The sequence below is a fragment of the Alligator mississippiensis genome, chromosome 4 (assembly GCF_030867095.1).
Source record: "Alligator mississippiensis isolate rAllMis1 chromosome 4, rAllMis1, whole genome shotgun sequence".
Lineage (NCBI taxonomy): Eukaryota > Metazoa > Chordata > Crocodylia > Alligatoridae > Alligator > Alligator mississippiensis.
In genome coordinates this window covers 174,115,311-174,319,157 of record NC_081827.1, presented here as the reverse complement: position 1 = coordinate 174,319,157, position 203,847 = coordinate 174,115,311, and the positions used below count along the sequence as shown (strand labels likewise).

Genomic DNA, 203,847 nt, shown 5'->3' with positions numbered 1-203,847 from the left:
AATTAGTAACCAAAACTGTATACTCAGTTTTAAAATAAATGATCTATGGTGAATCAATCTGATTATTACATTTGTTGTAAAATGCCTACTAAGGTCAATCAGTACTGAGCTAATAAGAACAAAATATTGACTTAAAAAACAAGCAATAAAAATGTAATAGCATTAAAAGCAAATGGACAGGATATAAGCAATGACTTGCATAGAAATCTACCAAGTTTAAAATACTAGCAGTAACTATGGAGTACAAGTTTACATCCAACAACAAACAAACAGCTGCATAATTACATAGTGACCTCTAAGATGGGGCCAAATCTAACTCCTAACTCCAAAGACATCCCCCTTCCTGCTGACCATGGGGAAAATTTAATCTGAAATATGTACTGGGGCCTTATTTCTATTTGGAATTGGATGAGCAGTGGAGATAAAATACATGACAGGGTTTAAGTGAAGGAAAGATGAAGGGGGATCTTGTTCAAGATGGAGACTATAAAAAAATTAAAACATGCTAAGTTTAACACATACTGGGTATGTCTACATGTGTATTAATGCACCGTAATTGTGGCACATTAAGTTTAGTACCTGTAGTAATGTAGTTATTACAGGTGCTAAACTTAATGTGCCACAATCGGCACTACTGCGCACCGGTGTATATCTTTTAGGTGACACTTTTGCTGTGATGCACTAATGCACAGTAGAATTAGTCTACTGCACTTCTAGTGTCTTTTGTAGACATGCCCACTGAAGAGTTTCAAGAGACTGTCCTTTTCTAATCTCCACAATATAAGTGCTGTATTTTCTACCACAACTTCTGTAAGTAATGCATATTGAAGTGTAATATGAAAGGGTGATAAACGGGAAATACTGACATATTTTTATAATAATTCTACATATATATTTTATAATACAGGTACTCCTCACTTAACGACCTACCTGTTTAACGACCACGCGGACTTACGACTGCGCGGTCGTGGAAACGGAAGTACTGTACAAGATGTCGGCGAAAAGGAAGAGCATGACTTCACCTGGAGGAAGCGCCAAGAAACAAAGGAAGGCTATCAATCTTGAGATGAAAATGAAGATCATAAACGACTATGAAGCTGGTAAGAAAGTTAAAGTGATAGCACGTGACTTGGAGCTGGCGCATTCGACCATTTCAACGATCTTGAAGGATAGAGTGAAAGAGGCAGTGCAAGCATTGACAGGATTTAAAGCCATAATAACTAGGCAGCAGAAAGGCCTCATTCATGAAATGGAGAAATTACTGGCAATCTGGTTTGACGACCAGATACAAAAAAGAATGCCGATGAGCCTTTTAATAATTCAAGCCAAGGCACGCAGTATCTTTGAGACTTTGAAGGCGCGCGAAGGTGAAGAATCGACGGAAACATTTACGGCAAGCCGTGGATGGTTTCAACGGTTTCGTCGGAGATTCAACGTGCATAATCAGAGTATCAGCGGTGAGGCGGCAAGCGCGGATGTAGAAGCAGCGGAAAAACTTGTTGACCAATTTGATGAAATCATTGAGAAAGGCAGCTACTGTCTGGAATAGATCTTCAATGTGGATGAAACCGGACTTTTTTGGAAGAAAATGCCCGAAAGGTCCTACATACACAAAGAAGCTAAAGCAATGCCCGGTTTCAAGGCTTTTAAGGACAGGGTCACGTTGTTGTTGGGAGGAAATGTCGCTGGGTTCAAGTTAAAGCCTTTCCTCATCCATCGCTCCGAGAACCCATGTGCATTGAAGCAGGTTAGTAAGCACACGCTGCCCGTTTACTATCGTGCAAATAGCAAGGCATGGATGACGCAAGCTTTATTTGAGGATTGGTTCATCAACTGCTTCATACCCTCGGTCAAGCATTATTGTCTGGAAAAGGGGGTTCCCTTTAAAATTACCCTCCTGCTTGATAATGCCCCAGGCCACCCCCAGCATCTTGATGATCTACACCCGGATGTAAAGGTAGTGTATCTGCCTAAAAACACGACTGCTATCCTACAGCCAATGGACCAGGGGGCTATAGCTACGTTCAAACCGTACTATTTGTGCTCAACTTTTTCCAAAGCTGTAGCAGCAACAGAAAGTGATGAAGTAACCCTTCGTGATTTTTGGAAATCATACAACATTTTACACTGCATAAAGAACATTGAATCAGCTTGGGAGAGAGTGACAGAAAAGTGTATGCAAGGCATATGGAAAAAATGCCTAAAAGTTTTCGTAAATAATTTCGAAGGGTTTGACAAAGACGACCATGTCGATGTCATAAATAAAAAAATTGTGGAACTTGCTAATGTGTTTAATTTAGATGTTGAACTGAAAGATATTGAAGAATTAGTGGAATATGTCGACGGAGAGCTAACTAACGAAGATTTAATAGAGTTGGAAGTGCAGCAGCACTTGGAAGAGGAAGAAGAAGAAGAGGAAAGAATGGAAGAAGTACAAAAGAAGTTCACTGTAAATGGGTTAGCTGGTGTGTTCTCGAAAGTGAATGCGGCTATATTAGAACTAGAGGGTATGGACCCGAATGTTGAACGGTTCACGAAAGTGGAACGGCAAATGAATGAACTTTTATGATGCTATCGTGAAATTTATGAAGAAAGAAAATTACAAAAATTACAAAGCAGACCACACTAACGGGATTCTTCTCAAAAGCTACACCCAGGACCCCTGCTGATAACTCCGATGATAACTTCGATGACTAAAATGTTAATCTTTTTATAATGACTGTATTTTTATGTTCTGTAATATGTAAGAGTTATGCAAATTAAAACAAAGTTATCAAGTTGGAGTTTCCTTTAGACCTTTTCTTTATTAAGAATAAATAAAAACGATTACCTGTATTTACAGTACAGTATGCAAACCTAAGTAATGTATATTAGAGCTGATTTCCTCTATTCTGGGGCGGCTCCTCGCTTATCGACCAATTCGCTTAACGACCTAGTCGTGGGAATGGAATGGAACGGAACTCGGGCGTTAAGTGAGGAGTACCTGTATTGAAATAACTTTCTATAATAACATAGTTCTTTAGATCCAAAAAGTGCTGTATAACATTAACTAATTGTGGTAGGTATTGCTGCAATATGCTGACTTTGGCTGCAACGTTATCCTGACCTCAGATTCCATAAAACAAAGGTACAGTACGTTGGCAAAAACTCAAAAATGTCAATTTTCTAGAACACGAAAATGCCAGTATTCAAGCATATTTGCAAATCTAAAAGCAAGGAGCATCCATTATGGAAAACTTGGTAAGATTTTACCTAACTTGTCTTAGAGCCTAAGACACTGGAGTTTAAGCATTTAAAAAAAAAAGAAAAAACAAAAGAAATTTAGTCATTATTCATCAGGACAAAATTGTTAACTGCGGTGCTTTCAATATTCAGAGAAATCCATTGGTGGCTGTGGGGGCCAAGGGGGAATCGGGGATCAGGAGTCCTCGGGAATGCTAGCTGGGGTTGCGGCTGCGATCCCGTGACGGGCAGATGGGTACTCTCTATCACCGGAGCGGAATTAGGCACAGACGGGACATGTATCAGTTGGAAAAACAGAGATGGCTTTACTTACACTGTAGAGTCGTATACAGCGCAGGCAATCGTAGTTGCAACAATTCTAATCTCTAGTTGCTAATCGAGGAGCTCTTATAGACCGGGTAGCTCGGGTCTAACTCGGGCATGCAACACAGAGGATACGTCTCAAGGCTTCACCGACGGGGAGTCGTTGGCAGGTGATCAAGCTGCCAGAGTTCCACTCCAGGGGGAATCGCGGAGTTCTCCAACTAGGGCGGAAACGCCCCTAACCTTTTATATGGCTAGCAAGCCAATTGCCAGCCGCCACGTGGGAATAATTTAACATCAGCCAATCATATTATGCAAATCTGCATTTCCTCGGCAGGAACTCTATCCACGCCGGAACTCTTCACCATGCCGAGACTTCCCCTGCCTTACCGTGCCTTGTGCTAGAAAGTTCCACTGTGTCGAGGTACTAATTCAAATCAGCTCTGACATGCCCCCTTGCCGAAGACACAGTTGGGACTTGAAGCACGTGCACACCATCCAAGTTATCGCTCCTTTTTAAAGATAACTGACTATGTACAAAAGTATATAACGACAATAGTTCGTCCTCTACGGATCGAACCAAATAGTAACCAACACACACACACACACACACACACACACACACACACACACACACACACACATCAATATATTGGTCACAAAAAGTTCAATCATGAGGAGTTCAATAGGTGTCATGGCGGAGTCACACGTCAGACGACCTCTGCGTCTCTCTCTCTCTCTCTCTCTCTGGATCCGCTTCTGACACGTATTTCGAACCTCGGATAAACCTGTAGAAAAAAGAATTCTTAGACACTATTAATCAACTTATATAACACTATCCATTTGGAGAGGTAATCAGATCTCTTTTCTTGGTTCTCCACTCTCCTTCAAGCACGTGACACAGGTGCTTGAACTTGACTCGGCTCCAGATGGCTCTTGCACGCCCCCAAATGCACTGTCATGAATGACGCCTAACACGCTGAGGACGCTCCGGAGTCGCCATCTAGATCCTTCGGATACTGGAAACCCAGCTCATGGGCCAACTGCCATTGACCCTCGTCTCCCAGGATCCGCAGCTGTCACTTCGTGAGTCTGGAGTGGTGCAACAGGAAACCAAACATAATCCTCTCCTCTTTCGTCCTCTGCGGCAGTTGCCACACTCACTCTGGGTCATTCAAAGTCCCTGTGTCTGACTTCATGAGCGCTTGGACTCGCGGAAGCTGTCGCAAAAGGCTGCAGGTCGGTTGGCCGGCTAACGGGTTGAGGAGGGCTCAAAGGACGGTGGACCAACACACATCGTTCCTCCCTCCATACACCTCAACACAAGCCTCTATGCTGTCAAAAGTTACTGGAACAGTTCCAGGGTTTCATAGGTAGCGATGTGGCCATGGTCTCCGCTGCTGGGTCGGTGTCAATCCCAGCGCATGCTCCCTGGGGTTCCAGGAACCGTACGAACTTCCTATCACCGCCAGTAGGATCTGCTCTGCACTGATCCTCGCCGGACGACCCTCATGCCAGACATGGGGCTTGTGATCCACTTGACCCGTGATGAGTGCTGGGAGCGGAACAGGCCAGTGAGTGTTATACATTAGCCGCTCTATATCGGTGGCGTGTCCTCCACTCCACGAGGCTTGTCGAGTGAAGAAACTAGCCTCTTCTAGATCAAGCAGGTCAGATCCAAACTCCACAACCAGACGTCCTAACCACACAGCCAAGGTCTCATCAGGCTTAATCTTTGACTCTCTACACAGTTCCTGTAGCTCAGTCCAGGTCCTGGTGTGCTGGGTAGTGTGGACTGTCTCCCACACTTGGCTGCTTGCTGCTGCAGAACACATAGCCGCTGTCGAGGCTGCCACTGTATCCGTGGAGAGGCAGATGTCCTCCGCTCACTGCCCCCTCCCCGTGGAAAGGAGGCAGGGCTGCCGGAAGCAACGTCACATCGGTGGGCGGGGTCGCCGGACGGGTTCCCGCCGATTCTCCCGAAGCTCCTCCCTTCTCTTCCAGTTCCAGGCAGCTCGCTCCTTCCTCGGCGCCATCTTGGAGTGGCGTCGACTCGGGGCTTCTCTCCTCTGCCGCTTCTCGTGCCGCCAGAACGGCCGCGAGCAGTCGGGCTTCTAGGTCTGCATTCTTCCGCAGCAAAGTTGTCACAGCGCGGAGCAAGACATCCAATACTCTCTCTCTCTTATCCCTCGGGGCTACACTCGTATGTCCTCTCAACCCGAGCGCCGTCGGGGGGCTAAACCGATCAGCCGTCATCGGCTCTTCACCCTCCCATGCGAGCTGCACGCAGCGAGCGAACTCCTGGCTGAGAGCCGGGTTCATGTCGCCCGATTCCCATCTGGCGAGGGGTGTGGTGTTCCCCCTCTCCCGGGGCCTGAACTGGACTCTCACTGCCCATCACACACCCGAACACCTCGGGGTGCAGATGTGCCTCCCATACTTCCGATATCCCTTTTCCTTTTTCCTTCAGTGAAAGGTAGCCATCGATAAACCTTTCACCCACTCCGCCCGCCTGGTGATACGCGATGTGGGCGCCTAGTTCCTCGGAGCTGGCCACGTGGCATCTCCCGCTATGCCAGGGGCAACTTCTCACTAGCTCCTGCTCCATTAGATCTTCCCCAAATCCTGACTCCAATCCTGTCGATCCTAATCTCGATCCCGCTGATCCTGTTCGTGACGCCAGTCCGGACCAGGATCCTGTTCGTGACGCCATGTGGGGGCCGAGGGGGAATTGGGGATCAGGAGTCCTTGGGAATGCTAGCTGGGGTTGCAGCTGCGATCCCATGACGGGCAGATGGGTACTCTCTATCACCGGAGCGGAATTAGGCACAGACGGGACACGTATCAGTTGGAAAAACAGAGATGGCTTTACTTACACTGTAGAGTCGTATACAGCGCAGGCAATCGTAGTTGCAACAATTCTAATCTCTAGTTGCTAATCGAGGAGCTCTTGTAGACCGGGTAGCTCCGGTCTAACTCGGGCATGCAACACGGAGGATATGTCGCAAGGCTTCGCTGACGGGGAGTCGTTGGCAGGTGATCAAGCTGCCAGAATTCCACTCCAGGGGGAATTGCGGAGTTCTCCAACTAGGGCGGAAACGCCCCTAACCTTTTATATGGCTAGCAAGCCAATTGCCAGCCGCCACGTGGGAATAATTTAACATCAGCCAATCATATGATGCAAATCTGCATTTCCTCGGCGGGAACTCTATCCATGCCGAAACTCTTCACCACGCCGAGACTTCCCCTGCCTTACCGTGTCTTGTGCTAGAAAGTTCCACTGTGTCGAGGCACTAATTCAAATCAACTCTGACAGTGGCAACACACTGCATTACTTTTATCTTTACTATTCACTTAGGCAGGGATAACAGCTCCATAGGATAGTTAGTTTTCTCTCTATATCACTTCAGTATGCTAAGCCATGGGTCATACCTGTGTTATAGCAAAAGGGATCTACTTTGTGTTGAAGAAGAATTCTGACCCTCACAATTTATTAACCTGTGTGGCAGGATCCTTATTCTAGGGAGCAGAAGCATCTCTCCTACTCCTAGTGAGCTGCCCAGGGTTTGATTAGGTCCTTCAATGTATTTGTAGTGCATTAATGTTTCATAGATTGTTAGGGGCTGGGAGGGACCTTGCAGATCATCAGGTCCAGCCCCCCAAATGGACTTACACTGTAATTATGCCCCCAATACTGCCTTGATATTGGCTTTAAATAGGTTAAAACCAATACCCTAAATTGCCCCTCCCTCCCTGTACTGATTTTTAAGGTAAAATGAAGTTGTAACTTATGAAAAATGAAACAACTGTAATACACTGTACTAACAGTTGCCTCTTAATTTGGGAGTGAAAAGGGACATTTTTCTTTTTAATACAAACCTGCTAGAAACAAAAATGACTCACAGTCACTTCACTTCTAGCTATAGTCTGTATGAACGCTAATGACCTTGTAATTAGGGGTGCATGGATGAAGATTGTTTTTTGGCCAATAACAATGGCCGATTATTAACAAGCCATATCGACTGATATGGATCCGATTGCTAACATGCAGGCCTGGCAGCCTGGAGTACAGTGTTTAGCTGGTAAGTCTGGGGGGGCGCGGGAAGGGGCATGGGGGAGGCAAATCAAGGCCCCTGCAGTGAGGGAAGGAGTGGGACAGGGGCTGGGGTGCTGCCCAGTCAGGGCAGGGTGTGGGATGAAGCCCTGAGCAGCTTGTCCAGGGGACCGGGGAGGGGGGAGAGGGGGGCGCCTCCCACCATTGCACACACGCCTAGGAGAGGCACAGGGAGCACATGCCCCTGGGATCCATGTGCAGGATGAGGGTGGGCTGCTGCTGTGGGCTGGGGACTGCACTCGGCTCTTCCCGTGGTAGGGTGATGGGCTGTGGATGTGCTTAGGATGGAAAGCAGCAGCACTGGGAGGGGGGCTACAGGGTGAGCTACAACCACCCCAAAATTCACTGTAGCCCCCCTGGCCCTCCCTTCAAGCGCCACCGCCACCCACCCAGAGTGCAGCCCTAACCCATCACCCCTGCCAGGAAGAGCCCAGCACCGCCTCCAGCCCCAGTCCGCAGTGGCAGCCTGCCTTCAGCCCGCACACAGATCTGGGGGACATGTGCCCCCCCATGCCGCCCCTGGGGGTAAGCTCAGCAGTGGGAGCCGCCCCTTCCTCCCCACACCCCCAGATGAGCTGCTTGGGGCTCCATCCCACTCCCTGCTGGGCAGCACCTGCCCCTGCCCCAGTCCTTCTCTCAAAGCATGGGCCTCAATATGCCCCCCCAGGTCCCATCCCCCCCACCAACAGGCTTACCAACTGGATGCTGTTCTCCAAGCTGCCAGGCTGGCTGCATGCATGCTGCTGAACCCATGCATACGGCGTTTAATTGGTGACATTATGAGCCACATCAGACAAAAAAAGGCAATTGCTGATAATATTAATTTTCCTTTTATCAGAGCCAATACAATATGGACCAATGTGTCGGTTCACCTCTACTTGTAATTGTATATTTTTTTTAACCAGCCAGGCACCTCAGCCCTTTCCTTATTACATACTCATTTGATATCTAGGGGCAAGAGAAAACTGCTGTGCAGTGGCCTCAAGAATTTCTACGTAGGACAACTAGAGGAGTTCTACTGTACCCATCTGAAACTTCAGGGAGATTTTTATTAATTGCATTATCATCAGGGATCCAGGTTTTCTTTGATTAAAAAAAAAAAAAAATCACAAATTCTTTGACAAAAATCACAAATTCTCTGATAACCCCCCCAAATCCATTATTTAAAATAAAAGCTCCTTGCAGCCCCCTCCTGCCCTGCTGGGGCCCCACAATAGCCCCCCCGTCCTACTCATGCCTCTTGCTCCCCACCCATAGCCCCCACCCCCCGAGCCCTGCTGGAGGGGGCCCCCAGCTGCCAGGGTTATGGGGCTAGGGACCCAGGTCTGCAGCTTCCTGCCCCCAACAGCAGGCAGTTGCAGCAGAGCTGGCTCCTGACTCCCCCACAGCCCTGCCAGTGCCCCCAGCTATGACCTGCAACCCCCTCTTACTCCACAGGCTCCAGGAGTGAAGAGTAAGGCTGAGCTGAGCCCAGCGGTGGCTGACAGAGTCCCAGGCCCTGCCCTTCCCCCTCCCCCTCCAGGCAGGGCTGGGGGTTTCCTGCCCTGTTTGCAAACAGCTCTTGCAGGCTGGAGCTCAACCAGTCTGCAGAGCTCTTTGCAAAAGCAGGGAATCTGCGGGTTTCTCTGCTAAAAAGAGAAATCCGTGTTTTCTCTGATAAAAAGTGGAAATTTGTGGTTTTCCCCATTTTTCTGTGGGAAAGGGAGAGCACGGATCCCTGATTATTGTAGCACTTAGGCCCTAACTCAGATTTAGACCCATTATGCTATATGCTGTGCCACAGGCGGAGAAAGACGGGGGAGACTCCCGAGCCCATGGAGGGAGCCCCAGAGGCAGGGGGCAGAACGGAAAAAAATAAAAATAAAAAAAGTAACTTACTCACCGCAGGACGCGAGGAAGAGCAGGGACGGCCGGAGAAGCTCGCGCGTGGCCTGGACGACACCTTAAGTTACCTGCGGTTGGCGGGTGATATCACTGCTAATCGCTGGCCGGCGGTGATAAAAGGGCCAGCAGTGGAGAGGAGCGAGGCGCGCACGTGGCTGCCGGGAGGGAGCCTGGCCGGTGGAGTCAGTTGCAGACGCAGAACGCCGGAGCTGACTGCTGGTGCTCCCCACAGAGAATTAAAGAAGCCCAGGGACGAGCCAACGCCCGAGGACAGCGCGACAGCGGCGGGTGAGCCGGGAGAGAGAGCAGTAAGAGCCTCGGCGGCGCGGAGGAGTCAGCGGACCGAGGAAGACCCGGAGAGAGGGCTGCGGTCCGGAGAAGACCCAGAGAGAGGGCTACGGGCCAGGGAAGACCCGGAGAGAGGGTCGCCCTGGGAGATACCGGGCAAGGAGTGGCGGGAATCAGACTTAGAGAGGGCTACTGAACCGAGCCACGAGCGTGTGACCTGGTTGTTAAGCAGAGGAGCAGAGAGGCTACTGGCTCCACTAGGAAGCCTAATAGGGGCAGGGTTACGCCTCTCATTAGGCCCATAAAGTTTTAGTTGAGTTTTGAAAGGTTCCTTTTTGTGTTTCCCCGGGTTAGAAGGGGCTAAGTGCGCGACAGCAGGGAGTGGGAGCGAGGGGTGAGCTTGTTATTTGTGTATCTGGGGAATTATTCGAGCACCCACAGAAACAGCCAAGATCCGCCGGGCTGGGTAAGGACAAAGTGCAGGGGAGGAGGAGCCTCGCAGAAGACATCTACGACGTAGGTACCTGACGAGGGTAACCGCGCTACACGCAGCCCCATCCACTGAAAGATCCAAGTCGTGGCAGGCGAGAAAGGGCAGACTGCAGCGCGTGGAAAGACCTCCCAGGAGGGCACCTGCGATGGCAAGCCGAGTACCGGTGAGCACTGTGAGCAAGGAAGCCCAAGGCAAGATGTATGAGGCCTGACAGCTACAAAGCGGTGCATTGGCCGGGAACCTGCAGGAGGGACCGGGTCCAGAAGAACAATTGATGATGCAGCCACCTATTACTAACACTCCCGGTGCCTTAAACCAGAATTTACAGTTGCTGACACAGATTGTAGACACGCAACAGCAGTTGTTACAACGACAACAAGAAGGGATGAGACCGGGCATCTCAGCCTTTAAGATGCCGCGAATGACTAGTGAAGATGACCCCGAGGCCTATATTGAGGCCTTTGAACGCCACGCCATCCTCACGGGCTTGGATAAAAGTTTTTGGGCAGGCCAGTTAGGGGCTCTCGTAGTCGGAAAGGCCCAAGCGGCATATCGAGCTATGCTGAGAGATGAGGCTCGGGATTACGATGCAGTTAAGACGGTCATGCTATACCGGCTTGAAATTAATCCTGAGCATTACCGGCACAAGTTTCGGGCCAAGAAGGGGGCAGAAGAAAGACGCCCACGTCTCTTGTTACAATTGTTGCGTGACCTATTTGGAAAATGGATTAATCTGGCCATGTGCAACAGAGAGGACATGGTGGACCAGATAATCCTGGAACAATTTCTCGATGATCTAGAGGGGCGTACACAGCAGTGGGTACGACAGCACTCATCTTCATCTTGAGAGGAAGCTCTAAAATTAGTGGAGGCCTTCGTGGCCTCAGAGGAATTCTTCCCAAAAGAAAGGCGCACTCCAAACCCCTCAGCAGGGGTGGTAAAAGAGGTGGAGAGGAAGAAGGGACCCATCCGAGGCCCGGTACGAGATATCGTCTGCTTCCATTGCGGGAAGATGGGTCATTTCGCCAGGGAGTGCCCAAACCGTACCCAAGAGAGGTGGCAACCGGAGCAGTGGAACCGCAGAGGAAATGAGAGCTGCAGGGATGCCCAGGCTGGGGAACCAATGGATTGCAGCTTTGGGTACAGTAGGGAAGATGCCGTATGGGAGTGACCTACGGTGCGGGCACAAGTTAGCGGCCGCAAGGTGTGGGCGGTGGTAGACTCGGGGTGTGCGCAGTCTTTAGTGAGGGCTGAGTTGGTTACGCCTTGCCCTGGGCATTGGGCTACCCCGGTGAGGATCTCATGCTTTCATGGAGAAACACAACAATTCCCACGTCAGTGGGTTTCCTTACAAGTAATGGAGCATCAAGGGGAATTGTTGGTTGGATTGGCGCCCCGACTGGCCTGTGAAATGTTGTTGGGGCGTGATTGGCCCCCGCTGTACGACACCTTAGAAAGAATTAGAGATAGAGAGGCAGCTAAGAGAAGGCTAAACAATAAGGATGGCTGGGTAGGGGAGTCAGAGGAAAGGGCGGAAAGTGATGATGAGCCCGGGATGGTAGATCTTCAGGCAATGGCCAGTAACTGGTGGTTTAAGGAAGCCCAAGTGGAAGATGAGGAACTACAAGAGTTATGGTCTGCCCCCCTGGATGACGCCTTGACATCAGACGCCTGAATGACACTGATGACCACGGTTTGAGGTGAGAAACAACCTCCTTTATCGTATACAACCGGGTCGGGAGGGAGAGACGGAGCAGACCCAACTAGTAGTCCCAACATGTTTCCGGGGTGTCATTTGGCAACTGACGTGTGCCACCCTGGCTGGGGGGCACAAGGGAAGGGATAAAACAAGGGCCAGGATCTCCCGGTGGTTTTTCTGGCCTGGTTTGGGAGAGGATGTAGCAAAATGGTGCGCTGCGTGTCCCAAGTGCCAAAAAACCAGGGAGGATCAGCCACCACAAGCTCCGCTACAACCCTTGCCAGTAATAGGATCCCCGTTTGCGCGAATAGCCATGGACGTGGTAGGTCCTTTGCCGCATAGTAGCACTGGTAACCAGTATTTGCTGGTAATAATCGATTACGCCACGCGTTACCCCAAGGCAATACCTCTACAGACGGTGACAGTGCCAAAGATAGCGGAGAAATTAATAAAATGGATTGCCCGAATGGGCATTCCAGAAGAGATTCTGACAGATCAAGGGCGCAACTTTATGTCTGGTGTATTAAAGACAGTATGTCAGATGTTGAAAAATCTCACAATTGCGCACCTCCATTTATCATCCTCAAACAAATGGGCTAGTGGAGAGATTAAATGGGACCCTAAAGAGAGTATTGCACCGGTGTCTCCAAGGGGATCCCCGAAAATGGGATTTACTAGTCCCACTGATATTATTTGTGCTACGAGATACCCCTTCTGATTCCCTGAAGTACTCGCCGTTTGAATTGGTGTTGGGGCACCGCCCTAGAAGTCTGTTGCAAGTGTTAAGAGAAGGGTAGGAGTTACCGGTCACTCAGGAACAGAATGTATCAGAATATCAACAGGCGTTCCAGAATCAACTTCGGATAGTGCGGGAAGTGGCCAATGAAAATCTGCAGCAGGCCCAACAGCAACAGAAGGAGAGGTACGATAGGCAAGCCCGGTCACGAGAGTTCCAACCTGGACAGAAAGTACTCGTGTTGCTGCCCACCTCTGCCAGTAAGGTGTTGACCCAATGGCAAGGCCCATTTGAAATTGTAAGGAGGGTAGGGCCCGTTGACTATGAGGTGTTTAGGCCGGGACATCTTAAGCCTAAACAAATTTATCACATTAACCTGTTACGGGAATGGAAACAACCCGAAGGTTGGGAGACTTTTATGGAGGAGGAAGATTTCGGGCCACAAGGGAGGGAAGTTAAACCAGAATCACGGGGCCCGCCGATAAGGGTAGGAGAATCCTTGACCCCCAAACAGAAGGAAGAGGTCCAGCAAATCTTAAAGGAATTCAAAGGGATATTTCGGGAAGAGCCAGGGTGGGTGCAGGGCACTTACCACTATATACAAATGCCTCCTGGGGCTATAGTAAGAGATCAATGGAGGCCCATACCCCACCATCTGACAAGTGTCATAAAAAAGGAAATAGACAAGATGCTAGAATTAGGGGTCATAAGGCCCTCACGAAGTCCTTGGCGAAGTGCCATCATGCCAGTACCCAAGCCTGACGGCACTTTAAGGCTATGCGTAGATTACCAGCGGCTGAATGAAATTGCTATATTCGATGCCTTCCCAATGCCGCACGTTACGGAATTGGTGGAGAGAATTGGGTCCGTTGTTTATATCCACCCTAGACTTAGCGAAAGGCTATTGGCAAATACTCGTGGCCCCGCGGGATAGGCCCAAGGCAGCCTTTGGCATGCCTTGGGGCTTATACGAATTTATAAAGATGCCATTTGGATTACATGGGGCGGCGGCCACGTTCCAACGATTAATAGAAAAAGTTCTAGCTCCACATACAGATTATGCGGCTGCTTATATTGATGATATTGTGATTTTTACCCAGACATGGGCACAGCATGTCAGAGCACTAAGTGCGGTGTTAAGGGAGCTGAAGACAACAGGATTAACAGCCAACCCCAAAAAGTGCGCTGTAGCCCAGCAACAAACCAAATATTTAGGTTTCCTGGTGGGACAAGGGACCATACGACCATTAGCGGATAAAGTGGAAGCTATCAAGAAATTTCAACCACCACAAACACCGAAACAACTTCGCTCCTTTTTAGGATTGGTAAATTATTATCAACGGTTCATTCCTCAATTTTCGGACCTAGCGGCACCCATCAGATGCTTTGAGGGGGCCCCAAAGCAAAAAAATAACTTGGACTCAAGACATGGCAAGAAGCTTCACGAGACTGAAAGACGCCTTATGTAAGGATGTAGTGATACACGCTCCTAATTTTGAGAAACCGTTTATTTTGCAGATGGATGCATCAGACACGGCCGTAGAAGCGGTTCTCACACAGGACGACGGTGGGGTTCGACGACCTGTGGCATATGTCAGTCAGAAGTTGCTACCAGCTGAGATGAGGTACGCCACAATCGAACGCGAGTGTCTAGCCATAAAATGGGCTGTGGAACATTTCAAATATTACTTGCTGGGGCGGGAATTTATCTTGGTCACGGATCATGCCCCGCTAAAATGGCTTAACACAACAAGGATGGACAATGCCCGAATTACGCGCTGGACTTTGGCGCCACAACCATACAAGTTCCGCATAATGCACCAGGCCGGAGTAAACAACATAATGACGGACTTTCTTTCTAGATACTCCGTGGCCTCTTGTGAAACCATAGCAGACCCAGAGCATAAGACTGGTCCAGCGGGTACAGGTAGGGTCGCGACACCCTCGAACGGACCGCCCCGAGGCAGCTTAAGCGGGGGGTTATGTCACAGGCGGAGAAAGGCCGGGAGACTCCTGAGCCCATGGAGGGAGCCCCAGAGCCAGAGGCAGGGGGCGGAACGGAAAAAATAAAAAAAATAACTTACCGCAGGACACGAGGAAGAGCAGGGACGGCCAGAGAAGCTTGCGCGTGGCCTGGACAACGCCTTAAGTCACCTGTGGTTGGCAGGTGACGTCACTCCTAATCGCCGGCGGCGATAGAAGGGCTGGTGGCGGAGAGGAGCGAGGCACACACGTGGCTGCCAGGAGGGAGCCTGCCCGGTGGAGTCAGTTGCAGGCGCGGAACGCCGGATCTGACTGCTGGCACTCCCCACAGAGAATTAAAGAAGCCCGGGGACGAGCCAACGCCCGAGCACAGCACGACAATGGCGGGTGAGCCGGGAGAGAGAGCAGTAAGAGCCTCGGCGGCGCGGAGGGGTCAGAGGACCGAGGAAGACCTGGAGAGAGGGCTGCAGTCCCAGGAGGACCCGGAGAGAAGGGTGCGGTCCGGGGAAGACCCGGAGAGAAGGGTGCGGTCCGGGGAAGACCCGGAGAGAGGGCTGCGGTCTGGGGAAGACCTGGAGAGAGGGTCGCCCTGGGAGATGCCGGGCAAGGAGTGGCGGGAATCAGACATAGAAAGAGAGGGCTGCTGAACTGAGCCACGAGCGTGTGACCTGGTTGTGAAGCAGAGGAGCAGAGAGGCTACTGGCTCCACTAGGAAGCCTAATGGGGCAGGGTTACGCCTCTCATTAGGCCCATAGAGTTTTAGTTGAGTTTTGAAAGGTTCCTTTTTGTGTTTCCCCGGGTTAGAAGGGGTTAAGTGCGCGACAGCAGGGAGTGGGAGCAAGGGGTGAGCTTGTTATTTGTGTATCTGGGGAATTATTCGAGCACCCACAGAAACAGCCAAGATCCGCCGGGCTGGGTAAGGGCGAGGTGCATGGGAGGAGGAGCCTCGCAGAAGACATCTACGACGTAGGTACCTGACGAGGGTAACCACGCTACACAAAGCCCCACCCACTGAAAGATCCAAGTCGTGGCAGGCAAGAAAGGGCAGACTGCAGCGCATGGAAAGACCTCCCAGAAGGCCACCTGCGACGGCAAGCCGAGTACCGGTGAGCACTTGGAGCAAGGAAGCTGGAGGCAAGATGTATGAGGCCCAGTGGCTACATGCTGCATAGGCATATAGTACGAGACAGTCAGCACTTTTAACAGCTTTGTCTTTAGACATACATAAAGACTGCATAAACATCCCTACCTTTTAAAAGGGCATTTGGACATTTAACATCTTGAATGCTTTACAGGTAAGAGATCCAGCTAGAGGTCATTCAATTTTACAGTGGCTTGGATGCAGCAAGAATAAGGAGATTTAATCAGTTCAGAGATAAGAGATACTGCTATTTACTAGAAAATAGAGGTGATTAGAGGGTGGATGATCTGTTTGCATTAGAATGTCTCCTCAATCAGACAGGATTCAATCTTAAACAATGAATATAGTAATGATAATGAATTAGCTCACGGCTGCAGAGCTGGATTGTTCTCTGGTGCTGATACTCCTGATTTTCTGATGCTAAGATGTAATTAGAGAACACAAATTACTTCAAATACTTTACTTTTAGAATCTTTACCAAAAGGTGTCTTTCAGTGTAAGCTGCAGTTGCCATAGGGTACAAGGCAAAATCCTGCTTCCATCTGGGCCAATGAGAATACTCTCATGAACTTCAATGGAGCTAGGATTTCACCTATTGTGACTGTGAATGTCCACACCAATTATGAATGGGACAGGAAGGCTGTTTGAGACAAGCTGCCTTCTATGTAATCTATTCTGTGAAAAGCATAAATGCTGAGCTCTTCAGAATAAATGGTCCCAGCTGATGATGCATTAAATCACATTTCAGGAATACAGGAACTACCAAAATGCAAAATTCAGTCTTTTATTAAAACAAGATCCGTGATTTTTTGTTTTTTGTGACTGGAGGAATGAATTAATTCACACTTGTAATATTTTACAAACAAGAAGCAAAACCTTTGCTTCTGAGCATGTTCAGACCTATGCCATTAGAATATTCCTAGAAAAAGATGTTATAAATTACAGAATTTTAGATCAAATCAACCCTTAATGCAAAATACTTTTCACTTGCAATACAAAATTAGGTACTCTACATTCCCAATTTATTCCAACATTATCTAGAATCATTCAACTTACAACTTCCTTCTACTTCAGGACTAATTCTTATTGTAGATGGTCCCATGCTGAGGAGTCATGTGATTTGTTTTCAAACAAAAGATTATCACATCCTGTAATTCAGTTTATCATGGCAGAAGATGCAAAAAGGAGTTACCGCAATTATGCCTCAACAAAAAATGGGGCAAACATGAATCCGAAAAATAAGAGTTTTAAGAACAGTGTTAACTGAATGAAAAACTTATCTACCTGTAGCACTGCACAAAGCCAACAATCAACATGGAAAACAAAGTGGATATTTAATAATACAATGCTAAGTAATGAAAGAGCCAGGGTAGAATTACAACCCATCAAATGGGAAAATTTAAAAATAATATAAAAACATGAAACAGGAGCAATACCAAACAGGACACCAATTTAGCAAGGTACTTAAATATATAAATTTGAGTACTGCCATCAACTATTATAAATATGAGTATATGCTCTGTTGAATAGAAGCCTTGAAAAGGAATGTGCTGATGTGATTATGAGAAAAAAATCATATACAAATTGGTCAAAAAGAACTAGAGAAGAAAAGAAGAAAAAGAAAATGGAGGGTGAAATAGCTAAGTTTAAATTAACTTGTTAGGAATTTTGGACAGGAACCATTTATTTTTATCTTGTGTTTTAATACCTATCCCAATAATAATGAGACCCATGACCTTACTAGAAGGTCTTAGGTGCTACAGTAATATAAATAGTAAATACTTTGCCCCCCTTGTATGTAATGCTGTCATCCTTACTCATGGTTTTTTTCAGTGAGATTACTCACGAGGCAAGATCTGAATAATATAAAAGATGGTAGTAGAATATGACCTCTTCATTTAATGTGAGATGCGTCTAATTCTCCTAAATCACCTGGAAAATCTCAACCCCACCCCCTCCCTTTGGAAACAAATTATTCTCCATACCATATACATAGACAATTGGTTCCCTGTATGCATCTTCCTTTGACATTAGCCAAACCATTAAATCTCTTGTCACTCTTCCATTTTTCATATCAACTGAACATGCACAGAAAGGTCATTAACAGTCTGGAGTGTGGCATATAATGGAGTTTTAACATACAGTAAATGCTGTTTTGACACTGTCAACAGCAAAAGTTTTCTACAATTCATACTCCAAGTTCTCTTTAAAAATAGTGTTAAATCTATACTGATTTTAAAACAAAATATATAATTATTTAAACTCTTAAGTATACTCAACATTTTATTCTTTTCCATCTCCCTGACAGAAGGCCCTATTTACATACATGAGTTTCCATGCAAAAAAAAATGCAAAACAGTTTTGACATTATAAAGTCTTTATCATATGTATATTACTCAAGATTCCAAGAAAAAGGTGCATACGTGGGAGAAGCACAAGGTTACAACAGATGAGACTAGAGAGCAGTATTTACCGACTATAAAAAACATGTGTAAATGTTCCCAAATAGAACATGCATCAAGGTTTATTCCACACAGAACTGTACGTGCCCTTCATTTGCCCAACTGTGGAAACTGAGTCAGAACAGGTTAGGTAAGAAAGACCTTTTTACACCATAAAAATATGTTAGCTTGAGATTTATTTGTAGTGCTAACTTAAGTTAACTTTGCTTTAAAACATAATTTTAACTTTTAAAAAAACCCTTTCTTTAAAACTTTTAACATTAGTCTTGCTATAAAAACTTTTTCCTTTAAAACTTCACTTGAAAAAATCATTACTAGGCAAAATATAAAATTAGAGAGGCACAAGAAGTTAATGGGGTTAGAGGAGTTCATATTTATAAAACCCCTTGTTTTCCAGTGATTTATAATGTTGTTATAAGTTACCCTTCATAGCTGTTTTCCTAGAAAACAACTTGCATTTCTTTTTTTTCTGAAGTTTAAAAAGAAAAGTGTTGTACCATGAGGTATAAAGGAGCTGAATCCCTGGTTGGTTTAAGTACATGCATTCCTCTTTAGCATGGGAATTAATGCCCAGGCAATAAAAAGGAAGATCTCAACAATACCATTTTTAAAAAAAAAAATCTCTGGTATAGGGTGTTGCCTTTAACAGTTAATAAAAAACTCAGAATGGCATTTTTAAAACTACATTTGGAAGTTCTTTAAGTACTTATTTAGGCTAACAATCTGGGCACTTTGGAAAAAATGTATATAAACCAGTTAAACTTTTTTCTTTTTGAGGACAGAGTTATATTCTGCACTGGCAGGGGAATGACTAGTGAAACCAGATTGGTCTTTTCTTTTCATAGTTGCTATGATTCCTTTGCTTGATTTTCATATGGATTTTAAAATGTATCTATCACATGTGTAATATTAAAACACATCTTTAAATATTAGTTCTGTACAATCAAAGTTGCAGATCTTCAAAATTAAGGCCCTCATCTTGGGGATACTTAAGTATATGCTTAAATTGGCATAGCAGTTTAATAGGCAAGCAGTGTGAATTCGAAGTGTAAAGGTGTTTGCAGGATTGAGGCTTGTCATCAAAACAAGCCTTGTTGAAACAGGTTGTTATAATTTTTGTTCTAATAGGAAATTTATGGTTCTTTATGAGCTATAGCTATCCAGAGGTGTTAGACTCTGTCAATGACCTACCGTGAATGTGTAAGGAAAATGATTTTTAAAAACTTAGTTAACTATTTACAGGACAGACCTTAGCTGCCTAAACTCCCATAGTCTTAAATAGAGTTGTTGTTTTTGTTTTTTAAATATTTGATTGAGTTCTACAAAAGAAGAAAAAGCTCAATTATAAATATATTTAAATTTAAATAACAGCAGGTCAGATTTAAAGCCATGAAAAATAAAGGAACTCACAATTAAGGCTAAAATGTCTAAAATAACCCCCAGCTTATTCATTCACATTCATATGATTTTTTTAACTTATTCAAAGGTGAGTTATGAAATTAATCATCAGGGTAAACTTTTCAGATTTAATACCATATATAATCTTTTGGCTTTTGAACTGTTTCACCCATCAACATTCCTTGAGCTGGACAATGGAAAGACTTATTTCCTTACCAGCAGTGTCCATTATTGCTAAAGTAGAAGCCAACATTGCTTCTGTATTGTCCCAAAAAAGCCAGGTTGTACATGGTTTTTGGGGAACACCCCCCCAGTCATTTAAATTCATACAATAACTATACGTGTGTTGAAGACACTATTGTACTGATCTGTATTGTATCATACCGTATTAATTTACACCAACTATGAATCAGAGTTGAAAATATATCGTTTTAACCAGGTGCACATATACACATATAAACAAAATGCATGCATCGCTTCAGATTAATTAGTATGATTCCATTTAATTTCTAACATAATTGTTGATTATTGTTTTTTGCACTTTACAATTATGTAGAAAGATGAGTAGGCACAATAAATTGTATTGATTCTATACATACTCTTTACTGTATTCTAGCACACCATAATGCACTAATATTAGTATGATAGAATACAATATGATACAATTCAAGGTCAGTTTCTATGCTGTATAAGTTGGTAAAAGATACACTGAAGTCTTGTAAATAGGGCCCTAAGTGCTTAAATCAAACAAACATACAATTTCTGTAGTTTTACAGAGTAGAACAGTGCAATATGTGATGTGCCATTATTCCAACAAAACAGTCTGCAGTTGCAGTAGCTTATTATTTAACCTTGGAATAATTCTGTCTGCTGCTCTAGCATGTCTACTGGATATAGCTGACTTCTGTGCACTCAGTTTTTTCCTCAGTCAGGTCTCCTGTGTTGTTTACATAAGGGATGTTTTGCTGGTTAACTCTTTCCTGGTAAAACAAGACAGCTTCCCAATAAAGGTAAACTAGCAGTTCTTCTGGAGGGTCGGTTCACAGTGCTTGGTCGACCTTTATCTCCATTTATTTCCCACCTTTTTATTCTGGAAGAACCTATGTCTGGCTTCTTTGGGAAAGACCCTGCTGTGACTTTTTGCCTTTTTTCAGGAATCCCTGAAATTACTGTAGAGTTCAGAAATGTCCTCTTCGGTTTTCTTGTCACCTGCAGCTTTTTAGCATCAGAATTTTCCTTTTTGAGGTGCTTTCTGACTGCTGTTTTCCTCAACTGGTGCTGATGGATGGAAAAGACAGAAGATCTTTGGGCACAAGATAAGAGCTTTCTTATCCCCTCTTTTTGTTGTTTTTTAGTTCTGGTGGTTTGTTTGGCTAGGGTTACTCTACCTCCTTTCCTCCCAAGTACATGCCTGACAGGCATGGGTCCGGCAGGCTTCTTGGAAAAACCGGGTTCTTTACGAGAGCCTTCTTTTCTCTTCCACATAGGCTTTGGATTCTCCTTCTCCAACTGCTTGCTCCTGACTGCCATCACAGGTGTTTTGGCAACCCTGCTACTAAATGGAGTTAATCTAATATCTCCTTCCATCTGAGACTGGCAGGAGCTCAAAGGAGAAATGATAGTGTGTTTATAGGACTTCTCAGAGTGACCAGACACTACATAATCAGATCTTTCAGTGGAAACAGAAGACCCATCTGTCCTCTGATTTGAGTTCATATCACCCCCTTTTACTGGATCAGGCAAGAAAGATACTGAAGATGAAGTACAAAATTCTGGAAAGTTGAAGGAGTTAGATGGTGTACATTCTTTCTGTGCATCAGCTAGCTTCTTCAGGTTTGCATCAAGGCTGAGACTTCTGAATAGCTGTCTAACATGGGGTGGCTTTTTAGCCCCTTCTCTAGCTGTGCTCTTAGGTGGCATTTTTAAAATTCGGTTGGTCAATGGATCATAATATTTAAGAGAACACTGTTTGTATTTGTACCTGACAGAGTCCTTACCATCTGTGGAGTTATGTTTTCTCATTTTAGGGATATGTATAGGTTTGCCTTTAAACTGTTTAATTTCTGGACAAGAAAGTACATAAACCACTGTCTTAGGCTGCAGAGGGCTCATGATTTTGCTATAGGATTCAGGAAGTTTGAGAGCACATAGTCTGGTTTTCATGTTTGGAGTTCTTTCATTCTCTGGCCAAACAACATTTGTTTTCCGACTTGGTGGATCATATTTCTTTCTAACAAATTTTCTTTTTACTACTGGATAGTTCACTAAACTGGTTTGAGTCGCATGGCTGACTTTGACCACTTGGCACCTTGAAGCAAGGCGCCAGGTTCTTCTCCGAGGCATTTTAGGTATTTGTGTGTTGCATAGCATTCCCAATGCTAAGGAAGGATTATCAGGAGTCGAGCCAGTGCTCAAAGCATCATTAAATTCTGGCAGTGCTTTAACAGACTCTGCTTCTGTTTTGTTACCTACAACGTCACTCTTCCTTTCATCTTTCTGCTTTTTCTTCTTCATCCTCTTCCCTGGACAGTTGGTTGAGGACTCACTGTCAAAGTAACAGCGGAAGCGACCTTCTTTGAAATCACGCACAAGTGCTTCAATTTTTCTATCATCCTCATACATTATCTGGGACCATGTCTTTCCAACAAAAGAAGGAGGCACATAAGGCAGATCAGGAAGAACTGTTTCCTCATTACAAGTTATTATATCGTGTTTTGCTGCTTCTACTTGCTCCACGGAATCATCTTTTAAAACACAGCTAAGCTGGGTTCCATAGTTCTTATCTTCCAGATTTATTTGGACCTCTTTTAGAAATTCAATGTCTTTTATAGATGCTTTGGGAAGTTTTGTTCCTGACTGAACAGGTGCATCACAGTCAAAACTCATTTCAGAGCCCTCTGGCTGACTGTGGCTTAGAAGTGATGAAATATTTAAAAAGGAATTGCTCTCTTCACCTTTGCAAGGCAACTCTCTCGGAAGAGACCCATGGCAGTACTTCAGAATAACTTCTTCAATTATTTCATCTACTGATGTTTCATACCCTCTGCTAAACTGGATGTCTTTGCATTTTTCTAATTGCAATGATATTCCAGAATTTAGCGACCTGCTGGTCTCCACCATATCCCTGAGATGGAAGTCAGACAAAGTTTCATCCTGAGATTGTAAACCATCTTGTTTAAAAAAAGTTTGACCTGAGGTAATACATAAAGAGTTGCCTTGGCTATAGGTAGGACTTTGATGCGAAACTGAAGGCGTTTTTGAGTGGACTGATGCCAGAACAGGTCTAGGATGTCTATTCAATAATCCATCCTTACTGCATACATCCTTCTTTGTTTGATCACATATGCTACTTGGAATCAAATTTAATGTTGCTGAATACCTAATATTTTTTGCAAATGTAGGTGTAACAGGAGGACTGTGAGATAAAGAGCTAACAGGCAAATGGTGAGGTAGTGGGCTCACAGTTGTACACTGGCCTTCATGGCTACTGTTTGTAATCTGAGCCCCATTTGTCAGGTTATGTCTTTTCTCACTGGTACAAACGTCTACAGGTTGCTGGGATATTCCTAACATACAGTTCTTCCCCCCCTCTGGTTTTTGGGTGAATGCCAGTAGCACAGGAATCTCCTTCACCCCCTCAAGTATTTGACAATGAGTAGGGGAACATTTCTCAGCAATGGATTCACCACCTTTGCTAGACATCTCCTCTCTGTTTCTAACCATCTTTTCCTCCACCCCTTCTGGAAGCAGGCAAACATCTCTGGGTGCCAATGGAGTGACAGGAGGTGGCATGTCATCATATGTTGGTCTGGAAAAAAACAACAACTGTATAAATACTGTAAAATATACTTAAGGTTTTTCCCGACGAAGGTATTAAGAATCCCATAAACAAAATTAACTTTGGCACATTATGGCTAAGAATTAACCCAAACCGCTAGCTATATACTGTACAAAACCAGGCATAAAAAGAAAAAGAAAAGTAATGTTCCATAAAGAACCCAAAGAAAGAAAATAATTTGGGCTACTCAACATGGAGTAAGACAGCTACAGGAACTGGTATTACTGATCAGCTAAGAAAAGCACAAGCTATAATTTGGGTATATATTTATATTTTTAACAAGGTCTAGTATTATTGGAGGAACAATCTTATTTACTCAAAATAGTGGCCTATAAAGGAAATAACAGATTTTGAAATGTTGGCCGCCCCCTTTTTTTTTTTTATTAAAAAATATTATAATTACAAAACCTCTATGAAATTCATACACAACAATTACAATAATGTTAATATATATATGGAGTGAATTAGGGCACAGTGGTTAAGGTATGGTGTCTGAGATGCGAGCTGGAACTCACTCTGGATTTGTGACAAAGGACTACTCAACCCAGCTGTAAAAAGGTAATGGTCATCCAGATTGGGAACCCAGAAGGACCTTTGACCTTGCTATGGCAATGAACAGAGAGTAAATGAATGGACCATTTGTATCGAGGGGGGGCATGGTAATTACCTCACTCCAGCAGATTCCAGCATTACGTGCATCAGCATCCCTGTGCTGAAAAACAAACTTTAGTTAAAGTGCCCCTGCCACCATTTTTCAACACGGGGATGCTGGAACACACGATGCTCCAGAAGTGTTAATTACAATGGTTCTTGGAGCCACTCTAATTAAAGTGCCCCTCCCCCACACTCCTGGAGCAAATGTATAAACACCCGAGGTTATGACCAAAACTAACAGAAGTTAGATTGGAAATACAGCCTCACATTCCATTCTTAACTCCTACAGTTTTCCTTACAGGCTATCACAAATTAAAGGTTTATAATTCTGATAAGAAACCTTAACATTCTTCAAGTATTAGTTTGTCATCTGTGAATGCAAGTACAGTGTCCCTTTCCCTCTCTCAGCTACGTCAGCATTACAAGACAAATAGAGCAAAAACTTAGATTTGGGACTAGATCAGAACAAGGGAGAGAAACTTGGAGATTCTGCTGCATACAAGAGACTGCAGCACTATTCCCAGAACACGTCTGGTGCCAAAAATCTCTATCACAGTGAAAAACAGTATCTGAGCTACCAGAACAGTAGGGGATAGACCTTTACAGAATTTTATTGTAGGAACAGCAAAAATGGAAAGTAGCATACACCCTTCTTCCCCGAATTACCTCTACTGGATTCAATTTCCAGGACCTTCGTGCAGAAAAGCATGATGTACCATTGCAGCTTTGCAGCTAGAGTAATCTGTAGTCATTGTAACAGCATTTGTGCAAAGGAAGCTTTTGACTGTATATAACAAATAGACACCACAGCAATATAGGCTTATATGTGCAAGCATACAAAATATGAATATTAGGGGTGCACCGATTGAGATTTTGGGGCCCAATACTGATAGTGGACTTTCAAGGAGGCATATCAGCCAATACCGATCCGAATTCTGATATAGTTGCATCCAGCTGGTAAGTCCATTGCGGTGGAAGGGGAGGGGGGGATGGAAGTGGTGTAGGGGGGCAGTTCAACACTCCCCCCAGTGAGGGAGGGGGCAGGGGCAGCTGCTGGCCAGCTGGAGTGGGGCAGGGCATGGGACAGAGCCGCGGCTTGTGTCACTGCTTGCACCCTGGAGGGCACATGGGGCGGCACAGATCTGTGCAGGGCAGGATGCAGCTGTGGGCTGGAGCCGGGTCTGCACTAGGCTCTTCTCAGTAGGGGCTGGGCTCAAGGCGGGGGCTATGGAGGGGGTTACAGTCACCCCAAATTTCGCTGTAGCCCCGCTCCCAGTGCTGATGCTATTGCCTGCCCAACACAGCCCTGGCACCACCCACGCACTGAGAAGAGCCAGGGCTGCACTGGGTGGACAGCAGCATTGGTGCTGGGGGCGGGGCTACAGAAAAATATGGGGTGTCTGCAGCCCCCTCTGTAGCCCCTGCCCTAAGCCCAGCCCCGGCTCCAGCCTACAGCTTCAGCCTGCCCAGTCCAGGAGGGGTACACACACCCCCACCACGCCTTCCCGGGGTGCATGGTGGCAGGAGACCACCACCCCTGCACAACAAGCTGTGGCTCCATCCCACACCCTGGCCCAGCTGGGCAGAGCCTGTCCCTGCTCCCTCCCTCACCAAGGGGCGTTGATCGCCCTCCCCACCACGCCCCTTCCCTCCCTGCTCCCCTTCCACCACAATGGACTTACCGGCTGCACGCAGCTCTCCACGCTGCCGGACTCTGCTCCTCACTGCCTGAGTACTGTGCTGAGGCTGCATGCACGCACAAGCATTTATCGGCCAAATTGTCAGCCGCATTGGGCCGATATCCGATACAGGCAATTTTCTTTATATCGGTACTGATCTGATATTAGACTGATGTATCAGCGCACCTCTAATGAATATATGATCCATGCGGCTGTCCTGTATTTGTATAAGCACTTGGAGAGATTGCATAAGCAATAAATAAATGTACCATATTTACTCAAATATAAGATGATCCCAAAAATAAGATGACCCCCCCAATATTAGATTCTATATATGAAAAATGTATACATTTGTTGTAATTTTCCAGGTACAAAACCTAAATATTGGAGGGCTGTCTTGAATGCCACCCCCCACCCCCACATTACTACAGTGGAGAAAGTAGTGGCTGGGGGTGGGGAGGGTCAGGTGGCCCCTTGCTTTCTGCCCCACCCACTTCTTCCCCCTGCAGCCCTCCCGAACATTTACACCCCTCCACTCCCAGCTCTCCACCAGTCCTGCCCCTTCTCCCACTCCACCAGTCTCTGCCTCTTCTCCCCTGTTCCCCGCTTTCCCTGCCTCTTCACACTCCTGCATCTTACTGTCATATGCTGCTCTGGCTACTCAGTTCCAGAGAACAACACGTGGAAGTTCAGCCCTTGCCTGGCCATGCAGCAGTGTTGGAGATGGTGATGGCCAGGCAAGGGAAAGAGTTTCCATATGCTCCCTGCCAGGGAGAGACCCCAGCCTGGGCTGGAGCTGAGTTGTGCCTGACACTGAAGGGGAGGGAAGAGGAGGATGGAGGGGCAGAAGATGCAGAGCGGAAGTAGAGGGAAGTGCAGGAAGCAGGACCGGACACAGGCATGGGCGAACCAGGTGGCCGCCGGGGGCCCAGACAGAAAGGGGGCCTGCAAATGGTATTTTTTTCCCCGTTGTCCAATTATCATCATCATCATCATCTCTGGCGAAGGGGGGGCAATACTAAAATTTTGCCAGGGGCTGCCAGGAGTCTAGGTACATCACTTGCAGGAAGCTGCTGTGGGTCTAATTCTGGCCTCAACACAGGCTCAGGGCCAAAGTCAGAACTGCAGCAGCTGCTTGCTCCCCCATCTGCTTATACGCAAATATAAGACTAGAGACTTTTTTTCTTCATGATGACTGGGGGGGAGGTACTTCATCTTATATTTGAGTAAATACAATAATTTTTCAGATAGAGAGATAAGAAAATATCCAAATGGTATACAAAGTGTTTTCTGCAGAGATGTGGGTTTTCCATAAAATTTTGAATGGGAAAATTTTCCAATGCCCTAAATAGAGCGTGACCTGATTTAGCATGTTTATTTGAATTATACTTAGTAAACAAAACTAAAAAAGTATGCCCATGTTCATTTTATGTCCCAATAGCCACAAGTATTTGAACTGAAATATTTAATTAGGAAAAAAAATTAAATGCAGCACGCTTAATGTGGAAAATATTATATTCACACAAATTCAAAGCTTTATGTGGAAATTTTTTTTATTGGAATACTTGTAAAAATGTAAAGACAATACACAACAGCATGTACTTCTCTTACATTGTTTGCTTAAATTTAAGGAAAAAAACCAAAACACACGAAGGCACTGAAAACTGTTTACACACTAATTTTAGCACACCCAAAGAACTGTGCATGATATGCTGTGGTTGTCTACTCATCTACTTCAACAGAGTTTAACTCTTTTCCATTGAGGTCATCGCAGCACCTCCAGTTTCACTGTCACTAACTGTAGAATCACTTGCACTACTTCTTAGTTCCATTTCAAAATCAGATTGAGGCAAATCTGATTCAGAACTACTTAAACCACATTCTCTTTTGCTGAAGGATGGTTTTACCAATGAGTCTATGGGCAAGGGCAACTTATCATCATACTGCATCTTCTTCTCTATTTGTGCTTCTGATTCTCCAGAAGCAAGAGATTTTGAGAAATAGAAACAAGCTTAGTGGTGCATTCATTTGTTAGTCTATTCTTCTTTTTTGTCTTGATTGACCTGAAAGCCCTCCAGTTCCGTTCACAAGAAGCTGCTGTTGGTGGAATGCTTAGGATCCTTAGAGCAATCCTGGACAACAATATCCCTTCCACCATGTGAGAGGAGACAGTTTCTGCTGCCCACCAAATTATGTTTTTGCTCCAAAGTTTTTCTTTTAAACAGTACTTGGCAATGTCTGTCATCACGGCTATTTCACTGATGTTGGGGACATTCTGAACTACTTCCATAATTGTACTGAAAGCAGTAGATAATTCATCTTCTGATAAGTGTTGTCCTCTGTGTTGAGGATCCAAAAGGTTTGCTGCCAGATGAACTGGATGAAAGCAAAACTCAGATCTCTTAGTAAACATTTGTTTTACTACTACTTCTTTTTTGGATAGAGGTGAAGAAGGCAAAAGTTCAATTAGATTTTCATTCAGTTGACTGACTCTCTCTGGAATATTTGAAAGGCTTGGCGTATCTCCGTCAAGTTTCTTGATAGCCACTGAAATTGATAGTGGCAAATTGGATACTCCTTGAACTCGAACCCAGAACAAACACATCGTTGTCGAAAATCTGCTCCCAAATGTTCACGGGAATAATCTGGGATACTGCGTCATCTATTGAAGCACACTGCAAACAGTTCTTTGTGTGCAGCAAACTATGTAAACACTTTGCAGCCGAGCCCCATCTAGTTTCTCCACACAATAAAAGTGCACTTTCCTTCCCCTGCTTCTTTCTGTAATTTCTTCAAAGTCTGATTAGCAACATGATGATTGTTGAATACCTTCACAATTGCTTTGCAGTTTGCCAATATTGTCTTCATTGTATTCACACTCGCTATGTCCTTTGCCAGAAGATTCAACCCATGAGCAAGACAGCCAAATAGTATTAAATGCAGATAGTTTGCCTTTAGTATCAGCCATGCAGCGTTCGTGTTACTTGCATTATCAGTTACAAGGGCTTGTACCCTGGAAGAGACCTGCACTTTCAATTTCTTCACAGAGTCATTTGGCTATGTATTCACCTGTATAATGAGAAGATTTGTTAGCAATTGCTTTCAGGAATATTGGTTCAGGTGTTGCTAACATAATGTTCAATAAATGATTTCCTTGTATATCAGTCCATCCATCTGACATCAGTCAGTGATTCTGCTTGACCAATTCTTTGAATAACCACTGTTTGAACCCTATCATACTCTCTATCTAAGAGAGAATGTGATAAGCGATAACGTGACGGTAACTTATATGATTGATGAATGAGTTTGTAATGTTCACTCCAGTACTGATTTTCAGTTATGGAAAAAGGTGTGCCACTTGCAAATACAGCTCGAGCTAATATCTCATCTGCTTTTTCTTGATCTTCTTTCAACATTTTGTCCACAAAGCTTGATTAAAAGCTCGACTGTCTTGAACAGCTAGTCATGGTGGATCTCATATCTGGTGACAGTGATCTTGAAAGCGAGGATCCTGCTGTTTCTTCCCCCAAACCTGGTAGCTCAATATTTTCCATTTTTTTTGCAAATCTGCTATTTCACTTGAACTACCAAGTTCCTGCAACAAAAGGGGGAAAAGATTTTTATTTTAGCCTATTCTAGTCTGGCCTCGTCCATCAGAAGAAGCATCAGGGAGCTTGCTTCCCCCCTCTCTGCCAGAAAGAATGCTTTGCTGCTCAACTTGCTGCTCAGTTGCCCTGGGACTGCAGAGCCAAAGGGAAATATAGTCTAGCCTCTGCCATTGGCCAGAGTACTAAGCTTGCTCTGCTTGGTTGAAATTGTTAACTATTTATCTATTATGTAATTTTAAAATATATATATTGTTAAGCCTAAGCCACTCCGGGTGCTTACTGGAAGCAGAAAAGCAGGATACAAATATTTTAAATAAATAATAGCCCAGGGTTTCATTAACAACTTTTAAAATTATAATGTTTTAAAATAATATAGGCGCTAGTCTATGCTGTGCATTGTTTAACATTTTTTTTTTTTTTACTTACATAGGATTCCTGAAGTAGACTTTTCTCAGATGATGTTGTTCCACCACTTTGTTGTATTAGCTTTCTATATATGGCTTGTCCTCTTTCAGGACAGTTTCTACATGTTATTAAATGTTTCTTCATTCTTCTTGTGTTGTTAGCATACTGCCCGCAATATTTACATCTACCAACTTTCTTCCTTCCTTCAGTGGCTTGAACTTCACTATAATGATGCTACAGACTTTTTTTTCTGATTGGGCATTATGATGACTACTTCAAAGCAAAAGCACTAAAAAACTAACAGATCTTATGGAAACACTTCCAACTTCCCCAGCTCAAGAAAAGAAATGAGACACTGCTCTGTGTGTTTGCTGAACTGAAAGGGGAAAAAAATTAATCACAGTTTTAGTTTTGTTTTCACTTCCAGTCTGAGATGAAATAAGAATTTTAGCTTTGGTTTTGATTTGGCCTGCACAGCCAATTAGGTGAATTCATAACTTGATTTTTGGTTTGTATTATTATGTGAGTATATTTACCCTCCTGTTTACAAATCAATAAAACATATATGGTACTCTCTCATACACTTCGTAGGGATAATCACCTGAAAAACATTAATTACAACTTTGAAACTGCCAAGCTGACCTAATATTGTATTGGCATCCATTCTTTATTACTAATGAATTTTACGAAAATGAATTTTTCAATATGGGAAATTTTCCATGGAAAAATAAAGCACTGGAAAATTTTCTGCCCCATGTCTCCGGTTTTCTGTATTCTACTAACATCATTTCTTATGAGTTGTCTGCACAGGAACATTCAGGAAATTGAATCCTAATTGACTACAGATGCTTATTTAAAGCAAATTAGTTAACTGCATTAAAACCTGGTGCAGACACTATTATTTAAAATTAAAGTGGAAATTAAAGTGGTCAGATCGGGGGGGAGGGACAACCCTGATGAGAGGTCACATCCCTGCTTTGGCTGTGCTGTGCATGCTTAGGTCAGCATGGGCTCCTGCTGATCAATGCAAGCTTTCACCAGTGTCAATACTTTTGTGCAGCTCTAAAGCCCAGGGGTGAGCACCACTGCTGTTTGCCCACTGCCCTGTCCCACCACCGAATTCAGCATCAGGGAAAAAGAGGGTACAAGCAGCAGCAGTGTTCACACCCTGGGTCTGGAGCTACAAAAAACAATGGCTCACAGAGTTCACCGAACATGGGCTAACCAGGCTGCAAGTTCAGAGTTCACTGCACATGTGCACCACCACCAGCTCAAAGGGGTGTGGCTGCACCCCTGTAACAGGACCATGCCCCCAGGGGTGGTTGTGTCAACCCCTGGTGGCCACATGGCTCCTGACCTATTTGGGGTCTGTGGATATTCTTCCTTTGCTCTTGCCTGCCACGGCCTGATGTCATCAACTAACGTATGAAAAGGAGGCTGTCCCTGAGTCTCAGGTTATCGAAAAAGAGGGAGGGAGGGCCCCTAATAGCCCACCCAGGGGATATCTATCAGGGAACCCTGTAGCAACCCTGCCCTGAAAAAATCCACCTCCCCCCACTAGCCAAATGGTGGAAGGATTTTCCTGCAGAGGGAACCTGCCAGGAACATTTCCACCAGTGGGAGGATGCCCCCCCCCCCCCCCCCCCCCCCCAATTCTGCCACCAATCAAATTGGCAGTGGAGGTTGTTCTCCTGCAGCAGGAATGTTCCTGGAAGTGGTTCCCACCATGGCAGAATGCCCCTACCTCCCCACTGTCCCAGCTCACCCCAGAACAGTGCAGGGCAAGGTAGTAAGCAAGACTCATGGAGCCTTGCTACAAGGGTAGAATGCCCTCCTCCCCTCTGCACTCCTCCAGGTCAGCTTGGGGGAATTCAGGGAGCAGGTGCTAATACCCTGTGAAGGGGTAGGAACAAGGAGCACTCCCTCCACAGGTGATTGGCCTCCCTCCCCCCTGCCAATTAACTGATTAACAAGATCCAGGGGTGGTGAGGTAGGAGGGACATTTTCTTGGGCCTGCCAACTGCCCCCAGCTGTCTGCCCTGGCAGGGGAGAAAATAGGGTGTCAATTAATGGGTTCCCCTAAGGGCTAGGGTGGCAGAGGCAACAGCCCTCTAGTGGAGAGCTTGCCTGTGAAGCTGTCCAGCCATGGGGCTGGAATGTATGTATGCTCCAGCTCCCAGGCTATTTTTCTACTGGCGAGAATTTTATACAAATTCATACCAATAAAAACATTTTTTGTATGTGATTTTTGTCCTAGCAAGGTTCAATGGGTGGTCCTAACAAAGTACACTGGTCAAAAACTGGGTCCTCAAGTCTGCATTTACCTTGCCAGTGTTTTGCACCTAGTTCTATAGACCCTGAATCCACACAAGATCAAGCCCTTAATACAGTATATAGCCTATTTTGCCATATTCATAAGACTTCAGAAGTTAGATGTTCTTCATCCAATTATTTCTTTGTTTAGAAAAAAGATTCAGTTCACACAAATATAAGTAACTGAAAACAGGGTGGATTGATTTAAATCATGATTTAATCACCAAGCGAAACCTCTTATTTTAAATCACTGATTTAAATCAAGATTCCCACTGATACTTCTTCATATATTTCTTAAACAATGGTGCAAATCTGATCACTAAAACATGTTAATTTACAACTTAATACAGCATTTTACATCTGTCCTTAAACTTTTTAAATTTTCAAATTTTATTAACTCTAACAGACAAGTCATCACAACACATCTATGAATCTATGAAACACTAAACGTATGCTCTCCTTAAAGCTTTTACAACTAGATCTCATCTTTCCTGTTCCCACTGTCATTTTTATTCATAGACTGAAACAAAAATACAAGTTTTCCTGCTTTTTCAACTCCCAGTCGATTTCTTAGCTTTGAGTGAATAATACCAAACGATGAAAATATTTCTCTCTGTGCCTGCAGAGGAAGCGAGGAAGCTACTGCTGTGAAAAGTTGGCTTAGCGACTAAAGGAACATTGTTTCAAGGTGCCTGGCTAACGATTTTCACCAATTCAGGAGAGTGACTTTGTTCAAAACATCATCAGTAAACATGTACCGTTTAAATCAGGGGTGTCCAACCTTTTTGAATGTGGGGCCAGATCATGAACTTTATCACCCAGTGGGCCAGCAAGCCATATTCAAAGACCTCACAGGAAGCGGTATTACATCACCCCCCCCCCCGGCAAAACGAAAGTACAGTGTTTACTTTCATTTCCTGTCGCAGCACCTCGGGCCTCAGAAAATGGCTTGGAGGGCCACATGGCAGCCCACGGGCCATATGTTGGACAAGCCTGGTTTAAATGGTTCCCCTCCAGCCCTAAAATTTATTATGACTGAGGCGTGATTTTGAGATGCCCATGCCATGGCAGCATCTTCTTCAGAAGTTGGACATCTACCTTTATATATGAGGTTGAGAATGTTTGCAAGAAAATAAGGTGGAGTTAGTGCTTGATCTATTCGCTTCTTTATTGCCTGCAGTTTAACTTTCTGGTTAGGTATTTATTTGTTAATGTCTCTTGAAGTGCCTTCCAAATTTTGACAGCATCAACAATGCAGCAACAATCTCTTCTGCAGTTTATTTAAGGCTATGGATATAGGCTTCAATATACTGAGCATATCTTCTACATTCCTCTTTAATCCAATGTTAGATACTTTGGATGAGATACTTCCATCTGTTTTATCACAGTTTTCTTCACAATTTTTTACGAGAATAGGCCAGTTCTTAACAGATTGCTCAAAACAATCAACCACAGAATTCCATCAAATGTCTTGAGGGAGAATTAGTTTGGATCCTCCTGCTCGCTTCAGTGAAGCTGAAGCAAAATGGTTGTTATGGAAGTATTTTGTAATTACAACATTTTCTTTTATTCCTGGAGAAGTATTTAAGTCTTTGGCTAAAAGATGCATTAAATGGGCACTGCAGCCATATGTTATTAAGGTCCTTCCATTTCTTCTTCTAAGTATCTTCTCATCTTTGTCATATTCACAGCATTGTCTGTGACAAAACTGCACACGTGACAGTTAAATTGTGAAGAAAAATTCATGACAGCTTTTACTGTCACTTCTTTTAAATATTTTGCTGTGTGGGCATTTCCCCATGTATCTATCGTTTCTGAAAGATATGCAACCCCATCTTCTGTTGTTACACAGGCACATATTACTGGATCACTGTGTACATTGCTCCACCCATCAAGGCTTAAACTGGCCAATTTCCCCTCAGTATTTCTTGCACACTGTTCTAGTTCCTTTTCATACACTGTATCTAGCAGCCTTCCACCAATGTCTGCTCTACCAGGTGGAGTGTAGCCTGGTCATAAGGACTCAACCATGTCAATGAAGCGTTTATTGTCAACAATGCGAAAAGGAGAATTTGTGGCATAAATGAACCAAGCAATCTTTTCATCTATGGTATCTTGTTGGTATTTGCTGGTAACTAAATGTGTGTGTGTGTGTGTGTGTGTGTGTGTGTGTGTGTGTGTGTGTGTGTGTGTGTGTGAGAGACAAAGCCATTAATTCATTTTTATGAGACTGTAAGTGTAGGTTTAGCATGTCTGTGATGTGATTAAATTGTAATGGTTATTTTTTAAACAAGAAAAATTTAGTATTAAAAAAAAAAAATCAAATAAATCTGATTTAAATTTTTTAAAAATCTGATTTTTATCCACCCTGACTGAAAATATCTGACAGGGGCTTATGGATTCAGGATACTGATTTTTCACTTTAATGTTTTAGGAAATTATAAGAAACTTAGGTTTTAACAGATTTTGTATTGAAATTCAGATTTCAACAAAAACAGGTTTATTTTTAAAAGGAATGCTTATAATTTAAAGAAAAAGTAGAAAAAAATATTTTAACCAATCTTGAAGGATACCTAGACTAAAAGGACATTGGGTCTTACCTAATATAGTTATTTGTAGGCTCCTTAATCACTTAGGAATCAACATCCCTTTTTCAAGTGTTAAGTACTTTTGACCCAACATCTCATTGAAAAACAAAAATTGCCCTAAACCATATAAGCACTTTTGAAAACAATGTTACATAAATTTTCCCCCTAAAAATAGAGTTTAACTTTGTGAAGTAGACACCAGGACTCTATGCTGTCTTTCCTTCTTTTTTTCCCTTTTGCATAGATTTCCCCAGCAAATACGCAGAGGTTTCAAATAAAAATATCTTTTTAAAAAATTGCCATCCCTCCAAACTCTGCCTAGGATCTGAAAGTCAGATTGAAATCTTTCCTTCACTAATGGTCAGTTATATAAATTCTACAAGGCAAATCAGACATATATGCCTAACCCTACTGTTTTCTACTTCTACTTTTTACTACCACTTGTACAAATTCAGTGTCTTCATGGGTGGGTTGATTCAGCTGTACTTGACTAGAATCACACAAATGCTTTTGTTAATATACAAAGAAGAAACACAATTCAGCTCAATCCCTCACCTGTTAGTTAAGAATTCACCAATTTTACATGATGATTTTGCAGAAAAGAATTGTACTTTGAGCAATTTATTCAATTTTTCTACTCTGAACTCTGCCCCCACACCGTCTGGATTTGGGGCTGTTTTCTCCCACACCCATTCAATTAGTTTGTGCATTATTTCTCCATCCTACTCTTTGTTTTTGTAAGTTAATGGAACCTACTTTTTTCTTGTTCCCCAAATGAAATACTCTTGTATTTACATAACCTCAAAACACATGTCCCTTATCAATTTGGGTGCTGCCCTAAAGCGCTTCTGATATTTTCTTCACAAAAAAATGGTAAAAAAAAATTGAGATAAAACATCCTTTTTATTCATGCTGATGTGTGCGTGTCCCAATTAATTTGTCGAGGATATACCTGAAGGCCATATCCTCTGTTAGTATCAAACTGAGTGACCAGGTGTCCCTCCACCAGCTCTATTCTAGCGCTTTGCTTAAATAAAGCAGAACATATTACTTGAGGACATAAAATTGTGTCTACAAAAGAAAGAGGTAGGCATTGACATGCTGCCTTCTGGGAACAGTAGAAAGATGTGTCTTAAGGGACAGTACAGTTTATGTTCTTATTCAATTTCCATAAATATTTTCTTTGATTATCTATGCAACACTGATAAGAAGGGTGAAGCCTGCTTGTTTTCTTTCAGTTAGTCGAACAGCCTCACATTAAAGGACAAAAACAAGACCAAATGATAAAAAAATTAAAGTTCTACTACATATCACAAGAAATACATAAAACCACTAGTTTTTAAAAAACAATAGCATTAAAAACAGTGGTGACGCGTAGGGGGTGCATGTGCACCCCCTGACCAGCTGCACTCCCCATTTAGGCGATGGGCAGGGGGGGCAGGCAGGAACACCAGCTGCAGAGTGGGAGCGCCAGATGTAGTGCCACGTCCACTTCCAGGAGCACCACGGCCACTTCTAGGAGTGCTGCAGCTCTGGGAGTCAGTGAATTTTGCTGTGGGGGGATCTTGCCCCGATCAGTGAGATTGGCCATGGGGGAAATCCCCTCCGCCCCTGACTGGTCGCTGGCACATGCCCCCACCCCGACTAAGGTGGCACCAGCTGCCCATGATTAAAAATGTAAAAATATATATACATTTTTCAGTACTACAGAAATAGTACAAGAAAAAGGAGCAATGGTCTCAAGTTGCAGCAAGGGAAGTTTAGGTTAAATATTAGGAAGAACTTTCTCACAAGGACAGTAGTAAAACACTGGAACAGGTTACCCAGAGAGGTTGTGGAATCTCCACCCCTGAAGGTTTTTAAGACCTGGCTAGACAAAAAGCCTTGGCTGGGATTATCTTCCTGGGGACAGTCCTGCTTTGAGCATGGGGTTGGACTAGATGACCTTCTGAGGTCCCTTCCCTAATTGTCTATGATTCTACAATATAGGAAATAAAGGTTGTTTACATAAATAGTCCATTACCCTTATAGTTTGTATGTTCAGCTAATGGATATATTAACAATTTATCTGACAGTCTATCTGAAAGAGCCAGTCTTATTTAATCTGGAGAAGAGAAGACCAAGGGGGAATTTGACAAGTCTATAAATACCAGAAGGGGAGGTATAGAGAGGATGGAGATAGGCTTCTCGCTGTAGCCAAAGAGGATAGGGCTAGGAGCAACGGGCTCAAACTGAAGCAGAGGAAATTTAGGTTGCAGATCAGGAGGAATTTTCTCACTATGAGGGTGGCCAAGCATTTGAACAGTCTACCTAAAGAAGTTGTGGAATTTCCATCCCTGGAAATTTTCAAAGCAGGTTGGGCAGTCACATGGCTGATATGGGTTAGTCAGGGATGATCCTGCTCAACCCTGAGCAAAGATCGAATTGGATGATCTTGTGAGGTCCCTTCCAGCCCTACTTTTCCAAGAATCTAAATACTCAGCATATATATTTCACAAATACTTTGAGTCATAATGAACATAGCATGCTAGTGATCTCTTTCACCACAAACATCAAAAATATTCTTTGTGCTTAATATGGATGCAATTAACATGGCACACGGTATAATTATAAAGTAGGCAGCTGAACTACTGTGGCTTATTTAGTTTAATGTTGCTTGTTTTCTGATTATGCCATATGGCTAGATGCTACCATGGAAGTTGTATTATTCATTCTAATATTATAAAAGTCTTTGTCTGTCTGAAATGCTTTATTTGCACTCTGGTTGTCTGAAGCAGACCTCTGTCCCCACTGGCCCCCCCTCTGCCTGTCATTCTTGATGGGCAAGTTGCTAATAGTTTCATAGATGGTAGTGGCTGGAAGGGACCTTACAGATCATTGGGTCTAGCCCCCCTGCACTTGGGCAGGAAAGACTGCTGGGATCAGATGACCCCAGCAAGATGGGTGTCAAGACGTAATGCACTAATTAGTAAAATCTACGGCTCTAAAGTAGAAAAGGAATATATAAAATACCAGCCAAGTTCTGTATATTCTTTTTATGTAAAAGTCCTTGTTTTTTGGTAAATTGCCCTCAATCTGGAGTTCTTAAAATGGGAAGAACGTATGAGAAACGTATTTTTAATGCAAGGTTGTACAACATTACATTACATCAACTAAAAGTTTAAATTAAACTGTTATACCTGTTGTCATGGTATCTGTGGGGATGATGGTGCAAAACATCTTGGAGGAAACGTTCCATCAAGCTGGTAGTACCCATACGATTCCTGCAGTAAGTGGTGAAATGTCTGTGCTGGGAACTAATAACATGCTGAAAAGAGACAAGATGAGTTGCTAGTCTGGTATCATCACTAACTCAAGGATCTCCCCATATGGAGGGTTTGTTTGTTTTTTATTTCCTAAGTTAAAAACCCTATTACAATGAAAAATACTTAAAACAGAAATCCTCCTCCAGTCTTTAAAATACTGGTTCAGCAGGGTGTTTGAGCCTGTGGCTAACTCTAAACACAAGCATGATCCTACTGAAGTCACTGGGCAAGTCTACACAAGACACTAACTATGCAAGCAGTTTAATAACACCATGCAGTAGCATGCCAGGCAAAAACTGTGCTAATATGCTATAGCCATGTGCCAGCGCTACTGCGCAGTAGTGCAAGTTACTACACACTGATTTAGTATTTGGTTAACCAAGTACTAAACTTAATGCACCGTAACTACGGCACATTAATAAACGTGTAGATGTGCCCGCTGAGTAATAGTTAAGGTTAGATATGGTTCTAGGACCATGGACTTCGTTTTCAGAAGAAACACTGTTTTCAGTGGGTTTTCCACATGTGTACAAATTTTTAAAAACCCACAGAATAACCAACCTATTTCTCCTATAGCAGTGAAAGAAACTGCTGTTTTGATTTTTAAAAGCTAGGAGATGCTGAGATCCAGATTTGACAGACATGTATGATGAATCCATTACAGACAGGAAAAAGCTATCAAAATGGTCATTTTCCATTTGTTATTGGAAAAATATGAAAAGAAATGCTCATTATTTGTGATTAAAATAACACAAGCTTATCAGTCTAGATGCTAGTCAACCCTCTCCTAACATATGGCAATATGATGTGATAACTGTGGTACAGGAAAAACATGGGTGAAATCAATTGTTCGTTTTTTTTAATTCCCAACCATATGCTGTTACATGACGACCCAACTTTCTTACCTGTTCAAGATTTCTGTAGTGTACACGGCAGCAGTTGCAATACCCTTGTCTATTCTGCCCACTGGCTAACCCAGGTCCAGTCTGTTCTGACCCTCTTATGCTTACACTGAAAGAAGAAAAAATATACTGATGAAATCAGTATTTAACATTAGTATATTAAATGAGATAAGAGTTATTAAGTTTTAGTTCAGGTGTTTAGTAAAATATTGGAAACCATTAATATAAAATGTAGCCTTTTCTTCCACATTTAAGTATAATTATTTACATGAACTTATGGTATAGTTTAAATTCCATACTTGTGCTTGTAAAATCACAATGTTATGGAACAATATATGCAAACAAGACTAAAAGCCCTACTCAGGTGTAACAACAATTCCCCATGTTCTGTCAGAAAGTTGCTATATTACGCATAGAAGTTTTGCAGAGATTTCTATAAAACCTGCTGATGTTGCAAAACTTTCTGAAACAACCTATGCAATCCTGAAGAGAGAAAGTGTCCAAGAGAAAGTCAGCAACTAGGGAACCCCATAGGCAGCACTCTTTTGCTTCCTTGCAGGAGGGACAGAAACTGGTATTATTGGATTTCCTTATTTATAATGTGCACCCAAATTCCAGCTGCTGAATTTTGGAAAAAGGTGCATTGTGTTCAAAACAAACAAACAAACCCCAAAAACAAAACAAAAACAAACACGGTACTTTGCTTGAAAAGTAGGAAGGCTACTGGGAAAACAACTGGGAAAGCCACATGAGTGCACAAGATGTAGCCATATGGGAAAATAAAGTGAAAACTCTGTTAGCTTAAATTCAATGTTGTGTTAAATGCTTCCTCTTGCAATTCATTTTATTTGCATAACTGTCATCTAGTACCTTCAAAAGATTTGAAAAGGAAATGGGGCAGGAGGAGATAAAAAGAAAACCTGTAGAGAAGGGGAGAATGAAAAGATACAGTGAAGAAGAGAAAGGCAAGGACCCTTTGTTTGTGTATGATCCATATTATCAAAAGAGTAGAGAAACCTTGTTTTAGGACAGGGATGGCCAACCTGCAGCATGCATGTCATAAGTTGCATAGGCAGCCTCCAAGTGTGGCATGCTGTAGATCAGGGAGGAGACAGGCAGGACAGCTGCAAATAGGGCAGGGAGCAGAAAGAAGAGCAGCAGATTGGGTGAGGGAAGGGGATCAGAGTGGCACTCAGGGTGAGTGTGGAACTAATTTGTGTACCCCACTGTTTTAAGGGGTTGAGTAACAGCAGAAAGATAAATCAACAGGTACTGAAGGGGACAAGAAGATACTTTTTTCAGAGATTGGCATGAGATAGGGTAGGGATGAAGAGAAGTGATATCAGTGGCAAGAATGTGGCAAGGCATAGATGCAACCAGTACTGCAGAAACTAGCGAGATTGATCCATGAGTTAGGCTCCACTGAACCTAGAAGGACTTCAAATTAAAAAGCAGTACTTTTGAACAGATCCATAAAATGAAAGGGAAGGCAATGGAATTAAGGAAAGGACAGGCTTTTTTTTTTTAATTGCATATGCTAAAGAAAAGGTGCTAGGATTTCACAAGATCATAGGGAAGGGAACAGCAATAATCAGAGAGAGACAAAATCCTAGCTAAGAATGTTTAAAATGCTAAACCTGATGTTTTTGTCTGTTCAGGCAATGCTGCAAAGGAGGTGGCAGGCAGACCTACAGACACATGAGATATGGGAACAAGGAGTTCAGAGTCAAGAAGGACACCACATCTATGAAGAAATGAAGCAAGCGGAAAATCTGAGCTAAGAACAGACAGGAGAGATGCAGATGCATTTAAGAATTAAACTGAAAAAATAGAGAAAAGAGAAAATAAGGTTGAGGGGGGAATTAGACAATAGAGGCCAAGTGAAAAATCAAAAACTAGATTCATCCTAGTTAATTTAATGAAATAAGAAAGCCTGATGATGTTTGAACTACACCATCAATCTCACCTGCTACTACTTTCCTGTCGTAGGGAGTCTTCAAAGCCTCGTTTTTCTATACCTATAAAAAAGAAAAAAAAGTAAAAACTAAAAAAAAAAAAAAAATCAGACAGAAGAAATCAAAACTAATCACTGTTGGCTTTGCAGATTACTGTTTCTACTAAATTGTGTGTCAAAACAATATACAAAACAATATATAAAACTAAAATGTATTACATTTAGGAAAACTTAATTTTATGGCTATGAAGTACCTCATATGCAATATTAATCCAATCCTTTCTTAGTTAAAGTCTGTAGGAGTTTTCCAACTGACTTGATTTGGACCCCAGTTAAGTCAAAGTCACTTCACCTACAATCATTATGGAGCTACCTCTGTTGGTACTGGATGACCCAGATACCTTGTGTGGACCCAGATACCTTGGATGGACCCCAACCCTCAGACCGACCATGACCTCTCCATTCGATAATAGGTAAATGTTATTGATACACAGTGATAGCAAAAAAGAATAATGCAAACAGTTCTGTATCTACCAGTCCTACAGCTGTCATCAGAGGGAAGGTACATCTGGCCAGTATGCGAGCTTCACCCTGAGGCTCTCTCTTGAATGTGTCTTGAATGTCAACAGCCTGGAGGTCAGAGGCCAAGGTCCACCCCTCCCCACCATTGGGTGGGTGAGACAGGCTAGTGGTGTGCCCTCTGTCCATGGTGGCCTTGGATTCCCCTCTTGGGAACTCTGCTGCTCTGAAATCCCTCCTTTTGTATCTTTTTCCCTCCGTGATGACTCTTCATCTTTTGGCATCGCTGACTGGTCTTTTTGTTGTGGTCATACTGTCCATGTTCTGTCCTGTCAGCATATTCCTTTGTTTTACAAAGGCATCACATGCACACATTCTGATTTGGACTTTACCTGTGTCCTAATTTGGTCTGTTCCCAAAAACCCGAAATCCCAAGGGCTCTGCAGCTGGGCACTATGATCTAGTGCCATCTTATCTCATGTTATGGATAAGTGTGATACATGTCTTTAACTTCCCAGCCTGTGCCTCTGCTTGCTGCTTGCCTATCAGACATAGTCAGGCTTGAGGAAACTTTCAGAAACAGACTTTTAAAAATCACGTAACGCTTGCCATTGCCCTGGGCCATTATTCTAATACATATCTACTTTACATACAAGCCAATTCCCAAAACACCCCAAATCTCTACCATTTTCTAGCCATCAACCTCTGGTGTATATGTAACTGTTTACAGCTCACAACGTAACTTATTTGTATCTACGGGGAGTTGGGTGCATGATTAGAAATCTCACCTCCATCCCTATTATGGAATCATAGATTTGGGGATGACAAGAAATGACAATTTACTTAAACTAAAAGTGAAAGGCAAACTCAGGGAGATACATTTACAGTTAAGATAGATGCCATTATTTGCTTCAGGAAAGGAAAGTTATGTATGTTTTTTCCCCTGTTATTAAGCTGCTTACCTTGTGCCGAAGAAGCAGAGGCTTCCTCGGTTGGCTTGCTTCTGTCAAACATCTGTAAACCAAAAATAAACTGCTGAAAACAAAAATGAAGAGAATATATATCCTCTATCCTGTCCTCAATGTCAGCATGTTAGATAGAGCCCTCAGAAAATGTTACCTTAAAAACAATCTTGTTTCAGATAAGGTCACAACTTGACCTCAAAATTGACCTTAATAAGGAAAACAATTCCTATTTAATTATCTTCCTCTCATTCATTAACGAACCCAATATCAAGGCTGATTTATTTCAAGATAATTTCTATCCCACCCACGATGCGTTAAGCTACAGGGGCTAACTTTTGCAAGCCACTTCATTCAGAGGAAAACTGATCTGCCAAGGGAGCAAAGCAAACAAATTAATTTTAATACACCTCCTCCGTGTGAATTGAAGGGTTAATATGTTACCCCGTCTAACAGATAGGAACCTGTGGCACAGAAAGATTCATGTCAAAAGTATCTATTAGTTATTAAGTGACTAACCCGAGATTGCTAGGAACTCAATTTTCTGAGAGTTTAGGACTGGCAAGTCCAGGTTGTTTCCCAATTCCTTAACTCTAAGTTGTGCTTCTATGCATAAATTTACATGATTTATGTTAGGATTCTTTTCCCTTTACATTGCTTTTGGACAATACAGCACGTCCTACCTTAAAGTTTTTTAATACCAGCTGTGTGTTTTTGGGTTGTGAATAAGGCTTGGGTGTCAGCATAGGCATAGCCTGGAAACAACAGTTTTGCCGGGAGACACGTGGCCTGTTGAAATGCTGGCTTCGAATTCACCAATGGGAACAATACTTGCTTCGATGGTGGCAGTGTATTTTGGAGCAGGCAGTGATTGTTGTCGTAAGTATCTCAGAGGATTTGGGTCTTTAGGTGGGGATGATGAATTTGGCTCCGCTGAATGGCTTCTTTCCAGAATTTTTGGTATCTGCAGATGCTGAAGGACAGCTTCACTAATGGTGAATCTCTCAATGTACTGCTTAATGTAGGTTTTGGGCACAAATGAAACATTGCAAAGGCCCTCACAGCTCACCAAAAGCATCCAGGAATGTCTTCAAATAAAAAAGGAGGCGTACACCCGTTGGAAGGGAGGGGCCATCACAAGAAAGGGCTATACCTCGGTAGCTCGGGAATGTAGGGGGCGGTCAGGAAGGCCAAGGCGGAAATGGAGCTGGGACTAGTGACCCAGATAAAGGACAACAAGAAATCCTTTTTCAAATACATAGGGGGGCAAAAGAAGGTGCCAAGCAACGTGGGGCCTCTGCAGGACACGCTAGGAAATCTGGTCATCTCACCTGACAGTAAAGCTGACATATTCAACAATTTCTTTGCCTCCGTATTTCTGAGGAGGGATCCGGATATCTCCCCTGCTGGGCCCCCCCCGAGGGCCCTGTGGGTGGCACACCCCGGCCTAGGGTTAATGAGGACCTTGTCAGGGAACTTCTGGAGGGACTAGATGTATTTAAATCTGCAGGTCCTGATGATCTCCACCCCAGAGTGCTGAAGGTACTAGCAGGGGTCATTGCAGGACCTCTGGCACAGCTCTACGAGCACTCACGGAGCTCGGGCGATGTGCCGGAGGACTGGAAAAGGGCCAATGTGGTCCCCATCTTCAAAAAAGGGAGGAAGGAGGACCCAGGAAACTATAGGCCCGTGAGTCTTACCTCGGTCCTGGGGAAGCTTTTCGAAAGAATTACCCTGGCACATGTCCAAGAAGGGCCAGCACGGGAGGTTATGGTCAGGGGCAACCAGCATGGGTTCATTAGGGGCAGGTCTTGTGAAACCAACCTGGGGGCCTTCTATGACCAGGTCACCAAGTCCCTGGATGCAGGTGTCGCAGTGGATATAGTCTTTCTGGACTTCAGGAAGGCCTTCGACACAGTCTCTCACCCTATTGTCAGTAAGAAACTAGGAGACAGGGGTGTTGATGCCCACACGGTAAGATGGGTCACTAACTGGCTGGAGGGCTGCACCAAGAGGGTGGTGGTGGACGGGTCTTATGTGACCTGGAGGGATGTGGGCAGTGGGGTTCCCCAAGGCTCGTTCCTCAGGCCCGCACTATCCAACATCTTCATCAGTGACTTGGGCAAGGGGGTAGAAAGCACCCTGTTCAAGTTCGCAGATGACACTAAGATGCGGGGTGAAGTGGGTATGCTAGTAGGAAGGAACAGGCTGCAAGTGGATCTAGACAGGTTACAAGGGTGGGCCGAAGAGAACAGGATGGGGTTCAACACTGACAAGTGCAGGGTAATGCACCTAGGGAGGAAGAACCAGCGGCACACCTACAGGCTGGGAAACTCCCTTCTCGTCAGTGTTGAGACAGAAAAGGATCTTGGAGTCATCATTGATGCCACAATGAACATGGGCCAACAGTGTAGGGACACGGTCAGGAAGGCCAACCATACCTTGTCGTGCATCCACAGATGCATCTCAAGCAGATCCAAGGAGGTGACCCTCCCCCTCTATGCGACACTGGTCAGGCCGCAGCTGGAGTACTACATCCAGTTCTGGGTGCTGCACTTCAGGAGGAATGTGGCCAATATGGAGAGGGTCCAGAGGAGGGCCACCTGCATGATCAGGGGTCAGCAGGGCAGGCCCTATGAGGAGAGGCTGAGGGACCTGAACCTGTTCAGCCTCCAAAAGAGAAGGCTGAGAGGGGATCTAGTGGCAGTCTACAAACTAGTTAAGGGGGACCAGCAGGCATTGGGAGAGTCCCTGTTCCCCTGAGCAATCCTGGGAGTTACAAGAAACAAAGGACACAAACTAATGGAGGGCAATTTCAGGCTAGACATTAGCAAGCGCTATTTCACTGTCAGGGCGGCTAGGACTTCCAAAAGAAGTGGTGCTGGCTCCTACCTGTGGGTCTTTAAAAGGAGGCTGGACGAACATCTGGCCGAGGTCATTTGACCCCAGTACTCTTTCCTGCCATGGAAGGGGGTCGGACTAGATGATCTCCTCAGGTCCCTTCCGACCCTACCAACTATGAAACTATCTGCCCTTTGGTACTGTATCAGGTCAGAAACAATGTCATTCTTCCCAATAGATAAGCAATGTTCTTATGAAGCAAGGTCTTAAAACTTTAGAAGGAAATCTAAGGACTGGCCCTGACGCATACATTTCACAGTTTAACTTTTTCAGCTGCATTTAAAAACACAGACCGAACACCTGTATGAATAGAAGTCATGCCTGAAATGGAAAAAATGGGATATGTAGCTAGGCTGAGGAAATTTGTCATTGTTGCTCAGCATCATCTCCTAATGCTAAAATCCACAAACCAGTATTGGCAGTCATATTAATATTAAGCAGAAAAACAACAGTGCAGTAATATCCTACTCCATGTTTTCAGGGTAAATATAAAAAGGAAACAGATTTTCACATTTAGTTCTGCAATACTGAAATATAAACTTTCAGTTACTAACCTTGGTGTCATCAGCCTTTGCTCCTCACCAAAAGTTAGCTTGGCGGCTATCAATCACTAGATCTCAGCCAGGAGGCCATTTTCAGCACATACCACTCAGCCACTTTCATAATCCCTGGTGACCTGGGAATAGTGAAATTAAAGGCAGTTTTAGGCTAGTTACAAGGGTTTCTTCCATGTTATCAATGAGAAAAAGTTGTATTTTGTATTGTACTGTTTTGCAAACAAGTCAGTCCATAATAGGGATAAATCAACAGTAATAATATGGTGATTTCATAAGCCAAAATTTCTCATATACCATACTTTTTTCCAACAGCCAGCTTCTGGAAATTGGCATATGCATTATAAGGAAGGAAATACGGTAACAGCAGCTTCTGCCACTTAAGCTTCTACCAGATAAAAGCAAACGATCCACAGGGAGCAGAACAATGAGCAGACTTAGCTTCCTTGCTGCTACTGCAGCTGCTACTAGGGGTGCACTGATAAAGATTTTTTTGGCCGATATTGATGGCCGATTATTAACCAGCCATATCGTCTAATACCAATCCAATTGCCAATATGCGTCCTGGCAGCTTGGAGAGCAGCATTCAGCCAGTAAGTCTGTTGGGCAGATGGGGCGTGGGGGTAGAAGGGGAAGATCGAGGACCCCACAGTGAGGGAGGGAGTGGGCTGGGACAGTCATGGAGGGCGGGGCATGAGATGGAGCCGCAGACAGCTCATCCTGGGGCAGCTGGCTCATGCTGCTGTGCGCACTCTGGGGGAAGCAGGCATATGCCCCCAGGATCCGTGTGGGGCGAGGGCGGGCTGCCCGCTGCGTGCTCAGGGCCAGGGGCTGTGCAAGCCTCTTTCAGGTGGGAGAGCTGGGCCAGGGCTGCACTCAGGGCAGGTGGCAATGGTGCTGGGATGAGGTTCTATGGAGCGGGCTACAGTCACCCCAAAATTCATCATAGCCACCCTGCAGCCCCCACCACCTCCCAGCACCGCCACCACCCACCCTGCCCCTGCCTGCCTTGAGCACAGCCCCAGCTCAGCTCCCCCACCAGGAAAAGGCTGCGCAGTGCCCCCGGCCCTGAGCCTGCAGCAGGAGCCCGCCCTTGCCCTGCACACAAATCTGGGGGGCACAAGCCCCCCATGCCTCCCCTGGGGGTGCACGCAGCAGCAGAAGCCACCAGGCCTCTGCACCCTCTAGAGAAGCCACCCATGGCTCAATCCTTTGCTCTGCCCTGTCCCAGCTGGGCAGCACCTGCCCCAGCTCCAGCCTCACTCTCTCCCTCACTGTGGGGGCCTTGATCTGTTCCTCCACACCCCTTCCCCACTATGCGCACCGGGTCTAACCCCGGGTCGCTTTCGTCGCTCTGCACGCGGGCTGTGGCCAGCAGCCCGGGCAGGCCGGATCGGAGAGGATGAGCGCCGAGCTAGAATTAGGCACAGACACGTAACAGTTGATTTTAAGATTATTTTACTTACACCGAGATGGTCGTGGTGTAGGCTGAGAACTTCCTTGAGTTGCGGTTACAACAAAAAACACGAACACACATGGAGGTTGCAAGGCTCCATGCACACAGAACAAGAACAATCACGTGGAGGTTGCTAGGCTCCACGCAGACAAACTCCGGATGTCCAGGACAAGCGTGCATTAAACTCGTCGTTACGTCTTATAGTAGGCTCCGTTCGAAGACGGGAAGAGGTGGGCGGTGGATCAGGCCGCCAAACTCCTCTGAGCGACACACAGGGTTTCTATTACTCTGCCGCGCACACCCAGAGTCCCACGAGATGGATGCGGAGTCCTCTTCGGCTTGGGCGGAAACTGCTCAAGCCTCTTATACGGCTAGCAGGCCAATCGCTAGCCGCCACGTGTGAATAATTTAGAACTAGCCAATTGCAGGGCACGAATTTGCACACGACGAGCGGGAAACCTTTGCACCGTGCATTTCTGTGCTGAAAAGGAAATGCACCCTGCAAAGATCGCTGCAAAGTGGCGGGAACACTTCCCTGCACGCGGGTTCTCTGCGCAGCAGAACTCCTCCGTGCAACGAAGCTGTATACCCACGGGGATAATTCTTAGTGCCGAAGCACACACAAAAAAAAATTAGACCTTTGGGTCATGACACCCACCAAAGACTTGCTGGCTGGACGCTGCTCTCCAAGCTCCCAGGCTGCATTCTGGCCATGTGTGCTAAGGCTGTGCACGTGACATTATCGGCAGCATTGACCAAAAAAAAGCCTATTGACAATAATATCAATTTTCCTTTCACTGGTGTCAGTACAATATGGACCAATATCTCGGTGCACCTCTTGGTGCTACTCAGTTACTTACTACAAAGAAAGATCTTTTTCTTTTAATCTGTTTTGTCTTTCAAGAACACGGTGTGTATCTAATCCCAGGGTGATTACGTGAGAAAATATTGCATTTCTGACAGGGAGTACTTCCTTCCTGGTACAAGTCCTTCTATATATCTCTTGGAATATCCAGCATCTTGCCTTCTCTTGACAGTCCTTATTTAACATATATTATAGGGATCTGACCACCAATATTCATGCATTTAGAAATGTTTAACAGTAGAGAAAAACAAAAACCAATTTATACAAGAAATTTCATGTTAAGAATGCTTAATGGATATGAGACATCAACATGCTCTGAGCATTTTTTTCTGTTGCTCATGTCATATAAACTCAATAGATTTAATAACAAGCTATTAACTAGCTTTCTTATGGCATCTTAGACATTCAAAACACCTTTATAAATATTAGTTGAATAATCACTGTAACCCCCTAGCAAGGTGTAATCTAGAGCCACAGAGAAAGCATCAAGGCCAAGCTAAACCCCAGAACTTCCCGATTCCCAGGCCCATCCAGCCTACCAGACCACAAAAATATTTTTGGCTACTGTAAAACAAACTCTGTTTCAAGTTACAGTTTTCACTTGACAAGAACTGTCCCTGTAAGTACTAAGAATACCAGCATAATGTTATTGCAAGTCTTCCGGTCTCAGTTCTCACGTTATTTACTCAGTCTGGCCACGGGTTTCTCTGGCTACAAAGCTGCAATGATACATTACGCTAAGCAGCATTTTGTACCCGGAGTTTGCTCACCCCTGGGTTCAATTACGTACAAGATGCAGGCAGGCCCCAACCTTGCAGCAAAAGATCTTTGTTTTCGTTTTTTGCCATTTCGTAGTTGGTCTAATAAAAGGCCAGAGAAGTATTCGTTTCAACACACCTTTCTTCTTCCCTTCCCACACAGCAAGGGCAGGTCACGGCCAGGTGCTCTGGCTCACAAGCGGTGCGGTAAAGTTGATAAAACCGCACGTGCAGCCGAAGAGCTGACCCCGGACCCGCCTGGCGTCAAAGCTCGCCAAGACCTCGCCGTACAGGCCGGGGCAGGGGACAACTCGCTCCGGCAGCAGGGCGTGTAGACAGGGCGGGTGGGCAGGGGCAAGGGCAGCGCGCACGGAGACAGGCAGGCCGGGGACAGGAGACCAGACTGCATCGGGGGAAACACGGGACCGGCCACCGGGGCTTGTTGTGACAGCGCCACGAGCCGCGGTACCCGGAGCCCCCTCGGGCTCTCCCGCCCTGCTGCAGCCGCCGCCGCCGCCGGGCCCAAGCGCCGCGCCGCGCCGCGGGGGGGCGACCGCCCCCGGCCGCTTGGTCCGTGCCACCGCCCGTGGGCGGAACCATTCCAGGGGAGGGGTCTGGCCCCACCCCCAAAACAACTGCCACCTCCCCCCCGCCGCCGCGGCCGCCTCACCTCTGTCGCGACCCCATGTTCCCTTCCGTGCCGCGGCGGGGTCAGAAGTCGCGACCCCGCTCCCCGCGCTTCCTGTTCTGGGTGACGGGGCGCGGCTGCGAGGCGCTGAGGGGGCGGGAGGCTGGGCTGGCCCCACCCCGCGGCCGGCGCTGACACGCGCGGCAAGAGGAGCCCCGGGCAGGCGCCTCCCACGGTGCTGGGGCAGTCGGGGCGCGGGAGGCGGTGTCTGGCCGCGGCGTTGGGATAAGGCCGGGCGAGCTGTCAGATGCGGCCCTTCGCCCTGGGGCTCTGAATCGGGACGGCTTCCGACGGGCTGGCCGCGGAAGACACGACATGAGCAAGAGGCCGTCTGGGAAGCTGGAAGGCCTGTCCCCCGTGATCCCAGCTCTGGAGCAGGGGCGCAGACAGGCCTGCCCCGCTGGGACGCACCAGTAGTGACTGCTTTGTGAGGGGAAACTTTACCCCGGGACAGAGCGGCTTACACCGGGGTAAGCCCGTGCACTGTGTGTTTGCTTCACTTGACTGTGGAAGTCAAGTCAGTCTGCTCCATATGAAAGGCTTTCCATGTCCGCACTTGAAGCATTTGAGTGTTGAGACCAAGGTGTAGGCAGCTGTTACTCGGGACAGCTCACGTCCCTACCCGAGGTTTGTTTTAGCAAAGGGAAAATTGCCCTGCTGCTTAAAACGGCCACGTGCCTGGCTCAGCACTGTTGGCAAGGTGAAAAACATGGCTGCCTCATTATGGCCCTACTAGGATATTATTCAAACAGGGCAGAATGAAGTTTCTACATATTTCCTGGTTTTGAGTGGGTTCAGTGTGCTTTGCTTTTTTTCAAGGTCAACTCCAATTGCAGCTCACATTGGGGGAGGAGGCAATAGAGGTGTGGATCCCTCCCCTACAAGATAGCACCTTTCCCCCTGTCCTGGGGGAGTGGAAGTAAGTGGGGCTCAGAGCTCCTCAGACATGCATAAGTGCTGGAGGGCAGGCTGCCTCAGCCACCAACCCGTCATGACAGCTGTCCCAGAGCCCTGACCACTATTCCCTGCCCATCAGTGCTCCCTCCATCTCCATGTACATACTAAGGTCAAAACACCCTTGGGAGGAAGATACTAACATTTCTACGGCTGATTCTTAAATTATGTCATGGGTAAGGCTCAAATTTATCATTCCTGGGTGTAGCACAGGCATAGTGGGCAAAACATGTCACCTTGAGTCATGAAGGTTATTGACTGGCGGGAAGCACTTTTACTTTATCTTTTTGCAGATGCACCTTACCATGTCTGAGACCAGTATTAGCAGATATATACACAAAGCCTAATTATTTTAATACTGATTTCAGTGTCACTTCTTTAAAGTATGTATGGAGTCTCTGTATTAAGGTAAAGATGGCCCATTTACAGGCTATTGAGGCCCATTGGGGCAGTGGTGGCAGGTCTCTTTGATCTCAGCACAGGTAGGAGGTGATGTGGTCAGAGCCACTCTCCAGCCACTGTTACCCACAGGTAGCTCCTTACACCGGTTTGATAGGAGGCTTGATGAGCCTTGAGGCCACACCAGAAATGTAGATGAGTGGGAACACACCACCCTCACCTGGATCAAACTAGGTCTTTCCTGCCTGTAGGCAGTTGCCATACTGACCAGGCTTTTCTGTTACTTGAGCTAAATGTTTAGCAACTGAGAGCAGTTGAGGGCTGGTAAGAAGCATGGCTAGAGCCACTCAGAACCTCCTACTCAAATGGCCCCATATGTGGATCAGTCATCCTACCCTAGCACCTTCTTGAAGTACAGGAAATTTCAAAATTCCAAATGAGCATACAGGTTTTACAGCACTTACACAGAGGGGTAGATACAGAGGTGCAGTGGGGTGGCTGCACCCACCTTTTGGACTGGACCATGCTTTTAAAAAGTCCCCAAATCGGCAGAGAATCCCCTCTTTCCCTCTGTGCTCAGAGGTATGTCCCCTCCCTTCCCCTTCCTCCATCCCCCACCTGCTGCAGCAGCTCTTTCCACAGTCTACAGGAATGTGGGGAATCTTCAGAGCTGCTCCTGCCCACTCCAGGTGGGCTGTACAGGGGCTGGGCTCATCTAGGGCAGCCCCAGTGGAGTGGCTTCCCGTGCCTGCTCCTGAGAAGACTGGGCAGTGTGGGGGAATCCACACCCTCCATTGCTGCTCCTGTTCGTAGCTAAGCCCAGCCCCCCATGTAGCTTGGCTCCGGTGGGCAGGAGAAGCGTCCCCCTTTCCCAGAAAGCAGAAAGTTGCAGCAGCAGCAACTAGAGGAGGAAAGGCTGGAAGAGACAGAGAGGGAAGAGGACATGACTCTAAGCACAGAGGGGAAAAGGGGGATGCTTACCTGCTTTGGGAACTTTATAAAGGCCCCAGAAGTTCCTGCAGCACAGTTTCCCACGGGTGGATTAGAGGGAAGAAGCTGGAGAGGGAGGAGGCCTCTAACCTAAACATTCCTTGCTGTAACTTGAGACCATTGCTCTTTATTCTGTCATCTGCCATTACTGAGAACAGTCTAGTTCAGGGGCAGGCAGTTATTTTGGGTGGAGGGCCACTTAACTGAGTTTTGGCAAGCCATGGAGGGCCGCATGGTAGGCAGCCAGGGGTAGATAAATATTAATTTTCTAAATTTTTAGGAGCCCCGCGGGCCGGATAGAATGGCCTGGAGGGCCACATCCAGTCCCCAGGCTGCATTTTGCCCACCCCTGGTCTAGCTCCATTCTCTTTGGAACCTTCCTCAGGTAGTTGAAGACTGGTGTTAAGTCCCAACTCAGTCATCTCTTCTCCAGACTAAGCCCAGTTCTTTCAGCCTCTCCTTATCAGTCATGATTCCCAGCCCTCTGAACCATTTTTGTTGTCCTCCACTGGACTCTCCAATTTGTCTACACGCTTTCTGTATTGGGGAGCCCAAAACTGAACACAGTACTCCAGATGTGACCTCACCAGTGCCACATAGGAGGGAATAATCACTTCCCTCAATCTGCTGGCAATGCTTCTACTAATGCAGCACAATATGCTGTTACCCATATGGCAACAAGGGCACGCTGCTGGCTCATATCAAGCTTATTGTCCTTTTCTGCAGAGCCACCGCTTAGCCAGTCAGCCCCAAGCCTGTACTGGTACATGGAATTGTTCCGTCCTAAGTACAGGACTTTGGAGTTGTCCTCATGAGATTTCTTTTGGCCCAATCCTTCAGTTTGTCAAGGTCTCTGAATCCTAGCCCTACCCTCCACCTTATCTGCTACTCCCCCCAGCTTCATGTTATCTGCAGACTTGCTGAGGATGCACTTCATCCCATCTTCCAGGTCGTTGATGAAGTTATTGAATGACCCCTGGGGCACTCCACTTGATACCAGCTGCCAACTAGACATTGAATTATTGATGACTACCCTCTGAGCCTGACAATCCAACCAGTTTTCTCTCCACCTTGTAGTCCATTCATCCAACCCATACTTCCTTAGTTTGCTTGCTAAAATGTTGTTGGAGACTGTATCAAAAGCTTTATTAAGTCAAGGTCTATTACATCCACTGCTCTCCCCACATCCACTGCTTTCCCCACGTCCACAGAACCACTTATCTTATCATAGAAGGCAGTCGGGTTGGTCAGACATGACTTGCCCTTGGTGAATCCATGCTGACTGTTCCTAATCACCTTCTCTTCCAAGTGCTTAGTTCCTTGAGTACCATAATTTTTTCTAGGGCAGTGGTTCCCACCCCCGGGTCGCGACCCAGATGAGGGTCACAGGGGCAATGCCAGCAGCTCCACATACCAAAGACAAGCTGCGCCGTGTAGTGGGAGCTCCTCTCCCCCCAACCCTGGGCCAACGCTGCTGCTGCATCTGCACTCCACTTGCAGCAGTGGGTTGTGGAAAAAAAGGTTGGAAACCACTGTTCTAGGGACTGAGGTGAAGCTGACTGGTCTATAGTTCCCCAGATCCTCCTTTCCTTTCTTAAAGATGAGCAATATATTTCCTCTTTTCCAATTGTCCAGAAACTCTCCCAATCACCACAAGCGTTCAAAGATGATGGCCAGTGTCACAACCCAAGTTGTGAGTTTTTGTTTTGTGTGCTTCGGCACAGCTAAATTGCTCCCCGCTAAACTGTTCCCCCCAAATTGCAGCTTCTTTGCACGGTGGAGTTTTCTGCTGCAACAGAGAACCCCGGGTGCAAAAGAAGTTCCCGCCAATTCGTAGCTTTCCTTGCAGTGTGCATTTCTAAGTTGCAGAACGGTGATGCACGTTGCAAAGAGTTCCCACCATTTGTATTCTAATTCAAGCCCCATTATTGGTTTACGTTAAATTATTCACATGTGGCAGCTAGCGATTGGCCTGCTAGCCGTATAAAAGGCTTGTGTGGTTTCCGCCCTAGTTGGAGGACTCCACGAACACCAGGAGAAGGAGACTTCGCGCTGTGTGAAGATCTCTAAGCGCTGCGGATCCTCACGGACCCAACGCATTCTAAGCAGGCAACAGAGGTCTGATCAGCCTCTAGCCTCTCCCCGTCGCCGAACGATCCTAGACGTATCCTTCCCTGCGCGCCAAAGAGACGGATCCACCGAGCCTAGCAAACTTCGTGTGAGTGAGTGTATTCAGAGCTCTTTACCGGACGGACTTTCTCCGGTTGGTCCGACAGGCTCGCGGTTTAGAGCCTCCAACCGGATGGGCTAGAAGAGTGTTCCCGGAGGAACTCTAGTCCGCCTCTCTTCTTTTCTATCCGCAACTGTAACTCAATCAAGTTTTTCAGCCTGCACCGTGACCATCTTGGTGTAAGTAAACAATCTTAAAATCAACCATTACGCATCTGTGCCTAATTCTAGCTCGGCGACCTCCCTCTCTGACCCGGCCTGCCCGGGCTGCCGGCCACAGCCCGCATGCAGAGCGACGAAAAGGGCCCGGGGCTTGACCCGGCCCGCACAGCCAGCAGCTCTGCAGTCACACCTGTCAACTCTCTCAGCATCCTTGGGTGTATTGTGTCTGGTTCCATGGACTTGTACATGTCCATCTTTTCTAAATAGCCCCTAACCTGTTCTTTCACCACTGCTGGCTTCTTACCTCCTCCCCAAACTGTGCTTCTAGGTGGAGTAGTCTGGAAGCTGATCTTGCCTGTGAAGACTAAGGTAAAAAAGGCACTGAGTACTTCAGCCTTTTCTGCATCAGTGTTCCCACTGTGAGCACCATGTTTGATCCTTGTCATGAAAAAAGTATTTACCAGAAGTAGAGGGATTCAGAGAAGGGTGATAAAAAGTATTAGAAGTAGGAAAAAAATCCACCCAGGAAATTAAAATGATGGGAACTGCTTGGTTCAAAGACGGGACATGATAGTGAAATTCTAAATAATGAATGGTAGATAGAAAACAAGTCAGGCAGTCTCTTCCCTTACTCAAGATGCCAGAACAGAGAGATGTTCAATAAATAAAAGTGAAAAGCAATAGAAGCAAAGTTATTAAGAGGAATAGTTTTAAACACAACACTGGTCAGGCCGCAGCTGTAATACTGTGTCCAGTTCTGGGCACCCCACTTCAAGAGGGATGTGGACAACATTGAGAGGGTCCAGAGGAGGGCCACCCGCATGATCCGGGGACAGCAGGGCAGACACTACAATGAGAGGCTACAGGACCTGAACCTGTTCAGCCTTCACGAGAGAAAGCTGAGGGGGGACCTTGTGACCATCTATAAACTCACTAGGGGGGACCAGAAGGGTTTGGGGGAGACCTTGTTTCCCCTAGCGCCCCCCCAGGATAACAAGGAATAATGGCCACAAGTTGTTGGAGAGTAGGTTGAGATTAGACATCCGTAGGAACTACTTCACAGTTAAGGCGGCTAGGATCTGGAACCAACTTCCAAGGGAAGTGGTGCTGGCTCCTACCCTGGGGGTCTTTAAGAAGCGGCTCGATGCCTACCTGGCTGGGGTCACTTGAGCCCAGTTTCCCTCCTGCCCAGGCAGGGGGTCGAACTTAAAGATCTACAAGGTCCCTTCCGACCCTACTTCTGTGATTCTATGATTCTATGAATTCATATTTAAAACAAACGATGTAAACATTCAGTCTTCAAGGCACAAGTTAATTATAAAGAGGGTGGAGGAAGAAACCAATTAAATGGCATGTCATTCCATAATTCTTGCAAAAAGAAATTCTCATACATTCTCTAAGGTGTCTGATGCTGGCTGCAGATACAACATAATTGAGTAAGTGGATTCTCATGTGCCATAGTAATTTCTGTTCCTTTACATTAACTCAGTTGCACTTTAATAAGTTTTGCTTACGCTCTTCTATTTTAGAGACAGATGCAGTGTGTGCAGGATAAGGTTTGTTTAATCCTGTGTGCCTTGCTCCTACTTGTTCATTTCTCACTGGTAGTCTGCCTAGCAGGTTGCACTGGCCATTTGTTTGCTTTCTCTGTCTTTCTTAATCCTGTTTGACAAAACAAACCCTTTTTATAATATTTCTGTAATGTACACAAACATTCTATTCACACTTCCCTCTTTTGGATCTTAGAGTGATGTGCTAGGCAGAAAAAAGAAGTAGCAGTTCAGAAAAGAGAACACCACACCCATTTGTTCCAGGGCAGGGTTATACTGGAGTGGGACATTCTGTTTAAACAATGCTTTTTACAGCTGTGCGCTCTAAAACCTTAAGAAAAAATGCTTGAGCTGTCTGCCTGTTACTGGCAGTGGACACACTCCTACTCCATGGACTTCAGGCTCAAAACATCTTAGCAGAAAGGTTGCTGTCCCTGTTCTTAAACTGGTTCACCTAGTTGGAAATTAAATTATCATTTAAAAAGTGTTTAATCATTTAAACTCTGGAATCATTTATTAAGAACATGGGCACCTGCACATGAGTAGCAAGGCTGTTCTGACGCACTGTAATTACAATGTGTCAGAGCAAGCTCGATTAATCGAGTCTGCTAGGGCATGGTAATTACCATGGTCTAGCAGATGCCAGCATCTGGTAGTGGGGACACGTTTCATAGTTTCATAGCTGGTAGGGTCGGAATGGACCTGAGCAGATCATCAAGTCCAATTCCCTGCCAAGGCAGGAAAGAGTACTGGGGTCAAATGACCCCGGCCAGGTGTTCATCCAGCCTCCTTTTAAAGACCCCCAGGGTAGGAGCCAGCACCACTTCTCTTGGAAGTTGACTCCAGATCCTAGTCGCCCTGACAGTGAAGTAGCGCCTCCTGATGTCTAGCCTGAATCTACCCTCTGCCAGCTTGTGACCATTATTTCTAGTCATTCCTGGTGGCGCTCAGGGGGAACAGGGACTCTCCCAATGCCTGCTGGTCCCCCCTGACCAGTTTGTAAACAGCCACTATATCCCTTCTCTTGTGGAGGCTGAACAGGTTCAGGTCCCTTAGCCTCTCCTCGTAAGATCTGCCGTGCTGACCCCTGATCATGCGGGTGGCCCTCCTCTGGACGCTCTCCATGCTGTCTACATCCCTCCTGAAGTGCGGCGCCCAGAACTGGATGCAGTACTCCAGCTGCGGCCTGACCAGTGCCACATAGAGGGGGAGGATCACCTCCTTGGACCTGCTTGAGATGCATCAGTGGATGCATGACAAGGTATGGTTGGCCTTCCTGACCGCCTCCCCACACTGTCAGCTCATGTTCATTTTGGCATCAATAATGACTCCAAGATCCTTTTCTGCCTCTGCACTGACTCGAAGGGAGTTCCCCAGCCTGTAGGTCTGCTGCTGGTTCTTCCCCCCCAGGTTCAGTACCCAGTACTTGTCAGTGTTGAAACCCATCCTGTTCTCATCCACCCAACCCTGTAACCTGTATAGGTCTGATTGCCGCCTATTCCTCCCTTCTAGCATGCCTACTTCTCCCCACATCTTAGTGTTGTCTGCGAATTTGAACAGGGTGCTTTTTACCCCCTTGTTCAAGTCACTGATGAAGATGTTGAACAGTGTGGGCCCGAGGACTGAGCCCTGTGGAACCCCACTGCCCACATCCTTCCAGGCTGAATAAGACCCATCCACTACCACCCTCTGGGTGCGACCCTCCAGCCAGTTAGTGACCCGTTTGACTGTGTAGGCATCAACCCCACAGTCTCCTAGTTTTTTTAATGAGAATGGGGTGAAAGACAGTGTTGAAGGCCTTCCTAAAGTCCAGAAAGACTATGTCCACCGCGACACCTGCGTCTAAAGATTTTGTGACCTGGTCATAGAAGGCCACCAGGTTGGTCTGACGGGACCTGCCTCTAATGAACCCATTAACTAAAGGTTGTCAAACAAGCTCTAGTTAAAGTGACCCTGCCACCATTTTTAAGTGCAAGGATGTTGATATACCAGACACCTAGGGGTACCATATTTCCAGTTGCCAAAAAGGACAACTGTTGTGGGGCAGGGGAGGGGAGAGGGGCAGGGGAGGAGGAGAGGGAGGGGATATGTGATTGTGAGGGGTAGTGATATGCCAGTGCCCCGCCCCTGCCCATTCCATTGCCCCTCACTTTCAAGACACAGCCCTCCCCTCCCCCCAGCCCTGCTGCTGTCCCTCACTCCAGACCCACAGTTCCCCATCCCTCCTAGTGCCCCTCACTCCCAAGCCACAGCCTCCCCGGCCGTGCTGGTGAACCTCATTCCTGACCCGCAACCCCCTACTCCCTCCAGCCCTGCAGCGTCTCCTGGCTGCTCCACCCACGCGAGCACAGGCACCAGCCCTGGTGCTGCCAGCAGGGTCATGCAGCTCTCTGCTGCCCCTGAAGGCCCACCCTGCACCCTTCGTCTGCTGGAGGGGCAGGCATGTCCCCCCACCTCCCCTGCCCTGCTGCAGCCCCAGAACCCAGACAGCTTCTACCAGGGCCGGCAGGTACCTGTCCCCCATGCCCCACACTCATCCTCTCCACAGCCTCCTCCCCTCCCCCACACACACACCCCAGACAGTCCCCAACCTCTGGCCCTCCAGCCCTCACCCCCCATAGAGTTACCTGTATCCAACTGTCAAGGCTGTTCCCACTGCCCTGCCTGGCTGCATGCCAGCCACGTGTGTGCACATCCAAAATCCCACACATTTAATCATATTTTTTAAAAATACCCGGATGCAGATTGAAGGATCCAAAAAGGGGACATGTCTGGGAAAACCTGGATGTATGGTAACCCTACCCTGGGCACTTGAATTAGAGTACTCTAATTAAAGCCTCTCCTTCCTCCCCTTCCAGAGCATGTGTATAAAAACCTTATATGATATGTGTGATTTTGAAATTGGCCATGGAGAAAATTCAAAACACCTTTAAAATAAAGTACAACAGTTCTAAAAACATTTTAAAAATGTATAATTCAAAATTTTCTCCAGGGATTTTTTTATTCCTTCATGTAATAAGGTCTTTTTATTTTAAAAGCTTCCTTTGAAATTCTTTAGTAAGTACCTTGAGTTTTACTGCATATCTTATGAGACACAAAGTAGGGTCCTTTCCTATTCTCAAAGAGTTAATTGGGATTGGGAGCAAACCCAAATGGTTTACATGATTGTATTTTTTATTAAATATGCCCTGAATTAAATCCATATTAGCAGTTATTTCAGGGGTGGGCAAAATGCAGCCCGGCGGCCAGATGCGGCCCACCAGGCCGTTCTATTCGGCCTATGGGGCCCCTAAAAATTTTAGAAAATTAATATTAATCTGCCCTGGGCTGCCTGTCATGCAGCCCTCGATGGCTTGCCAAAACTCAGTAAGCGGCCCTCTGCCCAAAATAATTGCCCATTCCTGAGTTATTTTAAAGCATATGGCTCTATTTATATGGCTTCTTATAAACCCCAGACAGAGACATCTTCAAATTTAATAATTTGCAAAATTCTACTGATTGTGCAGAATCAAAACTACCATTGACTTTAAAGCATTTTGACTTTAATACTGCTGTTGCTGTTTGGCAAGCCACACAGAAGCAGCAGCCAAGTGAGACAACTGCAGAGTGTTCACCCTGTCATGCTTTAGCTAAAGTTATTGCTTCAGTCATTTTAAAATTATATCTGTAAAAAAACACTACTAATTGAGTGTTTTTAGATGTTTTTTTCAGAAATATTATAATATATCCGGTGAAGCAAGAAATTTTAAGTTGACTTGAAATCTCAGAAAAGACCTGTCACCAGTGGTTCTGCTGTAAGAAAACAAATGGATCACACTGGCTAAAACACTTGGCACAATGCTAAGAAATGTATATTAGAGATGGTTGCGACCAGATGCAAGAATTGCAGAGTAGAACTGATAGTAGTATAACTGATCATGATAGAGCAGTTCATATAGGACTTGGACCCTGGTATCAGGGGGTGGATGGGACACCAAATTACTTGAGATTTTTCTGAAAATCCCAACATCCATTGACTTCAATGGAATGACTTTAGTTTTAAAACGTATAAAAGAACAGAATTTGGCTCTAAATATAAGACATGTTCCCCAGCTTCCTTATGTGCCATGCAAATGTTAACTGTCAGAGACATATTTAAATGTATAATTATATTTGATTATATACAGTTGATATAAAATGGGATCAGGACTGGGCTGCAAGATAGCTAAGCAATTCTCCCCTCTTTTGAATCTATATTGATTGTTTTAAATCATATTTTTTAGCATTCTCACAATAAATATCATGAAATATCTATTCACATATAAAGCTAACTAAACTTTTTTGCTCTTTGTTACCTTGTAAAGAAAGTTTTTGTTTTGTTTTTCTATTTATGAACAAGTGGGAAGTTAATGTAGAACTGAGAAGTTGTTATACTCTAAGGACAAAACTTAATTTTGGCTAAAAGTGCTGATAAGATCACCAGCCTGTGTTAGAAGTTAACAGTAACAAGTGGTGTATGGAAGTATGTGGTACTCATCCAGTAAAATCTGAGTGTGTGTTTTACCAGGCCACAGTTTCTCATGGCAATTCGGTTTTGCAAAGATTTTAAAACCTCCAAATCCTTTCCTGTAATCCATCTGAAAGTCTACTATTTTTACAGTTCTTAAACCATGAATAGGGGAACCTGTCTTCTGAGAGGAAACTACAGCTAGGGACAGACATTCAAAAAGCCTGAGCCTGAATTGATTCAATCTTTCCAGGTTAATCTAACCTGGCTAGGCTAAATCACTTTGTAACTGTACAGACATCCCCTCTGGACTGAAAAAATGCCGGCACAGGCCTGCAGTGGCTTAGGCTAGAAGCTGGGGGTGCAGCCTAGAGTAGCCCCTCTTCCCTTCCCCAGGGCTGAGCTGAGAGGGGCATGGCAGACACTGTGATTAGAGAGGGGTCCTCCCCCCTCTTTGATAACAGAGCATTTATCAGCTCTGTTATCAACATTTAGCACTATCGCAGAGCACCGAGGTGCCCTGCTCCTAGAGGGTGGAAACTGCTAGAGAAAGAGCCCTAGCAGGGAATAAGGAGCACGGCTGTGGGTTGCCAGGGCACCGGGAGTCAGCAAACGACCCACACCTGCCAGCGGTCAGCTGGCTGTAAGGGGCAAGGCCTGGCTCTTATAAAGCCCAGGAGCTGAGGCCAGGGCAGTTCCCTGCCAGCAGCCAGAGAGGCAGGAGCTCTGGGAGCAATGATGCGAGGAGAAGCCTGACTGGAGGTACCGCTAGCAGAAAAGGGGAGCAGCTCTAAGATGTCCGAGCAATGTTGTTATAGCCAGGTGGCTTATGTTTCATTTGTAGCCAAGAGGCTTGAGTTTGTGTTGATGTTACACCGGTGGTTTGGGTGAGGCTATTAGGGGTTGGAGGAGGCCTCATAGGGACCCACAGTAGCGTGGGGATCCCAGCGCCAGCGGGCGCAACATACGGGGTGCATAGACCCCAGCCCCAGAGCAGGGGTGTGATTGAGAAGCCCAGTGCGGGTGCGGCGAGCCCCAGAAAGGGGGCGTTATTGAGAAGCCCTAGTGTGGGTGTGGCAAGCCCCAGAGAAAGGGGGTAGCACTTACGAAGGCCCGAGGAGAGGGCAACCGTACAGAGAAGGCCCAGAGAGAGGGCCACTGTACAGAGAAGGCCCCGAGTGGGCACGGAGAGTCCCAGGAGGGGGTGGCATACCCGAGAAGGACTGAGAGACGGACAGTGTGTGTAGAGAGAGAGACCGAATAACGTCTATCCCAACTGCGAGGCTTGGGGCGTGGTATAAGGGGTGGTTGGAGCCACGCATAGCCCATAAGGCAAGGGTGCCCCAAAGCACCCGTTTGCAGGACAAAACCCACGAGGGGTCCGGGAGTCTACAGGACCAGAGGTTACAACGGACCGTGTCCAAGAAGACGTGAGGCAGCCTCCCTAATATATATTAGAACATCAAAGACGTGGCAGGCGAGAATCAGAGGGTGCCCTTGGGCTGACTTGGCATGGAGGAAGGGGCCTTAAGGAGATCACGGCCCTCCTGTAGGACCCCTCCGTGACAAGCACCCTATCAGAAAACAAAGCCTCGCTCCTTAGCTCAAGCTCTTCTTAAATAGCTTTTTCCAAAGGAAGGAATGCAGGGACATTATCAGCTGAGCTGTTGATTAGCTCTAAACAGCCCTAAATGGACACTGTCCTATTTGCTTTACACAGCATTAGCTAGCATACCACATGTTTACTAGATCCATGCTGTGGGAGACATGAGGAAGGAATCTCTGCTTAAGGGGAAGGGACCTCTGTGCCTGTAAGTCTCTGTAGGAGCTCTAGCCAGGGAGCAGAGAGGGGGGGCCAGCTCTGCTGTGGAGCAGTGAGCCCTGCCCAGCCCAGAGAGCATGCCAGGATGCTGGGGGAATCTAATTTAACTTAAATCAGCAAGAGTTCTGGGACAGACTTTGGATAAACTGGTTTGACCCAAATCTAATTAAACCAAGTTTTTCTCAAACTGGTTTCAACCATTTTCAAACTGGTTTATGTGCATTGAATGTCTGTTCTGTTACAGGTTTAAACGAGTTTCTGATCACTTAAACCAGTTTATGTGTAATGTCTGTCTCTAGCCTAGAAGTTTGGCTTGTTTACCTGAGCAAAACAAAGTTGAGAGAGGATATGATTATTTTTTATAAATATATTGGGGGATGAATATCAAGAAAGAAGAAGAGCTCTTTAAGTTGAAGGATAATATTACTTTGAAATCAAATGGATACACAAGCATCATGAATAAATTTAGACTGGAAATTAGAAAGAGGTTTCTCATCATTAAAGAAGTAAAATTCTGGAAATGACTTTAAAACAAAGAGGAACAAAGAACCTGCATTACTTCATCACCAATCATGATGTTTCTGGGACTGTGAGTATTTGAAATCCCCATGAATTAATTGAATGGAAACTTTATCACTGAGTGGATTGCTTGCATATTTTGGAGAGGTCTGGTGACACAGGGTTTCCTGGCCTCTATATTTGTAAGGGCATTTGGAGGCGGTGGTCTCAGAGAGAGATGTGGCTTTCTGGAGCTGGGGAGATGTCCAGTGTTGGAACAGTTTGGCAGTAGGGTGGTAGGCTTGTAATGTCCTGGGGCTCTGGAGGCAAATGCCTGTTCTGAAGGTATATTTTGTTTAATTTGCATAGAATTTTATGATATTGTGTGTATAACAAAGAACAAACTGGGTAGTAATGACGGCTTCTTCAGGGGTAGGTTTCCTTATATGTTCTTCTGTCTCTTTAAAAAGGCAATAATGCTACAATACTTGTTGCATTGTATTATACTATATGAATCTTAGGGCTTCTGTCTGGCCATCTGTACTGCGCAAAAAATTGTTTTTTTCCTCCTTAAATGCATTTTTTTTATTTCTGGAGGTGAACGGAATGATGGTTGGCTGATACGTGTTTTTTGCTTTTCCCTGATGCATGGGACACTGGCCACACCTAAAGGTGAGAGGTTGGGTTGGGCTGGCTTTGCTGGTGTTCCTAATAGAACTGAGAAACCAAGTGCCTCATTGGCTGGTCTTACTCAAATAGATACACTGTTCATAGATTCATAGATGTTAGGGTCGGAAGGGACCTCAATAGATCATCGAATCCGACCCCCTGCATAGGCAGGAAAGAGTGCTGGGTCTAGATGACCCCAGCTAGATGCTTATCTAACCTCCTCTTGAAGACCCCCAGGGTAAAGGAGAGCACCACCTCCCTTGGGAGCCCGTTCCAGACCTTGGCCACTCGAACTGTGAAGAAGTTCCTCCTAATGTCCAATCTAAATCTGCTCTCTGCTAGCTTGTGGCCATTATTTCTTGTAACCCCCGGGGGCACCTTGGTGAATAAATACTTTGGCTTTTCTGATGGCTTCGTCACACTGCCGACTCATGTTCATCTTGGAGTCCACTAGGACTCCAAGGTCCCTTTCCACTTCCGTGCCACCTAGCAGGTCATTTACTAGGCTGTAGGTGTGCTGGACATTTTTCCTCCCTAGGTGCAGCACTTTGCATTTCTCCTTGTTGAACTGCATTCTGTTGTTTTCTGCCCACTTGTCCAACCTGTCCAGGTCTGCTTGCAGCTGTTCCCTGCCCTCTGGCGTGTCCTCTTCTCCCCATAGCTTTGTGTCATCTGCAAACGTGGACAGAGTACATTTCACTCCCTCGTCCAAGTCGCTGATGAAGACATTAAAGAGTATCGGTCCCAGGACCGAGCCCTGCGGGACCCCACTGCCCACACCCTTCCAGGTCGAAACCGACCCATCCACCATGACTCTCTGGGTGCGACCCTCTAGCCAATTCGCCACCCACTGGACTGTGTAGTCATCCAAGTCACAGCCTCTTAACTTGTTCACCAGTATGGGGTGGGATACCGTATCGAAGGCCTTCCTGAAGTCTAAGTATACGACATCCACCCCTCCTCCTGTGTCCAGGCATTTCGTAACCTGGTCATAAAAAGAGACTAGATTAGTCAGGCACGATCTGCCTGCCACGAACCTGTGCTGGTTTCCCCTCAGCATAATTTGTCCTGCTGGGCTCTCACAAATGTGAGCCTTGATATTTTTTTCAAAGATTTTGCCGAGGATGGAGGTGAGACTGACTGGCCTATAGTTGCCCAGGTCCTCCTTCCTCCCCTTCTTGAAAATGGGGACCACATTGGCCCTTTCCCAGTCCTCCGGGACTTGGCCCATGTGCCACGAGCATTCGAATATTCCCGCCAGTGGCTCTGCAATGATGTCAGCCAGTGCCTTCAGCACCCTCAGATGGAGCTCATCTGGGCCTGCCGACTTAAAGGCATCCAGTTCTCCAAGTGACTCTGCACCATCTCAGGGTCTACGCATGGTAGTCTGGCGCCTTGCTGCTGCCTCTCTACAACCCCAGTGAGAGACTTGTTGTGCCCCTCGCTTAGGAACACTGAGGCAAATAACTCGTTGAGGAGTTCAGCCTTGTCCCCCCTGTCTGTCACCAATTGTTTCTGCCCATTTAGCAGGGGTCCTATTTCTCCCTGGGCCTTCCTTTTACTCCCTATATATCTAAAAAACAATTTCTTGTTGTCCTTTACTTGGGATGCCATCCTCAGCTCCATGGTAGCTTTGACCCATCTAACTGCCCCCCTACAAGCGCGAGCAGAGGAGGTATATTCGTCTTTGGTGATTTCTCCCTGTTTCCACTTTTTATGTGCTCCCCTTTTGGCCCTTAAGCTGCCCTGGATTTCTCTGGTCAGCCAAGGAAGCTTCCTGGCCCCTTTCCCTCCTTTTCCTCACATCGGGATCGTCTTGCTTTGTGCCTGAAGGATCATTTCCTTAAGGCACAGCCACCCTTCTTGGGCTCCCATCACTTCAAAACTCCTACTCTGCAGTGCGTCCTTGACTAATCGCTTGAGTTCATTGAAATCAGCTTTCCTAAAGTCTAGCACTTTCACCCTACTAGTTACCTTACCCACTCATGAAGAATTCTATTATTAGGTGATCACTGTCCCCCAGATGACTACCGATCTGTAGGTCCCCTACCATGTCATCCCCCGACATCTCCAAGTTCATCAGACTTGGGTTCAGGAAGACATTTTCCCTCAGGCCAGATTGGTAAGGACTCTTATGGTTGGTTTGTCTTCCTCTGTAGCAGGGGACATGATCATCTGAGTATATTTTCCCTAAAATATACCTACTATTGCAGTTACTAAGGCATGTGTGTACTATGCAAGGCATGATGGCATGTGAGAAGATCGAGGATACCTGCCCAGAGAAACTCCCTGGCCAGAGGGTCACATCCAGCAGTAGCAGTGTGGCCATGCTCTGGAGAGAGCTCCTGATCCGGCCAAGCTCAGCCTTATCAGCTCACCAGGTGAGCCGGATTGGTTCAACCAAGGCTCTGGGAGCTATTTCCAGCCCTGTATGCCAGCAGGAAGGAGGGAAGGTAAAGAGGAGATAAGGGGCCAGCAGATAGGGCGGACTGCCGGTCTGGACTGAAGTCCCCAGGAATGGGGCAGCAGACCCATAGGGTCTATAGAGCTCGGAAAAAGCATTTCTGCATTAATTGGATGCAGCGTGTGGCTAAATGAGCTGGCAAGATGCTAATTATTGAAGAAAAAAATATGCCTGATCACGGCTTCAGCAATCAGGAACTTATGGACTGAATGAGAAGAGGAGGGATATCAGCCGCTATGAATCCCGGCACCACGGGGAAAAGTGGATAAACGGACACGTCAGGTCTTTTTATTTTTTTCCTTTGTTTTTCAAGGAGGTTTTTTTTTCCTTTTGCCCGTCTTTACATTCTGACAGGCTGCAGTCAGCTCCGGATCAGGGAGTCATCACCCCTCCCTAATTCAATCAATTCATCAAGTCATAGTAAGAACTGAGAGGAGCACTGACCTAATTGACTAACTGGCGTCTGTCCAACATAAGAATGGCAAGTGAATGTCAACGGACCGCAGAGGTCCACGTCCGTACACGGTGATATCTTGACATGGCACCTTTGTCTTTTTGATGTCTTTCTGTGGCACATTAGGGTTTTTTGAATGTTCAGTTCCTTTATGGCTCTGCTATGTGGTAAGGCTAGAGTAGATGATCTTGTAGGCTCTTTTGGACAAATGTTTGTTGCATAGTTGCAAATGAATGCACATGATGACCCAGGAAGTCACTTCCTGCCCTAGGTTCTTATTTGAGCAATATCCTCAACAGACCGGAGTAAATTTCTTGCTTTGTAGCAAGCTGGTAGCATGCCCCAACCCACAGCTGAGGTGGGTAAGCTTAAAGAGACAAGCATCTGCTTAATTAGTTTACATATGGGAAATGTTTCAGTCCTATCACTGATGTGAAATGTCCCTGCTGGGAGCTGAATTTAAGGCATATATGCACTGAATGATAGAAAGGAATCGACTTTAATCTTTGTTTCTTTTGATATGAATTGAAAGGTGGAACTAGCTATCAAGAAAGTACTAGCAATGTATCTTTGTAACCAATTGGTTGCTTACTCTAACTGACTAAGTTCACTATCACTTCATTTGAAATTACACTAATTTTGCTGCCAGTGAAGTCAGTTGAAACTTAGGTTGAATTCTGGGAAAGAAGGACTGGCCCATAGCCAGCAAAGTGATTTGTAGCGCATACTTCTAGTAATCTGTTTTGCTGTATCACTAAACTATAACTAATAACACCATAACTAATGGTATGAATCAGCGTCTTTGTCAGCAGTCTCAGCAGAGAGGCTAAAGACTGAATGGGCCTCAGAGGCTATATTGCCTCTCTCCCAGAAATGGAACAGAGCAGATGGGCAAATTGAAAGCACTGTAAGGAAGATTGTGTGCTACTGTTTGTGTTGTTCTCTGTGGATAAATTAGACTTCAGTCTCCAGAGCAGTCAAAGCGGGTACCTTTCACCAAAGGTGTTTACATCTTCCCAGAGAGAAAAAACAAGGTCTGACACGGGTAGCTGACTATAAAAAGCAACTTTAATCAAACGCAGATAAATTTGTTGTGCTCAAAGCATATTCCACAGCTTCCCAGAATACCCATTTTATCAAGTTGATTGACTGGACATGATTTTGATCTTCCCGGTGCTATTTTTTACCCTTGTTGAGGCGGGTCATGTTTGACTTGCACCTACATAGCTGCAAGACAAATCAGCGTCTTTATCCCTTAATGGGATTTCACTTTGTGGTCTGATGGGTTTTGTTGGCTTTATAGTATCTTCTGCAAAGAACACCAAAAATATCAGTGAATCCACATGGGGAAGGGATGGTTTTCTTAGTTAAAATGTTAAAGATTGATGGTGCAACACATTAATTTTGCTGGATCATCCATCTACCAACAGTGTGTGCTCCCCAGTGGCATATACTTTCTAGCTCCCCTGTTTTGCACTCCCCCTGAGTCTGTCCTTTTTTGCTCATTATGTAGGAGATAATGCCACATTGTCCAGCACTGCCCATTTCCAGCCCTTTGCCAGATAAGGCAACTCTGGCACTGAGAGCCCAACAGCAGAAAATGCTACTGTGCCTATGGATAGGTGATGGAGGTTGACTGGTTTTTTGGTTGTTTTTTTTTTCACCCTTTGCTACTTGGGAATCTATTTTCTTCATTATTAAGCTTCTGTAAACTATGAAAAAGTATGACAATGTGATCCTCAGAGTTTTTAAGTATATGATCATAAGGCCAATTTTGAGTGGATTTCCTGAGTTATTAAGTCCTTTCCTCTGCATTAACCAAATTTATAATAAATATATCATCATGATGCAATAAATTTCTGATGAGGGAAGAAAAATTCCACTATTGAGAATTCTGCTCAAGATGCAAGCTGTTTTTTCAAAGCCATTCCCTGCAAACTGGACTGATATCAATCAGGATGCAGCTTACTTCCCATGTGGCACACAGCTAAACAATTACATTCACATCTCCCTTCCTAGTTTAGCTGTTGCGTGTGAAAGGTAATAACTTTCCCAAAGATCCCCAGCTCCAGGTGTTAGTCAAACACTTCTCCTCAGACTTAAAGGAAAGAAACGGGAAAGAACTGAATAAAATTTAAAAAAAGAACTTCAGGATTTGGGCCATCATCTCCTGTGATAACTTGAGAAGACACATAGAATAAAACCCTAGTCTTCCAAATCTAAAGTAGCTCCATACGAGTAAAAGGGTTTACACCAGTGCAAGCTGGGATGCAGAATATCATTTGTCTATGCTCTTCTAACCTGTGCACTGGCCAAGATGCATGGGTCAGAGTCTCATCTGTTGTAAATAGTTCCAGTGGGGTGGGTCTAACAAAGGAGTTGAACACCTAATGCTAGAGGCCCTTAATTAAGGCTTCTGCTCAGTTGCTTCCTAACTCTAGAGGCATCTAAATTCTTGAGGCATTTTCTTGCTTGACTTGAGTTCTGCATCTTTGTACGCCCAAAATTGCCTACATCTGGCTTGTCCAATATACGGCCTGCAGGCCGCCATGTGGCCTGCCAAGCTGTTTTCTGAGGCCCAAGGTGCTGCAATGGGAAACAAAAGTAAACACTGTTTACTTTCATTCCCACCCCTTGTCCCTCCCCCAGCCCCTCAGCAGCTTCCTAATGGCTGCTGCCCGCTCTTGTTGCCTGATTCCCAAGATGGGCAACCACTGCGGAATAAGGAAGCAGAAGCAGCAGCAGCAGGCAGGGGTTTCCTTTCCCCTCCAGCTCTGCCATACCTGATTCCTCGCCTGCACTGCGCTTCCCCCCATATCCCCTTTCCCAGCCACCAGCTAGGGAGCTCCCTGCTGCCTGATTTACCTGCTGGCACATGCCCCTGTGTCCTTCGGGCAGGCTTGAGAGAGCAGTGAGGGGGAGAGGGGGAGATTCACATCCCAAAACCCCCCTGCTCATTGTCAGGAGGAATAAAAAAAAATAGCTACAGCAGCACTGGAAGTTCTTTGCATCATCAGCCCAGCTGGTGCTGCTGCTGTCTGCTCACTACTGCTCCCAAGAAGCAGGGCAAGGGCACATGGGAGGTAGGCAGCTACACTTCTTCCCCCTAACCAGCAGGTAAAAATCTTTGCAAAAATACTGTACAGTGTTTGGATTGTGTTTGCTTCTATTTCTATTTGTGGGGGACTGGGGGTTCAACTTGTTACTACTTGTTAAAGATGTGTTACTAACAAGTTATTAATGCAATAAAAGCAAATCTTCTTGAAGATTATTCTCAAAAATGCCCATATTTTGTTGCTTTGATTAGTTTCCACTCTGGCTGATATCTTTTCCACATTTGATCTGTTGACTTGCATTATGCTTCTTTCATTTATTGAGAAGTGAGTAGAAGCAAAAGTGTTTATTTTAGTCAAGTGTTTGGTATTATTTCATTGTTGCTTTTATATTGTTTTTATTTTGGATTTTAAATCACATTTCCAGACCCATTTCATTGTCACTTCCTATAACTTCATTGGTGTCAAAGGTAACGTGACATCACTTCCTGTGAGGTCTTTGAATATGGCTTGCCGGCCCACTGGGTGATAAAAAGTTCATGATCCCGCCCCACATTCAAAAAGGTTGGACACCCCTGGCCTACATTGTCCATCTCCCATCTAAGTTCCTTTGGGATCCAGAAACTAGGCTTCTCTCTGCTTAAGTACTCTGAGGGGCTGAATTTAGTAAATGTTCTCAAGGGATGCCTCTCTACCTTTCAAAATGTAGGTGTGGATGATTTCTTTTAATGTATAGTCAGAGGAGAAGGATCTGGGAGTGAACCTTCCTCACTTTTTTGAAAGAATGGATGGTTTCCAGACTCTGGTCCCAAGTGGATGGAAGTGCATGAGCTTCAGAGCGGGGTAGAATTTCAGACTCATCCCTGTGCTTTAGAATTTCTATAACCTAACCCTATAGGAGCACAGCAAGTAGGTCTTTTTAGATCACTATTCTGCAGTGCCTAACTCCCCATATACAGTATAAAAAATACAGATACCTAACACAGGTTCTGGATTCCACCCTGAGGGCCAAACCAGTCTCTTACTGTATCTGGCTTAGTAGCTCTTGTGTCAGTTTATATCTGCTAACTGGCCTGTTCGTATAGGAAGAGTGCAGATTATGAAACTTAGTTGTAAAACAAACTCAGTCAGCATCAACATTTTCTGGTTCCTAAGATATGAATGCTTCTCTCTGTAATGACTTCCCCATAAACTGACTTCCTTCTGTATGAGAGGAGACCAAACCCTACATATTTGAAAAGCATATGCTAGTTGGTTATTTATATTAAATAATAATAACTAGTCTTTGGCATATTTTAAAATATCAGAAAGTTGTGTTTTATCATATGCACAAGCTGAATAGTCCATAATTCCTAGTATGATTGAAGTATGTGCCTCTAGCATCTCATATTTATTTTGCTGTTATAGTAATAAAGAAAGGAAATAGTTGTGGTCTCAAAGCTACATAGCACAACCATTCCCTAATGTGTGTGGACAATGAGAATAATCATATCAGTGTTAATGCAGTACCCATGGAAAGCTGGTCATTACTCGCAAGTAATTTTTCTAGGTATGATTTTTTGCCATCCTATGGATCCATTTCTTTAACTTTCTCTTAAGTCACACTCTAAAATTATAACAGGCCCTACGTGCATTCACAGAAGTTGTAAAGATGCACCTGATAGCATATTTGACAATATTCCTTAAAAATATTAACTGTGCTTTACTAAAAATGACATGTATATTTAATTATTAAGTTACATTAATATGAATTAAAAACAATGTGGCTAAATCCTTAAACTAACTTTGAAAAATCCCACTCAAATCCATAAATATCTGTATGCATATCTGTATATGGGTGTGTGTATTTTTATCTCAGTAACAATTTCACATTTTTGTCATTTACAGTTATTTGTAGCTTCTCCAACATATTAGACATAAAAATAATCAGATATCTAATATTGAAGTGGGAGGATGGGAGTGGACCTGCCATATTTTCTACAACACTCCCATAATCAGATGTTTTGAATTGCGTAATTGGACAGTGCAAAGGATGGTGTCACTCAAAAAGTTGCTGTGTAGGATATATAAGAGACAGAGTTAAGCCATAAGTAAACACTACTGTTTTACCAAGCAGGCTGACCTGAAGTAGTTACTTGCTTAGTTACTACTCAAGAAGAGAGGAGATTTTCTTTTCCCATTTATCAGATAGTTAAAATATATTTTTCCAGTGGGTATCCATCAGTGAGCCAGAATTAAAACTCAGAGTGCAACAGAGAAGTGAAGCATTTCAGAGACAGACATTACAGGAGTCCTAAAACAGCAGAAACCTCATTGAGGTGAGTGATTTGTTTTTCTCTTGCTTACACTATTTTTTCAGGAATAATTTATCTTTTTAAAGGACCGAGTTTGCAAACAGTCTCTAGATTTAAAGATGTTGAATCAAATACACTGCTTCTCCATTGTTTTTTGCCCGTTAGAAACATTAAAAAAATATCTGAGTTTCTGCACTTAAGAACAGATAATTCACTAAGAGCAGTAGCCTTTGCAGCATTAAATAATTATTAGGGCTATCCGATATTTGTTCATGATCCTAGTAAGTTAGAACTATGATACTTCCCAACTGTGATTTGTTCTTTGTCCTTGAAAAGCCTTCTCACCCTTGCATCTTTGTGACTCTACATCCTTTGTGCTACATTACATTTTATGAGATGCTAAAAAAAAATAAATGAAAGAATTGATGGTGCCATTAAAACTCATTTGCCTTTCAATAGACCTATTTTATTCACTATTGGCCAACCCAGAATCTTTAATTTGCATGAAAATGGTCCCCTTTGTTCTTTCCTCATCACATATAAACAAAACCATGTCTCTCCCCTTCAAAAAAGAAAATTCCCATGACTTGTGTTGCATATGAATTTGTTTCATTCCCCTGTATAATAGCCTTGGCACATTGCCACCTTCACTGAAATATGGAATAAAAGTCTCAAAGTCTCATTAACTGACCCTGCTGTATTGAAGAAGCATAGATGACATGGAAAAGTAAAAGACAACTTCCCAGTGGTGAGAGAAGAGGAAGAAAAAACCAAATGAGGAACAAAAGTTGTCATCAACTTTGTTTCAGACTGTCATAACATTATATGCACACATCTCCAAAAATCGCATTGGTGAAATAATAGCAGCACTTTAATAGGTTTCATGAAACTGGTTTATGAAATGCTATTTATGGGTCCAGCATCCCAGTTCTTATATCTGAGCACGTAATGTAAAAAAGTAGATGAAATAAATGGAAATGGAAGTTATAGAAGATTAAGACACATTTTTGTTCTATACAAAGAAAAGAAAGACCCAAAATGGACTTTTCTAAGAAAAATGGTCTGGATGAGGGTAAAATATGCTGTACTCAATAATTTTTAGTGTTCAATTCTGCTCTCAGATATATTTGGAAAACAAGGTTTTTGGATAGGATCTTTTATCAACCGCTTGTTTCTCTCATGTTCTCTGGAACCTCATGGCTACAACACTCCAGCCATACTATTTAGATATATTCACTGTGTTTTCTAGGGTGTCAAATAATAGCAAATCCTGTGTGTCTGGATATCCTGTGCTAAACCTGACAGAGATTTATAAGTATGGGCTGAACTCCCTTTGATTCCAAGTAATATGACAAAAAATAGGAGCATAGGAGATTGCTACATTTTTTAAAATCCTTTTCTTATTAATGTTTGCTTACACAAAATATAGGTTGGATCCTCATCTGTTCTAAGTGCACATTTGGCACTGGAGGGGAGGGTGGTCATAAGCCATGTTACTCTTTTGTTGAGCCTGGAAAGACTAAACTAGTATTCTAAGCACATATTAGGGCAGCCAAGGAGCTGCTCTAACTTATGCTGACTAAAGCACCTCAGGGACAAATCATTCTTCACCAGCCTAGGACTGCCAGAACACATTGCATTCTGATGTGCTCCAATGTGGCTCCTGCACTGAGGAGATGGGGAACAGATGGTATGCATGTGGCTACACTGGTGTTATACCAGCTGGTGTTAACAAGGAGGACTTCTCAGCTTCCTGGGTAAAGCAGCTTTATTTCCCCTTTGGACTGCTGAAGCACTGGAAAGGGGGGAACTTAAGCAGGGCTAAGGACATCACCCTAGAATTCTCTTCCTTACAATAACCAGATTTGGTATAGCACCTACAGACACATATGTACAGTGGTGCCATCATAAGCAAAACACTCAATAGATTTGCACTACAACAAGACCTATACTTACTCACCCAGGTTTTATAGAAGAAAAAAAGAAGAAAAATGTCTTTCCACAAGGCTCATCTATTGATGATTCAGAGAAGGGGAAAATTATTAAGTGGCAAGAAGTATATAAATCCTGAGGTCCTTAGCTGTTTTCTTAGGCAAAATTCCCATTATACTATGGCAGTATTACCTGGGTAAAGAGTTGGAAACAAATAAAAACTTCCAGATTTATCCCAGTATTAACTAGAGGGTTGGGCACTTTCTTACATCCATAGGTGAAATGCATAGCAAACAGCAGGGGCTCCTTGCATTCCTTTATTCCTCCCCAGAAGTTTTCTGACTCCTATTTCAGGGATTCCTTGCAACTCCACTGGACTTTTCTCTCCCATGCCAGGGACTGTGCATGTCCTACACCTCCATGCCCCAATGCAAGAGTCTTGCCATTATTATATTTCCCCCCCTCTCCTTTATGGGGTATGAACATGTTAACTACTTTGGGAAGATGGGCAGAACCTCAGCTTTAATAGCACTTTTCATCAGTAGATCCTAAAGAACTTATGAAGAAGTTACCTTCAGTAAGTCACTTTACATCTCATTCCAAACTATAAAATGTGAAAAAATGTTAACTGCTTTGTATAGTACTTTTAGCTATACTAATGAAAAGTGCTAAGTATGGCTTATGCCTGAGTTTTGTAACAACAATAACAATTGATGTTGCTCCATGGAATTCATTTGCAGCTGCTTTCCTCATTTTACAGATCAGAGAACTGAGGCACAGAAGAGTGATTTCCTCAAAACAACCGAGCAAACCAATGGCAAAGCCAAAAATAGACTCTCTAGGTCAGGGTTGGGCAAAATGCGGCCCGGGGGCCAGATGTGACCCACCAGGCTGCTCTATGCGGCCTGCAGGGCCCCTAAAAAATTTAGAAAATTAATATTACTCTGCCCTGGGCTGCCTGTCATGCGGTCCTCGATGGCTTGCCGAAACAGAGGGCAGTAAGCAGCCCTCTGCCCAAAATAATTGCCCGCCCCTGCTCTAGGTCTTCTTGAAGCCATGTTTGTGTTCTGTCTAATAGCTTACACTACCTGTCAGCTGGGGATCTGTCTCTCTGACAGGTAAAACAAAAAGAAGAAAAACACTTTACTGACTGTAAATAAGTATAGAGTATATGATTTAATTCACAGCATTGCTGGAAAATATTCCCGTTAACTTTCTAAAAACTTCCCTGTTTGTTTAACATTACTTTTTATGAACCAAAATGCTCATCAATAAAGATTCTGTTCAAAACCCACACTCCCATTGCATAACAAAAAGCATGCAACTGTGAGGTTCGTTTCCATTCACTAGCAACCTCATCTGTTGCAGACACTGACCAAAATGATTCATTTGTATATGTAACATTTATTTTTGGTGGAATGTTGGGCTTATAAAGAGAGCTGATACTTCAAAACAGCTCCAGAGAGCTGGAAATATTTCATCTGGGAGGGTACTGAAAAAAACAGTGTTATTAAAAGGAAGGCAGTAGCGAAGCAAAGCAGATGGAAACAGCCAAGTAATTTTGATCTTTATGCCTTCCTTCATTCTTCCTTCAGCTGCAGATCTCACATCCCAGTTTCCAGTGTTTTTTCCCAACAGAGCAGAGGTATGTAGGTTTTTCTGTTATACTTTTTATTCATTTTTAAACTTTTCTCAACCTGAGAACTAATGCAGTAATAGTGAAACAATTTGCGTAGCTTAGTGGTACACACATTCACTAGAAAGGCTTCCAAAAGAGGGCCTGAATTTTATACTAAATGTATTTTTCACCACTCTGACACCATAAAAGGATGTGAATTAATTTTGATGATTTCCTAATAAAGTGCATCTATTTAATTTAAACCTGTGTGAGGAGCACTATGTAAACTGAGTGTAAATAAGAATCTGAATCAGGCAGAGTCTCAGTCTCTCTCTGTCTCTCTCTTTCTTTACTTGCATTTTGACTTTAACTAGATTTGTTTGGGAATTGCAGTTTGCTCCAGATGTAAATTAATTCCAACATCAGCATCTAATAGAAAGAAAATATTTCCTCCATATTTTGGGAGGAGGGGGTTATATTTTAAATTAAGCAGATTGCAACATTTCTATGAATCTCTTGAATTACCATGTAAACAAAAGGAAACAAAGATTTATAAAAATCAATAAGAATTCATTTTTCAAATGAAAAGCACCTATAATTATTGAACATTTATAGTAGTTTACACCATTCTGGGGAGAAAGGAGAATGAATGGGAGAGTATCAGGTAAAGAAAGAAAACACACATTTGGGGAAATTGGAGAGTACTATGCAGCCACCATGGATCAAATCCTGAAGGCTGGATTCACCTCAAGTCTTCAATAGACCTAATCATGTGCTTAAGTACCTTGTTCATTCAAGACATGAGAGATGAGATAATCAGAGTAGTTTGAATTTAAATATTGTTGACCTGTCTTGAAATGGGGAATTCAAACATCTTGATAATCTGGTCTATACCTATTAATCTAATGGGAATTTTTAGTCTACTGTTATAGTCCACGATTTCCCCTCCTCCACAGAAACTGGGAGGAATGGACAGAGCATTGCTCTAAGGCAGTGATTCTCAACCTTTTTTGGACCAGGACCCATTTGTAAACATTGATGGCCAGTCCTGATCCAGTGTCCCTCACTCCTGATCTGCTGTCCCCAGCCCCCCAGTATGTAGGTCAGTGGGATATGGGGGGCCCCCCAAGCAGCCCCTTTCAGGCTGGAACTCTGCCTGTCTGCAAGGGAAATGCCAAAGGTTCCCACGTTTTTCTCCTTTAAAGGAGAATCCGTTTTTAAAGTTTGTTCACTGCCCTTTCATATATTTTTGCGACCCACTTCTGGGTTGTGACCCATGGGTTGAGAAATGCTGCTCTAAGGCACAAATGAGCGAGCTTAGAGCCCACTTATACTGTCTGAGAGGTTAAATGTATTCTGCACACTTGAAACCTCTGAATCGGGCAGGATTTTTCCTGAAGAACAAATCTTTGGGCTGGATCCTTATATGTAGACCATTGACGTTAACAAACATTTCAGTGTTGATCCAGTTTCAGGATTTTGCTGCAGATTTCTTGCTGCAGATTTCTGATGGAGGGATTAATCACTGATGACAGGCCTAGAAGTTTAGATGTTATATGTAATATATATGTTTTTTTAATTTAATTTAATTTTTTTATTTTTTTACTTTGTACTATTTCTTCTGGTCTGAGAATGTAGTAATTTCTGGGATGGTGTTAATTCACTGCCTATTTTAGGAAGCTCAAAGAGGTGAAGTTATAATTGTCCTTAATACTAAAACACTGGGTCTTGATGGATTCTCTTCTGACTATGCTAAACATGTTTTCACCTGGGTTTCTAGATCTATTATTAGATTCTCATTTTCACTGAATTATCAGGGATATTTGGAAACTCCAGCCAGTGCTGACCTAGTATTTACACAGGCCATTATTTTGTAGTAAGTGTTTGATATAGGCTTATTTATTTATTTTACAGCATGGAATCTGTTCCAACATCTGCTTGGCCATGTGTCTCCAGCAGATGGATGCCTCACTATTGCTTACTGTCTCTGATAGCTTCCGATTGAATTAAAAACAAAATGCTGACAGATTCACCAGAGTGCCAAGCTAGATTAGGACTCTTGGTTCCAAAATGATACCAACTGGTCTAATAAAAGGTATCATTTTGGAACCAAGAGTTCTAGTGTTTTGTATGTCTTTTTGTCTGAGACCAACACGGCTACCAAGTACACCCCTGAAGCTAGATTAGGGCCATCCTATGTGCATGTGTGCACAGGGTGAGGGCAACACCTTCATCTGCAAGACCATGTCCCAGAAAGGGAGGTTGTCATGATTTGGCTGAGGAGAGCCAGTGGACATCTGGGCTAGGAAGGGCCATGGTATGCAGGTACAGCTGTGTACATTTGTTACAGTTCTGGAACCAAAAAGGAGGAGGGCCACTGTGGTGTTCATCAACTCAGCCATTTCTACACACTTCCTACCCTTGGCCCTAGTCGCAACAGCCCCCTAGGCAGGGGATTGTGGGCAGGAGAGAACAACAAAGCCCCACATCAACCTTGTACTGTCCCAGTAGTGAGGCTTTCTCCTTTGGTTTGCTATAAGTTCTTTACCCCCAATGCAGAGGCAATAATCTGACCCCATCAATTTACTATATAAACATAATTAAACAAATCAAGGATAGTTGTTACTTTTCTCTACTGATGATGCATGGAGGTGAACACTGGTTGTTGCAGCTCAGGCTTACAGAGCCAACTTAGCTGCAGGTGGATTTAGAAAGGTTAGTACTGCAGACTTTCTATCCTCATTGGACCCAGAAGGCCTTTCAACTCACCTGCATTCGACCTTCATTCTCTGCTCCAGTTGGCTTCTTTCTACTCCTGCTTCCCTCCTCTCTCTATCACTTATTGCTCCTGCACTATCTATCCACCTGCATTCCCACTTAGGTCTTGGTCACACCTATCTATTCCCCATTCACAGAATCTGGCTATTTGCCCTGCAGTGGCAGATGTGTGCAGAGGCAAGACTCACAGGCTGCCCTCATACATTTTTACAGGGGAGGAAGCATACAGAAAAAAACTAATGTTTCTTCTGCTTTGGGACCTATGCGCCCCATTGTGGGTGCCTGACCAGAGCAGCAAACTGGGGGTTTGTACGTATGAGAGAATTGGAATCAAGTACTGACCTCTTGTTTTGTCCCACAGGCTAGTGTTGGTTTCCTTATTTTGGCTTGGACTCCTCTCCTGTTCCATCAGGCAAATTAACACAAGTAAGTTAAATCCAAGGTACTTGAAAGACATCTGGACAGCACACATGCACAGAGACAAAGGGAACAGCGGTGTGTGATTGGGAGCAGTCTCCTAGTTCTCTTCCTGTCCACTGCACTTGTCTAAAATATCCATGTGAGAGAGAGGAGAAACAACCAGTCTGACAAGGCAAAAATATGAAACTTTGCTGTTTAATTTACAGGAGTCTTGAGCTTCTAGAAGCATCTCAGAAGATTTTCTGAGACTTCAGGCAATTGATAGCAACTTACACTTTGCTCTGTCCCTCTTCGCTATCTCGCCACTTTTCTTATCTTGTTACTTCTTTTTCTTTTTATCACTCCTTCCTTCAAAATCTTCCCTTCTTCCTCTTCTCTCCAATCCTACTGCCCTCCTCACTACTCTAACTTCTCTGAGGATGTATTTTAAATGGGTAGCACTATGAAAGTTATCCAGCACCTTTCTGTGAGATGGAACAATTGGTCTAGTGAACACCTGGGTTCTATCCCCAACCCTGCCTTAGAACCAGATGTGTGATCTTGGACAAATGCCCTTTTAGTTTCTGGTTCCCTTCCCTCCATTTGTCTGATCTTTTTTAGTGGCAGAGCAGGAACTGTCTCTTACCAAGTGTAAGTACAATGCCCAGAAGCATCAGTAGGATAATAATTTGCACCCCACTGTCTCCTTTCTTATAATGAACTCAGCTGCATGTAACCTGATTTAAGTATAATTATCCTGCAAAGTGTTGAGGGCCTAACTCCCACCCAGTTTATTCAATACTTTACAGGCTCAAGCCCTAAGAGAGGGATGAAGTTAAGTGCCAAAGATCACATAGGAAGCCTGCAACTGAAGCAAGAAGAAAGCCCAGATTTCCTGGCTCCCATGTCAGGCTAAATTTGAGGAATAAGTACAATTGATGCAGACAATTGGAAAGCGGCACTAATACAGTGAATATCCTCAATCCCTGTACAGTACATAGACCTCAGATAGAAGCACCTTGTGCCCTTTCTAGTAATGGCAGTATATGTATGCTGTGAAAGCACCTGTTCATTAACACAAGAGCTGTAGTACTTGTCCTGTTCTAACACTGCCCAGAAAAATAATTGCAAAGCAAGAAGAATATATTCTATACATGTTTCCCAGTGACACTGGAAAATTTTTCCTTCATAGTAAGCATGACCAGAAATAGAGACAAGTAGCTCATTACCACAGCAGTTAGCTTATTGTGAATCTCAGGTGCTGAAAAATATGAAATGTAGTTTCTACAGGGAAGGAGGGGAGGTATTTTGGCTGTGAGCCAAAGGAGGGATTGCTCAGATTCTGGAATGAATGCAATCGTGGCACTTGCAGTAATACTTCATTAATGTATGTGTGTCCACATGATAAAATGTGTACATTCATTAGGGCGTTGATGACAAGGGAGTGGATTAGTCAGATATATGACACAACACATCTGCTCTACATGATTGACTGTTGATATGTAGGGTAGGGAGATGATGTCAGTGTGAATGCAGGTTTGTGTCTCTCATTTGAAGATTACCAGATCTGAATTTACTACCATCCATAATATGCAGCTGCTGACCAGGCAGGTCCTATCTGGTTCCATAAGAAGAAAGAGAGAGAATGAGGAATGGTGGAGGAGGGCAGGACAGGGCAGGGCAGAATCTCCTCCCAGGATGTACATGGTCTTCAAAGAGGGATGTTGTGGCTTCTTCATTCTGTCACAAATGACGGGTTAGTGCTACACTGGAAAAGGAAGCATGGTTTTGTGGTTAGGGCTTGGGGTTGCAACTCTTTAAATTCAATACTTGATTCTGTCACAGACTTCTTAGGTGAACTAGTCTTTTCATCCTACTGTGCCTCAGTTCCCTATTTGTTAATTGAGGGCAATGATGCTTCCTTTGTAAATTCAAATTCCCAGATAGTTGTGAGGTATTTGGAAAGGGCACATAAATAACAAATACTGAATAGTACTGCTGCTACCTTTATGCTATATTTCAGATTGCAGTGATACCTTTTCCCTCCTGTTCATCCTCTCTTGCAGGAGTTCTCAAACTTTTTTGTTTATAACATAGGCTCCTTTTTGACACAGGGAGCATCTTGTGGACATCTCCCCTTCTGTTAACTATACTAATCACTTGGCTTATTTGTGTACACATAACAGTGAACATGTAACAGACTTGTTGCAACAACAGCAATTGGTCACATACCAGGAGTATTAGGAACATGTTTTTAGGTTTTACCCCTTTAACAGCTGGAAGCAAGGAGGAGCCAATGCTATGTGATGACAAACACAGCAGTATTCTACACTGGGAAATCTGAGAGCTTCTGCTTTATTGTATCTTGTTTTGAACCTAAATGTATCTGTGCTTGGGGCCTACAGAAAGAAGAATCATTCTGATAATGTCCAGATTATGTATGCAGGGGTTTAGGTTGTAGCCGTGTTGGTCTAAGGACATAGGGAGACAAGGTTCCTTGGGTGAATTTGATATCTTTTATTAGACCAACCCAAATAGTTGGAGAATATTTATTAAGCAAGCTTTCGGTTAAAAAATCCTTCGTCAGGCTAAGGAAGTTTCAGCAGTTGGTGTGTGCTCTTCCTGGATAGAATGAAAAGTAAAGAAGCCAGGGGCTGGGCTGGGCTGGGCTGGGCTGGGCTGGGGAGTCAGTTGCCAGGCAGATTATAATGTATCAAAAATCCAATGTCTATGTTTAGTCCGTGATCTCTAGTATCCAGGAGGTTGATGAAATGGAGCTCATAGGCTCGTCTCTGGGAAGTGTTGTGTAAATTTCCCTTATACACTTCATCCTCACACACAACAATTTCACTTTTAATAATCAACACTTCCTCCAGATGATGGGAACAGCTATGGGCACTAAAATGGCCCTACACTATGCCAACCTTTTTATGAGCCACCTGGAAGAAGACTTCCTCAAGAACTGCACCATCAAACCCTTGCTGTACTTAAGATACATTGATGACATCTTCATCATTTGGAGTGAGAACCTGCAATCTCTGATTGAGTTCCATCAGAAATTCAACAGTCACCATCCCTCCATCCGACTTTCTTTAGAATACTCCAGCACCAATATCTCCTTTTTAGACACAATGATCAGTATCCAAAAGGGTAAAATACAGACCACAGTATACAAGAAACCCACAGACCAACATACATATCTGCACAGAACCAGCAACCACCCGAAACACACCAAAAAAGCTGTGATATACAGCCAAGCCCTCAGATACCACCGCATTTGTACTGAACAGAACACCCGAGTTGCCACCTCACCAATCTTAAAAAGGCTTTCACCCAACAAGGACACTCGTCCAGAGAGGTAGATCGCACGTTTGAAAGAGCCACCTGGATACCACGTGAAGAACTGCTGCAGTACAGAAGAAAACCCCCTGCAAATCGCACACCGCTGGCTATGACATATCACCCCTCCCTTGAACCTGTATGGAAAATCCTCAAAAAAATTGCAACCCATACTAGACAGAGACCCTATTCATAAAAAGATCTTCCCAGAGCCACCCATCCTAGCCTCAAGACAAGCACCGAACCTCGCCAACCTCATCACCAGAAGCAAACTTCCTCAAGCCCAGAACACACCAAAAGGATCCAGACCGTGCCAGGACAAGAAATGCAAAACCTGCCCCCATATCTCCACCACCCCCACTATTACTACACCCCACAACAGAGCCATCAGCATCCCAGGATCTTACAGCTGCACCTCCAGAAATATAATATACCTCATCCAATGCACCAAATGCCCTGATGGAAAATATGTAGGAGAGACCAAACAACAACTGAGCACCAGAATGAACGCACACCGGAAATCCATCAAAGACAGAAACACCCAGTTACCAATGGGGGCACATTTCTCACAGGAGGGCCACTCTCTCTCCAATCTCTCAGTCCTGATCCTCAAGGGAAACTTACACAACACTTCCCAGAGATGAACCTATGAGCTCCATTTCATCAGCCTCCTGGATACTAGAGATCAGGGACTAAACATAGACATTGGATTTTTGATACATTATAATCTGCCTGGCAACTGACTGCCCAGCCCAGCCCCTGGCTTCTTTACTTTTTATTCCATCCAGGAAGAGCGCACACCAACTGCTGAAACTTCCTTAGCTTGACGAAGGGTTTTTGAACCCAAAAGCTTGCTTAATAAATATTCTCCAACTATTTGGGTTGGTCTAATAAAAGATATCAAATTCACCCAAGGAACCTTGTCAGATTATGTATGGACATTTCTGAGCTGGGTAGGAAAATTACATATTGTTCAGCAGTGACAAAATGAACTAACTCATTGCACTTGGGACAATTGTGTGTGACAAAACTGTTGCTACTATTATAAGGTCAGTTAAGGGATGGGTATGTGGAGGGTTTTTTTGCTGTTGTTGTTTCTCTACCAGCAAAGCCCTAGGGTACATGCAGTTATATGGGCAGAAAAGTGCTTCTTTGCCTGTGTAAACTTTGTCTACTTTAACAGGGTTTGCTGATGTACCAGCATATACCATGAACCTTTGCAACCTAGGCTTGGCTTTAGATCCATGAACAGACAAGTTTAAAATCATGCATGCGTTGGCACGTTCTGACTAACTGTACATCTGGTCTTATTTGAAGACAGCTGCTTTTAACATAACAGGTGAAGTGACACGGAAATAGTATCCTGTGCATGAGCATATAATGCTCAGAGATGTAATGAGGAACAGTTGATACTAGTATTCATACCTGTGTTTGCTTGAATGGTGCCAAGTGAACATATGCTTATACAGGATCCTCTGTTTATTTCTAGCTGTCTAATCCAGGGTAAATTACCTGTTCAGTTCTACGCCTATCATTGCTGGCCTCAGGAACTTTATTCTTGCTGTGCAGATATAACTCTCTTTAACATTTACCTTTTATAGGATAAGCATGAGAAGGAAATACAACATATCTGCCCCATGTCCTCTTAACATAAGAACTGCTATAGTATCTCCCAGTATGTATTGCAACAGTTTTTTCTAAACTGTGAGATGACTCAGACCATATAGCTAGAAATGGCTACTTGATTCGCAATGCAGAAAACATGAAACAGAATTGTTATCCTTCTCATTCCATGCAAAATGAGATTCAGTCTCTTTGGTTTTGCTTATTTTTAATGGATAATAAAATGTACAGGAGTCCATACCTGGCTTGTAAACTCCAGATAGGACTTAGAATTTTTACAGGTGCCTTTGTAAACCCTTGAGAAAATGTCCATAACTTTAAGTAGCACAGGGAATGTAAACCTATTCCCTTCGAAGAAGGAAGAGCAGGGCAGCATGTCAACATTAACAAACTGTGTGCAACCCATCAGACCTTTTGACTTTCACAGGTGAATTTTTTGGTGAACTTTATATGTTCTTATTTTGGGGGGGGTGGGGGGAGGGGAGGGAGGAGAATAAAAACTACAAAAATAAGTCTTTCAATTTCCCCCTCAAATGACACTGATTTCTAGGGCCAAATTATTTGAGACATGGCATAGCAAACCGTCATTAGATGACTTTTTGAAAAGTTACTTGTTTCCTCATCCATAGCTTGACTGAGTCGGTTCAATTTCTGCCAACTTTCCTTTAGTCACAGATCAGGCATGTGGGATTTGTGGATTTTTTATGAGGCATTAGAAGTTGGTCTCTGGAATAGAACCCTTGTTACAAACATAACTTCTGAGAGACAGCCAGCGTTACAAGTTTAGCTTGCTTGTGAACTGAGGATCCAGCATTGTGACCTCTGCATTCAGCTTAGCTGGCCAAGGAAGACAGCAACTTAGGTGTACCACACTGAATAAATGGACTTGTGACTTGTCTGAATATTCATGTTTGTTTTTAACCAATCCAGACTGTCTATAAACTTTCCTTGACCCAGTCTATTAATTTTAAGAGTGACTAGGGTCATATATGAGAGATGGACCATGTGGGTTCCATCCCAGATAGCTGGAATAAGCTAACTGTATAATGAAATTCGGCTCAAATCTATTTGGTGTTAGGAAAACTTTGATTCCTTAAGAAAACTTCTAACTGGAGAAAAGTGAACTGAAATTATGATAATGCTGTGTGTCATCTACTATTGAAAGCCTTAGTCTGATTTCACTCTGGATTTCACTCTGGAGCTGCTCTATTGACCCAGGAGGGTCCCTAGATCAAACAGGATGTTTGTAGCATAGTCAGGAACAGCTCCACCTGCACAGATGTTCTAGTCCCATTTCATAATTACAGGACCATCATTAGCATGTCAGAGGGCAAAAGCACTAAGTAAAAACAAAAGACAACCTCTGAGAAATATAAGTGACTTCTTAAATGTCTTATTTACATGACAGACAAGGTTCTTCAGGCACAGGGAGAGTTTGTAATTTCTTTGTGTTCTCTCCTGGGTAGAGTGGAAGCCAGTATGCAGAATGCTGGTCTTTGAAAATGCAACTGCATGGCAGCCCGGAACAGAGGTGCTGTGAGACAATAGGTGAGAAAGGTAGGAGTGAGAGGAAAAGGGGGAAGGGTGTGGCTGTTAAAATGCAGGCTGGTTACCTGGGGTTATCAGATGGCAGGCAGGTTATAATGTGCCATATAGCCAATGTCTATATTTAGTCCATGATTTTTTGTGTCCAGTAGGTTGATACAGTGAAGTTCATAGGCTTGTCTGTGAAAGGTATTTTGTAAACTCCCTTTGAGGATTTAAACTGAGAGATTGGAGAGAGAATAGTTTTCTTGTGGGAAGTGTGCGCCCACAGGTAGTTGTATATTTTTGTCTTTGATAGGTTTTTGATATGTGTTCGTTCTGGTACACAGTTGTTATTTGATTTCTCCTACATATTTTCCATCTGGGCACTGAATGAGATGTATTATATTTCTGAAGGTGCAGGTGTAAGATCCAGGAATGGTGATGGTTCTATTGTAGGGTGTAGTAATTGTGGGGGTGGTGGAAATGTGTTGGCAGGTTTTACATTTCTTGGCATGGCATGGTCTAGATCCAGTCGGTGTGCTTTGGGCCAAGTGCAAAGTTTACTTCTGATGATGAGGTTGGCAAGGTTCGGTGCTTGTTTAAAGGCTAGGATGGGTAGTTCTGGAAAGATCTCTTTAAGAATTGGGTCCTCTTTTAGTATGGGTTGCAGTTTTTTTAGAATTTTCTGTATAGGTTCCAGGGAAGAATGGTATGTCATAACTAATGGTGTGCAATTCTGGGGATTTTCTTTTTGTACTGCAGCAATTCTTCATATGGTATCCAGGTGACTCTTTGAAAAGTACAATCTATCTCTCTGTAGGAGTGTTCTTGTTGGGTGAAAGCCCTTTTGAGATTTACGAGGTGACGATCATGGGTATTCTCCACAATGCTAATTCGGTGGTATCAGAGGGTTGGCTGCACATTACAGCTTTTTTGGTGTGTTTAGAGTGATTGCTGGTTTTGTGCAGATATGTATATCAGTTCATGGGTTTCTTGTATATGGTGGTTTGTATTTTACCATTCTGGATATTGATCTTAGTGTCTAAAAAGGAAATTTTGATGCTGGAGTATTCAAGAGAGAGTCTGATAGAGGGGTGATGGTTATTGAATATGTGATGGAAATCAATCAGACTGCAGGTTTTCAGTCCAAATGATGAAGATGTCATCTATGTGTTTTAGCTATAGCATGGGTTTGATGGTGAAGTTCTTGAGGAATTCTTCTTCCAGGTGGGCCATAGAAATGTTGGCATATTGTGAGGCCGTTTTGGTGCCTATAGGTGTGCCCATAGTCTGGAAGAGGTATTGATTGTTAAAACAGAAGTTGCTGCATGTGATGGTGAAGTATATAAGTTCAGTAAGGTTCTTTGGGTAGACGTGATGTCTTTTATTAGACCAACTAAAGAGCTGGAAAAAAGTTATTTGCAAGCTTTCAGGTACAAACACCCTTCTTCAGGCATTGGGAGACTCTGCTGCTGTTATGAGTTCTCTAAGGTAGAAAAGAAGCTAAAGTAAACAAGAAGTCTGTGAAGATACAAATGAGCATTTGCACCTGAAGAAAGGTATTTGTGCTTGAGAGCTTGCAGATAACTTTTTTCCAACTCTTTCATTAGTCTTATAAAAGATATCACATCTACCCAAAAAACCTTGCCTGCCTATGTCCTTAGACCAACATGGCTACAACCAACAACCCTAAGTTCAGTAATATCTTTAGGTCTGTACCCTGAGTTGTAATCTCGCTCTTGTAGATATGTAAGATGGCCTGGTGTGGGATGTCTGTATATAACCTGGTACCCTCCTAGCCATCATGGATGTTATTGCTGGAAAGGTGGTCTGACTCAACCTACTGAAGCTCTATGCAGATAAAACAGCAAAGATAAGAGTAATATGTCTGTAAATAATAGGCATATGGCCCTAAAACAACAACTGAGAATCTGGCCTTGAAATTGCCTGAGGACTGGCATAGAAAAAGCACATAGTAAAATCTTTTTCCATTCTATCTGTGGTTCTGGAAACATTTTTAATATTGTAGTTTGCATTTCTTCAGTTTCTTCTATTCAAGGATCTCAAGGCACTTCGCTAGCATTATTGAAAGGACAACACTCTCATGAGATACTTTAAATAATAATCTTTACTTTGCAGATGGAGAAACATAAATATTTAAGCCAGACATTTTCACACTTGATTGTTTAAAGTTAGTTGTCTAGATCTATAGATAGGCAACCAAATTAAAGGGACTCAGTTTTCAGAGAAGCACTGCCCTCAGGAAGTACTAACAGACCACTTAAAGAACAAATGCCATGCATACTCATTTCTAGAGAGAATGTTTGCTGTTTAAAAAAAGACATGAGCCATTTTAAACTTGGTTAGCTTCATTCAAATGCACTAAAAAAAGTGTTGTAACCTGTAGCTGTCCCCAAGTCTCACCTCCAAACTTCTAACCACGTTTTCCTGTTTATTGAAAAATATTTCCTCTCTCCTATTGCTGTTTGCAAAAGCAGATCTAGGAGCTGAGCCTATGCAGTAAAAGGCTCTAGTCCTGTTAGCAATTACTTGCGCACAGCCTAGGAGTGAAAACAACAGCTGCTAGCAAATGGCCTCTTCCTTTTACTGTGTCTGTTTGCAAACCTGTCCATGAGGGAGCCTAGTCTCCACTGTCTCTGTCTAGTTCTTGATGCTGGCATAGGCTCTGAAGAGATGTCCAAAAGGAAGACAGGATACAGCACCATGTTGCAGGAGTGTGCTCTCTCTATAAATCAATAGTCAAGTCAGAAATTGTATTCAGGAATATGTTTCTGGGTTTTGAATCGTGACTTGTTGATAGTGAAAATGAACTGTCCCAGCTGTTAAGGATGCTGTTTCATGTTTATGGTGTTTTTCTGCAGATGTTACATGTTTTGAAAAATGACTCAGATGGGTGGTACTGGTCTCTTGCACTGAGTCCACACCCTAGGGATATGTAATTGCTTAGAAAAATGTGGCTTATTTAAAGTTCCAATAAACACTTTTAAAAAAATTACATTTACCAGGACAACAAACCAAATTAAATCCCTTCAGGCTGATACACACTAGAAAGAACTGGTGTTGTCATTTTCTGTTGATGGAGCAGACTGGGAATGGAGTAGTGCTTCTGCATATAGTTTGATTATATGAATCTTTCTCCATAATAACATAATGCAGTTATATAGATATAGAAGGCAGATATGTAAGAACTGTAATAAACACATTTTTCATCACTTTTTTGCCCATGTACAAGTGACAGATTTAATTCTGCAATCATTTCTGCACATATAGAGGTTTACTTATGCTAGAAGCTCCATTGAAACAAGAGGGATTTCTTGCAGCAGTGAAGTTAAACATAGGCATATGTGTTTGCTGGATAAGGTGTCTTGAGAGCCTGTTCCTGCCACTCCTTTATCAGGCAAAAAAAAATGAATGTCATTGAAGGAATGCAGAACTGGAATCCAAGTCTGCATTCTGAATTTTAACTCCTGAACAGAACTAGTTCTCAGAAATATACCAATCAGCTCATCTGTTGTATACCCAACAAGCTATTCACATTCTGCAGGCAGTTACACCCATGCGTAGCGATGCAGATGGATGGGGTAACTCCTAATGAAAGGCAGAATTTGGTCAGTTTTAGTCTGGCTGCACTTGATGGTGGACTTCTGTGGGATTAGTGATTTTGTGATAATTTCTGCTTCCCATAACTTATTTAGTTGGTATCACAAAGTAAATGCAGTATTTCTAAGCACCTCAATCTTATTAAACTTTCTCCTTGGTAGTGAAATAAGGGTGCATTTCCTCAAGTGTTTTGTCTGGTTTATTTATTAATTTACTAAAATCATATTCTTGTTTCTTAATTTTACCTGAAAATACTTCCCAAAAAATGTTGGTCTGATTGTAAACTGAGAAATGGCCTCTCTGAGTTCTGTCTCTTTTTTAAAACTTGTCAAGCGTCCAATGCTGAGTCAACAAGTCATTTCCAGTTACAGCAATGGCAGTTGTTCTCTGGGGAAGCTCCATTTCCTCTGTCACCAGGTTAATTTCTCAGGTCACTACTAAATTAATACCATGGTCTTTTGCATTGCATATGTTGAGCACATGTTTCCTGCTGAACATCCCTTGCCTCTAAGGAATTTCCTATCTCCACTGCATAGCAATTGCCTGTGTGGCACTTATTAAGCAAGGCTGCAAAGTATTTCCTTTGGGTTTTTTCCAACTTTTCAAAATATTCTGGGTTAACCTGATATTTTCCATGCTTGGTCTTTGGCAAAAATCATGACTTGTGATCCAGTGATAGAAACAAATATATTTGTAGTCATTGAATACAATATGGGCCCAATTTAAAATTCACCACTATTCACAGGTTTATAGCTAATGTAATGTAGGTTTCTAGGGATTCATGTAAGCATGTGCTTGGGTCTCAGTTAAATCTGTGGGATTTAAACAAAAACTCAGCATTAAGCAAGTATTTAAGGGAGAATTCTCTGCACATGCTTGTCTTTAAGCAGACAGGGTATTGCTTATTGGGTATACTACAGACTAGCTGATTGGTATATCTCTGCAAACTAGTTCTGTTCAGGAGTTAAGATTCAGAATGCAGACCTGGAGTCCAGTTCTGCATTCCTTCAGTGACATGCTTAAATATAAGCATGTACATAGGATTCTTCCTTAAATACTTTGAAAGAGAGTAAGAAAGAGAGCCCGAAGCCAGTCTTATTGTTATTGCTTAATTGAAAACTGAAGTCAGAAAAGCACTGAAATTCCAAAAAGGGAGGCAGAGAACTTTATTATTTTGGAAAAGACTATTTTATCAGCTAAAGAACAGATTCAGGACAAATTCTCTTAAGTAACCATAGGCACCAATAATAATCGTACCCAACATTAACACCTCCCTAAGCTTTATTCTTAGAACACCCCATTATTTTAGGAAATGAAGGATCGAGAGTACTGATGTACCAAAAAGTTAAAGAACTTGTTTCACGTCACATAGGAAGTCTGTAGCAGAGCCCAAACATTAAACCCAGATCTTTTAAGAGCCATCCTTATTCTATGGAGAAGGGATTCCTATTTATAAGGGGGCATCTGTAAACATGCATGCATACTAAAGGTTTCTAAATAGAGAGCTCTAAACAAAATAGAGAGCTTGAAAAAAATGAGTGGCTCAACCTCATCTCATGCCACCAGCCAGTTCAGATGGCATAAGTCAAGCAGTGAGTACTTTTTGTATTTTGCTTTGTAATAAATACCTTTTAGAATGAGCTGCAGAACAGATTTTGCTTTGTGGCTGAAGAGAAATAGAGTTAATGATTTATAATAGTCAAATTCCTCACTGTGGTTGCAATTGTGTGAGAGAATTCCAGTGGCTAAAAAACAGATAATAGCTTAGCTTTATCAGTTAACATTATATAAAATGTTGTGAAAGAGTATGAAATCCATTACTTTCAGGCAGCAAAAGTGGCATTATATCCTTGATGCTAGTTAGTACCTTCAGATATATCTGGTATATATATTTGGAACAAAAAATGTGCACCAAGTTATAAAAGGCCAGCTTCAGATCTCATTTACACCAGTATAAATCTGGAATTACAGCACTAGAGCTTAGTTGTCCTACTTAAGCTGAGGACCTAGCTCATTGTGTTCCTATTACTTGCAAGTATGAGTTGTCGACTAAACTATGTATTAAGGGCCAGATATTGACAGCCTGCTGAATTACTTCATGAGCAGCTCTGTTGAATCCAGTGGGATTGCTCAAAGAACAAAATGCTGCTTAACACTAAAAATAAGTGTCAGGATTGGTCCCTATGAAGTGTGGAGAGTTTAATATGTCTGACTATCAGCCTTTCTTAATATAAAGACATGCAAAAGTAGTGGAATAAATATATGACCTCTAAATTGCTAGAGAAACCATTATATATAATTTAGCTAGCTACAATTTTGGTTTTCCATATTATATTTTTAGCATTTTTAATAAAACATTGCTTGGCTCCCTGGCATTTTAATTGTACCCTTTCGCCTACACAGATGCCTGGTATTTCTCAGATTTCTGCCACAGACATCATCCATAAAACCTGCTTCAAACAGGAACAGGAGATAGGATCTGTAAAATCCCAGAGTAAACAAAAAGAGAACTATTATTTTGCACTTCTGTAGTGCTTTCCAAACAAGGATCTCTCACATCTTTGGTAAGGGCATTGAATTCATTTTGTCAGCCCCCGTGGGGGAAGGGGAGGGGGGAGTAGTACTGTCACTGTCTTACAGAGAGGGAAGCAGACATAACTGAGAAATTAAGTAATTTGCCAAAGATTATAGACAAGTTCATAAAACAGGAACTCGGTGACATTGAGAAACTGAGACAGTTTCTATGATTCTCAGCCAGGGTGATGATGTGGCACCATGGGATGCCTTGAGATCCTTTCAAGGGTGCTGTGGGGTGCCACACAATGTTAACACTATTCAGTGTACTTTCACATAATAAACTGAGAGATTTCAAATAGGATTTCATTGTGTTCTAACAAGGGGTATGTCATACCTTAAAAGACTGAGAACCACTGGTCCAGGTCTTCCCATGCCTAGTTCACAGCTCTGACCACAAGACTAGACTGATCATCTTCTAGAAGCACTGTAAGACATTTTTATTTGGGCAGGCCTTCAGCAGGCAGAGTTAAATCTGGAGCATTATTTGGGGAGTTTGTTCTAAAAATATTTGGGGAGTTTGTTCTAAAAAATAAATTTTGTGTTTTTGTATTTGTCGTTATAATTTATTTTATTTTTTTTATTGTAAGACACCCTGAACTTCTTTTGGGGAGGGCAGCATATAAATCTAATTAATAAATAGTCCTGATCCTGTAAGTAAATTTAAAAAAAAAAGAAAAAAAACAGATTTTGGTTTGCTTTGAAAATACAGAGACATCCCCTAGTAAATGATTTATCTAAAAAATAAGGGGGTACATCTTTACCTTGCCACTTAAATTGGTGGAAGCATACTAACTTACATTAGCTGAGAATTGGGCCTACACAGATCAAACTGTATCTCAAACAGTTCAGACTTCTCAAAGATGTCAGTGGATACAGGAGCCAGCCCAAATTGCATTCTTCTTTCCAAAAACAAGGTGCATGTTTTATTGGAGTGGGGAGGTGGGGGCATGCTGAATGTGAGGGAATATGGGCCTTGTGACATAAAATCTGCATCTCTCCTGGTCACTTTCTTTAAATAGCCACAGTCTATTACTTTAGGTCCAAAAGGTAGTGTTGCCTTGTTTTTTGCAAAAATCAGTACCAAGAATAATCATGAGATTTTCAAGTTTTGTTGTAAATATGGTATTTTCTTGCATACCACATATCCAAAATTCAATCAGGGTACATGGGTACATGTTTTAAGTGAGGAAGCTGTTTTCTTCACTGGAAAAGAAGCACACATAGAGGCACTGTGCTTTCCAGGCAGCTGCCAAGAGGCTGCTGCTTGTGTCTGGCCCAGCAAGTGGAAGAGGCAGGGTCCTTTGTCTTTGTGCCCAAAGCAGCAAGCAAGCTGCTGGACGTATTTTGATGAGGCTTGCAGTGTGGAAAAACTTTATTTACAGGAATTTATATAAAGAACTATTACAGTAAAGAACTAACAGTGTTGCTACTGCCCTTGCTAGAGTCTGTGACCTAACCTTGCATGACAGGCACACCAGGAATCTCTTGTTGCAGGATGCCTCATGCATATGGTCTCCTGGGATGCCACTCTTCTTGGACACACTGTGTTTCCAGGACTAACTGTGTCACAGTCAGCCATGACTCCAGAAATTTTTTTTCCTACATTCTACTTCTCAGAAGCAAGGGGCATGTTTTATCTGAGAGTGTGTTTGTATGCAAGGGAATATGGTAGTTCTTTGTTGGGGTAGAAGTGTTGTCCTGCATTGTCTGCAACCCAAATAAAGAGTTGTGCTGGAACTTGGCTGCCAAGAAGTAATATTGACTCGAAGTAAGAAACTGATGGATTTGTTTTTGATATTGAAGCACATGAATTAATGTATGGTGCTATTAGTAACACAATTAAGGATAATTTAACCTAAGAGTTTCCCCTTAAGTTTTCCATTCCCTTTTCTCCACAGAAAGCAGCCAGTACACCACGGAGATGGAAGATTTTGACAACTACACCTATTTTTATGATAACTATGAGGAAGATGAGCAGTTCCAGTCCCATCTCAGTGTCTCACATATGGTATCCCTTTCTTTATGTAGTGTCGCATTTCTCCTAGGGGTGCCAGGTAATGCCATAGTCATCTGGTTTATGGGGTTTAAATGGAATAAATCAGTCTCCACCCTCTGGTTCCTCAATCTGGCTATTGCAGACTTCATCTTTGTTCTTTTCTTGCCTTTCTACATTATATATGTAGCACTAGGCTTTCACTGGCCCTTTGGGAAGTTGCTCTGCAAAGTTAACTCCTTTATTGCTTTATTGAATATGTTTGCTAGTGTTTTCTTCCTGACCTTCATCAGCCTCGATCGCTATATACGCCTGGTCCACCCCGCCTTTTCATGCAAGTATCAGACCCTTAGGAATGCTCTCATTCTTAGCGGGATTATTTGGCTCTTGGCTGCTATTATTGGTGGCCCGGCCTTGTACTTCAGAGACACTACAATTCATAACAACAACACCATTTGTTACAACAACTTTCACCTCCATGACAAAGAGCTCATTGTTATGAGACATCATGTTTTGATTTGGGTGAGGTTTGTGTGCGGTTATCTGTTTCCTTTGGTGACCATGGTCCTTTGTTACTCACTTCTGATTGTCAAAGTTAAGAAGAGAACCCTACTAACCTCCAGCAGGCTCTTCTGGACCATGGTTGCGGTAGTTGTAGCTTTTTTTGTTTGTTGGACACCCTACCACATATTTAACATTCTGGAACTATCTGCTCACCATAGCGAACACTTACATGGCTTGCTTCAGGATGCCATTCCCCTCTCAACTGGCCTTGCCTTCATTAATAGCTGTCTCAATCCAATCCTCTATGTTTTGATTAGCAAAAAATTCCAAGTCCATGTTAGAGCAACAGTTTCTGAGGCACTAAAGCTTGCGCTGTGGGAAGTGAGCCGCTCTGGAACAGTCAGTGAACAACTGCGAAGCTCAGAGAACACCCACGTGGCTGTGAACTACCATGAAACTAGGCAGTAAACGGCTTTTTTCTTTGTTTCACCAGTTATGAGTTCTTGTTTACTACAGAATTGCACATTTATATGTAATGTCAGTGGACTGGTCAAATTGATTGCTGGTGCAACTCCACTGAGCTTTTAGAAATTACTCATTAGATGAAGCTCCAGTAAACTTAGGGATGAAGCTAGCCCAGTGTTTCCTAGCTACTTGCTTAAACACAGCAAAAGTGTAGCTTCAGACAATGTTCTACTTAGGTTCTATATGTTTGCATATATGACTCTGCACACACACGCTTGCATTAGTTTTTTTTAAATATTTTGTATTCCAGTTTAACACTTGGATACAGAATTAAGCACTATAGAGGCTATGCCAAAGTAAGCATTTGCAAACATCATTGTGTATGCAAACTGCAAGTGCAAGAATGTGTGCGTCACATTTTATACAAACACAAGTGGAGGACTATGTATTAAATCTGGTCCATAACTTGGTTATGTAACAGATACAGTCCTGTATACAAATAGGAACATTTACAATGTATATGGGGCCCTATATATGTATTTATACAACAGCACATATATTTACAAATACTTCTTTATAGCATCATTCTGAAATAGATGTAAATGAACTATTTATATTTCTAATACATCCTTGTTGTGGTCCAATCTCATTGAATCTCAAGAGTTTAGGAGGCTCTCAAAAGCACATATAGATGCTGCAAAACATGGGATTAGTAATTTAATTGGCAACACTATATCATCTGTCATTACGGAACCAACAACTCGGCCTGTATTATGGGCCCCATGTAGCTGAACGTGCCTAAACCAAAAGTAAACGGAAGAAATACCATACTGAATCTAACCATAGGCTTATCTAGCCCAGTGTGTACTGCATCTCAGTGGCACAGCGTATTGATCTGTCTCTTGCCACCCTTCCATTACAGCTTCTAACATACAGAAGCCTATGGTTTGGAAGATATGATCCAAGTAGAACCCTTTTCAGTCTCGGAGATAAGCCTTATTTCAGCAATTCTTTGATACCACTTTTGTTCAGGCAATGGGGTTAGTAGAAAAATCAGTAACAATACTAAAGAATTTGATTTTGAATACCAGAGAAGATTCAAGGGAGCTTCCTTTTTTTCCCCTAATATCACAAGATGCTGCACAATGCTTTATAAACATCAGGAGTTTAGAAATTCATAGAACAGAGCAAAAACTTTAATGCCAACATCTAGCAAACTTGTTTAGCTGAAAAAAACCTAGCCAGAAGCAGTTACAAAAGAGCTATGGAACTAAACAAGCTATGACAAGAATGCTAGTTACCCCTATTGCATGCGGAGAAAGGCACTCGCTAATTTGCCCACCAGTCAGATGACATAACTCCCCATTCAAGACATCTGAACACAACCAAAGATGTTGAGCGTCTGCTTCCTGAGGATATCCACAATACTAGCAGAACTTGTACACTGACAGATGGAAGGACACCTGCTCACTCAAGTCACTGACAATGGAAAAACACCAGGAATGGTAAACACCTTTTACAGATTGTAGATCCATCTTAGTGCCCACAGGCCACTGAAAAAAAAGGAACTATCCTGAGAACAGGATATGTCTGTGCAGTTGGAAAGCCAGAAAACTAAAAATGAGACACTGACAGATACCCTGTAAAAGGCATGATGGTTCTCTCGTGTGTAAGTCATTCACTGTGATTTATTTCCCGAGTTGTCTCTGGGAGGTTTATTATTTGGATTAATTTGTGCTTGCTACTTACGTTATGCTCTGGTTTCTCTTCAGAAGGAATGAATAAACTCATTTTTTTACCTTTGTTTGTATATTTGATTTTAAAGAAAAGATGTAACAATAGGTACTGGGAGATACTAATTTCTCGCAACAGACATTTCTAATACTCTTTATAAAAAACGTACTGGGCCTGTCAAGGTTCTTTCTGCAACAATGAATAGTAGCGACAGGAATCCTTCTCTTCTGTGGGTTGGCACAACACGCTCCCTGGCAGACCCAGAAGTGCTTCAGGTCCACTTCCAGGTCTGCTGCTGAGCACACTAGGGAGTACCCCATGCATCGCAGCATTGACAAGCTGCCTGCTACCTTGATGTATGTAGAAAAAACATTTAAAGCTGTCTCTATGTCCAAATCGATTTGGAAGGCTCCAATTTGATTCAGAGAGATTAGAGGGTCTCCTGGTTTGATTCAGATATTTGGCCACTGAATTGAATCAGGGACCAAAGCTTTGCACAGCCCTAGTACTTATAATATACTCCTCAAAGTGAGTAATAAAAATAAGCACTATCAAAAGAGAATGGATATGGTAATGAAAGGTTTCAGGATTCAAACACCTGCAGCCCAATGGAAGCAAATTACATTGCTATTTTTTGTTCTGGTTCTGTCTCAAAGCAGCTCAGTGCTGCAGACGAATCTCAAAATGGACAGAAAGTCTGGAAAAGATATTTTAATGGATGGCCTAAAGCTTTAACTGATGACTTTCAAGTTTAAGCAGTTTCTGGTAATGATTCAAGTACCTATATTTTGGAGGCTGTTACTGTGCTGTAAGCCTAGTAGAGCAAGCTTTTCTAAAAGCCATGCAGCTGATATTAAAAAGTCCAATGAACACTGAAGGAATGTACACCAGTGTTGAGTAGAGAGCAAAATCATACACAGTACACTTGTTTAGACTTCTCTTGCAGTTCTCATAATTCTGGTATTTCATCTTATGATTCAGAGATCTTCTTTATGAAAGTAGAGCTGAAGCTAAATGAGGTTATTCAACATCACTTCTTCAAGATACTTTTAGTGAAAGTATGCTGCCCCCTAGTCTTCCCTTCAGGGAAATAACATGGTTTCAGAGGGGGAACCTGGGAAAGAAGTGACTTTCAACACAGATTTAAGGATAGGCAGAAAGTAGGGCAGCACCTTAAAGATTAAATTTATTCAGAAAGATATGACCTTTTGTTGGCAACAGCCTACTTTGTCAGATCCTATGAAGGGACCACTCACAGGTCCATGAATGAGCTCATACAAAAACACCTCATGTCTTTTTGAACAAGTTAGTCTTTAGAGGGTCACCCTGCCCTGCCTGACCTCAGACTAACAATTCTACCTTTCTGCCCATTAGAAATCAGCTTTCCTGACTCAGTGCCTTAACCACAGAGCTTGTAGCAGAGTAAGTAGTACAGAAATCTGGTTTTACTTCTACTCTAGGACTTTTTAGTATCAATGAACTAGATGTTGCTGTATAGAGTAAGTGGAGACCATATGGTTTGAGTTCTGCAAATACTTTTATTCTAGATGTAGGGTTTAAATCTTGTTGAAAGCGGCTACGTCCATTGATTGTACATAATCTTCAAAAGCTGTTATTCTTTCTTCCAACATATCTGTTCCAACTTTATCATCTTCAACAACACACTGAATTTGAAGCTTCTTGATACCGTAGCCAACTGGAACTAGCTTGGCTGTCGAGAACAGAAAACAGCAGTTGAGACATTCCATTCATCCAATACCCTCTATAAGAGTATTAATCAAATACTCATTACATGATACCTTTTGCATCTATTGCTTGCAGAAGGTACTTGGAAACAAACAGAACATTTCTACTACAAGCAGCAGATCTTCAGATCATACCAGGAACTTGGAGGGGGGGTGCCAGCAGTAAAAATCTCCTTTTGGAGTTAGTGAATTACCTCGAGGAATAAAAAACTGCTCACAGCACTCAGAAGACAAGCCCACAAGTTGACATCTAAGTTAAACTTCATTTTGGAACTGCTGTCTAGATCCATTTTTAAGCATCATCAAGAAACTTGAGCTACTATTCCGGTTTAATACTACTGCAATTTATTAACACCTGGAATTCCTTCTTTTTCTTTGAGCTACAACTCCAGCTCTGTGCCCCTTCAAGTATATTTCTCTATACAGTTCAATTTAAAAGTTACATTGCCTTCACTAGCCCACACAACCTTAATGATTTACTACTTACAAGATCCCCAGACCAAGCCATCTGTCTGAATGCTTCGGACACACTCCTCCAGTTTGGCCATGTCCGTCTCATCGTCCCAGGGTTTCACATCCAACAAGATTGACGACTTGGCCACAACAGCCGGTTCTATAAAGTGATAAGGACAGGAGGAGGAGGGAAGGGGAAGAAAAGCAACATTTAAGTACGAATGAATATGAATGAATTAGTAACAAACTGCTGTAAATTCCCCAGGGTCTAGGGCATTTCACAAGAACTGCCCATTTACAAACATCTTTTCTATAAACAGAAATTTATAAAAAGTTGCAAAAGGAAATATTAAAAACATACAACAAATTCCTGTACTAAAGATACCTTTTGCCATCAAGCCAAACTTAAAAGAGATATAAGTTTTCATTTTGTAGGTTACATTCAGAGATCCTTTTCAGAGAAACTGAGAAAGGGAACACAATACGATGTAACAGTTTATTTTCCACAGATGGAATACTGCAACTGCTATGGTTCTGAACAGTTCCAGACCAGTAACTGTGGAATGCCGAATTTAAGAAGTAGATTGCCTAGTAAGAGGCTTAAATAGACCAGTGTTTTAGGCCCAAACTTTGTATGTCTATTTTTAAGGTAGGAACAACCCACCCGCCATCTTTGCTTTAACCTCAAAATGGACAAAGTGGGCAACTGAGCCTCTTAAAATTTCCTTGAGCAGACCAAGTCTGACCTTCTATAGCTAGGGTTACCATACAATTATTTTTTGGTCCTCTGTCCAGGCAGGTTTTTGAAATGCAAGTAAATGTCCAGGTTTTTGCTTTGCCTATGCTTTCCTGGCACTTCCAGCTTCACTGCCTAGGGCCGAGGGCAGGAGGGGAAGGTGACTCAAGTGCAGAGCACAATGCACTAGCCACAGGCCCCACATCTGCAGGCAGGTGAGACAGAGACAGCATACATCTGTGTCTGTGGACACCAGTAGGGGTGGGTGGCAAGAGGCTGTGGGATGGAAACGAGGGGCACCATCCCCCCCCCACAATCATATTCCACTGCCCCCCCGTCCTCTTTTTGAAACTGTAAATATGGTAACCATAACTATAGATGACAGTTCAAATATGATTTCTTAAGCTCCCTTAATTCAGTGCATACTGATGATCAAATCAAGTATACAAGAACAAGATACAAAGAGTCACTTGCAAACATACTTTTTGACTTCTTAGATTCATACTGAGCAAGACGCTCGTCCCTCAGTCTCTTTGCTTCTTCGCTTTCCTGCAAAAGGAAGCTAGATTTAGAACAAAGCACGGATAAAAAGGCATTCTTCACAATACTGTCAAAGTAGACTGGCTTAGTCAGAAAAAAACAAATCATCAGCAAGATCAGCCGAAAGATGGTGATTTGGTTTTATTCATCATGTGACCAGTCAGTTAAAACAGGCACCCCTACAAACTCACTAGAACTTTATCCTATTTAGATTTCACATTAGCTTAGCCTGTGCTTAAGCGGAAGCCGCATAAAAAAACCCCCAAAAACCAAACTACACACAAACCCGGGTCTCCTTCAGATACTTTACAGACTTCACTTGAACCATGCAAATTCTGTAAAGGAGTAGGTGCTTCCACTAGATTTAAACATGCATGTAGTACGTTCCTCATTAACATGTTCTGTCCCCACACCCATTCAGCAAGCAGTCAGTTCCACCAGAAGACTATTTTTAGAGAGCCTCTCCGATTCAAACAAATTATGACCTTTATAAGATGTTAAACAGACCAACAGAGCAAAGATAAACTAAAAAAAGAAATGCATCTATAACTGAATTTTGGTAGCTGGGAAAACAAAAACTCATAGCAAATAAATAAAATAAATGCTAGTACACCTCCTCGTCATCAGATCCAAAGAGATCGATGTCATCATCATCTTTGGTATCTGCAGCTGCACCAGCTGTGGTATCCTCAACATCAACAGGACCGTATTTCCCCAAAGCCTTCTTCACTCCTGGCAAACTAAGTAAGAGAGCAGAGTCTGTTAAAGATAACTGATTTAAAAAATGTATATATTTCAGTTTTACTGAGGTTTTGATTCTGTTGTAAACCTCCAGTAAATATTTCTTGTCCTAACAATGAAACTCAAACCTTAATTATGTCACTATTTCAGAAGTGAAGCACCAGATTCCAATCCACAAGTGTACCCACAGTAAAGCATGCTGCTTAGACGAATATGGTGAATTTAATGTGCATAGAAAGCTAAACCTCTCATGCATACAGCAACTCTTGCTCCTGGTAATTGGATTTCCTAGAGTACACCACATAAGAGCAGCAACCAAAAGCTTCAGAACACAACCCTGTACCAAGAGGAGTTCTGCAAATTTTACTGTGCTGTTCCAAGTGCAGAAGTGATGGGATATATTACAGAAAAAAATGTAACCACCATCAAATCAAATTTAAGAATTAAAATGTTTTACATTAAATTGAAGCACATTAAGCACTGCCACTCCCCACTGAAATATTTTCAAGGAAATGCTTCATTATTGAAAATTAAGCCTCAGTGGGAATGGTAATATCAAAAGTTTTATCACAATGTCAAATCCTTGGGTTTTACTGACAGGTTGGTTCTAACTATGAGGTAGTTTCCCAATACTACCCCACACAACCATAAGCCTATAATGTAAATAAGGATAAACTAAAATGCCTGAGGAACCAAGGAGAACCTAACAGGAACTAAATATTCCTGAAACCCAAACACAGTTCAAATAGCTCCATCTACTGCTAGAAAACCTAGAATGCAACTTTACATTGCCTGTTCATTCTAGTACCTTTTGAACTATGATTTAATTCCTGCTTTAGTCTTTCTAGATGTAGCCACTAACACCATAAGAGCATAGTTTTGTCTTATGCTTTCATTTACAGTATTGTGGGGTTTGCTTTAGGGATTTATTTATTTTTTTTAATCAGACTGTTAGGCATTAGAAAAGCCAATGACAAAGCACTCTCCTTCTGAGCGGCTAGAAGAAATTACAGTACATTACGTTCTTTACAGATCTTGTGAACTGGATTTTACAATTTCACCCCAACCCACATACTAACAAATTATTAAATAGTATTACAGGCTGTAACATCAAGAAAAGCCTAGGACAGAATGGATAAGAGACCAAGCCATCCATCTCTACAACAGGTCTTGGTGAGGCAATGTGGAAATGGCACGTACTAACACTGCCTATGCTGTACCTTTTCTAGGGAGGACTTCAGTCTCCATGGCTGTCAATACGGCACTTTTCATGACCACTAAATTCACTAAAAAAAGAAGAGAACACATTTGCTTTCATTTCCCTCAAGAACAGTGTCCTTACTGGTCACTTGTCTGATTTAACCCTTCAGGGAGAATAGTCCAATATGAGGTTTTCCTAAGAGCCATTGTAATTATTGTGCTCCTGGCTCAGGTGGCTTTGAGACCAAGCTATAAAAGCCACTAGCGAGCAGCTATTGTACGTGCATGATTTTCAAATGGAAACACAAAAGGACTCAGTTGCATTGGATTAACCTGGTTAAAATCCAGCCCACCTTGGTATAACCTTTAAACCATTATTTGCAGTGTATATAGAAGGTCATGCTGCTCAAGGCATGAGCGGCCACAAAGCCCGTCTTCCAGTGCTGGGGTTTCAGCCGAGCCCCTGAACGCCGCATGTGCAATAAGGGTAGACCTAGAAGTGCAGAATCCCAGGGCCAGCGTTGCCAGGTGTATAATTATCATATCTATGATAATTTCATACCCTTGTACAATGTGAGATCAATAATACTAGCAGAAGTGTTCAAAATGTGCAATAATTTTTGAGGCTGCTAACTAATGCAGCATATGCAAAGCCCAAATCACTCTTGAGGACTTTTGAGCTTGCTGTCAGTACCTTCTTTTGACTGCTTGCCTCAAAATAAAGAAGTCTTTCAACTTTGGTGACCCAGTTCTCATTCACTCACTGGCAATTTACAGCAAATAAGATGTATTTGCGTATTGATTTGCCTACTTTTTCAGCATACAATATAGTTTTTCAGTAAGCACAACAACGTTGAGCTTCCAATAAGATAATTTCCTATTTAAGACTTGGTGACGCTGTCCAGGGCAGAAGCAAGCCATCTTGGCCAGGCCACCCCAGTGCCCGCACCCTACCTGCTCCACAGCAGCAGCGAAGCTGGCACCTTTCAAAGACAACACACAGGCTCAACATTTAAGGCAACCCCCCCCCCCAAAATAAAACAACCCACGCCTTTTGCGCGGGGGGGGGGGGCTGCTCCCAGAGAAGCAGTGAGTGGAGGCAGATCCTACCTGGCCTTTTGCTTCTCGTAGGACTGGATGTGGTTGTACCAGCGCAGCGCGTGGCACAGGTCGGCGGGCGGCGGCGCAGACACGGCCTCGAACACGGCGACGTCGGCCTGGGACGGCCCGAACCTAAGGGGACGCGCGGTCAGAGCGGCCCCGCACGGCGCAGGCGCGGAGGCCCGACCCCGCGGGCCGGTTACACTCCCCCCCTCAGCAGCGCTCACCCCTCAATGTAGCTCCTATCCGCCAGGAAGTCATTGAGCATATGGAGGCCTGCAGCGGTCTTGAGGTCCCCGAAACCCATGATGGCAACAGCAGGCCAAACTCCGACAGCACCCACTGCGCAAAGAGGGCGCCGTCTCCTCACGCCCCCCTTATATAGGCGCCGGCGGAAGGTTCCTTTTCCATTTAGTTTCGTCACTATAGTGTCCTTCCGCGGAGAAATAGTGCCTTCGTCTTCCGCTCCGCTCAGAGCAGGGAGAGGGCATTACCGGACACGAACATAAGAAAACAGGAGCAGAAGGAAAGGTTTCAACTCTGGAGCGTGCTCGGCCGGCTCCACTGAGGGGACAGGGATTTTCAAAAACAGGTTGCAAGGAAGTGACGGAAAATGCCGAGCGCGGGTTCCGGAAATTGCCGAGGGCTGGCGGAGGGTGGGAGGGGGCGGAAGCTTCCGAAGCCGCGTGTTCCCGGGGGGGGGGGTGTCGGACACTGCCGAACCCGCCTCTTCTGGGGAGGGACGGAAACTGCCGAGCCGCCGCCGGAAGGGGACGGGAATGGCTGAGGCTGCGCGTCCCGGGAAGTAACGGAAACTGCCGAGGCCGGCGCTGGGGGGGCGGAAATTGCCGAGGCGGTGTCCGGGGAGGGACGGAAACAGCCGAGCCGCCGCCATCCAGGCCCTGCGAGCTGGAGTTGCCGCAGTGGTCGTAAGTGCTGCGCCGCGCCGCGCGGCCGCTACTCCGTCGCCCCTCAGCGGCACGAGGTACCGGGCGGGGCCGCGGCCGCGGTGGGGGGCCGAGCCGGGCCGGGCCCTCCTCCTGCGCCCCGGCCGCTCCGTGCCCTTGACAGCCGGAGGGGAGCGTCCTTGCGGCGGCCAGTGATGGCAACAGCTTTTCCTTAAGTCTGAATTTACTGTGAACAGTGTGTATATCTATATCTGTATCTATATATAGATATAGATATTTTTACTCAATAAGTGTAGTAATGGAAAACGAACACAATGAGAAGTCAGCCCCCCAGTGGTTTGTTTTGGGGGGGGGGCGGCGTGACAGGGCAGTGCTGCTGTAGGAGGGTTTGGATGTTGTAGCGGTGAGGGGGCCCTTCTGTGACCTCCTCTCGCACCGTTTCTCAACGCGTGGGTCGCGACCCAAAGCAGGGGCGCAAGAATATATAAAATGGTTGTGAACAAGCTTTAAAAATGGATCGGTCAATTTTAAAAATGGATTTTCCTTTAAAGGAGAAGGACGTGGGAAACTGGCTTTTCCCCTGCCGGCTGGCAGAGCTGCAGCCTGTGAGGGGCTGCTTGGCATAAACACTGGGGGCGGGGGGCAGCAGGCCAGGAGTGAGGGGCATCAGGACTGGCCACTGAGGTTAACAAATGGGTCCTGGTGCAAAAAAGGCTGAGAACCGCTGTCTCATTTAACTGGCTGTATTGTTAGGGCAGAAGTTGGGCCAGCTTCAGATCTAGAAAAGAAGGTCTGTACCCTCCCCTCAGTCTTCAGGTGGTCTCTGTGCTCTTTGGGGCACAGACAGAAGTGACAGTTTTTGCCTGATTTGGCCCCAGAAAGCGCTCTACAGCCATAACCAAATGGAAGTGCACAGCTGCAGATCACTTTAAAAGGACCCACGACAGTCTGAACCCTCACTGCATGAGGGGTGAGGGTCAGATGAACCCTGTTGCATGAGGGTTCAAATGAACATGCTCCAAATCAGAGTATGTTGTATAACTTGTGTCTGTAAAGCTTCCAGCCTGTCCCTGTTTTCAGAATGGGAGGGGGGAGAGGGAGCAGAGGGAGTCTGGTCTGGGTTTTTTTCAGCAGGCATTTTGGGATGGGGTGGGTGGATTGGAGCTGGGAAACCTGAGTTCCCTCTGCTCCCTTCTCTTTCTTCCTCCCTCTTCCCCCCCCCCTTCTGAAAACAGCCTCCAGGCGGGGAGGGGGGAGTGGCATTGCTACAGAAGCTGGGCTGCAGGTCTGCAGCACACAACTGGAGTCCCAACTCCTGGGTCCAGGACACAACAGTAAATTTCTCTTGGGTCCGGAGGATCCTTGCAACTCAAAGTGCTTCCTTGCAAAGCACTATGAGTTGCAGTGGGGAGCTGCTCTTTTGCCTTTACCCTAGAAATGTAGTCAAAGCTTAGTAGAGAGCTGTTGGATGTACAGTGGGGATCTACAGAAATGTTAGTGTTTTCTAACTGCAGAAATTTGTGGCACTAATTGCTCTCTTGTATTTCCCAGCACCATGCTGCGACTACCTGCTGTCCGCAGGGCCCTAGCTGGTGTCACTCAGTCCAGCAGAGGATGTGGTGAGTTGGCCTTTATTTTATACATTTACGTACATTGATGCACTGTGTTTAAAGAAAGCACTGAATGTTTCGACTGTTATATTATGTGTAGAGGGGCTTCATATGCATCACTGAGTTTTAGAGAATGATCTTCTAGCTGAGGCTGTTTCAGATCATTCCAGTTGTTTAACTATGAATTATTTTTGTTTCTGATAATCCTTTAAGCTCTTCATGCTTTGATTTCAGTCTTCCTGGAGGACAGAATTTCATAGTGTTCAATCCAACACTCCATTTGTTTTTGTTTATCAGTGATGACATTTCCGTCCAAGTCTTACAGTGGATCTGTTTTCTTCTTGACTGGACCAATTGCTTGCTTGATGCTTTCGTACGTTTTGTGGCTATCGCCTGCGTCAACTGCTTTCTGAATATGATCAGTGCTTCAGCCAAAAATCTGGGGCACACAGTTTAGCCTCTTTTTGCATTTCTCCTGGAGCCTTTCTCAAAGTTTCCAGGGTTATGGTTTGGGAGATGACTTGCAGATGGTTAGTGCTGTCCTTTTGTTTCCAACCAGTGATAGAAGCGTTTCAGAGTGCTCTTAAAACTAGTCTGCATTTTACCTAGCATTTCCTCCCTTCCTCCCCCCCCCCCCCCCCCCAAATGCTGTTATAGCAGCATTGTACATGTTAGTTTTTAAGTTTCCACAAGCCTTGGTGGATGAGTTGTTAGGTAAACTTGTTTTCACAACTTCTTCATTGAATAGTTTGCATCTTTAGTTTGGCTGATTATCAATCTGAGGATGACTTGCTACAGTGGATCTTTTTAGCATTGATTCTGACTTAACATTGACCATACCTTAGTCTGCTGCTATAGTCAGTGATGTGTTAAGACCTTGCATGCAGATTTCTTAGGTGGTTGTGCCTGGTTAGTACTAGATCTAGTTGGTGCCAGTGGGCAGTGATCCTGATCTTGGATGTTTCCATGATGTCTGTCTTGTGGGTAGACATCATGAGCAGGTGTTGGTAATATGTAGTAGGTGTTGGTGACATGTAGATCTTGACTTGTACTGGGTCCTAATGCTTGCTGGCCACTTTCATTCATGTTTCCTTCCATGTTAGCCCAGAATACCAGGTCAGTTCTCAAAACTGCATTCAACTCTTGCACTAAAATCACCAAATATTATAATGGTCTTGTTTCTATGAGTTTTTTCTCAATTTCCAAGTTGTTGGTAGAACACGTTCCTGTCTTCATCACTAGCTTGAAGAGTAGGCGCATAGACACTAAACAACATAACAAAACCATTCTGTGCGTGTGCTCTGACCGTGATGATGAATTAAATAGATGCAGCAATGGGGGTTACCACAGTTTGATGGGTTTGGACAGTGAACCTACATTAGAAGATTTATAGAAAGCCTTTAAATCGACTCCTGGGAACTAGAGATCCAGCAATGACAGTTTGCCTGCTGAAATCTAAAACTGTGCCAGTGACAAATTACTTCAAAAGCTCCATGAACTTATGCTGCTCTGTTGGAAAGAGGAAGCAGTATCACAAGATTTCAGAGATGCTCAGTTTGTACAATTATACAAAAACAAGGAGGACAGAAGCAACCCAGTTGAACATCATCAGGAAAGTTGTCACTCGCATTATGCTACTTGATCTATTATCAGCAGGAATCCTGACCTTCAGACTGAACTGACAGAATTGAAAAAGCAGCTAAGAATTTTGGCCTCTTACAAAAACACACATGGAATAATAGCAAACTATCATTTAAAGTAAAGATTCAAATTGACGAGACTTGTGTGCTGTCACCCCTGTTTCATGGTTCAGAAATGTGGACTGCATATGCTAGGCACATCAAGAGACTGAACAGCTTCCACCTGAGATACTTGTGTAAGATCCTGAAAATAAAGTGGGAAGACAAAGTAAAGTACAGAGGCACTGGAATGTATGGGCTTGACACACTTAAAAACCATTATCTAGAAGAGGAGGTTGCTGTTAAATTATAAAATGGGATTAAGGACTAGTGTATAAAGGATTGATATAACTTGTTCAATAAATGACAGAGAGGTTTTATTTACTACAACTATTCACTATTAAATGATCTTAAAGCAAAACAAAATCCAGTATATATAGTTGTAAAAGTGATAGTATCTCACCAACACAGGCAAAGAGGCGGTCTTAGTCTTGTTAGCTCAAGGCATGGATCTGTTGCCAGTGAGATCAGGTCAGCTGGGCTCAGTAGCATTTCTTGTGTTGAATGATTTCTCACTCTTGAAGTGCCCCCTGTTAGCTGCTTCATTCCTTTCTTATAACTTGCAGCTCAGCATCTTCAAAGCTTTCTTGTAGTTGTGTAAATAAAGAGAGAAACCCAAGCCATAACAAACAGGAAGATCCTGTTTTCCTAACTGTTCATTATTATCAGAAAGTCCCAATTTTAATTGAATGACCTTCCCCAGTAACGGGAGGTTTATCAATCTGTACTGAGTTGCAACATATCAGGAAATTGATTAACAACTGGGAAAAATTCAACATTTTTGAAGAGTTGTCCTTGGAAGATCAAGGGAACTACTGAGACGAAACAAGAGTTAATCAAGAGGAGATGCCTATCAAACTCCATATGGAGAATGTTTCTTCCGGCACATAAACCCAAGTTAATTGCAAAGAAATATTTACTATAGTAATGAATCCAGGATAGACATTTCACACAGTCACATATATGATAGGGGTGCACCGATAGAGATTTTTGCGTTGATTCTGATAGCCAATTTTTAAGGAGGCATATCTGCCGATAGCGATCTAATTTCCAATACTAGCCAGGCAGCTTGGAGAGCTGCCTCCAGCTGGTAAGTCTAGGGGGTGGGGGAAGGGAAGGGGAATGGGGCGGGCACAAGATGGAGCCGTAGCTTGTCTAGGGGGCTTGGGGAGGATGGGGGCAGCTCTTGCCGTTTGGCTGGGAGCTGCTGGTCCGGCAGCTTGCCCGGCACTTGCTTGTTCTGTGGCTCCCGCCACTGCTCCCACCACTTGTCTGGGAGGGCATTGGGGGGGTGGGGGGAATGGGACGTGTAAACCTGGGTCTATGCAGGGCGGGTTCATAGATTCATAGATGTTAGAGTCGGAAGGGACCTCAATAGATCATCAAGTCCGACCCCCTGCATAAGCAGGAAAGAGTGCTGGGTCTAGATGACCCCAGCTAGATACTCGTCTAACCTCCTCTTGAAGACCCCCAGGGTAGGGGAGAGCACCACCTCCCTTGGGAGCCCATTCCGGACCTTGGCCACTCGAACTGTGAAGAAGTTCTTCCTAATGTCTAGTCTAAATCTGCTCTCTGCTAGCTTGTGGCCATTGTTTCTTGTAACCCCCGGGGGCGCCTTGGTGAATAAATCCTCACCAATTCCCTTCTGTACCCCCGTGATGAACTTATAGGCAGCCACAAGGTCGCCTCTCAACCTTCTCTTGCGGGGTTGGGGCTGCACCAAGCTCTTCCCGGCAGGGTGGGGCTGCACTGGGAAGGGACTACAGTGAATTTATGGCTGCAGCCCTACCCCTGTAGCCCCCTTTTGGCACAGCCCTGCCTTGCTGGGAAGAGCTTTGTGTAGCCCTGGCCCCAGCCCACCCCATGCAGATCTGGGGGCACACACTTCAGCACAAGCAGGCAAGCGCTAGACAAGCTGCTGGACCAGTGGCTCCTAGACAAGTGGGGCACAGTGGTAGGAGCTGTTGCCCTGGCCCACATCTGCCCTGCCTCTGCCCCAGCTGCAGCCCCATGCCTCCCTCCCTGCGGGGGCCTTGATCTGCCCCCCTACACCCCTTCCCTCCTCCCTCTCCTTCCACCACAATAGACTTTCCAGCTGGAGGCAGCTCTTCACGCTCCTGGGCTGTGCTCCCTGCTGCCTGTGCTGCGCTGTGGATGCATGCATGCACAGGCCATTTCTCAACCAAATTATCGGCCTGATATGGCCGATTTCCAATATATTAAATTTTCTTTATATCGGACCCATGTATCAGTGCACCTGTAATATATGATGCATAAGAGCCTGCTTAAAATCATCATCGGTATAGTAAGATAAGCTGAAAGTGATACTTCATTATTTCTTTTGAGAAGGTCCATCTGCAAACTTATATCCTCTTGTACTATGCAACTGTCAAAAATATTTTGTAGTTTAACTTGTGAGTAGGCCCAGCTCAGCTTAAGCTTCACAGTCGTTAGTTTCTATGGCTTGGCCATGTCAAGAGAATGGGAGGAGACTATCCTCAAAAATATTTTGTACAGCAAGATTCAAGACTGCTCTAGAAAGTGGGGTCACCCTCTATGGCAGTGCCATGTCTGCAAAAATGATTTGAAGTCATTCAACATGAATGTAGAAAGCTGCGAGGAGCACACAGAATCCTATCCGATCTGAAGGGAACATCCGGCACTGGGTGCTGCTCAACATGAAGCGGCTTTGATCCAGAGGATGGAAGTAAGCGAGAAAGAAAAAAGCAGCATGCTGCAAACTCAGACTCCAACTCAGACAACACATGGATCTGTGGAACTCGTAACAAGCCATTGCACTTTTGAATTGGGCAAGTCAACCACAAGCGGCATTTGTTAGACACCTGACTAGACAGACCTCTTATCCAAACGCCATGATTTAGAATACTGATGGTTGCTGATACTATTTTTGTCTGTAAAAACAACTTTCAGTATTTAATTCAGGCTCTGGGGGAATGCTTATTTATGAGATGAATAATATGAAACAAATGGAAGCTTCCTGTAATTTGTTTATAATGAGCTCGTCCTTTATTGTTTGTTGGCAAGCTAATTGAAATAAGATCTTCCTACCCCTTGACCTGTACTTTTGAAACATGGTTAACAGCTATTATTTAGTGTTTTCCTCTCCCTCAGGCTTCAAAAATGACACATCACTGAAGTTTATGATGGATACCTCTCCTAGAAATTGCAATATTGTCTTTATGTAACATTTATTGAGAGTAATGATTCCACTGCGTGTTTTTAAATAATGATCACATGCCTAGAGTTTTGGTGTGTAAATTGAAATGTATATTTAAAAACATGAACCAGAATATGACCAAAATCACTTTAGACTTAGTAATGCCAGTTGTGCAGATGAAACTTAATTAGGAATCATTTTAGTTAAGCTAACTTAGCCTTCTGACATGGGTTATGGGTTTTTGGCTGACCAGAAAAGTTAACATAGCTAGAGCGAGCAAACCAATAACATTGCATCTAGCAGTAATTCAGATTCCACCTTTTTTTTTCTCCTTAACTTTCAGTGCGTGGAACAGCAGCAACAGCAGCAGCCAGCAACCAAATAGAGGTGTTTGTTGATGGGCAGCCTGTGTTTGTGGATCCTGGAACCACAGTGCTTCAGGTAAACAAAGAAATTTGGATATGTTTCTGATTCTTCCTCCCCACTCTCCCCTATGGTGTTATGTTTGTCAGCTTGTTGCACATCACAGCAATTCTGTCTAGACTAGCCAGTTGCCCATCAAAAATGATGACGGGGGTGGGGGCTGGGATGGAGTGCTGCCACCTAATGCCCCATGCTGCTGCTGTTCTGCCTCTTGCAGAGAGCAGGGTGGGGGAGCTGGCCTCGGCTCCCCCACCCCCGTCCGGTCCTTGGTTTGCTCGCAGGGAGCGAGGTTGGGGCGCTGAGCCTAGCAGCTCCCCCACCCTGTGTGGTCCTTGGCGCAGCTTTGGAATCACGGCAGCACTCCCCCACGCTTGGAGCACTCCAATTGGCTGTTTCCGTCAGCCAATCAGAGTGCGAGTAAAGTGTTACAGACTATGGAGGGAAGTAATTATTCCCCTCTATTCAGCACTGGTGAGGCCACATCTGGAATACTGTGTCCAGTTTTGGGCCCCCTACTATAGAAAGGATGTGGATAAGTTGGAGAGAGTCCAGTGGAGGGCTGGGGCACTTGACTTCTGAGGAGAAGCTGAGGAAATGGGGTTTATTTAGTCTACAGAAAAGAAGACTGAGAGTGGATTTGATAGCAGCCTTTTACTACCTGAAGGAGGGGTTCCAAAGAGGTTGGAGCTAGACTGTTGTTCATGGTGACAGATGATAGAACAAGGAACAGTGGTCTCTAGTTGCAGCAAGGGAAATTCAGGTTGGATATTAGGAAAAACTTTCTCGCTAGGAGGGTGGTGAAACATTAGAACAGATTACCTAGAGAGATGGTGGAATCTCCATCCTTGGAGGTTTTCAAGGGCTGGCTTGACAAAGCCCTGGCTGGAATGATATAGTTGGGGCTTGGTCCTACTTTGAGCAGGGGGTTGGACTAGATGACCTCCTGAGGTCCCTTCCAACCCTAATTTTCTATGATTCTATATTAGAATGCTTTCATTGCCCACAAGACAACTCAGGATGAGAGGATCACTTATTTGAGAGAGAGAAATCCAGTCTGGACCAATTTTGATTGAATTCTTGACAAATTGTTATTAAATTCTAGTTGGTACCAGTAGAGCTATTTTGTGTCCTGGTCAAAATTATATTAATAATAAAAAAATAATAAATGCAGTCATCCAGTTTTCTTGATGATGAGAGCTAAACAGGACTCTTGAAAGTCCATTAATTCTTACCTTATTTAATTAAATGGGGTTTTACTCAAATGTACCTTGCCTTCCTGCACTGAAAGCTCGCAGTTCAGGGTACAACTTTTCCAATGCTCTTACCCATCTTTGCATGAGAAGAAATGAAATCCTGGCCTTCCAAGACAATGCTCAACATTGCTTCTAGACTCTTGAGGTTAGCTTTTCCATCAGAATTTCAGTATAATTATGTGTAATTAGAAGGGAGAGCACGGAGATATAGGATTGAGTTGTGCTTTTGGATGCAAATGATATTACAGTTGTAGATGCTGTAGAATTCCTATCTTGAAGTCTTGTGCAGTGTTCTTTATTAAACACTTTCTGCTTAATTAGCTCTCCTGACAGAAGCAAACTTTTTAAGTTGACAGAAAACCAAGTTTTTCACTTAGACTAGCACAGTATTACTGCTAGGGTGTGTGACTGACATCTGTGTCTGTGTGGAATTTTATAGCAGCATCTAGTACAGCGAGGAGGAAATCCTACAGTCAGTGGGAACTAGGCAAACAAAGTCCGGTTCTCTCATTTTGGGGTTTTTTTTTTTGTTCATGCATCTTTCATGTTGTTTCAAATTCCCTTCTTCCTTTTATTTTTGTACTGCACTTCTTAAATTTATTGCAAAGAAACCAAATAAATATTCATTCTCTTTATTGCTACAACTAACACCTTTCCTAATAGCAAAGGAAAGAGAATGCTTTCCTCCTAGCTGGTTTGAGGGAGACACACCTCTTTTTTTAACATGCTTCTTACCTGTTGGTATTTCTAACCCTTTGATATTAGTTTGGCCATTTTTTCACTTTGCTCAAAGTTTTAAACTTAAATCTGAAAAAAAATCTTAAAGACCAAGAGTGTTTGTTGTTTTTTCCTGGAAACCAAAACAGTTTTTAATTCATAGAAAAACTCTAGAATTACAGGGTGGTGGTCTTTTTGTGGGGTTTTTTTTGCACTTCTTTGTTTAACACAGGTTTGATATCCAGGATTTATTTTCTTTATTTCTTCCTCTTCTAGGCCTGTGAAAAGGTTGGAATTCAGATACCTCGCTTTTGTTATCACGATCGGCTGTCTATTGCTGGAAACTGCAGGATGTGCCTTGTGGAAATAGAGAAAGCCCCCAAGGTATTTATTTTTTGTGTTACTGAAATTATTTTTGTAAGTGTGCAGGACTCTACAGTGGGGGAACTAATCACAGATTACAATAACAATTTATGTGGAAATTAATGTGGCTGCTGCAAACAGACTTTTGTGTCTGTGTATGTCTTCACCCCAAAATGTCATGTGTACTGTACATACATGCATGTCTGACAGGATCTACAGTAAATCACAGTTCTTTTCAAAAGATTAAAAGTAGGAACTTGGAAATTGGTACTGTAGCTGGGCATCTGGTACTCAAACTGACCCTAGAGCTCTCACGGATGTAGCTATATAATTGGGGCTTGACAGATTTTACCTCTGTGGTACTGCATCATGAGTCCACTTAAGTCTCTTCTGAAACTGACTGCTGTGGCGCAGGCCTGAGCTCCGTGTTGGCACCAGAACATTTCCCAGATGCACGCTTTCATTTTTGTGCAGTATACCATTTTTATTGATAATGATAAGGATAATGGCTAAAGTTAACCACTTGCATCAAAGATGGTTTTTCATACACTTGACTCTTGAAGAATTTTTTTCTCTCGTGGCTATATTTGGGTAGTTTATGTATTGAAGCAAATCTTTTTATCTTGCATTTGCCAGAAAAGGTTAGACTAATAACTAGCATGTGTGTAAATTATCAATACTTGTTTTTCTTTCTGTTTAAGTGAATTTGTGCTGATGCATGTTTTTATGATGATTGCAGCCAGTTGCTGCTTGTGCTATGCCGGTAATGAAGGGTTGGAATATACTGACAAATTCCGAGAGGTCCAGGAAAGCAAGGTATCTTCTTTAACTACATGTTTATCTTATTTGCTGAGTAAAAGTGTGCAAATGTGACACTAATTAGTGACTTCAACAGAGAGGGAGTAATGGAGTTCCTGCTGGCAAATCACCCATTGGATTGTCCAATCTGTGATCAAGGAGGAGAATGTGATTTACAGGTACAAAGTCTAGTTCAGTTGTTTTAGACTTAATGAATAAGTTAATATTTTGAATTGTGTGTCTAGTGAAACAACACTTGGCAGCAACAAGAGTTCATTTATTTCCTCTTGTGTATTCTAGGACCAGTCAATGATGTTTGGCAGTGACAGGAGCAGATTTATGGAAGGGAAACGTGCTGTTGAGGACAAGAACATTGGCCCACTAGTCAAAACAATCATGACTCGATGTATACAGTGCACTCGGTGTATCAGGTAACGTCCTTTTGCTTGGCGTTCTGTCCAGTGCAAACAAAAAGGAAGATTCTTTTTCAAATACTGTTTGATTTTTCTCTTTTTTTCCTCCCCAATATTTTTTCATGTTAAACGTGACCCCAGTAGTGGTCAGTCCTTAGTCTCATTTCTATGATTGCCATAATGGTGCTAATTCTGAGGAAGGTCAACAGTTACTTTCACACAAACCACACAGCTGCTGTTAGATGGTAACAACTGGAGATGAGCAAACAAGAAAAGAAGTTGGATTGATCCAGATCAAATCATCTAGTTCTGGTTCCAGAACAGATTCCCAAACATCAAGTGGTCTTTAGGGTCTGGTTGGGCTGAGACTGAAGTTACATTAAAAATAGTAATCTTGGGGGAATATCCTTAAAGAGAACACAGGGGGTCGGACTCGATGATCTATTGAGGTCCCTTCCAACCCTAACATCTATGAACACAATCTTTGGGGCTAAAATGTAGCTTTTGAGGTCTCTGCACCATTCTCCTTGAGCCTGCACATTATCTAAATAGGCTGTTCTAATCCATATCATTATGAGAATTTATAGTTATTGTTGACTTTGGGATAAGCTTAAACAGCTGATCAAACTCCATATTCATTTAGCAATCCCTTATTTTTCACTTTCTCCTCTCCCCAGTGTAACGGAATTCAGTAAGTTAGTGCTCCTACACATACATAATTGCTAAATGCATGCATGCATGCATGCATGCTAATACAGATATAGTATAATTGGTTTTGATGATTTCTAACAACTATAGAATTAACCTATTTAAATAGATCAGAAGCTCCTTGTGTAATTAGGTGACTGTCTGCCTTTTCTATAGGTATATCAGAATATTATCTCTTGAGAGATGAAAACTTAAGATGGATCCTACTGATCTGTTTGTTTCAAGTTTTTATATTTCATTTGTATCCATTAGGTTTGCTAATGAGATTGCAGGTGTAGATGATTTGGGAACGACAGGAAGAGGAAATGACATGCAAGTTGGCACTTACATTGAGAAAATGTTCATGTCAGAACTATCGGGAAATGTCATTGATATCTGTCCAGTAGGAGCACTTACCTCCAAGCCATATGCCTTTACTGCCCGTCCATGGGAGACAAGGTATGCATCTTACACAGAAATTCAGTTGCTCTTTTAACACATTTTTTCTTTTACATGTGTTGTGGTGGTTGGAGTCTTTTGAATATTCACCTACAAAAAGGTACATAGTTTTGTAAGGAAAAAAAGATTCTTATTGCATTTTCTGGTCTGTGTGGGTTCTTCTGTAGACTCTATATCTCTAAAATGTTACTAAATTGAGTCAGTTAGAATTCCAACATCTGTAGAACTAATAGATTTCTCAAATTTAGATTTATATGTCAAATATAGATTTAACTTCAGCATATCCCTTAGTCCATTAACTTGCATAGAGTAGTCTTTCCTTTGTCACATAACATAGCTCCAAAGATTTAATTTTTATACAGGGTTTTTAAAAAGTTCTTTGCAACATTAATGCTGAGCAGTGTCTTTAACAGAGAATTGTTGCTATAATAAACTGGATATGAAATGATGATGTAGGTCATGGATACTCAGATATTTATAGTCTTGAATTTAGGGAGTGGGGAAGCTGGGGCAGAGGATCAAATTAACCCAAATATATTCATTTTCCTAAGTTGTGCTAACGACTATCTAAACCAGTGGTTTTCAACCTGTGGTCTGTAGACCCCTGGGGGTCCTCAGACTATGTCTAAGGGGTCTGTGAAAGATGACTCTGATCAATCAAAAGTATGTGAATACCCACATTTACTGTTCAAAGGGGTCCACACCTCCATTTGAACATTTTAAGGGGTCTGCAAATGAAAAACCGGTTGAAAACCACTAATCTAAACAATAGAACTAAATTTTTGACAGCCTGTGAATTGAAGTATGACTTACAATGTCATGTGAAATATTTTTAGCATTAAATATACCTAATGTTAAAACATGGAATGTTTTCAGGGCTTTAAAAACTAGCCACTTGCTTAGGGAAAAAATCATAATTTGTAGGTCTTTGTGGTCTGTTTTCTATGCAGAAAGATTGAGTCCATTGATGTTCTTGATGCAGTTGGATGTAATATTGTAGTGAGCACAAGGACTGGAGAAGTAATGAGAATTTTGCCAAGGTTGCATGAAGACATTAATGAGGAATGGATCTCAGACAAAACAAGGTACTGGTAGGATGTATAAGGAGTTTCACAGAATGATAAGAATTGCACTGACAGAATGCTACATTTAATGTTTTAAGGTAATTGTTGAGTTGTTTAACAAATTGAATGTTTGTTATGCTGCAAGTATTAACAAATGCTCCATCCAGAACTGTGTGTTTTTTACAGTCCTTGACTGCAGTAATCCTTCTGTCTGATCTGTGTAACAGGACTCACCGCTAAAAGCAGATGTGCTGCCTCCTGGTGGCCACTATACTACCACCTCTTCTCCTCTCTGGTTAACTAGGGTACATTCCCGTGCTTTCCTGCCATGATTTGAACGTTATTTTAAATTCAGTAGGCTGCCCCAGTCCACTGATTGATTGATTGATTCCTTTGCCCCATAGCTCAGTCTCTCTGAGCTCTTAGCTGCTTTGGCTCAGTTCAGTTCACTGGACCCTCAGCCCCTCGGAGAGTGCCTTAGTCTCTAACAGCCTTTGTCGATTCCAGTGCCTCAGATTTCAGGCCTTCTCTGGACACCCTCAGCCTCCTTTTACCCCTTCAGCCGCTCCAAGCCTCATCATCAACATAAATCCAATCCAAAACACGATGAATTGGGGCTGGGGTCCCTTTCTATAGGCCTTGCCCCCAGCTTGTACTTTGTCATGTTGGCTTCTCCTAGCTCTGGCCTTTCTGGTCTTACTTGCAGTTTCCTGAGTCTCCAATGTGACTTCTTCACTCAGTGCAGGGAGTTAGTTTCATGAATGTAGCTTGGGCCAGTCTACAGTTCCCAGTGCTTCTTCCCTCAACTCCCAGCAGAGAGCTCCTGCCTCTAGCCCTCCCCAGGTCACACTGCCTTTACTTTTTTGTGCAGGGTTTATGTAGCCCCTGGCTGCTTCTGCTTCTGAACTGAGGACTCCTCAGCAGGCCATTGCCTAATAAGCAGCCAGCTGCTTATTATCTGGGCTCTGCAGCTTTCTAACTAACTACTGCTTATCCTTGCTCTCAGTAACAGGGCTTGCCCTGTTGCATATGTTGTTGTTTGTTTGTGTGGTTTTTTGTTTGTTTTTTTTCCTTTATGGAAGGAAAAAAATTCACTCGTTAATGAAAAAACAGGGTTTCAGTTCTTATTATTTATTTTAACCCAAACTATTTGTATTTAAATACAAGTCTGTACTGTTGCTGCATTTCTTTCACCATGTCAGGTTTATTTTGTAGCAGAGATAATACTGGTGTTAAGGCACATCTGAGTGACACTTTTCACTTCATCCAGGTTTGCTTATGATGGTTTGAAACGCCAGAGGCTTATTCAGCCAATGGTCAAGAATGAAGAAGGGCTGTTTGTATATTCCTCATGGGAAGATGCGCTGACTCGTGTTGCTGGAGTGGTAAGAATTACTTACAACTTTTGCTTTTGGTGGCACTTAAATGTTGTTAGGCGAGTAGGCAAAATCAGTAACACTTCAGTTGAAGATTGGAGACAATCATTTACTATTAATGTTTAATTTATTGAGAAGAATTTTTTGGGAGTTTAATTTATTTCTAACTTGGTAGAGTTCCATATTTCAAAACTGATAGGTAAGTGCAACTGTGAGTTTCTTTGTTCTTAAAGTGTAAGTGTCTAGAGTATATGTCCTGCACTCTTGAAAGTTTTGGTAGTTTAGCTACTGTTTATGAAAAATCTAAATGTTTTAAAGGAGGTGCTAAGAAAAATCATTTGTTAAACCTCATTTTGAACTTGTTTTGGGGAGGAGAAGGAAGAAGTACCCTAAGCTTAATTTTAAACTTCATACCATTATGATAGGAAGACAATACTTCATTTCTTCAAATGCTCTTTGCTTGTGAGCAGGTGAATGCAAGCTTGTATCCAACTGTTACCTCATCTGACACTAACATTGCCTCTTTCCAGCTGCAAAGTTTCCAAGGTAAGGATGTTGCTGCAGTTGCAGGAGGACTGGTGGATGCAGAAGCATTGGTAGCTCTAAAAGATTTGATGAGCAGAGTAAATTCTGACACACTCTGTACTGAAGAGGTCTTCCCTACTGCTGGAGCTGGGTGAGAACAGACACACAGATCTTATGCACGTTTTAGAGTTTTAGCAAACTCTTAAACCTCTTGTGAAACAAACCTTTTTTTTTCCATGGTCCAGAGCAATATGATTGTGTGAACTATCTCATAAGATTCTGAAATATGCAGGATTGGAGATTTTGAATAAGTTTCATAGACATCTGGAATATTATAATTTCAAGTTAAAATCACCATGCTAGAGTTGGATGCTCTAAAGAGGTATAGTCTCTTACTGTAGCAAAGATTGCAAAGCTGCTCTCATAATTCGGTACAAAAACAGCTCTTTAACACTTACTAGGCCTTGTGGCTATAAATGACTTTATTTAGGTAACTGTAGCACATCAGATATTGTTACAACTATCTCTAGGGCAAGTATAGTTTTACTTTGGTAAAGGCTGAGAATACTATATAGACAGAGGAACATGTCTGCATCATAGCTCCCTTTAAAACTTGGATAGTGCTAGTAACCTTATAAAGTGGGAGGCTTTTGTTTATACTGGCATTAGCATTGAGAATTTTTCCTTTCTTTTAGCTTCCCATCTGAAAATAGTTTACACCTAGTAAGTTAACCCTGCAGTCTTTGCTGCTCTGATTTGTTGCCTTCACCTCCTCTTTTTGACAGTTACTTTGTGTGGCTTTTTGTTACAGCACAGACCTTCGCTCTAACTACTTGCTTAATAACAAGATTGTGGGAGTGGAGGAGGCAGATATCCTGCTTCTGATTGGCACCAATCCACGCTTCGAAGCACCACTGTTTAATGCCAGAATTCGAAAGAGGTTTGCACTTTTATGAATTAGTAGTTCATTTTTGCTAGCTAGAGGCTAGCTCACACATATTGATCTGGTACAGCAGTAGGACTCCATGTAGATTTTTAGGCATTCATCCAGGCAGATCAATTTTACAGCATCCCCCCCACCCCTCTGATCCCCCTCTTTTTGTAATGGAACGGGGTTGTGTCTGATACGGGAGTCTCTCTCCTCTATGCCCCTCACCCCCCCACCTTTTTCCCTTTAACTTCAGCATATCCCTTAGTCCATGAGCTTGCATAGAGTAGTTTTTCCTTTGTCACATAACATAGCTCCAAAGATTTAATTTTTATACAGGGTTTTTAAAAAGTTCTTTGCAACATTAATGCTGAGCAGTGTCTTTAACAGAGAATTGTTGCTATAATAAACTGGATATGAAATGATAATATAGGTCATGGATACTCAAATCGGGCCTGCAGTCATGTAATTTGACCTGTAGGTCTCCCCACAGATCTAAAAAATGGTGGTGGTGGGGGAGTGGTGCAGTTTACACTACTACTGCTCCCCCACTGATAAATTTCCAAGTCTCTTGTATCTGAGACAATCCCACACATGCTGGATTGGGCCCATGGACTAGATCTGGCTCACAGATGGAGCTGGCAGTGCTCATCCAGCCACGGCCCAAAGGTTGGGCACCACTGATACAGCAGACAGACCCGGCACTGGTCATCCAGTCCATGGGTCAAAAAGGCTGGGTGCCATTGATTTGTAGGCAATTTTTCTTTGCTTGTGTAATACACTGATCATTTATCTTATTCCTGTTTTTTGAAGTAGCTCTTTGTTTTAATCATGGTATCATCCTGTCACTTGCCACTAAAATCCTAATGTTACTAGCTTTGGCTGACCAGCATTATAAATTTCTGTGGCTTACCTATATTTTATTTTTACTATTTCTAGCTGGCTTCAAAATGACCTGAAAGTGGCTGTTGTGGGAAGTGCAGTGGACCTAACCTACACATATGATCACCTGGGAGATTCTCCACAGATACTTCAGGATATTGCTTCAGGAAAACATGAATTTGCCAAGGTACACATTGCATGAATAAAATGGTGCAGATATTTTAGAATAACTTTTTTTAAATGTATGACAGTGTTAGAAGTTGTTTTTGGTGAAAGTTTCCCTTCCCTGCCCCCTCAGGGGATTTTGCAGCAGGTAATATTTTTAACATGTAAAGAATCTGTAAGTTTTATATTCAGTGTGTTCACACTAACGGTTGAGGTTAAAAGTTCCTTCCAGTAAAGTATGTGAAACACTGAAATGTTTTATCACACACATGATCATGGAATATTTGAATATGCCCTCTTCTAGGTAAGGCAAACACTTTCAGGCACTACTGAAATAATTATAGGTGGTTACAGTGAGTGCAACGTTGACTATTTAGTTTTTTAAAACACTGTTATGGTGCAGGATAATGCAGTAAATTACCACAACAAGAACTCATGGAACTTGATTAGAAAATTAAGTAACCTATTTTCCTTATTTTTCAGTTGTAGCTTTGCTTGGAAGACTTGTTGCAAACATTTTGATTTGATTTGTTACCTTTCGTGTTTGTATACTGCATTAACACCTCTTAACAATCATTGCAAATATCCTGATCTGAAGTCGCATTGAATTACTTAGCCTTGGAGTGATTTTTTTTTTTTCCCCCCCCTCCCATCAAACAGGTCCTTAACCAGGCCAAAAAACCAATGGTGGTCGTTGGCAGTGCAGCTCTTCAGCGCAGTGATGGAGCAGCTATCCATGCAGTAGTTTCTACCATTGCACATAACGCCAGGACAAAAAGTAGAGTTGGTACTGACTGGAAAGTAATGAACATCCTTCATAGGTTTGCTTCAGATTTTTTCTACAGGCCTTTTGATCCACCTAGACTTGGCATAAATGGCATATATAAATATAGGCCTCCTGAACTCAAGGAGGCGGACAGTTGATTTTTGTGAGCAGCTTGTGGGGCTGGCCGCCATATTCATGGGCTGAGTACAGGTGGAGGCCCCCCTGCCTTTGGCTGAGGGGCCCTGGCAGTCCCACCCCTCCCCACAGATTGCTATGTGGCCTGAAACTGCAGTTTAATTACCCTGATTAAGCCCAGGGAAGCCATTAATCCACACCGTGTTCATAGATTTCATAGACATTTGGGCCAGAAGGGACCCCGGAGGATCATTGAGTCCAGCCCCCTGCCCCAAGGGGAGGAAGTCAGCAGGGATCATAGGATCCCAGCAAGATAAGTATCCAAACGTGCCCTGAAGGTGTTCAGAGTGGGTGCTTGAACCGCCTCCAGCAGCAGCCTATTCCAAACCTTGGGGGCTCGGACAGTGAAGAATTTCTTTCTTATGTCCAGCCTGAATTGGTTGCAGTGGAGTTTGTGACTGTTCGATCTTGTCATCCCTTGGGGCGCTCTGGTGAACAGACGTTCCCCCAGATCCTGATGAGCACCCCTGATAAACTTATAGGTGGCCACCAGATCACCCCTGAGCCTGTGCTTTTCCAGGCTAGAGTCCCATGGCTCTCAGCCTCTCATCATAAGGTCTGTTTTCCTGACCTCTGATCATGCGCATGGTTCTCCTCTGCACCCTCTCAAGCTTCTCCACATCCTTTTTGAATTGTGGAGCCCAAAACTGGACGCAATACTCCAGCTGTGGCTTCACCAAGGCCGAGTACAACGGGAGAATGACGTCCTGGGATTTGCTTGAGAAGCATCATGGATGCAAGCCAGCATTTTGGTTGCTTTACTAGCTGCAGCATCATGCTGAAGGTTCATGTTCATCTTGTGGTCAACCATGACCCCCAAGTCCCTGTCATCTGTAGTGCTAACCAGCATAGCACTGCCAATCCTATAAGGATGCTGCAGGTTTTTCCTCCCAAGGTGGAGAACCTTGCATTTTTTGGTGTTGAGCACCATCAGGTTCTCATCTGCCCATTTCCTGAGCCTGTCAAGATCTGCCTGGAGCATCGTCCTGTCCTCAGGTGTGGATGCTTTACCCCAGAGTTTGGTGTTGTCAGCAAACTTGGCCAGTCCGCTTCTGACACCAATGTCCACATCATTGATGAAGATGTTAAATAGTATAGGCCCTAGGACAGAGCCTTGTGGAACCCCACTGGTCACAGCGCACCAAGACGATTGACTCCCGTCGACCACCACCCTCTGGGTCCTACCAGGGAGCCAATTCCCCAGCTATCGGATTATGGTGAGGTCGAGGCTGCAGTTAGCCAGTTTAGCGAAGAGGTGATCATGGGATACGAGATCAAAGGCTTTTTTAAAGTCAAGATATACAACGTCGATCTCTTCCCCCTTGTCCAGGTGATAAGTCACCTGGTCATAAAAGGAAATGAGATTGGTCAAGCAAAACCTACCTGCAACAAACCCATGCTGGGTATCCCTCAGGATATTGCCTTCAGCTAGTCTGTTAAGGATGGCCTCTTTGATAATCTTTTCCAAGACCTTCCCCAGGATAGAGGTCAGGCTGATGGGCCTATAGTTTGCCGGATCTACTTTCCTCCCTTTCTTGAAGATAGGCACGACATTGGCCCTCTTCCAATCATTGGGCACTTCACCAGAGCGCCAAGAGTTCTCAAAGATCTGTGTCAGGGGCTGAGCTATGATGCTCGCCAGTTCCCTGAGTACCCTTGGGTGTAACCCATCAGGGCTGGCTGACTTGAAGGTATCCAGCCTGTCAAGGTGTTCCTTCATGAGGTCAGCTTTGATGGAGGGCAAGGAATCTCCCTCACCTGGGCCTCCCTGACCCATAGTGGGCAGGGGCGTCCCATGGGACTGGTGAAAAACTGATGCAAAGTACCCATTTAGCAAGTTCGCTTTTTCCTGGGCATCGGTTGTTAGTCTCCCCATCTGGTTTAGTGTTAAGTATGGATTAATGGCTTCCCCAGGCTTAATCAGGGTAACAAAGCTGTGGTTTTGGGCCACTCCTGGGTTCGCTGCAAAGAAAACTTACCAGCAAGGAGAAAAGCATGCAGGAAGTCCTGCAGTCTTAAGAGGACTGGGAGGGGGGGAAACCCTGCCCCTTTCTGTACCCCGCCACCATTCCATTGTGTCATATTTTGTATAACCCCACCTCCCTTCCATAGCCCTGATCCTTCACTTGCATAACGCTGCTTCCAGTCATACCCTCCTACTCCTTTTCCCCACCCTCTCATTGCATCACTTGCATAATCCCACCCCTAGTAGAGATAGCCCTGCCCCCTCCCCTGCTCCAAGACTACAGGACTTCCCAGGTGCTCTTCTCCTTGCCAGTACACTTACTTTTATTTTGCATGGAGCATGTGCTTTTTTGCGGAGCCTGCCTGAAACTGCAGTTTCTGTGAAAATTACACAATCATGATTTCAGTATGTCTTATATATATGTGTGAAGACTTCTTAGTACAAACACATACGTTTCAATCTGCCATGGGTTTTATGCTTTCAAAGAAGCATAAAAATGTAATAGGAGCAATGCAAAATAGAAAGTGTTTCATAAGTTCTGTTTAATGATTTAGCAAGCATTTTGCATGCCTCATGGGGACTGTTGAGGGAGAAATTTTGGATTTAGGCTTATAAGAACCTAATAATGTCATGCACCATTGTGCCTAACAGGATATATGGACCAGCAATGCTTAATAAAGGCAAAATGCCAGTAGTGCTTAAATATAAATGCATTTATACTTCTCTTGCATTGTACATTTTTTTTTTTTTTTTTTAGCAAAGATATTTGACTTTCTGTTTAAAAGTGGTATCTAGGAATTTAATGATGATTACTAACCAGCTGGTGGGATTTAACTTGTATTTCAGAAAAAAGAAATCCTAGTATCTTCCAAAAGGCTTTGCTCATGAAACAGGCATTGGAAAATCATATTTCTTTCTTAACTACTTTTTTACCTAGTAATACAGTAACATTTAGGATTACTATGTGTTAAGATTAATCAACTTGATGCATTTGATAACACTATATAGTCAATATTTGTTTCTTTAGCAGAGTTACTTTTTCCTCCTTTGGGTTTTCCCTGCTATTTTGAACAGGGTTATCCACAGAAGAGGAATGTGTTTATGAAATGTAAAATAAATAAAAAAAACATATACTGACAGGGGATTATGGGACTTGAGGAGATAACCTATTTCTAACTCAGGCTGGTGAGAAAACAGAAGAATGTTCTCTCATTGTCAATGATGGGTCAGTTTTTTTCTTTCATCCCACTTTTATTGGGCTGAAACAAGCTTTTGAATTTTTTTTTGCGAACAGCAACAATGGGCAAGAGACCTCTACTTCAGAATAGCTGTTTTGCTCTGTCACTTAAAATTTTAAATGAAGCTGGGTTGGAAAGGAAACATTACAGACTGTAATTTTAAGTAACAAGTTGGTCTTTGTCTGTCTCTGTGTAGGGTTGCAAGCCAAGTAGCAGCTTTGGATTTGGGTTTCAAACCAGGAGTAGATGCAATTCGGAAGAATCCTCCCAAAGTATTATATCTCCTGGGGGCAGATGAAGGTTGCATAACACGTCAAGATTTGCCAAAGGATTGTTTCATCATTTATCAGGGTAATCAGCACAATTAATGAATGAAACACTGTGTAGAACTTGAACACTAACAAGCAGCACATATAAATAGACTCTATCTTTTTACAAATGGTAGCTTTTAAAGCTTGCCATAAGAGAAATAGTATAAACTGAACTGTGGAAAATGTATTAATAAACTGCTGAAATTGTATTAATACATAATTTAAATATGAAAAAAAACATTCTTGCATATTACATAGCTCTGGTGAGAGGTAAAGAATTATAAAGCTGCTTTACTTCCTAGGTCAGCTTCTTGATCACTGGATTTGAAATGGTTACTAGCAGAAAACTGCGGTGGCTCTAAGCAACATGTCAAAGTCATTGCCAATAAGCTAGGTACCCTTGTAACCTCATCTCAGTCTCAGCAGAGCCTGGAAGTTGAATGGATGTGGAGACAGAACTACCATTTTGGCAGTGGTTTTGGATAAGTAGGTTGCAGTATGGACAAATAAGACTTCAGTATCCAGGGCTGCTGCTCTGGTTTAAATTTTATGAATGGCAAGTTAACTCAAGTAAATTTCAGAAGAAAAGAGGAGTACAGTAACGTTAATATAGCATTCCTCTTGAATAATGCTTATCAATGCCCTGCAGTTTCTTCCTGAAAATTGACTGTTTTTCTTTGCTTCCTTTTTGTTTGTTAGGACATCATGGTGATATCGGTGCTCCCATGGCTGATGTTATTCTACCAGGTGCAGCTTACACAGAAAAGTATGCGACGTATGTGAATACTGAGGGCCGAGCCCAGCAGACAAAAGTAGCAGTAACCCCACCTGGCATAGCCAGAGAGGACTGGAGAATTATTAGAGCAGTCTCCGAGGTACTGTAACTATTAGAAATTGATGCTTCCTAATTGGAATCCAAATGGAGCTTGGAAATTGCCTATAATACATAATGGTTCAGTAATGTGGATATAATCTCCTGGGAAAGTGGATAAGACTAAATTGATAGGAAGCAACACTTCTCGTTTTTCTGTAGGGTAAAAACTGTGCTCCTCCTTTTTCTGAGGTTTTGACATACGATGTTGTAGTTGCTAGATATGCTGCTAAATATGCTGTGAGAACATACAGTGGGTGGTACCTTGCCCAGCTCTTGGGAATATGTGGATGTGGATAGGTACATTTTAATAACAGTATCTATGCTAACCTGAACACAATGGAGAGGTCTGGCCATACCATCTGTATGGGAGAAGAGAAGCTTCCTTTGCTGCCCAATCCCCCTTGTCCAGAAAACATTCTAACTCCTTAATATCTGGAAGTCAACCTAATGTACTGCAATTCTAAAGACAGAAGAAATGCTCTGCTCAGCTACATTTGGCTTGATGAGTATATATTATTTGGGATTCCCCCCTCCCTCCTTACCTATTTTTTGTAGATAGCTTTTGGATTTAATGTTTTTAAATATTGAAAAAGAACTTCTACACATGCAATTAATGTGCCTGAATAAACTCTGGTGCAGCTCGTATTGGAGTCCTGCTGCGCTCAGGAGCAATGTTTATACGTGTGCCCGGGACCACAGCACATTGAGCCAGAGCAGCGCAGCCCTAGCTGGCAGAGGGCCTGTGGGGAGGAGGGGCTGTTCAGCCTGCTAACCTGGAGTTGCTCTGCCCCAGCTCAACATGCTGCAAAGGAGCTTGCTGGGGCATGAGGGTGCTACAGTACAGGGCTAGCAAGCAGGCAACCTTGCACTATAGCACCCTCATGCCTCAACCAGCCCTGGTCACCTTCTACACGTGCGTTGCAACAGAGTAAATAACTCCACCGTAGGAGTAGTATGTGTCTGGCAGACAAATCCTACAGCAGAGTTACTTTACTCCAGCTTAATAGCACTGCGTATGTGGATGGTGATGCTTTACTGCAGAGTTGGTCAACTCCACAGTAAAGTGCATGTGTAAATGCCTTCAAAATGTATTATTTGGAACCTTAGACTTGATGTCTTGCGTGGTGGTGTTGTGTTTGTGGGTCTTTTTTAGCTGGCTGGTATGACTCTCCCGTATGATAACCTTGATCAAATAAGGAACCGATTGGAGGAAGTGTCTCCTAACCTGGTCCGATATGATGATGTAGAAGCAGCAAATTACTTCAGCCAAGCAAATGAGCTGTCCAAGGTATAAATCATTTTTAACAATGAGCGTAACATTCTTTAAATCATTGAACATGTAATGATTTGCAGATGCATATACTATACTACATAAGCAACTGTATAGCAGGTGACTTTGAGGATTTTTTTTTCTCAGGTGCTCTGGTAACAGGGTCCTGCTTCAAAGACAATTACTTCTCTTGATACGCTTTTTCTTTCATTGCAGTTAGTGAATCAACAGCTTCTTGCTGACCCTCTTGTTCCACCCCAGCTCACAATTAAAGACTTCTATATGACAGGTATGTGGCCACTTATGTGATGAAGGTTATACTTATTATTAACAGTAACTAATTATATACTTATTTTGTGCTGTTGCCTTGGAGCCACACAAATGCATATATTTTTTTAAAGGTGCCACCAACAAATTAAAGGGTCTTAAAAAGAAGCTATCTTTAATCACCATGAGCTTGTTTTATCTACTGTTATATGTGGTCTCTTAGACCTGGTTTGATAAACCTGTAATCTTTATTTAAACATAACTCCCAAGAAGCTCAGAAGAAACTTGCTTGAAATAAGGTTTGTAGGATTAGGTTCTACATTTTATTTAATGGGGGGGAGGGACAGTTATGAAGTTTGTGTAGGGGAGGCTTTTAAGTTATCTGTATGCATTTGTATTGCCTGAAGTGACACATCGGTCTCTTTGCAGATCCAATCAGTAGAGCATCCCAGACAATGGCCAAGTGTGTGAAAGCTGTTGTTGAAGGTGCTAAGGCAGTAGAAGAGCCATCTATCTGCTGAAGAAAATGATCATGTCACTCCCAAACAAGTTCTGGCAGTATGTTGCTATGACTAATGTTCAACAAACACCTTTAAGTGATGCTGTAGTATGTTTTAGATTCATATCTTCAAAAATATAGTACACATAACTTAATATTTTCAGGATGTTGTCACTGTGTGTTGTGTGCAGTGTTTATACCTAGAAACACTTTATGCAGCCATTGACTGTACAAACATAGTATGATGATAAAACATTTAATACCTATGATTGGTTTGGTTTATGGTTCTCATGCATATAAATTTCAATAACTCAAGCCTTCAAGAAAGTTTACAGGGGAAAAATTCTGGAAACATTGCATCAGGATGACTAGTATCGAAAAATCCAATTCTTGACTGTTTTGAGCATTTTGAGGTTGCAAAGATCCTATTGTTGTATACCAAGGGGGAAATGTGTGCCTACTATACTGAGTAACACATTGCATACACTTACAAAAACTAGCTTTGGTTGATTTTGGTGTTCATTTATCCCCTGCAGAAAAATTTTACTTGCAAAAATTGTAAAATCTGTCTGACATCTTTTTCACAAACCTGTTCCACACAAAGTTGTCACACTTATTCCCCCTTCCCCCCACCAATCAAGACTTTAATATTATAAAGAAGATCTCAGTGATTAGGCTGGCTTATCACCATAATACTTACAGTCTAGACCACCTCTTCTCTGAGAACAGCTTTTCCAGCATTTGCTACATTTCATTACAACAGAATAAAAGATTTTGGCTTCAGAATAGTTGACATTTTAGAACAGTTGGTTGTAAACATTTGACTCCAAACCATGTCTCATCAACTTTTTTTTTTAAGTCTCCAGTAAGCAAGGTGTAAATGAAAACTGCCACAATTGGCAAATGTTTAAATTTGCCAAAAGTAAACTGGAAAAAAGTTCTTTAAGTTTATTGTACTGTTGTGAAAAGAAGTAGTGGCTCCTAGTCACTGTTCTTTCTGCGATCTGTGAATTCCAGATCTTTGGACTTGCAGCACTGCTACTTTGACTGAGCAGTTTTGTGTTGCATGGGTAAAAACAGTAAGATCATTCTTTAGTTACACAAGGAATAGCAAACTACTGCACCTTGAGCAACTTGAATGTGATCATCTACAGGGGAATTTTACTCACTTAAGCATGAAGTGTTTCACTGAGACGTGTAACTACAGTAGAGTCTCCCATACAATGCGACAATGCATAGAATTCTCCGAAGCATGACTTTGCCTTTAACTGATACAGTAAAAAAAAGTTCTGTTGTCATTTTAAAGTAGCTGTGAAATATGATCTGCAGGGAAGTGGAAATATGTACACTTGTACACACACACACACAGCACAAAAGGACGTGCTCTTCAATTCATGAACAGCGTTGACTTTTTTCAGTGCTCAGCTTAAGAAAATTCACATCCTTCTAATATTGAAGGGACAAGACTGATCAAAAAACATAATTGTGCCCTTGTTACCCACACTTACCTATTAATAAATCTACCACTTATGTCTCTTCACTGAATGAAAATACATTGGTTGGTTTCCTAGTATTTTGATGTTGGGGTTGTTCATGGAAGTGTCTGAAAAGTCACACATACTTCTAACTTTTTAAATATATGAGCTAAACTATTTGTATTTTGGGTTTGGTTAATATGATTTAAATCAGCAGAATTACTTTACAACAACCATGCTACAAACTGGAAAGTTCACAGGTTGCTACTCATTGTTAATATATATCAAAATTCCAAAGAAGTGGAAGTGTTTAACTTGTAAGAATTCTATTTTTAAACCAACATTCAGTTTTTACCTAATTTATCTGATGGTGTCTCATAAATGCTTCAGAAATGGTTTTACCTCAGCGTTACATGTTCTTTTGCCTTTTTTTCTGGAAGGCTCATAAGTCACATGCTCACACGGGAATCTCTACTTTCAGTAGTTTCTGGTCTTTGTTACAGACACTAAAGCAGTCATCCCCAAACTTTTTTAGACTTAAGACTTTCTTTAAGACTCCTTTCTTGATTATGGAAAAGTAATAGAACAACTCTTCTGTTGTGATTAACTTAGGCCACAACAGGTCAGAATATTTTAATGCTATGGCTTCCTGTTTGAAATGTCAGTTTATTTTGTGAATTGTGTAGGTGTTTGCATACCTACCAGTGCTAATATGGTTCAGCATGCTTAAGAGGATCTTGCCACATCCCAGAGTAGCGTGGCACCCTGTTTGAGAATCACTACCCTACAGCTTAAAAAACAATAACCACTATAAATAAAAACTGGTTTAAAATATTTTATTAATAGTGATATTTTTTTGTTTTGAAGTCAGCAGTAGTGTTCAGGGTTTTTCAAATTATTTCATGTTCACATGAAAACATCTAAAAATTAAACAGTGACAGCTGGGACAGTGGGAGAAAAGAGTGGGTCAGTTAACCAAGCAGTCTAGGGAACAAGTATCAGAAACACAATAAGAAAAAGATTATTAGAAAGTGGATTGACAATCAAAATCACATTAGTATATCATACTGCAGCAGAATAAGTGTTACAAATGTCTCTCTTTTTGCATGAATGCTGCTTTGAGTTAGCTCAGAGTTGGACTACACTTCCTACAATGCAGCAGCTGTACCTCGTGTTTCCTGCATTTGCAGCATTTTGCCAGTCACATGATGAGTTATGCTCCTAAAGTCTCCACCCCTCAGAGGGAGGGAAGAATCTGTCCAATTGTTAAACGCCCACTTCACCCAACTCAGTAGTAGGTAAATAGACTTCTACCTGTCAGCTGAATTTTTGTAAGTGTGGAACAGAAGGGACAACCTGGTATATTTCCAGTAGTGGTTTTGGAATACTTTTCTTCTTCCAGACAGCCCCAAGGCTGGAAAAAAACAAGAGAGTTTGCACTTTTTCTATGACTTAACAGTTTAAATTCAATATTGGGGGAGGTAGGGGGTAGGGTCAAATCCAAAAAAGGATTTAGTTAGACTTTACGCCAGTTCTGTTTAAGCCCTATTGTAATCCGGATATGAGGTAGAATAGCACCTAAGTACTTTGAAGGGCCATATCTAGTAGGCATTTTCAAAGCATACCTAACACGTGTGAAAAGATTGGGTCTCAAAATAATGTAACTGCCTCTGTTCTATTTTAAACACAATTGGAAGGAGAGAAAAAAAAATGGTGCCCAGTCCCAGCTCCCAGGATTGCCCGCTGTAAGGGAGTGTCTTAACACTAAGGTAATGAGGGAGGCTCTCCCGTTCTGCCCTTGTCCCCCTCACCAGACTATTCTTTTCTGTGTAGTGGCAAAGCTCTAACTACTAGACTATTATATAAGAGAGCAGCAGTGGCAAGCACCACCACAATCTTTGTTTTAAAAGAGTGAGCCCCAGCCAGCTCTTTCAAAGACTAGTTACAGGTAGGGCCCTGAGAAAATTGTGATTTTGTGTACTGCACAGATACTGTTAAATTAACCCCATGCCATGATTTTTAAGGGTCACAAAACTGCCAGAAAAACTGGCAAAAGCGCAGGTTTCCCTTTCCAGGCAGGCAGCGTTCCAGCTTGCGAATGGCTGCTGTGGGCATGGCCAGGATGAAGTATATAGGGGGCAGGGGGGGGAAGAGGGGTTGGAGGGCCAGGGCTTGGGGACTGGTGGAGTGGGGTGGGGTTGGGAGGCAGTGTGTGCACCATGGATGGGGGAAGAAAATAGAGGCTGAGCGTACACCCCCCCCCCCCCCCCAGCAGGTTAAGTCTGTGTAGAGGAAAGGGGCAGGGGGGCAGACTGAGGCCCCCAGGCTGAGAGAGGGAGTGGGGCAGGGGCGAATGGGGCCCAGGGTGAGTGGTGGGATGGTCAGAGCCCGGTTATTCATTCAAGGGTGTAGGGAAGCTCCCATTCCTGCGCACACCCCGGGGGAGGCATGTGTTCCCCTGGATTTGTGCGTGGGCTGGAGGTGGGCTGCCACTGTGGGCTGGACTTGGCTCTGCACCCTGCTGTCTTGGGAACTACACATGATGCCATGTGCCTGCCACTGCCAGATTGTGCTGTGTCCCCTGCCTGCCCAGAGGCAACAGGCACATGGCGCCACATGGCTTGCAAGGCAGCAGCAGCAGGGCACAGCCCAGTCCACAATGGCAGCCTGCCTCCACCCTGCACACAAAACCAGGGGGCATGTTCCCCCCCATACCTCCCCCAGTGTATGTGCAGCAGCGGGAGCCCCCCCCGCCCCTGGATGAGCCACCCAGGCTCTTGACTCCCACCACCCACACTGGGGCTCCATTCACCCTAGTCCCTACCCCACTCCCTCCCTCACTGGGGGCCTCAATTTGGCTCCCCCCACACCCCTTCCCCTTCACAGACTTGCCTGCTGTGGCATGCAGTGCGCTGCATGCTGCCAGGCTGTGATCCTGGCAGCATACAAGCTGTGGATCCAAGTCTGTGTCTGTGTGTCCCTCCCATGCCTGGGCTGCCCTGTGGCCCTCTGCACTGCCACCACTGCCCCATGTTTGGGGGGGGGGGGGGGGCTAAGCCCTATTAGCCCTGGCCTTCTGCTGTCTATGGTGCCTGCTGCACAGGCAGAGATAAAGTATCATTTTTACAGAATATTCACGGAACTACCGGGAACCATTTGGCCAAGATCAAAGGTAGTTCCATGAATATTCCATGAAAAATTATACTTTACCTGTGCACATGCTGCGAATTTTCTACAAGAAATCTGCAATCTTCTCAGAGCCCTAGTTATAGGTGCTTTTCCTCAGGAGAGGGTTCTGAAAAGCAGAAAATCACAGACATGCCCCTGTGCTCAGCGTGCCCCATTGGCTGTTCTACGCAGCTCCTCACTCAGTATGTACATTTTGTAGACTGGCCTTTGGAAATGTTTACTTTTGCCCACACAGAGAACCTAGATGGCTAATGCTAGATCCTGGAATCCACTCAGGTGGTAGAAGCCTAAAAGGGAAGTGTCTGAGAATTTTGCTGAATCTGTCCCTAGTACCCCCTTCCCCCTCCCCCAAAATAGTCTACAACTTAACTTGCAACTCAAGACAATTACAAACCAGGTTGTCTTCACTAGGATTTACCTTATTAGCTAAGGTGAGTTACAGACACGTCCTTCTTCCCCTACATAAAGGTGCAGCCAAATGAGAGAGGGAAGAAGGTTTTGAGGGGCTTTAGGTCAATTCAAATATTTCCTAGAGGCTTAAATTCTTCCTGATGCTTCTGCAGGGGCCAGTGACTCTGACACTAAATAATTTGAATTAGTATGGTTTTAAGGAAGAAAACACAGATCCTCTCATTAATATTCTCAGCAAAGCTGCCCCTAGATTCCACCCCCCCCCCCCCCAAGGAGAGGGAGAGTAACACACACACTATAAAAATCTCCATGAGCCAAAAGGGAGATGCAACAAAACCTTACTTTAACTTCTGTCCTCAGATGTGTATCCCATAAACATACTCCCTAGCATAGTCAACACATAACACAAACATTTATGGTATTTTTAAGATAAAATTAATAGCATAAGCATACAACAATGCTCTTTCAATGAGAACTACTGGGCAAATTATCATGTCATTCACAGTTGTTACCAGTGATACAATTCAATATTTTACATACATGGATTGCTTTAACTTCCAACTATCTGCATACAGCTTAAATTAAACGCAGGCATCTTTGGGAAGGAGGTGTAAGATGCTGCTGGGTTACAGACGGTGAGAAGGAGAGAGAATTTTCCTCAAAGACAAACCTGTACTCCTCGACATGTGAAGTGATTATACCCATGGAGATGGAATGCAAAGGAGACAGCACCTTGATTTGTGAAGTTCTACCACATACTGCACAGTTCAGTGTTCTCCACACTGCAAAGGCGCACTGCCCAAGTGTGTGCTGCGCTGGGTTTTTTTTCCATGGGCTTTTTTTGACCCATGGATATCCAGGGGTCAAGAAAAAAAAAAAAACGCAGAAAAACCCCCAAAATGGAGCAACACACACTTGGCCAGTACGTGCTGCTGAAAAGCACAGCTGGGCCTCCTGCAGCTACACACTGCTGTCAGCCAGGCTCCATGCACTGGATCATCGTGGCTACATCCCTGAGAGATCCCCAGTGCTGGCCCCAGCATCCCCAATCCCACCCAGGGCAACCTGCAGCACACCAGAGTGCATGGCATGGGCAATCCCTGGGGACAAGCAGCAGCAAGGCAAGGTGCGCCGCTGCTACTTGTCCCCAGGGAACCAAACATCCACACACGTCTGGATGTGCCCATAGAGTTTAGCTAACCTTGTGTTCTAAGTAATCCAGGTATTCAGAATAGGATGCTTAGAGAGCAAAGTTATTACTTTCAGATAAAAGTAGTTTAAAAGCATTTAGGACTAGATTTTCAGGAAGCGTATATGGAAAGTTTGCGGATTTCCACATATGTTTACATCCTTAAAAAAAATGCCTATTAAACTAAATATATCTGCTACTAAATAACAGAATTTTCCTCTGGTTCCATGCAGCCATCCACATCCTTAGAGTACCAGAGTCACAGATTTATAGATGCTAGGGTTGGAAGGGACCCCAACAGATCACTGAGTTCAACCCCCTGCCTAGGCAGGAAAGAGTGCTGGGGTCAGATGACCCCAGCCAGATGCCTGTCCAGCCTTCTCTTAACGACCCCCAAGGTAGGGGAGAGCACCACCTCCCTTGGAAGCCCATTCCAAATTTTGGCCACCCTCACCATGAAAAAGTTTTTCCTGATGTCTAGCCTAAATCTACTCTCTGTCAATTTGTAACCATTGTTCCTTGTTACCCCAAGAGGCACCTTGGTGAACAGAGCATCTCCGCTTCCTCGCTGTACCCCCCCTAATGAATTTGTAGGAGGCCACAAGATCACCTCTCAGCCTTCTCTTGGAAGCTGAAGAGGTCCAGGTCCCTTAGTCTCTCCTCATAGGGCTTGTCCTGTAAGCCCCTAACCAAACGATTGGCTCTCCTCTGGACGTCCCCCCACATAGAGGGGACATATCACCTCCTTGGATCTATTTGTCATGCATTTGTTAATGCATGATAAAGTACGGTTAGCTTTGCTGATGATTTTGTCACACTGACGACTCACGTTCATCTTGGAGTCCACTATGACTGCGAGATCTCTTTCCACTTCTGTGCTGCTGAGAAGGTCATCTCCTAGCCAGTAGATGTGCTGGATATTTTTATGTTTTTATATTTTAGGTGCAGCACTCTGCATTTGTCCTTGTTGAACTGCATCCTATTGTGTACTGCCCACTTTTCCAACCTGTCCAGGTCTGCCTACAATCGCTCCCTACGCTCCAGAGTGTGCATTTCACTCCACAATTTAGTATCATCTGCAAACTTGGACAGAGCACACTTCACGCCCACCTCCTTCCAGGTCAAGGCCGACCCATCCACTACCACTCTCTGGGTGCGACCCCCAAGCCACTATGCCACCCGCCAGACCATGTAAACATCTAAGCCACAGCCTCTTAATTTATTTATGAGAATGGGATGAGATACCGTATCAAAGGCCTTCCTAAAATCCAGGAAAACGACATCCATCTCTACTGTTGCGTCTAAGCATTTTGTGACCTGGTCATAAAACAAAACCAGATTAGTCAGGCATGATCTACCTTTTACGAATCCATGCTGGTTGCCCTGCTGCATTATTTTTCCCCACTGGACTCCCACAAATATGATCCTTAATAACATTTTCAAAGACTTTTCAAAGGATGAAGGTGAGACTAACTGGTCTATAATTACTCAGATCCTCCTTCCTCCCCTTCTTGAAAATAGGGACCACATTGGCCCTTTTCCAGTCCTCCGGAACCTGACCCGAGTGCCACAAGCACTCAAACAGCCATGCCAGCGTCATTAAAGCTGAGAAGACTGTGGAGGCTGAGATCCCTCTCTGTTCAAACCTGCCTCCATTAGAATAACCATAATGAAACATGTTCAAAACACTGAGAGCTCCTCATTTTAATACTAGAACTGAATTTTGAGTAAGTCTAAATAACATTCAAAGGAAATAAAGCACTCAGTCCTGATTAGCGATTACTTCCTTTTCGTCCCCCTTTCTTTATACTTGTTCTCACGTCTGAAATAATGTATAGGTGAAAAATAAGCGCGTGCATTCTGCTAAAACAGCAGAAAACCTAGTATCTAATAACCCACAAGAAACCATTAGCATGTTACAATTCTATGACCCTGCTCAGCCACAGCAGTACATAAGCCAACTGCTTCTGAAGAACTACTCTATAGAGTTTACTATATTAATCTGCTTCTAGGAGTCTATCATAGTCCATTACAGGGCACTTCCCTGGATACTCTCTGAAGCATTTGGCACTAATCACTGCTAGAGATACAATACTGGACTAAACGGATTGCTGGTTTGACTTAGCATGGCAGTTTTTGTGTTCTTAATTTGCAATGGTGACTGACAGACCTGATATGAACTGAATTTTATGACTTAACAAGTAATTGAACCAACAGACTTAAAAAAAAAAAAGGGGTAATGAATGTAGATTAGTTTTTACAACTGTAGCTTATGCACTGTCAGTAAGTTTAAAAGAAGGGTACTATTAATTATACTGTAGCCTATTTTGAATTAAAATGGCAGGTTTTTTACATGAGACCTTGTTACAGTATTCCACTACAGGCAGTCCTTGACTTACTTACTTCTTCGCACTTACTATGTTTATCAATTAACACCCTGTTTCAACTTTCTGATGTCAGTTTCGACTTTACAATGCTTGACCCGACGCCTCACCACACCAGCGAACAAGTTCGCTCCATCACCCAACTCCCTGGAGAACATCTGTCCAAACTTCCTTGGACACTTTCTTTAAGAAAGCAGACGAGACTCCAGAAAAACCTGCAGCCAAAATTCCTGAGAAGACTCCAGCCAAGCACCTGTCACAACCCAAAGTTGTGATTTTTTGTTTGTGTGCGCGCTTCGGCATCGCTAAATTATTTCCCGCCAATTTGTCGCTTTCTTTGCACGGTAGAGTTCTCTGTTGCTAGAGAGAACTCTGGTGCAATGGGAGATTTCCCGCCAGATTACAGCTTCTTTGCAGTGTGCGTCTCTTTCTTGCATCGTAGTGATACACGTTGTAAAGAAGTTCCCGCCATTTGTATTAGGATCCGCGCCATGTTATTGGCCCATTCCTAATATAGGCACACGTGGTGGCTAGTGATTGGCTTGCTAGCCGTACAAAAGGCTTGGGTCGTTTCCGCCCAAGTCGGAGGAAGGAGGACAAGAGAGATTCTGTGTGAAGATCTCCAAGCGCTGCGGACCCTTGCGGACCCGACGCGCCTCCCCTAAGCAGGCAATAGAGGCAATAGAACCGAATCTACGGAGCTTTCACTTTTCGCCTCTCCCCGTCGCCGAGCGCAATCCTAGACGTATCCCTTTCCTGTAACTTCGGACTTGCGGAGCCTAGCAAACTCCGGGGAAAACTTATTGGACCCGCGGAGCCTAGCAAACTCCGTGGGGGCAATCGATTTGTCAGAGTCCTCCAAAGAGGGTTCAAGCAGGAGCTGTGCCTGGAAACCTGTCCAGCCTACACCAATACCATCTTTGGGTGTAAGTAAACAATCTTTTCAATCAACCATTACGCCTCCGTAACTAATTCTAACTCGCATGCGCTAAACCGCCCAGCAGTTCTCTCCAGCCCCGCGTGCCCGGGCTGCTGGCCACAGCCCGTGTGCACCGAAGACGGGTCTGGTACGACCCCGGTTCGCTCCCGGCTCGCCCATGGTGGCCAGAATGGGATCGGAATCACCGCCGCACATGGCGACGAGGGCGGGATCGGAACCCGGCCCGCACAGCACCCTTCAAGATGTCCAACCAAGAGTCCCTTCAAAAAGTCCAGCAAAGTCACCTCAAAGAAGTCCTTCCAAAGCAATATGATTGTGATTTACAATATAAATACATTCATATAGCTATATTACTCATTTATAATTGATTGGGTACAAAATTCTGGGTTATTTTTGGTGAAAATAGGGTATCAGGCCTTGGTTCAGGAACCAATTCCCCATTTATAACATTGTTTCCTATGGGAAAAATTGGTTCCGAGTTACAACATTTTGACATAAGGTATGGTTTTCAGGAACCAATTGTGTTCTAAGTCCAAGGACTGCCTGTATTTTTTTGTTTAATTTGTTATTTTCAATTTAAGGAAGTCTCAGTAGGTGCCTATTCCATGCTCTGGAAGACCTTACTACAAATTAATATTCACACTTTTATAGCCTGGCTCAGATTTAGGAAGACTGCCATTTTTTTTAATAAGGATTAAAATATGCATTGATTAATGAAGAGCAAATTAGAAAGGTTTTACTTAATTAATATTTTCTATAATTATTCAATTAATTATCAACTCATTCTATTACTGTCAGGCTGCAGCCAGAATGTAGATCTCTTCCCAAGCAGTTAAGTTCCCAAGGCTGGAGCCTGCTCCCACTGAAGTCAGTAGTAAAATTCCAATAAAGCAGAATCAACCCTCAAGAGCTGACAGAGGTTCAGAATGCTAATGCTTTACTTGGTGTTGGTTTACCTTCTTGTATGGGGCGAGATTCACTGCCAATGAAAAAGACTTCTTACGTATAGACCTTGGATCACATCCATACACTTGATCAACCAGTTACTACTTTGAACAATTATCTGGCATGAAGAACTTTGCCAAATTAAAAGGAAGAATAATAAGATAAGTACAAGGTTTTGTATACATTTAACACTGCATAAATAATTTCCTTTCACATACTGTATCTTCACAAATGGTTTTAACTCAGGTTCTCCTACTTGAATGTATCCAGTTCTAGCAAGTTAGATGAGGCAGACACTCATGGCAAGTATAATTACTTTGCTGATCTGCTGGGCCCATGCCAAGTTCCTGTAAGAGGTAAATGACCTTTCAAATGCTATATGTGATATCCTTCATAGGTCACAGAATTGCCCAGACCTTTTGACAAGGGTGTCTCCTGATAGATAATCAAGGTTTTAATGCTTTGGACCGTGAAAGAAACCTATCTTAGAAAAACAGGTAAGTCAATGATATGGTATTTGCATCAAATGGGGGGACAGCATTAAGAAGCTCTGCTTAAAAATAAAACACAAAGCCCTGGGGCTAAAGGTTTCTCCAGTATAGATGGCTTCCCAACCTCTGTGCACAATTTAAGGCTTCACAGTGAATGTCAGCCCTTGCTCTTGGGTCCTGATCCAAGGCACAAAGTTAACAGATGTTTTCCAAGCCTCGAAAACTTGAACAATGGCCATTGTACAGGGATATGAAATCCATCCCACAAAATCTGCATCAGGACAAAGGATGCAGCACAACTTCACCCCCTCCAGCTTCTGAGTTTAAGTAACAGCTGCAACTTTTCATGATGCTTGTATGGTATGCCGGGAAACAGAATATCTACACTGCAGCTGCAGCACACACAACTCTCATCCAGCACAATCCACCCACTCACTCCTGAAGACTTGCTCCAAATTGCTCTGGGATTATCCCTAGAGGGCTACTCTCAAGCATGCCAGAGAGTAAAGTCTGGACAGCAGCTGCAGAGGGATGCCCCAGAGTTTGTCTGGTTTTGGAGCATGTGAATAGGGTGTGCTTGGGGCATATCAGCTGGAGCATGCTGGTGCCAGACTCTAACATCACCTGAGTCTGTGCAAATGGGGGCACAATGGACTTTTCTTGCTATCCCATGTCGACACTAGATAGGACCAGCAGATCTTGCCTTCTCTAAAACAGCCCTGCTGTCCAAATCCCAGTACAGGTTTACAAGGTGTGCTGGCCTTCCATACTCTACTAACTTTACCCTTCTCTGGAGTTTTTCAGCCAAAGCAATCTATCAGATAGGTGGCATTTCTTAGGTACTCAAAATAGAAACCACACCTATTTCACTGGAGGTGACATCTGAGTAGACAAGAACTTCAAAAACCTGCTCAAGGGTACAAATGGGCAATATCCTCTGAAACTTTTTGTAATGTCTTCCTACCTACTGGGATTAATTCCAATTGCTAGTAAAACCGTATTAGTTTAAAACAAAACAAACCAAAATCCCTTTGTTGCATAACCTCTGCACTGCTTTGCTACAATTTCCATTAAGAAGAGTAAACATTTTTTTCTGGGAGAATTCCCTCAATCCCAAAGAATATTTGTTATGAACAATTTGCTCATTTGGAGTACAGCTGACCAATACATAGGCTGCTTTTATAAATATATACATGTATTTGTATACAACTCAAAAATGGGAAAAATATGTAGTTATTTTTAAAACAATAGAACAGAAATGTGGGTTAGTGTGTCTAAGATACCTCTAAATAATTGTATTTCAGGCAGGATCCCAGCACAGAACATGTTTGGTTCTAGAGCTATTTATCATGTTACAGTTCATGTTCTTTGTTCAGAGTCAGTTTTTGGAGTACTAGACCTCTTTCTCTCTCTTACAGGTCAAGTGCTACCTTTGTGGCATTTACAAGGTGGGAAGCAACTCAAACTGACAAAGGCACACTTGAGGTTGACCAACTGTGCCATTTGTTTTGGGATGCTGCACCACTAACTCATGATTGAGGGGGATTAGTATCTGGACAAAGGGCGAGTTATGTACCTATTTGTTTCATACTTAAGTGAACCTGCTCATAAGGACAAATACTTAGACTGTAAGCTATTTAAGGCAGGATTTGTCTTTTTGTTAGGGATTTGTTAGTGCTTGGCAAGACAGCACCTTAGCCCCTGGTTAGAACTTTTAAGCACCACTACAACACAAAGTATGTAAATAAATAAATGCCAATACCTAAGGGGTTATTTTTTGCAGAACAAAAAAATCCATGCATTAATCAAGGGATTATTTTTGAGAAACAGAAATCATAATTTTTCATTAATATTAATATAGGACGTGCTTAAAAAAAAACCCGAACCATTGTCATCTGCTTAAGGACAACAATAAAAAAATGCCATATTCCTCATGCAATCAGCTGAAAACAGTACCATAAAAAGGGTGCAATATTTGATCTTAATTTAGCTTTACAAAAGACCTAATCAGTTACTTAGGATATCTCAGTCAGTGCAAGTTTAAAACTGTTCTTGCATTATCTTCTATTTTTCTATCCAGCCCTGTTTCACTTTAGAAGACCAGTTCACAGTCCATAAGCAAAGCAGTTCTATTATTCACCTTAAACTTTTGTCTCATTATACTTAGAAGCCCCTAAGACAAGCCTAAATAATTCTTCTCTTGCCTCACTGCTTAAACCCTGCAAAGACAAGACTAAGTACAAGTTTGGGTACATGCAATTTTTCCAGATAAGATCTACTCTATATTTAAAGTTCTTCCCCTGTCCCTGAGAGTTCTGTGGATTTTTAAAGAGCTTTTCATCAAATTAAAAAAAAAAAAAAAAAAAAAAAGCATTTGAGGGCTTTGAAATTAAGAATGCTCATGCTGAGTTCATGCTGAAGAATGCTGGACCTGTGTAACTGAGGTCACAGTATCTGTTTGCCAAGAACCCCTGGGTCACTCCCCATTATGTTCAATCAAAAATATCTATGTCCTACCTCCACTACTTTAGAGGGGGAACTGAACCAGAATTGCACTACCTGGCCATGTCCAGGTGAACAGGGGTGTGCACTTTCAGCATCACAAACAGTAGCAGCACAAATTTGTGCCACTGTGCACGCTCCGGGAATTGTGCTTTGCTGCCGGACAAACTGTCCTGCCTTGGGCAAATCGCCCTTGCCCAGCTCCTCCCAGCTCTTCAGCCAGGAAGAGCAGGAGGCTGAGGCCAGGTGCTGGCCTTAGCAAAATTAGCTGGTGCCTTGGTGGCATGCTGGAGCAGCAGGGGCACAACTTGGGCAGCATGAAGACCTGGCTGGCAGCCCGAGTATTGCTCTGGAGGGCCAGGACTCCATTTGTGCTAGTGCACACTTTTTTTTGTGCGTGTTGTGTCGCTTTTTTTTCTGGTGGTTTTTTTTGGGGGGGGGGGAGGGGGGGGGTTTGCTACCAGGAAATCCTGGTAGCAAATTTTGCCACTACATTGTAAATTTGCAGTGCGATGTACATTTTAATGGCACCACAGACTGCATGCTTCGGTCATTTGGACGCAGCCACTGGGTATAAACACCCTTGAGGTCTATAGTCCAGCTGTATAGTACCGCCAATGGGGCACAATCAGACTCTTATTATGCATACACTAGTTGCTGCAGAACAGAAAGGAAGATTTTTTTTTTGCTATCCTACAGAGATACCCAGTGTACAGGACACATTCTGGGCTGTCCAGTGGGTTCATGGATTTGACAGAAAAATCAAGACAGCCAGATTGACTCTTATTCTCAGTGAGGAAATGTGCAGGGGTGGAGGAAGAGAGAGATCTTCAAAGATCACAAGCTTGAGAAAGCAATTCTTCATTTTTCACCTGATGCTGGGACACTTCTAAGTATTTTCTCCTTTGGACTTGAATTCTATTCTTTTTTTCTGCTAAAAAAAATTTCTGATACCTGTTCTCCAGCACTGCTGTTAAACCACCATAATGATTCTCCTGCAAAATTGCAGAGTAAAATCTAGCTTGCCTTACCCATACAAATACTCCAATTTACTTTGCATGATTAAGGCAAACAGAGTTTGCCCTTTACAATTTACTATTGTATTGCAATAAAAAGTGATTTAGTTATAGTAATGACCCATTTACACTTCTTAAAAATTACTGAAAAATGAACAGTTTATTGTATTAATTTTTAATCCCTTCAAGATGAATGGTCTTTTGTTAAAACATATTCTCCTGCCACTGGCTTACTTCACTGATTTACATTTTTCAGCAAAAGACTGAAAGATTATAGCTATCTCTATTACCAACATCTAATCAACTTTTCCTCATTATTTTATCCCTCTTAGAAGATGCATCAGTTTTTGGCATAAACTACTCAATAGCACCCCTTTCAACTTTTGCAAAGTGGATTGAGAAATATTTTGCTGTTTCTGATTTCCCTTTTTTTTTCCTTTGCCATTAAAAACTTCATGGGCCTTGTAATCACTTTATAGCAAAGAAGGGTTTTTTTGTGCAGATATACTATTGTGTAACTGCACATCCAACCTACATCCTGCATAGCTTCAGGCCTGTGAGTTGATCCACTGAAGGTAATACTTGCAAAGTTAAGTGAATGAGACCAACACATGGAAAAGGATTGTATATTATTTCTATTCAAGCTACCTCAACTACTTTACTAGGCAATTCTATAATGTAGTACATCATCTGTAACCCAAATTGAGGAATACAAACAATTAGCACTGTTGTATCTACCCCCTGGACCTGTGAGGTTTTCTAGTTGTATCAGTTACCCTTCCCTGTGTAAAGCACTAAAAATGCCACCTTATATCAGACCAATCTCTGTTTACAGTGCAACAGTAACAACCATTACTGTGTGAACTTTACAAACACTAGAATTAGCCTGGAAAAGAGAAGAGTTTGAAGAGATCAGACTGACCTGTACACCTCACAATAGAGAAGTATAGTGAAAATTAGCCATTCCCTTGCTTTTACCCATCAATACAACACTAGAACAAGAGGTCACTTGGTGAATCTAAATTCTGTACTCAGGCAAATCCCAGTTGATTTGATGGAAATGTTTTATTTATATGTTATGTTTTTGTATATTTGTAGGCACATACACATTCGATACAATGATAGCTGTAATTACGTATATCATAAAAAGGAGCTATCCCAAGTTCATGCTTCAGGACATAAAATCATCAGTGAATAGGTCACAAACAGTCTGCTGGCCTTCCCTTCACTATGTACAATTTTGCTCAAATTATATTTGATTTTATTAAAGCTTCCATTCAATTAGTTATTATATTTCAGTATATTGTTCTGGCAGTGGAACAAGCACCTTCTTTGTACTCATTCCATCCATTCTATCAGGATGCAGTTCTGTAGCCTAGTCTAATATGCTAACGATTATTTAAAAAAATAAGATCATAGGAAAGTAGGGGAAGTGACCTCATGAAGTCATCCTCCAGCTCAAGGTCCCAGCTAGATCAACTCTTAACCCCTGACATGACCATCTCAGCCAAGTGTTTGCCCATCCGCTTTTGAAAGCTTCCATGGATGAAAATTCCAAAATTTATTTTCGGTAGCCTCTTCCAATGCTTGACCTCCCTCATAATCAGAAAGTTCTTCCTAACTGCCAACCTCAATTTCTCCTACTTGAGGTTGAGTTTAAGGCCACTGCTCCTGGTCCTGTCCCCTATGGCCATGGAGCAAAGGTCATCTCCCTACTTTCTCTAACTGCCTTTCAGGTATTTGAAGACTTCTCCAAACTAAATACCCCTCGCCCTTTCTGCCTTTCTTCATAAGTCTTGCTTCCCAAGTCATTTTTGCTGCTCTGTGCTTGACTTTTTCCAACCTGTTCACATCCTTTTTGAAGTCTGGGGCTCAAAACTAGACAGTTATCCAATCCCTCCTCAGTCTTCTTTTTTTGCTAAAGCAAAAATATTTTTTCTTACTAAAAAGGTGAGCTGGCCCTTTATTATGTTTTACCTCTAAAGCTCATTTACTCAAATGGAAAACCCACTGTATACATACACATAGGGCGCCTATACACGAGCGTGGTGGAGGCTGCTCCAATCAAGTCTGCTGGAGCTTGGCAATTGCCATGCTCCAGCAACCTCTTGCATGTTGTGTATCAGTATCCCAGCACTTACAAATGGAGGTAGGCGTGCTTGAACTAAAGTTAATTTTAGTTCAAGTGCCCCTGCCACCATTTTTAAGTGCAGGGATGCTGATACAGGAGACATAGTGGCGCTTTAATTAGAGCGGCTCTTGGATGTGCTCTAATTAAAGTGCCTCCCCCTCATCCCCAGAGCTCATGTAAAAGCACCCACAAAGACTAGACTCCATAAACTATACTAGCTCAAAAGACAACTGACCTGTAAGGTCAGGTGTCAAAAAGCTTTAAAAAAAATGGAAATACTGTACCCCCTATTTTGAAACATTTTAATATGCCAAGGAATCGAAAAACTCCTGATATATTCCAGCGTTCATTAAAAAGACAGTATGTCATTGCCAGCTAATTCCAGTTTGATATTACTTCAGTCAGAGCCATTTTATATCACATCAATAACTTTTACAAAGCAATGTTTTTTCCAAGTTCTCTACTATACATCTCCTTAGTTTCTAATTACTTTTCCTCCCTGCAGATATAGCTGAAGGATGTCTTGGCAGTTGTTCATCCTTGTATATGTGATTCTACTGAATCTTACTGCACAAAACACTATCATAGGTCTGGCTCAGTTGAGTGATGAACGTTTTCACCTATAGATACAAGGTAGCATCTCAGATTATTTTGACAGCATTTCCCATGTGCTGCAGAGTCTAATCAAAGCACCTTCGTGGTGAAAAAATATATATTAGAAGCATTTTTAAATATATTGTAGTATCAATTATTACTGTTGCTCAACTCTGTAAGATAGTGGTGGGAGATTCATACACAGCATGAACAAAGGACCTCAATCAAAACAATACCTGGAAAAGGATCAAAACAGATTTTAAAACGCTTTGAAAAACATGAAAAGAAAACTCAACAACTGCCTGAAAATGTGTATCCATGCCATTTATTTTTCACATCTCGTCCTTCCAGGCACACAATTCCAAATCTGCGACAGCGCGGCATCGTTTTCCAGATATATTAGAGATTCCCCCCCTTCCTTGCATCAACCCCCTCCCCCCCAACCTCGTTCTCTCAACTCTGAAAAGAAATAAAAAGCAGCACCTCTACGGTCCTACCTGTCCACGACTTGCTTCATTTACACTGCCAGGAGAAAGAGAGGAGACGTGATGATGCAGTTCTGCCAAACTATCCCACAGCAGCCTCAGACCTCCTGTGCTTGGATAGGAGCCCCCTCCCCCACAACACCAATTCCTTCCTACCCCAAACCTCAGTTTTGAAAATGGTCACCCAGATTGGGGAGGTGACAAACTTTGTGAACTACAAGAACAAAACATATATAATAATAAAAACCTCACCATTCAAAATAAATTGCAGGAGAGAGGGAAGAAAAAAACCCAAACAAACAACATTACAAATCTTCCTTTTTTTTTTTTTTGTCTCCCCCCTCCCCCACAGAAGGATGCTCTGGACTGCTTTTTGTCAAAGAAAACCTGTCCTAAACCCCAGGCAGCCGCATTTTTATTTCCAATCAACAGGTCTCAAGCCTGGCTGTTGAGGTGGCTGCTACTGCTCCTGTGTTGTTGGTTTTTGTTTTTGTTTTAAATTGACATTTTATAAAAACCTCCAGAACTCCCCCCCCCCCCCGACCCCCCTCCCGCCCTCTCTCCCTCTCCACTACCTCCAAGATGGTAGGAAAGTTGTTGTTTCGCGGGGCAGAGGAGCCGCTCTCTGCTGTTATGTCCTCTCAGTGCCTGTAGTGGTGCTGTAGGAGGCTGCGGGCTCTCTTCTTGAGCGGCCCCGGCAGCCCTGCCTTCTTCGCGGGAGCCTGTATTCAGGGATTCCCCTCCGTAATCACCTCCCCGCGCCGCACTTTGTAGTTTGAAAATAATAAAGGAGCCCCCCAAAGCCGCCTCCCCGCCGCCCGCGGGATCTCCTCAGAGCCAGGGGGGCAGCAGCGCCTCAGCGCAGCGCAGCGCCCGAGCCCCTTCCCCGTCCCTCCGCCGGGGAGGGCACTCCGAGCTGTCAGCCCAACAGAGGGAACGGGGGGAGACGAGAGGAGGAGGAGGAAAAAAAAAGCAGCTGGGAAGGTAAGGCAGGCCCGGCCTGCAGCCCCGGGCTCGCGTAGCGCGGCAGGCGGCGCGCGGGGTGCAGGGCGGGCGGGCGGCCGGCCTACGCGAGCCCGGGGATCGGCCGGGGCGCTCCAGGCCGCGGCGGGGTGAGGGGCGCCGGGGGCGGCCGCGCGGCCGGGGGGGGCCGAGGGCGGCCCGGGGGGGCGCGGCGGCCCCGGGGGAGAGGCTGAGGGCGGAGGCGGGTAGGCCGCAGGCCGGCGCGGCCTAGCAGCTCCCCGCCCCCGCGGGCCCCCGGCCCCCCGCCACGCAACGCAGGCCCAGCGTTTGGGGGCGCCGGCATCGGCGGTGGGAGCCTCCCTTCATGGGGCGCCGGGGCCGGGCCAGGTCGGGCCGGGCCGGGCCGGGCCGGGGGGAGGGGGCGGCCGGGGGCCGTGGCGGCCCGGGGGCGGCGGGTCTCCCCCCCCTGCGCTGCGCTGCTCTGCGCGCCCGCGGCTTCGGCCTGTGGGGGGGCGGGTCCGGCCGGCCGGGGCAGGCTCCGCGCTCGCCCGCGGGCTCCGGGCCCCTTCCAGCCCCGCGGCCTGGGCCGGGCTCGGGGCCAGGCAGCGCTTCCCCTCGGCGCGGGAGGGGGCCGTGCAGCGCTTTGCCCCCCGGGGTACTCCCCTCCCGGGTGTGGGGATTTGGCCTTAGGCTTGTCTCGTTTTAGCCACAACTGAGCAGGTGGGCAGGGCAGCTTTGTGGCCCCCACCTGTCCCGTCCCTTGACGGCGGTAGCCTGCCCCCCCCCTGCAGTCAGGGCTGCTCTCAGCACTTCCCTTTTGCAGGGTCGCTGTGCCTTCCCTGCCAACTTCGTGACTTGTGGAGAGCCTCCCAGTTGCTGTCATTGATCGCTGGCGGGCTGATGCGTGCGGCGTGTCTGGAGCTGACCCCAGAGCTGTGAGCGGGGTGGGTATGGGGGCCAGGCACCTTTATGCGGGACACACTTGCTTTCTCCCCTCTCTTCTGCTCAGTACTATGGCTAACTTGGCAGCGCTGAGTGTTTCCAGGATTAGGTCCTGCATTGGTGCCTTTAAAAAAATAAAAAATAAATCAATAAAAGGGAAGAGGAAAGAGGTTTCTACAGAGCCCCTTTAATCAGCAACAGACCCAGGTTACTGTCCAACTTGGACCCTGACCCTGTGGTCTGATCCTGATGACAGGCCCACAGACCGTGACATCTGACCGGTTGGCCTCTGTGGAGTCACTGCAGCTGTGCGAGGGTGCAGGTGTCTGCCCCCAGGATCAGGGCCTCAGACAGCAGGTTTCCAAGTGATTTGTGATGGCAAGTAATCTGGTTAAGGTGCATCTAATTCCTAGGTAGGACTTCTTTTTTATAATGCTAGTGCCCAAAATGAAAAAGAGAGGATATTTTCCTAGGAGGAAGTGTGCTGGTCATAATTGTAAAGAGGGTCCACTGTCAAACTGATACATCTGCTGCAGCATAGGTGACTTGGCTTTGCGTAGGTGAAGCGGTTATAGATACTACTCACTTGCTCAAATGCACTTTAAAAATATTTCAGCTTAAGAACATTCATTGCCCTGTACAAATAATGATGAAGCATTTTTAGAAGCAACAGCATGCTTGACTTCGAGACTGATCGTTCCATTTTCTGCTTTCAAAATACCTAGTTACAGTTAGTTCTGATTTTGTTACTTAGCAACACATGATAAATTTGTATTTTTCCCCATTGTGGGCACTTCCTGACAGTTGATATGTCATTTGTTTTAATTTGCGGTGTTGTAAATTTAGGGCATAGTGTCGTACCCGGGGCTCAGCTATCCTGTGTTTGAGCAGTAGCATTTAATGATGAGACTTTTCTGGCCAAACATTACAGATTGGCATTCCAGCTTCAAAGCACTCTTACACTGTGCGAAGTTGGCAATGGGAGGCCGATGGGGTAGCTGTGACTTTTTGTCAGAGCTTTGAACTGAGAGGCCCTTCAAGTGATTTCTCTTTACTCAAAATTTATATTGGTTCTATTTTGTCTTGGGGAAAAATGTAGAAATCAATTTCATTAGGAAAACAGTCCATAGTGTCTCTAGCATTATTAATTTTTGGTGTTTCACTGTTATCATGGCAAACAAAAAAATTGCGTCCTGATCCTACAGAAATTTATGTAAATACTTACCTTTGCATATTGTGTGGCATATCCTTATTTGCTACAAATTGCTGTAATTCCATAATGACGCTGTGAGTGTACAACCATTCAGACTCTGTTCTGAGTAGCCTCATTCACTTATTTTATACTGATATTTTTTAGTCGATGGGCTTCTTGCAACATGTAAAGATAAGCACAAATTTATGTCTTTGCATCATTAGAACTAAAAGCATATTCTTTCTCTTAAATGTTTTATGCATATTTAAAATTAAATTATTTGAAAATAAGTATTATTACTGTTCATAATCTTATTACCACTTCCATATCATGGTTGTTTTAGAAAAACATGCAGGAACGCGTCTAAAAGTGGCTAACGTGTTTTCAAATTGGATAGGTTCAAGGCCTAAAAGAAGCCTTTCAAGAGAGAATGTTCTAGGTTTTCAGAGGTTTTTCACAGTCTATCTTTAGTCTCAGTTTTCTCACTATATTCTAGTTTTGCTATTTATAGTCTATCGCTAGGATAACTTTTATTTACTTATTTTTGCAATAAAAGATTACACTTAATGCTGCTTCTGAGGCCCTTTATCCTGCAACCTGATTGCACTGGTAGACTAGTCCCATTGAAATCAGCAAGATTGCTGCAGGCATGAGAGTCTGCCTTTGAGGATCTGATTGTAGGATGAGGGCCTTAACATTTACTTTAAATACTGAAGCTGGTATTAATACTGCTTCAGAAGACATACAGCCTGTCTTGGAGTCTAATACACATGAGCAGTCCTAACGTAGGTGAATAATCTCATCAAAGTCGAGGGGAATACTCCCATCAATAAAGTTTCAAATATCAGACCCTCTTCCTGTGCACAGCTCTAAGTGATCACTGGTATTTCATTTTGGGTACCTTTGTACTGTTTGTCAAATAATGGGAGCTGTTAGAATTAAAATTCACACTTCTGTGCATTTCCCAAAGGAGAGTATATAGAAGAATCTATTCAGTTTTTGATCGAAAACATGTATGTTAAGTAGATCTCTTTGATTTTGCTTCTTAAACCCCATTGTAATCTAAGCACATTATCAACAAGAATAATGGCTTATTTTAGGTCAGTACTGTACAGATCATTACTGACCTAAAATGTACCATTTTCTCCCTTTCAGCCTTTTAACATAGTGAATATTTTAGTTCCATGCAGTCATCTTTCTACAGACTTGGAGCCAGAACGGTTCTGTGAAGACAGAATGAGGACGGTGTTGCCACTTCTAGCTTAGGTAGATTTTAATGTATGAGAAAATAGTCAAATATAGATTTACAGATGGTAATTAAAGAGAAATGCTGCTGAGACTAAATTAACATTTCTAAAATCTGAAAGTCAGCATTGAAAACTGCCATGTAAAACTTGAATCACCTGTCTCCTAAAATGTTCAGCATGCAGTGTTAAATCCTTTTTTTTTTTTTAAAAGATGAAGGCAGTTTTTTTGGCCACTACTTTTCTATATCAGCAGTGGTAATGCCATTGTATGAGGAACTGTGTGTGTTTGTGTTTGGTCAGTCACTGGTGTATCCTTGTATACCCATCCTGCACATGGGTTTTTAGTGCACGCTTGTACTTGCATGGCACACTGTTGGTATCGCTTAGAATTTTCAAAGGGTTTTCAGCGTAGGGTTTCTACAAACACTTTTTGCTGTCCATAGTTCCCCACATTCTACTATACATCTCTTTGAAGTCTATTTTGTTTTGCTGTTGTTTCCCGAATTGTTAGTGTATTTTGTTTGTAGTTGAGTTCTTAACCAAACTAAAATTTTGATTAGCTTATGGCTATATAGTAGTGATGGTGATCACAGCAAGGTGCGGTGTGCCCTTTCTCAGTGAAACACAGAACGTTTTAAAGGGGGATTAAATGGCTCAAGAATGGAACCTTTCAATGCAGCTGACTACACCACCCCACTAGCAGGTAGTGAAAGCTATTAATGGGGGTGGAGATGGCTCTTAAGTGTCTGTTCTTTGTGATGGGTTCCATGGTCTCCATCCAGCTCTGAGTGGGCTGATGTCCCCCTCACGCAAACCGTGGCCAATGTTGTCATAGTTCTTGTCTGTCTTAGCAGCGAGGCCAAAGATGAAATGAGAGTAAAAGGTGAACCTGTCATTCTCGGAGGTGGGCTATCCAGGTCAGGCTTGTGGAAAAATAGGGGGAGCCAGCATGACAATCATCCACTCTATGCTTGCTCTGTGAATGCATAGAGAACTTTAGTGTCTATAGCCTATAAGTTGCTACCTTTTCAGAACACGTATATGGACAAGGCAGCAAGTCTGTCAGATGCTATGTATGCAGTCAGGGGAGCAGTGCCGTAACTCCACGCTAAGCATTAAAAAATACCAAACAATAGAACTGAGGCATCTTTAATGATGACAAGTATTTGGATGCTATGCTGTGACCCTTTAAGCTCAGTCCTCATAATTATACATCTTTAAAGCACAGACAGATAATTGCAATACAATTTACAATGCACTTGAGGATTCCATTCCTTAAAAGTGCCTCATGCATGTAGAATTTCAGGCTCCAAGCATACATTTTAAAATGTAACTAATCCATGTGAATTAAAGTATTATTATATTTGCAATGCAAGTGTCTTCTCAGATTTTTTGTGTGCTTAAAATCCCATGGGCTCTCCAGCTATGACCAGCAACCATTTTCCACTGTAGCCTAGAATACACGTCATGTACCAAGTTCCTACCTAACCTAAAGTTAATGCTTGATTTGATTTTACATGCAGGAATTCCTATACTATGGGATTGTGCCACAGAACTGTTTTGCCATGTGTCCAACCCATCTTTACCACACATCCCATTATGAAATCAAATTCTTTGTCTTTCACCTGCCCAGACAGAATTTTTACCAGAAAAACAGGTTTTATCTTCTGTTCATTCCTTCAGAAGGAGAAAGAAAGGAAATGTTATGACCCTAAATTTCAAACATTACTACTATTTCACTGACACTTGTTTTCTAGGCCCTCGTCTGAACTTCTCCTTGGTACTTCTGACTGAATCCTCACTGATAATGATGATCACAAAGAGGTATGGTGTGACTTCTCTTAGTAAAATAGAAGACTTCTTAAGAAGCATTACACTGTCTGTAAATGTTTCTAAATACATGGCGCTGGACATTTCATATGTAGACCTGCCTTTTACCTAGCTAAGTAACCAGTTTGTATGGACACATGGGATAATCGAAGCACAAATTCTGAATGTGATTAGAATTTGTGTGAAGACTCATTCTGAGGAACAGATCTGAACCCCAGGTCAAGTTTCAGGCTGTTTTGTGCCCTGGAATTTTTGTTGCAGAGTACAGCATCTTAAGCCTTTGACTTTCCAGAGGAAGTCCACATTTTCAGTTTTCATCTATTACTGAATCCTATGGGACAAAAATAATCTCTCTCCCGCCCACTAGTTAACAAACTGTAGTTTCAGTTCTTTTCAGATAAGCTACTTGTGCTTATTACAATGTTTAGAGCTGCTTACTAATTTAGTGGCAAGAAAGCACTCTTGCTCTTACTTTCTGTCTTGCATTCTCTCTTTTATTTAAAGAACATACATTTCATTTAGAATAAATTGCTAGTTTAATGTCAGATCAGAATCAAAAGATGGAAAGGTCTTACAGTTTTGCAGATGTTAGGATAGTGAAAACAAAAAATGTTTTTTGATACAGTATAGCATTGTGTTAGTATAGGCCTTGATCTTGCCATTACTAAATCCCTGCACAGCCCAGTGACTTCACTGGGGCTCTCTGCAGGCACATGGGATCGTTCAGACAGATCTGAATTGATGCAGTGGACAAGTGCTATAGTTTTATGTAATCAATAGATTTGAAAGGTTTTTTGCTCGTTGCTGTAGAGTCATAGTAGTAGTAATAGTAGTAGTAGATGCTGACTTCCCATTTGGCAGATTTTTTCACATGATTATGTTGCATTCATATGAGTGTGCGCTGGTGCACAGGCACATAATCTAGGTTCAGGCTCACTAATTCTTCCTAAAGACCTATTGATTTATATTCATTTATATATATTTTATAGTTCTATTTTACATGACCTAATAATTGCATAGTGTCTTATAGTTGAAGTAAAAGGATCTTGAAGAGCTAACATTTTCAGTTAAATCCAGAAATCCAACTAGTTTAAGAATGGACTGTGAAGAAAAGTGCTAGGGAAGTAGCTTTGTGGAGTAGGGGAAGGGAATACAACTCAGGGAAATGGTGGCTTTCCTACAGAAAGCCAGTCATGGAACACTGACTACTGAATATTTTTTGTTGGTTTTAAATAACTTTTTTTTTTTTTTTTGTGCCTCATCTTTGAAAATCTTCATAGAAGAAATGTGTTAGGAGGGATGTAAAGGAAGAGGAGGTGGGTGACCAGTAGAAGACTATTCAAGGTGTAAAAGCAGCAGCTTGAAAGAAGGCATAAAGACATGAATAAGAGAAGAAAACAAAGGGAAAGGTTAGGCAACTGACTGTCCTCCTCAGATGAAGCCTGGAAGGACAGGTGAATCTTGCAACTTGTTCTGAATGTCGCCAGCTCCAAGCTCTGGCTAATCGAGGAAGGAAGCAGGTCCAGAGCAAAAGACCTGCAATTAGCCGCATTTATTTATTTATTTTTTAAATACATAATAGTTCATTCAAACACCTCAGTTTATTTTAGGTGCTATAGTAATAGATGAAGTAATCTTTTATAAAACGGGACCCAGGCCATTTACAAGCCCTAAGGGCAAATCCAAATAAAACCTGAAACATCTTACTTTAGCTCTCATTTACATTGTGCAGGGATGTATTGTGCAGATTGCTTTTGAATTTTTACAGTACTTGGTGCATTCAGAGAAATTAGAGGACATGATTACTAGTTTGGGATACTAGTATAGATAATTACTGAGGTGGTTTTTATGATAAGATGTTAATCCTTTATTGTGCCTTCGTGTTCTGGTGCAAATTGAGTCCTGAAGTGCTATATGTAAGTGAATGTATGAAATTGTTCTCCAGAAAGTGTTCTGGTGTAAAGGTTTTCTAGGCATATGTTGGGAGGGTCCTCATTACTTACGGATGAGTTATGCAGATCACCCCAAGCTTGTCAATAAACACTTCACAGGGCATGGCCCCATCATGTATTCTGTGGGCCACAAATGTTGCATCAGAGGTGTTAAAGATATGGCTTGTGGGCCAGATTTTGCCCACAGAGCTGTTTCACCCAGCCCACAGGGGTCCTTGATGGGCTGCAAATTCAAGGGTAGGGCAAGCGTGACAGGACCCACCACTGACTTTCCAGCTATGGAGCCCTTGATTTGATGTATGTTGGCAGAGGGGAAGGTGAGTGTGTTTGGCATAAGAGATGGCAGAACTAGTAGATTGAAACACTCCCCTAAATGGCCTTCTAATAGTTTCTGTGGGCCCCAAATGTCACAGTACTGGGTGTTTTCTTGAATGCTGGGAGTGAAGTCTTGACCCTCTTGGGAGCCCTGCTGGGAAGCTGGGAGTCTTCCCCTTTCCTATGCTGTCAAGCTACCCTTCAAGCCCTTTTGGTGTATGAGTAATAAAGTTATGACACTTCCACTTATTTTGTGGCCTAGGGTGGAATCTGAGCCTCAGGCAGGAATGCAGTACTTGCAGTAGGAAGGCGAAGGAAGCCTTTTTCTGCCAGATTGTTTGAAACTCCTCTGGTGGTTGTAATACTAAAATGTTTCCTGGGGAAACATAGTGGGGAGAAGATAGGTCAGGTGGTCATGGATATGTGATAAATTACGAAGGCAGGCATCAGATGTATCGCACATGTATCATCACCTCGATATGTATTGTGCAGGTATAATGTACAAAAAGAACTTAACTCGAAACGGAACATGCCAAACTCACAAGACTATATTTCAGAACTTTAGGGTTGTTCGTTTGGTTAATAGTTACCTCTGTCAGTTCAAACAGCCTTGCATAGTCTACATTTAGCATTAGAAAAGCAGCTGCATAATGTGTGTACAGCTAAACTTAATTAAAAGCTACTCTGGAAAAGAAAGAACGGATTGCCAAAGACTCCAGAGTGGTGGGGAACCAGAAACGAGAAGGTAACTTATGATTTCATTCTTTTAATATACCTTAGCAACTACTATATTTAAAGAAAAAACAGAATTCCTTGATACAGCTAAGGGGTGAAGTGCTGGAAGTCACCGGAAATTCTGCCATTGACTTCAGTAGAGCCAGGATTTCACCCTGTAAGTGTAACAAAATAGGTCACCTTCTGAAGAATCCCATTGGCCTTTGGGAAGTAGCTGCTTGTTGATTCTTGCTGGGTCTGGGGGCAACTAGAGGCTCTGAAAACCATGTACCAAATGTGGTACAAGTATCTAGAATACAAGCTTACCTGTGCTGAGTGATAAAATTCAATTCTTATGCAGTGGGGTTATTACCTTCCAAAAGGCGAAGACCTTCTCAGGGTTATTCTAACCAAGGTATTCCTTTGAATACATCCATGCAAAATTTTGGTTTAGTTGATGTGTCTCCATTCCAGTTAATGATTGAACTTGGATTACCTAATCGATCCAGCTTGTTGCATCTGAGCCCCATGCTGAGAGGCAATATTCAACGCTTTTCTTATTAAACAAAATGGTCCTGTCTGTTTTAATCTTGACTGACTTGGACCTCTTTGATATTTCTCTTAGACAATCTGCTTCAACTTGATTCATCGTCATTCCAGGATAGTGGTGTCCTTGGGGTCTCTCCTAATATTGATATGGTACAGAAGATTTAAAATCAGGTACAGTTTTGGGCTGCTCTCCCACAAAAGCAAAATTCAGAATTTAATGCATTTTGTGTGTGTGATTTATCTTTATTTTTGGTTCTTTCAGCTGATGTTCACAAGGAATAGAGTCACGTGATGTATGAAGGCAAACACATACACTTCTCTGAGGTTGACAATAAGCCCTTGTGCTCATACAGCCCCAAACTGTGTAAGCAGAGGCGACTTAACGGCTACGCCTTCTGTATCAGACACGTTCTGGAGGATAAGACTGCCCCCTTCAAGCAATGTGAATATGTGGCCAAGTATAACAGCCAACGCTGCACCAATCCCATCCCCAAATCTGAGGACCGTAGGTGAGTGATGTTGGCCCTCAGCAAATTGGAAAAAGATTCAGCCAGTTTGGATACAGGTGTGGCGTTTCTGTTTAGGGAGAAATAGATCAAGTAGATTGAATAGCAGCATGTTTGTGAAGGGTTTTAATTTTAAGGCCAGTATGCTTTTTTTTTAACTTATACAATATATTTGCAAGCCTTCTTATTGTTTTTACTCCATTTCACTGTAAGATACATGAATCAAACTTGAACCAAGTGTAATATTGTCTCTTCTTCATTTGTTTAGCCACTGATGCTACATGTGAACTGATGCTTTTAAAAGTTTCGTTTTCCTGAAGAAGCTGCATGGAAATCTGGTTTTGACAGGATAGGCAAAATGTGGTGCTGGGAGAATACATGGGCTTCTAGGAAGAGTTTGGGGATCAGTGGCCTCAGGGCAGTTCAGCACTCTTGATCCAAATATGTACTCATATAATGCCTATCACTGTAGTATCAAAGTACCTCACCTGTTTAATAAACACATCTTCATAGCAGCCCCGTGACATAGGAAGTCTCATGGAAGTGTCATCAGCACCTTACAGAGGGGTTATTGGAGCACAGGAATTATATGACATGCCAAAGGCTGCATTGAAAGCCTGTGGCAAAAGTGAAATTAAATCTCCTAAATCCTAACTTGGGGCCATAAATACAAAATTATTCTTCCTCACCCCTTAAGACTGTGATAGACATTGACATTATTGTGACATTGAGCAAAAAGAAGAGGAGAATTAGGCCATAATTTCCATATGTTCCCACTGACTTGCAGTCATTTAAATTGTGGTCAGGAATGCAGCTAGCTTCTAATCTTAGTTTCCACTACTTTAATTTTCAAGAGAGCCAGTGCCACACTTTTTACCACAAGTCTGGTATTTCATCTTTTGAAATAAAGTATTTGGTTAAATATCTGAGACTGGGCTTTGTCCCATGGAAACCATAGGATTTTTAAACTAAAAAGTAAACAAAATATGCCAAAAAAAAGACAGATTGCTGTTCACTGACCTTTCACATTATTAGATGCCATTCACTAACCTTTCACGTTATTAGCAATGTTCCCACTGTGCCCTACCTATAAGTTCCTTCTCGGTTCACAGCTCCCTCTCTTATCTGAAACAGCTGGGATTGGGCTCTAAATTAACTTGCACTTCATCTGCCATTTTAGCTGAGGAGACTGATGAAGTGAGAAGAAAACTTGAATGTTTGTCAAAAGGTGTAGAGCAAATTCTCAAATGGCACTGTCTGAATAACCTGAAGTCATGACCTGACAGTCATTGACTGGTTCTTTGCTACTGTACAGTAGAAACTGTTTGGAGGTTAGCTAACAGAAAAATAACCCTGGACATTGTCTGATCAAAAGTTACACTGCTATTTCAGAGGCAAGAACTAACTGGACCACAGGTCCTGGCCATGCTCTAGTCATACTTCAAAAAATAAATAAATTTTTAAAAAGGCAAAAAAAACAACAACAACAAACTCTTCACAAAAAACTTACTGAGGGTTCCCAGATCCCATATGTCCCCATGAAATTTGAGATTGCTTTATAAAGTACAAAGCCAATTCATTGTGTAAAATGAAACTTAATCAAATGTGTACAGTATAATGTGGTAGCTTCTGGAGGGCATTGTTTTAGAATAATTAAACTGCATGTCAAGCATCACATTACAGTACTCGAAGAGGACAGCAGGTGTGTCAAGGAGGGAATAAACCTTTAATTTCAAATGAGAAAATGGGATAGGTTGGAATTAATACTTTCAAATATGGCTTCTCAGAAGGGATTTTACAGTTGAACAATAGAATTTCACAGGTTTCTAGTAGGTTTGAACCAGATGCAAACCATATTTTTGGTAGGCATGTCTGTCTCTCTTTTTTGTAGAGATTTTTCACTGTCTGTTCACTGTAAATCTGTTTAGCCATTTCTGGAGTCCTCGTTTGCAGCCTTTAATTTTCTAACTTTACTTTATCTGTCATAGTACAGTCTAACTTTCATTATACAATGTTAGGTCCAAAAAGGTGCAGGATCAAAAGGAAACCATATCAGTTTTTGATTAGTGGGCGCATCTACACAAGACATTTACTGCACAGTTGACTAATTAACTGCAGTAAACGTCTCAACATCTATGTGTGCACCTCTGTTAGGGCGCATTTGCTGTGGAGTTTTTTCAGTGAATGTGTAGACACCAGTCCAGCTGGCTGGGGCATGAGGGTGCTTCAGTGTGGGGATTGCCCCAGCCAGTCCCTGCACAGCACATTGAGCCTAGTTGAAGCAGCCCTAGGCTGGCAGGCTGACCCCCTGGGCCTCCTGCCAGCTGGGGCTGCTGCAACCTGGCTCAGTGTGCTATGGTTCGAGTGCATGTTTAAATGGCATGCTTGGGAGCTTCCCAGGAGTAATAAACAATAAGCTCTGCAGTTTATTGCTGCACATTAATGGCATGTGTAGATATGCTCAGTGCCATTGCCATCCTTTTTCATTTTTAAGTTTTAAAAATTATAACAGAAGGGGGCAAATACATTTGTACGCCAAGAGCCTACAAGAGAGAATGTTTCCCTGACCCTGAGGTATGGAGTCAGATGCTACCAACCACAAATTTGGTTAATGTTCCTTTAACTTGTCAATATTCCTTGTTAACTATTCATTTTCTACAAATTAAATCTATTATTAGTGCATGACTTAATGGCCTTACTGGAAATCTATTCTTATTCAGTGTACTCTGTAAATTATATATGTTTTATATTTAGAATGTATGAGCCCCAATTTTTTTCCTGTCCAGTTACTATAAAAAGATAATGAAACTCAATTTTGTTTTTTTTTTAATTACGGTGTTACACTTTAGCTATATTAGACTCACCATTTTACCTCTTAAGTCTCTTCTTTAAAGATGTAATTAATCCATATTTGTCAGTGTTTTCTGGTTGTAAGTCCCTCATTTTCCACTTTATCCCATTTGTTGACATGAATGATATTTTCTGACTTAAGTAGATCCTTCTGTAAACAAGGTGACTGGAAATTAACACTGATAAATCCTGTATGGACTAGGATAAGCAGAGTGTTTTAGGCATTAGGTGAAAAGCATGACTTGCTTTAGGCCTCTGCTCTTCAAGTCAGGTTGAACTTATCCTGTTGGAAGACAACAGAGTTTAACATCCCTTGTACACACCATGTTTGCTAGTTCTAACCAGGATCAACTCACTCCTCTTTTAGTGTGTGTTGGTCACAGTTTGCCCTGCATATACCAGACTGACATGTATTTAACAGAGGAGAGGAGACTGTTTTTTATATATGGTGTTAAATGAATCAGAAGTTAAAGAATAGACTCATCCTTTTGAAGCATAGGCATGGCCTGCATGTTGTCTTATCAGTGTTTTGTGCAGTGATTACCTTGTATCTTGGACTTTTATTCAGAAGGTCTGCCTTCATAGTGACCTCTTAGCCTTTAACACTGTAGTATTATCAGTTAAAATAATTTAAATGATCCAAAGCCTTTCTCTCTGCCATAACAAAAAGATACAAAGACATAAAAATAAATTATTGACACAATTGCACCAAAACATCCTGGCACTGAAAGAACCTTTAGAATTAATTAACATTTCCCCACGTTATTTGGGTTTCTTATTTAGTTTTTTCATTCCCTTCCATTTGGACAATAGAAATAGACACTAGTTTTACCTTCCAGCTGTTGTACAAGCCTTAGGCTGCAGTGTTTGGCATATGAACACCACAGGAGAATGTTAAACCAGACAAACCTCTTTCCATGGGAATAAGAAAAAACTCATGGGGACCTTTTCACTGTGATTAAGTTTTGACAGAGGTTCTGTAAATTAACTCTTAGTCTAGCAAATCACTTAAATATCTGCTTAACTTTAAGCAGGTGACCACTGTTACTGACTGCAGTGCCAGTAGTATTGATCCTTTAATATCTGTTACAGCATTTAAGAAGAGTGTTTCTCCATATGAATTCTACTAGAGTCCAGTTCTTGCATGCTGTCACAAAGACTGAGAACACTTAATCTCATCTTTCTGCTTTCTACTCTTTAGTTACAGCATTACCTATTGTAATGTATTCATTGTATTTAGACAGTACTTTTTTAGTGTTACCATTTCACTTGCATATTTTTTTTTTAATCCAGGAGTATTAAATCCATAGACCAGTAGTAATTTTCTTTTGAAAAGAAATTAAGTTTCTTTGGCATGATTGACTTTTCTCAAACTCATACCAAACCACATTTAAGTAATACAAACTACTGCAACTTTTTCCCTCTGTCCTTCCCTAACTGTTTTTTATGCTATTCATAAATATTTTTGATTTTTTTTTAATTTACATGATTAGGCGTCTAAGCCTATAATTTTCATCCTCCTTTCTTGAATTCCCCCCTTCCCTCCCCCCCATATAGTGGACTGTAGTTTTGGATCCTGAAATCTGGCCCCCTTTACACACACAGTAGGATGTCAGTAGGATTCTTCCTCACAGGTGGGAGGGACTGCAGGTGAAGTTAGTTGAAAGATCAAGATTCAAGCCTGGGCTTCCTCCCTTTTTTCCCTGACCTTAAATTTCTTTCTTTCTGTCTCTGTCTGTTAAACCTAGCCAGCCAAAAATGAATTAACTGTTCATCTGTTAAATTCCCTAATTTAGTATGTTACCTGTGGCTGTAAACTGTTATTCCCTTTGTCATTTCAGTTTCATGTCTGAGGCATAAACTTATGCTGATTTTTTTTTTTTTAAGTAAAATTTTATTTGAAATAATTTATCTTAGAACAGCTTGAAACCTACATTTGAGCTATCACATGTGTATACATATATTCACTGCATGATTTACACAACACAGTGACAACAGGGTAGAACTTTTTAGTTTAAAATACCCAAACTTTTCTTTGCAACTACCCAGTTGTTCTTTCTGATACTTATTTAACCATAATAAAATAATATCTGTGATGTTTTTATTTTTGAAACCTTTTTTTCCCCTCAAGTGGCCAACTTCTCAAACATAAATAGTGTCCCTTCTCAGCAAAGATCTCCAAAACAAGATTATCCCATGAAAAATCCTTTTGTAATTTGGCTCCACCATAGTGTATTTACTAAAAACATGTATAGTCATTCTCTATGAAAGAACAGCTTGACAGAAGGGATAATAGTGACTCCTGTACTTTTAATTTTGGAGGTCTTAAAAAGATTCCGTGTGCCAAAACTGTAATAACCATGTTCGTAGTGTCAGGACTGATTATTTTATACTGTTGTGTACCAGATAGCCCTTTTGTTCACCTTAACCTGTGTCCAATTTGGATATGAGAGGTAGATTTTTAAAAAAAATGTTAAGTGGAGAGGAATGTGGCTCTCCTGTGAATGCAGAGTAGATGCACACCTTTATTATAGACTAACTGAATGTGTGTATGTATATGTGGAGCACAAGCTTTTGTGAATCCAGGTTCACTTTATCAGATGCTGTATGACCTTGGGTTCATTAAAGTTTGTATGCGTACTCTCTCTCTCTCCCCCTCATATGAGTGAGAGAATCTTATTTAGTTAGTCTGTAAAGATGCATACCTATCCTGCCTTTTGATTGACTTCAGACTAATACAGCTAACTGCCTCTTGTACGAATAACATACTAAGACTTTTTACATTCTTAAAATTATAAGTTGTCATTTGTGGAAGTTCTCATTTTCTCTTGTGGGTCTGTTAAATGGACAAGGATGAGCTAATAGTCTTATTTGTGCAGTGGCAGAGGAGATGCATTTTTTGTTGTTTTGGTGGTTTCTTTTTTGTGGTTTTACAATTTTTTGTTAAGGGTGTTTATGTAAAAGAAAAGTATAAGGAACTTGCTGTTTTCACTTTTCAAAGGTACTGCAACAGCCACCTACAGGTACTTGGCTTTATACCTAAAAAGGAGAGGAAGAAAAAGAATGATCCAATAGAAGAGGTGAAGGTCAGGCACCAGATGGATACTATGGCCTTCAGTCTGACAGTGCCCACACTGGCCTTGAAGATGCCCAATGGACTGGATGGGATGTCCCTCTCTCCACCAGGGGCTAGGCTTCCTCTTCACTACCTGGAAGCAGAGTTGGACGACCCCTTTGCTTTCAATGAGGAGGATGATGACCTAAAGAAAGGGGCAACGGTGAGGAAAAAGTTGCAGAGCAAGCTGGCCCAAAACCGGCAGCGCCAGAGAGAGACAGAGATTTTAAAAATTCGTCAAGAGCACTTTAGCCCCCTTCCTGCACCTTTGCAGCAGCAGCCTCTGCAGCAGCAGCAGCACTCCCATCTGCCACCTTTGTCAGCTTCTTTAAAGCCTACAGGGCTACCGCAGGGCTTAGTCTGCAAGTCACCTCAACCTCAGAACACCAGCCTACCAATGCAGGGAGTGGCACCCACCACACACACTATAGCACAAGCAAGGCAGTTGTCTACCAAGAGACCTCTGCCTCTCCTGCCACCTGCTAGGGCTCCTGTCACGGACCCACCAAGGACTGATCGGGTCCTAATGAAAGCCACAGCCTTCTCTCCGCACTCGTTCTGCATGAGCCGGCTACAGAGACTGGTGAAACTGTGCACTCGAAAACAGCAGCTGGACACTGATCTGTTTCCCCATCTAGGTAGGCAGATAATTAAATATATCATTGCATTGTGTTTTCAAGATGTTATGACATAACATGGCTCTTTACTAACCCTGTACTTCTTTCACAGATGTCACTGTAAAATTAATTAGCACGTGCCTTTGTGAAAGGGATCTCAACAGGTGCCTATTCACAACACATCTGTCTTATATCTTCTTTTTTTTATTTTTCATAACTCTGTCTAAAATTGCTGCTTGATGATTTGAGATGCTAAGCTGAGGCGTAGCTCACTCGTAGAGGTTTGGTCTTAAAAAGCCTGAATATACCTAGATGGAGCAGATAGGTGAGATTGGACAGGCAAATTTTGTAAACCCAAGTATTAAAATCACGAAATAAGGAGGCAAATGCAGCTTTGGAGGCTGTATCTTGAATTCTGTGGACCTGCAATTGATTTCACTGGAAATTTGGGGTTTAAAAAGATTTTTTTATAATGGTTGGGGACCTGACTGAGCCAGGAAAAAGCCAGCCTTATATTGCACAGGAGAACTTCAGGAGTTGATAGTAGGTAATGAAGGTTGGGGTCTTTCCACAGTCTTGAACAGAAGCAGTCCATTTTATATATGCATGCATATACACAATTTCTGGGCATTATCTAAACAGTGAATGTGTCTACACAAGGCACCTCTATGTGCAGTGGAATGTTCTACTATGCATTAGTGCATCATGGCAAAAACCGTGCTAATGCACAGTAGAATTAGTCCACTGCATGTTAAGTGTCACAAAAAAAGTTTGTCTTTGCTACTGCGCATTAGTGCAGCTACTGCACCTTTATCTAGTAACTCATATTAGAGGTACTAAATTTAATCCACAGTAGCAAAGCTGCATTAATGAATGTGTAGATGCACCCAGTTAGTACTAATTCTGTTAAGTGTTGATATATTAGGCTGATTGATTTTTTTTTTTGTATGAATTGTTACTGACTGGCAGGAATAATGCTCTTTGAAATTTTAAGCACTCTGATATGGCTCGGGTTTTGGCTCTGCTGTGTTCATTGAGATGCATGAACCCATGAAGTCACCTTACTTTTCAGTTAAGGTCTTTCTTAGTTAAGTTTTGCAGGAGATAAAGAATTGGGCAGTGAGCAAGAGAAATAAGAGCCAGAAATGTAATGCAGTGAAAACAACCAGCAGTTTGCATAAGAATTAAAAAAAAAAAAATACTTCCAATAAGTCCAGCCAGCTCTTTATACCAGCGGCAACATATTACTTAATCACAAACATCTGTAATTTTTGCTATTTCAATTAACCTTTTTTTAATTTGCTGTTAAGAGCTGCCCTTTGGCACTTGTGGAATAATTGCACTGTTTGTTCAGAAGCCAATTAATGTCCTCCAGCATGTCTCTTAAGGGACATCATTCAGAAAGAACACTATTTGATGGTCCTCTGGATAATGTAGTTATTTTGAGGAATGAGGACTTGAATGCTACACCAAATAGGTTATAAAGCTATCTGGCCTTGTGAAGTAGTGTAAAGGTAGTGTTGCATATCCAGGGTGTTCACATTCTGCATTAGTGGTTACTATAAAAATAACTCCTCACATTCTATTCAGTTTTAGGGAATATTGTCACCAAATTTATGCAGGTAAATTTTTAGAAATGCTGTGCGTTAACCACATGAAAATGAGCACATTAAATTATAGCATTTTATAATTGCAAATTAACGTGACATACCTAATTATATATCAGCTGTATCATAAATCAGAAAAATACTTACTTGCAAGGTCATAAAATGGGTTATTTTTGGAGGATTTTTTTTTAATTCTGCTGCAGTAAGTTCTGGGGTTTCTATTTAAGAAAATACTTAGTCCTGAAGCTCATAGGCACAAGTATGAAGTTTGCCAAGAGAATTGTTAAAAACATACTCTTAATTTTAATCTTAAACAAAACTGCAAACTGGTGTTTATACAAACCCGGTGTAAAATGAGGATGAGGCTGAATCTGGCTTTGATTTTCCCTTGTGCTCTCTCTTCCCACTGGGAATTAAATAATTTAATATCCCAACACGTGATTATTTGATAACACTGCCTCTGTTGTGCCTATGTCTTTATGTTAACACCAGTCTGGCCTCTCATTCCTCCATCAGTAAAATCAGTGTAAAATGTAAATTTTTCTTATCCTAGTTTTCTTAGGATATGCACTTAGGCCAAATTTGAATATCTAGAATTCAACACCAAGAGTAAAATTTTCAGAAGGACCTTGATGACTTAAGACTCTGGAGTTCGGTTACCATTTTTCAGCTCATAAGTCAGAGTTGTGAGAAGTCTGAAATTATGTAGACTCTATTGAAAATGTTATTCCCAAACTGCCTTTAGGTTCTTGAATTGGTATGTTGGTGTGCTAGGTATCTGGGTTTGTATAACTGACATTAACTTCTCTTATAGAGTAATAGCAATAAAATACTCTCTTTTTTGCTCCAATCTCTGTCCCATTTTGGGGATCACATGGGGGAAGAATGAACAGTGGCCAGTTTGCAAGTGTGTCTGCATTCCCCCTCTTGCTAAGGACTCAGCAAGGATGGGAGGCAGAGAAGGGGGTCGTGTGACAAATTGCAACTGATGACAGCCACAGTTTCTGGTCTGGGATTAGAGCTGGTACTGGGGCTGCACCCAAGGCTGCAACCACAGCTCCAGGATGCCCACAGAGGGCTAAGTGTAGAGAGTGTGTGTTCCCCTCTCCTCTCCTGTCAGCTGGGGGGATGAGTAGAGCTCACTGCCCAACAAGGTGCTCCCATCACTCCCTGTCTGGAAAACCAACTTTGTCTTCCTCCAGCTTAGGAGCCTGTGCACATGTGCCAGCCCCTAGTGCTCTTGTGTTTTTTGTAGTGATAGAAACTTCATAGCACTGTAAAAATAATGTCTGCCTAAGCCCTAGGTTACTATCCCGAGCTTTCTGATAGTGAAGACCACAGACTAAGTTGATTCTGCTCCAAAAATCACTAACTAATCTGACATTAGTTGTGTGTACTTCAGTCAGGCTGAAAGGGGGAACACACTGCTTTAAGAGTGAATAACTGTTCCTCATTCTTCTTTTGCCTGGAGCCTTAACCCCTTTTTCACTGATACGTTTTTTAGGTGGCATGTGATTACATAGAATATTCCTCTGCTTTGTATAGCTGTGTGTTCTCCTCTCTCCCTGCAGCTTTCTCCTTTGGTTATGCTATTCTGCTCTTCTTTCAGTGGGGGGAGCACAGGAGTTGTAATATGAACAGAAATGAAAACAGGTTATGTGACCTATTTAGATCCAAATCCAGCATAGATAATTGTTGGATTGTCAATTCTCAGCAGAGACTTTCCCTTTACCTGTGTCTTTAAAGAATTAGCATGTTTGGTACAGGAATACTTGCCTGCATGCATGTAAGAATGGTGGTGGCTTGGGATTTTGTTTATGGACAAAGAAGGCCAATAAAGAAATTAAAGGCAAAACTGATGATTGAAAAATGCAGTAAGTAACCTGCTATTTGCATGCTGTAATGAAGCTGATATCATAACTCTTCCTAGGTAATTCAGAATATTGCATAATTCATCAAACATAATTTATCCTATGTAGGACATAGAATACCATTAATAGTTATTGCCACAAATTATTTGGAAATATTGAGGACAATGGAGTCTCTCTTTATCCATCTTTCATGGTCTGTGCTGCTTTTAGGGTTAGACTGGTCTGAAGACAGTGGAGAAGAGTTGGAGGACTCAGAGCAAACTTCGCCATACCGGGTTGCATGGTCTATCCGAGAAACTCTCAGATATGAAAAACATGAGTAAGTACCTTTTTAATTGTTCAGATTGAGTGCAGTTTAATGAAGAACTTAAATATGGACTTAGCTTTAAGAAGAACCAGTGGGGCTTGAACAATTGCTACATTTTTGGCTGAATCAGGGCCAGCTCTTCTTAAATCAGTAGCAGGTAAATATTTTTGGAGCTATATATGTGAGATTTGTACTCGTTTACCAGAAACAGGGTTGGCAATTGAAGGGACAGGATACATTGCAAAATTCTGTAATACATTTGGTAAGTCCATAAACTTGATCTACTTGAGTAGGGTAATATAAACAAACAAACAAAAAACCATGTACCCCAAGAGAGTGCATTAATAGTATTACCAACTAAATGAAGGACATAAATGTTAAACCTTCTTTTAGCAGACTTACATAGTCATTTTCATAGTGTTTTACCATTTCTTCATTTTACTTTTTTAATAAGTTTTAGTAATTTATCACTGAATTATTCTTCATTTCTGAAGACATTGTTTTCATTTGCCCAAGACCAGTGTTTCTGAAACTGGGACACATGTACCACTGGAGGTCTACAACAGACCTAAAGGGTATGCAAAAGGAAGAAATGAGAGGGCAGAAAAATGGAAAGGGCAAATATAAATGGACAAAAAGGAAGAAAAATAAAAATGAAAAACAACTCTACAATATCCCTTAGGTTTGTGGAGAGCTTACGGCATAGTTGTATTGACAAAAAGTATTACATAAAATAATATACAAGAATTGCATGGGTAAACAGCACTGTATCAAACCTCAGAAGGAATACACAACCAGTGATCCAGATCAAAGGAGTTGGCCTGTCTTCAATATAATTTTTCTAAAAGATCAACACACAGTTTCTTATAATTACAGCTGTTGTTTTCAGATGTCCAGAGCTAGAATGCCAGCTATTTTAATTAAGGCCATAAATCTCCAAAGATGCTCTTTCCCCAAAGAGAAGTGCACAAATTCATTGCATGTACCCAAGTCTTACTGAATTCAGTAGAATGTGAGCACTGTGTTTTCCTGAATAGGAAGGGTTTTCTAACTTGGGAGCATATAGTTAGATTTTTCTTTTTTTTAATGCTAACATGACTCCAAGTTCCCACATTTTCCTCTCTTGTGTTTTTGATAGTCTGTATTCTAGAAACACAAAGTACATGGGACTGGAAGGGCCTATTGGGTCATTAGTCCAGTCTTCTGCTATCGCAGATACCATGCCATGTAGACTTTTTCATAAACTTAACCTAGGTTGTGGACACGACTGTCTTTGCAAATTGAAAAATTATAATTAAGCTCCATCCAATAACCAGCAACATTACTATTTAAATTTGTTATGAAGGACATGCTAGGAGGAGTAGGTTTCTGTTGATGGTGCAGAAAAGCTAAAAATGTTGTTCAAACATTGATAATCCAGGACTGTGATCTCACGGTAGGATATAACACATCTCTGAATTAATGTCATACTAGCAGCAGAGAATGAAGGCACACCAAGCAGGGTATTGTAGTTAAATTGAGGTAAAAACTGAAAGAAAGGAGTTTGAAGATATTGATAACAAAATGAAATCTCACTCTTGACTAGTTTTTTTTGTTACAGCTTTTATTATATGGTTCAGTTTAGTGCACAAACAGATATTTTTGTCATATCTAAAACCATCGCTACTCTTTCCAAAAGACGCACATGGGAAAGGTATTAATGCATTCTTAGTGCCCCTGCAAAGGTCATATTTAAAATTTCAAAATTGAAGTGCTAAGTACACCAGTTTGCAAAGAACATTACCAGTCTCTGAAGGTTATCTTCAAAGTATATTTCAAAGCTGTGATCAAAACTTAGAGGTCTAGAAATAAGTCCTGAATTCTTTCACGAAATCAAGCATTGGTGACAATCAGCAGACCAAAAATATCTCTTTAACATTTGTCTCTAAACAATAAAAATAATTATTTTTAACTGCCACGAAAATCAGTAGCTCTTACGGGATTTCTAGACTGAAAAATAATAGCTTCACACAAGTTTACTTAAAAAATATATTTAAGCTAAAGCATTTTTCTTTTTTTTGGTCAGATGATTAATCCTTACCATCTGGCTACTGGACAACGTGCTTTCATTTTGATTCTAGCTTTCCAGTTTGTTTCAAACCAAATGTAATTTCAGAGTCAGCACGTGTCTATCAAATAACTTTTCCTGTGACGACTACTTTCCCTCCTAGACATTTGATCTGGCTCTTTCTTAAATTCCTGATTCTTTTTCAGCTCTCAGAGGTCATGTGTATCTGTTCTGTATTCTTTTCTTCTCAACTTTCACTGAATCTTTCCTGTTCTTTTCCAATCTTGAGTGAAAGTGCTACCTTGGATTGACATTTTCATTTCCATTTTAACATTTTGCTTACTTCAATTAAGCACTCTCTTCATTGATCATAACTGATACATTCTGGTACAGTACTTGCAGCTCTTATGCTTCAGTCATTCTGCCTAGTTCTGCTCTTCAGCATCTCTTTTAATTTTGTTTATGGATAAACATTGACACATTTGCTTGATTCCATCTTTTCAAAATTTTTCTTCTGCTTGGCAAGCTTCTGTCAAGGTTGTTATTAACTGAAACATTTTGCTGTATAGTCTGTCTGTTCCTGGAGATGTGTTAAGTTTGAATTATTCCACAGATGGGTTGGCTTATTAAAAGGACTCTGCTTTACTAATATTACAGCCATCCAAGTTAATGGCCAAAATCAACCAGCATCTCACTACTATAGTTTGCAAATGCGTTTTGGCACTAAGTTGTATAGAAATCTGTGGCTCTTCTCCCAAAACTTCAAGATTCTAAAATTATGTTACCAAAAATAGGGAAATGTGGCCCTTTTTTGTATTTAATAACAAACCTGGTAAACCTTATTCCAGAGTGGCTGCCCTGTGAACACATTAACTTTCATGGAGAGAATCAGCCATTGCTTTTAAAGGGGAAATCACACTACTTTGAACACCATTCTTAGAAAAGTTTCAACTTGTATCTAAGTGTGATATTTCTGGTAAACATCTTCCTGTTATAACAACCTGTGGTTTGATAGACAGGCACTCTGCAGTGTCCTTAACCTTTCCACTCTTTGCCTTCTGTGCTTGTGTCCCATTTGCTGCAGTTTAGAGGAGGAAGCAATTTTCCTCTGAGCCAAGTCTGCTCTTTTTCTTATAATTCAACTCTCTCCAAACAGGAGTGAACTAAAAGCAAGTGGGCAACTTTGAGTGCCTTCATCTGGCCAGTTTGTGCACAGTGGTTTGTGTGAGAAAATTTTTTATCTTTAACTTCCAGTTAGACTTTTGAGTGATGGTATTGCCAAGCCAAGGTACTAAAAAATCTTGAGATTGCCTGTTTTGCATTCAAAAGCTTGTCTAACTCTATCCCAATTACATGGTTGGTCCAAAAAAATACTATCCTAAGAAATCTTTTCCTCCTGCATAATTTGTGGACCATCATGAGTACAACATCAAGCTTATGCTACCTCAAAGCTAATGACATTAAAAAAAAAGATAACACCTTTGGAGTGATGTTTATTCATTTTCTGGCTTTTTAATCTTTGAGGCTCACTTGCTTAATTTGGGACTTGATATATTTACAGGACTCCAGAGTTTAAGGCTTTCAGACAAACACTAAATATTGTGAGACTTCACTGACTGTAAAATCTAGAGCAGCTCTCTAGCTGCCTATTTGGGCAGGGGAAATGCTTTGCAGGATCACTGGTTCCTGTAGAGAGAGTAGGGGGAATGCTCTTTAGGCTTATCTGAGTCCAGATTTGTCCCTTTTTGTATATCAGTTAAACTGCAGATTATTTGATTCCTGGTTTTCATCTGTTTATACAGTGCAAAAAAAAAAAAAATCCCACACAAGCAAACAAAGTTACTTCAAAACAAAACTCCACTTGTCAGCAAACACAGTTTAATCCCTCTGTTGAAATTTAGCTAAAACGAGTGTTCAAAATAGACTTTCCCATTACAAACAGTAGGAAAAACATCATCTCTACCACAGTTAATCTGTTTGCAGTATAGAATAAATTTCTAAAAGAGTAAAATAAAAAGCTATCCAGTATCACAGAAAAATTGGAACTACCAAAAGATTTTCTTAATATTTAAGAAAGACAATAAAAATGTTATTAGTGTTCTTTCACATGCTGATTGACTTGGGGGATTGCATAGCAATAATACACAATTAAAATGCAGCATAAATGCAGATAAAAAGTATTTTCTAAATTTTAAATTAAAAAGCACTAGAAATGGTGAAAGAGTAGGAAGGTTCTGAGGTTTCATTCTTATAACATGCAAAAGAACTGCACTAGAGTTTTCTTTTCATTTCAACAAAATATTGCTAAACTGTACTATAACACAGATCTCCTGCGAGGGAAGACCAGGATTCTAGGTTTCTCTGTAAAGTAAAGAACAGTGGTACAAGGGATGTTTTTTATGTGCCACGTCCAATAGCATGACACCTGTTTCACTTTATAAATGCTTTCCCTGTGGCTTCAGTGTGGTAGCTTTGTAAATAATTCACAATAAGTTCCTACACTAATATAGTCAATGACAAACTCCATAGAGCGACCTTTATCCTAATTTACCAGGACTGCTACATTGCAACAGTTTCTCCATGGCATATAGTCTGCCCTATTCTCCTCACTCCCCAATTTTACCCTATACAAGTGTAGTCCTTAAAAATCTTCTCAGAAGTATGTATGGTAGCTAGGAAAGAGTTTCAAGTGGCATAGATAGAGGCACAGTATAAGTACACTAGAGGGGCAATCAAATCCCTGCAGTTTTCTAGCTCTTTCTATTCTGTGTGCTACCTCCTACTGGAGAGAACCTTCTTGAGGACCCCTCCCCACTCCATATTTCTTAATACTTGCTAAGAAAGAGTCCATAGTCGGAGATTCACAGTGAGATTGCATATATCAATTTCACTTCTAATCCCAAATTGTTTTAAAAGAAACTCTATATAAGAACATTTAAACACTGGGTGACAGGCTGTTTGTTAGATTAGCCAGAGTTGGTGTTCTTAAAGCTTAGGAGCTCTCTTGAAACTGCTTTCAAAATACTTTAGTTCCACAACCATGCATGACATGCTTATGGAGAATTAGCCAGCTCTAGCCTGGTTAAACAACTCAAAATAAAAAGATTAAAATAGACTGTTTGTTTGGGATTTTAATACTTCAGAGAAAATAACAGTAGATGTGATTGTGCTATTTTAAGGTCTCTTGACTAGTTGTATTGGCTTGAAAGGAAAGTCTTGAGTAGTTTTTAAAACTTGGTTGTCTCCCAGCAAATTGTAGAGTGCCACAGAAAAGCTTTCTGGCCTTCTGAGCATACATGCTACCTTGTGACTTAAATTGCCTTCTAACTCAGGACTGGGCCACTTAATGAGTTTTGGTGAACTGTCGAGGCCTGCAAAGGTAACTGCCCCTTGATGGGTGCCCCACCCCCTGGTCACCATCTCAGGACTGGAAGTCCTGGCCCTAACTGCTGACCAGTATCACCAGAAGTCCGGCCCCTTGCCCCTGGAGATACCTGGTGCCATAGTACGAAGCTCCCCACTGTTCCCCACAGCTTGCACATAGCACTGATTGGGGCCGGGCCCCTGGCTCCATAATGCAGGACTCCCCCCAGAGGTGTGTGGTTTAGGCAGAGAACTTGGGAACTGTATGCAAGTCCCACATGATTGAGCCAGGTGGACCCTGCCCCCCTGCCACCCTGGGTCTATGCTCCTGCCACCCTGCCCTGGGTTCTTGCTGGCCCTGGCACTCCTGCAGGCTCTGCGCTTCCAATCCAGCTGCTGCTTTGCTCCCACCTGCTGCCACGGCTGCCACCCCCACACCCACCTGCCTCCACCACTGCCACCTCCATCACTTCCCTGCACATCACTGCTGCCACCCTTCCCCTGCCGCTTCCCTACTCCCCACCTCTGCCCACCTACCACCACCCCACCACTGCCACTTCCTTCCCACCCACCTGCTGCTGCCACTGCTGCTTCTCCGCCCCACCTCCATTTCCCTACCTATAGGGCTGAGGTCAGGGCTGTCTCACAGGCAAGGGTGGGAGCTCAGCACACGCTGCCTTCACAGGAGTGAGTGGGACTTGGCTCCATGTGAGCACAGCAGGGGCAGCCTGGGGCTGGGCTGGATAAGGTGAATTGGTAGGCATCCATCCGCGGGCCAAATGAAATCATCTGACGGGCTAGATTTGGCCTGCATGGGCTGCATTTTGCCTGTCTGGATTTAAATAATATCTTTCTATGCCCAGCTCAGTGGGAGGCAAGTCAAAATTCTCTGAACTGTAAAGATGCTCAAATTAGATTTTCGCAAAGCAACTTTCAATTTTTGATGCAGGCAGTTTTTTTTCTTCATGCTGATTTGCAAATTTATTTTAAGTGAGATAAATATTATGCGCTGGTGAGCACATGAATGTATTTTTGTATCAACTACCTTGTATAGTAGGAGGCCACTTGCTCCTCCCCATCTTCTGCTGTTCCCAGGTTTATTTTGAAAAAATCTGTCTGAGATAAATCATGAAGGATCTAGGCAGTTCTAGTGCACAGACCAAGCAAGACTCTTCCCTGAAGATTTTTAAAAATATTTGTTTTATTCTTCATTATCAAACTATTTTGAGGGATACTGTTTAAATATATTTAACTGGCAATTGGTAGATGGCAAATATGAACCATAGACTTTTTGGGTTAAATATTGCGCACCTGCTGTTTCTTGAGAATACCATGCGTACAGTTTAAAAGACAAAGTATATAATGTGGCTGTTTTTCTTATCCATTATGTGAATTTACACTTATAGTGGTGTGTTCTTATGGAAGCTTTTGTAACCTTGCCTCCTAGAGCAACCCAAGTAAAGAAGTGTTGTATGTAAAATGGGAATGTATGGCCTAGGTTTTCCAGAAAATGAAGTAAATCTTAATCCTGTTATCTCTAATAGACAGTTACTCTTGTATTTCTGGTTTTATCTTTATTAAATATGTTCTAGCTGACAGTATGTATCCATTCTGACAACCAGCTTTGCAGTTCAGAGGTTTGAACTGAGGTTCATTGGTCTTATTGGCCAAGTTCTTCAATTTGTACTTTTTATTTATCTATTTATTTATTCCTCTGCTTAGGCTTAATAAGATTAGTCAAAATTCCCTTCTCTCATTTTCCCAGCAGAAAACAACAGAAAATGTCATGTTTGAAATGAATCTACTGGGTTGCTCATGGAGCAAAACTCTTTTGCTTAGTGTTAGTTGACTTCTACATAGCATGATAGACCGTAGGTTTAAGCAAATCCCAGTGCTTTTGAGTGTATTTACAGATCATGTTGGCATGTGTGAGGACATAAATATACCTTTCTTGTCATGCAAAAGAAGAAAATGAAAATGTCTTGAGTAAAGGGGCAACTGTTAGGTCAGTCATCTAGGTCTAACATTTTCTGTATTCCATCTCCCCTTCTCAGAACCTCCAAATTAACTTTCTAGTAGGCACTTTTTCCTCCCTATGTCAGCTCACTGACCTCTTGTGTGTGTTGGTATTTTAATCTCTAATCTTTTTCACAGGACATAAGAAGGTGGTAATTCATGGTCTCCAAAATTAGTTTCCTAGTTTTACTGCTTTTAGAATTGTCCAAAATACTAAAAACAAAGGGTTAAGAGCATAAGCGGAGGAAGAAAAAAAATTGGGGGGGGCAGGGGCTGAGCATGTGTGCACGCACGCATGCACAGACATACCTGCCAACCCAGGGGAAAGGGCCACGAGGGAGGAGCGGTGTTGCCTTACGCTGCACCAGCCCCAGCTGTATGCCTCTGGGGGTGCCCAGAGCTGGGGGCTGGAGCGGGGCCAGCCTCGGCTGCACTGCCGGGGTGGAGGCTGGCAGGAGCCTTGCTTCTTCGAAGCAGTAAGGGAGGCTTGCCTCCGTGCCTCCCTTACTGCTTCGAAAGCGGTAGGCACTGCCGTGTGCATTTCGCCACTGGGTGGGCCTGGCAGCAAGGCACATGGTGCTGCACCGCTTTCAAAGGAGCAGCAGTGAGGTGCGGAGGCAAGGAGCAGAGCTCAGCTCAAAACTGCAGCCCACCCTTGCCCAGTGCAAAGATTGGGAGACCATGTGCTTCCCCCCCACTTTTGGCTGCCCAGTGCTGCTCATGTGGAGGAGCTACCAGGCCAGGCCAGGGCCCAATTCACCATGAATGGGGCCATGGCCGGGCTAGGTCATGGGGCAAGCGGCGCAGTGCAGTGGAGCTGAGAGGTGGGTGGAACTCCCCCTCCCCAACTTGGCTCCATGTGGTGCACGCAGTGGCAGGAGCTGCCCACCTGCGCCCCTGGACAAGCCACCTCACTCTGATTGTCATACGACCTGGCCTGGCCAGAGTTCTATTCACGGTGAATGGGGCCCCAGCTGGGCCGGGTCATGGGACAATCCCCACAGTGCAGTAGGGAATGATTCACCCTGTCCCTACCCTACTCTCTCCTGCACTGTGGGGGTCTTGATCTGCCCCACCTGCCTGCCCCCCCAAGTCCAGGATGATAAAGAAAGAAGATTAAAAGAAACTAATCTGCCTATGTGCGGCTGGGCAGGCTGCGAGTGCACAGGGTATCTGTGTGTGCCTGCCCCTTCCCCCCCACTGCAGCAGCCTGCAGCTAGGCTGCCCTAAAGCTATGTCTGCTGCTGCCTTCCATTTGGGGGAGCTGAGCCCTGTTAGCACCACCTTCTGCCGCCTATGGTGAAGAGCCCTGTGTAAACACAAGTGCTGTCAGACTTTTTAGTGAAAACCAGGGGTCAAGCTCTAACCTAACTTACAGCAGGGTAGACTTGAGGGAACTGAAATGTCATTGATGTCATTGTGGCGGCATACAAATTCATAAGGGGAGAGCAACATGAAGTAGGCAACAATTTGTTCACCAGAGCACCCCCTGAAATGACAAGGAACAATGGCCATAAGCTACTAGAGATAAGGTTTAGGCTGGACATTAGGAGAAAGTTCTTCATGGTCAGGGTTGCCAGAATCTGGAGTGGGCTCCCAAGGGAGGTGGTGCTCGCCCCATCCTTGGGGGTCTTCAAGAGGAGACTGGACAGGCACCTGGCTGGGATCACATGACCCCAGGGTTGGTGACTCTTCTTGCCTGCCAGGGGCAGGGGGGTCTGACTAGATGGCCCACTGAGGTCCCTTCCAACTCTGATATATCCCTGCCTCTCCCTCCCCCCCCCCCCCCAAATAATTGGTGTATTTTAAGCAGGGAAGGTGCTTTCTTTACTATGGGGGGGGGGGGGGGGAGGGGGGAACCATACCTAGAGGCACAGCCAGAGGTTGTCGTTTATGCCTGATCAGCAGGGATCCTGGTTTTCTCTGATAAAAAAAATCCAAAGTTCTCTTATAAAACCCCAAAATTATCTGATTAAAAACCCCCAAATCCATGTTTTTCCGCAATGCTCCTCTATATATACATATATATATTCTAATATTATAATGGCCTAAATTTGTTTGTAATACTTTATTCACGCTCTGATTGGCTGATGGAAACAGCCAATCAGAATTCTCCAAGTGTGGAGGAGCACTGCCATGATTCCAGAGCTGTGCCGAGTACCGGACAGAGGGTAGAGGAGCATTCTGCAAGCAGCGCTAAGGACTGGACAGGGGGTGGGGGAGCCCACCCTGCTCTCTGCAAGAGGCAGAATGGGGCGTTAGGTGGTGGCACTCCATCCCAGCCCCCCTCCTGCCTCTGCCCCCTGTCAGTCTTGACAAACAATTGGTGCGTGGGTCTGTGTGTATAATATATATAAATATACATACACACTAGCCAATTGCCCATCAAGAATGATGGGGGAGGGGCAGGGACAGAGGCCTGTGTCCCTTCCCCCCCTGCCTTGGGCCAGGGCTGGGGCTGGAGCCATTCCCCCTCTCTGCCCTGTCGCTTTGGGCCAGGGCTGGGACCTGGGCTGCTCCCCGCCGCGCACCCCCCCCGCGCTGCTTTGTGCTGGGGCCTGGGCCATTTCCCGCCTTCCCCCACTGCTTTTGCCAGGGCCAGGGCTGCTCCCCGCCTTCCCCCTCCCCCGCCACCACTTCGGGCCAGGGTTGGGTCCAGAGCCACTCCCCACCTCCCTCCCACTGCTTCGCGTCGGGGTTGGGGCCCGAGCCGTTCTCCCCCTCCCCCCCCCACTGCTTTGGATCAGGGCCAGAGCTAGGGCTATTCCCCCCTGCCACTTCGGGCTGGGGTGCTCCCAGCCTCCGCCCGCCGCTTCAGGCCAGGGCCCACGACCACAGTGACGTTTGCGGTGGCAGCAGGGCACAACCACCAGTAACCCACCTTCCCCTTCCTGCTCCCCTCCCTCCCCTGTTCCCCACTGCCTCCCTTCCCTGCCAGCTGTTGTTGGGCGGGAGGGGGGTGTACCGGCCTCTGGCTCCAAGGAGCAGACCCGGGGGGCGGGGGCAGGGCCAGTGTGCTCCAGTCCCCATTGTCCCCCTCTGCCTCCAAGGAGCAAGGAAGGGGGGTGAGGTCTCCCCCCTCCCTTCCGGCCCCTCAGTCCCCGCTGTCATGGTGGTGCTCTGCTGTCTGCCCCTGTCTGTGTAGGACATTCTGATTGGCTTCCAACACAGCCAATCAGAGCACTAATAAAGTGTTACGGACGGACGGACAGACAGACAGACGTAGGCTTTTATAATATTAATATATATTCTAATATTATAAAGGTCTTTGTCTGCCTGTCTGTCTGTCCATAACGCTCCATTCACACTCTGATTGGCTGACTGAAACAGCCAGTTAGAGTGCTCCAAGAGTACTGGGACAGGAGACGGGTTGGTGGAGCACTGCCATGACAGCAGGGACACAGGGGACAGAGTGGGGGGTGAGGCCAGCTCAACTGGCCTGGTCTCCCCCAGGTGATGGAGGAGGGTGGAGAGAACAAAGAGCCCCGAAGCGGCAGGGGAGTGGGCCCGGTCCGGTTCCGAAGTGCCAGCTGGGGAGGGGGAGAGGAGCGGCCCTGTTCCCCCCTCCCCTGAATGGATGAGAAGCAGGGGCGAGGCTGGATACCTGTCCCCCCCCTCCCCCCCCATATGATAGCAGCCCAGCCGCAAAGCAGCATGTGTGGAGGGTGGGGATTTCAGGCCCGTTCCCCCTGACCAGAGGAGAAGTGGGGTCAGTGCTGGACATGGGGCTCGGTCCCCACATGTGCCCCCCATGATGGCCGCCCGGCCCCAAAGCAGCCCTAAGGTGGAGGGAATGGCATGGGGGAGTGAAGCCAGCAGCACTGGCCTCCCGTTCCCCCCACCCACATGAAGCGGCAGGGGACTGAGGGGGGGAAAATGGGCCCAGATGCAGCACAGCAGGGAGGGAGAAGAGGGAACAGTCCCTAACAAGAAGTTGGGGTGGGGCTGGGCGCATCTGACTGCGCCTGCTGACCCTAATAATGGGACCATGGGGAGGGACTGGGGACAGAATGCACAGAGGGAGTGGTGGGGGGCGAGGCCAGTGGCGCTGCGGGGTGGAGTGGGCCCAGACCCTGAGCGGCAGAGGGGGAGCGGCCCCAGGCCTGGAGTTGGGGGAGGGGAGGAGCAGGCTTGGGCCCATTGCAGGGGTTGTGGGGACAGACTGGGCCTAATGGGGGGTGGAGAAGCCAGCCCAGCCTGGCGTGGCAGCGTCAGGGGAAAGGGAGGAGCAGGCCTCCTTGCTCCCTTGGGCCCAGGCCCACGCCTCCCGTGTCGGCCCCAAGCCCACTCCTCCCCTCCCCACACCTCCGCCATGTCAGCTCAGGCCCGCTGCTCCGTCCCCTAGCCACCACGGCAGGCCTGCTTCTCCTGACCCTTGGTTCCACTCGTCCCCCACCCTGTGTCAGGCCCGAGCCTGCTTTCCCCCCCCCCCGTCATCACAGCAGGGAAGGAGGGAGCGGGCCCAGGCCCCAAGTGACAGGAGGGAAGGTGGGGAGCGGGCCCGGATGGGGGGGTGGACATGGGGCTCTATCCCTGCCTGCTCCTCCCCATCATTCTTGATGGGCAGTTGGATAGTGTGTGTGTGCGTGTCTGTGAACATATGTATCAGATGAACACAATGTTTTCTTGATATATTTACAATTTGAAAAGCAGTTTGGGTGCCTGCCAGTGCCTCAGTCATTATAATAAAATTAATTCTAAATAAATATGTATTTTGGTGTTTGATTTTTGAGGTTTTTATCATGGAGTATCAGAACATCACCTGCCCTCTTTGCTCACCAGGATGTGGGTCTAGTTGTGGCTTTTCCCCCCTGCTGCTTTGTTGTGCCGAGCCCCCATGATATGCTGGTATCCTGCCCCTGCCCATGCTGTTGCCTCTCACTCCCAACCCAAAGCCCCCTCACCCGCTAGTCCTGCTGGTGTCCTTCACTCTCAACCCACAGAGCCCCATTTCCAATGGTGCTCCTCACTCATGACCCACAGGCCTCAGCCCTGTAGTGTGTGGGACAGGGGGCGGATGTGTGGGGCAGGAGGTTTGTGGGCATAGGTGATGCCATAGGCGATGCATCGCAGGGACATAGATTCATAGATATTAGAGTCAGAAGGGACCTCAGTAGGTCATTGAGTCCAACGCCCCTGCCCTGGGCAGGGAAGAGCGCTGGGGTCAGACAGTCCCAGCTAGGTGTTTGTTCAGCCTCCTCTCGAAGACCCCCAAGGTAGGGGAGAGCACCCATCCCTTGGAAGCCCATTCCAGATTCTGGCAGCCCTTACTGTGAAGAAGTTCTTTCTAATGTCCAACCTAAATCTGCTCTCCATTAATTTGTGGCCATTGTTCCTAGTTACTCCAGGGGGTGCCCTAGTAAACAGAGCATCTCCTATTCCCTGCTGCCCTCCCCTGATGAATTTATAGGCAGCCACAAGATCACCTCTCAGCCTGCTCTTGCAACATGGGGGGGGGCATGTACCCCTGCCCCAGATTTCTGTGCCCACAATGGGACATGGGGATGCACTGGCTGGACTAGCACTGGGCAGGAGCTGCCTCTGTAGCCCAGCAGGCAGGACCTGTGTGGGGAGAGCAGAGCAGGCTGGGAAGGCTTGGTGCCATGGTAAAGCCATGGCTGCCAAGGTGAGGTGCCCTCTATCTGCTGCTGCAGTGGGAGGGGCACAACACTGCGGCGCCTCACTTTGACAGCCATTATGGTGCTTCTAGTGTTTTTGTTGGCATTTGAGCCTCCTCACCGTGCTTCGTCCTCCTGTGCGGGTTCCTACCCACTGGGCCGCGGAGGCAGCTCCTACCTAGTGCCAGTCTGGCCAGGCTGCAGCCCTGTGTCCCACTGTGGTGACAAATTTGGGGTGGCATGTTCACCCCAATGTCTCCCAACAGGTTGCCTATCAGCGTGACTTCTCCGCATGAGTGGGAGTGTGCACAGTGGCAGGGAGCTGGCCCTCATCCTGGGATGAGCTGCCTGTGGCTCTGTCCTGCAGAGCCCTCAGCCAGCTCAGCCTCAGCCAGCTGGACATTCACACTTGCTCCAGCCCCAGCCCTGGGCATCATATACCACCTCAACTGGGGTGTGCCCCCAACCGCTAACTCTGGCCTACTCCCTCCCTCACTGTGTGGGCTTAGCATGAGCTATTGCCGCCACCTCAATCTCCCCACAAGTTGTGCCCCTCGCTGCACCCTACCACACGTCACCTATACCCCCTGCTCCCCATGTGTTGCCTGTGCCCCCCATAGACTTGCCTTCAGGGAGCTGTGAGAGCTGCTGTCCACCACACTGCCTGGCTGTATTGCTGGCCACGTGCATGCACATTGTGTCCCCTGTCTCTGATCGCCCTCCTACTTTCCCCAGCTCCAAGCAGCTCATTGTAAGCTGGAGCTCTGCCAGCCTGCAAAGGGAAACTCATAGTTTCCTGAGTTTCTCCTTTAAAGAGGAAACTCCATGATATTCTCCTTTAAAGGAGAAAATCTGTGTTTTTCTGTGGGAAATGGAAAACCGAGATCCCTGGTGATGACTCTGGAAAAATCTCTTTTCCACATTATGCCTTCTAGAAATAAGGTGCGTGATTTATTCGGGGGGCATGTTGTATGCAAGAAAATACAGTAATACCCAGTGAAAATGAGAGCAGAACTTTGGTTATTCATCTTGGTTATGTGTCTATGCATTGGTTTGGGGAAACGGAGAGAAAACAGCACCCAGCAAAGTATCAGACATTAAGAAAAGGTCACCTGGTTTGGTACTACAGTTGTAGAATTCAACCATACTTCTCTAGCATGACCTTTCTTCAATGAATTTTCATTGTGTGGTTCCCCACCTCCATTTCTCCCATAACTGCCTCTTGATTTAAGCTATGGCCTCATTTGCTGAGACATTTACAGTAAATAAAGGTTAACAGTATAGATTTTTTTTTAACAGCAGGCTCCCAGACATTTAAATGTGTCAGACTCGATGATAAATTGATGTAAGCTCTAATAATGACATACTAAGAAGGTTAAGTACCTTTAACATTCAAACAGAATTCTGCTCTTAGAACTGTTTGAGTTTCTCCTAGGGAAAATATCCATGACAATTTTTAGCCTCTGGCTATGTGTGGAATTAAAAGGCAGGCACTTGTTTAATAATTTCTGAGACAATTACAAGGTATCCTCTTTTCACAAAAGACTTTCTGTTATGTGTTTTCCCCTCCATCTTCACAGGTCAGATGATGATGATGCAGATAGCAGGAGTTCCAGGGTGACCCGACTTTGCACTTACTTTCAGCAGAAATATAAGCACCTCTGCCGCCTGGAGCGGGCAGAATCTCGTCAGAAGAAATGCCGGCATACACTCCGGAAAGCCTTGCTGCAGGCGGCCAGCAGAGAGCCGGATAGTGCTGGGCAGCTGATACATGAACTTCGGAGAGCTACGTGTACTCGGACCAGGTGAGAGGCATCGCCCTTCAGCATGTTTGAAGTAGTATCTTAAGCAAGACAAAGCAAAAATCAGTGGTGAGATAAGCATGCTAAGTTAAAATGTTCAATCAGATATCTTTGCTGACACAATATATGGAAGGCAAAATGCCCTTGACATATCAACAACATGGAGTAAATGAAACATACTCTGTGTGTTCCATAAGGCTAGGCACTTTTTAGCTGTGAAAAATGGATCCTTTGTTCAGCACATGTGCACACACAGGCACATGCCATTTTAATGATTTAGGATTAGACCAGGCCCCACTAAAATGCATTTGTTGTTTTTACTGATTTTTGCATTGTAACTTACCACCTAGTCTTTTGGCTTCAGATTTCTTTTTTGTATTGAGGGAAAACAGCTCTTTCTTATGCCTTCTGTGTACCTTCTGTCATAAACACTGGTACCTTAAATGAAAATCAACAATGGAACAAATATCATCTAACAGCTCTGAAGGCTACCCTCTAGGAATTCTTTCTAAATAATGTCAATATCCCTCCAGTTCTTGGCATGCATGGTATTGTTTGGTTCTGTGCATGTGACTTGTATGGAGGCAGAATAAGTGCAAACCCTGGTGTTCGGTCTTCGGTACCAGCAGTTTTCCCTCTGCTGGTTCTAGCTTTGCTCACCAGCACATATGACCTCCTTGGGAGGGGTGTTGGATGCATGGGGCAGGAGCAAGCCACACTAAGCTTAAAGGAGCTTTTAGCCTGTCTGTAGAGGGCCCCCTGGATCCAGGATGCTCTTTGTTTCTGTAGGACTGAGTAAAGACTAAGGGTTCTGGTTTATGCTGGTGGGTGACTTACTATGGCAGGAAGTAGAGGCTTCCATTTTAGAAAGGCAATTTAGGGCCAGTTTAATAAAGCAATTAATAACTAAGATTTTAAAAATAAAAGTGCGTCTCCAAACTGAAATTATAAACTAAACCTTGCCAGAATTTGAGTTGATTCAGTATAATTTGGTGAGATTATCTGGCAAACTAAATAGAACCTACTCTAGTGAATAGATTAGTTGCATAATAACATGAATTAAAAAATGAGCAACAAATAAATTGGGTCAGGGGCAGTCCAGCAAAGTAAACAGAGATCATCCGTCTCTGACCTGATCATATAAAGTGCAGAAGTTGGATGTTGTAATGTCAGATACTTCAGGTTGGTTTTCAGGATAATATCTTTTCCTAAATTTTTATTTTTGTAAACTGGCAAAAAAACCAGTCAACAGGGATTACAGCAAAGGATAAACAGTGAAAGTGTCAATAATGACCCTTCAGGCAACCTAGAGAGTAGTATGAATACGAGGTGAAATTTGCTGTCTGCCAAGGGTGAGGTATCAGCATGTCTTATTTTAAGGGCTAACCCAGAACATTAGCAGTGCATAACCCTTATGTGAATGAGGTGACTTTCACCTATGGTAAGTGCAGCATTGTTTTCTAAATACCACAGTAGTACCTGGAGGATTCTGGTTAGGTTTAGGGAGCTACTGTGTCAGATGCCTAGCACAAAATGCTTGTGGTATCCTGCTTACTTCATTCAATACAGGTGTTGCTCCACAGTGTCCAATTTTGCTCATTGTTGGCACCTGTCTTCTATCTAGCTCCAGAGTGTAAATAAAACTATAAATCTAGATTGTAGACCTTGCAAATGTATAACCAGCCATATAGGTTATGAAGCTGTAATTCACTTTGCCATCATTAGTGGTTTGGTTATGCTAGGATATCTGTTGGGATTGGATTTGTTTTAACTACATCTTGTAATATGCTTCTGTTTCAGCACAAGCCAAGCCAAGCAGAGAGATGCAGAACCAACAACATGTAGTGGAACTGTGAAGGGTGAACAGTGCACTAACAAGGCCCTTCCATTCACCAGGCATTGTTTTCAACGTATCCTCCTCATTCCCCTCAATGTGCATTTTGGACTGGCAGCCTGCTTTCAGATTTTTAGGCAGTGGCAGGTGATTTGGTAGCAGAAATGCTTATTTGCTAATGTCTCACACTAATATGCAAATTACTTAAAATGAATCATGGATTTAGAGCAGTGTAAAATGTGATCTATTTACAGGGGACAGCCAACATATAGTTCAAGTCATTGATATATTAGGCTGTTATGCTCTCTGTGCCTAAATTTGGTGGGTGTCAGCAGCCTTATGGAGATGATCTCATTCATTGGTGGGAAGATGCAGTCAACATGGCTACTGTGCAGTTGCTAATGTTTTCTGTAGAGCAACTGGTTACTCTTACATGATCCAACAATATAAGTAGAAATTAGGGCTGGGGGAGGAGAGGAATATAGAGTAGATATAAAGCTAAAATATAATACTTTGGAGCAGGGGTGTCAAATTCACCTCAGGGCCCAGACCAGATCCCAACCACAGGGCTTCCTCCAAGGTTGGTTTAATGTGGCAAGCAGCAACTGCTGATGGTCCAGGGCCCAGCATAGGTCAGGTAGTGGCACAGATCTGGCAATGGCAGGGTGAGCAAGGGGCCCAGGGACGCCGATTCTGCAGCAGGCTGTGCTGTACTAGCTCCATCCACCCCGCAAATTTTGGTAGCTTGTTGGACTACTGGTGGGCCAGCTGGAATGGTTCTGAAAGATACAGTGCACGGGCAGCGTGTTTGACACTTCTGGTCAGGAGGAAATGAGAGGGATAGAACGTGAGTCCTGGTGTCTGGGAAAGGAAGAATCTGTAGATGAATGAAGGGGATTTCAAAGGGAAAAGTCTTAAAAATGTGACCTACAGAGGCCAGGTCCCCAGAAAAGGGGAAGTCCTCTAAAAAGCAAACTAAGATTGCAAGTCTGATCCCAGAGACTAGGCAGGGTGCCTTCCTTCCCTACATTTTGTGGCCCTCAAGTTTGTTCATTTTCTTATTTAACAAAATTCCCATGTGTCTTCTTGCAGCTTTCTTTTCTCCTTTGCTTACCAGAGATGTGAATTTGCAGCCCCTTGGGGTACTAAAGGGTTCCTGCAGAATGTCATGGGTGAGGGATGGACACACAGGGAAGAAAAGATCTAAATGAGTGAGACAGAAGCGAAGTACCTAAAACTGTTATATATAAAAGACTGACCTAATATAAAAAGATTTCTAAAAACTAGTCCATTCCTGCAGAAGGACAAAAATCATAGGCAGTACTTGGCCCAGCTAGGCCCTTAATAACACAGCTTTTTAAGATATTGAGTCAAAGCAATCGGTAGGACACTATGGTTGCATCCAGACGAGCGCAGCTGTGCGGTATGTGGCGCAGCAGACTGGTCTGCGTTGCTACATACTGCATGTTCCATTGTTCTCTGTGCTGCAAGGGAATAGCGTGGAGGATTTTTTTTGTTACCCCTGGATACCAGGAGTCAGAAAAATCTGCTGAAAAAAGGAGAGTGGTACATACGGCAGCAGTGTGCATCACCCAAAGCTGGAGTCTGGCTGGCCAGAACTGTATTCCACTACCGGCCAGGCTCTGCGCAGCAGAATCGCAGCTGCTGCAGCCCCAGGAGGACCCCAGGTTAGCTGGCTGGGGCCAGCCCAGTGCTGGCCCTAACCTCCCCTACCCCACCTGGGGCAACTTGCTGTGCATCAGAGCATGCATGACACAAGCATTCCCCAGGGACAACTAGCGGCAGCGCTTGGTGTGCCACTACTATTTGTTCCCAGGGAACCAAATGTCCATGTATATTTGGACACAGCCTAGTAGTTTATTTAGGCAGCATGAAAGCATCCAAAAACACAATCTTGACATCTGCATTCAGTTCTAAAATCTCCACGATTCAGTTGAGCTTACTAGTTTTCTCTGAGACTTTTTATAAGGGTAAATCACCTTTGCCTTTGGTGTCTCTGCTACCCTATCTATAAAATGAGGTTGGTTATTACTTTGATATCTCTGGATGATAAGCATAATGTATGGAGTTTTGTTGATACACTGTAATATTCTTGGACATCAGAACTTCCATCCCATGCCAGATCTATGTGTATATCTGAAAACAGCTGATGCTTCCATGCGGTTTGCAAAATTTCACATGGTAGAAGCAGGTGAAGAGTAGATAGTCCAGTTAACTTGTTCCCAGAGATGCAGTGCAGACCTGCAGGCCAGGCTGCTCACTGCTGGAATAGCTGCAGATTACAGTGTACGCTGCTATTATTTATAGCTCTAAATCAGGGGTAACCTGCTGTTGTGGTTCAGTGGTAGAATCCTTGCCTGCCATCAAGACACTGAATGTCTAGATTCAGTCTAGATTGTTTCTCAATGGTTTAAAGGGGGGATAGAAGATCTGAGCAGCCTCCACTTCTTCATACATCTGCCTAGGCTTATGTGTGGAAGGTCTGAGTAACCTCTCATGCATACACCATGATTCAGAAATATCAACGGTTGCCTAAATCAGAGGTGTCAAACTCACCTGGGCCCCGGACCAGATACAGACTGCAGGTTCCTTTCGGGCTAGTTCCAGCCCAGGACACAGTGGTGGCTGCCATGGTCACCACAGCAGTGGCAGGTACAGAGGCAGTGAGGGGTCTGGAGACAGAGGTCTGGCAGTGGTGGGAGTCCAGGGGGTGGTAGTGGGTCCAGGCATGAAGTCCAGGGGCACAACAAGGGTTCAGGGCAGCTGCGGCAATGAGTCAAGCTTGCTGCTGAAGGCCAAGGCCAGTGGGACTATAGGGCCACACATTCTGCAGCAGATTATATGCCTCAACTTCTAGTAGCTTTTTGGTAATCCAGTGGGCCAAATAGTTTGACACCCCCACTTTAAGTGTATTGAGCTCTATGAACAAGAATTTAAATGTGGAGGCAAGTACTAGACACAGATAATCTGGGCCCAAATTTTCAAAAGTGTTGCATCCAAGGTCTCCACTTAGCCATCTAAATAAGCAGCAGATGTTTTAGAAATTCTCAGCACCTAACTGCTCCTGTTTGCTCCCACAGACAGCTGCTGTGTGCTGGTCTGCTTGATTTAGGTACCTGCATCAGAGCTGAGTAGTCTGACCCTGTGCTGACAGGCGGTGTTTGTAATTTCTTTTTAAAAAAAGAAATCCACTTGTACCCAAATATAACTCTGCAGTGAATCCAGTGCAGAAAAATAGAGAACTTTCTGATTCTGCACCTTTTGTCTCATCATCTCCACCATTTGGAGATGCTTGGTTCCTGCCCCATCCATCCAAGTCCTTCCCTTTCTTAGGGTTTGCACTTTCCCTTCAGTATTTTTTTGCTTTTCAGTGTTCTCTCCCTGCAGGCCTACAGTGGTGGTGATGTTAGCCTCAGTTTGAGTAGGAGCTACTTGGGAGGGAAGAGGCCTGCTAATGTTACTTGAAAAGATACGATAAAATATGTATTTGACTTACTGTAAGTCTAGAAATATATTCTGACATGCGTATGATTTTTCTGAGATAAATCTTCGCAAGTTTAAGTTTAAATTCGCTTGACCTTTTCTATCTGATTGCACATCTTTTTTCCGAAGAGCAGGAAGGATCTTAAAACTACTTATGTCTGTGTTCTCTGAAGATAAATGCCAAGAATTTACCTTAAAGGATGAAATTAAGAAATGCCTTTTTTTTTTTAATGTTTCACTATGAATTGTCATTAGACAGTAAGGAAATAGTCCCTTTGACTACATTGCTCCAACCAACACTATTGATCTATTGATTAAGAGTCTCCAGGAAAGGGACTTTTTTAAAACTAAGAACTCATTAGTGAAATAGCTGCTTCCATAAACCCATTCTAATATATGATAAAATCATTACCAGTTCTGCATTAATATAATTTTTTGCTTTAAAGTTGGGTTGGAGCCTTACCTTGCTTTGAACTTAAATAAGATACACCATTAAAAATAGCATTTTGACAGACAAATACAATTCAAAGCTTTTTATTAGAATGACAAATCAAATGGCTTTCCTCTGTCACTGCTGGTGTGTTGTTCCTGACACAGAAATGCATAGATATCCTATTGAATCGTTCTCAGCAGCTCTTCTCAAGTTGCACAGCCAAGTTTGCAGATGGGCAACAGTGCTCTGTGCCAGTTTTTGACATTACACATCAGACACCTTTGTGTGAAGAACATGCCAAAAAAATGGTAAGTACAAACTAAAGCAACAATTATTTAATTGGGATTAAATTCTGTTCTGTTTAACTCAGTGCTTTTGTGAACTGTGGCCTATTAGCAAGCTGGATTGGATTTACAAACATTTGTTTAAAAAAAATTCCCAAATGTACCAAAGGGTACAACATGAATTTTTAATATCTTACTGCTTTGGGTATGCAAGGATAGGACTTCTCAAAATATACCATAGTGGAGGGTTATGGGGTAGGAACTGACCTAGCCATTACCCAGAATTCTGGGATATATTACTCATGGCTAAGGCGTATGGACATGCTACTACAGGAATCATTACTTCAGTCTTGTGTTTGCTAGAGCCCAAGAGACAATCAAGGTTAGTAGAGCTGAGAAGATGTTTCCATTTTTCCAATCTCCTCCTCCTCTCCACAAAAGATTAAACATTGTTAGGGCAATCTATGTGCCTTCCCCTACTTTTTTTGCCTTCCCCTATTTTTTTTTTTTTTTTTTGAGAATTCAAAAAAACTATTTTGGAACACTATTACTTTTCCTTTAGGAAAACTATTTGTAGGCTGCCTTGTACTCTAAGGCCTCCTCTGTGGTTTATTAGTTTAATATGGAAATTTACGTTTCTGTCCAGGGCTTGGGGGTTATTTTAGGTAATCCTCAGTTCCCCTGCCAAAGGCCTGAAGATTTTCTTCCTTTCATTTCTCTCTGCTTAACACTTCAAAGCTCTTTGTTGCAGCCATCATAATTGCACTTGGAGACTGAGTATAACTCACTTCATAGCCAGCAAAATGGCACTTTATTTTATAATTGGCCAGCAGGTCGCTCTCTTTAATGTTTCTATAGGGTGCTTCAAATTTTTAATTTGGATTGTGTAAGCACCACACTGTAGTTTTAGTTCAAAAAAGTCTTTAAAAAGTGACATTGTAGATTTTCATATTTGCTCTACCTCTGATGTCCATAGGATATTGTTGTTCAAACTGCCAACCCTTCTCATCCAGTCTGAGATTGAGAAACAACCTTGTTCCATTTTCCCCTCCTGTCACCTGTGCTGTCTGCTGTTGGTGACGATGCCAAAGACAGAAAGAACACAACTTGATTTTCATATTCCTGCTTGAGCATGCCTGAGGGCAGCTAGAGAGTTCCTCTTCAAATTGTAGACATTTTGGGATGGCAAGAAAAGGCTGAAGATGGTTGCGTTTGTTCCTAAAATATTCCCTTTTCTCTCACTGTCTCTATCAGGACAATTTTTTGAGAGGGGACAGCTCCCGCAAAGTTCAGCACCAGCAGCAGAGGAAACCCAGGAAAAAAACGAAGCCACCTGCACTTACCAAAAAACACAAAAAGAAGAGAAGGCGGGGACCACGTCGGCCCCAGAAACCCATTCCTCCTGCAGTGCCCCAAGGGAACCTCAGCATGCCCACCAGCGTCTCACTGCCAGTAGAGATCTCTCACATACGGTCAGCAGCAGCAGCTTCATTTCATTTATTTTAACTTTAATTTTATATTAAATATCAGAGGAAATGTCAGAGTTGGTATGCTGTTCAGTGTCTGGTTCATTGAAAAGTTGGGCACCTATGACATGTCTGCAGTGCCACATACCATGCGTTAAGCTGTTCTCTGCGCTGCAAGGGAGCAGTGCGGGGCTTTGGTTTTGGGGGGGGGTTTTGACTCTTGGCTATCCAGGGGTCAAAAAAACCTGATGAAAAAAAGGCAGAGCAGCGCATGTGGTAACACTGTGCACCACTCAAAACCAGAGCCTGGCCAGCCAGAGCCATGCCACACTGCAGCTGCCGGCTATGATCTGTGTGGCAGGATCACTGCTGCTGCAGCCCCGGGAGCCCCCAAGACCCCCTGAGACCAGCCCAGTGCTAGCCCCAGCCTCCCCTACCCTGTCCAGGGTAACCTACTGTGTGCTAGAAGGCGCATGTTACAGGCATTCCCTGGGGAATCAATTGTCTATGTTTGTGTGGCTGCGGCCCTAGGCTCCAATGTCTTGATCTTGATTTTGGTTTGATAGGAAGGGTAGTTTTTCTTTCCCCAACCACTTAATAAATTACTTTTCTAAATAATGGATACATTCAGGTATCTTGGCATCTCTGTGAGTACAAAGGAGGAGCTGCAAGGAAGAATGGGAAAATGTTAATTCCAGATTTCATTAATGGCTTGGTTTAATGAAGAAACTATTTTGCCATTCATGGGCATTGTATAGATGCATAATCATTAGAAGAATGTAAGAGTTTTAAAGAAAACATGTGCAAACAACATACTTTCTGGTTGGCTTTTCAAAAAAATAGTGGGAGAATATAGTAGAGAACAGACAGACCCTTAAATAGATGGGTATCTACTATTAAACCAGGCTTGCAGTACGGAGACACCGAGACTGAAGAGTGGAACTAACAACATTCTTTCCCCAGGAGCCCCTCCACACCAGAGTTGAGTACAGATGAGCTGCCTGATGACATCGCCAATGAAATCACAGACATTCCACATGACTTGGAATTGAATCAGGAGGACTTCTCTGATGTCCTACCACGGCTGCCTGATGATTTGCAAGATTTTGATTTCTTTGAAGGTAAATATTTTATTTTATTTTATTTTATGTAAAAATTAATACATGCTTAAATGCACATGTAGATGTGCCCAGTGTATAGCATTTACATTGATAAACCTTTCCCAATGAGAACAAGAAGACTTTTTATTTTTCTGCCTCACACCTCTGATAGGAGAGGGTTTTTTCCCCATCTGTACCATGAGTCAGTCTGAAAATGTATCACATTTTTAAACTTTTGGACAACTGAATTCCTAGCCTCACAATGTCACATATACTTGTGAAGAACACACTAACTTCTGTCCTTGTTTCTGTAGGTAAAAATGGAGACCTCCTTCCTACTACAGAGGAGGCAGAGGAACTGGAACGAGCCCTGCAGGCTGTAACTTCTCTTGAGTGCCTAAGTACTATTGGAGTACTTACACAGACAGATGGTGTGCCAGTTCAGGAGCTATCAGATAGAGGGATAGGGGTGTTCTCCACAGGTGCTGGAGCTCCAGGAATCCAGTCCTTGAGCCGAGAGGTTAACACGGACCTGGGGGAGCTGTTGAATGGGCGCATAGTACATGATAATTTCTCCGGTCTGGAGCTGGATGAAAACTTGCTCCGTTCTGCTACCTTGTCCAATCCACCTACGCCCCTGGCAGGGCAGATCCAGGGGCAATTCTCTGCCCCAGCCAACGTCGGCCTTACTTCTGCCACTCTGATAAGCCAGAGTGGACTTGGGGAGAGAGCCTTCCCAGGACAGTTTCATGGACTTCATGATGGCAGCCATGCCTCCCAGAGGCCACACCCTGCCCAGCTGCTGAGCAAGGCAGATGACCTAATCACCTCACGACAGCAATACAGCAGTGACCATTCACACTCCTCACCCCATGGAAGCCATTACGATAGTGAGCATGTGCCGTCTCCCTACAGCGACCATATCACATCCCCCCATACCACATCCTATTCTGGTGATAACTTGGCAGCTACATTCTCAGCAGAGATGCCCATTATGGCACAGCACTTGCTCCCAACGCAGCTGGATGTGCCACTTAGTGGGGTGGTGAACCCCAGAACTCACTGGGGAAATCTCCCTGTCAATCTTGGTGATCCCTCTCCGTTTAGCAACCTTCTTGGTGCAGATGGACACCTTCTTTCCACTTCCCTTTCCACACCACCTACCACCTCGCACTCAGAGACCACACAGCCTGCCTTCGCCACTGTGACCCCCAACAGCTCCAGTGTGCTTCCGGGGTTACCACAGACCAGTTTTAGTGGCATGGGTCCTTCCTCTGCTGAACTAATGGCCTCCACTTCCCCCAAACAGCAACTCCCTCAGTTCAGCGCCGCCTTTGGCCACCAGCTGAGCTCACACAGTGGCATTCCCAAGGACCTGCAGCCCAGCCACAGCTCCATAGCTCCTCCCACAGGCTTCACAGTAACAGGTGCCACAGCTACTAGTACCAATAATGCATCTGCTCCCTTCACTTCCAACTGAGCTTGTCTGTCTGTATATTTGCAGGCAGATGGGGACCCTGTGTTTTCTATCTTCTTTCCTCTTTCTTGTCCTCCCCTTTTCCTTTTAAAGATTTTTTTTTTTTAAAGAGGGTGTTAAAGCTCTGCTTCAGTCCTGACCAGGGTCACCCCTCAGTGAACCTTGCTCTAGTGTTCACATGTGCTTTTATGCACTGGTGCTCATTTACTATGGGCAGGTTCACCATTGCCCAATAATTTCCTTAAGGATACAGCACAGTTACTGGATGTAATTGATCTTAGCAGTAAGACCTAGAAATGGGAAGATACCTCAGATAACCATTGCACGTTACTGTTTCCTAGGGTTCAGATCAGTGCTTTCCATCCCATTAGCACATCTAGGAAGTTTTCTGTGGGCAGAAGTCACTTTTTTTTTTAAGGTAGAACATGGCATGGAAAATTGGCTCTGCACTTTGGTTTGATAACGGTGCACTGAAGCACTACATCAAGACCATGGTTCAATTATTGACAACTTAAAAATAGTTTTTTGACCTCCTCTGTGTGCGTGTGTGTGTCTGGGGGGAGCAGTAGTTCCTTTAAATCTTTGATGAAGAAGATAATTTTCTCCTAAAATCAGTCACTGTTCCTACTGCATTCTGATTTCCCCTTCCCCTATTTAAGTATGTTGAGCAGAGAGGGGATTGACTGACCAGGGCAAATCAGCTTTGCCTGTTTTCCCACAGCACTGAGGATTGTTGCTGTTTACAAAGTTGGCATAGGGAGAGAACAGAGAAAAATAGGATGCAAATAATGATGTAGTCAAGATTCCCACGCAGAAATTCCCTCCATTGCTGAATTACTGTGGCCTTGTAGTGTGGATGGTTTGCCTTTTCAAATATGACTGTATCCAGGAGTCCTTGCCTGGCAGGTATCTCCTAGCTGAAACTGGAAGAATCCTATGGTATATGCTACCTATTCAGACAAGTCTAGGTTAAACCCCTTTGGTAAGTTTAAAATTGATGAATTTCTCACACTCTTTTGCTACTGATACTCCTTCTATAATAGTAGTGGTTTTGTACTGGGAGCCATACAGTTTTTGAGACATTTGTGAGATTGTTCTGTATGGGGAGCCGAATGTATGTAGGTACTGGCTGGTGTGTGAATGATGATCACCCCTAACCAAAAGACAACTTAAGCAAAATATGGAGATAATGTGGATAGAAAGAATTTCTTACTATGTTGCTCTTCTTGCCTGTTTGCTAAAGATCGTTTTTAGTCTTGCCTCTAATAACTTGACCTCTTTATAAAGAGATGTGGTAGATTCCTTTTATATCTTTTTCTTCCCTAAAGAATTAAAAAAATAAAATCATGAGGAGTTTACTTGTATCCATTAATCAGAAAAAAAAAGCTTGTGACTTTATAAGGGTCAAACAATCTACTCTACTCTGTGACTTGGCTGACTGTAAAAACAACTGCTCAATAGGTATAAGAAGTCTCCACTGTTTGGTTTACTTCAAAGATGCATATAAGAGAAGATAGAAGAGGCATATCTTCCTTTCCTGTTGAAGACAGGTTTCATTATTTGTTACAATGTAAGATTTTTGGCTGCATATAGTCTAGTCTTAATTTATATGATAAAAAGAAACATAGAACACATCTAATGGAGAGGATTAATATTTTCTTCAATCAGGGGAGCATTGAATCGAGCTCATTATTCCCTAGTGATGTTGAATAATATGTTTTCCCTCCATTTGTGGACTCTATTTTATGTTAGCAATCAGGCTCAAACCAAAATCCCCTACCCAAACAGTCTCCTCCCAAACTTCCTAAGGACAAGGATTGAAACCTAGCCTACCTCTGGTTTCTATCCCAGTTATAGCCATTCCCTTCTTTTTGACAGCCTTGTCTTTTTTATTATTATTTATAAAGGAATAAGGATGATGTGTACATCCCTTGCTGAAACGCTAGTGGAGGGGAAAATATGTTTTTGCTTTTGACATTATGAAATCCGTATTTCCATATTTAGTAAAACAGGGCATGATAATATATAATACACCCTAATATTCTTAAGTGTGATTTTAAATATGCTTGTAACAGATGTGAATGTTTTAAAATCATGTAAAAGGTTGAAATGAAGCCTAAACAATCCTGCTTGTGATTGTCATGCTGGTTGAGGAATCCCCACTGGTATTGTGAAATGAAGCAAAGCTGACCGGATTTTTTTTTCTGTATTGTCTTTTTTGCGTGCTGCCCCCCATACTACTGAGGAAACAGATATTTTGTTTGCAGATGTTTCTCACTGTATCATATACCTTCTTCAATGTTTGGGATTACTGGCTGAAAAAGAAGGGCGAACAAACATGTAGAGGTCAGTTCTTAAATCTGCCTATAGTTATTTTACAGCATGTTAAAGTGAACCGATTCAAGTGATTAGTTCCATGAAATACTGTTTGTAATTCATCAAAATTTGATCTGGAACAGCAGCAGCCCTTCTTACTCCACTTTTTCAAACAGTGAAAAACATGCTTAAAGGCCAGATTCTCTTTTCAATTTATGATGGTAGGCATTGTGGAACATTTTTTAGTCAAATTTAGTTACTGTGGATTTACACCAGTGTAACTTAGAACAGAGCCTGGCCTGTAACCCAATAATTTGTTTAGGCTGGTATTTTCAAAACTGCCTAAAGAAATTAAGATTCATAATTTCTGTTTGAAATCAGCCAGAATTATGTACCCAAATTCCCTTAAGGCAGCTTAAAGATCCCCTCCTTAAATCTCAGTTTCATGCATCCCTTGGTGATTTCTGCCTAAACATCAACTGCATAACATTTTTCAGTGAGCGGAATAAATTTGCACTTTTTAAATATAGTTTTTCATTTGCATGTATTAGAATAGAGATCCGTGTGCATTTTTCCTGAAATGGTCAAGATTGTTGTTAGTTGCAGCTTCAGTTCAACTGATTTAAATGTAATCAACTTTAGGACATTGCAGTTTAGGAAGCAGTTAGGATTTCAGTTTCTAAATGTTCAGTGAGCTCTGTGCAAGTGAATCTCAACTTCAACAGAGAGCCTGTTGATTTCACTGGAGTTCTGTTCACCTAACAGGATCACCACCCAAGTAATGCTGAAAGCAGTAAGCTCAAGGACTGGGGGCTTATGTAGCCAGACATTTCATTCCTGTCCCTCCAGGAATTAAGATTTTTCCACCTGAGGTTTCACATGGCCTTTTAATATAGTTCCCCAACAGCATTCAAGGAAAGTATACCTTCTGTAATACAGCAATTAGCACAAAATTCCTCTTTCACCAAAGAGTCCATGTAGCAGTTCTAACCCTTTCATTTTGAACACTTGATATTTATATGACACTTGTGCAGAAAACAAGTAGAATAAAACTTGTGTAGCCCAAGGGTTAATTTCTTTACGTAAAGTTCAGGTTTTATAGAATGAAAAAGAATTTGGCACAGAACAAAATGACTATAAGCAATAATGTTATTTCTGGTGGTAATGTAATATCAGTTTGTCTTAGCACAGAAGCCTAAGCTTTGAAAGAAATTACAGTCGTGACGCAATTAGTTTTGCCAGGACAATGTGTGGAGGCCAGTGAGGGATCGCGCAATGCCAGCCTGGTTTATAAAGTAGTATCAGTTAATGTTCATATGACTTGCCTTTACCTTTTAATTTATTGAGCAAACAGCAGTGTCATGAGCAGGCCTAGCTCCCATTGGCATTAATGGGTGCTGCATTTGTGTATGGATAAAGTCTGGAACTGATTCATTGCCTCTACTAGTTGCTGTATTATTAGAAGCATCTCTAAAAAGTTGCATCATCTCAGCCCTCCCCTTTTGTCATGATGCTGTTTTGTTTCCCCTATTGTGCTGATTGCCTTATTTCTTTACACATCAGTACAACTTTTGCTAATGTTTAAATGTTAAAATATTTGTTCAGAAAAAACAAATTGTTATTCTGCTTAACCCGTTGAGTGATGGACTATACAAAAGATAGGCTCCTTGGTGGCATGCAGCAGGTTAATGAAATGAGGGATTGTTTTCTTTGTAATTCATAGTTCTTATTTCTATGGTTGTTTCCTGAGAAGTTTATACCTACTGGGAAAAATATTGGAGATGAGATTGGAAGTACAAATGCAAGAGAAATGTCTCTTCTGTTATGAATGATTGAGAGCAGTGGGGGGATCTTCTTTGTTTTAAAAATAACAGTTTCACTGGGAGCTGCATTGCCAACTGCATGATTTTCTTTTTCTAGCTGTCATTCTCAGTGGCTGCGTCTGCATGTGTGACGGACTATGCAGTAACCACAGTTACTGCGCAGTAGCGTCCACACGGTTTTTCTCAGACACTACTGCTCAGTAGCAATGAGCAACTGCACAGTAGCGTCGCATCATGGTTAGTGCCTGCCAACGCTACTGCACAATAGCTCACTGCTACTGCACAGTAGTGTCTTGTGTAGACGCACCCAGAGTGATCCCAGTGTTTAGAAATCAAGTCTGATTCTCAGCAGGGGGTCAGTAAGTCATCTTGGTTGGCTCTGGTAGAACTGCACCAACTTACCTGAGGATCTGCTCCGTACAATGTACTCAGGAACTCAGAACAGAACTTAATTTCTAACAGTTTTCTCTGACCCCCTCCCACATCCGATTCGGCTTTGATTTTCTTTGCTGGGAAGAAAGAACTTCATGAAGGAGGATGAAAATGAATTATTTTGAAGGGGCATCTTCACTACAGAGTTAGTTCAAGCAATGGACATGTAGGTCATCTTAACCCAACTGTCATCAGCCGTACTGCAAAGCCCTATCCGAGTTACAGCGTCATCACGGGTGTTAGGCTCTTCCAGTTGTGTCATTAGAACTTCTGGGCCAATTCTCATAGTGCTGTGTGCTAGAATAGGTTGAGCTCTTTTCTAGTGAAATTTTTTGAGCTTTTGGGCACTTGAGGAGGGTATATGGGAAGATATTGAAGGACTGTCAGGCTCTAATCCACCCCCTTAGTCAGTTGGCCAGGGTTAAAAGTCTGAATAATTTCTTGTGTATGCAGACAGGAAAGAGGTTAGGGGCAACACCTAATTAAGAGTCCAGACTAAGCTTGCAGTGAAGACATACTCTTGAGATAGGCAAAGGAGTATCCTTAGGTACGGTTTTCTTCCAAAGGTGTTGCTTGAATCAGAGGGTTTCTTCTATTTTTTGCTTGCTTTTTTGCCTTTTAACACAGTTTTGTGTTGGAGATTCATAATAAAAGTTTGGAGCCTAGAGCTATGGTGCAATAGATGAGAATATTGAGTAAAATGATATCTCATGGCATATTGTGAAGTAGCTGCTGAGAATACTGTGTAGGTTTTGTCACCAGGAGGGGAGAGAAAATGTGCATGCTCAAGAAAGTTAAATGAGCATTTTTCTTCCCAGAAGTTTCTTGTATTTTAAAGTAAGTTATTGGTAGAAAATCGCCTAGAAAACTTCTTTGTATCTTTTTTGTTAAGGAAAAAGTGTCATAAATACCCACAGCAGGAGTCCTATGAAAGTTAGGGGTGGATACAATGATGGAAAAGCCTTCCTACTTAACAGAATTAAACCAAATCTTTTAGAGTGGATTCATGAAGGTATTTAGTTCTAGCAAAAATTTTAAAAAAACAAAACAAACCCTAGTAAAATGAGGCAAATATACTGTTTAAGTGTACTAATATTTTGGGGTAGAATGAGGCTTCCCATTGACAAAGGAAAGCAAATTACAGCAACAGGAGATGACAAGTTTTTTTAGCCATTGGGGGCTGCATTTCTAGGTGGAAGAATAATTGCTGAGTTTGGAGACTTAGTATCTAAGCAAACCTAAAAAATGTTCCTATATTTGATTGTCATATTGCAGGTTGGAATTTTTTGCTTTTTCCCCCCTATTTTATTCTGGTTTCACATGTTCTGCTTTTCTTGCCATCGTGTAATGAGGCTATGTAGTGGAAGTGCAGAAGAAGGAAACAGGCTTTGCATTGCAGTATGGAGACAGCATTTGGAAAAATTACCTTGTCATTCTTTTCCCTTCACTCCCCACTTCTTTAGATAACCTGAAGTGCACGTGTTCATCTTCCCTGGCTCGTAGAATTCACTTTGAAAATTAATAGTATAAAATCTAGGCTTTCGATTTTACAACTATACATTCAGTGTATGGTGGTACATTCTTTATTTCCTCCCCCGCCCCCCTCCCCCCCCCCCATAGCCCTCCACAACATATACATACCACATACATACACACGCACACAGCATATGGGTATGAATTGAATACACATGTTGAACTTGGTCTAGTAATGGTAATATTTTGCCCACCTTCAGGTTTTTTTTAAGCCAGTGCTCACTGAAGTAAACTCCAGCTAGGCAGTATTCCTAAACCTCTCCCTGAAAACTAATTGTGGTGCAGATTGCTTTAATGCAACTCATTGCTACACTATTGTATCTACTTTGGAGCAGACTGATTTACCCTGAAATGACTCTCTAACCTGCATCTTAAAGTATAGTTGGTTCCAGTGGAAATAGATCCATGCCGAACTGATGGGCAGTTTGGTTCTCATATAAAGAATCTACATCTATTTAGAAGGGGTTGAACCAGTTTCTCTGAACAGTGATTTATTTTCACTGTACAGTTTTGGGTATGTCTCAGGGATTCCTTGCGGAAATAAGGGCAGTTAACATAAAAAGTAAATAGTTTTAAAAGTAAATAATAATTTAAGGTAGAGCGTCATCTATGTGAGAGCGCAAAAAAGAGAAATCTTGTTCAGTTTTATAGTCCACAGTGTCTGGCTTAGGGACTCTTTCTCTTCTCGGGGCTCTCATCTCAAGTTCAACATACAGAATCTTTTTTCATCACGCTCAGCTTTAAACTTTTATTTAAAGATACCCTTCCCCAATGAGCTTTCAGAATACTTATTGTAGATTTTAAGAGAAATGGTATATTAATTTATGCTATTAACATCACCTCATAAATTATAAGTTTTATACTAAAGCTGTATTGAGTGTAATGAATTATGTTGCATATGTGTTTTTAATAGCTATAAAATTATATACAAGCTTTTTTGGAGAAACAAAAACTAGTGAAGCACCTTTTTACACTGGATCTTTGCCGTGTCAAGGTGTACAGCTATTCTTTGCTACCTTGCAGATATATATATATATATATATATATATATATATATATATATATATATATATATATATATATATATATATATAAAAATAAAATGGTATCCTGTATCAACAAAACATAGACTCTTTTTACCCCTTATATTACTGCTCCTGTAACTTTTTTTTTAATATTACATTCTGCAATAATTTATCTGTGGTTTGTACCTATGATGGTTAGAAGTTTAGTTACAGGGTAAATAGATCAAATTAAAAATCCAACTACTGTAGCTGGAAGTTGTAAGCCAAGTCTGTAAGACTTTTTTTTAATGTATTTATTCCAGTTAGCTCTGTGAGTTGGAATTTGAAAAGACAGAACATTAAATCTAGGAATCCACAGTGTCTTATTCAGGAACTTTTCCCCTCCTTTCCTCACAAAGGAATTCCCACTGTGACTTATATATAGAATTAGACTGCTTGTGTGCATGTATGTATTATATACACACACAAAAAAATATGCATTGGGGGGGATGTATGTGTGACATGAATGTGTATATTGTATGTAGGTCATAGTTTTTGTAAAGAGAAACGTAGTTGAGAGGTGACGGAATGTATTGTAGAAATGTGAATATTTAGTAGGGGGTTATTATGTCCTCACTATTGTATAAATAACCAAACTCTCTACTACATAGTCTTCTGTTATAAGGCTAACTCTGATATCATGTTGATTTTATTCTTTTTGATTGAATTGCATTGAGCCCTGTTAAAATGTCATGAAAATACCAGGCTCCCAAGACAGCCTTTTTTTAAATGTTTGGGAAGTAGAGGGGAAGATGTAGGAGTGGTATTCTTAAAGAAAATTTGAAATGGAAGATATATATTTGGTGGCATGGGTATATATGGGAATTACTGTACCTTTATGATAATATTCTGATTTAGAAAATGTTGCCAATCAGTTGTACTTGTGTCTTCAGATTCAAAAGATTTGTGATAGGTGATGTTTATGAACTGATCTCCATTCTCTTAAAGGGTTTTGTTCTAAAGTAGTCTGCTTTTTTTTCCTAAAGAGGTCCACATGTGTCGTTTTCACCCTATGACATTGCTATTGGAGAGCTTCAATTTATACAAAACAAATTCTATTTTAAATCCTGGGAGTTTCACTTGTGCTGTAAAATCCTAAAAATAAATTATGGCCATTTTTTTTCATCATTTGAGAGAAATTTTACCTCTACGAGAGTTCTTAGCTGAGATGCAGGAAAAACCATAACATTCCTACTTACGCTCTTCCTCATCCTAGTAGTCATCATTACACTATCCAGGCTGAAAAGAATAAAATCGTAAGTGTGTGTTCTGTTGCTATTACTTTGCATCATGAAAACCCTGTAACTTGGAAGCTCTGTTTTAATAACAGGTTTTTAATGTTGCAAAGATCTTTTCATTCGTTTTTCCAAAACTTTTAAAAAGAGAAAAGCAGTTGTAAACCAAATCTAATTCTATTGAACTAGTTTTTCTACATTTTCCAGCCTTTCCCACATGGTTTGTTTTTTCTTCTTCCTGCACATATGCAAGTAAAATGGTAGGGAGGTGGAAATTGTTTGAGGCCTTTTCCTGTCATTACCTAATGGTAATGGGAATTATCAGTGTAAATAGCATAAACACTTTATGAATTTTTGGGAAAGAACAGACCCATTTTGTGTATACCTGTACAGAAAGATGCATATGAATGTGGACTTGCCCTACTATTGTACAACAAATACATATAAAAGTAACAGATCTAAATCTGTATATACGTGTGTAGATATGCATATGCAATAGACTGTACATACATATCACACACGTACACTCTATATAATATGTATGTGTGTGTGAGAGAGATCACAAAATGTGTGTAAAAGGTAACAGCCTTGTCTGACACTGTTGCTTCTAGTTCCTTTGAGGGATTTGGATGATCTCAGTTGCTGTGATTTGAGTCCTATCATCATTGGTCTTCTATCTGAACCCTCAAAATGGAATTTCCTTCAGACATTTTTGCTTACATTTATGCTATGTTAATACTCTGTGAGGCCTCTGCCAATACCCACCTCTTCTGCAGCTCTGTTCCATTACCTTCACCTCAATTACTCTCCTGCCCCAACATTGCAAAATCTAACTTTCTATCAGTTTCATTGTTTTAGGGTCCGATTCAGCCCTCCTTCAACTCGATAAAAATATTCCTTTTGACTGCAGCAGCAGCAGCTGAATCATACCCTGGTTGGTCACTCTCAGCTGTCCTGATCGTTTGTTTAAATGCAGAACTTTCCACATTTTCAACAGCATGTGATTTATGTCTCTGACCATTTTTTATTCTTCATTCTGAACATAAAAAAAAAAGATATACAAGCTGCTATCTGAAAAGTTAACCTAACCACATGGTTAGAATTAACAATATGCATTTATAAGACAAAAATAGGTTTTTTAAAAAAAATCAATCCTTTTGTTTCTCTTTCCTGATAAGGGAAGATTCGTATTTTGTTTCCCATAATGAATCCAGAAAGGCCTAAAGCCACAAAGAGACTGCAGCCTAATGTTCTTTTCCATGTTAGTGAATACATCAGATGTATCAAAAGAAATACAGCTCTCTTCTACCTTCAACAGATTAAAAAAATAAAAGTAACTTTATGGTTAGCCATTAAAATGGTTAAATCAGTTATCTTGCATCTATTCATATATTTAAATTATTTGACTTATTCAGGCAGCTCTTGTATTTCTTTTTTATTAAATATTTTAATTCATTTCTGGTTAACTAGAGATTCCATAACCTTTTAGACCATAATAACAGTTACAAGCCAGCTTGGTCACATTTGGAGCGCTGTTGCAACCCATGGTTTACTGTACTTCAGTTTTGATGGAGGAGAATATTCTAATTCTGTCATTGAGTCTAATTACTTCTAATATTAATGTGGCATTATTTTGTCACAATTCATCTCTGGAATGTTGTCTTCCCTGCAGTTCTATAGGGTAATATAACCTATGTAATGTTCTAGCTAAGCTTTCATGCACTCATACATGAAGAGTTCTATATTACATATGTTGGGGCCTGTGTATGGGTGTGATGTCTGTGTACTGTGTGTGTATTTATGTACACGCATATATATTACACACAGTATTTCAATTTATGTAAATGTGGAGAACCAACACATTGGTTCTGTCCTGATATATACTCATGCATATGTGTATTAAATATGTACATAGAGTGTAGATATCCTGCATATACACATGTATATGTGTGTATCTTGGTTGGCAATTTTTTTACATTTATCAAAATGCTGTCCCTTCTGGAATATTTTCACTGAAATTGCATTATATGTAATAAATGAAAAAAGTAGTTCATCAAAATTTTATTTAAAAAAGGAGACTCTTAATTATCTAAAGATATTTGTAATTGTCTTTTATCTGGAAAGGTGAGTGTTACAAAACTGCCATTCATTATATGGGCATAAGAAAGAGATGGAAATACCAGTTTCTACATGCTTATTTCTATTTGAATTTTCTAAAGTTAAGGCTGTAATGAGGTTTTTTCATTTTTAACCAATTATAAAATGTGTGTGTTCCTTAAAATGTTTCAATCCATATTTTTCGTTGACCAATATTTTTTTTCCTTTCCACATTCAATAATGCTGATTTCACTAAGGAGACTAATATTCTCCTGCCTCTGCAGGGAAAATGTCAGCTCATTATTATTGTGTCACACTTAACTTACCTTGTAGAGGGTGAATTTCCATAAACAAGCTTTTAATTTATTTAATACGAAAGACCATCACTAGGACTTTTTTTTCAAAGAATTTCTGCAATTGTTTTTTCGCCTTTTCATTTTCCCCCCAACCAATACATCTGTATGCAGGTGGGGAGATATGAATGACAACTAAAATGCTGTTGCTTTGAACAATTAGTAGTAAGTCTCTTTGTTTAGATGTGATAGAAAAGAAGGCAAATGGACAATCTGAAATGTTTGAATGGAACAATGCACTCTCTTTAAGGCTGTCCAATAGAAGTTGGTGTTTGTGTCATTTTAAAGGTAGCTTGATCACAGCCTGATATCAGAAACAGCCTTGTAACAAAGAGCCTCATAACAACAGTTGGCCACTAGAGTTAAAAATGTAAACAAGTTGCAGTGGGAAAGCAAAGGTGAGGCAGTGCATACTGAAACCAGTGAATCACGGCTTGCAAACATAACTGATTTTGAAGTAACTGCATGGTAGCAAGGATTAGCAGTCTCTGTACCCCTTTCATTGTTCCCTTTTACCCCAACAAACAGATGTGTTCAACACGCCATACATTGGGAAAATAAACAATTTACATTAAAAAAAAATCATTAATGACTGCTTAAAGGGAACATACAAACCTGCACTGCCACATCCTGTATCATGGTATTAGCTATAAGACTAGCTAGTATGCGCAAAAAGCCCAGTCCAGTTTGCTTCTGCACATAGATTGCTTTTAAAGAATGTGGTGAATGGGGAAGAACAGTCATTTCATATTCAGTCCCTAGCATCTGTAGAAACTCACACTAATGCTGAGGCACTTGAGAACTGCATTCCAAGGGTGGGTAGCAAGGTTGGTGTTTGTACTTTCCCTTTAAATAGGAAGAGTTGGCTCACATGTTCCTCATACTTCTCAATGAATGTACTGTATTACCATTTTAAAATCAATGAAATGATAATAGATTGGTCTCCTTTTGTTATCTGGTCCTTGTTTAATTTGTTTAAGGGTTTTTGTATACAAAAGTTTACATTTTTATGTATATTTTTCTTGTGTAAAAACTGATGTAATATGTGTATAAAACACTGTATGTATTATCTGTATATAGTGTGACAAAATGATTTCTTTCTTTCTTTTGGATGTATTAATAAATCTTGCTGTGAAGTAGTTTTGTTTACTATAGTCAAATCCCTGTCCCAAACCTTTACTGGCTAGTTCAAGACCATTAGTACTATTTTATTTAGCTAAGTATTTTAGTTGGAACAGGTCATAAATATCTAATGTACAGATAATTTCTACATAACTGAATGGCTGTTCTGTGTATTCTCCGCTTGAAAAGATCTCTGATCTAATTTTGCTCACTTGTTTTTATGCTGAATTGTAATTCTATCATCTTCAATGGAGTTGCTCTTAGTTAACAGACAAGAATTGAGGTGTTAGGGCATGTTCCAGATTCCAGCCATAGCATTCTTAAACTCCTGTTCAGTGATCCTAATGACCAGAAATTTTATTTTGGCTAAACATTTTTTTAACTATATGATATAGGATAGAACTAGATTTTATATACTCAGAAATTCGTTATTTTTTTTAAAATGCAGTATGTTATGATAGGCATCATCGCAGAAACTAGTTCCTCATCATTTGTTATAAATGGCAGGACAGAACTGCCACTGACATTATTTTGTGGGCACAATTGGTAGATGAAACTGCAAGGGAGTTTTTTAACTACTTGAATGGCAAATATACAGATTGTCTTTGTCTTTTTTGCCCTTTTTGATGTAGAGAGCTCTCTGCATTAGAAAGGAGACTGCAGCATCCCAAATTATTTGACTGGTAGGCCAACAAGCAGCCAACAAGGGGTGTGAGATCCAGAGGTGGTCTGCCACACACAAGTCGCCCTTCTGTGGGTGACTGCTTAGCCACAACTAGTTTTTCTCAGTGCAGCATTCACTTTCTTACAGGAATATTTTGCTCAGTGTGCCCATCTGGTGCTGGTCCTTTTCAGTTTGGCAGAGCCAAACAGCTGCAGCTGTACAATAGCAACTGTTAACTGCATCTTCTGTGCCAGCTGGTAAGTTGCTTGTTTGTTTGTTCCTCCTGTAACATCATTCCATAGTCTTCCTCCTAGTGCCTCATGACATTCTCAAAGCTAGACTACTTTCAGTTATGACCAATTTCAGCTGAATCTGAAATTGTGACTTGCAAGTAAAAAAAACACTGGTGCCCTAAATGGTTCAATCTTCTACTTCTCATTTTACAGGAAAAAAACCCAGTAAGACAGCACTGCTAATCAGAAGAATAACAACAAGCAGAGATTGATGAGTAGGCTGTTAGTAATTTGACTCTTTTTAATGAACTGTGGCTGGCCCATTCTAGACAGCATAATTAAGGCTGCTTTTCTTGCTATCTGATTGTAATGCAAGCAGTCCCAGAGTTAGCTTGATAAGACAGGTAAGTGCTGACAATGAGTGATGTAGTCTGTATATTAACACTTGTGCTTTGTGTTGTCAGATTTTCAAGTTGAGGATGATG

General features: G+C 43.1%; 5 protein-coding genes, 1 long non-coding RNA gene, 3 other non-coding genes and 1 pseudogene across 17 annotated transcripts; 5 read left to right on the top strand and 5 right to left on the bottom strand.

Annotated features, from left to right (window-relative positions):
• The first annotated feature begins 991 nt into the window (after nt 1-991).
• On the top strand, nt 992-2,569 carry LOC132250083 (tigger transposable element-derived protein 1-like; annotated as a pseudogene).
• Nucleotides 2,570-16,652: 14,083 nt separating this feature from the next.
• On the bottom strand, nt 16,653-49,764 carry ZDBF2 (zinc finger DBF-type containing 2). 2 transcript variants are annotated; one of them, XM_006258529.4, is made up of 7 exons: nt 49,676-49,764; nt 45,927-46,048; nt 42,472-42,523; nt 41,003-41,054; nt 39,040-39,145; nt 38,009-38,136; nt 16,653-23,552 (listed from the first exon to the last, which is right to left on the bottom strand). In XM_006258529.4, exons 3-7 carry the CDS (start codon nt 42,521-42,523, stop codon nt 20,714-20,716), a joined length of 3,177 nt encoding a protein of 1,058 aa, XP_006258591.1. In that variant the 5' UTR covers nt 45,927-46,048; nt 49,676-49,764; the 3' UTR covers nt 16,653-20,713. The 2 variants fall into 2 exon arrangements, with proteins under 2 accessions (XP_006258591.1, XP_014449693.1); XM_014594207.3 differs by lacking the exon at nt 49,676-49,764 and adding an exon at nt 49,145-49,572.
• A 193-nt stretch (nt 49,765-49,957) lies between these two features.
• Nucleotides 49,958-95,891, top strand: CMKLR2 (chemerin chemokine-like receptor 2). 3 transcript variants are annotated; one of them, XM_059727101.1, is made up of 6 exons: nt 49,958-50,163; nt 71,634-71,741; nt 75,245-75,294; nt 78,407-78,471; nt 90,958-91,118; nt 93,030-95,891. In XM_059727101.1, the coding sequence occupies exon 6, from the start codon at nt 93,053-93,055 to the stop codon at nt 94,094-94,096; it is 1,044 nt and encodes a 347-aa protein (XP_059583084.1). In that variant the 5' UTR covers nt 49,958-50,163; nt 71,634-71,741; nt 75,245-75,294; nt 78,407-78,471; nt 90,958-91,118; nt 93,030-93,052; the 3' UTR covers nt 94,097-95,891. The 3 variants fall into 3 exon arrangements, with proteins under 3 accessions (XP_059583084.1, XP_059583083.1, XP_059583085.1); XM_059727100.1 differs by lacking the exon at nt 90,958-91,118; XM_059727102.1 differs by lacking the exons at nt 78,407-78,471; nt 90,958-91,118.
• A 1,454-nt stretch (nt 95,892-97,345) lies between these two features.
• Nucleotides 97,346-102,711, bottom strand: EEF1B2 (eukaryotic translation elongation factor 1 beta 2). 2 transcript variants are annotated; one of them, XM_059727103.1, is made up of 6 exons: nt 102,571-102,708; nt 102,353-102,475; nt 99,915-100,041; nt 99,244-99,310; nt 98,060-98,185; nt 97,346-97,538 (listed from the first exon to the last, which is right to left on the bottom strand). In XM_059727103.1, exons 1-6 carry the CDS (start codon nt 102,648-102,650, stop codon nt 97,384-97,386), a joined length of 678 nt encoding a protein of 225 aa, XP_059583086.1. In that variant the 5' UTR covers nt 102,651-102,708; the 3' UTR covers nt 97,346-97,383. The 2 variants fall into 2 exon arrangements, with proteins under 2 accessions (XP_059583086.1, XP_059583087.1); XM_059727104.1 differs by lacking the exon at nt 102,353-102,475 and having other exon boundaries at nt 102,571-102,711.
• Nucleotides 98,453-98,589, bottom strand: LOC132250441 (small nucleolar RNA SNORA41). Its single transcript, XR_009462181.1, has one exon. It is a non-coding gene; the product is annotated as a small nucleolar RNA SNORA41 (small nucleolar RNA).
• Nucleotides 99,383-99,461, bottom strand: LOC132250440 (small nucleolar RNA SNORD51). Its single transcript, XR_009462180.1, has one exon. It is a non-coding gene; the product is annotated as a small nucleolar RNA SNORD51 (small nucleolar RNA).
• A 96-nt stretch (nt 102,712-102,807) lies between the features above and the next one.
• Nucleotides 102,808-127,483, top strand: NDUFS1 (NADH:ubiquinone oxidoreductase core subunit S1). 4 transcript variants are annotated; one of them, XM_059727099.1, is made up of 19 exons: nt 102,808-102,935; nt 104,803-104,870; nt 110,122-110,219; nt 112,448-112,555; nt 113,274-113,350; nt 113,430-113,511; nt 113,633-113,763; nt 114,706-114,891; nt 115,842-115,976; nt 117,226-117,340; nt 117,862-118,007; nt 118,668-118,796; nt 119,724-119,853; nt 120,492-120,652; nt 124,193-124,347; nt 125,007-125,182; nt 126,335-126,469; nt 126,668-126,740; nt 127,148-127,483. In XM_059727099.1, exons 2-19 carry the CDS (start codon nt 104,807-104,809, stop codon nt 127,237-127,239), a joined length of 2,193 nt encoding a protein of 730 aa, XP_059583082.1. In that variant the 5' UTR covers nt 102,808-102,935; nt 104,803-104,806; the 3' UTR covers nt 127,240-127,483. The 4 variants fall into 4 exon arrangements, with proteins under 4 accessions (XP_059583082.1, XP_014449692.1, XP_014449691.1 ...); XM_014594206.3 differs by lacking the exon at nt 102,808-102,935 and adding an exon at nt 103,167-103,272; XM_014594205.3 differs by lacking the exon at nt 102,808-102,935 and adding an exon at nt 103,178-103,328.
• On the bottom strand, nt 114,798-145,498 carry LOC132250357 (uncharacterized). The gene is made up of 2 exons (XR_009462033.1): nt 130,007-145,498; nt 114,798-114,981 (listed from the first exon to the last, which is right to left on the bottom strand). It is a non-coding gene; the product is annotated as an uncharacterized LOC132250357 (long non-coding RNA).
• A 73-nt stretch (nt 145,499-145,571) lies between these two features.
• On the top strand, nt 145,572-202,482 carry INO80D (INO80 complex subunit D). Of its 2 annotated transcripts, XM_019492069.2 has the most exons (13): nt 145,572-145,953; nt 146,756-146,876; nt 151,071-151,137; nt 154,750-154,844; nt 154,936-155,182; nt 161,031-161,782; nt 165,450-165,558; nt 180,171-180,395; nt 182,193-182,302; nt 186,338-186,471; nt 187,702-187,919; nt 188,877-189,034; nt 189,328-202,482. In XM_019492069.2, exons 5-13 carry the CDS (start codon nt 154,965-154,967, stop codon nt 190,491-190,493), a joined length of 3,090 nt encoding a protein of 1,029 aa, XP_019347614.1. In that variant the 5' UTR covers nt 145,572-145,953; nt 146,756-146,876; nt 151,071-151,137; nt 154,750-154,844; nt 154,936-154,964; the 3' UTR covers nt 190,494-202,482. The 2 variants fall into 2 exon arrangements, with proteins under 2 accessions (XP_019347614.1, XP_019347616.1); XM_019492071.2 differs by lacking the exon at nt 146,756-146,876.
• LOC132250438 (small nucleolar RNA SNORA57) lies at nt 180,919-181,062 on the top strand. Its single transcript, XR_009462178.1, has one exon. It is a non-coding gene; the product is annotated as a small nucleolar RNA SNORA57 (small nucleolar RNA).
• Nucleotides 202,483-203,847: the final 1,365 nt, after the last annotated feature.

What these genes read in the sequence shown, in the direction of transcription:
- NDUFS1 (XM_059727099.1), top strand. Translation starts at nt 104,807, where the DNA reads ATGCTGCGACTACCTGCTGTCCGCAGGGCCCTAGCTGGTGTCACTCAG. An exon ending in GCCCGTCCATGGGAGACAAG is followed by an intron (nt 114,892 to 115,841) that starts GTATGCATCTTA and finishes TTTTCTATGCAG; the next exon opens with AAAGATTGAGTCCATTGATG. An exon ending in TAAAGACTTCTATATGACAG is followed by an intron (nt 126,741 to 127,147) that starts GTATGTGGCCAC and finishes GTCTCTTTGCAG; the next exon opens with ATCCAATCAGTAGAGCATCC.
- INO80D (XM_019492071.2), top strand. Translation starts at nt 154,965, where the DNA reads ATGTATGAAGGCAAACACATACACTTCTCTGAGGTTGACAATAAGCCC. An exon ending in GTAGAGATCTCTCACATACG is followed by an intron (nt 187,920 to 188,876) that starts GTCAGCAGCAGC and finishes TTCTTTCCCCAG; the next exon opens with GAGCCCCTCCACACCAGAGT. An exon ending in AGATTTTGATTTCTTTGAAG is followed by an intron (nt 189,035 to 189,327) that starts GTAAATATTTTA and finishes TTGTTTCTGTAG; the next exon opens with GTAAAAATGGAGACCTCCTT.
- EEF1B2 (XM_059727103.1), bottom strand. Translation starts at nt 102,650, where the DNA reads ATGGGTTTCGGGGACCTCAAGACCGCTGCAGGCCTCCATATGCTCAAT. An exon ending in TACGAGAAGCAAAAGGCCAG is followed by an intron (nt 100,042 to 102,352) that starts GTAGGATCTGCC and finishes TCTCTTACTTAG; the next exon opens with TTTGCCAGGAGTGAAGAAGG. An exon ending in TGGCTTGGTCTGGGGATCTT is followed by an intron (nt 97,539 to 98,059) that starts GTAAGTAGTAAA and finishes TGTTCTCGACAG; the next exon opens with CCAAGCTAGTTCCAGTTGGC.
- CMKLR2 (XM_059727102.1), top strand. Translation starts at nt 93,053, where the DNA reads ATGGAAGATTTTGACAACTACACCTATTTTTATGATAACTATGAGGAA.
- ZDBF2 (XM_006258529.4), bottom strand. Translation starts at nt 42,523, where the DNA reads ATGTTTGACAGAAGCAAGCCAACCGAGGAAGCCTCTGCTTCTTCGGCA. An exon ending in CGACAGGAAAGTAGTAGCAG is followed by an intron (nt 39,146 to 41,002) that starts GTGAGATTGATG and finishes TTCTTCTTTCAG; the next exon opens with TGTAAGCATAAGAGGGTCAG. An exon ending in CACAGATACCATGACAACAG is followed by an intron (nt 23,553 to 38,008) that starts GTATAACAGTTT and finishes GTTTTTTTCCAG; the next exon opens with ACCAACATATGATGACATGC.